This window comes from Catharus ustulatus, chromosome 4 (assembly GCF_009819885.2).
Source record: "Catharus ustulatus isolate bCatUst1 chromosome 4, bCatUst1.pri.v2, whole genome shotgun sequence".
NCBI lineage: Eukaryota > Metazoa > Chordata > Aves > Passeriformes > Turdidae > Catharus > Catharus ustulatus.
Genome location: NC_046224.1, coordinates 21,960,098 through 22,177,235, shown reverse-complemented (window position 1 = coordinate 22,177,235; position 217,138 = coordinate 21,960,098). Strand labels below are relative to the sequence as shown.

Sequence of the window (217,138 nt, the reverse complement as noted above, 5' to 3'; positions counted from 1 at the left end):
TTCGATTTATGAGCTCAATCAGCAAAGATGGTGTGGTAGCATAATCAAGAGATGTAGGGCAATGCAAACATGAAGTAACCATCTGTTTTCCTCTAGGCTTTAAAAGACCTTATATTTTATTTCCATTTTGAAGAGTTGTCTTTATGGTTCATTTGTCCCCTCCCCTTTCTTCTCTCAGCTTACGCCGGTGATGAAGAGTTAGTACACTTATCAGGCAAGGTTTCTGGTAATGTTTCAGTTTATAGCCTCAGCCTTTCCATAAGCAAACATTCTCAGCAACCTTTAGCCTCTCTCTTTTCCTGAGTTTTGTTGCTGCTAATTTTTCACCTTGAAGTGCCACCTAGTACACTGGAGGGACGGGCAGAGGTGAAGGCAGGGAAGGGCATAGGGAAGTGCAGGAGAGAAGGATCGCACAGCCTGTCTTTGAATCTACAGAGTGGAAATCTCTTCTTTCTATCTATCCAGGAACAAAATCAATGTAGAGTATCTGAAAGAGAGTTAGAAGAGAAAAAGGAAATGGAAGAGCATACACAATGGGTCTAAACTGAGTGATGATGAAGCAACTGGTATTGCTGCTGGCCATTTGGCCTTTGTTTTCCTCACTGCAGCTGCTGAAGCAAGTGGATTCAAATCGGTGTAGCAACAACAATTATGTGATCAATGTGATGCTAATGAACTACTCGGATTTCCCATCAAGTACTGATAGTTTGAAGTTAGCTGTGAAACAAGCCTTGGAAAGGGTACAAAAGGAATTCCAGATGACAGGTAAGCCAATGGGTGTTGGTTACCCCTCTCTTCCTGTGATTTCTTGTCATACTTTGGGCCACAGTTTTGTACTCATCTGACCTTTAGTGAGGTGCTTCTCATACCTTCTCATAGGTTCCTTGCTTGTCCATCTTATGTAGGTCTTATGGAAATAATGACCTCTCTTTGTATAAATAGAAGTGCTCTACAAATGGGCAGAACCATTTATGTTTTCATGGTGTTTGGACAGAGTCTTCCTGCATGCTTCTCTGGAGATGTTCAGCTGGTTTTGATAACGTGTAAATTATTGAACTGGATCAGACAAGACCAGTAATCCAATGCAGTAATTGGGTTGCCCTTGCTTCTTCTGACTGGATTAGCCTTTACTTTCTGAAAATAATTTTCCTCTTGACCCTATCTGTTGATCACATCATGATCTGAAGTGTGAAGAATCTGCAGTCTATATTTTCCTCCATTTAGAGTCATGTTGCTTTTATTTGTTGTGATACCTTACCTCTCCTTTCAACATCACTGATCTACTGTCACTCTCTAGAATATTATGGGAAAAAGAGATTCCAGGGAAATAATAAAAGAGATAGTATCTATTCCCTATCTGCCCTTTAGTTTAAGAAATTTTGTCCAATTTTAGTGGAAAGTGGTCTCTCAGTTACTACTTACAGAGCCTTTAAAAATTTGCCTAGTAATGGCCAACACTAGAAGTACTTTTAACTGAAAGTACTAACACTCAACAGAAGTCAGCAGTCCAGTGGAGCAGACTTCACAAGTCACGTCCATAGTGGTGGGGCTTAGGTTGTAGGTAGGCTTTGCAGAAGCAGAGAGACCTCAGAGTGAAAGACTTCTCAGACCTGTGTCAGAAGGAGAGGGATAATAGTGTATTAGTGGTTACCTGTAATTCATGATGCTGTTTGCTTTTACATTTGTGTTACAGGAGAAAATGTTACAGTGAATGCCACCTTCCACCCCTTTACTTCATCACTCTATGTCTCACGAGCCTGCAGTACTAGCACCTGTGAAGGTGTGGAGCTCATCAAAACCATTTATGTGAGTAGCAGACTTCTTTCCAGCTGCCTGGGTGTGCATGTGTGTCTCTGTCTTTCCTTCCTAACCTTTGCTCCTGCTATTCAGTTTCAAAGAAATTTGACAGAGAAGCGAAGTTTTCAAAGAGAAGATGTTCCTGTACGTTTTGTGATAAGAAGCAGGCAAATTCTGGAGACAGATTCTGTGAATGCTTCCAAGAGACTGCCTTCAGCTTTTGGCTCCTTTTCCTATGCTTAAGTTGTCCTCCTTTTCATATCTGCACAACTCTTTGTGTGGTCAGACAACCAGAGCAATCCATTTAAAAAAACCCCCAAATAACAATTAACTGAAAAAACCCAAACCAACAACTCAAACACTCAAAACAGCCCAAGCAGAGCAAAAAGGTCCATTTCCAGCTGGATCAGATCCTGATCTGGTTCACCATCAGTTTACACAATACACAAAGGAGAGAGCTGTGGTGAGGATGGGGACATGTGGGCAGAGAAATCATTATCTTGGCACTGTTACCAATAAAATGGTTATGGAACTATGCCCAAAGGGCAAAGATGAAGTGCTTGCTTCTCACTAGAAGTCACAGAAGTAATGTGAGAGGAACTATGTGAATACTTTAATATGAGGAAAAGCTTCAGTTAAAATCAGTGCATTACAAGAAGCTGTGTTTTTGAAGATTTTCACACCTCTGAGGGAAACTTGGCCAATCCACTGAGAACTTTCAAGTCTACTAATCTATGATTATGCTCTAGTCTTTGCTAAGAAATTGTCCCTCATGACATACAAAGATACAGGTCAGGCTCATTTGATGGTCATGGAAGGATTTTTTAGAATACTAGTTTCATATGCACGTAACTAATAATTTTTCTGATACACAGGACCTTGTAATACCAAGCACCTTGTCTTCTGCAAATGCAAATTCTTCTGGGGTGTATAATTTCAAATGTGCAACTATAACAATATTTTAATCCTTACTTGCTTTCTGTGTCTTAACAAATACTCTTACCTTTTTTTTTGGATTTCTGTGACTTTTTTCCTCCTCCCCTTTATGTCTGTTCTTTTAAACTTTCTGTAGCTCCTCTCTTCTGTTGCTTTTGCTAGGTAAATTCTGTGACTCCTTATATCCTACAATTTTCTTCTTCTTCCTTCCTCCTCTCTCTTCCAATTCTCTGCTTTATCCCAAATGACCCTTTTTGATCCCTTGCAGGATTCTGGCACACTTGGCTGTGCTGTCATAGGACCCGCTTGCACTTATGCCACTTTCCAAATGGTCACGTAAGTACCAATTCTTCCCCCTTATATTGTGATGTTAAAGATGTCAGCTACATGAGACACCTCAAGGTCTATAGTCAAGGCAGTAAGACTTTTATGCACAGTCACTCTGTTTGGTAAGGTGGAAGAAAATCCCCTTCCAAAGCCTGTGGATAAAATTCCAGCTTTAGTAGGGAAACTTCTAATTCCTGACAGTAAGTTGAATGGAGAGCAGCCCTGCAGAAAGGGATCTGGGGGTGCTGGTTGGCAGCAGTGTGCCCAGGAAACACAGAGGGCAAACTCTTCCCTGGGGTGCATCAGACACAGCATCAGCAGCTGGTCAGGAGAGGTGGTTATCCAGCTGTTATCGTTGGTGTTGGGGCCTCACCTTGAGCACAGCCTGGGCCCCACAATTTCAGAAAGATGTGCAGGTCCTCGAATGCTTACAAAACTGGTGAAAGGGCTGGAAGGCATGTCCTGTGAGGAGCTTTGGGTACTGGTTTTGTCTAGTTTGGAGAAAAGGAGGCTGATGGAAGGCCTTGTTGCTTTCTACAGCTTCCTGAGAAGGGCAAGTGTAGAAGGAGGTGCTGATCTCTTCTTCCTGGGATTCAGCAACAGGACAGGTGGGAATGATTCAAAGCTGTGTATAGAGGTTGGACATTAAGAAGCATGTTTCTAGCAAGAGCATGGCCAAACACTGGAACAGGCTTCCTAGAGAGATGGATCACACCTTAAACCTGTCATGCTTAAAAGGCATTTGGAAAATGCAGTTAGTCGGTGGTCTTGTGGAAGGTGTCCTCGTCCATGGCAGGGGGTTTTGAACTAGATCTTTGAGAACTCTTCCAACACAAACCATTCTATGTTTCTATGAATAACATGCTTTAGCTTTTTGTAAGTCTTGAAGTAGTCAGGACTGTATTATTTTTGTAGGTCCCTTTTAACTGAAGTAATTATTCTATTCTAAGACTGTCAAAAAAAAAAAAAAGAAGCCTGTTTAATTAGTGAAACACTCTCCCTGTCATTATTTATTACATCATCTATGTCTTTTTCTGTTGCAATAAGTAAAACCCCTGTAACTGGATAAGTGAACCTTACCTGGAAAATAAAATTTTGTCAGAATCATGCCAGCAACTCTTACAGCCATGGTTTTTGCATGCAAAATTCCCTGTTATAAAAAAACCATACAAGAACAAAAATATTTTGAGTTTAGTCTGATAACATTGCAGTATTCAGGAATATACATTTGTTCTTAAAAGCTTACTGTCTCTGTGTATAAAAAGATCCTTGTTTTATAAATTCCTTGTCAGCAGAGGGTTGCTTTAATTTTTTCTCCCTGACTGCTGCTCTTGTTCAGTTCCTAAAATACACCTTTGTGAAACAAAAAGATTTTTCCTTTGAATTGTAGGAGTAAAGCTTTTTTGATGGCAAAAAACTGTCACCCTGCAGCACTGTCCCAATTAGGAGATTAAATCCATTCCATGGTAATGGCAGCCAGCAAGCAGAAGCCTGTCCTGAGCCTTTGGTCTCCTGTCACAACCCTTGGGGCTGAAATGGTGTGTGGTACCCAAAAGGGCAGGGCTAACTGAGGACTGTGAGAGGCTGTCTAGAGCAGTTCAACAGGGCTTTTTGGTACCAATACAGACTTGAAATCTGTTTTTGTTCTTGAGGAGCCTTCTGGTTCAGGTTCAAATTGTGTTACACTAACTCAGGGCAAAGCAGAGGGTTAGGCGAGGATGGAAATCAGGTAGCTGCCTTGATGTAACAGCAATCTGTTCAGACTTGTCCTCTTATCTCTTCCTTCAGACTTGAAACAATACTGAGCCTGCCAATGATCTCTGTAGGGAGTTTTGGATTGTCCTGTGACTACAAAGATAACCTAACCCGCCTTCTGATCCCAGCCAGGAAACTGAACCAATTCTTCTCTCATTTTTGGAGAGATTCTAAGCTGCCATTCAAAACCACGACCTGGGAATCTGTCTACATTTACAAGAGAACTGAAACCTCAGAGTCATGCTTCTGGTAAGATCTGGATCCACCTCTGACCCAACTATTGATAAATGTCTCCACCCTCATGAAAACATGGTTTTGCCAAGTGTTCTTTCAGTCCTACACTTTGGGAGGGACCCTACAAGTACCAAGGAATGAGAGAAGGAAAAGATGAATTGTAGCTTTTAGCTGTAGCACTTACCTGAATGTTTCTTGCAGTCTATTTTAAATATTTGCAAGCCTTTGCTTTTCCTTTGGACAACATAGCCCAGATGTTGTCTGTGCTGAAAATACTCCTTAATATAAATAGTGTGACATGAGAGGCTCCTCCACAGGCTCCCCACCGATGCCTTTTTAGGTCAGGAGTCTTACTAAGCTCTTAAAATGTTTCGCCACATTAATGGCTTCCAAAATTCAAACTGTATTTTCTTCAAACAAAATTACCCCAGTGATTGCAGAGTTTAAGCTACGCTCTCACTAGTTTGGAGCAAAGGAGACAGCTTTATCATTTTGTGACCTGAAACATCAGGCTGTGCTTGATTCTCAGAAATGCTGGGTTCTCTCCTTGCCTGAAAACAAAGGCTACTTTTAGACAAATGGACTCTTTAATATGCCGGTATTTATAATTACTTTTCTATTATTGAGTCTTATTTAACTTTCAGCTCATGTGAGTGTTTGTATGCTCCTTTGATGATTAATTTAAAAAAATCTAGTTTCTCCTACTAATTTCATAAATGTAGCTGAAAGGTACCAAAGACTTCATGGAAATAACTATTATATATGTTTCTAATTCATAACCTGAGGGACTTGCAGAATTCTAAGCAAAATTTATAAGATGTTTGCTTCAAATTGATAGAAGCATATACTTATGGAATATTTTGGATACAGAATTAAAGGGGTTTTTTTCTGAATTTAGAGACCTAAAACCTGATCTCCATTTAACTCTTTTGTAGGTATTTATGGACTTTTATTGTTTCCTTCTTCTTTCTTAGTATAGATAGCAACTTGATCACATGATATAATTGCTATGATTACCTCTTCTTGATGTTTTGAAATATTCAGTGAATTTCACACATCTCTTAGTACAATCCCAGTTCCTCCATGTTTGCAGCTGTAATTGCCAATGCACTACACAATCTTTAGCTAAATCCCTTTAATTCTGCAGGTTTCATACCTTTCAGTGAAATAATTACATGGAAGTTATTTCTGACTTTTTCAAGTATTTCTTATTTTACTTTTTAAAATGCTTTTGATCAGGATCTTCTTTATGACTTCAGAATTGTTCAATCCCCTTTATTGTTGAATTAACAACAACAACAAAAAAATTTGTATCTCTCTTTATCCTAATTTAGTTATAACAATGCATCTCATCCTGCCTGAAACTGTCATCATAAAGGTTTTTGAAGTCCAATTTTAAAGAAGCATTTTCTCTAAAGCACAAGTATTACTGCATAAGCTAATTGTTTTTCCCATATACATTATACATATAAAAATAAGTGAATACTCACAGTGATAGCAAAATCAGTTTATGTTTCAACTATGCATATGTTTCTGTGAATTAATGGTTAATGATTCTGTTCCTGAAGAAAAAAAAAAGGTGAAAAAGGAAACAAAAGTTATTTAGTAGCTCATTGGATTGAGATCTCAGTGCTGGTAGATCAAAGGTTTTGTAGTTTGAAAACAGAGAGTTCTTTTGGTTTTCCCTCTGCATTAACTTTATTTCAGATAGAATATCTCTTCTCAGAAATAACATATTGAAGCAAGAGAAGCGTTCAGGAGCTGATTGTTTTTGCAAACTTTACTTGATTGCTTTTTTTGCTAAGTCATTTTTCCCTTCCAAGTTTTAACTGATTCTGTATAGGTTTTTCATTGCTGCTTTTCTTCGTTTGCTTCTCTCACAGTCAGGGTACATGTATGGTTTTTGTCTCAGTTCTTTCTGTAGTTCCTGTTTAGTCCTTTGAACCTTCACATGTGCCTTCTTACATTACCACTGATGTCTTACATGGCAGAGCTTCCTGGCTCTGCCTCCCTGTTAGTCTCACTTCTTGCAATTTCCTCATATCCTTGATTTTTTTTTTAATAGTTATCGTCTTATTACATCATTGCATTTTCCAAATCCATCCTTTGTACAACCATGCTCAAATACCTCTAGTTGACTTTCCAGGCATTTCTGCTTCTTTCATGCCATGTATTGATTCTCTCACTTTTATTGCTGCAGAAAAAGTTTCATACTAGCTTATAAACACTCTTGTGTGCCCTGAACAGCCTATCTTGCACTGTGTTGATTTAGGAAAATGTGAGGAGTTAGCAATTTCCTGACAATATCTTTGCTCCCTTGTGCCAGGTACATGAATGCTTTAGATGCTGGAGTCACAGAGTTCTCTGAAAAACTCAAGTTCAAGGATATTTTAAGAACCTCAGATCAGCTTAAACAAACTGTGAAAAATCCAAACCGGAAAAGCAATGGTAAGGAGGGGTTGAGATTGCCCTGCCCCTGCAAGTGAATTGCTTTTCCAGGGAAATCAAACACATCCCTTAGGTTATAGGGAAAGCCTTTCACCAGAAATGGTGGAAACAAAGATATACCATATTACATGGATGTAAAGATAAAATGACACAAAGTTCCTAGATTCCTCTCTTCATCCTCACAAAATATGGGAGGATACTCTGGTTCCAGAGAGCTTTTGGCTAAATTATCCTGTCTAGGCACAAGCTCTTTTTTTGTGAGAGATTCAGAAATGCAGTTATCACGATTTCTCTAAGAAGGGTTTAAAATACTACAAGAATATAGATACTGCAAGCTCTCTGTCATTCATGTGTTTGCAGCCCTAGTACATTTATGGACCTCATTTTGCCATCAAGGGGTACTTCTAGAAATGATTCATCTAAACTAGAAAAAGGAATGAATAAATAAATACCTCCTCTTCTCCTAAGACTAAGCACCTGGCATCAGCAGGCCAAGTGAGTGTGAGAGTAAGCAAGCTAATGAAACCATTACTTGAAGGCCATTTAACCTAGATATGTTCATACTGAGTAGCTATTATGGCACCACAACTCCTAATGCTTCTGTGAGTGAGATAATGGTAGTGCTCTGGTGCAATCAGACAGAAAATGGTGCAGGTGTTGAAGCACCTTTTACCACTTCCCCTCAGATATCCTGGTTTTACTGCAGAGAGGCTGGAGCTCTATGCCTGGGCCCCAGTATAGCACAGATAATGTGCCTTAGCCCAGAGCTGCTCTACTGCCTGCTACTCAAACATGGGCGAGCAGGCAAGCATCCTCTTCTTGTCTGTAAATCTCACCAATTTGTCTCCATTTCTGCCTGTTCTGTAGTGATCATCATGTGTGGGTCTCCAGAGAACGTCAGTGCAGACCTAGGGACGGAGAAGGTGGATAATGACATCGTTATCATCCTGATAGATCCTTTCAAGTAAAGTATCACTTTTTCTTTTCTTATTTTCTCTGCAATTTGTTGATGGATACAGATAATGGAAATAGCCTGAGTATAACTGTTTTGTTGAAGAAATGCTCTTTCACAAAATGTTTTCTACTGCCATCTTTCCTCATGTCTTGCCATTTATGTAACATGCATAGTGTTTAATTCATGGCACATCCTCTACAAAATCCCTTTTGGTTCATACAATATTTTTCTAAGGCAGTGACAGAGCAGGTAGATTTAATGTCATCCTGTGGACACTTCAGTGCAGGAAACCATAAAAGAAGCACAGAGTCCAAAGTCAGAATGGTCCTGAGATATGTTTCATTTGAGATATAGTACATTTTTCATACACTCTGCCCAACCAGACAATTATGTAAATAGGACTTATGGTATATTTTTCTAGACTATTTATTAATTTTTAAAAATTATTTATGTGATATAACTGTACTCCCAGTTTATAACTTTTGCACTCTATAACCATCTCTTCAACATCTTTATAACCACAGAAACATAAATTCTCAGAGAAGTTTCTTAGTATTCAACCTAAGTTTTATATTGTTTAATTTCCTTTTAATATTGCTAATTACAAAACTCTTTATAGAAGATATCTGACATAAGTTTACCTTATCAATGGTATCCTCAAAAGCCTTGGCTGTGTACGAAGACTGAGAGCTGACCTCTGGCCCTAAACCTAAATGACACAGCAGAAATTACATCTGTACAACTAAGTGTAGTTACTTAAAACTAGATGTGTTTTGGGTATGGCCTCAGTTGCCATAGCAAGTCACAGTCTGGGAGAAAGTTAATTGCCTGGGACAGTGCTGGTGGTGTGGATGGATTGATGGATGGATGATCACAAGGCAAATGTGTGTGCCCATGCCTTGATGTTACTTACAGTAATTTCATGATTACAAGCTGCACCTGATTATAAGCTGCAGCTCCGGGTGTCGGCAACATTTAGGTCTTTGTCCATATATAAGCCACACTGGATTATTAGCTGCACTTTCGTTTGCAGCGAGGATCCGCTGTGCAACCTTCACAAAGTTACCAATTAGTAAGAGAATCACGTGATCACGGGGTTTTCTGGCTCGACCCCGCTCGGGGCGGCCGCCAGGGAGTGGCTCCGGCCCCACTTGCCGCTGCCACCGGGAAGTGGGGGAGAGGCGTCCCTGGCCGCTGCCGCTGGGAAGCGGGGGTGCAGCGTGCCCGATCGCTGCCGCCACCGCACTTCCCAAGGCCGGGCAGCGCCACTGCGCTTCCCAGGGCCGGGCAGAACCGCCGCACCCCCCGGGGCCAGGCAGCGCTGCCGCTGCGCCGCCACTGCCCCACCACCTGGGGCCAGGCGGGCTCCGGTTTGGCTCAGGGCTGCTGTGGGCTCGGACTTCCGGGTTGGGAAATTTCCGAAATTTGTTCATATATAAACCGCTCCTGAGTGTAAGCCGCACTTCCGGGTTAGGAGCAAAATTTTAGTCAAAGTGGTGTGGCTTATAATTATGAAATTACTGTACTTCACTGTTGCTGTAGCAAAAAGATTACATGAACTTCCAGGGCCAGTGGGACTTTCCAGCTCTTGTGTCTAAAGCTGACCATAGCAGGTCAGTTCTGAGAAACTCTGGGTTAATGACTACAGAGATTTAATCTTTGGTTCCAAACTGGATCCTGTTCAGGTTTTAACAGGACCCTCTCTATCCTGCACGCTTTCAGGTTCACCATATCTGTTTTTCAGAAGTGCCTCTAAGAGCTTTCAGTATCCCACAATTTTATCAGGGCAATAGGAATCCCCATTTCCTGAGGCAACTGGCCTCAACTCCTGTTTCTTTGCAAATGCACAATGGGAGGTGTGTATGTGAGTGCTTTAACACTGGTATTCTAGGTATAATCGTTACATTACAATAGGTGAGGTTGATTAGGGGATTCTTTGCTGTGATATGCATCCTTCTGATATATCCAGCTGCCTCAGGCTGCTTTATATGCTGGCCTTCTTAAACTTTCTACAGACTCCTTATTTTGCTGATCTCAAATCACATTATTCTTCTTAAAAAACCAAAATACAGACAGATGTGTTAGATGGAAACTCAAGCTGTAGGAGAGAGAGTAGGCAAGTCCCATGCTTCTACAGGAGTGAAGTGCCTCTGGAAAAGTGATAGATTTAAATTTTCTTCAGCTCTGATCTCTCTGGCAAGCAGGACACAAACACAGTCTTTAAGTTTCTCTCAAGAGAGGTGGGATGCTGGAAGATTATCCAGTCTGGTGGAGTCTAATGAGGTTTCCTTTTCAACTGGCTAGTTAAGTCCAAGCCTGGATGAAAAACATTTCTAAATTCTTTAGGTGAAAAGTGCATTGTAAAAGTCAGAAGCTTCAGGGAAAGGCAGGGACAGGGGTCTGGTGTCAGAATCCAATCAGATGGCACTGGAGCAGAGCCTATGGTCTCCAAAACGTCTTAATACAGTACTGACTGTACTGCACAGTCAGTACTGACTGACAAAATAAATGATCAAACATGAATAATGAGAGAAGGCTCATGCAATTATTTTCTTTCTATCAGTCTACCCATAACGATGGCAGATGCTGTCAGTTGACACTAATATCTATTGCTAAATTCTTCTTTAACATGTGAATCTGGTGGTGGCCAGTCTGTGAAGCATTTCCAGATGGCCTGTCAGGGTGATGAAACCAAAGATACCTGAATGCACAACCTCTTCTGCTTGTTTTAGCAGAGTTTTCAAGTTGACACAGTTTCCTCTGATTTTCCTGTCTCACTGAATTAAACAAATGAATCAATAATCTGCTCTCCACATTTCTGTGATTGTTGCATTCCCTCCTGTTAAATGCTTTTAGTGAAACTCCTGCTGTGCTCAATTCTAGCAGGAAATATCAAAATTAGAGGAACAAGCAAAAAGAGCACAGAAGAGCTCAGGCACAGTAGAGAAACAGAAGAGAAACAGGCACAGTAACATGAAGAAACTATGATTGCAGTATTGTGGATTCCAGGGAGAAACTGAGTTTTAATAAATATAAACTCTGCTTGAAAAAAAAAAAAAAAAGAGGAAATAAACAGGACAGAAAACAAACAGTTACAATAATAACAGTAGTTCACAACAACCTTTGAGTGTCAGATTGGCAGATCTCCTTGATATTACCTTTTAATATATTTAGGCACAAAAGCTGGCATCAGGGAAAGAATGATATATGGAGTTGTGTGCATGATGAAATTTTAGTTTTAGAACTACTGTTTCAACATGGTAAATAACAGTGCTGTTGGGAACAGGTGAGTGATTCTATCATGAATAGCACTGACCCTGTTGTTCAGCGTTCATGGGGTTCTTGTGCTTTGCTTTGCAGTAACATGTACTTCAAGAAGAACATCTCAGCTGATTACATGCACAATGTACTTGTCCTGACTTTGCCACCAGCTAATTACAGCTATGCTTACAATACTGTAATCAGAGACTACATAGACATGGAGGACATCCTGGTAAGAATGCTATTTTATATCTGATTATTGCATTTAGTTAATTCCTGTTCATGAATGAGGAAATGAAAACTAAAAATGCTGCTGTAATCATCCCCTGTCATGCTTCTAAGCTGATAGATCCTTATATTATTGCAGGATGGCATTTTGTCCTGATGTAATGATGTCAAAATATAGTATCATAAGGCAAATCTGCAGGCTGTCATATTCCTGCTTTGTGAAGTTCAACTCAAACTTTTAATTTGTTCTGCAAGTGTCATATCCATGGGGCATGAGGTAGACTTACAGGCACATGCTTTTTCCACTCCATATCTGAGTGACTGGCAATCTTACACGTAGCTGCAAGGCATCATGCAAGAAAGATCTATATGTGTAATTGAGATGTGAGTATGGAAAGTTCAGAACTAATAATTGTTGACTAATTTGTCTGTGCAGATATGTCTAGGAGATGATAACCATTGCAGTTTCTTTCCAGTAGCTTTCCAGATAAGCTTCAAAAACAGGAACCTTTTTTTTTCTGCAGGAATTTTTTTTTTTTTTTTTAATTTCCAGAAAAGCAGAACCTATGAAAATACTGTATTTGTATAGTGAAACTCATACTCCTGCCATCTGCCCAGGAACCAGGTCCTTAATGTAGAGTTCCTCTGAGGATTTGTGGCTTTGATCTCCATCTCTCCAGCACGCACCCTGAAGCTTCTGGCTTCTAGATCCCCCAGCCTGGGCTTAGTGCTACTTGGGTGCCAGGTTTATGACAGGTTACTGGAAATTCTGGCACAGCTCCTTGCCCCTGAGCTGTGGCCACTGGGAAGCCCAAATTTGCTGGCACTACACTGAATTATCTCCACAGAAACTCTAATCCAAAGCCAGGGTCTTTGGGACACACTGAGCAAAGCAGACCTGCCAAGAACCTACAGTGTAGGATTTCTTGAATCCTTTGTTCCAGAATCAGCATGAGAGACCTTAACATTGGCCTCTTTTAAGTTTTCAGCACCTTCCTGTCTTCATATATCAAAAATATATTTTGTTTACCTTTCTTTTTTGAAATGAGAACACTCATGTGGCATTGGCCATATACTCACTTAGTGTTCAGCAGATTCTGGTCTTCTATGCTGGAGTTTTTGCCAAATGGAGCCAATCAAAGTTATTATGTCTTTATGGCAGAAACATGAATTCTCAAATAGCCATTTTTAAATTTTCTTTTGTTCTAGATGGAAGATGACTTTCTTGCCGGCTATTTTAATGCAGTGTTGCTGTTTGGACATAGTCTCAAGAAATTTATCATCTCCCAGAGCCCAGTGTCAGCTTTCAGTTTAATCCAGGAATTCCGAAATACCACTTTTGAAGGTAAAAAAAAGTACCATCCTGTGCAGGGTTCACTTAATTGATGAGGGGAAAGAAATTTGATTTTAAACACTCTTAGGATAAGTCACTTCTACACTAAATAGGTCCAAGCCTTTCAGTGAGTTTTATTCCCAGACTTTTTCTTTTTATATGATTTTTACAAGGATATTATTTTCAGTATTTGATGTCCAAAATTACAGTAATTTCACGATTATAAGCCGCACCATTTGGACTAAAATTTTGCCCTGAACCCGAAGTGCGGCTTATAATCAGGTGCGGCTTATATACGGACAAAGAACGAAAAGTTGCTGTTTTAGTTTGGAGGACAGGTGTCTGCTGAGAAAAGCAGGAACTTCTCTTTAAAATGGAGAATGTAAACCCCTTCCCTCCAAATTATTATAACTTTGAAATTAAGGGGCTTTCAGGCAAAAATATGGGAATTAGCAATAACAGTTCCTTTCTAGGGAAATTAAAATAGAAATACAGTACTACAGAGAAACAAACTGCAAACCCTGACAAAGTCAGAGTACAACCTCACACCCCGTCAGGCAGGGTGTTGGTAGCAGTCCCATTAAATGGTGTCTGCATCCTCCTGCAGTGACAGATGTGGTTCAGTTGAAGCACTGCTCCTGCAGAAGGTGCAGTTTCCCTCTGGAGGGCCAGTGGTGATGTGGAGAAATCCAGTTTTCCTCTGGAGTCCAGTGGAGAAAGGGGCTCCCATAGTGTCCCAAAACTTCTGATTTCATCTTGGTAAGAAATGTTGGGCTCTTGCCCCTGGCTGGAGCAACTTCCAATGGGATGCAGTAATTTTATCAGTCACACAGTGGGACTCAATGGGCCATTAGCAGAAAATGACTTGCTGGAGGAAGGATGGGTTGTGAAAAGATAAAGAACAATGCCCCGCCTGGTTTCAATGGATGGCCCATTAGCAGAATATCTGCCATTGAGATAAGGATCACTGCCCCCACCCTCAACAGATGGTGATAGAATAGATACCTTTTATCACACTCTGTATTGTAACATGCGGCTTATAATCAGATGCAACTTATATGTGGACAAAAACCAAAAAGTTGCTGGCATCCGGAAGCGCGGCTCATCCTCAGTGCGGCTTATAATCGTGAAATTACTGTACTCTGACGTCACTTGACTGAGTTTTAATGAAGTAGTTTCAACATTTTCCAGTTTACAAAGCCAGGTAGGCCTGGGTGCCTGCAGTGTGGGTGTAGGCCAGCTGACAGTACGTTGGCTCTTCTTAGTCAGCTCTCTTGTTCCTCCCACAGGTTGTCTAGCACTGGTGGGCTTTTGTTTTGTAGGCCATGGGCTTAAAATCATAGAATTCAATCATCAAGAAAAGACAGAGGCAAAATTTACACAAAGAAGTGGAAACATTATCTCTCTGGGAGTATAGTCCCAGTTCTTACTTCTTCTTCATCAGAAATCTGAACCAAAATGAAAGTTTTGTGTATATGCCCACCTACGTTCAGCAAATATGTGTGTAAAAGTTTCCCAGATTTTCCTAAGATAGGAAAGGTTGCAGGCTTGTCTTTATTTTAACCATGGTATCCAATACCTAGCAAAATACAGTTTACTAATTCCTCCTGGAGACCTCATCCCTTTCTGAATATCAGTAAACTCATTTATTCAGTTTAAGTTTGAAAGTTAAGTTGCACAAATGTTTTTACTCATCCAAAATAAAGCACTGTAATGCTCATCATAATTTATCAGTTTAGTTAAAAAAAAAAAATCCTAAATGTGATGGGTGTTGAATCACCTTCGTTCTTTCTTGTGATAGATTCTGGTACAATGGGGATTTCATACAATAATTATTTTGATATTAAGAAAGTGGATCATGAAAAAGTCAGCATCAGTTTTTGAGGTGAAAAGGGAGAAGGTAATTGCTGAACTAAAATAATGTTGATACTGAACTTAGGAGAAATAAGACAAGTCATCTTCAACAGCAGCAAAAGGAGAATCTGAAGCTGATAAAAAATCCTCCTATACAAAAAAGGAGAAAATTAAGGTGAGACTTTCAGGAGTGGTGGATATTGGCTAAGCTTGTGCTCATGTTGAGGCAATTGGCTTCATGGGAACAAAGTCAAGCTGTGCTGAGGCATTTGAGAAGTTCCACCTTAAAATCCTTGTAATGTGCTACACAGACAATTTCTCAATGTGCACATTTGCTGACATACAGAGAGGAGGCTAAAGGTAAAAAGAACATGGTTAAAACATCATTATTAGAACTTTGAAAAGAATAAAAGGAATGAAAGTATCCTTGTATTTCCTTTAGTGATGATAGATTCAAACTGTAGGTGGTAACAGGCTATTTTGCTTCTCGCTTCCAAAATGGTCTCTTCTAGGTAGGTGACTCCAAAATTCTTGGTATGCTGAAGAAACCTGACAAATATATTTTCCTTTAGCTAGAGGGAGAGTTTCCTCTTCAGTGCTATCAGTTCAACACATTTTATTGGATTTTGTAGAGAAAGTGTAGTGTGGTAGTAAAAGAGAAGTAGCACCACACTGAGCTAATTTGTATCTAGCACATACATGAAGAAGAAAAATACCTTAAGTATCAGAAATGCTTTTATTTATCCCATCCTTACTGCCCCATATTTGTGTTTCTGAAAACGCAAGCCCTCTGACTAATTCCATGTGTCTGCAGGTGTACTGGGTCCTGTGATTCTAGATGAATTTGGAGATATTGATCACAATCTGACCGTGCTGTACACATCACAGACTGCAAATTATGTACGTATGTCCAGGGTGCAACTGTTCGACCTTATATAGGAAAGGAGAAACAAGAAGCCCTGTACTATTGCAAAAGAATGATGAGAATAACTGCAGCAGGAGTGGTGGAGTGCCAAGGCATTCTGTGTGTGCCAGAAGGGGGTCATGTGAGGTATGCTGGAGACTGACAGGATTGATGTAATCTGGTTATTCAGTAAGTGAAGTGCAGCTGATATTTTGTGGGACTGGTAAATATATTTTCAGAGAGAGGGGAGGAATGAGAAAGAATATGGCAGCCAAACATACGGCTACACTAAGAAATACACCACTGTAGCTGGAAAATTAATTTGAGTTTGGGCAATACATTTATTAAGGATAACCTGAAGCAGGGGACAAAAGAGGGAGAACACAGCTGCTGACTGCATTTCTTCCCTCCTCCCATCCATAGTTCAAACCTCTTCTGTATTTCAACACTCAAAACGATGAGACATACGAAGCGACTAAGAGCCCCGACTTCATTTGGAAGAACCACAAGCTGCCCAGTGATACTCCAGGCACTGGTGAGAAACCCATTAAACCTAACACATACCTCTTTGAAGACAAATCACACAGTCCTGAGATCCACCTGCTGTGTGATCCAGCATGCCACCTTCACACTGCTCCCAGCCAGTGATGCCAGGAGCCAGGTGCAGAACAGGATCTTTCCTTCTCCTGCCTCATCCCCCCATGTTCTCTGCCTGCAGTCCAGTTTGAAACCTTTATTTCTGTTTAGGTGCTGATACTGAGTCTCTTCAAAACTCGATACTGTACCAGTCATTATGAGGAATACCATGGGATATGTCAGAAGAAGTCACCCCCAAACAAATAATCTTCACTAGAGGATGGTAGTGATGTGAACTGCTTGAATGACTGTTCAGGAAAGGCAGCAGAATTAAGGTTGTGATGAGTTATCTGATTCTTCATTTCTGTATCTGATGGAGCATGGTGGCCTCTGCTTCACCCTTTATCATTGTTGTAGGGAGCTGGGGAGAGTGCACAGTGCAGATTCTCCAAGGTGGTTCTCTGGAGGAGTCTCTGAGAAGAGCTGACTCTTTGAAGAAATACCATGGGAAACTAGGTTACACCTCTACTTGCACCTGAACTAACAAATCTAAAATCTCAGAAATCACCACCTCCTTTTCTTTTGAGTTTTTGGTGACTCCTAGATGGAATTTATTTCACCTTCTTATTTAGCATAGCAGAGTACAGCCTTGTTAGTCTGACCAGGCTGGGATTGTTTGCCCCTTTAAGACTGCTGCCACATGGTGATTGGCAATGGAAAGGGCATATGCTTCAGGGTATGATATGCAGAATAAAAATTATTGCAGTGGCAATAATTGCAAGGGTTAGTGCACAGTGGGTTAGTGTTCACCTGAGTCATTTCATCAGTGAGAATCCTGAGATGCTGCTGTTAAAAGTCTCTGCTAAAGGCTTCCCATTAATTTGCTATGCTGCTTTACTCCATTAGGGAATAAGCAAAACATAACTGGAGAGATAAACATCTTCTGCTAACCAAGAGCCCATTCACAGTAAGGTGGTAAAATGGATTTAAACATTTTTATTTCTCAGTAAAGTAAATCAGATGCCCTCAAATTAGGCTTTATCCCTCATAAGAGAGGCAGGACCCGTGGGAGTTACCAGGAGGAAGGAGACAGCAGCTTTGATAAGACTCAAGTTAGTTCTGGGAAGAGCAGAAGGATTTCAGTGGATTTCAGTGGAGCTTTTGTTTTTCATCTCTAGCCAAATCTCTGGTCTCCCTTGGTGTGACCATGAGTGCTATCTGTGCAGAGACAGCAACACTGCACACATCAGCCACAGGGTCTCCCAGCTCCATGAGCTCTGTGCTTTCTGGCTTCTGTCTTGATGTTGCTCCAGTCCCATTCTCATCCATCCCTTGGGCCCCATAATATGTTGTGTTGTTAGTGGATCTGAAGTATCTTTCAAATATTCCCTTCAGTATGTCCTTGTTTGAAGTTGCTGCACAAGGGGGGAAAAAAATTGCAGAAAGCCAACGTCTACAGATGTCAGTAGCTTAACATCTAGTTCTTAACTGAAGCCTGACACCATGGCCAAACCATACTAAATTAAAGTAAAACTGTCTTCCAAAGGCACTTGATTATTTTGTTTTCACATTTCAAATAATAAACCTTCCTTCAATGTGATTCTAAATAAATATATGCCCCCAAAAAGGAGCATGGTCAAAGTTTAAGTAATAACTGCACCTTGCTAAAGCCAGTCAAAACTTTCCAACCTGGAATACCTTTTTTCCTCCAGGTAGGTGAACAGTGCAGGCAACCAGAGAGCCCTGCTCCTTCCTAAGCTGTAACTGAGAACAGCTGACCCTGTTCTGCTGCCTACCTTCCTCCTGCTATTCCATGAAAAAAGTGGGGGTTCATCCATATTTTCCCCTTAATCAGAAATTTTTAACCCTCATTCTAAACATGGATAAGATTTTTCTTCAATATGCAAACGTTTCTGGTTCCAGAGGACCAGTTAATATGTGGTGCACTCTCCCTCTCCTTGTTGTAAATCTAAGAGCCAGAAGGTGGTAGCAGAACCTCAGGAAAGGCAAATTACGGTCCCGCAGCACTTCCATGGGAAACTATTATCTGTTTATTGAAGCTGCATGCCACAATTCACAAATCTGAAGTTTCAGACAATTTTCATCCAAAATGTCTTTGCCCATTCTCATTTATGTCTTATTTCATAGTGGTGACTTAACTTGTGGAGTAAAACGATAGTACTGATGGTGTTTATCAGACAGTATCGGATTAACACTAAATTACCATGAGGCCCTTAGTCTGATGAAAATACTGAAAGAAGGTAGGGAGATGTGATACCCAGAATAAGAAAATCGAAGCAGAAATCTGGGTCTAAAATCCAGAGGAGTTCATAAGCTGAATCCTATGTCAGATACAGGCACGAAAATTGGTATGTTGAAAATCCCTCCTCAATTGCTGCTTGATCCTGAAGGCAGCTTGTGTGTGCAAATTTGATTTTTATTTATTTACTAATTTTTACACTTGATAATTTTTTCTGTGTACCTTCATTTCTGTTTCTGGGCACCGAAAGACAGAAGTATATTCAGCTCTTTTACTGTCCTTAATAACATGACAATCTGCAAAACTGGATTTTCCTCTGCCTTTTTTGCCTGAGACATTTGCTCAGTAAAGTAGGCACACTCTAGACATGTGACCACCAGCTGAAGCTCTGTGATACTGGCCTGTTATTCTTCAAAGGAAGTTGGTGGCTGTCAGCTTTCCTTCCCAGTAGCCCCGAGCTCCAAGAACAGACATGAGAGAGGCTTCAGTTTACTTTTCCATAGTAAGACAAACCAACATTAAAACCTTAGTCATTTCCTAGCCTTGTTCATCCTGCCTGCCTGCTCAGGATTAGAACCCTTGTGTACTCTGTGGTTTTTGGGTCTAAGTCCTCAGATGTCTGAATAATGTGATTTTCAAACTGTTGGCTCCTGGCAGCTTCCCAGGCTACATTACTGGCTTCGTGCTGCCACCAGATTAATTTCCTCCTATAGCATATTAATTTCCTACTGAAGAGTATAGTCCAAGCAGTAGCACCATTGCCTGGGTGTCCCTACAGATTGCCCCTGCCTCAGGTGGGGATGTAGGACTGCACTGCTCTGGGTCATGCTTCATTTGACATTGAAAGAGGCAAGTGTCATCCCAAGGCAGTGCTGCACTTTACCAAATCCTCTCAATTTGGATGTGTCCAAAAAGTATCCTTTGTCAACTACTGTGATTTACACGTGGATGTGAGGGTAATTTCTTAAATAGAATATTGTTTTTCAGCATCTTCCATGAAGTTGTTTATTTTTAATTTTTTCTTTTCTGCAGGCCCACACATCTTGACTATTGCTGTCTTTACACTCACGGGAATTGTGATTCTGGTTCTGATTGTCTCTTTGCTGATTCTAAGGTACCAGCCCCTTTGGTTTCCTGTTTGTTTGTCCTTGAACAGTTTTCCCACTAGGACAATGCCTTTGATCTCTCCTTGAAGAGCCATTCATTAACTTACCTTACATACCTATGTGGTTGTCCCTAGTGTGAACTCTGGTATATGCCAAGTAGTGCTTGCATCCATGGTGTTGTTATGAGAGGTTAATAATCAAGGGAGAAGATGCAGCAAGGCTCAGTGTTCTTGCATCTGCTAAAAAGCTCTGATTCCTATACATACAGAGCAATATAAGTCACAGATCAATCTTCAGTTTTTCCACTTTACTACCCATATTTGGTTTTCTTGGGATTCACTTTTATTTATTTAATGTGTTGTTGACATAAAAGTTTAATCTAGAAGATGGTATATCTCTTGAGACACTGTAGGAGTCAAAATATCATGAGGTTTTGTTGTTTTCATTGCATGGATCTATTCCTTCAACTCAGTCCAACAGCCTGGATAAAAATTTTTCTAAGAGTTTGGAATTTCATGCAGCATTTAAACTCCAGATTTATCATTATGGAAAAAGCAGAAATAGAAATAATTGATGCCTCCTTTTGATGGAAGAAATCCCACCACAGTTCCACAGTATAGGATTTTCTTTAATCTTAAAAAAAACTAACTTACCTTAGCATCTGTTTTCAGTCTATATCTTTGTTATATATAAGAGAACTTCAGAAAAAGCAAGAAAATCAGATCTTAAGAAAAGTTTATTAGAAACATGCTACTCAGGCTCTCTTATTTTGAGTAGACCAATCTGCCTTGCTAACTAAAACAAGGGAAGAATCAAAGATAAAGACACACAACTCTTACACATCCAACTGTACTCAAGATACGTAGGAGCTAATCATTGTCACATCTAAGCACTGACATAGAAACAGACAGTAAAGTTTGCAATGCCAATCAAAATTAATAAACAAAAGTAGGGACTTGTAAAAGATGCTATACTTTTTCATATCTACAGATGCATAAAATATAAAAATTCTGTTTAGATGATTAGATTACTATTCTACACATATCACTGTGATATTCCCAAACATCAAATATAGAAGAGATTTCTGAGAATTTTTTAGAATAAAACTTGCACTTTTAGTGTCAAAATAATAGCAAACTTCTCAAATATAATTGCTACCAAAGATTGTCCTCTAACAAGCAAAGGAGAAAGTCCTATGAAAATCAACAAAATGCCTCATTATTCGTTCTTTATCTCCTAAGTTTCTGGGACGCTTGAACTATTCCACAGCTGCCTGTGAAGTTCTGACTACAAAGTAAAAAGTCCACGTCCTGAAAAACATATAACTAAATATTAGACCTAGTCGATTTTAATTCAGTTTGATGTTCTTAATCCCCGGCCAATTCCAGTTTGAACTGTAGTGCATCCTAATGACACTCAGACACACCTTACAAAGTAGAACAGAGAAAAACACTTCTTACTGCAATTGTTGGTCTTCCTTTTCTTATGCAAATATATGATAAAAATGTAGTGAACAAGGGAATATTTGTGTTATTAGTCAACAGTATGGGTTCTGCCATTTGGAGCATTTTCCAGCAGTCATCCGTGTGTTAGGATTCTCCTGCAAACTCTCCAGTCAGTCCTGTGGGCTTTTTTTTTTTTAGTAGAGGAAGGATTTGCACAAGTAAGGAGATAATCTGAGGAGCACTAGCTGTCTTGTAGCTTTTCTCTAAGACAGTTCTTGCTCTGAAATTTTGTAGGGGAGACAGCAGTTTCTTTCTCCCATTTCCAAGGACTCTTCCCTCATTTTTACAAAATGTGCAGAATACAAGGGACACCCACAAAAAGCACCTCATCACTCAACACCTCATCTCCTGGCATTGTATTCACAGCAGTTCTTAGTATTCACTGTTGATGGCAGGACTTCCTTTGGCTTGCATTTGCTTGTGGGACCTCTCTTCCAACCACATTTAATAACATGGAGGAGAAAATTATATAAAATCCAGATGGTCTTTTATGCTTTAAATTCTTCTGACCACCCCTGAGACTCTGGCAATTGGCTAGCAGTTGTTCTGCTAAATGTGTTCTGTTCTGCTGCAGAATGAATGAGCATTCAGGCTTTCCTAAAGCTAGGAGAATTAAAGAGTATCCTCAAATTGAAAAACTGGAGAAGAGCCACAGGGCTTGTGCTCAAGTCTCATCAACCTGTCACACCATCCTTGTGTCATCCTGACACTGGATGCTTCCCTGTCCTAATCTCCTGTTGCGGGTTTCGGTTCACTGGGAGGATATTCCACAAGATTTCTCTTGTTCTTCAGGAAGTACAGGAGAGATAACGAGCGCCGGTGGAAGAAATGGTCCCATATACCACCTGAGGAAATCTTGCCTCTGGAGACCAGTGAGACAAGTCATGTTAGTTTGAAGGTAAGAGAAGCACAGTGCCCAAAACTGGGTCTTGGATCCTGTCTCCTAAAGACAATCAGTGCTGGGGTTTTGACGTGTTCTGACTATAGCACCCTACGGTTCTGGTAGGACTGGTTAACTTTTTTTTTTTTTTTTTTTTAATTTTTTAATTTTTTAACCCACACTTGGTGTATTGAAGAAATAGAGATTGTTCCCAGTCTACTGCTCCCTAATAGAATATACCTATTCCCATCAGTAAAGCTTGTTTTATGATGGGGGAATGGGCTGGGTATTGACTTACAGTCTGTGTCACAAATGATTTCCCAGTGCTTTGTTATGTTTTTATAATGCCCAAGAGCATGAAAACAGCAGGTGGAGGACCTGGGAGTGGCATGGATGTTCCACACTTTCTGCATCATATGGTGACCCTCCCTAGAGAGAGAGAGGCTTATGCTGTGGCACACACAGACATTACAAATCTCTCTGGACCTGTCAGGTGGGGAGTAGGTGATAATTGCAAGTTAATTATTCTTCTTTGTTCTCAGATTGATGAAGATAAGAGACGTGACACCACCCAGAGACTTCGACAGGGCAAGTATGATAAGAAGGTAACCTGACTGCAGTGTCCATGCTCCCTTCCTCACCTTTAGGAGCTTTGGGAGGACGTCATTCCACCTCCCCTGACCTTGCTAAATGGTTTGTTCTTATGGAAGGAGTAAGCCATTTGTTCCCTGTCAGCTGCTTTGTATTTTGTTTACTGACAGAAGGCTAAATATTAGACTCCATGAACTCCTAGCCCAGGAGCACAGAAGCATAAACACAGGGACTAGAAATCTGATATATTTTGGTACTGAAGAGATGAATAGGTTAATGGAGAACAGGCCATTTACGTGGCTATTCTTGTGCATTCAGTGGAGCTGTCTGCCTGACTAAGGTATATTCTTGTTGAGTTAAAATCTGCACAACTGATAGATCTAAATCCTTTGAAGAAAATATAGCTCCAGTACTTATTAGCTGATTAACTGAAACTCCAACAGTGAAGCAGTAGGTGGGTGTTTCTGAAGTATTTCTTTTTATGGACATTTCTTGGAAAAGAAAGATGAATTGCTGTTTTACTAAACCTATGATTTTTTTCCCCCCACTGTTATTTTTTCTTCAGGTGGTGATCCTAAAGGATCTCAAAAACAGTGATGGTAATTTCTCAGAGAAGCAAAAAATAGAACTGAACAAGGTAACTGTTGCACATAGGAACTGGACACAGCTGGGTGGGATGGAGTCTATGAGTGAAGTAATTGCTTTCCACTGTCAGCTCCAACAGCCATTTGTTTGTGCGTGTTTGTGAGGTGGACAGGTAATGAGTTCCTCAAAGGATACTGCTTGATGAACTTCATTTTTGTTATGTGATCTCATCACCACTACAGAGTCTTAATTGTGTGCCAGTCAAGCTGAGGATGAATGAAGTAATTCATGCGCTGTCATATGGCCTTACTAAATCAATTTTTATAGCTGGTGCTAAAAGGCACTGCGCTCTTTTGGCTCATATCATACTAATTCATCAGTAGCGGAATGTTGTAGTTAAATCTTATTATTGAATGTCAATTGCAGCTCTTTAAATATAAGTTACTCCCTGCTGACTTCTGCATACAGATCTTTCAACATGGGAGATTGATTTGGCTGCAGTACTGCATCTTTTTTGAATGGTTTTCCTTTTACACAGCACTGCTGTATTGTGAAGCCAATAAGCTCTAAAAATACCTCAAAGTAAACTACAGTTGTCTATTTAAAGGACAAGCTTCATAATATCATGCAGTATCATTAAATTTTTATTACTTGCTCATTTACTGACTGATTCACAATATTCTGTCACTCATAATGGCTATTCTGGTCAGCTGGGAGGTTTGATAGAGAGGCAATAATAGATACTACAGTGGGCTCTGGAATTAACTTGCAGTATCCAACAGCAACCACTCTTATCTCCCTAATCCAGAAGGCTCTGGAATAACAAATATGTTCAAGTATTTCACTTGGTGCCTTAGTATATTCTGGTTTAAGAGAAACTCATAAATCTTATCAGGAGCTGAGATAAAAAGCCGTGTCACACAAATATCCATGTCCTATGTTTCTGTACTAAAAAATGATTGCTTTTAAAAACAGATTAAATGTCTCTGCTCTAGCTCCTACAGATTGATTATTACAACCTGACCAAGTTCTATGGCACTGTGAAGATAGACACCATGATCTTTGGGGTGATTGAGTACTGCGAAAGAGGTTCTCTGCGGGTAAAGAATTTTAAAGGTCTCCTTCTGTCCCCAAATTATCAAATTTCAAAGTAAGAAAAGAAATCCCCATCTCTGTGCGTATGATCCTCATGCAGCAGCCATAGACTGAGCAAGTGGCGGCAGGTTTCTGATTCTAAGTTTCCTCTCCCTTGCTTGGTTCTCTCCACCCTTCCCCAGGTGCTGCTGTCACTTTGATGGCTCTCAGCAGCAAGAGGCCGAGGTGAAGTGGAGCCAAGGAACAGTACAGGCCCAGGCCACAGTAACAGCCAGTATTTGTATTGTGTCCCCTATTGGAAGCATATAGGATGTAACTTGTTCTTCATTTTCCAAGCTGTAGCTGTTGTTTCTGCTGATGTGATTGGGTACCACAGAGTGTGCAAGGACAGAAAAAATAATATATTCCATATTAATAAGGGAGAAAAATGGCAAGTTCTGCAGTATAAGGGAAAACAACCCTTAATTTCTGTTTATAAAAGGAAATGGTAAATTGATGTTGGCAAAAGTATGGAAAGACTGATAGTTTATTACTACCAATATTATTTCAGTGCTAATCATGAAGTGGTAATCATCAGCTCTTCTGAGGGCATATATTGTCTCTGCTTCTGTGATCATACAAAGACTGTCATCAGTAGCAGTGGTGTCTGGAACAAACTCACAGCAAGGCAGCACAATAATTGTTCCAAGTTATTTTCTGGTAAACTGGCATACTAATGGAAGTTTACTTTTATCAATGGATGTGATCGTGGCTGAAAGAACTGTAAATGACTGGCAGGCAAAGATAAAGCAACAGTTTACTTTGAACTTGTAAGGCTAGGAGTAAATTGGTAGGAAATGGACTGTGAACACAAAAGATGGAAAATTCTATTCCTTCCTCTTGCACAAATTGACTATTTGTTTCTCAGCTATTTTGTGTTAATAAAGACTTGTTTTGAAGACCAAATTCACAACCTATTTCTAATTGCAGTAACCCCTCTTTTCTGTAGTCTCCACTTTTCTAGCTCTGTGTAAACTTAATTTATATTTATTATTCCCTATTTTTTGAGTCAACTTCTGTTCTAGTGCTCTATGAAAAACAGTTGCTGGTTGAAAAGTGTGTAATTTGTATATCTGTATCTCATTGTCTGCTTTTTCCCTGAAAAACTTTTCTTCTCTTGACAGGATGTTTTAAATGATAAAATATCCTACCCTGATGGCACGTTCATGGACTGGGAATTTAAAATCTCTGTCATGTATGATATTGCCAAGGTAAGTGGACTGCTGACAGTGCAATGTAAATCAACCTGTGCTTTCTTGCAAAACTCATCCTCTGAGGAGTGCAGCTCTTCAAGGTCTTCTTTCCTAGAGGTGTATGCCCTTCCAGTCTTTTCTCCTCTTGGGACAGGTATCCAAGGCAGGAGAAGCCAGTGGCTTTCAGACTGAAGGAGGAAATAGGGGCCAGAACTGGCTTTGGGCTATTTATAAATAAACAAATTAAGTATACTCCAAAGAAATGTGACCCAAAGATCAGAGGCTTACAATCCACTGACCAGGAGCTCCGATAAGTAGGGCTTATGCAGTCACAAGCCCTGCAAAAGACACTGCTTTGCAATTTGCTTTGTGGCCTCAGGTTAAGCATACAGAGCAAAACTGTATTTTTTCAAATCACAGAATTATTCTAATATATATCCAGAGATGGGATCAACTTTTTCTAAACAAGCTGTTTATGTACCATCCCGATTTTCTCACTAGAGTGAGAAACTCTAATTTCTCACTACAGCTATCCATTTCAAGCAGTTTGAGAGGGAAAAATTAATCTTGTGCAGAAATCAAGGCTGGTTTTCAGTAGCTTTCAGCAAATCCTTGCTTTTTAGGTCCTTGTGGTAGGAAAAATCAATGTGCACAGTAAAGGAAATTCTGTTCTACATTAGAGACTTGTAACTATTTAGTAGGTAAGGACCCTTTGTAGTTCACTGATGTAATAATTCATTATACCTCTACAGATAACATAGAGAATCCTCTCTGTCTTTTTGCTAGTGCTCAGCTACTCTCCTCTTCCTATTGCTGGTTTGCAGTTGGATGATCCTCCTGTTTCCCTACATGCACCAGTTCAGCTTTGGTCTCCACGATGAATGACTCCACTGTGTCTGTTCTAAAGAGATATTGAAAATCTTGTGCTTTATTAAAGCCCCCTTAATCCAAATTGTCACAGTTTGTTGGCCTTGTTAATGACTTTCAAGTTCAGTTAACGTTCACTTAAAGTTTCATTTTAAATAGAGGAAGTTTCCCTTCTTCCTCAAAACATCAAAACCTAGGGTATTTTTTAACCTTTTGCACTTCACCTTCAGACGTTTACATAGAAAATAAGGATTAATACTGTTTCTGTTTATGAGGAAAGAGAAATCCCAGTCCTTTTGAAGGGAGTGACCAAATGCCCAATGACTGCATTTGTACTGAGACTTCACAGCCAGTCATTTGCTGCACCATTGCAAAGGAGACATGGCATCTGAAGATGGATTAGCATAAAGCATCTGTTATGTGCAATGGCTCCTGAGCATTATTAGCTGGGTTAGTAGAGATGGTTCACAAACTCTTCATGAAAACTTGTATCTATCTAGGAATGTCAGGAAAATCACTGTTGTTTGGATGATCTGTCAACCTCTCCTATACCTTGACTTGATACTGTGGTGAAGCTTTTGGGACCTATATGTTTCCATGAAATTCTAGTACTGCTTTTTCCAAACCATATCTTCTAAATCTCCAAGCACCCTGTCTATACTTACTTGAATGGCTTTTCTTTTTAAAGAAGTCATTCCATGGCCTCTTAACTCCAGTTCCTCTCATCTCAGTATCTGTCCTTTTCAAGCCCAGCTGCAGCATTCCAGGCTATTAAAATACTTATGACCAGGTGCAGCAGTTCCTTTGCCTTCCTTTTGAGATGCTTTTCCCTCTCCACACTGCCACTTTCATACGCTCTGTTTTTATCATGGCCCAAACAGCCCTCATACTATGCTTGCACATACTATGCTGACGCATCTGTTTCTGAACAAAGGTTGGGTTACTTGTACTTCCTGGCACAAAAAGTCAAGGGATGACTATTCTTGGAGCAGTCTCTAGTTCAATGGAGATGGTGGGGTGGCCAAAGGGGAAGCCATAAATCTACTCCATTTATTTCCCCCCAAATCCCCCACCTTTTGTTTATTTTTTGCTATCATAGCTGCCTCTAGCATTGATGGGACACCGTGTAGCTACATGGATTTGGCCATGTGACCAAAGAGCTCTGATGAAAGGTCTGCTGAGAGGGAATTGCAGTAATCAAGCCTTGTAGTTATTAATGCATACACTGTAGTTGCAATACTATTTATTAAATAAGTGGCAGCTGCAGGATATTGTGCAAGGGATTGTAATATTCTTGCATTGTGCCAGGAAAAGGTTTGTCAGTCAGAACTAAAGCTCCAGAGCAAAGGTTACAAGAATGCTCAACTATTTGGAACTATTGTACTGAAAGTCATAATAAATTTTGAAAATCACATTGTGGGTTTTTAATAGGTTCTGTGTTCTCAGGTAGGTGCATAGGATAGTGGGGAAGAAAGAGGAAAATTTTACCAGGTACATCTATAAGACCTTTGCCTCCAGAAATTGTTAACAAGAAAGCCTTGGGGTAAGGAAATCTAAATTACCTTTGCCTGTTATTTGATGCTGATACTAATTGGGAATTCTGCTGCAGTAATGGGAAATATTTTGTGGCTAATGAAAGCAGGAGCTGGGAGAAGGCGCCACTGGAAGAAATAGGGCCTAAAGCAGGCAAAACATTCTGGGTAGTATCATCACGGCTGTGTGCTAAAAGCTGCTTAATCAAGAAATGTGTTCCTTCAGTACAGTGTGCACACAATCTCTGTAAATTTGGCATGGTCTAGATAGGTCCAGGATAACCAGTCCAACAACATTCTCCAGAGATTGCATCTTTTGCAGGCTGCTTGTGTCTCAGACATACATCTGCTCTGTCCAAAACTCTGCTCTTATCTCAGTGATCTCTTGCAGCATTTACTGATTCATTCCCAATTATAGATAACTCAGTATTTGAAAAGAAAACCCACCATGTCATACAGTGTATTTATGACCACATGAGCCATTTAACCCTGATAAAATTCCATCTACCAGTTATACAAAAGAATGAGCTACACATGTAGGAGCCTAAGTGGAAGATCATTCAGAGAAGAAACTAAACAGATACGACATACCTGTTCTAGCTTCCACAGGATATGGATTGCACTTCACATACTGAGCACAAAGAAAAGAGGACTATAGGAAGAAAAACAACCAGCAATAGGATATAAGTAGGTGTGAGTTTAAGTAGTTCAGAAGAGTGAGATGAAACAGAATAAATAATAGCAAGAGGGTACAAATTAGCATACCTACTCCCTTCTTCAGTTGACACCCACTTAATAATGATCTTTTCCTGCTGTGCTTTTTAGTGCTAGTCCTTTCTCATGAATTGCACCGTATTTGAGTGTCTTAGACTAAATCATGTCATTTCAGAGGCGTTGAGTAAAAAGGGGCAAGCTGCACACCTCTGTATGCATATGTATGCATGTGAGATTCAGGAGTCTGAATCTCAGGAAATAAAGATGAAACCGCATTGGCCATGCCTCATACTCATTTCAAGTTTAGCTCATGGATAGCTGGTATGTATTGACTTGTACAGAGAAAACCATAAACAGTCATGTCAGCAGAGACCTTTATGGCTGTCTAGTCTCATCTTCTGTCTGGTCTAAGGCCTAGTGCCTCATCTGACACATTCTGGCTTGACTGCTCTGGAGCCCTGTGCTTTGCAGTTGGAGGATCTGCTGCAATGTTTCAAATAATGTCTCTGGTGTATGGTGATCTTCAAAGATGGTACAGACATAAGGAGCAATTCCTCTCACACCTCTTGTGTTTGTTGGATGAATATGTAGTTGGAAGCACTTCTTTGTATGACATTCCATGAAATCTATATTAAATTTACCAAAAAACCATTTATTGCAAGTGAAATTAAAACTTAAGTGGGAGGAAATATATTTCCTTAATTACTTGTTTTCTAATATTGACTAAACCAAGATGCTATGTCAGATTGTTGTTAACTAAGAGGAAGGATGACCTCCCATGATCCTTCCTCATTTCTTAACATTGACTGTTCCTAAGATCTTGGAAAGTCTTTGTAAAATAATAATATGAAAGGGAATTGTGATTTATGCATATCCATTGCAGATGAAGTCCATCTAATTACTTGCACAGATATTATGCTAATATTCACATTCTTGAATATTATTGAGTCTGGTAACATCTGAGTGTCTCACATGTAGTTGTGCTATCTTTCTCTTTTATTCTCAACCACAGGGGATGTCTTACCTGCACTCAAGCAAAACTGAAGTCCATGGTCGACTCAAATCAACAAACTGTGTAGTAGACAATCGCATGGTAGTGAAGATCACTGATTTTGGCTGTAATTCAATTCTGCCTCCAAGGAAAGGTAAAAAGATGCCCAGGTGGACTCTCCTTCATGGTTTCCAATCTAGTGGAATTTTCTTACCTTCATAGACCACGATGCAACTTTGATTCATATTATAGCAGCCTTTATATAATTTTAAGTTAAATTACACAATAAAAGAATTACTAGCAGGAAGCGAAAGAAATTAGACAGTGTGAGAAGGAAGGAAAGACAAATATTCAAATTTTAGTGTAGAAAACAGAGATTTCACCTGTGATTGAGATGTAAGGAACATTTTCAGTATCCAAGTCCTTCATGCAAACAGCTCTGTTCAGCCAGAGTACTCAAACGGTGTGAAGAAAAAGAGGAGTTAATTTACCATAAATCTTGTAATTGATTAGATACATGTATTACCATAGTGTTCTGTGATATCATTTACACATTAACAGGCATGACTGATAATCCTTGAAGAAATCTCTATTGATATGCAATGATAATTCTGTTCCTTATTCCTTAGTTAGGAATCTAGTAATATATGCTCAACCAGATTAGAATACTATTAGTAGCTTTTCTTTACATTTTGTATTCACCTTACAAAACAGAACAGTCCTTTCTACTCATCTTTCCCTTCTTACTTGATCTGTAATGAAAAGATGAGCCCATCTGAAATTATGTCATATGTATCTGTAGAGTAGAGGTATAATAAGCACAGCACTGTGCTGTAACTGCAGCATATGACATGAAAAGAAACTGGTTGCAACTGGTTTGGAGAAAATTTTTATATTCAGACACAAACATACTAAAGAGTACCAATAAGAACATAAAAAAGGACTAAGAAAAGTGCACTGAACATAAATGTTCTATTCATTCTTCATTTTACAAACTATTTAATTAATTTTATATTATTATTCCATTGTGATGTATTTATCTTCTTTTATTGCTTGTAAGCAGCCTCAAAATTTCTGGCTACTCAGTCTATGTCCTTGAAGAAAACTCACTGTTTCACAAGAGTTCCACAGATTCATTGTGGCTGGATGTTACAGCTTAACATCACAACACTGTCTTCAGGGACACTGTGTTCAGATCACTGTTACGATAATGTCACCAGCATGTCACAGTTGTTGTACCATGGCAGCATTCTGGTTTTGAGGTATAATGGTGCTCATTGTACTAGAAATACAGATTAATAATTTTTGTAGAAAGCAAGTAGTTATGAGCAGGTAATAAATACTGTGTCAGGCTCAAAAGCACTTGAGAATTATTTCAGTAGCTTCCTGATATCAAGGCCATTGGGAAATATTGCAGTCTTGTCATCAGACACTGTGTATAAAAAAACTTCTTGCATCTCCTTGCTCAATAAATTATAGCTCAGGGCTTTTTTATTATAGCACTGGCATTCCTTGGTCTTATCCAGATACGTAGGCTATTTCTAAGAAGCCTGTGAAATGTGGCTATGAAAAGCAAGTTCATTGCCAATAAACATAATTTTTCCGAAGGTGTAAGAGTCTGCATCTACAGTGGAAAGTAGTAGGGTCAGCAAATTCCAGAAAATTGAAAATTACATCAGAGGTTTATCTAACCTGTATTGATGTCAGCTTCTGAAGAAAAATGCTAAAGTAGGAGATACACAATACCAGTGGGCTCTGGACTGGATATGAAAAGAGTAAAAGCAAATGTCTTTGTAGCTGGTGGATGGTCTGAGAAAGATCACCCTTTTTACAGTAATTTCACGATTATAAGTCGCACTATTTTGGTCCGAACCCAAAGTGCGGCTTCTAATCAGGTGCGGCTTATCTATGGACAAAGAACGAAAAATTGCTGTTTTAGTTTGGAGGACAGGTGTCTGCTGAGAAAGGCAGGAACTTCTCTTTGAAATGGAGAATTCTTCCCTCCAAATTATTATAATTTTTAAATCAAGGGGCTTTCAGGCAAAAATATGGGAATTAGCAATAACAGTTCCTTTCTAGGGAAATTAAAATAGAAATACAGTACTACAAAGAAACAAACTCCAAACCCTGACAAAGTCAGAGTACAACCTGACACCCCATCAGGCAAGGTGTTGGTAGCAGTCCCGTTAAATGGTGGTTGCAGTCCTCTTGCAGTGACAGATGTGATTCAGTTGAAGTAGTGCTCCTGCAGAAGGTGCAGTTTCCCTCCGAAGGTCCAGCGGTGATGTGGAGAAATCCAGTTTTCCTCTGGAGTCCAGTGGAGAAAAGGGCTCCCTTAGTGTTCCAAAACCTCTGTTTTTATCTTGGTAAGAAGTGTTGGGCTCTTCCCCCTGGCTCTTCCAATGGGATGCAGTAATTTTATCAGTCACACAGTGGGACTCAATGGCCATTAGCAGAAAATTACTTGCTGGAGGAAGGATGGGTTGTGAAAAGATAAAGAACAATGCCCTGCCTGGTTTCAATGGATGGCCCATTAGCAGAATATCTGCCATTGAGATAAGGGTCACTGCCTCCACCCTCAACAGATGGTGATAGAATAGATACCTTTTATCACACTCTGTATTGTAACGTGCGGCTTATAATCAGGTGCGGCTTATATATGGACAAAGAACGAAAAGTTGCCGACACCCGGAGATGCGGCTTATACTCAGTGCGGCTCATAATCGTGAAATTACTGTACTTCTTTCCCTTTACATCATTCCCCATTGCCATCTTGATCTTCAGACCTGTGGACAGCTCCTGAGCATCTCCGGCATGCTGATGTATCTCAGAAGGGTGATGTATACAGCTATGGGATCATTGCTCAAGAAATCATCCTGCGCAGAGAGACGTTCTACACTGGACACTGCCGGGACAACAGAGGTAATTCCACAGATTTCTCCTCTATTACAGCCTTCTGGGATGGTGGCAGCTGGAACTGGCCTGTTCTCCATGTTTTGTGAAAGGCACTGTCTCTGATAACTTCTTGAACAGCTGCTCCTTTCTCTGCGTAGTGAATGAAGAGCCTGTTTGAAGGATCTCACTGTGGGGGCACGTGTCCCTACTTCTCTTGTAAATAAAGTTTGCATTGAGTTTTCTTGCCCTTTCTCTTCCCTTCTCACCTGGAGCACAGCATTGCGGAAGTTAACATTATACATTGCTGTCCAGACATACTGTAACATTTAAAGGCCTCAAAGGTTTTTCTATTTCGACTTGTAAACAACATGTAATATGCCATTTATTTTAGGCAGCATAAATCAGCATTGTCAACATAGAACAACAAAACCTCAGCATGACATACGAACTGTTGGCATTTAAAAACTGGCAATTCAGACTTCATTCAAGCTGGTTATAATTAACTTCAGCAATTTAACTTCTGTCAGAAAAATCATCTCCTCCTGTAGTGCATCTATTAAACTCTGTATTGTGCATTTTGTGACATTGTTTTTGAGTGGCTGTTGTGGTTTTAAGCCCAGCTGGGAATTTAGCACCATGCAGCCACTTGCTCAACCCCCACTCTCTACTGTCCTTCCCCCTGTTAGAATGAGGAGGAGAATCAAAGTAAAACTTACAGGTTGAGGTAAGCACAGTTAAATAATAGAAAATAAAGTAAAATACAATATATTAATGATAAATTATAGTAATAATGATAATAAAAAGGGAAAAACAAGTGATGAACAATGAAATTCCTCAGTACCTGCAGACCGATACCAGACTCCCCTTCCTGAACACAGACAATCCTCCCTCCAGGTAACTTCCCCCAGTTTATATGTCAGGCATGACATTCTTTGGTGTGGAATATCCCTTTGGTCAGTCTGAGTCACCTGTCCCAGCTATGCTCTCTCCCAGTTTCTTTTGTGTACCCCCTCACTGGCAGAGGACCTGAGACAAGTTTTAGAAAAAAAAAAAAAAAAAAATCTTTGATTTAGGATAAATACAGCTTAACAAAATACCAAAACATCAATGTATTATCGACACCATTCTAATTCCAAATTCAAAACGCAACATGCTAACAGTTTCTGAGAAGAAATTAACCACCCTAGCTAAAACCGGGACAATATCCACCCCTATCCAGCCTGATCACATCCCAATTCCCAGAATCCAGGCATTATTATATACTAGAACTGACAGAAAAACATGTGTGGGTTTGGGATTTTCCTAGTGACTAACAACAGTTACTAACAACAAATTTAGACATTGCCTTTACCTCTGAGTCATTCTGTTAGATCCGCCTCACATTCGTTAAAACACCTAGAGCAGCAGCTCAACAGCCTAATAGCTCTTTTACTGAGTCACATTTGAGAATAATTTTTGTGGCTTGTTCATCATCCTACATTATCAAAAATCTGCATTCATATTTGGGGAAACACAGTTTTTGACATCACTAACTATAATATAAATGAAGATCTAAATGAGATTAGAAATGGCTGTTCCCCTTAAAACAAACTCTTCAGGATTCCATGCTTAATAATAGGTAGAGAAAATAAAGCTTTTCTATTCCTATTTCTTGAGAAGAGGCAGGCACAATCCTTATGGATGCAGGAATTTTACAAATATTGCCAACGTGGAGAAAGGAAAGTGCAATACCCTACCTTGCTCATTTTGACTTGTAAAGCAAATCCGTAGCAAACTACATTCTTTTAACTGCTTGTTGAGCAGTTTCAGTCTTTCTGCATTGTGTTAATGATTATTAAGTTCAGACATAGTGTTTCTTAGATTTTCTGAGACGTGGTGGCATCCTCACTGCTCTGTGTTTGACTCTGGCTGTCATAGTCAGAACCTGGTTCCTTGTTTTATCTTTGACCTGTATCTTAACACTGTATTCTGTCCTTTCCAAACAGCATGAGGTTAATCTATGCAACTTAAAGAATTTGTAGCACCTAAGCTAGGTACCTAACAGCACCTGAGTGATGTTGCTGGAGATGGTTACATATTAGTGTGTGAGGTAAGACAACAATAAATTTACTAGGCATGAGATCCATTTGCTAAGTCTGAGTCCACTGTAACTTAAAAAAATAATCTGCTTTGTAAATGTCATCTGAAATTATATATTTTTCTTTCAGTGAGGAGATTGTTTTCTCCACAAAACTTTTTTCCATAAAAGCATTATTAGATGTCGAATATGCATATTGCTGCTCTAATGGCTTCTGGTATTATTCTTGACTTTTGTTTATGCAAGTTGAGTAAAATGTGTTCATCAGTTCATCAAATTTCATGTAACAGAAAGGAATTAGTTTTATTACATATTGCTGAAATTGCCCCTCATTTAAATGCCTGATTCACTCATTAGCTAAGATGAGCAAGACAGTGAGCCATATTTATTCAAACACTTCTGCATTTTGTTTGTGGCATCATATAACTTTGGAAGACAGTAGCTCAGACTTGGGTGGTCATTAATTTATAAATATCCAAGATAAAATGAAGGGAAAAAGTACCAAATTAGAGTCAGTGGTAATGGACAAAGAAACGGCCCTGTTGTATGCTAAATTAATTTGGTTTTTAAGTCATGAGAGAAACTCTTTCAATGGCTAGGCTATCAGAAGTTAGTCTCTGCAAATTAGAAGGCATGATATTGATATTTCAGGACAACTGATAAAACTGCTTCTCCAGGCTTAAATGACAGCATCAAGGACTGTGTTCAGACTTTAAAAGACTTATTTAAAAAACCGCATACCTGAGCTCCATCCACCAGCTTAGAAAAATTAAACTCTACTTTCAGTTACTCAGTGAGCCAGTTTTCTCAACATGAAAATATGTATCAATCAGCTTAATGTACAATAATATTGCTGCTAATGAGAGAGAAGAAGTCCCATGACAGGTATACAGAACTAGATTTCTAATGTGTAGAAGTAAGTAGGTCACAGTCCTCTTCACTGACATCTCTGCAAGAAGCTCTTCCCTGTCTGGTTACTCCACTCTTCTGCACAAACACCTCATTCACTGCTCAAGACTGTGAAATCTTGCCATGTACCAACGCTCAGTTCAATCTACTGCCTTGTTCCACTACTTTCTGCCACTGACTAATTGCAGTACTGCTAATAAGTGCTGTTACTTCCTTGCTCAGGTGTACATGGAAATCCAGCACATTCCTCCTGCATGCATGAGCCCTACACACACTTTCCTGTCTCCTAGCCCACAAAAGACTTCTCAGCAGTTTCTCCACTCTGTAGCATTTGGGAGACTCATGTTTTCTGCTCGTTCTCTATGTAATTTCTGTATTAAAAAGTTGGAAGCTGCTGTATTATTTTGGAGTGATCATGCACACTGGGCATGTTTAGGCAGCTGTAGCTGCCTCAGACCAGTGCAATTACAAACCTTCCTCATGTCATCCTAAATATAATCAGACATTATTAATAAATAATCTGTTCTGATTCACAGATCCTTTTCAATTTCCCTTTACTTCAGAAGTAAAAAATTAGTTCTCTTTTTTTAAACAACCCCCTTTCCCCTGGAATTCTTGAACTCTGCAGGAGAAAAACGAAGGAAGATGTTTTTGCTTTAGCTCTCTCTTGCTGTGGCTAAATTGAGTTGTGCAAATTCAGCCTGATTTTAATGTGTTCAAAGTCCAAATAATTTTAATAGAATGAGTTTAATGACTAGGAGTACAAATGAGTTAACAAATGCAATGCTTTTAACCCATTTATATTAATAGCTTAGTTTTTAAGGAAGTTAAGCATCTACAGGATGATTTGAACTGCTCTAATGAGCAGCATATATCTCCACACTTTTGGTCAAGTTGCAATGGGCTTTTCACATTTTTTTTTACTGCAATTATACTTCATGCTGAGAGGAATACTAATAATGCCCAACATGCATTTGGGAAGATGCCATAACCATGTCTACCATGACCCAAAAATATTCATGTACATTTCTATTCATTTTGCTTTCAGGGGCCTTCAAGCCAACCTGTTTGGTCTTGTGCCATATATTTAGAAAAGTTACAAAGTTGAAATTCACATCAAAATGAGAGAACTGTCGTCAAGACTTCCGTTTGTACAGTATCCTGTAACATCATAGACTGCTATACACAATAAATATCTTTCTTACACTTTTTTGTTTAAAACGTTGATCTTTTTCATGTACTAGAGAAACTTTACAGAGTGGAGAGTGGCAAAGGAGCGAAGCCTTTTCGACCAGACCTGACCTTGGAAACAGTGGGAGAAAGACAGATGGAAGTAAGTTAATAATTAATGAAGCCATTTTCTGGGTGATGGGTGGAAGTCTTGGCCAAAATAAAGCCTATGATCATGGGAAGGTGAAAGCTATGCATTTTATGCCAAATGCCCAAACTTCTGGGAAGAAATTGCATTCTGTAGTTTTTACCAGCAATGTGAAATATGACTCATGGAAATTATTTCACTGGAAAGAAACAGACACTTATATGGTGCCACTCTTCTGACTTTTTTTAGATATTCTTGAGATGGGATAAATTACACCTCAAGTATACATCTCTCCACTGATATAGCCCCTATGGCTTCTTGCTTGGGTGCAAATGTCTGTATTGTAGATATTCACATATTCAGCAATCAATCCCATTCTTTTTGGCTGAATAACCAGTTTCAGAAAAATCTCAAACAGAGAATGTTGGAAATATAATTTCCACAGCATTTACCACCATGTCAGTAACTGTGTCTGGCAGCAGTCTGCAAGACTGGATCCATTTACCTTCCTTTCATTTGTGTATTGCAAATTCAAGTTAAGATATGTCACTAGTCATCACAGAGTTCAGATGCCTGCAATGAGTGTTCTAACCATAGATTCAAGTCAATTAGTCACACAATTTAATATGTTGCTAATCAAGATTAACCAGAAATTCCCTAATGGACTGGTGTTGTTTAGCACTACTCTGTCTATATCCATTACTCAGGTGGACTTTTCCTTACATTTTTGTTTGAAGGTATATACACTAGTAAAAAGCTGCTGGGAGGAAGATCCAGAAAAAAGGCCTGACTTTAAGAAAATTGAGAGTACTCTGGCTAAAATATTCAGGTGAGTAGCAGGGGCTGTGTTTTTTAAGATGCTCCAAACTCCTCCTCTATTAGAAAGCTCATATTTCTAAGTGTGTAAATTGATGTGATTATGATTCAGTCAGTGGAAAATCCTAGTGTCTTCACTTAGATCCTCTTTTATTCTTTGGCAGAAAAGTAGGTGAACATGTGAGCATGCATATTTTGTATACATACACCTGTGTACGATGTACTAGTTGAGTGAGGGTGAGATGACCACCATACCTCAAATTGGTACATTATGAAAGTAGCAAGCTGGATAATTAAGGATTTAAACCAATCAAGTAATTCCCTCCCTGTCTCTAGTCAAGAGTTGGATAGTGACTCATGTCATTTAAGTTTTGGTAAATGAATGCGCATAGATGTTTGAATGATGATTTGAAAGTTTGGATGGTCCCAAATTAAGCTAACTAGAAATGTTGAGTTGCAACTCACAAGAAGTATTAATTACAGGGCTTTGGTGGTACAAAGTTGTGGGAAAATAATAAGGGTTGTAGCTGGATAAACCCTGTGGAGTTACACAGGCCTTTCACCTGGACAATGCTGCATTGTTCCTGCAGAATTTGGTATGAATTAATTATTCCAGTGATCAAACTGTGAGCTTTTAATCACTTCTCCTGGGACATTGCTCCCCAGTTTTTATGGCTCTCTCCATCAACAAACCCCAACAGCATCATTTTACACTTTACATGGACAGAACAGCTGTACTGTGCATAACTACATGTATCAGTTGAATAACCTTTCTGCAGCTGAATATAGACCTTCTGATTCAGCTCATCCTACAAAAGCAAAGAGGCTACCTCTTGTCACATGCAATATGGTGTTCTCACATGGGTCTAAGATGATGCATCCCTGATAGAAAATTTTTAAAGCAAGAGTGATTTTGAAGTCCTGTTAGATACAATACTAATCTGGTCAGCCTGGTCCCAATTACTTTCAGACTGCTTTGGTGAGTGCAGGCTGCCCAGACGAACAGGGGTTTGAGTGGTTCATGTTGCCACACTTCTGCTCCCAGGGGTTAGTACACTTAAGTCTGCAGGATTTTGTGAATAAAACTAGCCCTGGGGCTGTTTATTGTTCCACTGTATTCTTCCATCTTCTAAATAGACAGCCCCAAATTCTCGTAATTCTTCTGGCTGAAATCCCCATCTAAATATTACATGTAATTTTCTACCTACTATTTTTAGCTTCCTCTCAGAATTTGAGCTTCTCAGCTACTTTTTACGAATGAATGTTCCTGGGTTACCTAAGGTAATCTGGAGTTGACAGTACTAGCAGGGTTAGGTGATTGAAGGGTACTTTAAGAATTACCAACTCCAACTGACACATGTGGATTACAGACTTTCAATTCATCTACGATGGACTTGAGGCACTGTGCATTCTAAGTACAGGGAAGCCAAACACTGGAGAAGTTTTCTGTTGCTGCTTTTTTGCCTCCTTTTAGCTGCTCTCAACAATGTACATCTATCAGTCTTTTTGATTCCTGTGTAATTCTGTTATTTGCAGTAATTTCCATGGCCAAACCAATGAAAGCTACATGGATACCCTGATCCGGCGTCTACAGCTGTACTCCCGGAACTTGGAACACCTGGTGGAGGAAAGGACAGAGCTGTACAAAGCAGAGAGAGACAGAGCAGACAGGCTTAACTTTATGTTACTTCCCAGGTAACTGGCCAGGAGGATTTCTGCTGGCATTTTATTTATGTACATCCAATTCTTGCAGAGTAGGGGATAGGATTTAATGTTTATGTTCTACTTTCTTCCCATCTAATTTAATCCTGCAAGGAAAGAAAAAAGAAGCAGCTGTTGCTGAGCTCTCCACCCTATGGTAGAATTTCATGCCCATTATCTTGTTCAATATTTTTCATGCACAGGATCCCCCTTTCCAGCATAAGCCTTTCTTTCACTGCCTTCCAGGGAACACAGATCTACAGTGATCCCACATCACAGAGCTCTGCTCTGCTCCAGAACCTTGCTGGTTAAAAGGAGTGTCTTCAGCTGAAGAGCAATAGTGGAGCCCAACTTCAGGCTGGGGTTTAGCAGTGCAAGAGAGGGGCTAAGGTTGGCTGGGCCATATTGGACTAGATGAATTCTTCAGAGTATGCTATAGGAGAAGTGTAATTGACATTTTAATATTGATAATACCCATAACTTGGGAATTACACACATTTGGAATAGTAAAACTATCCTGGCATGCCATATTTCAGTAGTCAGGTTATTGATTTTATGACTCATCACAAAAAAAAAAACCCAAAACAAACAAACAAACCCCAACAACAACAACAAACAAAAACCCCAAAAAACCCAAACAAAAAAAAACCAACCAACAAACAAAAAAAACCCAAAAAATAAAAACAAACAAACACCCCCTTCCCCCACACAAAAACAACCAAAAAAGTGTTGGTTCAATCCAGTTCTAGTTTTGAGGGAAATCAGGAATGATCTGGCTGATCTCCTCACAGTATAGACAGTGCAACAAGGAATTCATGTCTCCTTCTACTCTTTGTTATTCCTACTACTCTGTTATTGTTTCATTGTAGATGGAACACCGCATTGTGCAAAACCTATAATTTTCTGGGTATCTTTCAGTTCTTTTCTTCTAATATCACCACTAGGAACAGATATTTGACTGGATTTAGAATTGCAAGGAAAAGAAGTTCCCTCTTGAATAGACATTGACTGTCATGGCATTGAATTTTCCTTCCATAAATTACCAGACTAAGATATCTCATCTGCAATCAGGATGAATTGATGTAATTATTATAATGAAATTACTTCTGTGCTGGAAAAACAGAAAAATATGTCTGTTATTACTTGTTGTATGGGTAGAATGTAGGTCTACATGTCAGGAAGTTCAGAATTTCAGTTTTAAATTTGACCCAATATCCCTGTTTCTGACCTTAACCAAGAAGCTCAGTTGCCTGTGTCTCAGTTCCCTCATGGCTATTCCCACACTTGAATTTTGAAAGTCTATAGCGCATTAATTACCATAGTAAGTGCTTTGAGGTCCATGTCTGAAAGGCATTATGGGCATTGAAAATGTGATTATAATGGCAGTTTTTAGCAAACTATTTAATCTTTCCTACACAGATAGCAATAGTGTGATTGGGTTACATGAAAAAATACCTTTAGTAGTAAACACTAGTCATCTGTGTTCCTGCCTTCTCTATTTCCACAGGCCAGTAGTAAAGTCTTTGAAGGAGACTGGCCTGGTAGAGCCAGAGCTGTTTGAAGAAGTCACTATCTACTTCAGTGACATTGTTGGCTTTACCACGCTCTGCAAATACAGCACTCCTATGGAGGTCGTAGATATGCTCAACGATATCTACAAGAACTTTGACCACATTCTTGACCATCATGATGTTTACAAGGTGATTAGCTCTGGACTTCTGCTCATTTAAGGTGCATGATGTGGTGGATTTGGGAATCTGCATTCTAAGCAAAGCAAAAAGAGAAAAAAAACAGGTCAGGATTAATTCATTTAAATATGCTCTCACTGTGCCTACTTTTACCAAATTTCGTACAGTAGGTGGTCACACATTTATTAATTGGAATGTTGGGTATAGTTATAAACACTCATATACCCAAATGGTGTCAGCTACCTTAAACTAATCAATCCGGCTCTCAGGGGAAGAAATGTTCAGTCATGAACAAGAGGATCTGATAAAATCTTTCTGCTTTAAACTAAAGAGATACTTTTCTATGTCTGGAAATAGTGAGCTCTGATTTCATTTCCACAGGTGGAGACCATTGGTGATGCTTACATGGTGGTGAGTGGTTTACCAAAGAGGAATGGAAACCGGCACGCCGTGGACATCTCCATGATGGCTCTGGACATCCTCAGCTTCATGGGATCTTTTGAACTGAGACATCTGCCAGGGCTGCCTGTCTGGATTCGCATTGGAATTCACTCTGGTACACAGTAGTGCTAGATCAACAGTGACAATGCTGTTGCCTGGTTTTGCACAGAATTAACATCCATACAAGATCATACACCATATACAGCTGCCCTCCCCATGAAGAATCAGATTGAAAAAAATGTTCATAGAGGAAGAGTAACAGAAGTAAATAAGTCACTATTTTGTTCCTCCTGTAGTCAAATAGCCCATAGCTATTAATTCACAGCCTAAGTCAGTAGCTAGGATGAGGAACAGCCACTGTTCCTGGTGTGATTAAACCAGTTGTATCAAATTGGATTTGATACAGATTATTTTTCTCTGACTGAAGCGGAGATCAGTCATGGCCAGCTATGCTTATCTAGGCAAAAAATGCAAGGCTGTATTTTGTGCTTTTGGAGGCCACACTTTTGTTGAGTCTGTGTGGGACTTAATGTTTTAACTTATCTGTAAAAATATTTTTTGTCAAAGGAGAACTCCAGTGCAACAACTTTGGGAAATTCCTCAACCACCTCAACACCAGCTGCCAGGGAAGGAACACATCAGAGAAAGTGACTGAGGCACTGGGAAGCCTCTTGAGGCACCACTATTCACCCTTGCATAATGAAGCTTATTCTATTTTTCTCTTGCTTCCAAACCTGACAGTTAATAAATGTACTTTTTTGTTCCTGCACAGAAGCTGTGCTTAAATACAATCAACACTATGCAGCGGTGTCCTTTTTATGATCTTATTGGATTATGCAAGAATAACAGAGCTAGGCTTGGTTTGTAGTGGGAGACCACAAGATACTGCGGGAAGTGAGGTAGAAAGTATTGTCATTAGTGAGGAATGCACAGTTCAACCAGGCGCTGGTTGCAATAGTGATACACCTGCCAAATAAATCAGGTCTCTTGATTCACCCTTTTTTTCTCTCTGCATCCCATTTCTAGGTCCATGTGCAGCTGGTGTGGTTGGAATAAAAATGCCTCGTTACTGTTTATTTGGAGATACAGTAAACACAGCTTCACGGATGGAATCCACAGGCTTGCGTAAGAATTTAATTTTAGCTGTCAGTGTAACAGGACCAAAGGCTATTGGTTAGTTTGTGACTGAAGTGTCTGTTTTCAGCTGAAACCAATTTATTATCAGCTTGCAGAAGTTTTAAAGAAGCCCTATTTGTTTTGATTACCAATTATTGTCCAAAGTGACAGTGGGCACTTCACTGGGCAATGAAGAGTTGTTCCTTGTTCATGCTTCAGTGCTGGTAACAGGGAGTTTGTAGGCTGGTTCACTGCCCAAGTTCCTCTGGAAGATATGATAAGTGTGTGTCTGGAATTTAATTTTACTCTATGAACCACAGATTTTAGTTTGACCTAGAATTGTATTACAGTTTTGTTGTGTAAATACACTGACTGTGTATTTTAAGTTGAAGCAATTATGTCATCAGCTTCACCAATAGGGAACTGAGGCAAGAGCCAGTTTTCCCTCCTCCTGCCCAGTGTCTTCACATGAGCATTCTCTATATAGGTCACTCACAATTACTCTTTTCCCTTTTGACATCTCACTACTACAGATACCACTGTCACCTGTATTTCAGATCAAGGGCGGTACCAGCTATTCCTGCCTGGATATGCTCTGTAGTGGAGTCAGATTTTTCATACAGCAGTGTAATTGCTTCTCATTTAATTTGGCTCTCAGAATTTATGGTGATAACAATTGAAGGATTATTATAGCACCAGTTTCTACATATACTTAATGTGAGATGTTTCCAGGCTGAGCTTTCATTGTCTCTTTTGTTTTTTTAGCTTTAAGGATTCATGTAAGTGGTTCCACAATTAACATCCTGAAAAGAACAGACTGCCAATTCCAGTATGAAGAGAGAGGAGAAACATACTTGAAGGTAACCTTTACCATGTGCAAGCATGAACACAGAGAAGAGGAATAGTGAAAAAGTATTGTATAGCTGAGAGTACCCCAGAAATTAATTAACAGCTGGGGAACAAGGATTACTGATCAATTGGTAGTCTCTAGTGGTTGAAGACACTTCTATAAAGACAATGTAGGCAATGAAGAGCTCTTTAACTCATACATTAAAGCAATATAAAGGTATGGAGAATAAATGAAACATACCATTTGGAACAGAAGATTGTAGAGTGAAGTCATCTGCTGAAAGGGAACCTGAATCTAGTGTTAATTTGTTAATGCTTCAATATCTACCAATCCATTTATTTCAGTCTGTTAATACTTGTCTGTCCTTGGGAGTTGATGGCAGGCAGCACAGCTCATCTCTCCCACGAGCTGTGTTTCAGGTCAGGGAACAAGGTGTGTACAGCTGCATCTCCCCCATTCTTCTTCTTCTCACATCTAATTTGTAATCCTTTGCTGTCAGCACCAGTTACTCAAAATAAGCAAAGACAAACATGGCAATGTTCAGTAGAGTATTATTTAAGTAAATTAACTACAGAAAATTGCATTCTAATCCCAAAACTGTGGTTTCTCTTCTTTGTCATATATATTTAGGGCAGAGGAACAGAAATTACCTACTGGTTGACGGGTACTGAGGACAAGAAATACAATCTCCCAACACCTCCTTCTGTGTAAGATGATCTTTTGATGTGAAAAGGGAAGAGAAATTCCCATTCTTTGCACTTTAGCCTTTATTGTTACTCCTTGACACTTGTTGTGGATTTTTTATACCATTGAATTTGCCTTCAGTTTTTAGAGGCTTAATAGTGTATGTGCATATAAACATGTAAATATTCATTACATGGGACAATGTGTGTGCTGAAGGTTGTTTGTCTACATAAATGTTTAGCAGGTTCTTTGCCTTGGAAAGGGTGTAAGACTTACAGGACAAGTTGCAGATGTGATAAGAGCAAGAGACAGACAGGAAAATAAAAAACACTAATATTCCCACAAGTTTAGTCCTAGTGGCACCTGTGTGTCACATTACAGGAAGAGGATAACCATGACTGAGTGTGCAGCTCTGCAATACCATGAACTCTTGTGGAGGAATTTGTAAGAGGAATGAAACTTGCAGGATTTCAAGCACTATTCTGCTAGTGATGGACAAAGATGCTGTAGTACTGCACAGGAATAAAGCCTTTGAAAATTAAACAAGTGCTTACTTTCTAACATTTAGAGAAGTTATAATTAAAAAAAACAAGAGGTTGATGTTCCGGAACTGAGACATCATTTTGTGTTGGAATTGAATAAAATATAGCAATAGTGGAAGTGAAGTTTTGAGCAACTATGCAAAATTGAAGTCAGGATATCTTGTTGCATTTTTAGTGTATATTTTGCATATAAGTACCTCAATTTCCTGCAAACACACTAAATGTGAAAGTCCCTCACTTTCTGCTCTAAACACCTGGGTACTTCACTAAGTCGGAATTTGTTGCCATCTGCTTTGAAATGACAGTGTTTCATTACAAATTGAAGCAATGATATTGCAAATTGGTGTTTGCCAGATACGTGGGGATCCCTTGTCCTGAAATGCATAAGTAAATGTTTAGCTTGCTTCTACTGTAAGTTGTGAGTCTTACACAGTATGTTCTTTGCACAAATAAAATTCTCTGTTCATTTATTCCCTAAAAGAAAAGAAGAGATTAAGCAGAATACGAGGGTTTTCTCAGGGTATTTTCAAAATAGATGTAATCAAAATTTTTAATCTGCTACAGAATCTCATGAGCTTTGTTATTATTTCAATGGAAACTACAAGTGAGCAGGAAATACTGTCAAGACTACCTCATGATACATCTCTTTTGTAAACTCAGAAACTCCTTTTTTAAAATTAATATGATCTGTTGAGACTACCTGTTCTCAACTATCTGTTGAGAATTATTGAATTAGCAATCTTCTGAAATACAACTATTGAAAGTACCTCCTGAGCAAGATCACAGTGATGTTTTTGTTTTCACTTCCTCATATACAATTGCCCCTTAAAAATTTTCCTATGTGGGGTACTCCAGCAAAAGCCAAATACACTGAAGAAATATCTGAAACAATGGCAATTCTATTACTGAAGGCCACCTAGTAGAAGTTGAATAGTTCAAGTCCTGGTGCCAGTAATGGTGTTGAGAGCTAAAAACTGTTTTGATTAGGATTGAATCTAATTTGTGTCTTCCTTTTCAAGCAAGTGATCATGACTTTTTAAGGTCAATAATGGCACAACTCCAGACCTCTTGTGCAAAGACACTGACCCTTACTATCTGGAAAACTCACATGAAAATCCTGACTTTTGTTCCCAAATTAAGAACTGGAATTTGGTCCTGCCCGCACTTTTTATCAGTAGTGTGTGAATGTCATTAAGATAAACATGGGAATAGAAATGTTTAAAAATCTCTAGGGACCTGAGGAATGTGAATTGCTGATTTTTTTTCCCCCATCCTGTTGATTTTAGGGAGAATCAGCAGCGGTTACAAGATGACTTAGCAGAGATGATAACCAATAGTCTTCAGAAAAGGGAAAAAGAAGGATCCAAGACACAGGAGCTGTCGCGGGTAGGTAGCTACCGATCAGGTACGCTGGAATACCTGCAACTGGTCAGCACAGAGAATTTTACCACGTATGTTTAAAACCGGATATCTAGTATGACTCAAAAAGCTGCAGGAACTCTCTGGACAACTTCATGTGGAGGCTGGAGGCTTACAGATTCTGTTAGAGGAAAAAGAAAACACCTTTTCAAGCGTTCTTTTTACCGTCCGACCCGCTATCAGTAAATCAAACCTCTCTTCGCTGTAACATTGAAATTGTTGGATGACTTTGTTAGGACAAATGCAGCATGATTTGAGGTAAATGAAAATGTTTGCACTTGAGTCTGAAAAATAGTGGGGGTTTTTTGTTTTAGTTAGGTTTTTTTTAAACTGTGATAGCCTGTTCAACAATCCACTTCTGAAAATATTCACAGCAAAACCTTAATTTGTCATGATCTTTAGATGTTGTATTTAATTTGCAATTTTTATTTGAAGAAATATATTTGAAAATATCATTAAATATATCATATGTAAAACCTGGATATGTTGCTATTTTGTTTCTTCTGCTGTTTTCCTCTGTGTTTCACATTTTTTCTTTAATCAAGCTGACTTTGTTCAAGACACAACACTTCTATTTCTTACACTGAGAGGTTATTCCAGAAGTATGGTTTCTAAAGTTTATCTGAATCTCCTGGGCCTGAAAAAGGAAACTGTCATTCTTGCAAAACAAGACACTTTCATATCTTTTCACCACTTCTGCTTCTGCCCTCAAACCAGAAGTGAAACAGAAATTAAGGAAATAAAATTATCTAGACTTCTTAACCTCAAATCTTTTCAATTCAACTTTTGGATGCAGTTTTACAGTCAAGCAGATTTTACTCAGATGACTGTGTCAGTTCTTCAACTGACACTATAGCACTGATATTAATAAACAGCTTTAAAAAGCAACAAAAGCACAGGGGCCGCATGTGAAAGAAAATCATTCACATGAAGAAGTAACATCTAGTGAGTGAATAACATCTGCTTTTGCAAAGGTCTTTTGTGCATTGCTGGCTTTCAAAGCAGAACTACTTCCACCATTGTCAAATATTGGTCAATATTCATACAACAAAATTGGTGCAAAATCTATTTTATAGTTTTGAACAGCATTTTTGCTCAACTAAAAAACATAAAAAGAATTAAAAGAGAGCAATCCAGTTGCCTCTGTTTTTTCTTTTTAAGAGAAGCTGGCTTGTAAGAACACATCCACACTTCAAAAGAACAATGTAGATGTAAATAGATCTGAGGTGCAAAGATTACTGGAAAAATGAAGAAATGATGTTCTGTAGGGCTTATACTCTTACCTAATAAATGTGAATTCCTACACTCAGGAATGTGATACAAATAGCAGAAAGTGTGTACCCAACAGCCATAGCTTTCACATTATATATAACTGATCTGAAACTCAAACTGGCAATATCACACCATCCTCTGTCTCTGTCCAAATGGAAACATTCATTGCAATGAAGATAGGAAAAAAAAATACAAACCCTGATGTGCTAAAACTGGTATGTGTTAAAAAGAGTATGAGTACAATAAAAATATAAAGTCTGCTATTTCCTACCTCATGGTGCCAATCAACAAGCTTTGTCTCTATGTCTTTGTTCTTGGGTGTGACTGCTGCACTACTGGGCACTGCTGGGCTATTCTGGTTGCTGTAGCTGAAACACTCAGCAAATACAGCTGTAATGCAGTCACAAGGGCTGGACTCATCAAGCCTGAAGATGACCATTATGATTACCCCAAGCAGAGCTGTTCTGATCTTTAAGTTATACAAGTGACCTAACTCCTCTTTTTAAAGGAGAGTTTTATGGGTTCCATCCTGACATCCCTGAGATACGAATTATTTTAGAGCATGTCTGCTGACACTGATTGAGAAAATTATTTCAAACAGTGCTTAGTTTTCAGCAGCCCTTCTCTTTCCAGTGTTCTTCAGATGATAATTTTTGTATTATTTTGTGAAGAGAAATAGCTACTTTAGCAATGAGGTGATGGACCCATCTTCTGTTAGACTTTTTCATATGGTTCTGTCCCTGCACATACGCTACTTACACATCACAATAAAATCAACTTTCACTACTCTTTAAAAAAAATCCTGGTCTCTGGTTTGAATATCTGGGTTTTTTTCCCTTCTCTCTAAGTGCGAAGGAGCCCAGAACAAAGCAGTGATAGATGTGGAAGGATCCTTGCAGCCTGGAGATACAGTGCTCTTACTCTGGGCTTGGGGCCAAGGCTTGCTATTTGGCCTGAACTGGTTGGCATGTGACCTTGTTATATGAGGCTATTACAGACACCGGTATCAAATTCAAACTGTCTTAAACAATTACTGAAACACAAAGTCCAAATAATAGCCCTTTTCGGATAATGGCAGAATACCCAACACTGGGTGAGACAAAAACACAGTGCCTCAAAATGGTCTTAATCACGGGTGTGATGAAAAACCCCATGGAAAGTTATCTTTATCTGTAACCCTAGGCAAAGTTCTGTTCCCTCATCTCGTCTGCCGGGACACACACAGCAGTTGCTGTTCCCAACAGGGCTGAAATCTGCCCTTCCTGTGAAGCAAAATACATAGTTGGACAAAGCATCGCCCAACACCTCTTTCCGGAGGCCTTTCTTGGTAAACCTTCGCCCTTGTAGGTTAATCACCCTCGGGAAGCGCAGGGGTCCCACAGGCTGGCACCCTGCGAGGCCGGAGTGGTTCCCACACCTCAGCCAGGCCTTGGGGTCTCCGAAGCCGTATCGGGGCAGGAAAGATGCCGCCGCTCCCGGGGTACATGCCGGCGGCCGGCGCGGGCAACAACCGTCCCCGGCAGGGCCACCTCCAGCACGGGGCGGGTGCCGGAGGAGGCGGGGGCAGCGGCGAGACCTGCCCTGAGCCAGGCAACTTCTCAAAGTCCCGCCGCCTCCAGGCGCTCGGAGGAGTCGCGGGGGAGCAGCGGCATGGCCCGGACGGGCGGCAGCGTGTGCCGCTGGTGCTGGGCGCTCGTCCTCCTGTGGGCGGCGGCGGGCGGCCGCGCAGGTGAGGCGAGCGGGGGCGCGGGGGTGGCCGGCCGAAGCCCCCTCGCCGTGGTGGGCGGGACGAAAGGAGGCACCGGGGCTGTCCCGCGAGTGCCCCCAGCCCCGGAGTTGCCAGGCGGTCGGGAGGGGTATCCCGGCCCGGGCTCGGCTGTACAGAATGCAGCGCGGCTCTCCCGGGGTACCGCCGGGCTCCGCGCCCCGCATGTGGCAGCCGCGCCTCCGCGCCGTGCTGCCCGGGACGCGGGTGCGAGGCCGCCGGGCCCCCGCTGCCCTGGCCGGGACCCCGCAGGCCGGGCTGGCCCCGGCCCCCTCAGGGCTGCTCCGGGAGCGCCTCGCGCCCCGGCGGCCGGGCCGGCGCGGCCCTGCTGCCTCGTGGGTGTTCGGTGCCGGCGCTTTCTGAACATCCTCCCGCTTCCCTGAAGGGGCGCGGGGAACCAAAGTGAGGATCCAGCAGGTGGGAAATTGCCTTGAGCTCCCAGCCGAGCTGGTTTTCAGTGTCATATGCAGGCACGGGAATCGTTCAGGATGAAGACTTCGTTACACATGCTGCAACTTGTGGCTAGCAGAGTTTTAGTGCTGCCTTTAGTGGGTATAGGTCTGTGCTTCAGAACTCATGCGGAGTCCCAGAACGGTATGAGTTGGAGGGGACCTTAAGGGTCACCTTGTTCCAACCACGCTGCCTCGGGCAGGGACACAGTATCTCGCTCTTGTGCTGCTTTCAGTATATTCTGAAGGTTTTAAGGGCTGGATTCGGTGCTTATCCTCCAGGAATTTCCCAGATAATGTATTAAGTGCCACAAACCAAGGAGAAATTCACGTAACAGATATTGCAATGTGTGCATAACGTTACGAGCATATAATTTTGTGGGCAGTCCTATCTCATCTTGCAGACAAAACTTTAAAAATTTTACCTGGACTGGCAAAAACCTCAGTTAAAAGGACCGAAGGCAGGGTCAGCTGTGAATTATCTAGAGGAAATTAAGGAAGTTCAGGATATGAGGTAGTTTCGTCTAATGCCCAACTGATTTCCAACATCATAATCGAATTATTGGTAGAAAACTACAAAGGAGCAAATAGGAATACCTTTAGGCTATTTAATAGAGTAAATGGCTTTCAACATTGTGAATTGTCTAGGTTCCATTTGTTTGGTTTTTTAAGATGAAACCAAATGCTTCATTGTTTTTTAACATTTTGAATGCCTTGAAAATTATTTATCATAGACATTGGAAAATGTTTCTAGAGAATGTTCTTTAATATGACTTAAATTGAGGTGCTCTGAGATTAGTGAAGCTACTTGTTGAATGGGTATTTTTGTTTCTTCTGGGTGACCTATACTCCAGGGACCTATAACTGTTTTGGCAAATTTGCTGCATTTGCTAGGCTTTACTAGTAAGTATCCTTGTGAACATGAAAACCATACAACACTGAAACTCTTAGTTGATAGGTCACATTTGAATATTGCTTTTCACTGATGTAAGTCCAAATCAGGGGATTAGGCTTCAAATAATGACAGGCCTGTTGGAAGCAAATTGAAAAATTACTTAGACCTGAAATGCACAAGGAAATAGGATGAATTAAGGCCAGTAAAATAGAAAATGCAAATAGCTTATATTCAGGCAGGATCAAGAAAGCATTTGCTCCTTTATTTGAAAACTACTGGGCTTTGTGATAATTTCTTGTGTGGTTTAAGCTAATCTCTAAAGAAGTCCTGAAATATTTTTGTTTTGTAATAGATTCCAGTCATAATAATGTATTGAAATATCCCTTGTCCTTTAGAGTTATACAACTTTTTAGAAATAGTTAAAAGGATACTTCAAAAAAAAAAAAAAAAAAAAAAAAAAAAAAACCACAACAAAACCAGAACAAAAACGCATGGATAGGCAGGATCAGAGGAGTGCCACAAAGATGATCAGAGGGATGGAGCACCTCTCCTACAAAGATATGAGCACGTAGTGGCAGAACAAGGGGTAGTGGTTTTAGACTGAAAGAGGGCAGACTGAGATTGGATACAGGAAGAAATTCTGTGAGGGTGGTGAGTCACTGGAACAGGTTGCCCAAGTAAGATGTGGATGCCCCATCCCTAGAAGTGTTCAAGGCCACGTTGAATGGGGCCCTGAGCAACCTGGACAAGTGAAAGGTGACCCTGCCTATGGCAGGGAGGTTGGAACTAGATGTTTTTTCACTTCCAACCTTTAACATTCTATGATTCTATGCAATTTTTAATGGAAAAATAGGTCAAGCTCTTTCAAATTAAAAAATTGGAACAGAAACACCCTTATTATGGTTGGCCTGAAATATTTAAATGCTTTACTGTGATAATAGCATCACATAGTATAATCTTTACTACTGAACATTGGTTGTAGGGGAGGGTATACTGAAATCAAATGTGCAGTTTTGTTCTAGATTTTTTTTTTAATTTTGAAGTGATGCACTTCCACTTTCAGTGGAACAGGAGAGTGATAGAGAGTTACATCTTCCCTATTTAGTGGAATGTTTAAAGGCAGAATCTATGAAGAACACCTCTACAAAAAAAATTACTTCACATTTGGAAAGCCACAGGTAAAAATTAATAGTTAAATTATTACAATTAGTAGTTAAGGAAACCAGTAGTTTTCATATTACTAGGAGATGCTCACAGTTGTTAATTTAGCTTGTTACCTGTGAACTAACCAGTGTTCCATTGCTTGTGAGTTGTCTTGTTTGTCAGACTAAGGAAAACTACGAATGTTATTTCTCACCCCCAGACCTTGTAGTTCTTTCATCTGCAAGGAAAAGAGTTCCACTCCTTTCTCTAATTATAAAGTCCAGTAACCTAACTTGATACATGTATGTTTTAAAAACAACTTATAGCTGAGAAAGCATAAGGAAAAGCAACTGTTGCATATTGCCAAATACGTTTTACTGGCTTTCTTAAGGCATGTCAGGTGTTATTTTTGTTGCTCTAATTTATTTAATACATATTAGTGTTTTTGTTAGATTGTCTGGGGCCATCTCCATACTGCTTTTTTTCATTTTCATCTTCTCTGTCAATTCTGTTCTTTTATTGCAAATTGCTGCCATTCCTTCATGTCCTCTTCAGCATCTGCTTTCCTTGTTTCATCTCATGTCAGTCCTCTATCTTAGTATTTCCTTTAATTGCTTGTTTCATATTCTAGTGCACATAGTACTCTCCTGCTGCCGCCAAGTAAAAGACAATGTCCAGTTTTAACATAACTTTGGAAATGCCTGTACTGAGCCCAAAAGGTAGAGAACAGATGTTTCAGTTTGAAATCCAAAGGGAGCTCTACCACCTCCTATTCCTGGCTGAAATATGTGTCTTTTTCCATTATTTAGGGAATAATTTTGACAAAAAGCAAATATTTCTCACTTGCTGTAGAAATTCCAGCAGTCTCCCAGCTATAGTTCTGGATCTTTGGCAGAAGGGTTGATGCATCTTTAAAAGCAGGCAGCTTTCAGGAGGGCTCCTCCCAGTCCCTACTGTCTGCAGAAAGAAGAAACTCCTTTTTCCAGGCTTGTTCTCGTTGCACTTCTGCACGTCTCTCTCCCACCCCACTGCTGGTTGTGGTGAAACTCTGCATTGCTGATGCTGTGCACTTCTCCTGGCTGGCTCACGGAGGGGAAGGGTGATTTCACTGTCCTACCCTATCCCTCAGGATTTTGACTTCTTCATCACACAGTGTGTGCTTTGGTGTGTTATTGTTGTTATTCTAAGCAACAGTGCTGTGGAATAGGTAGAACTTATCACAGTCTTTGATTCTTCAGAGTCCTAGTAGGCTGAACACTTGTAAGTCTTTGATTTTGATAATGAAAGTGTGATTTGTAGGTTCATGGAGACATTGCAATTTTTTTACGTGCAAAAATTGACCAATATGACTGCTGGGATAAGAGGTGCTAGGGCCTCTGCCTCACCCTCCAAAAATAAATGTAAAAATGCCAATATTATTCAATGGGAAGGCTCCTGGTTTTTTTCAGAACTCTAACAGGATTGTTTGAAAATACACATGTACTTCTTGTATATCTGTATTCTGTGTTGTACTTCTGGATGGTTTCCTTGGCAAAGGCAGTCCTGCTCATTTAGATGAGCCCAAAATAAAATTGTAACAGATTAGGTGGTATGAAACACTTTGATTACATTGTAGTGTAAACAGATTTATAAGCTTGCAGTTTTAACTCCAAATGCAAGGTGAAATGAGATGATGAGTCAATCAGAAGAAAAAGCAGTAATGGGAAATAGTTTTTTTCCAGCATTGTTATTGAACTATAGCAACTACCTTGATGCCATTCATTTAAACGCCTCTCAAGGTTTGTTGCAAATTATCCTATAATTTAATGTTTTCCCTTCCCTCCTATCCTCTTTGAGTCCTGGTTTTCTTCAGGTTAAATTTGTCATGTAGGGAAGCTGGGGCAGGGCAAACTCCAGGGGCAATTGAAAAGTTTGTTCTAACTTTTGAAAATAGCTCTGTATGTTCATGCTCTGTCAGAGCATAAAACAAAGAAACCCAGCCTGCTGTGTAAGAGTACCTGTGTCAGATGGATCTGTCTGGCTTTGGCACCAGTTTTCTTTTCCAAAGGAAAGCAACAACTATTTTGCTTTAGGCAGACACAGTTTCTGTATAGGTGTAATAGGTATTCTGACATACCTATTTAGTTTGCAGGCACTTATAGCAATACCCAACTGCCCTCGTTCCTCTTGACTTCCAGCCACCTCTCCATAGCCCTCTGAAGAGATGGAAAGATGGTCATGGTTTGCCTTACTTTATTCTTTCTCTTTTAATCTGTTCCTCAACATCTTTGTTTACTGTGCAAGTAGTGTCTCCTCTGCCCTGCAGTGGGTTGGAATCACCCTCCCATTTACTGCTGGACAGGTGAATTGTGTTCTGCTCTGACCCCTTGCATCACCCCCTGACTTTTTTGGTATGTAAGCTTTAGCTTTGTGAGGTGGGCTTTTGGCTTTTTTCAGTGATGGCCCTTATCAACTTGCTCTTCTGTTAATAGATTTTTCAGTCTGAGTGATTCCCATGTTTACTTCTAACCTAAAGTAGAAATTACTGCTTCTATTGCTAAAAGATAGTTAAGGAGGCAGCAGAAGACTAAGCTCATAGCTGCTTGAAGGGTTACTGAAAGTCTGTTGTGTCTGTCCTTTAAATAGCCTCAGTACCTGGCAGGGGAAAAACATGTTTTTTAAACATGGTGTTCCAAGTCCCTGAAATTACTTAACCTCTAAATAAACTCATGTAACAACTTCTTTTCATAGAATGTGGAAAAAACAAAGTTCTTTCACTATTAGAATTCTGGTTCTGCTGATGCATTTTCTGTTCCCATGAGAAGTGTCTATAGTACATCATGAAGGCTGACCTGGTGCACAGTGGTACAAAGCCTAGCTGGAGGCTGGTAACAAGTGGTCTATGCCAGTGGTTGATACTGTCAACATCTTCCTCGGTGGCCTCAGTGATGGGGCAGAGTGTACCCTCCGCAAGTTTGCTGATATGCCAAAGGGCTATGCAGCCATTCAGAAGGGCTGTTTATGAATTTACCCCTTAAAACTTTTCGAATATTTCTGTAACCTCTGACGTATGATTTTTTAACTCTTCTCACAGTGATGTAGAAGTGATTTGATCAGTCATGCATAGAGAGCTGATGTAATCACAGCCCATCTTAGGGAGGATTCAATTAAAATTGTAGGGTATGGATCTTTTTTGATTTTGTTGTTTGTTTGGTGGTTGCTCTTTGTTCTTCAGCTTTGCAGGATCAAAACACAAATAATCAAGAATGTTTCTTAAAACAGCAGACTAAATGGAACTCTGAGAAGTCTATTGCCCTTCCTTCCTGTTCATATCATGCTTGGCATCAATTCTGTTTCAGATGGATGATAGTCATTGTGGACCTTGTAAAGGATTGTATACCTTGCTGTGCTTTTGTCTTTAAGCTTGTGATCCACTGAGTCCTAGTGCTTTCTGTTATGCCACCTCAGGGATTGGTTCCTGTTGTAACCCTGTACACAAGATGTATTAAGAATGGTATGTCCCTTAATTCCTGTGACCCCTGTAAATCTATGGACTGTCCCTGTATGCCTCTCTGTTATCCTACTGGCAGAAAGCTAAGTTTCCCCTCCCCTTTCCTGACCCTAGAAAAGACCCCAGACTTTGGGAAACTTTCTCTTTGCCCCCTGGAAGCTATAAAATTAACTTTTTAAAATTTCCAAAATACTGTCTAGACATTTCAGTATTGTGTAGGAAACACCTACTTAGGTTTGTTTCCCTTATCTCCTTTCTTCTCCGCCACAGAACTCCGCTATGCAACTGTGTACTGGAATAGAGCTGAAAAAGTACTTCGGGTCAGCGATACACTGGACAGGAGTGGAGATGCTTATGGCTTCTACAACAACAGTCTACAGACAACAGGCTGGGGAGTCCTGGAGATCAGAGCAGGCTATGGCACTCAGACCTTAAACAATGAAGATATTATGTATGTTGCTGGCTTCTTGGAAGGCTATCTCACAGCTCCGTAAGTACCTCAGGAAACAACTTAATTCATGACACTTCAAGTGGATTACTGTACTTATGAGGTTTTTTTGTTTGCTTTCATTGCCCTAAATTCCTTTCCATTTAAACTAATGATACATTTTGCAGCTGTCTGCTGTTCTTTTCATTAGTAGCAGGTACGAAGTATAGCTTTTTCATTATGGGATGAAGATGTGCCCTCCCCTTCTCATCCTGCAGGATCTCCCAACACCTCTGTGAGACAGATGGGTACTGTAACTGTATTACTGGTTAAGTAATGTAATCACAAAATAATGTAAGTGTGAGGAAGTGCATAAGGAGTAGCAAAAAGTGTGGTTATTTCCCCAGCCTGTAGTTAGGTGACAGATCAGGCAGAGAGAAATGCTAGCAAGGTCTGCAAGGCTTCCTTAAGGATATTTTTCAGCAAATACTGTCAAGAAGCTGCCGGACAGCAGATACTGGAACTTCACAGTGTAGGAAGTTGTCTTGGCCAACTTAAAAAAAAATAAAAATATGCACTATAGGCCTGAAGGCAGACTGGAGAGTGTCTAGAAGGGTTGATGATCTCCTGAGGGACTGAGCCTTACCCACAGTGCACATATATGAAAAGTTACAGAATTTTGTACTTGTTACAAATCTAGTGCAGAAGATTTTTTTTCTAAAATAAAACAAACAGAAAAATCCATAACCCCAAACAATAGCCAACCAAAAAAATTAACTGAACTTTGTTCCTTCTGTGGCTAAGTTGGAAGACAGACTGACACTATGAAATACTCATTGATAGCAGATGGCAGTGCTAGGTTGGACTTGATGATCTTAAGGGTCTTTTCCAGTCTTCTAAGAGATTCTGTGATTCTTTATAGCTGGTGATACAGGTAAGAACCAGGGATGTGGGTAATTGTTGAACAAGCTCCATCTTTTGCTCTATCAGCATAGTCATAGGAAAAGAAAAATTCCAAAATTCTGGTGCTGGGACATAGCTGGGAGAAGTTTGCAATGACTGCCATGACTTGACTTTTTGGCTTCACCAACTTTGCTTTCAGAGCACTGAAATAAATACCCATAGGCTGTGTTGCACAGGTCAGCAAGGGAAGGTTGTCTGCTGAACATTTGTTAGATATGGCTGCTGGGCAGGATTATATTCATTTAATTAGTAAGATATTTTAAGATCAGTTTAATGTTTATGGATAGTTCTCTGAGCATATGATAATGTGACTCTCTAGTAGGTTTTGCTGGTGAGGTACCTAGGTACACACCTGAAAGTGTGTAAAGGAAATTCAATAAAGTAGTATTTGTGAATAACAAAACACTTCTGAGAGAGTGACGGAGTCCTAAAGTTCATAGTGCCCAACCTGTACACCAGACAGGAAAGGAAATGAAGTTCATGAGAGATCTGTTGTTGGATTATTTGCTGGGAGAGATTACTGCCTTGCACTATTCAGTTGATGTAAACTATCCCTGAATCTGGGGAATGCTAACATTGAATTTAAAATATTGTTAAAATTGGGTATTGTTCAGCAGGCGTTTTTCCTAAGGCTTTACCTAGGTGTGTTAATCAATAGGTGATTAATCTTAAGTTTTGTCATCCTACAGGTAGCCCAGTCCATGCTAAGCTCAATTAGATATAGAAAGTAGTGCTGTACTAGGAACAACTCACACCCTGCTCCTCTTCTGCCTCCACAGTAGATTTATGTGTCTCCCTGGGTTTGAAACAAACTGCAGCATAAGCGTATTTCTTACTGGGGCTTACAAACTAGTTTTTTCTGTCAGGTTGTGTAAAGCTATTTTGGCTAAAGAAGGTTTCTTCAGTGACTAAGAGTACCTTTTGAAAATGTTTCAGGTAAGGAGTAGAGATGAAACAGTGGTTTACTCTCTTGGCCCTTGATAAGACAGAGAACTAATTACTTCAGGTTTTAGCTGCGTGACCTCTGTGGGCTTTTATTTGGCACACTGCAACGAATGAATCCTTTTATAGACTGTGTTTGCAATTTCCTGAATTGCAGAAATGAGAACTCCCTAAGTCTGCAGATGTTGAAATTGCACTCAGAACTCCATTTCTGCTTCATCTTGCCTAGAAATTCAGAGAATCCTAATTAATGTGCAGACAGATGTTCTAGCTATGGGACAGTTAAACAGGTCTTCTTAAGTGAAACTGGGAAACAGCTTTTCTCAGCCAGTAACTCTATTCCCATCAGATTGCCTGGCCCATTTAACCTGTCTTAGTGAAACTCTAGCACCATCACAACTTTTCTTAGAGAAGGTGTCTCTAAACAGTCTTGTTCTCCTTTTGCATACATTGGTGCCCACAGCTCGAGCTTCCCTTCTAAGTTCTTGGTAAGAACAAGGGAGAGTGTAGGTACATGTTTAGCTTTGGGGAATGCTTTATTTGCATTGTCAGCCATTTAGCTGCTGGAGTGAAGACCCTGTGTGTGACTTACCTGTACCAGCACTTCAGGTGGTTCAGGCACAGCCTTCCCATGTGAAAACATTGGGTGTGCTTGGTAATTGCAGGGCTTTTTAGTGCATGGCTGCCTGTAGTCTGAACAACTCTAGTGTCTCCAGCTGTCTTGCATCCATATGTGGTAAAGACTCCATGAAGCAGACCCAGGGTAGCTCTTTGCAGTAATCCTAGAAGTCCTACTAGAAAGAGCTCTGATGTGATGCATTGGTAGGAAGGAAATGTTGGTTCCTGAACCCATGTTGAAATACAGGTTCCTGCAGAAGCTGTTGGATGAGCAGGAGGTCCAGCCTGGCAGTGCCTGCAATTTGGAGACCTTCAGGAATTCTCAGCTAGCTCAGGTCTCATGTCACTCTTAGGGATGAAGGAGAGTTTCCAGATACAGCTAGGCCTTTAGCATGTAAGCAAAAGAGTGACAGAGTATCTCTATTAAAAGTATATGCCTTGCCTGTAGTAGGAACCTAAAGAGTCTGTAAAATAAGCAGATTTTTTTAAAATCAAAATATGAAACATACTAGAACTGTTTTATCTTGGATTACTGGGGAAGAATTAATCTCAGCTCTAACTGTACAGGTCAGTGGTAGAGAAAGCAATAGTCAGACCAGTTTTCCAGTGACGGCAGAAATATGTAAGTCTTCTCTAAAGCATACTTCATCTTTCTACTCAGAGTATGAGAGTATCCATGTGTTTTGGAAATGCCTAGTTTGACATTGGATAAAATCAGTCATAGTGTCTATAGCATCTGAGGATCCAAACACTTGTTTTTATCTCAAATCTCTCACCTTTCTACAAAGTCCAGTCATATCATCTAGCCAAGGTACTTGCTCTGAGTTTTTTAGGTGTGAATTTCCTTTCCCAATTTCTAACAGAGTAGTGTTAATGAGGCCTGACTTTACTTAGTGGCAGAATACGTCTAAATCAGTGACATTATTTTAAATCAGTTCCAACTAGGACATGCCAGGTGCCTAAGAGCAGTATTTAAATTTGAAGCAACATTAATTTTATTCTTTCCTCATATAGCCTCAGCTGACCTGAGTCCTGTCATCTTCCTTGCTAATTTAAAGAAGGAGAACTCTTCTTTTCTGGTTTTAGGCTTGGAATTCTTGTCCCAGATTTGCAATTGCCTTGTCTTTGTCCTTAGATGTAATTGCAAAGCCTTACTGTAGTGATCCAGTGTAATTCAGAGAATAATGCCAAATTGCAGAACACACAAGCCATGCGCATAGAAGCTTCGTTAAAGCAGAAAAAGCTGAAGAGAGCAACTGGGGGAAAATTCTTGATAACCTTGGCCATTAAAACAAAATTAGTTCCAGGAATTGTCTGTCCTCCGTTAGCAAATAAGAGTGAAAGGCATTAAAGAAGGTGTTTTCAGTCACATGATTCTGACCTAACCCAGTCATCAGTCATGACAGCTTAAAGATACTACTGCTGTAAAATCTGCATCGTGTTGCATAACCTTTGAGTGCAAAATAGAGAGTAGAGCTGATGGTCAAGTCTGGAAACCTGATTGTTTGTCCTGGCCTAGGCAGTGGTTACGCCAGTATCCTAGCTGGATATTATCTTCCTCATCTGGCTGTAATCTCTAAATGATCATCTGCCAGATGGACCAACTTGTGCTATTTGCTCCTTTTTAAACACAAGAGCTCTGATTTCTAGTATGGAGTATGTTATGCTCTAGTTGATTTCATCTTTAAGGACTTAACTTCAAGAAAACAAATAAACTCTAACCAACCGAGCAACAAAGCCTTTTCAACTTTTTTTTTTAGACTGTTAATGTGGATAAAACAGCTAACTGAATTTAACAACAGAAAAAAATCCGAAGAATTTTGGTCTTCATAAAGCTGAATCTATTTAGGGATGCCATGAGTGGGAGTTTCTGAGGTAACATGTAGGATCATCTTATACACACTTAAAAATGGAGATACTTAGCTTAAAGAGAAAGGAACATGGTTATGAGCAAGTAAAACCTGCTAGATATGGTGAAATTCTCTGTCTGAAGGGTGAAATGAACTGAATCAGCAAATTATATTACCTTTGCCTCTGTGGGATTTTTTGATTCCAAGTAGCATAACTCTCCAGAAAACTATTTTTATTGTCCTTAAATTAGTGTGCTAATGCTTTCAAGATGCTTCTGGCCTATAAATATTCCCTGAAGGTGCAGTTTTGCTATGAAGTAGTTCTGTCTCATTCTTGCTTATCTTGTTTCCATTGTGCAGCAGTTTGAGCAGGCATTGGCAAAAGAATTTATTTTAAGTCACATTTTAACAATACTTTTGTGTTACTTTTGCTATTTGTTATGCCCTGGAGTGTTTTCTGTGAGTAGGAAAAACTACTTTTTGGACTGTGTTGCTTGTTCATCAAGGTGTGTTAATTAACTGGTTGGTAAACAGAAGATGCAAAGGAATAACTCCTGTTACTCTTGTTCTTTCAGGCAAATGTATGACCATGCTGCAAATATGTATCCACAGCTAATTAAGACTCCAGCCATTCGAAGTGGAGTTCAGAATTTTATGGCGTATGTATTTAATTGCTAAAAATAAATCAGTCAAGACTTGGGGTTGGAGTATGACAGCATTTTTTTATTCTCTTCCTTATGGGCTGAGGAAAAAATACGCTTCCTTTCCCTCTGATTGAATGCCATTACTATTAAAAGAAATTCTAAATATACATCAAGTGCATATACTCTTCCCTAATTTTGATTCTTTCAAAGAAATGTTTAAAACCATTGGTGCCAAAATGTCAATGAATTCTGAATGTCATTCTAATAAAATTCCTTTTCTTGAAAAAGTTGATATTTTCAATATTACACTGAACAGTAGTCTCCAGGCAGCTTAATCTTTTTAGTATTGTGTATCCTTTCCTTCTTCTGTTAGTTTAATATTTTATTCTACCACCAATGTAAGTTCTATTCTAATCACCGAAGTCCTGATTCACTTTTCTCTTTAGCTGTAAAAGTCAAAAGTAATTCTGCTCAAATAATGCAGCTACACTGATGGGGTACCTACAAGTAGAAGAACCAGGTCAGGCACTGGGAAACTCAGCTGTGTTTACCAATTATTTTAATCTCCTTAGACTTGTGTTTTTTTCCATTACAAATACTTGTGTGAAATGGTCACTTTCAGGGATTATTTTTTTCAATCTTTGCCTTGTCTTGCCCTTTCCATAAGGGGTTGAATATCTGGCTGTTATTGGTGTGCATATATAAAGTTGATTTGTTTTAGCTTATCCAAAAAATAGAACAAAAAAATCTTTAGTGCTCCCTTGCTATCATTTTCTCAGCATTGCTGTGCTCCTCCTTGTGAGAAAAATGGGATCGCTACCATGTCAATGTGTTTGTGTTTTTTCCTAGAATGACACAGCATAGCAGTTGTATTCCCCAATTTGCATTCTTAGATGAAAGGGGGCAATGCTAGGTATTGCTTTTCTATTGCCTCTATCCTCAACTCCTGCATCACTGCTTTACTTTATAGCAGTTTCGCAATATGGGTTGCTGTGTTGCCTTGGAAATTCTTAGCCCTAAATCCTCTGACCATATCCCTATTTCCTTGGACATACTTATTGCATCTTGTTGTTTCTAGAAAGCTAACTCTGGTTGGTTTTCTCATCCATATGTGCTGGAAGAGTTTGCTTCCTATACAGGTTTGTCCTCTTTATTTTGCTACTTTATATAGTACTGGATGGATAGATACAGGAGGATGGAAGAGGCCAGCATCTGATCCTCATTTCCTGTTCTTTTGTGGCCCTTTGTGCACAGCAGAAGAGAGAATTCTGAGAGATCCTTATGATGTTGGTGGCTCTTGCCCTAGGGTCTGTTCAACTTGTGTTGCCTCATGCCCTAAACATGGGGGATGTGGCTCTTGTCTGGATCTGGCATAGGGTACAGTTGTTTGGCCTCCCACCTGTTACCCAGAGGAGCATAGACGTGGTTCTCAGGCAATGTTTGAGCACCACCAGCAGAAAGCCTTCATTGCACTTGAATGTGGAAAAGAGAAGGAGACTCTTCAAATGTCAGTCTATTTTTAGTCTTAAATAGACATTTAAAAGGGAATGGTTCATCTAACCTATCAAGCACTTGTTTCCGTTTACTGACTAGATCTGCTATAGCAAAATCCTCCACAAACAGAAGTGTAACTCCTTATTTGACACTAAAATCTGATAGAGGCACATGATTGTTGGGTATTTTGCTTAAGTCTGAGCATTTACACTTGGGGGATATAATGGTTATATCTGCAGGATTTCCAAAGTGTGATTTGCCTCAAATATTTAGTAGGACTAGACCATTCTGGGTCATAATGTATTTTCCCTTCCCTGCATTATCAATTTTACTCTAAAAAAAAACTCAAGAAAGCCCCAACCTGTTTGTTCTGCTGCAGGAAGCAAGATCAATGGACAAGACAACAGATCAGAAATAATAAGGGTGATCCATTTTGGAGGCATGCTGGCTATATTATTTCACAGTTGGATGGTCTGTACATGGGAGCCGCCGAGTGGGCTAAACTACATAAACAAACAGTAAGACTACTGCACTTCTTTTTCAGTGGCTGGGGCTGGGATGTCAGTTGACAGACATGGGAGAAGGGAATCCACTTTTTAAAAATAAAAAACAAAAGCAGGATACTTACTGGCAAGTACTCGTTCTGCATACCATTCTGCAAAATCTTTAGTGGCTTTTCAGTGTAGATAATGTGATTGAGCACTCAGGCGTGTAACCACAGATTCTTCACAAGGGACTTACATTGGGGGTGGCTTTTGTATCCATGTGAATGTTGGAAGGACAGATACTTCTAAAAGTGCTTGTTGCTGTCACTTTACAATCATTATTAAACAAATGACCCTTTAGGTATAAAGAGTACCTGCAAAAGAATGAATTAAAGCTTTCATTCTTATTTCCAAGCATTAGATTTTAAATCCTAAAAACATTTCTATCTTAGAGTGTGTTCTACTTTATTGAATGACTTCTCATTTTCTATCTTTTAAGTCTCAAAAATATATGTTTGCAAAAGATGTGGTCTGTGTTGTGGTCGGTCACAATGGTTAGATTTCGGGGTTTTGTTGGGTGGTGGTTTTATTGGGGGTTTTGTATTTTTTCATCATTTGTTTATCTTTGATTTCAATTAGAATTGTATTCCAGATCATCAGTTTGTTATGTAATAGCAGAACTCATTTAACTCCAGTAGAGAAATGGCAATTATAATGCTGTCCTAAAGTCTAATATCTGATAGATTTTTCAGTGTGAGAGGAAGGACTTGAGTAATTGTAGTTGACCTTCTTACCTAGGTTAATCATACCATGAATTTTGAAAAGTTGGGAGTTCTGAATTGTCAATACTTGCGTTTTAGTAAAACGTACATCTTTCTTGCCTAGAACTCACTCTGGGACTTTCATGAATGGGGAGCCAGCTCAAACTGGAAAAAAAAATCATTTGTAATAATAATAATCCATCCTGAGGGACCTGAGTATTTGTAGGGGAAAACACTAGAAACCTTGACTTTCTAGGAAAAGACCAAATTAATACCCTTTTGTAACTCCTGTACCTGAAGAGCCCTGTCAAGCATATCAGGTTTGCGTTTTTTTGCTGCTTCTGATTCTTTTAGATTCATGTGGCGGAAAGGGAGAAATGCTGGTTTGTGTCTGAGTTACTTCTTTGTAATAGGTGTGTCCTACCTGCAAAGCGTGTTCCTTGATACTTGCTTATTTAACTATGCATTTGATACTAAAAGCACTGACTTCTGAAGTGTTTGAATAATTTTTATCCTCTTTTTAGAGATCTCACCGGCATGTCTATGTAAAAAGGGTGCATTTAGTGAAAGTTCAGATATGTGGTTCAGGCTGAAATATTTGTGTCCTCCATTCTTGAATTACATGCAGGAAATACATTTTTTTTTCTTTTCCCAAATGTACTTGCATTAGCTGGTGGGATTTGTTTTGATTCTTTTCCATGATAGTCACAATTTTAGCTTTGGACATTATCACCTGTGTTGAGATGCATGTACTTGCACTCAAAACAAAAATGTTCACTGTGTGTGTATTTGAAATGGTGCTGCTGTTTCCTCTCTTTGCCACAGCCAGTAAGTTAACATCAGTTCTTATCTTTGAGTACATTTTGGACAGCTGCTCTTGCAGCTATGTCCTTGGTTTTCCTTGGCATCAAAATGACACCTGACATTCTGTAAAATGTTCTGTAAAAGTACAGGAAGTTCATTTTGTTGGATACCATGATAGTTTTCAAGTACAGTAATTTCACGATTATAAGCCGCACCATTTTGACTAAAAATTTTGGTCCAAACCCGGCAGTGCAGCTTATAATCAGGTGTGGCCAATATATGGATGAAGTTCAGAAATTTGCCAGCCCAGAAGTGCGAACCTGCAGCAACCCCGAGCCGGAGCCCACCCAGCCCCAGCGGAAGGGCAGCGGCAGCGCTCCCTGGCCCCAGCAGCGGGGCAGCGGTGAGCCAAGCCCACACAGCCCCGAACCAAGCCAGTAAACCCCGTGATCCCGTGATTCTGTTACTAACTGGAAACTTTGTGAAAGTTGCATGCGGATCCTCGCTGCGAACAAAAGTGCAGTTTATAATCTGGTGTGGCTTATAATCGTGAAATTACTGTACTTTTGGGAGATTAGCCTGCAACAGTGTGTACATATTTACTGCTGTTAGGATCTCCTTCAGGAAACAAGGCTTGAAAGCTGTTCCTCCAAGTTTATATGGGTAGTAAAAACAGGTGCAGATGCAAAGTTCCTGGCTAGCATTCTAGCTTTGACAAATCTATTTATCTGAGAATCAATTCAGTGTCTGTAAATTGTTGGCATTTAAAAGCCTCAAGTAAATTCACAAACCAACAAAATGACCAAAAACACCACCAGTATCTTCCTTATTGTTGTGATTAAAGAAATATGGATTCAAAGTGCAGATAAATTCACCTCGTAGATTATTTTTTTCTTATTTTTAAGTATTGTACTTTGGTTCAATTATCCCAATTGTTTTGGATTATTTTTGGACAACAACTCCAGTAACAAGTACTTTTCTGTTACTCAATTCTCAAAATAAAGCAATCAAGGAAATTTCATATTGAAATTATCTAAAAAATTCTGGATATTTTTAAAAGCAAATCTCATTCCTATTGCATGTTTTCCCTAGTGCCTTGAAAGTCTCTTTTTACCTCTTTCCTTTAATAGATACATTTTGTTTCATTGATAAAAGAATCCTTCCCATGTATTTATTGTCTTTGGATTATCATCATCAGGAACAAGTCTATCTTCTGATCTCTAGTAGTTCAATAGTTTGGGTTTGTGGTGGTAATGAACATCAGAAATATTAAAAATACCTCTTGTGTGAATTGTGGCATTTTTCTTACCCACACTCAAACAAAAGAAACGTCCTAAGCCCCACACAAAACCGAGCCAACATTTGACATGTGACAGTCTGTATTTTGTTGCCTGATGTTCTACTTGCTGTTGGGAAAGTTATGTGTACTTTTAAATTCAACACATTATTCTGCAGATGTAGAGGACAATTGTTCCCACTGTCTTAAGCTTAAGCTTAAAATAAATGCTGTAGAAGAAAGACTAGAAAGCTTTCCCCCTTAACTCCCAAAATACCAGAGACCTGAGGAAGAGAAGGGAAAGAGGAGATGGGTTTCAAGGTTCATGTTTCCCTGCACCATGAATGGTCATACATAGACAAGATGCTTTCCTGTACACTGTGAAGTTGTTTGGTTGACACGAGTAGGCTAAAAGAGATAAAGGAGATGAAGAAAAGGAACTGTGTATACAAAGTCTGTGAATTGTAACATGAGCACTAGGCAAAGTTGTATAGAATTATTTCCTTTTCAGAAGAATGGAAACGGGCTGTTTCACAGCTAATCTGCTTTTAATTTTTTAGTTATGTTTTCTAGTACTATGTGTGGCAGTTTGAAACCAGAACCAGATACCTAAGTGAGAGTAGGATTACATGCACACAAGTAACTCTGAAATGTTCAGTTTTTCTGCTTGCCCTTAAAATTCAGATTTCTTTACTTGAATGTTGTAGAACCGTTGTGTCTACCGCAAGTAACTGAGCCTTACTGCAGAAAGAAAATTTGGACTTTGAATGGTTTGATAGTAGCATAGTATATATTTTTTTATTCTTCATGAAGGAAATGCTTTGTTGTACTGTTCTAAACTTTGGGGTTTTTATTGTATGGAGTCTGTTCTCCTGAGGATTTTTAGGTAGGTGCTTCCATTAAGACCTGCATGAAGGCAATGAACATTGTAAACTTCTGTATTTTGAATTTGATATTTATTGATATCATTAAGAGTGATGTCAAAATTTGAATACATCTTTAGGTTAAAGTGTGACATTATTCCATCTGGTTTAGCAACATTTTATATCCAGTAAACAAACCCAGCCCTTTGTCAAGACAATTTCTGAGGGAGGGGCACTCAGAGAACATAAAGCCTTTTCATCTGCCTAATGCTCTACCAACGCTGTGATTAATCTTGGGCTTGTCTATGCAGGGATATTACTCTTGAATAAGGAGGTGTCAGAGTTTTAAATACTAGAATGACTCCAGGATAGCTGTCTGTACTTCCTTATTTTGTACTCAGAGTACAAAATAAGGCTTGGAGAAGTTACTGGAAAACAATTGCTACAGAATAACTTGCCTATTTTAATATCCCCTGTAAACAAACCTTTAGGGGTGGTTCTCTCCTTTCTGCTACCCTTTTTAAGTTTATTTCTTCCTTCCTTGGATATAACTCAAGCTGAAATTGATTTTTTGTTTTACTGTTCAGGACAGGACCCTAGAGGAGCCACACATTCTAGCAGAAGGACTTTTGATGACTTTATCACCTCTGCTTGTCAGTTTAGTTAATTCATTCTTCTTCAGGATCTAAATGACACATATAAGGAGTTTTTCTGACATTGCTGTCAGAAAAATTGTAATAAGCCTTATATCACACACTTGTTATGATGCAGTTTCTTGGGTCTAATTATTGCTAGTGGACACTGGCTAATTCCTCCAACAGAAGATTTCTCCATATATCCTGGAAATCAGTTGTAGTTTTTCTAAAACTGGGGCACTCAGCCTTGTGGCAGATGCTTCAGACCACTGCTGAAGTTCCCAGATAGGGCCTACAATGCAGATTCCTGTGTCTTCTGTTTGAATGCATTGTTTTACTAAGTTTTGCTTCTTTTTGTTCCAGAGGAGCACAGTGCTTATGTGATGTCACATCAGACACTCTTAAATACAATACCAGATTTATTCAAGGAGAGTAATGAATTTTTGGAAATAAACTGGAACAAAATTTGCTTGGCCCTCAAAAGGGGAATGAAAACAGAACCCTAGGGAGTGCTTAACAACATCTCTGCATCTCTGATATTTTGGCTGGCTTTGGCAACTGGCAGCCTCATCTCACCCAATGCCTTAGGAATTTGTATAACCTGTGCTTTGAGTGCTTTCTTCCTGCTCGCTACTGTTCTGTGCCTGCTGTTCTGAAAGCTTCATTGCTTCGCATTTCTAATTTGAATGGACTTCTTAATAGTTACAGAAGTTTTGATTTTAAGTGACAATAACAAAGCACAGAAATGTGAAACCTTTCAAGAATGCACAGGCAATTCTGACTGATGCTGTAGCAGTATCGGTGTAGCTACCTGTAGATATTACAGTGAAAGCAGGTTTTACGAAGGAGAATATGGAGTGGTAGCAAATGGATGTCAAGTACGATTAAAATGTCTTAGGGCTGGCTGAGCAATCTCATGCAAGCCAGTTTGCTCCCTTTCTGGTGGTACTGTAGAGTGGTACCTGTGTGAATCAGACACTGGAAAATGGCTTTTTCTTATTGTGTGGTCAGTTTTCAGTGCAGCTGGATGGGGAAAAATGGTGCTTAAACAGTGCCAAGTCTCTCTATATGAATTCCAATGAAATAGAAGTAGTGACTGGTTTGTAACTGATTCATACTTCTAAGTTGCTTAAAACTATCCAAGGACATGTCTCTTGATGTTGTTCCCTGTTTGGATCCTTACAGCAAAAACATGATGAACTAAAGCAATGTTAACATACATGAAAGTTTGTTCTGAATTTCTTCTTCAAACTGTAGCTGCTACGTTCTGCCATGAATGGTATTAGTTGTCAGAATGGCTTATTTCTCTTGTGTATAAGGAAGGTTTAATTCCTTCCCATGGGATGCATGGACTGGAGTTTACATTTTTTCTGGTTTTCCTGTTGGTTATTCTGTCTGCCAAAGCAGCAGATGGATAGCACAAAATTCAGCCTTCTGAATAAAAAGTAAATGGACTTGACGCTGTTTAATTTTTCCGTGTCCCCCTTTACTGGGGTTTGTAGAGAGATCAACTATATGGTTTAGTAACAGTGATTTATATTGTAAGTAATATGTTTCTTTGCTATATGATTATGTGGCATTGTAAAATTACTATTCACAGCCCTACCGTGATGTGTGTTCTGACTTCTCTTCCTTTAGCCTTGCCATAATGGAAAGGCATGGTGAAAGCAAGAACAGGGAAGATTTAGAAAACAGTGTTTGAAGCTTGAGGTTAAACCATTATTAAGCTCTTATTTTTGAAGAGGCAAAGTAAGAGAAGGTTCTGAAGAGCATGTTGCACGAGTTACCCTGTTAACCCTGCCTAGCTCAAAGCATAAAGAGTTTTCTAAAGCACATAGCAGAGTGCCTTTTGACTGACTTTCCTTTCTCAGCTAGTTTGATGGTATTGTTAATGTTGTTTCCCAAAAAGCAAAAAATTACCTCAGTATATCTGTAACAACAGACTGATTGGTGTGCTGCTTGCAAACAAACATTAAGGTTTCTTGAGTTACAGTTACATCTTCCTTTTTGCCTCAGAAATCATAGCATTAGTAATGTCACTACAAGCTAGATCTTGAGAGTTTTCCTCAGTGCCTGGTGCCATACTGAGTGTGAGCATCTGGACCTTGTCAGTAGGCATTTCATAAACCATACCAGAGTTTCCTTTGGGAGCAAAAGAAAAATTCTAACCACTGAGGCTGTCTTGATGTTTTTCTGTCTCGAAGGGTTTTTTATTGTCTTCTCCTTTATTCAGCCACTGAGCAACTTTGATATCCAGTTTCTGAATGCAGTTGGAGACCTGTTGGACCTTATTCCTGCATTATTTGAATATTCTGCACGTGGTGGACAATGCAATGTGGATCGAGGAGGCCATGGGAGATACCAGTGGGACATGGGACACTGCTCTGCACTGATCAAGGTGAGAGCCAGAACTTAATCTCTGGTGGCTGTGTTGGTTTGCAGTGTCACAAGTTTGCATTTCTGGAATCTTCCCTGTTCATGTTGCAAGTGCATAAAGAGACTTCTGTCAATGATCAAGATGCATTTATGCAGTTGTCATTTGTGCCTCCATAGGATTTTGTGTCCAGTTTTTCTCACTTGTGTTCAAGGGAAGGGAAAAGACCAAACCAAACCAAAACCACAGAGATGGATGGTGAAAAGCTGCTAGAATTACTAGGGAGTGAGGAACTACTGGGGAGAAGAGACTGAACAAGAATAACTCATTTCACCAAGAGAAGTGAAGTCTAAAAAGGGGTATTGTGAATGACTACAAATACATTGGGCAAATAGGCAGGGGAAAAAAGGAAAAGGATTATTTGAACTAAAGGAGTGTGCTAACATAGAAACAAATGGGTGCAAGTGGCTGATGTTTTCTGTTAATAGTGATGCCTTTGAATGGCTTTCCAGTAGAAGTGATGAGAGAAAAACCCGCCACCGTTTTAAGATAAGTGACTGATGCATCATGGTGGCAATTACATTTTTCAGTTTAAATTATTAAGGAGATTTAATTAGCATCCGGAGACTCAATGTCATAATATTGCAGAGCAGCAATATACACCTTAAACTGAGAAACATTAACTGAAGCATTTGCCTACAGCAAATCGTAGAACCAGGAAAATATATATATATTAATATATATATTTACCTTTTCAAATTGAATTTACTTGCATTTGCTTCTGTATTTCAAAGAGAACCAGAGGAATTCTCACAGAAACAGCATGTTCTAAATTAATATTGGATATGTTTGTGAAGATCCGATTGAATGTGTGAATAGAAATATTCAAAATTAAACTGGGAGAAAACCATATCATGTGATACAGGTATCCCAAATAACCCCAAGGTGTTTTATTTTGTAAAAAACACATGGGCAAGAATTGTTTCTAGAGGTTTTAGAAATTCATTTAGTACACAGCTAGAAGCACAAGAATCTGCTCTTTCTTCAATAATGCAATTTTTCAAACTACTTAAAACAAATAGTTCTCCCAGTTTCTATCAAATAGAAAACATGCAGAGTATTGTGGGGTCTGAAATTATTTATCTTTCTGTTTTCCAGGTTCTACCTGGATATGAGAATATCTATTTTGCCCATTCCAGCTGGTTTACTTATGCAGCCACAATGAGGATATATAAGCATTGGAACTTCAATATAGTTGATCCGTACACCAGCACCAGCCGTGTCTCATTTAGCAGTTACCCAGGTAAAGTCAAGAAAACCAAAACAATGTAGATACTCGATTTGGCATGGACCACTTTACTGACTTGTAGCTGTTCTGGCTGTGAAAAGGATGGAAACTCAACAAGCACTGGCTTCAATCTACCTTAAAACTTTCAGCCACCAAAAGGACAAAATGCCAGCTTGAGTTTTCTGTCTTGAACATGATACTGTTGTCACTGTATTTTGTTGTTGATTAATCACCTTCAGTGCTCTGAATAGCACTGGTTAAATATTTTACCTCTGGCACAAACATGCTGCTTTGAATTCTGCTTGTATAGTCTGCACGCATCTCAAGTGCTGAACTCCTCATTGCCTATAGCATTCACATGTTTGGTAACAGCAATTTCGAGCACTTCTGTTTACCACTGTGACATGACTCCTTGATTCCTGCTGTAATGGGATTATTACTGAGGGTCAAATACTCACTGTTTGAAAGTGTATCAGCTTATTTGATGTTGGGTCAGAAGCCTTCAGTTGTTTTGTTTTTTTTCCTTTCCCCCCACATCTTCCTCTTCCAGCTTTTCTATAAGCTGTTACAGAGGGGAGTATTTTTTAATGCTTATTTGATGTGTTGGTAATGTAGCCAGCCATAATATTAGACTCTCTTTTGGGAAGATTAGGCCAAATGTTAGAAATTGCCAGCAAGTAATGTTTGAGTAGCAAAATCTGTACTCTTGCTACAGAATGGCACCAAGAAATGGGAATGTGAAAAACCAAGGCAAATCTATAACTCTCTTAGTGCTGACCTTGCATAAGTTTTTAGAGGTGAAATTTCAAATTCAAAAACACCCAGTCAAGAATCTTCATAGAACATTTTAAATGAAGTAAGTACCCTAGGAGACTGTCTCATTCTCGTGAAATTTTGTTTGTTGATGATTTCAGAATGTGCCTTGTTCCAGTGCCTTACTGTAAGGCAAGGGTCCTTCATGTTTTCTCCTGGGGTCACAGAGTAAAATTATTCATATTATTTCTTTATTTACTGAATTTCAGAAGACAGGCTACTACATGGCAAAAATTAGTATTTGCTGTGACTCAGTTTAGAGGTTCTGAGGCTATTGACTAACCATGATTTGTGTTAGGGTGTGCATTGTGGTACAGCTGGAGGGCCTTGCACTTCTTTGCTCATGTTGTGAGTGAGAAGGTAGGAAGACAACCAGGAATTACAGAGTCCATCCCAGCTTCCCCAGCAGTTACCAGTGTTCTACCACCAAGTTCAAATGTCCATTGTTAACAACATATCTTCTCTTTGCAGCTTTCTTCCCTTCAGAGCTGTAGTAGTTCTGCAAGGGCACAGTCAAGTGGGAATTAAGGGGAGTTGTAATCTCTGTTTTTGCAGAATGATTTCTTCATTTGCTGTTTATTTCCACACTAACTCACCTTAATTGTCACTTGAACTCTGCTCATAGTCTTCATCTGCTTGAGCTGCATGTAGGACAGTTTTGTGAACATTTGGAAAGGAGGAACGTCTCTGAACTGAAAGCTTGAGCTTTATTGTATTTTTCAAGCTCTGGACATGAGTACTTCCTGTGACTGGTGAATCAATGCATAGCAGAGAGAACTGAAATAGTACTGAGAATGTTGCTGTTCCTCACAAATGTTGAATGAAGTTGTGCTTGTTTGAGGTAGTAAGAAAGTGATGATAGAAACAAGGTAGTGCTGTGTTTTGCACCACATATCTATTGGTGGATCAGACAGGAACCTTCACTTTTCCTCCCTCCATGCCCCTTTCCCCCCCACCTCCAGTCAATTCTTTACACTGCCTATTGAGGCATTCAAAGAAATGGGCCCAACTAACTGATAAAATTTGTGATTTTCTTTACATAGTAGGAGGGTTGCAGCTTCCAGGATTTCCATCCATTTTGATGTAGCTCTTTTGAACTCCATTTAGGAATAGGAATGTGCCATTTTGACCAAGCACTCTAGTTTGGATAGTAAACTACCTTCTCTGTGCTGAACCACAGTCTTTTAAAGTATGTTAATTTGATTTTAGCAGTTTAAACAATACAGTTGAAGAAGAAGAATTGAAGAATTTGACTTCTACCTTTCCCGTTCAAGTCCATTACTGGGATCTTTCTTGGTTGAGCTAGGTGGTGATATGGGAGTAAGATGGCAAGTTGTCGTGATGGATGACTATACATGTCATATACATATATATATATATATATATATATTCATTCCTTTCACGAAAGGGGGTGAAATCTTGTGATTTCAATGTTTCAATGATGATTATTTGGGCAAGTTTCGGTCCATTTCCCTGCAATTCTTATAATTTCATTCACTTTTAGTGTTTTCCCTCTTTTTTTTAAAAAGCATTTCATTTCCTTAACATCTTCTCCAAACTAATTTTTCAGCTTTCTTCCTTGATTTCAGCATTTTATGTGGAGTAAATTTGGCAAGTTTATGTGCTTTTGTGCTTTTCACTGCCCCTCATTTCATCTCGGTGCATTTGGTTGCAGTCACTCCATTTCAAAATTTTCTGGTTTCTTTTCCATTGCATTTTATTTGATCATATCTCCTGTCCAGAGTGTTCGTTAGACTTTGTCTTCTAATTTCAAGATTTCATTCCCTTTCCTGAAAGGAAGGCAAGAGAGTGAGGTAGTTTGTGTCTCTTTCTTTGAAGTAATCTAGTGGTAGTGCAACATAATCCTTCCCCATAACTTGAGGAGGAGCTGGGAGGAGCAAGCCATGGAAAAGGTGGTACCCTTTGTTCTTGGGAGTACCTTTCTCATGAGGTATTGCCAGATCATTTTCTGCATCCCTGCTTCCTCCAGTATGTGTTTAAAACCTGGAGGGAAGCAAAGGAAAATGTCTGATGAACTTTGGAGATAAGACCAGAGCTGTAGTGTGGGGTGTATGCTATTTCTTAGTGCCTAGGAGAGATGAGCAAGTGGAAGGTAATCAGCTAATGGGTGTTCAGTCTTGACATGAGAAGTAGCTGGTGATTTTCTGCTAATCTGGAGAATACCTTTACTTTCCTATATTCAAGTGTGTTTATACACCAGAGCATTGGGCATCTCAGCCTGGAGCTACTCCCATCCCTCAGTGGTTTAGACCTCATAGCTTTGACTTTCAGCCTGTAAAGCTGACCCTTTCTGCACTTGAATGAGCACAGTGACCTTTAAAAAAACCCAAAAAGCTGATGCTGTTTGGTTCAGAAGACAGCAGTCTACCTCTTTCAGAACAATAGCAGCCAGGAACGTGCTGCCACCTACATGCTCTTTCATGTGCTGACTTTCTGGAGAGCGCTGTGGCTCAGATTGCAAAAAATGCTTTGCTTTGCTTGGCTGATTAATATCATAGTGAGTGAAACTCCAGACTTTGGAAACTTCAGTTTTACAACAGGATTTGGAAAATGAATCTAAATGGCTCACATCCAAAAAATACAATGCTTGTTTCTCTGTAGAGCTGCCAGGTTCATTGGAAGGAGGGGATAAAAAAATGAAAAAACTTGGAGTGTTCCTAACAAAATGGGAGGTAGGTTTGCAGAGATGGTTTTTCTGGAAAAACATAGAAGAAGCATACAGTGAGTTAACAGCTTCTATTACAGCTGATTCTCATACATGCTTAGAAGAATGGCTCAAGTGCACATCAAATATCTGCTGGTATCTCTAGACTTCTCTACCCAGGTTTTATTTTTCTGAATGTCTTTACCATAGGTAACCTGCTGCTTGTGTTTCAGCTTCCCTTTGTTTCAGAGTTGCCTATGCCTTAAATCAAAATGATGTATGCCATCTTGCAATAATTAGGCTAGTAATGGTGTATCATGGAGGGCATGTTGTGTTATAAAACATTGCAGGATAAAACCTGGTAAATACTAAGGCCTGAAGGAAATCCCCTTCTTTTCAGCTTAGCTGAGCTTTGCAGTTTTTTTGAATTACAGGGTTCAACCTTCAGTTAATTCAAAATCATTCCTCAACTTGCGTTAAGTCAAGTTTTTCTGTTCTATCTCAGTTGTTGATTGAAATTGAAGAAATAAACTGCTTGGTTGGTTTGAAGTAGGACACTTGGCATTGTCACCCACAGGAACTGATGCTCAATTCACATCACAGTTTTAACAGTTTCAGTTACTGTCACCACTTGACGCAGCAGATTATTGCTAGAGTATCCCATGTCTTTGTATAAAATAGACTGGCAGAGCCAAGTTTAGGATGTTTCTGTTGTCCTTACTTACTTGAGAGAGATCTCTGCTGATAATGTACAGAATCTATTGACTTGCTCTCCATGAGTAAAATACCAGATGCCAGGGTGCTCAGTTTAGTCTGGTATTTTTTTAGAGAACAGGTGACCACACAGTGTATTTTCATGGATCCGTTCTAATTTGAGAACTTGCTACTTTAAAGAAATTTTTCTGAATTAGAGCCCTTAAACATTACTTTTGCTTGAAGGTGGTCTGCCTTTTGATAAAAGCCCAGGAATAGAGCTGGGTTGTCTTTCTTGCTCTCACAGGTTGCTGACCTTTGCGGATTGCATTAACAAAGCTGACTGTGAAAGATTTCATAGAGGAGCTCAACTATTATGGTGTAGCAACAATATTTTTTAGCATTTTGTACTCTTTGAAGACTGATGTTATTAAAAACTTCTTAACAAAAGTTTAGGTTCTGTATGACTTCCCCATCAGGAGCTCAGTTAACAACCTTTTTTCCCCAGCTTGGAAGCCTCTATCTGCTGAGTAATCTAAAAACCAAGTTATTTCTGCTCTACATGCACTCCCCATGCTATCCAAGGCATAGCTGACCTTTGAAGCTCTGTATGCCACCTCCCGGTGAAGGGTTTGCAACTGGACCTAGCACTTCTGTTGGCATGTAACCTGGAAGGGAATCCTGCCTACAGATCCATCACTGTATTGACTTTGCAGAGCTGCCAGGCATAAAAACCCCCAGTGACAACATGTCAGAAAGAGGAGTAGGTAGAGCTTCTCGTACACAGGACGTGGTTTATGATTTAAGAGATGCCCGTGTCTTGGAGATGCTTTTAAGATTACTTAGACAGGAAAAGATTGAACTAGAAGGAAGATTTTTCTGCTTGATATAATACAGAAGGGGTTGATTAAGGGGATTAGTTCAAATTAATTAAATTGTGTTGTCTTTACAGAGTAAAAATCTAAAACTGATACTGGTTGATGAAAATGTTTTTATGGAGTTTGTGCTTTGCTTTGGTTTTCATTGTTGAATTTTTATATTTTTTTAGTTCCCTTCTTTGTTAGAAACAAGCACATGATAGGCATTTAGTGTACGTAATCCTTAGCATAAGGCATAGGTTGACTTACGGAGAAGCTTCCAGGCTTGGCACACAAACACAAAGTAAATGCTTTAGACAGAGAATTAGGTGTCTTGAAAGTGTGACAGTTTCTCATTTCAAACTGTGTTGACAGGTGGGCCTAAAGCCCTTGCAGAAGTTACTTCCTCATCTTTAATCTTTGTACAGTTTGAGTTTACACACTGTCTTAGGTTGCACACAAGCATGCCTTGACTCATCCATATCCTCATGGCTTGTCTCTGTTTTGTTCTGTGAGGGTATCAAAGGTTCACAAAGGTAACAGATTTTGTGTTATTTTTGTTCAAGGCTTTTTGGTGTCCCTGGATGACTTTTACATACTAGGCAGTGGCTTGGTAATGTTGCAGACTACCAACAGTGTTTTCAATGAAACCCTCATTAAGCAAGTGGTGCCTGAATCCTTGTTAGCTTGGCAGAGGGTCCGCATTGCCAACATGATGGCAAATGATGGAAAAACTTGGGCAGAGACCTTCTCAAAGTGCAACTCTGGTAAGTACAGCTGCATATGCATCTTAGGAAAAAAGATTTGTTCCCTCTACCTCTTGTACTTGTTTCCTTCCCTTGGCAGGACGTGTAACCCTCTCTGTTCTCATACCCAGGAACCTACAACAACCAGTACATGGTTCTAGACCTGAAGAAAGTCAAGCTGCAGAGGAGCCTTGATGATGGTGCATTGTATATTGTTGAGCAGATCCCGACCCTTGTGGAGTATTCTGATCAAACAAATGTTCTCCGGAAAGGTAATAGCTCCTATAGTAGTTACTGGCTTAGGAAAACCATCTCTTTGTGCCAATTGAGAGCTGTGTTTTGTACTAGGGAAAGAACTGTTGAACAGTAGTCCTGAGTTTAAAGGAAGCCTCGTGTGAGCACCCCTCAGCTTTGCGTGAGCATCTCTCTGTAGCCAGGTCAATTGCAATCTGTTCATTTATCTGGTATGCTGTGGCAGCAATGCAGTGAGCATCTGTGTCTCCTAGAAGCAGAGGAGGGAGAAAGACTTTGTCTCCTTGCTTGTTTGCATCCTTGCCTTTTTTCTGGTGTTATTTTGCCCTGTTATAGAGACCATTGAGGGAAAATGTGAGATCTGTTTGGAGCAGTACTAAATAACTGTGATGCTGTGGGCTACTTGAAATAATTGTTGAGTGGGTCACCTTGCAAGAAGATGAAAATTTGAATACCAGAGAAGTTCTATGTTAAATTCATCTCCTGAACTTGTCTGGATCTCTGTTTTCTGATAAATATTTCCTCTTTAAAAGGTTCTTTAAATCCCTAGCAAGACTAGCAACAACTTGATGGAAAACAAACAAAAATCTTGGTGAAGCAGAACACTCACTGTCAGTTTTAATTCGCAAGTGTTTACTAGATACGTCATCAACAAAAAGCCTGAGCCTTAAGTGTGTTTGGTGCTTTCTGCTCCTCACATGCTGAGGGGATAAATTGATGAATTGCTCATCATCAAAATGATGGGAAATTTGTCTATGTTAGCAGCTGGGGTTGCTTCTCTTTGAATTTTTTCCATGTGTCTAGCTTGTTGGAAAGTTCTGGCTTATTCCAGGCATTGCCACATTATCAGTATGGTTTTATAAGTTATTTCTTATTGCTAAAGTCCCATATCTCTCTCTTATGCATCTCTGTCTCTTTTTGGCTTCCTTTGCCTTGGGCTTTGCTTGGGGTGCAAAGAAGCTCATAGAAATCCTCTAGCTCTGGCACTGGAAACATTGCAACCCCATCATGGCAGTGCTATAGCTGTGCAGAGAGCCCAGGCTTGGCAGGTACCCCAAGTTCCTTTTCAGCATTTTGGAACAGCTGTGTGGCATTTTCTGTAGGACTGAGCCAAACTCCTGGGCTTGGGCACACAGTAACCACTTCTTCCCTTTGAGATGTTATAGCTGCTGTGTTTTCAAAGGTGGCAGCATGCATTAGAGGTTACACATTCTACTTCACATCTACTAAATGTACATTGGGCATATTGAATAACAGAGCAGTCAGTCTCTGGGAGTTTAAACATTGGGAGGACAGCCTTCAGTACACAGGGTGGGCTAAGCACTGCCAAAGTGCAGTTTTGGAGGCCTCAGCTGCTGTAAGTCACCACTGCTCCTGTAAGCAGCAGATCTGTACTCCTCCATGTAGGACACCAGACAAGTCCCATCAAGGCCCCTGCCCTGTTCCCAGGTGCTTGGAGCATCTCAGGTGAAGGAGGTTTATTTTTCTCAAGAGCAATGCTGGCTTCAAGTGTTTGTAGAATAGCTGACCCTGGCACACTCCATCATTGCCATGTAGCTGGTGTCCCAAGATACACTTTGGACACTCTAGTTTGGTCAGAGTGAGTTTGCCACCAGCACTGGCTTTTTAAGTCTCTTTGAAGCATAAACCTAGAAACAACAGAGAATGAGAATTGAAATCTCAGGTGAACAAAGGTAGGTAGTGCTGTAGTAAGCCTTGTATTGAGGAAAAAGGTAGCATTTCCTTATACAGGTTTGAAAATGGAAAGATTTTTTTTCTTTATAGCTTCTGTCATCTTATTTTTTAGGCCAGTGCAGATGAGTTCTCAAAACCAGACATCTCTTACATTGCCCTTTCCAGGCAAAGATGTCCAGGTCCTTTCTGTATATTGACAAAGAAAACTCAGGAATACTTTAGAAGAAGAAGTATTTTGATTCAGGGAATTGTTGCTGCCTTCATGTCATGCCCCTCCCCTTCCAACCTTACACTCTCTCTTGACTTGTTTTTAGTTGCTGTGCACCCTGCCAAATTTCACTGGCTTATAGCAGCCCTTGGGTAAAGCTTGGCTTAAGTTTACTGCTGCACTCTCTGCATGGGATTTGCAGTCTTGCTGAGCCCAAGACACAGAAGAGCTCTTGCTGGAGGAGAACTGCAACAGCTTCCTCTGTTTTAGCAATTTTAACAAGAAGTTTTTCCAGGTGGGAGAAAAGTGTCATCTGCATGCACTGTGTTCATGTTCATGTGAGACAGTTGCACCTTTTTGAATCACAACTAAACTGTACTGGTTTAGAAGCTGATGTGTCCATATCCTCCAGCCTGTGTCATTAGAGGCTGGCAAGTTGCTCATTTCTGGAGGACGCCTGTGTTACAACACAGCCTGTACACAACCTGTTTCCTTCAGGTAGGCTCTAGGTCACGTAAGCAAATGCCAGCAGACAGGGTATTCCTGTCTTCCCTATCCCACGTAGGACCCAAGCTGGTGAGGCCTCCACTCAGGCAGTATTCCAGTGCTTACGCTATCTGTGTAGCCTTCAGGAAGTTTGGTTTGTATTTGTTTGTATTGCTCCCAGTGAGTTCCAGTTGGTTTTTTTTTTGAGCATCTTACACCAGACTCCTCACGCTGTGCTGGGCTGATCTCAGTACATGGAGCCCTGCATTTACCAGTGCCTAGATAGTAGATCTCTTAGCCAAATACTGATGCATGTGATTTGAGAATGAACTACAGGGAATGTTAGTGCTTTGGAGACAACTTGAAAGTGTGCTACTCCTGGGCCTAGCTCAGGCTATATATTTGCTGCCTAAAAGATAGAAACTATTAAATGTTAAGGTATAGGTATCTTCTGTTATTTATTCCAAGACTTCCTATACTCAGATTCGGATCTGGAAGGTCTCCTGGCTCATTAGAAGAGTTTTGCACAAAGGCAGTTTTATGTCAGTTTTATGTCACCTATCTAAAACTCTTCTCTGGAATCCTGCCTGGCATCCTTTGCTCTTCGGAGTTAACAACACTGCAGGATTGCTTTTGGAAAAGGTAGAGCAAGACTCTGCTCTGCTGATCAATCACTTAACCTTCAAAGGCAGCTACTGGCAAATGTGCAGCAATCCCCCATCTTTCTTTATCACTGTGTGCAATCTCCACTGCACAAAGTGTGTGTGTGTGCTGGCCTGCTTCCTTTCACCCCGAGTAGCTCTGTGGTCTCCGTGTGTTTGTGTGTGTCAGTCCCTCCCTGACATCTCAGCATGATTGTGTTGTTCTGCATTGGTAAGATGGGAAGGGGCACAACCAGAGTGACTTCAGGCCTCTCACTGTGAAGTTTGGTGGAGGTAAATGAACTTGCAGTCTGTTGAGGTTCAGCAGGGAAACCTCTGCAAGAGGGCTGTGGCCACGCTGCATGTTCAGGCTCCTGCAAGTCTGATCTCAGCTGTTTTGCAGGATGAGTCCTGAGGGTGGAAGTCTGGGGGCGGGTTGCCTGGGTACGCAGTCTCCAGTGGTGTTACACTGGGAGTCAACCCTGGTCATGCCAGTGACTGTTGCCTTACTGTGTTCAAACCAGTTTTCTGTGTTGTTCCTCGACATGCTTCTAGGCAGTGCAACATGGAAAATTATTTATTTTCTTTTCTGATACAAGCAAGATCATCCAGCTTTTTCAAGCGATTAACAGATTGGGTTTTATCTCTGGCAGGTTACTGGCCTTCATACAATATCCCTTTCCATGAAAAGATTTACAATCTCAGTGGGTATGCATCATACGTTGTCAAGTACGGCATGGATTTCTCCTATGAGCTTGCTCCAAGAGCAAAAATCTTCCGCCGAGACCAGGGCAAAGTGACCAACTTGGAAAGCATGAAGTACATCATGAGATACAACAGTAAGACACCTGTTTGTGTGCTGTGGAGCTGATCTTAACAAGCAGTGTTACGTTTGTTTCTTGGATTATAGTGGGAAGCTGCAGCCTCACATACAGATCAGTTATATTGTCCTAAGTGCAGAATACTAACAAAGCAAAAAGGTAACACAAGCTTATTTTGGAGGTAGGAAAGTGGGCTAAAATTGCTCTATCAAGAACAAGGCCCCTCGGGCTTATTTGACTTTTCCAGAAAACTTCTGACTCCAAGAGAGAGTACTCCAAGGGACTTCATGGACTGCTGTCACCTAATACATCTAGACCTGTCAATCTTGAAAGCCTTAAATCCTAGGCAACAGTTAGATGTGATCAGACCAGAGAATTTGGTATAAAACTTAATGACTTTTTCCATGTTCAGGCAAATGGTCTTTTGCAGGTGGGATAGAGTTAATTTTCTTAGTGGTTAGTACAGTACTGTGTTTTGAATTTAGTATGAGAGTAATGTTGATAGCTTAAGTATTACTTAAACTTTGATGTTTTAGTTTTTGGTAAGTCAAGGACTTTTCAGTTTCCCATGCTCTGCCAGTGAGCAGGTGCACAAGAAGCTGGCAGAGCATGGCCAGGACATCTGACTTGAAGTGGCCAAAGAGATATTCCATACCATTGAACCTCATGCTTATTGTGGAAATTGGCTGGAAGGGGCTGATCATTGCTCAGGGATGGGCATTGCATTGGTCAGCAGGTGGTGAGCAATTGTATTGTGAATCACTTGTTTCTCTCAGGGTTTCTCTTGCCCTCCCTCTCCTTTTTAATTTTATTATTAACAATTCAGTTCTTGAAATTGTTGTTATCTCAACCCATGGTTTTTACTTTTTTCTGATTCTTCTCTGCTTCCCATGAGGGGTGGGATTTGGAGGGATGTGGATGAGCAGTTTTGTGGTACTTAGTTGCCAGCAGGGGTTGAACCAGGACAGTAGGTAATGCTCTGTTGTTTTTTCCTGACAGGGTTCTCCTTAACTGGATTAAACCCAGCTTAATTAACTTCTGGCTAAGCCATCTCAAAATACTGATAGCTTTAGATGCTGTATTTTTATTCCCAATTATAGAGAACTTGCTGATTACTGGGCTTGAGGTTTGGGAGGCCTCTCCTAGAGTGGGGTATCATTCCTGTCTGGGCTGTGAGTAGCAGCATGCACTTACCACCTTCCCCTCCTGGCTTGCAGCTACTGCAGTGGTGTTTGAAGGTTTTGCTCCTTGACACTTATTTTAATCCAGAACAGGAAGACAGAGGCTCTCATTGCTGCATTTCCCCCTTTCCTCAGACTCCCCCACCACCCTCCCACTTCCTTTTCTCATCTGCTTTTCTCTCCTGACAAAGTTTTTACAAGCTTTCATAATGTGGAATTTCATCAGGTGGAATTGCAGATATTTGTGGTTAGAGGTTGGCAGTGGTGCCCCTGGATTGCAGAGGTAGCTGCATGGTCTTGAAGTAGGAGCTTGTCTAGTTAATGTCCTGTCTTGAGTGCTGACTTGTAGCTCGTACCTAGGGAGAAGCACAAATGCAATGTGACAGAGTGCAGTTACTCAGCTTTCAGTGACATCAGCTTTTTGTAAGGGGGCTAACTTTTCTGGTTTTGTCCTTCCCACCATTTTCCACCCCAGACTATCAGCGTGATCCTTATGCTGAACACAATCCTTGCAACACCATTTGCTGCCGGGAAGACTTGAATCCTTCTTTACCTGTGCCTGCAGGCTGCTATGACTCCAAGGTAAATTACCTCAATTTCAACATCTGCTGAATGTTGGCTGCAGCCTGTTTTGTGCTCCCATCAGACCTGTAGCATGTTTCTCTGCACGAGGGCAAGCATGGCCAGGCATGTCTGTTCCCTCTTTTCATGATGTCCCAGTGCTTGGGCACCTCCTCAGATGGGAATTCTCTGCAGAGTCTCATTTCCTGTTCCTGACATCAGTCTTGGCACAGTGGCAGAAGATACAGGAAGAGGTGCATAAAACAACTACATCCATGGGAGCTTGTGGTGTTCAGAGGTTAAACCCCAAAGCCTTATAGCAGGAAATGAGTCTTCAGCTCACTCAGGGAAGTAGACTGTTGTACAGCCTCAGCCTCCTGTTCTTTAGGACTCTGTAGGTGCCTCCCAGAGCCCACAAGAATGTGGTTGCAGTCTCACTTAAGGTTTACATTTATAACAGCCTGGCTCTCTAGTTAAAGCCACCCTGCTCTGGGGCTCCACCTCTCTGCAAAACTGCTTTCTGAAAAGTTGGTGAAGATCACATTGCATTTGAGGGGAATGTGGGAAAATCCTTAGACCCACTGTCCTGAAGAAAGCAGCATTTATTTTAGGCAGGTTATATGGTATTTTCACTGTGAAGAGCAATGCTGAAGTAAGCAGCTGTGCAGCCCTGGTGTGCTGAAAAATTGTATGATGTTTTCACCTGTGGGCTCCACCCTGCTGCATTTCTGGATTATGAGTTTGGTTGCTAGGATGGGCCAGGAGAGGCTATTTTGGTGTCTCCACAGCTGTGTATTGCTGTGGACAGTAGTGGGAGACTCCCAGAGCTGGGTAATACAAGAGGAATGCAGAAAATGGTTTTGTAGAGGGTCTGGTAAGGGAGTGGTCAGTGCATGCTGCAGTGCCTTAGCCAGCACAGTTAGGCAAGGGGAGTGGGCTGGGCTGGAGGTGGAACAGGGGGCCTAAGAGGGGCATTGAAAGAAATAACCCAGAGCACAGGCCAAACCTGTTCTAGTTATAAACCCTACAGACAAATATAGTATCTGAGTTTGGGAAGATGGAGCAGGCTGGGGACCTCTTTGGAGACAGTGAAGAACAGCACAGAGCCTAGGTAGCAATATTAACTCTGTGCTGCTTTTCTCCACTCCTGAATTACCCTGACATGCCCGAGGGAACAGCCCAAGTGCTCAAATGCAGCAGAGCTTAGGGCAGACCCTCTCATCTGCTTGTTGCAGCCCCATGAAGCCAGGAAGGATTGTCCTGGGGGCAGATGCTCTGGCTCTTTCAGCCTGGCTAGTGCAAGGGCTAGAGGGCAAGTGTGGGCTTGTGCCCTTCAGCACTGGCTGCTGCGTGGCCTGTGCACTGGGCAGGAATTGCTGCCTGTGCGTGTTTCCCTCTGCTCACTTCCCTCACCTTATTATCAAATCTCCTGGAGCTGGGATGGGGATGTGCCCCCCCTCACGCTGCCCTTTTGCCCCGTGTTGCTGTCCTTTATTCCAGGTGTCGGATTACCGCCTGGCTGCAGCGTTCACCGCCTCTGCCATCAATGGCCCTCCGGTGCAGGGCGGTCTCCCGGTGTTCAGCTGGAGACGGTTCAACAGCACGCGGCACCAGGGCCTGCCGGAGTCATACAACTTCGACTTTGTCACCATGAGGCCCATCCTGTAAAACCAGCATCAATGTCCAGAAGAGGATTTTTTTTTAAATGGAAGTTTTATTTCTTGTGTAATAAATCGACCTGGATGTCCACATCCCTGTGCCTTATACCTGCCTTCCCGTGTCTGCCTGCTAGGCACTTCGTACTGATATTGGCTGTTTCACTGCCATTCAAAACGCGTTCCTTTCTCCTGAGCTGTTTGGGTGGCCCTTCTTCTGACGAGGATTGATGAGAAGCAGGTGGCACAGTTTTCTGGTAATCTGATCCATCATCACAGCTGTTCCCAGAGCAGGAGTGAGGACCAATGCCACCAGTGAGAGTGATCTGTTTCTAGTAGCAACATGGGACCTGTCTCCAGGGCTGGGCCCAGCCAGGTAGCTGCTTTGGGCCATGATGGCCCTACCTCAGTGCTGGCTTGATGTCTGCCTTTTGTCTGAATAGTGTGCTGCAAGTTGCTTTCTATCAAGCACATGTTCTCCATTGCAGATCAGTCTGTTCTGTACAGGATGTGTCTTTCAGTGGCATTGTCAAGACTTCCTTTGGGTGGCCAAAGCAGCTGGCAATGTCAGGCTGCAAAAGAGGGTGAAGGGAAGCAGCCTCATGCTTTGGAAATGCCCCTGCCCCAGGCTGCAGGGACAGAAATGTGATGCAATGGATCTCTTACAAGGGATCTCTCTCTTGGAATGGATCAGCCCATGCTCAGTGCTATCTTCGCCTGCTCTCTCAACTGTGGCAGGGGAATGTGACAGTGAGATTGCTGTGATGGCCAGGGCTTTGCACGTTATTCCTAGTTAGCTGTGTTTACACCAAGGAGTCAAGTCACTGGGCTGTCTTGTGCTAGATGTTCTATGTATAATTAAGTAAAACAAAATAAACAGCTCTTTCCTCATGTCCTTCATGGTCCAAGCTAAATAGTGCACATCACTGCCCTTTGTTAAGAAGGTGAAGAATGATGAGCAGTCTGAAGTTTTAATGAAGCCTCTAGAGTTCAGCTTGTGTGATGGAGGGAGCAAGTTACTGCAATACGGGTGAGATTCTACCTAAATATTAGGCTGTCGCAGTAAGGGTGATTTTTGCCAGGGGAAGAAGGGGAACAGAAGTTCCAGCAAAGCTGTTGTTGACGATGAAAAATCCATTAAGGGACTGAAGTGATCTGTTTGCTGAGGTAGGAGGTAGGTGTGAGATGCTGTGTGCAGAGACCTCCTCCATGTGGTGGTGGAGTCACTGCCACAGATTGGATTGAATTGACCTGGATCAAGCAGGCTGCAGCAGGCATTAAAGGAGGACACTCAAGGAATGGAGCTGGGTCACGAAGAGCAGTGCAAGGATCTGAGCTGCCAGCAAGCAGAGGACCAAGAATCAGCTGCTTGTTTGAAACTGGAAGCACAGAGGGGCTGGAGGATGTCTTGACTTCACTGTCACTCCTGGACAATGCAGCAACATTGCAAGATGTATTTACTACTTTTTCACAATTTTATATAAAAATACAAATGGAGAAGTACTGTTTAAAATTTGGTCCCTGGGGACCAGGAAATTGCCAATGGATTACTGCAGTTAACAGTGTTCTTGACCCAGGGCACAGCTAGATGCTTCTATCTACAGGGACTGGACCTGTGTGGCACCTGTCATGTGCCCATGACATGACAAATATGCCTGGAAATGGCAGTTCTGCCTTTCTCTCACCTTGAGCCTCCTACCCTGAGGTATGATCTGCTTTGTCCTCCAACCCAGAGTTGTGGGAAAACAGAGCTCTACTTTTGGAAGTCCCTTAAGTATTTAAGTATGTAAGTATTTTCACCAATGGGACTTTGTGAGCCTTAGAACTCCAATCCATGTGAGTATGACTATTTTTTTTGCCTTTAGTCGTGCTGCTAAAGGCTGCTGCACTCCTCCTGCTGTGCTGTACTTTGTGCTTCCTTTGTTGCCAGTCCTGACCACAGCAGTTGCAGCTCCTCTTCCCTCTACAGCTGCATCAGTGACCAGAGGAGGGTTAGATAGGGTTGCATGGCCCTGTAGGAAGGTGCAAAAGAACTGACAGACAATCGCATGAAGTTTAAAGGTCTCTTTGAGTATCTTATTTCCTTCTGCAGATCCCACTTGTAATTAAAAAAAGAAAGGTATGCTCTAAGCAGAGGATTTGTGGCAGAAGTTGTCACCTTTTTCATACCCCACTTCCAGGTTTTTCCAAGTCCTGTGGCTTCTGACTCTTAAATTTCAGGTTTTTGTGTTTGGCTGAAGAGGGACTTAGTTGGTGGGGAGATGGAAGTGGGAGGTGGTTGTGATAAATCTCTCATGCCATAATGAAAAAATCCTCTTCAGTCAATGCCTAGAAGAAATTACTTATTTCAGCAGGACCATCAAAATTGTCACATCTAATGCAAGCTTTCACATGCTTTACCACCCCCCTTTTCTGAAATTCAGTAGCAAACTCAGCCCTCCTGGTTCTAGTAGTCACACCCTGCACAGCCTCAGCTCTAACTGGGGCCACAGCCTGTCACAGCATCCTCTGTAGCAGGAGGCACAGGGCAAGGTTTTATCAGTGCCTGGCCAGGCCAGGCTGCACAGCACTTCAGGGAGAAACCAACAGCACTCCTTTGGCAGTCTCCTGGTGATGTGCTGCTGGCTCAGATTTGCTTCTCAGCTGACTCATGGGGTTTTTTTCATTTTCCTCAGTGGTGTGCAGAAATGGACTTTGCTGTTTGTACATTCTGCTCTGGGGCTGTAGCACTTGTTTCCAGACCTACCATGGAGTGTGTGCCAGAGCCACCCTGCAGCAGTGTTCTGCATGTTCACATTCTCACTTTGCTTTACTTCAGCAGGAATTGCAATAACAGCAGTACTTGAGCAGAGTAGTTATGCTGCATTTGATGATAAAACATAGGTTCTGCACTATGTGCAGTACATATACTCTTAGCCTAAATAGGCAGTCTGAGAAACTAAGGACTTTCAAGTGGGATTGTGCTGAGGCATCACTTCACCAGAGTCCATAATCTTCTGGTCAGTGACTTGAAGCAAATTTTAGTAAGTGCATAGAAACTAATTATTACCATCACAAATTAATTACATGCCCTTGAAGTATAGACTCAGCACTAGCTCAGGGTAGGCATGTCAGTAACTCCATGTTCTAAGTACAGTAATTTCACAATTATAAGCTGCACCATTTTGACTAAAATTTTGGTTCAAGCCCAGAAGTGCGGCTAATAATCAGGTGTGGCTAATATATGGACAAAGAACGAAAAGTTGCTGGAGGACAGGTGTCTGCTGAGAAAGGCAGGAACTTCTCTTTGAAATGGAGACTGTAAACCCCCTCCCTACAAATTATTAGAATTTTGAAATTAAGGGCCTTTCAGGCAAAGATAAGGGAATTAGGAATGACAGTTCTTTACTAGGGAAATTAAAATAGAAATACAGTACTATAAAGGCACAAACCCCAAACCCTGACAAAGTCAGAGTACAGTCTGACACCCTGTCAGGCAGGGTGTTGGTAGCAGTCCCATTAAATGGTGTCTGCATCCTCCTGCAGTGACAGATGTGATTCAGTTGGAGCAGTGCTCCTGCAGAAGGTGCAGTTTCCCTCTGGAGGTCCAGTGGTGATGTGGAGAAATCCGGTTTTCCTCTGGAGTCCAGTGGAGAAAGGGGCTTCCTTATTGTCCCCAAACCTCTGTTTTATCTTGGTAAGAAACGTTGGGCTCTTCCCCCTGGCTGAAGCAACTTCCAGTGGGATGAAGTAATTTTATCAGTCACACAGTAGGACTCAATGGGCCATTAGCAGAAAATGACTCCCTGGAGGAAGGATGGTTGTGAAAAGATAAAGAACAATGCCCCACCTGGTTTCAATGGATGGCCCATAAGCAGAATAGCTCCCGTGGAGATAAGGATCACTGCCTCTACCCTCAACAGATGATGATAGAATAGATACCTTTTATCACACCCTCTATTGTAACACAAGACAGTTGCTGACACCCAGACATGCAGTTTATAATCAGGTGTGTCTTATAATCGTCAAATTACTATACTTTGAGTTCTCTACAATTTGGAAGCAGAGCTGGGTCCAAGAGGCAGATTTTTCCAGATTTTTCCTTCTAGCTGTTCATTGGTCTCAAATGTGTTGCACATCTGTCACCATGCTGTTCCTGGCTTCTACCCTTGAAGCAGCTGGGTGGGGCAGAGCCTTCCATGATGCCTGCACTGAACCACACTTTTATTAATCCTGATTTCATTATCCCCGAGTGATGCACTTCATGCTGTGCACAGCAGCTGCTCCCTGGCCAGGTGAGTGGGCCCCTCATGCTTGAAGGGGACCTGAAAAACTCTGATATTTTGTCCAAAGCCTCTTGCTGAAAGAATGACCATTGCTACAGAGGTCAAACTGGCATCTTAGAGGGCAAAGGAGAGCAGCACCAGCAACTGGATTTCCATTCCTGTATTCATCTGGGGCAGCTCTGGGGTGCAAGTCACTTTATTCTGTCTGTCCATACTTTGTAGAAATGCATGGAAAGCAACTTCCCAGAAGTTACAGCATTGCTTTGTTTTTTTGCTTTTGTGAGGGCAGCACCATGCAGTTGACTTCCTGGGAATGACCAAGAGCCAAATCCTTGCTGCTCAATGTTACTTGAGCAAGGTGGCAACACCTCTGAAGAGGAGGAGCAAGCTCTGGGCCCTTTTTTGAGAGAGTTGCCTCCTGAGGTGTCAGGAACTAAGCACAGATGACTCACAATATTAAAAACCCAGTAGTTTTATTTCAAAGTATAAATTCCAGGCTTATCAGACAAAACCCCACTACAGGTAACACAGACACACACTAATCTACAGTACATACAAAAATCAGGAAAGCTGGCAACTGCCTAGTTTAAATTGGACATTAAATCAGTCCTACATTTTTTCTTTTGTATTTACAAGTCCAGCTGCAAAACAAAACACGTAATCAGATGTGGAGCTTTCCAACAAAGGATTTTGCACATTTGACTTCTGATAGCCAATAAATTACTAAAGCTGAACAGGAATCCCTGAACAACTACTACTCAGCTATCTTATTTACAGCTAAACCCTATTAAGACAGCAGTACAAATATATATATATGTGTGTGTGTGTATATATATGTATGTGTGTGTGTATATACACACACATCTATACATATATATATATAGGCATATGTATATAAAAGAGACAAAAAGAATTCTCAGCCTGCATAATGACAATGAGAAAGATGCCTTGTTAACTTAAAAGGGATGAAAAGGAAAATTGATTGATTTGCTTTCTCCCAGCTATCCTTAATTTTTTTCCTTCTCCTCTCAGAGGTGATTGGAAGGGAATAGATTTGCATGGCAGGGCTGGCTTAGTGTTATTTGATCTCTTCTCCCTCCAGTGTTTTCATACAATACCCACCCCTACCCAAATCAACAAATTAAAAAAATATATATTTAATATATCAAGCTTCTATTCAAAATACCTGCATAGATACTTTTTCACAAAAGGAGAATACTTGAAGGGTGTATAAGAAGGCAGAATCACAGCTTGATTTTGTACAGTGTATGCAATACTCATCTGAGGAATGGCTGACTCGGGAGCAGGAACAGACGTGATCCATCCCTACATATAATATTATTTTTTATTTACTGTACATTTAAGACAAACAGCATCAAGGAAGCGCTGAAGTGGCTATTTCTGTTACAGTACAAAATGATGTTCAGATCGTACTATTGAGCTAAGTCGTGGTCCCAGTGAAGACTGAGGGGTTTTGCCTTTGTTTTCAAAGGAAGCAGGGTAAGACCCCTTAATTTTACAGGGAGAACACCAGGGGTGTTTCCAGCCTCATGCTAAAAACCTTGGGAATGGGTGTCTCAGTGATCTAACATGGCCAATGACAGCACAGACAATTCCAAGGAGCAATGTCAGACCAATGCATAGGGAAGCTGCTCAGGGCATGGAAATAATTACAGGCTGAGAGATCTGCATTCTTGTGTTTTCTGAAGCCGCCACTGGCGACTGGCGACAGTACAGATGCTATAACCTACAGTCTGCCCCTCCTAGCATTTATGTTTTTGTATTCAATAAAGTTTTCTAGTCATACAGCAAGAGGAAAGAGGCCAGTGAAGCTGTAACTAGGAGAAATGCAGAACACCATTTTGCCACCAGCACTCCACAGCAGGGCTCCTCTCCAAGTATTACTACTTTCAACCTGGACATCCAGATGCCCTTGTATCACACAGAGAAAACAATCAACCTAAAACACACCAGAAGGTAAATGAGGATGGAAAACACAGCTGTAGTCTGTGCTGTGTTTGCTAAAACACGGCAATTCGGTCCAAGGCAGTACTGCTGAAATGTCATATACCCAGAGGCATCAGCAAAACACAGAATCACAGAATTCAGACACACAGTCAGGAAGAACTTTATACCAAGCTATTTAAAGATGGAAAAACTTGCATTAAGTGCAGAGAAGAAACCAAACCAAACACTTCCACTTAAAAGCCATATAGAAATTCTTTGTGTATTTGAAAGTGGATTATTGGAGGCTTCAGCAATTGACTTCTCATTAATGAAGAGACCAGTCTAGAAGCAGAGTATTAGCACACCTGTACTGAATTTTGCCAAATATTTTGGTAATACTTTCAAATAAAGTCTATAAATGAAACAAATTGTTTCTGATTGATTGTTGCTAGCAGAAAGTTTCTCAATAATTTTAATTCCTGGAAGGTACAGCATAATGAAACCATCAGCCACTTGACTACATGGGAAAAACTGCCATGAGGCAAGGAATTAAGCACTACTCGTGTTCGTTAGCAAACTCACTGCAGAGATCTCCACAGTGACAGTGACTGCATAGAACTGGCATTGTTCTCTCTTTGGGCATCAGTGATTTAGGGCCCATCTCCCTTGGATGTCTCCACACCAAACGAGGAATCTCAAAGTCAAGCCATGCTTTATCACATACTTCTCCACCAGTACTTCTCAAGATACTGAAATCGGATCTTTAACAGCCCTGCTGGGATGAAACAACAGGAAAGTGATCTTTCACCCCAGAGCTGTGATGTCTTTGGTCAACAAGAGTGTCTCACAAAATCCTGCGAAAAACCCAGAACTGCTGCCACACAGACCAGAAATGGATCTGTCAAGACAGAAGCCAGTTTTTACAGTCAGTTCAGTGAAGAACTAAATATTTAGTAAATAAATATGAGTCTTCTTTCTTTAATGATGCAGCCCACAAAACCTCCAAATGGAATGACAGCTCATCCCTATTAATACCTCCATTGGAGGAAAGAAAATACTCTAATACAGGACTTGCACCCCCTGCCTACCCCAAAGGAGACAAACTTAAGAACAAAGGATATCTAAATGGAAGCTCAAGCTATAATAAAGCTCACATATAGTTTGGGCTGGAATCACAACTAAATAAATCAAGTAAGTTCTAGGTTGTATCCTCATGTTTATTTTAATTTTCAAACTGTTAAACTCCATAGTACTGATATGGCCAATGGCTCTTTGGTACCACCTCAAAGACACGTTAACAAAAGATTGCCCAAGGACTTGGCAGCCATCAACTGGAAAGAATTGTTCTAATTTTGATTACAAAACTGTCCTTATAAGAATCCAAATTTAGTTTTATCTCCATAAATAGACTAAATGCATAATTAAGTCATTATTCCTTGAAATAAACAAACAAAACATTTACTTAAAAAATTCAGGCGTTTTTGATAATTGGCACCAGAAACACAGGGACAACTGCAGTTCAAAGGAAAGGTTACACATTGTTCATACAACTGCAGTTCATAGGAAAGGTTACACATTGTTCATACACAGTGTGAACCTTCTCTGAGGATACTTGGACTTAGCCAGAATTTTTGCTTGTCCAAATCAACAGAACTGCTATACTTTTAAATGCAAGTTTCCATACAGAGAATATCCATTACTCATCTGAGAGAAGTGACACTCCCTACGTGAAGTAGGGCAGTAAACCAGGCAGAGGTCTACAGTGCCATTTCTTTCAGTGTAAAGGTTCTAAAAAAAGGAACAACAGCTACAGAACCCATAATCTAATAACATATTTCATCAGCCCTATTTAGGGATTTAACTTCTCTGACACTTCTTCAATCTTGCTTCACATTTCAACATGTTGGTTTTGAGAAAGAGAGCACTGAAATGAAAAAAAGGTCATACTCTGCAGCTTTGCTATATGGCAAAGTGGATTTAAAAAAAAAAAAAAAATCAAAATCCTTCCTCTCTAAACCCACAGTCTGGTTCTACTGGGCAGGAAAGTAACTGAAAATTGTCAAAGTTAAAACCTTGCATCTGCTTTCTTGTCCAGGTGCATTATAATTTTGTTCTGCAAAAAGCAAATTTAACGTGTCAATGACAGTGGGGTAGATGCACCAATTGCTTTTCTCAGCTCAGAAGCATCCTGAAAGCATCTATTAACATTTGCAATCACTCACAAGGTTTAAGCCAGCATCTAAAGTAGTTTGTAAACGCCCTTGGCTGTGCTTGCTTTCTGCAGAGGCAGGCAGGTGATGGAAAAGAGCAGCACACTGGGAAGCCAGCTCCTCCTCTTGTACTCACTGAGCATCCAAATGAGTGCAGAAAGATAGAAGCTTTCACAGCACCGCACCACAGGGGTTTCTTTGGCTGAATTGCAGCATACTGCTTTCCCTAAAGAACCAGGAAAGGCTCTGGTGGAAAATAATGTCTGTGTACTCAATATTCTTGACAGGACAAAAGCAACTACTCAAGAATTATAGTAAGGAAAGGGTTGAATGATACTGCAGATAAGAACAAATTCACCATCAGTAGATGTTACACTTCTTGTCTTTACAGAAATAGTAATTACTGCAGGTCTGGAAAATGAGAAGCACTGATAAAAGACTAGAAGGGTAAAGGAAAATAACTCAAAGCAAAAAGAACAGCACAAGGTATCTGGCTACATTTTATTTCTGAAATTATTCTTTAAGGCACAAAATAAATCTAAAAAATAGGGCTGGATGTATGAGGGGAGGGGCAGAGAAACTGTCTGAACTAGAGAGGTGAGAATGCAGTCTTTACAATCCAGTTTCAGATCTGATCGGGAAATATTCCCAGGGTGAGTAAGGGAGGATGGTGAAAATAGAGGAGCATTCTTAGAAGAAGAGGTTGTAGGGTGGTTTTTTTCCCACCACCTCCAAATTTACATGGGCTCTTGGCCAGACTCAAGTTCCCTTCCTTCCCCTCGGAGAGCTTATTACAGCAGTTTGTAAGGTAAGACCAGACCACTCAAATCTCCAGTACAAAAAGCGAGACCTTGAATCACCCTTCATGTCACAGCCTGCTGACAGAATGCTGGGGGGCAAGAGGCAGATTGTTCTTGCTCTTGTGTTGGTGTCTCAATAGATATTACAGATGTGTACGTTTTACTTCACACAAACTGCAATTTACCATTCTGTTTCCACTCTGAAGCAGAATCCCAGGCATTTGGGATGCTATTGAATAAAGGATAGTAGGTATCTAGGTAGAACACCTGTCATGGAAGGAAAAACAAAATTTTCAAATGGCCAATGACATTAACTGTTTAGAAAAAACAGGTGTTCTTGCTGCAGGTCAGACTTAATTTTTCTTTTGGTTCTGAGTGCATGTAGTGTATCACACAACTGTCTAAAATAATCCTGCAGAGTGGATTTAAAGGTGAATTACATGCATGGGATCAATTTCTCCCAAAACTGGGGTAATTCTTGATAGGAGGATAGGTTTAAAGGGTCCAAAGATCTCAAGTTTAACTGCTCTGGGAAGAGATCACATCTGTGGACTGGGGGTCACAGAAGGGTCCAAACCGTCCATAGACATCCTTAGCCCGGACTGCAAAGTAGTATTTGCTGCCAGACACAAACTGTGTCAGAGTGCACGCCATGGGCAGCGGCAGCGCCTTCACCTCCCCGATCTTCTTCCACTGTGAGGCCATAGTGGCACTGGGGTCCTCGTGGTAGGCGTACAGGTGGTAACTGTCCACAGTGGCACAGCTCCGGTCCACCTCCATCACGCTCCACGACAGCACAATCCCATTCTGGCTCTGTACCCGGGCCAGTTTCAGCTGTGGCTTTTGAGGTGGGGAAGTGTTGGCAGCTTCAGGGGGCAGACGTGGTGGCTGTGGTGCCTCTGGAAGCGGGGCAGGATGTACGGGGCGCGGTGGGTCCTAAGCACCAAAGAGTAAAAAAGGAAAGGTCAGAATCTACAGCAATGGAAGGAGGCTTTAGTTCATCATTCCCCAGGTAACTGGAAGCAGATGAGCCTGCAATCACCCAGCCAACTCTCAGTCCTGTGTGCAGAGGCAAGACAGCAGCAGCAAATGATGAGAAGGGGTGGGATCAAGGATGCCATAAATTCTTAAGTTATTCTCATAGAAATCCCTACTTGTGAAAATTATCATGGCCACAGTAATTTCCCTGTATTTTCTTTGCTTCCCAGCCAGGACGGGTTGAACTCAACACTTGTCCTTTACCAGGACTGAGCAAGCAGGTTCACAATGACTATAAGCCAATCTACATTTGAGCTCCTGTCCCCACATTACCCAACACCCCAGGCAGGGCATTAAGCTAACAACTCATCTTTTTTACAGACAGGTATTCAGTCACAAAAGGAAGAAAAGGTAATGACGCCACATAATTCCATCACCTTAAATTAATCACAAAAGCTCAGCTTCACTTTCCAGAAAATTTTAAAATGTGTCCTTCCAGTGGTATTTCTTTTTTATACTGCAAAAACAGTCCTAGGTCTCTCATTTATATTTGTTAAGATGAATTTAGGAATGTGGCTACAGTATACTTCAAACCTGACATCTTTGAGGTTGGAATCTGGGGTAGTTTTTGGCATCTTAAGTGTTCTGTGTAATATTTGCTTCATTTATTCTCATTATTTATCACTGGGGAGTGCATAAAGTTGATGGTGTCTAGACTGAAAGGATGGCAAGCCACCTTCTTGGCAATATATTTATCATTTCAGGACACCATAAGTAATGCGACTGCCCAACAGTGACTGTACAGGTAATGTATTTGAAATGAAATTAAATGAGTCAGAAAAAATTCTCAGATTCTTACTAAAAGAGGTTTTAGGTGATGCAGCAGTAATCACCCTCAACATTGACTAAAAACCTCTGGAGTTTGGGAGTTGGCAACCTTGGAGATTTGGTCTGTACCTTGTTCTCCTACCTCAGTTTTGCAAACAGCTGTACTGAAAACTGGTCACACAATTCACAGCCAAACCATGACTGAACATTTTACTGGCAGTTCTATACTCCTGAGTCACCTGCGGACAACTGATGCACTAATTTTCAGTATGTTCTCCTGGCAATTTGGAGAAGGCCAGGGTGAGCTAACACATTGCACAGCTTTTAGCATCCTGGGCAGGAGTTGCTGTAGGTGACTGGGTGGTGCCATGCTGAGAAGTGTCAACAAGGCATTTCACTGTTGTGCAGCTCACACTAAGAGCAGCCTGAGAGTCCCAGTGCAGGGACAAGGCTGCACATTGCACAGGTGACTGGGGAGCCCCACTCACAGTGAGCGCTTGCGGCGGTCGATGGTGCACCGTGAGCTGAGGAGCTCCTGAGCCCAGAGTCAGCCCGTTGTTCACCACGTAGGTTGTCTGAGGCATTCGGACGGTCACACCTGCAAGGAGCACAACAAACTGAGTATTCAATGCTTACAGGCAGCTAAACAGAACATTGGAAGACTAACTCGGTTTAGCTGGATGAAGTCAAATTTCAGACAGGCTCCACCAGCTGCCAGCAGACCGATGAGGCACTGCATTAACAACAACATCACCTCCCATCCTCTGAAGCTGTAAAAGTGAGAGAGCAAGCGCTTGTGTTTGCAGAGGGGACAGAATGTTGTTCTAACGCTTTGTAGCATGAAAGAAATGGGTGAGGAGAAGTGTGGGAGCTTTCGTGTGAAAAGAACAATTACATCATTTTGGATTCATTTCTGTAAATCATTTTGGATTCAGAAATGAAAAGAGAAATGGTGCTGGTGGCACAATGTTATTCACTCAGAAGGCTGTGCTGTGGATGGCACTGAAAGCAAAAAAAAGCTAAGTCGCTGTCCATGAAGCCTGTTCTCCCTCACAGAACAGACTCCATGATGGACACTGTTCACAGGCATCACCATTTCAGTCATTCCCACAGTAAACTGACCTGCCTGGCAGGAATAACCTAGACAGTTTTATAGCCTTGTAAAACTCCTGCTAGCTACCACATTTTCATTCTTTTTATATCACATCTAATTCTCTTAAGTAACACTTTATCTATTCACTGTTGGAACATACATGTTCTGTGAAGTCAAAGCTTTGGCTGTCCCTCCATTTCTAGAAATAAAAGGTTTGGTGCAATCTCTATGATGCTCTAGTTCCACACTTGTGTGAGACTGAAATATTCTAATACTCCAGAAGACAAGGTCATGGAGCAACACATTATCAGGAAACCACAGCTAGCTATTGTATGGCAATTTCTCTTCCTAAACACTCATCAAGCTACAATCCATAGGGGATGAGTATCAGAAATCTCTAATCTGTAAGTCCAAGACAGGGAGCTCAGAGTGCTAAATCTTAATGCTTTAAGTGCTAAATATTGGGTAGGTACTTTGTATCTTTTTCTTACTGGAATCTCTCTAAGAAGCTGATGAAGGTGTGTGAACTCCTGTGGGATAAACAGTCACCTGAGCTGGCTGTTTCTCCTCTATGAGAACCAGTAAAATATCCTGGTTTAGTATGACTGCAAGTTCTGTCTCAGGAATTACAACCATCTGAAGATGGTCAGAAATGCCTGAATAAGATATAAGATACAGGCATAGCTTCTAGGTAGGGACAGTAGTCACTTGAGGCAGAAGTACAAAACCGCAATTTGCAAAGCACTTTGGATGGGTTCTCACAGTCAATTTTTCAAAGACAAAGTGCAGTGATCTTACTCAAGAAGCATCTGCTACTGGTACTAAAGGCTGTTGCAATGATAATACAAACCAATAGAAATCAGTAGCAGCATCGCTACCAGGACATCACAAAAGTGGTCACATATTCATAGAACAGGGAAATTTATGTTAAACATAACGGTGTTAAAATAACTATAGTGTAGAAATTGTGGGGAGCAAAAAAAAAGACAGTTAAAATGTACCACTTTGTAACAAATTATCATTTAAGTTCTTTATTCTTGACATCTATTACTCATTTCAGAAAATGAGTTTGCTGCTAGAAGGTATCAGTTATGCATTTGCAAAGTCAAGGGGAACTTGCCAACACCTCTACTCAAGGAAACTCAGACATGTATCAATTTCTGATACATCCAGTGAGAGATTTCATCTCTTCAGGCCTTGAGAAAGGAAAGAAATTTGCTGAGCACACACATCAGAGATCATTAAGGAATTAATTACATAGACCAAACAACAAACCCAAATCAAAATCCTAAATGCCGCATCCATCAGGCAGAACATACTGAGCTGTGTCACAATAGGAAGCACACAGAAGGAATCATCCCCTACCTCCAGTCTGTGGGGTGACTGGCCTTACACCTGGGCTGGTCATGACAGCTCCTCTTACAGGACTCTGAGTTGGTGGTGCAGGAATAGTGGTATAGACCACCTGATGGCTAGCAGCGGTTCTTGGGATAGGAAGTTTGGGAACAGCTGGAGTCATGGGCCGATGAGTTACATTCACTGTTGTTGGAGCTGAAAAAAAGACAGCACATCCTAAACCTGAATTCCATGACTCAAAACCATATGCCTATTCCAAGGTACACATCTCCTTTGGAAAACTGACTCAGCTGAGCCATGTAAAATAAAAACGGTGTCTGTTTTGGATACTGCAAGAAAAGTGAAAGTAGCCTGAACAGTATTTTCACCTGAAATAAAGTCATACATACACAGCTTACTAACAGAAAAGATAAATATAACATCTCCCCCACTCCCTGCAAAGGTACTGTGTGTAAGAACAGTGGAAGAATATAAAATCCCAAGAGTCTGCAGAACACAGCAGTCATAAGATAATCCAATGCCAACTAATCTCCAGCAATCATATACAGAAAAATAAAAAAAGAAAAAGAGGACCTATGTTTCTTTAGAAAGGGAAAAACAATCACACTACAAAGTAATATTTAACTAGGGCTAGAACTTCAATGTCAGCCTTGTCATTCCTTCTGCCAAAAGAATTCATTTCCAAGTGCAAGGGGACAGACACAGGAGTGGTGCTGATAATGTTTTCCCCCTCCATTACTTAAAGAAGGCACAGGTTTCTTCTCCTTCACTTTTACCAACAATAGTATATTTAATAATTTCCATGACCATCCTTAGCAGGATGTCTTCCTCTCCATGGAATTAAATCGATCTTGAATTGTTTCCAAATCAATAGTACTATCTTTCTCCTTTATCAGTTGAAAAGAAAAAATGTTATGGGAAACCAACTAGAATGAAACATTATGTATGAAGTGACTCAAACATTCCAAATATTCACTTTAAAAGATTAGCACAATGTAGAGCACACAGCAGTCTAATTCAAGAAAGAAAAAACCAGCCACTGCACTCACACAGTGATGTCAAATGAAGTTACCTGTGGGTAATACATGGATGGTGGTCTGGGAAGGGCCGCTTGTTGGCACACCTGGCTGCTGCACAGGGCTTGGCTGCAAAGGTGGCAAAGGCTGCAGGGGTCGAGTCAAGGGCTGGGTGGGTATGCTCAGTCCTGTCACAGGTGCCTGGCTCAGGTTCTGCTTCTGCTTCTTGCCATCTGCTTTAGAATAAACAAAAGATAGAGACATTAGCAAACAAATTTTAATTTCTGAATCACAGTTTCAAATATCAGAGTTTTACAATCCTTTCCTCCCTCTCCCATTTACAGACTGGTGAGGATATTCCAAGCATGACATTTCTCTGACCTTTTCTGCTTATGCAAACAAATCTGCAGAAAACTCATTAAATTCTCCTCACTTTCACCACCACAACGTCCCTTGCCCAGACACACTCCACAATGTTTTATTCCATTATCATGAAGTCTACACATTTCAGAGCAATTTGCAAACTTGAATTCAGTGGAACACTGTGCCAAAGTCTTTTAAAGTTTCTATTAAAAAAACCCACCTAAACCTTTAAAGGTGTGAACACTGCAGTACTCAGATTTTGTTCCCTAAATAAGTCCTGTCCACCTTTGATGCTTACATCTTTTTCTTTGCTTTCCTTCGTTCAATCTGTTAGCCAGTCCTCTTGCTACTATTTTGAATTTTCACGGTATTTACTTAACAAAGGGGAAATCACTTTATTATTTATAGAAAACTTTAAAAAGCAGATTTGTTATCACACTGACGCCGTCCTCACATGACTGACTTGTGATACCGACAAATATTGCCTGTATCTGTAGTTTACTATTGCAATACTTTTTCCTGCTTTAGTTTATTTGTGACTACATAAAATATTCATTAGAGTGCAAGTCTGTATCTAATCAACACTTTGCACAAGTTGATTAAAGAAGAATTGAGATGCTTTCATCTGGACATTAAAGCAGTAATGGGCAGAGGAGCCACCTCTGAAGAACTAAAAAAATACACAAGAGATTTTAATGGCAGTCCTCAGAAGGATTCTTCCCTAATAAAACTGTATATGCATCAGCCACTAATTTAGTAAAAGAGCATAGAATATAAAGATGACAATACATAAATACTGATTTTACTCTTGAGAAAATATAACAATATAGTGAGGACCAGATTTAAAATGTTTAATTAAACATACCAACTAGATTTCAAAGCATTAAGAAAGGGGTTGATGCCAACATAGCTCAAAGTATTGGGGATTTTAGCAGTTTGAGACTATTTTGATGGTCTCACTGAGTTGTGTGTAACACTAGCTGCTGACAGCTTAATGTAGCAGTACACTTCACAAACTGCTATGATTCTATGAGACACAATTATAGAATCACAGAATCATCAAGGTTGGAAGAGACTTTCAAAATCATCTAGTCCGACCATCAAGCCAGCACCAGCATAATCACCCCCAGACCATATACCCAAATTTAAGACCTCAAAAATAAAACACCACCATGAGTTGCAGCCCATATTGTCTTTCCGTAGTCTCAACAGCCAAGCTACTTCACTAAAGCCACTGGATGAAAATATTCTGTTTATACTGTTCTGGGTTTTTCTGTCTATAAAAGAAGCAGTGAAGGGATGCTCATTTTCAAAACAAATGGTGAGATAATTCCTGCTCCAAGCAACTAACAGGCCTTGTTCAAGCTTCTTTTATTGTCCACAATTATGAGGGATTTTCCAGTGTTCAATAAACTACTTGACTCCAAAGATATTTCTATTTCAATAAACTACTTGACTCCACAGATATTTCTATAGAGATGCATATATCTGTTTACTTCAAATATTTACAGACTGATGCACATCTCAACTACCACTGAATAATTTCAGTGATGTGAGTGCATTCTTTGCCATGGCTTAGAACCTTTACACCCTACTGCTGCTGTAAATGTGGTTCAAGGAAATATCAGAGTTTGGACAAATATGAGAGCTTTTCCAATTTTGCTTCTGTTTTTAATTTCACACAGAGCAAGTTCATTTACCCTTGGCAAATCAAGAAGAGCCCTGCTGACATGCCAATGACTGGAAACTAGGTCAGCATTGCACCACCCACAGGAAATGATGACACATAACTAACTAGACTTCATTAAATAAATGGAAACAAACAGCAAAGGCTGTTTAAGTTTAAAAAAAAGCAGCAAAGGAGACTGGGTACATAGTAAGCACAGGACTAAGGTTAAAAGTCATTATGGAACAGTTTCCAATACTAAATGAACACAGCATCATATTCACAACAAATGTGGACCTAGAGGAGACAAAAGTATAATCTATGGAAATGAGCATAAAATAGAAATTGTTACTGCTGGAGGTGTAAGCAAAACTCCTAATCTAATACACAAAACCGAAGAGAGACTTAGTTCCATGCCAGAACCAGTCTACAACGCTGCCGTTATAGCAGAAAGTTTTGAACAGTGTTCTAGTTCATAACTGGTAAAGGTGGATTACAAAACAGCAAGCATGCCACAGGCATGTTCAAGAGTAAGAAAAGAATTATCCAGAGAACTACAGATTTGTTAACCAGATAAAATACCTTATAAAATAAAAAACTGATTATGTATTTAATAATTTGATGATCCTTTTATAAAAAGGCCAGCAAGGTCCAAAGTGCAAGTATTGCAAGATACTTGCAGACAGAGAAGCATCTAGATTACTGTTAACATGGGTTTCTCAAAAATTACACACCCTTCTCATTCACAATTTTTGCACACATCAGAAGGTATTATTAAATATTAGTAGATATTGAGGTCTATTTAAATACCTTTTACAAGTAACAGAATTAGGTTTTTTTATGTGGGTGACAATTCTAAAAAAAATAAAATAATCAGGAACTGAGTGTTCCCCACAACACTATGTAAGTGTTGCTCTTCAATTTGATTTAGTATTGAGTTAATATTCCTGCAGGAAACATAATAATGCTGAAAGTATTTTCTATCCTGGGGTTATATAAATCTAGGAGAAAATAAAACCTGCTCCACATTTGCTGTAAACAAGTACAGTGGAGAAAATATTTGGCCTAAGGTCTGTAGATGCTTATGATCATACAAAAGCTGTTACAAGTGTACTCTTCCTCTGTTTAACCTTGAAGTTATTATCAGAATACATTCCCAAGAAACTTGCTCAAAAATCCTAGTGCTGTGTTCTCACTACATGGTGAAACTCAAACTTTTATTAGGGCTTCCTATGTTTCTCTACAGCTTATATAAAAAAACCCACTGGCTTCTCACACAAATTCTAAACACGAATTAATCTGCATTGGCTTCAGACTATGAGCTTCTGCTTTGCAGTGAAGAGACACACGGGAGCTAACCTAGCACTAAAGCACTCCACTAACCTTCCTCCTAATGGAAGGACAGTATTCTAAGACCTGACAACTAAGTGGAATGAATCTCAGAATATCCCTCTGCATAAATTTTCAAGGAATAGCTCAAGACCCTACAAAGAAACTGAGGAAGAATTAAGCCGCAATGGAGTTACAACTCTGTAGCACTCCCACCTAGAGAAGCTGTCTTACAGTTGCACATGCAATTTTGGTATTGAGCTTTTATGGCAATTGTGAGGTGAACATCTACTTAATGCAATTAGGAAGAAAAAAAGTTCTCTGGAAAATTTTATTCTCAGAAACTTTTAAACAGAAAAATATTAGCTGAAATATATTACAATATTGTGACATGATACTTTAAAATATACCACAAATCCATTTTAATCTATCTGCTGGGTATCTTTTACAGAACATTAAACAGGACTGGAGAGGTTAACCTTACCTGACAGGATTGCACAGTCCCAATCCAATGCAACCACCTTTTTATCTTTTTGAGAATTAACTCTCAGAAGAGATGACAGTGATAAAAACTTGATTGCCTCAGCTATTCTGCTACTCAGCTCATCAAGTCAAAACCCTGCCTGAAAAGGGACCTCTGGTGGCTGTGTAGTCCAATTTTTTGTTGAAACTGGACTGTCAATAACAACCTATTCAAATGATCTGTGGTTTTGCCCTGTTGAATCTCAAAAACATTCAAGAGGACTGTTTATACCATCCCTCTGCACAGCACTATGGTGACTTCTTTCCTCCTCAAGCTGAACTTGAACTTCCTGAACTTGTAGTTCATGGCCACTGTCCCTTACTATATCATTTGGCACTGCTGAAGAGAGTTGTGCTCTGTCATTCTTGTAACTATCCTCCAAGTAGCTGTAGGCTGCTCTTACACTGTTCTCTTGCTTAGATCTTCGCCAAACATGTCTGTTGATCTCTTCTGACAGGTCATGCACCCCAGGCCCTCACCATCCTGACACCATCCAGTGCTACCACAACTACTTCTGAGCATGAAGAAGGGGAAGCCAAAACTGGACACCCTATTTCAGCTGTGGTTCCACCACTGTCAGTTTGGGGAATACTTCAATTGAAATGAGAACACACTGCTGGCTCATACTCAATTCACTGTGCACCACATATCCTTACTGATAAGAGATGCAGATAGTCAGCTATCTGAATTGCATCATGCTTCCCTAATACTTGTGTACCTCACACATTCCCCTTTTGGTGATAACACCACATGGAACTGCTCAAGGCCAGGCTGGATGGGGCTTTGAGCAACACTATCTAGTGGGAGGTGTCCCTGCCCACTGGCCTTGGAATGAGATCACCTTAAAGATCCTTTCCAACCCAAACCATTCTATAACTCTATGATTTCTTTCTCACTGGAAGATGCGATCACATGCCAAAATTATTTTCTACATAAATATAATATAATATAAATGCAAAACAAATCAAGTTATTAAGAATGCTTGCATAGAACTTGAATGTACAATCTAGAGAAATAACTATCAAGGTTGTCCAGAGGAATCAAACTTCTTGATGGCTGGACTTCAGAATGTAGCACAGGGACATGCATTTAGAGACCAGACAGAATGAAAACTTTACCTCCAATAGAAATATGATTTTTTTCCCAATGAAAATGACAGCAAAATACATGGTCTTAAGTAGAGACTCATTACTTCCGTGAAGTACTATCACTCTTCACTAATCCAATGCTAACTATAATTAGACTGTCCTACATTTACAAAAGATTTATATAAAAAAAACGTTCTTTTAAAAGATGAAGTGCATCCAAATTGCCAAAGTACATAAGAGCATGGTTGTATTTACTCTGCTCTTGGCATACAGTCCCAAAGCAAACAACAGTTTGCATTTGGTCATTAAACTCTTGCACACAAAGTGTTAGTTACACAAAAGATTAGAAGCTGTAATACTCTAATGGCTAAATATCACCTGTAGAATTAAAAGGCCTTTAATTATAATCAGCAAACAGAAAAAATAAATACATCTAGAAGAGCTTTCGGAAAGATCATCAAGAACTCAAACATCTCAAATTACTCCTCAAGACTGAGGTATTTAAGCATAGATAGCACTAATGCTTATAGTAAAGGAATAGTAAAAATCTTTCAGACTGTACACAGAATTCCTTTTATTTAACACCTTACAGAATTTTTTTAACAAGACTCCTATCTAACTGAAACACCAAGAAAAAAAAAATACACTAAGCAGAAACAGAAGTTTATTACTTTCTGCCACTCACAGGATGAAATAACACTTGTAGCTCAATTATCTCTGCAGCTAGGCAAGTATTTTTCACCTACCTTGAGAAGAGCTGTCATCTTCTTCATCCAGTGTAAGATCAATGACACCTCCTGATTCACTTCCTGTGAGCTTCAAGCTCTGAAAGACAAAACTCCTTTGTTTTGCAAAAGCAAATCCAGGGAACACAGGTGGAAAAGGGACATATACTGAACATTAAGAAGGAGAGGTCTCAGAATCGATACTTATTAGAAAAGAACTGATTAAATGAGCAAGGAGAAGGTAATTTCAGACAGATATCCCTTGACTTGAAAAATATGTGATAACCAAATTACTGTATTGCAGTAAAAAGTATTAAAGCATTAAAGTATTTTCAGCTTCGTAAGCAGTGAAAGCCCCTGATGAATAGTAGCATATTGCTGTTTTACAGGTAAATACGTAACGATTTGCTGTTATAAAGTATATTTCAACTATGACTCCTAACAAGTTAATCTGGTTGTAATCTGTCCTTTCTTCTGTAGTGGTGTAACTTTCTGACAGAGCAGTTATCAGGACTATATATTTACCTGTACTCAATTATCTATGAAACAGCTTTGCCTGTGTACTAATAAAGACACTGACTTCACATTAAGAAAAAGGGAAAGCTACGCTGGAACTTGAATGCTTACAAAACACATCAAAAGCCATCAGAAAACTCCAACTGTATTCAGGAATTTCACTACTGTATTCTCATCCATTATGACAAATTTTAGCATTTATTATTCCACATACAAACTTATTTTCAACCTTCCCTTTAGAGAGCATGAAGGGATCTTTTAAGCTATTGCCCAGGTTAAATGTTTTAACAAAAAACCCTGGAAGATCACCAAACAAGATTTATCTTCCAGATCAACTCCTGTCCCTTGGTTGGTCAGACTGCAGAGATTACCAACATTTCCCCTATGTGATAAGAAAAATATGGGGAGGTCTTATATATTTCTGTGGTTCTAAAGATACTTTCTAGGAAAACACCATGATTATATGAGTTTCTACTTGCTTAAACTTGCTACAAAAATTAGTTGAGATTTCTTCTTTTTGTTGTTATGTAGAAGAGATGATCACTTATTGTTGGACTGAACTGCTACAAATTTATGGATTAGCTTCCTTAGAACAAAGTTACAAAAGCACCACAATTATCAAAAATCTCTGAGCAGTTAACATGGAAAAAGGCATAAGTTATCAGACCCACATAGTCTGTACAAATGCTGACATGATACACCCTAGGAATATTACAGATTTTTCTCTGCAGTCAGATGGTGACAGATGCACAAAGCCTAAGCATTGAGATTATCTACTCTATGACCTTTAATTTGGGCAAAATTAAGCCTTTAAGGAAGTCTGAAAGGCAATTCTCACACAGGCAAAGCTTTAAGGAGAGGCAAAAAGAAGTATTGTATGGTTACTAAATGCAAGCAGAAGCTTCCTGAATTCTCAGTCACTCAATTTGGAGTGCCTGACGTGACAGTTCTCTATATTACCCATTATTACAACCTGATTTCTTTTTGCCTTAAGTTCTGATGCTGCCACTGATGAAATTTTGCTAATAAAATACAATACCAAATTTAAGTAAGAAATATTAACTACTTATGCTCACAAGTCATAGAAGAGATCTCTGTAAGGACTCATCTTTCTTATACATAAACAAACATATTTCAGAATTAACCACGGAATTCTTCTGTTGAGTGGTTGCTGTTTAAAATACTTTCTAGCTTCAGGTTTCTTAGTATGATGAGTTGATTTAACCAGCTGAAGCTTCAGAAAAAGGCACATAATAATCAATGATAAATTGATTAGCATAAAGTCAAGAGGAATTTCATTCCAACTGGATGATCTTCCCAGCCAACAATGTGTATTTTGAAACATGGCTCTCTCTGCCAGGAGAAAGCAGATTGAAAAATGGAGAGGGAAATTTAAAAGGAGTTAGATAAAGAAAAAAACCTAATATCAAGCTATTAATTTCTTCCTACTAAAAATACATTAGTCTGAAGTAATTTCCTTTCAATTCTTCCTCTGCGAGGAAATCAAAACCCTTACAAAAATACTCTGTATAACAGCTAACTGTTTTGAAGCCCTACTTGACTGTGCCAATTGAGAAAGTTCTTTGAATTTCCAAGTCACCAAGTGTCACAACATGCATTTCTTTATTTTGATGTGTCTGGAAGGCCAAAATCTTGATTTAGTTAAACAGGCAACTATTAAACCAACCCTGCCAACAAGGTCTCATACATGCAATTCTCAGGAAGAAAGAACTTCTCTTGGCGAGTCACACTATTCGAGGTTTTTTTACTAAATTACCCTCAACAGCAATCTCCTCAACAGGAGCTATCTAGAAGTAGTCAGGTTCTTTCTGCAGCCTACCCTAGGAGCTGCAGGTCTGCAGGGCAGCCTTTGAGTGGGGCTCTGTGGTACACCCCCACTCCTGGTTCTGAGAAAAACATCCCTGCAGATGCTGTACTCAATCCACAGTACACCCTGAAGTCCTGTATCCCCAGCTTCCCCTGCTGGATTTCCCTACTTCACCAACCATGCATTTCTCTCAAATGAAATTTAGGGGTACAGGAAAAATCTTAAGAAAACTTGAATTGTGTTTCCTACCTAGAGGAGCATGGTGTAGGCAGGGTATCTCCACACAAAACAGACTGTTCATCATTCATGCCTGTCATAAAGGTCAGGATTTGTACTATTTGCAGCATCCACCTACACTCATAAGGAGGAGTATCCATTTCTATATCCCATAGTGTTGGCACACACAGTTTTCAGATACTTGCAGATCTCTCAAATTTGAGAATGTAAAGGAAATTCAAGAAGAACTGGCAATTGGGTGGAAGACTGGCCCACACTTTCCCATGGTAAAACTAAGCATCTCCATGATCTGAGAGAGAAACTTCATCACCTTATCCCAGATGTTTCTGGAGTACTGACACAACCAGAATGGTTAGCACCTATAAATTTAACCATGGGGCATCATCTCTGCGAAATACACCTAATAAAGAGTTTTCAAAAACCCTGTGCCCAACCAAACCAGAAAATAAAACCACCTCTTTTTACTATCACGACTATTTTACTCAGAAGTTCTCTCAGGGAAACTTTTTGTAGTACAAGGACTTGTGAAAACTCCAGTTTAGAACAGAACTATGTTTGAGGAACGACTACAAAGGAACAGCCACTCTTTTCTTCCTTAAAAAGGAAGAAATGGGATTCTGTGGAGAAGACTGCCATGTTACACATTAGAATGGAGATTAAGACATGCTGCTCTGAGCAAAATTAGAACCCAGTTTCAGAATGCTTGAAGCCCTGATGAAGTCAAGGGGGAGCCTGGCATTGGACTTTCAGTCATATATGAACAACAGTTCCATTTGTGACAAAAACTTGAAACAAGAGAACAAGCCTTTCAGCTCCTAGTATTAGATTTTAGCAAGCATTTGGGTAGAAACTGGTAAAGCAGAAAAGTGTAGTCAAAGCATTCTGGTCTACTATCACTTTTTAGCTATCTCCAAACACAGGAAGCCAACAAGATGAAACTGCTTCAGCTGATCTCTGCAGAAGAACAGATGATGCCATCTTAGCACCTTTCTATCAGTGCAGCCACATTAGTAAATAATTAAAACCATTAAACTCAACAACATGCACATGTATTGTACTAAATGAAAAACCAAAAGCAGCAAGTTGGTATTTTGAAGGAAATTCTGAATATGCACTTCTCTATTCACACGATATACACGATTTAAAAAGTTTTGGTATTATATAACGCCACAGTTCAGTTCATCGCAAAGAGAAAATAAGGTTATTGATTGCAATGCCACCTGCTTTTCATAAAGGAACATTTCACTATGTAAAAGTGAAAAATTAAGGGGAAAAAATGCAACAACTAAAAAATACGTTGCAAAATTAAAAAAAAAAATTCAGGCAGTAAAGATCAAAATTCTGAAGATTATGTGTGGCAAACCGACACAGTGCAGACAATTCTATTAACAGTTTCTACTAAAATAAACTAGAAAAAAATCTGGAGGTTGTAAACCAGACAACTAATGAAGCATCACACCACCACAATAATACATGATGCACCAAGGCGTTATATAATAGCAAAATCAATCTTAAATTATGGGGAGCAATGTTAAAAATATGTCTTGAGAATGGGATGCATGTAGAGAGAGTAGCAATACTGTGTTTGCATGCATAATTATAAGGTTAATAATCCATTTTGAGTCATCTGTATACAAAATTACAGATTTCAAGCACAGTTTAAGCAGTTGTGAAAACTACTTTTTTATACATTTTTGAGCATATTTCAGCTACAGACTGTTTCAGTGTCAGATTGATCACTCCTCAACTGTTATTTTTTTCCAATGCAGTAACTCCCACAAAATTGAAGTAATTATTTCAGCCTTGCAAAGATATAATGAAAATCTACTCTACCAGATATCAAATATATTTGTCATTTCTTACCAAGATGAAAAGGAAAATTATAATGTAAATAAAGGAAGAAGTTTACCAAGATCAAAGTTTACACAAACAAAATTTCCCAGTGCTGCAATACATGTTTTGATAGTGTTTGGTTGAATATTTGTGTAATACTCAAAAACACTTTTAACAGACACATTATGTGTTGCATTCACATGATTGCTCCATTCCCCTTACCCTTAACTGGTACTGTGCAACACTTCCTACAGAACAACAATGCAAGCAAGGAAAAAAATGAATAACTAGTTATAGTAACCCCTAAGTATTATATACCCTCACATTTCTTTGGTGTAAAGAGCAGATGTTGGCTTGGCTACCCCTATTAACAAGAACACAAACAAGAGATTGGTTGTCAGAATAGTTGGGTTTAGATGCTAGCGATCCTAGTCCTGATTGGAAATTACAAAGAAACACTTGACACAATGCTAGAAGTGATATTCTACAGCTATGATTCTCCTTTTCCTTTATCAGAGAGTTAAAAGGGTATATAATGAACATAAACATACATGGACACACACAGAGATCTCTTTACTGGTTCTTACCCTTTGAAGGTGAACCATCTACCTTATTTCCCCAACAGTATCATGTGGGATGGCCATCTTATTGAACAGTAAATATATTTATAATACTTTTCAGATTAGTTTACTGCTGCTTTTAAAAGCTATTAACCATGCATGGAGTAATGGCATAATCAGTGAGATAGTTTCAATATCTCTCCCAAATTTTTTGGCCTCAAATAACAAATTTGAGCTACAATATACAAGTATATTTAGCCATTAAAAGCTGTTACTGAGTAGCAGTTGGGGGTAGTTTAAATAACACAGACACAGTCGCAGCGAACGACAATCACTTTAAAAGTCATGTGAGAATGGATTCACTTTAACCATGTTCCTTAAAATAGCCATCCAATTCAGCCACATGACATCCTGCCAACAACTTCATAATTTAGTTTTCTAATTAGTCTCAGGCAAAGGTTCCACCTCACAGATGAGAGCTAGTGGCATTTTAAACAGCCCGAACATAACCCCAGGGTCAGAGACAAAAGTCAAGCAGCCCATTTTACATATATAACTATATAGGTTTATTTTGGGTGACAAAACCATGAAATGCAAGGAAACATTCATCAATAATGCTTCAACAACAGAGAATTAAAAGCTGCTTATAAATTGTAAGTTGACATAACCACTTTGCTCACATTATTTCCCAACAGACACTCAAAAAGTTTGTTACACATTGCAGAGTAAAGAGATAGGAGTTATAAATGTACTTTATTAATGTTTTACCAGATGAATTTCCAAATAGTAAGCAAAAGTTTAAATTAAACTGTAGCTCAACCAAAGAAATCAAGCTATGTCAGAAACAATGGGAAATGGATAGAACACTGGTGGACTTTCACTTAATAAACTAATAGTAGCCATAAAGTGAAATGCACAGATGAAATTTAGACTGAAAAACAGATTTACTCCTGAAGAGGATAAGGGGCTCATGAAGTAGGGAACAGGGGAAATAAAGACTATTCACCTGACCTGGTGTTTTAATAAATAGAATGCAAACATTCTTGAAGATTGAATTAGGCCAGACATTTTCAGCACATCAAACCCTGTTAAGATTTGTTCACTGTTACTTTATGTTACAGTGTAATAAAACTACTTCCATAGTTCTCTCAGTATACCATAGCTATGCTTATATATAATAGATAATATATATAAATACTGTATTTATAACTGGGATTCATACTAAAATACTTTAAAACCATTCTAAAGATTTGCTATATAATGAAAAATGCCTTTACCTCTGTAACAATAACATTTGCCCCAATACAGTAAAAGTGCTTGTCATGCCTTCAGAAACGCAACTCAAGGACCCGAGGCACTGGAATAGCCATTGGTAAAATGACTGGGACCAAATAACAACCCTTAAATTTCTGTGTACACAGAAAAAAACTGAAGATGAAAGACTAACACAAGTAGTAAGATGTCCCTTCCACATCCCTGCAGACACTCCTTTTGGAGCAAGAAGCACAGAAAGGCTGAAAAGAAGAAACAGTCATAGAGCAAAATCATACATCCAAGCTGCATACTGAAAACTCTGACTATACTGACCTAAACAGCAACTACTGAGAAGCTGTTCAGCTCAAGATAACCAGAGGTACTAGACTAAAATCACAACAAACCCAAGAAGAAATTCAGTTTCAAAGCATCCTTCCAATGCCTTCAGGTATTTGACGGTGTGACAGTGGAGCTCTTCACATGGTACAGAGAAGGTGCACATAAGCAAAGAAAATTTAACATACTTTAAGATACCATGCCAACTTCATAAAAACAAAAAGTAATTAGAGTACCCCTTAAAGTAACAGCTGAGATTTCCAAACTTCACAGGAAAACACGGGGAAAACAAGTTCTATATTCACAACACTAGTACCAAAGTTGAATTATGAAAATGAGACGCAAAAATTAATTTATGGAAGCATTATGTGAGAAACCAGTCATTCTCCACTGTTTTCAAGGTCATCACCATCAAAGAAAATGGAATTTAATCAATAACATAGCAGTCAGCATTAATTTAGCTGACTTTGTCCAAGTGCTGGTTTGCTTTTTGTTTGTTTGGTTTGGCTTTTGTTTCGTTTTTTGTTGGTAGGTTTCAGTGGTTTTTTTTGGGGGGTTTTTGGTTGGTTGGTTGGTTCTGCTTTTTAGGGATTTTTTTGCAACTGAAATTAAACAGTCTTATTTTAGGAGACGATCTAATTGGAAAATTCAAGAATCATGGAAGATAAATTTCTTTCAAACAATGTATGTTATATTCGGATTTTTTTAAGTGAATTTTAAATGACTCGCGATCTAACATTAAATTTGCAGCCAAAGTATAAATCTAAGTTTAGACAAACACACTATACTTAAACTGTTGTTTCACCAAACAGATTCACTTACAGTGGAAAAATACAGGAGAAAGATTTTCCAGTAGAAAGATGTTCCACTAATCAGCAATAATTCAAAGTTTACCAGAAAGCTTAGTAAATAATAATCCCAGGTCTTGTGAAGCAATAATACTTCCAGGCCAAAGGAGGAATACTTTCTCATTTAAAAAAAAATAAAATTCTCGCATACAAAACCCCAGAAGGTAGTAATACTGCAGTCAGCAGCTTTGAAGTTCAAACTGAGGCTGGTAAAAGGACACTGCACAGTTGGTGCCAACAAAGTTAAAATTTAACAAATGAGAATCCAGAAATGCCCAATTATAAGCCAACAGAATGGAAGTCAGGTTAGAAGCCAAATGATAATCAAAAAGAATGAGACATGCCAAGATTGGCCAAGAGAGTCCCTTTTTCTATTTTAATCACCAACTAGACTTGTGTTGAAGAATGAAGCCATCAGCAGTTTGCTGTTGCCCTAAGTAACTCAGATGCAGTTAGAACCAGAGCAAGGCATCTGGTCGTATGACCACAGTAGGCAGCAACAGGGAACACAGAATCATCTCCTGACAACACACTTTTTTTGTTTCTGGAGCATAAATGTTCAATGACAATATCCCTTAAATTTAGAAATCTATGTTACCCTAAAATATCCTAGAAAAAGTTACTGCACAGTTCTCCTACATTTTGAGAACTATTTGCCCTTTGTTTTTTCACTTGTTCTTCTCACCATTTGAAAGGATCCCTTTGTCTACCAGCTCTAATTGATTTACTTTAGGTTTGACAAAATGATCCATGCTTTCTTTACTCTAGTCATTGATGTCATTAATTAACACTCCTACTAAGGAAGTAAGACTGTGCAGAAGTAATTTCTAGATTAACAATTACATGTGATCAACTATCTCAATCATTGATGAGTTTTAGATCACTAAAGAACTTTTAGAACCTTTTAACCGCTGTCGAGTTTTAGATCACTAAAGAACTTTTAGAACCTTTTAACCGCTGTCGAGTTTTAGATCACTAAAGAACTTTTAGAACCTTTTAACCGTTGTCATCATCCATTAGAAAACAGAGCACTGTGTTGGTCTTACACTTTGGAAAATTGATGCAGTTAAGTATGAATAATCTATGCAAAGCCACAAAGGTAAATATTATCAGCCAAGATAAAAACTCCAAAATTCAGGCATCAAGTCCTCTGTATAGACTGCAGCAGTGTCTCTATCGACTATACACTGTAACAGAGTGATAAACCTCGTTCAAAATCTGAGTCTATCCCAGCAAGAGAAGTTCTCCACAGAATTAAGAGTTGAGCATGGTCAATTGGTCATTTCAACTGATATTTCCTCTGTTTTGTCCATCGTTGAGCAACATCAACACTTCAAGTGAAGTCCTTAGTGTGATAAACCGTGAGTGTGAAGTGCATGTGTGTACACACATTTGAAAAGGACAAAGCAATTTATATTTCATTGTTAATATAATGGAAAACAGTTTTAAATGCTACACTGTTTCTTCTTCTAAAGTGGACCAATCAATCTGTTATTCTATAACCAGCTTTCTATTTTTATTTACAGAAAGATCTCTTGTCAAACTCTATGATGAAAATTATTCACATCCACTATGTTGAGAATTTCTAACCTGTAAAAATCTACAGAAAAGATAATGACAGGACCAGTTTACTAATCTGAAGAAATTAAAACCAAAAATAGTATTTGGACAGGGTTCAATGGGGAAGAACAAGATGTATTTCTTGTGAATTACATATACTGACAAAGACTAGAGTGCAAAGATGACATGGCATGTCATGAAGGGGGTTGGTAGGAGGAAATACAAAACAAAAAACCAACTCTCACAAGTTAAGCACAGAGACAACACACACACAAATTACCTGGCATTTAAGCAAGAAATTGTTTTCAGCTCTTTTGAGAATGCTTTCCCCATTTCATGCAAAACCAAAGAGATCCCAATTTTAATACCACACATATCAATAGTGCCCTCAGAGAACAGAAGGACTGGAATCTTAAGCAAAAAATATTAAATAGGGAAATGAAAGACCTGCAATGCAAATCTGCAGCTCACTGAGAAAATCAATTTAGAAGAAGGCTTGAAAAAAAATAAAGGCACAGTCCTCTGGAAGGTCTGATAACAATTTGAACAGAGGGTGACAGTGGTTAAGCAAATCCAGGTGTTTTCATGCGTATATATATATTTGTAGTGCATCTGTGTCTATTTCCTTCAGCTTCTACTTTCTTGGTGCTATTCAGTAATCAAGTATTTGATTTGTAAGATGCTACATTAGTGCCAGCAGGCACAAAATGGTATGATAAATAATACTCTTCACAAAATATAAAAGCCACAGTCTTGGTGAAGAAAGCATATCTTCAGCTAAGTGGAAATCAATATCTCCCTTGAATGTCTTTTAAATAGCTCTGCTCAGCCGCTTGGAAGAGTCCCAGCTGCCACAAAAAGTCATACAAACGCCAAGCCCTGCTCTGTTTAAATTTCTGCTCCATAGCTCACATCTCAAATGAGAACAGAATACTTCTTGCTGAATTAGACCGTAAGAAATTTCCTTTGTAAACCAACTAAAAAACAAATCAGGTAATTTTTTCATTTTAGCAATTCATCTGAAATCAGTTCTGTTACAGAAGTATCAAGTCATCGGTTCTTGTTTTATCGCACGCTTTATAAAGACAGGTTTGCTACAACAGCCTTGAAGGGGACCGGCAGTGAGGTTCCCACTGGTCATGCTCTTGGGGAGAAACACCTTGGACAAACTGCGGTTCAACAGGACTGGGCTTTTGCAGTTCAGTGCTGGGTTTACCTCAGGGACTAAAGCCACAGAGGCAGTGCCAGGTGGCACCACAGATTTTGTAGGGAATACAATTTTGTTTTGTTCTAGAACAACACGTTTTACAGAAGAGGTGGAAGCACCAGATACTGATTCTTTTACCACTTCATTTGGGATCTTGCTGTATCGATAATTGGGGGCATTATTTTCTATTATATCTGACCAGGCCCTGTAGCGAACCTCTGCAGATCCCCAGTAGTGCCTAATAGCAGACTCAGAGCGATGTCCTGTCACTGCCATTATTTCCCTAGGCCCCAGTCCTGCTTCACAGAGTAGCTGGATGGTGGTAGTTCGGAGAGAATGATTGGTGTACCGCTGAGAGAGCCTGGCTGCCACACTAATCCTGGGCATCATGGTACCCAGGTAGTTCACACCCATTGGTTCTCTTTTGTACCAGACAGGCTGCTCTTGCATTTGCTCTGACGTTAGCTTTAGAGGGTGCAGGTAAAAGGCAGGGGGCTCTGGAGGCAACTTGGACAAATAAAGCTCCAAGGAAAAAACAGGACAGTTTGGGTCCCCAGGCATATCATACATTTTACCCATTTTATGAGGATCTTCTCCGTTTTTGCCTTTGCCAGGATATCTAAACATAGCGTATCGACGCCCGTTCTTGTCCTTCTCAACAACAAATGCATCTGGAGCCAGATCTCTTAGAATTTCCCTCCCTCGCTTGGCAAAATGCAACTGCAAATCAAACCACACCTTGTTGACAAGTGCCAGGGGACTGTGCAAACCCAGCACACCAGATTGCTTAATCTTACGCAAGTCCTCAGCAGCTATAGGAGGATGGTGGTGAGTCTCATCCTTCCCCTGCATGCGCAGCATCTTCAGCACACTCACAAACACCATGTTTGCACTGGCAAACTCTTTGTCCTTCATTAAGCAAATCTGACGATTGTAAGGTGGCATTTTGAGATGCCGGTTTAAGCCGGCACGCATTGACTTGTAGCTTGCCACACTGTAGGTATTTCCATCATGATTTCTTACTGTGTAATAAAACTCTCTTAAGATATCATTCAGTTCACTTACTGGGACCAATTCAAAGCTAGGATCCTTGCCATTTTTGGCCAGCCACTGTTTTAATAGGTTAGCTGCCCATCCAGTCTGCTTGTGGGTGTTTTTGATGCTCTTAGCATCTTCTTCCTCTTCCTCCAAGCCAAAGAGGACATCCTCAGGGAAGTTAAAATTCGTCTGTGCTGCTTCTACTGCTTCTTTATTTTCTGATGAAGTCTCTTCCTGTTTCAACTGCTTTTTGAAACAATTGATCAAAGTTGTACCATCAAATATGCCACAGGTATACGGCACACAGCGAACTACTTTTTGATCTGAGAGCTGTGAAGTGTAGATAATATGTAGCATTTTGAATTTTACGTAACAAAAAGTAGGTGGCATTTACTGGATTTTCCAAATGAATGGCATGTCAATTCCGTACCTCACTAGCCAATTAAAATGCATCAGGTCCTTTTTCAACCATGGCATTACACATGCTTTAACTGATTTCACAGAAAGCAAACCTAGAACATACACTGCACAACAGATGACTGAAAATCAGAAAACATCCTATGTCTTTTATTTCCCTCCTCCTAGCTCACCTTCCACTGCTAAATATCATTATTATACAATCTGTTTTTCCAATTTTTTTCCACGTTAAAGGATCTAACCGAAGAAAAATTCCAAAATGTGTGTCTTATACTGAAAATTAAATCTTAAAACTGTATTACTGTCATCAATTGTGGTACTGGATTTCCTACTAACAAGGGTTTTTAATAGCTATAATCCACAGGTATGTTTGAAAATGAAGTTCCAAACAATCTTTCTTTAATAAATGCCTTAATAGAAAGGTAGAGTGAGGCATAGTTAATACTCTAAAATACTAGCTACCTTTGCCAGATGACTTTCAGCAGATGAAAACCAGAACATTATCCAGTATATTTTCTTCTTGTTTTGAAATACAATTTAGATTAACTGTACCTTGTGACACTAATGAATTTGGAAATGTTATCTAGAAAAAAATTAATTTTATTCCTCTTAATAAAATTATTTCTGGTTAACAGCAACAGTTAAGGATGAGGTGCTTCGCAAAACGTCCAGCGACAAAGAAAATTATTTATGTAAAATTTTAAATAGCTTAATTTCAAACTTTAAATTTCAAAGCAAGTTCAACAAATTTTAGACAAGGAATCCAGAAGTATTGCAAGTTATCCTTTATCATGAAGTAGCTATTCCTTTAGAAAGTTTATTTTCCTTTTTTTTGTTCTCCCATGATATATGGCAACCATTAGAATTTCAATTTTAGTTTCTGGATTAGTGTGGGAATGAGAGCATTGTAATAATTTATAAAATATTTGTAGCTGTAAGTTCAAGCCATTCAGACAAAGATTGGGCAGTCTTTTCTTTGCATGTTATCTTTGTTTTAGCAGACAATTTCTAGTCTGCTCCTGATTTACCAACTCATCTACTACAAAAATCCCATCAGAAAACTTCTGAAAAAATTATGCTGCAAATAACAGTGAATCAGAAGAAAAATAAAAACTGAGAGGAACTAGAAAGTATGGCACAAAAGAAACTAAAATTATTTCATAATAATCGATAAAGGTAAAAAAAATCTCCTGTGGATTGTAACTTTAGAATTTTACATAGAAAAAATCAACAGCCTACCTGTGTTGTTCCCTCAGCAGGTCGCTTGTTTGCCGAAGTATCTGTTGGTGGCCTGCTTGTCTGGTTTTCTGAGGGGTCAAGAAATTGTTCATTTGCAATATCTCATCAGTACTAATACTGCTACCCACTAGCCATATTTGAAGGCAAATATTCAGTATGTGACATATTTCACATTTAGCCCCAGTTTTCAATTATAAGTATTCAAGTTTGATTAATGCGTCCCTTTTCCTTGTAAGTTTGACAATATAGTAAAAGCTTTTTCTATAGCTCAAAGTATAACTCCAACATCTCCTCCCTCTGTATGTATACTGATAAGCTATTCAACTGAAAAATTAATAAAATTATTAAACATTTCCATACAGAGAATGACCTGACTGAAAAAAAGGATGGTTAAACAGACTACAAAATATATAAGAGGGGGAAACTGAGTACCTTTAGTAGCTCAGGCAAACAGTAAACTAGAAATTTAAGAAGTTGCTTTAATATTTTAAGTAAATACATAAATTCAAATTCTGTTCTCATTTTTTTTTTCATTTTAACAAGAGCTTATCAGCAACAATGTTGGCCCAAATCATCAGTGTTTCAATTCTGGTGAGAAAACTACTAGGGTATGAAGTAAGTCTAAGGAAACTGCATAAAATGAGACATTCATTGGACAAATAGGTCATCCCTGTATCTCATCAGTCACAGCCCTTTTTATGTTGTTTTAAATCACTTCTATTTGCTTTAGAGCTAAGAGCCAACATCAAACATAAATGCCTAACTCCACAGAGCACATATGTTAGCATAGGTAACTTAGATATAGGAAAATGAAATGAAACTAGTTCTGATGTCAACTTCTGCTTGATGCCTTCTAACATTATGTCAATAAGGCACTTGCTTATAACTCCAACTCGCACATCTTGAAGATCTCTTATAAAAAATTCAAGGTATTAAAATCAGAAGTGCAGACAACCATCAGAGCAGGACTGAAGATTGAGCAGAAGTATTTTAAAGTAATTAATAGAATTATCGTTATTTGAACATATATTGTGTTTAGAGACTATTTAAATACTGTAAGGGAACTCCTTTGGAATTAGGTTCATATTCAGTTGGTTTTTTCCTCCCATTTTGTTTACTTTTAAGTGTTTTGAAAATCAAGTTACAATTATACTTTCCTTTCAATATGCCTTTGCTTAGAAAGGTAACTCATTATTCTCAAAGGCTGTATTAAAAATAAATACCAAGTTCTTAATGACAGAATAGGAGTTTCTGATTAGCACTAGGAATTATGTAAATCAAATTCCAAATAAAACAAAGCTGACAAACCCACACTGCTGACTCCGTCTAAGGGGAGTTTATTTTCAACAATGTCTGAAACAAATTGTCATAGAGATTATTTTGATCTTGAAAATTTCAAGAGAAATGCAACCGAGAAGAACCATTTCTGTAGAACACATCAAGGAACAGTTTTCCACAGAGTGCAGTTTCGTATTTCCCTCTGACCACTATCTTCCTCTGTCAGTGCCAACATTCAAGCATCACTTACCAATCTTGGGTGCTGCAACAGTGGGTGGTTCAGTAGGAGCTGTACTACTAAATGCAGTGAGAGGAACCTTCATCTGTAGGGGTGTTCGACTGGAGGTCGCATTATAAAGTCCTGGAGTACCCACTGTGGGCAAAGAAGTCCTTGTGGTCTGGGTAACAGGATGTGTAGAAGGAACAGCCTGTACTGCCAACGTTGTGCCTATTGACCCAGCACTGGCTGTAGAGTTCCTTTGGATACCAGGACTGGGCACATGTGGGATGGTATTTGGTTTAGTTGCGCTAGTTGATGCCAAAGACATTGTAGTTTTGGTAAGACTACCAACTGTAGATGAGTTTTGTACAGATATAAATTCAACGTTGCCTGACTGCTGGTTAGAGACCAAAGTCCCTGTGTGACCTTGCAGAAGCTGAGTCTGGGATGACACTGCCACAGGTACATGCAGGATTACAGGCAAAGATTGCAATGAGACAGACACTGACTGAGTGCTGCCAGTGGGCACCTGGTTAGCGCCTACAACTGTAGCTGTGTTAGCTGTGGGAAGCACTGCTGTTGTCAAAGAGCTGGTGGAGGACACTGGAGTCTGAAGCTTAGGATGTCCACTGGCAACTGCTGGAGGAGCAGCAAGACTGGAAGCAGGCACTATACACAAAAAAAAAATAAAAATTAAGTACTTGAATCAAGTGGGAAGTTTCACTGCAACACAGCAAATGGAAATGATTTATGATGAGGGCAGTGAGACACTGGAACTGGCTATCCAGAGTGACTGCAAATGCTTTATCATTTTAAGTGTTCAACATCAGGCTAGACAGGGCTTTGAGCAACTTGATCTTGTGAAAGATGGTCTGGTCCATGGTGGTAAGGTTGGACTAGGTGATCTTTAAAGGTCCCTTCCAACCCAAATAGTTCTATGATTAAGGTAGTGTATAATTACTTCTTTTTGCAAATAAAGGCTATAGGTACTATTTTTCTCCTATAGTACCTATAGCAGTACACTCTTTTGTACACTCTGATATTCAATGGCCTGGTTAAAGATATAGTCAATACTGCATTTCTGTTTACAAAAAATGTTAGAAAAAAAGTTAAGGAATTATGAAACAGGCTTGAAGAAAGCTCTGAGATTTAACTGTTGAAAACACAAAATACAGCTTTTTAACACGCATTACAGAAATGGCAGAGCAACCGGTGCTTCAGAAAACAAGAAAAACTATGTCAGTTATGACTAGCTTGCCTTGTATAGGTAGGACCTTGTATCCAGAAGGTTCTACCAAAACCAAGTATTAATGTGTCAGAGAACATATAGACTTTTATGCAATAAAATTTCAGAATTAATTCTGAAGATCAGGAGCAAAATACACTACTGAAAGCCAGTACATGCAAACTGTAAGATAATCCTATGGGAAAGATTCAGCATTCAATATTAAACTATTTTTACAACCAAGGACAGTGAGACTATAATGAATAAATTGATGGTAAGTTTGAGTCTATATTCCCTATAAAATTTTAATCTAGAAATTCCATTTTTTAACATGACTCCTTTAAGAAATGGGGTTTATAATTGCTGTTTAGTTTCCCACTCAATTTCTATAATCATTAGGTAGAGGGAAGGATATAATCAGCATCCTATTATGATCAAGCACACTAAGGGGTCTGAGATTGTTTCAGTTCTTGGCAGTCAGTTTTGCTGCCATACTCAGCATGCAGTCTCCTGAAGCATCCAATTTACCACAAGTTCTTGGCCAAATCAATACATTTTTTCCCATACCTGTAAGCCCACTACACAAATATAAACTGGAAATGTGGTAGAGAATTAAAAATAGTGATTTTTTTTTTTTTTAATATCAGAAACAAAGGAGATAAACCAGTTTTGCTCTGTTAAGTTAGTTGCTTCTTTAATGGAAAGCAATAAAACTTCAAAGAAATGTGCTTATAGTTCCATAGGGAGTTTCTTACCTGGATTCACAGGAGCTTGAAAAGTTGCTGGTGTGCTCTCTCCGACATTCCTCTTGGACTCCAGCATTTGCCTCACTGTGCCAGCATTTCTAAGGAATGAAGTCTGAGTTGGCATTTCTTGCAGTAAGCCACATAATGTGTATTTATGAACAGTACAATGGTGAAAAAATCCCTAATTTTACAGCTGTTCTTGTCTTTGAAATTTTATTTTCTAAACACATTTTTTGCTTCTCAGGCAAATTAAGTTAGGATATTTCCCTAATAAAAAGAAGTATGGAATTATTTAAATTTTCAAATCCTTGCACCAAGCTTGCCTTCCACCATAAGAATTTTCCTGGTCTTGAAATTAAACTTCCACTATTACCTATAATTTTTTAAACACTAAAACTGATGCTAAATAACATCTAAATTTAATCAAGATTGGGTTCAATTCTGTCAACTCATGACTTCTGTAAAAGCAAATCAAATTTTACAAGTGAAGAGCAATGAAGGAAAAGGAAAAACGCTTTAATTAAAAAAAGGGAATACAGAGATTATCTGAAGTGTCCTATGATAAATTTGAAGACTGTCCCAGTGATGTGCTTTGCTTACCGATACGTGGCATTGTTTATGTTTGCAGTGTCAGGTGCTGCTTTCCCTGGAGATACAGGTGCTGCTCTCCCTGGAGATACAGGTACATTTGCCACATTCTACACAGAAAGAGAGAGAGGGGCAGTAAGAAAACAACTCTAAGCCAGTTTGCAAACTTATGCTTTCATTCTATTTCATATCCATTCATTGTTGTGTGAGAGATTAATTTTCTGTAGTCAACACTGCAGGAGAAACTGACATATTTTACAACAATCCAACATCTCCTTAGTCCTACTGGCTCCTTCTGTATCCTCTTTCCTCTTCCCACTCTCACCCCTCAGATTTAAGGTAGTGGGATGCACTTTTATTTACACTGTACTCTTCATACTGGGGTAAATTAGATTCAGTTACATATAGGTTAAGGTGTTTTCACACTAAAAATAGCTAAGGAATCTTCTGTACAAATCAGAATTTCATAACGGATATTAAAGACTTCTTTAACCAAACCAGAGAAACCTGATTTGTCAATGCCATTGAACAAACAAGTTACATCTTCCTGCATATAAATTTCCTTTGTTTTCCAACACAAGGTTCAGGTTAACTCAGAAAAAAAACCCCAAACCCCAACAAATCTAGTTCTTACTTCCTGTCTCTTCTTCAAGTCCTCCTTGGCTGCTCCAACCCGCTTTGTCAATCTTGCAATTTTAGTCTAAACAGGAAGAAGATGAAAACAAACAAAACCATAAATCCCCAAGAACCAAAGAAATTTTACAAACTAAAAGACATAACTAAGATATCAAGTCAAAGGTTATTTTCATATCAGGAAAATTATTCTTCCTTGAAATACAGTACAACTATGTTATTTTCAACTATACTATACAGAAAAACAAACATATACATCACAATCACGGTATCTTAGAGACAAGTTTAACTATTTTCCTTCCTATTCACAGCTGCACAAACGAAATCCATCTTGCATCTTCACACAAAACTACATGAATGAAAACCTTATATGATGTTATTAATTTGACACTCTAGTTGATGGTTAAAGGTATTGGTAAAACTCAACATAAAATGTCTTTGGCAACTAGAGGAAAGAGCTGTATAGTGGGAAATGATCTTGCAAACTCAATATTTCTTTTAATTAAAGAGGTAAAATAGCCTTATCATTCAAATTCATTATGAGACAAGCTTTTAAATGTCTTATCAGTTCTAAATTCTTTGTGTTTTGTGATGTTCATGTCACCACTATGTACATATTTTCTATAAAGAATGCAGGAAAGCATACTACATTCAGCACTAGCTATTTGCTTCCTTGCTAGAACATTAACAATTCACACTCTGGGAAACAACATGTGATGTAGAATGTTTGAAGTCCAGTGCTACTGTTCAAAGTCCAGTGCTGTTGTTCTCTCCTTTCTGCATGTTCCCTTTTCCATGCAAATTTCCAGCTTCATAAAAACCTTAGATACTTTCATACTTGGCTTTTTTAAAAAAAAATGTCTAACTGGAACAGAAGAATAGAAAAGCAGTCTACTAACAGCTAATGAGTCAGTTTGCCAGATGGAAGATCCACTTCCAAGTTTCTGTAGGATTAATTAGTTGCTTCCCTCCTCCTGAGTAGGGAAATAGTTTTACAACTCAAAAGGAACATTTGTATTTGCTGCTCCCACACCATCTCCTCCCGTTGTAGAGTCAAAAATCATTTCCCTACTGGCAACTGTAGAAACCTTACTACTAAATATTGAGGAAGTTATTTTTGAATTTGACCCTAGTATGGAGTGAACACACTAACACTCACCTGCATTTCAGTAAGCACAGTTTTATGCCTCTTGTTGCATTCTACTTTCTCCATTCGAGTTTTCAAGTCTGCCAGAGTCTTGTCAAATACAGCACACTGTAAAGCGTTAAGTTTTTCTTCCAACAGTCTCTGGATAATCTGCAAAATTGTTACACAGAAAAAACAACAATGTAATCCCAAAATTTGGGGGACCATCTACAAAAATATTCTCAACTCTTAACAAATAACCTGCTATAAACAGAACAATGACAACTGTTGTGCCCTGTCAATCAAATAAATCCACAGTCAGCAATAACCATGTGGTTGCACAGCTAAGTTTTGACATTTTGGAAAATACAAATGGTTTGCCATTAATTCAACAAATTCATCTCCTTGCAGTATGATAAGAACAGAAAATCTTACTACATATAAAACGAAGCATAACAACAGAAGATTTTTTTAAAGTGCAGTGCTTTCATAAATTAATTGTTCTGCTTACTTTTCTACTTTTGAGAAGGACATTGGCATCCAAAGAACAGAAACTTAAGGCATTCAACAAAAACTTTTTTCTGAGATGAATCTTCCCCTAGCAAAAACTGCAATGTTACCTCTCTTGCAGAAGCTAAAATCTTAAGAAGACTAGTTTTCACAAAGTCTACTTGATAGAAGTTATTACTTAATGCTTTTCTTCCTTCTATACCTACTGCACTGTAAGAAGTTCTCAGGAAACAAAATAAATAAGCAAGTAATGTGGTTCAAGTTTTTGCCATTCTAAATTAATGAAGTTACAATACATGCTAGCTAATGAATTAATGCAAGAACAGCACCATTTCCTTTTCTTCAAGACCATAGGTTCCTTTGACAACAGTGGTGCAATCAGGTTACTAAAGCTCTACAAAAACCTGCAAAATGCCAGGTTGAAGTCTTGTTTGGAGACTGACTTTTTTTAAAAGCTAGGCACACAAAGTGCATCACATATAAATTTCATCATGGTGCAATACATACTTTGCTAACATTTTCAGTCTAGAGTCAGATGACACTGAATATTTTATACATTTCAAATGTAACTCCTGCAGCACAGTTTTCAAATGGTATTTGGTCTCTTCTTAAAAGGAGGGTTATGTAGAACTTTATATGAATTAAGCACTTTTGCCATTTGAATTACATCCAATGTTCAACCACAAAAAAGAGAAAGTGTTTGGGGACACAGAGTGTGTGTGGAAGGACTGCTAATTCAAAGATGGTAACACAAGTGACAGGTGTGTGTATATGCTCTTTGCTCTGCACCTCTATTCTACCTTTTGTAATTTTAGGTCAACATCCTTTCTGGTTGTAATTTTTACTTGGAGCTCTGCTTCATAATCTTCTCCCATGTACCGACGATGTTTAGAATGAACATTGTCCATGTCCTCAGATTTGGAACGCTTTCTCTTTGATGCTTCACCTGGAACAATGAGATACAACGGCTCATGAGGAACTCTTGGAAAAACAGGTATCTTCAGAATGCCATGATTACTATGATGTTGTCCTCGGTATAAGCTTTTTTATTCTAAACCAGCAGGAACGCCTTTGGAAAAACATGCTTGATGACATCAGAGTACAAAACCAGTCCTTCTGGTATCTGTACATTACTGCCCTGTCAGGGAGCTGTGCTTTGTGATTCACCCAATCACTGCCCCAAATGCAAAATGGTCCCCCATCTCCAGAACTTCCCTCCAGTTCTTCCTGCTCCTATCAGCACCATCCTAAAATAAACATGGCTTCTGAGAAGCAAAATAAAACCTCCTTCCAAAAAAGAAATCCTCTTCTCAGAATTCCAGCCAAATAAAACTACATCTCATTTAGCTATACCAGCAATTAACTCTATTTACCTGCCATGAAGTTTTGACTTGTACCTCTAACACCTGAATGAAAAAACATTCAAACTCTTTTTTTGCTTCTTTGTTAAGAAAGGAAGTAAAAATCTAACAAAAGAACAGGCTCAAAACAGAACTACATTATAAAAGAGTCATTTTCATCACAATGATGAAGCACAAAACAACCAAGGAGACCTCATTCACTCCTCAAGCTCCTAGCACCGTGTCCAGAAGGGAACTACAGGAGTATCAACTTTAACTTAATCCCTGAGAACACGATGGAGCAAGTAAATCTAGACAGAAATCATCTCTAAGCTTATTAAGAAGGTGATGATGGGGAATAAAATGGATTTATCAAGGGGAAATCACACATTATCAGCCTAATAGCCTTCTACAATGAGACCACTGGCTTCATGGATGAGAAAAGAGCATCTTTAATAATGCTTCTGACACCCAAATCATCCTCAAATTCTTGATGTATGCCCTAGATAATTGGACTGGCTCAACTGCTGGGCTCCAGAAACCATGATTATTGGCACATAGTCCAGCTGGAGCTCAGTAATGCACACCAGCACATACTACCAACACCACCATCTTTATTCATGACCTAGATAATGGGGTAAGAGGATATCTGCAGCAACTTGCAGGTGATACAAAACTAGAAGGAGTGATTTGTACACTCCTAGGAGGTTATGCTGCCATTCAGAGTCACACTGACAAACTGGAGAAATGGGCAAACAAGAACCTCATGAAGGTTAAGAAAAGGAGATGGCCAAGTACTACACTTGGGTAGCAATAAAACCATGTATTAGTACAGGTTGGGAATTCACTGGTTGGAAAACACCTTTTCAGTAAAGGTGCTGGTGGTCTCCATGTACATGGAATTGAACATGGGCCAGCAATGTCCCCTGTCGGCAAAGAAGGCCAACAACATTCTTGGCTGCCTGAGAATGAGTACTGACAGTAGGTTGAGGGAGGTACTTATTCCCCTCTGACCAGGGAATGTGAGCCTGAACCTTGAGTCTTTTGTCCAGTTCTGGGTTTCTAAAAAGAAAAAAATGTGAGCATACTGGAGAGTGCAGTATGTAGTCACCAAGATGCTTTAGAGATAGGAGCATTCATCAACTGGAGAAGGCCATTACAGGAGATTTTATCTTGTGTGTGAATTACCTGACAGGTGGAAATGAACAAAGAGCAAGACTTTTAGTGAGCAGCAGTGACAGAAATGGAGAAATGGATGAAAGTTGAAATACAGGAATTTCCACTCAAACATTTAAAAACATTTTACTGTGAAGGTGCTCAAACACTGGGAACAGAACACTGGAAATTTGTGGAATCTTCACCTGTGGAAATACGCAAAAACTGTCAGGACATGGTTCTGGGCAAACTGCTTTCTAGTTGACCTGGTTTTTAACAGGGGCATTGGACTAGACAATCACCAAAGGTCCCTTCCAAACCTAATGATTCTGTGCTTCTAACACATACAATCCAGAGACACATAATGGTTTTAACATTACATACTTTTCTCTATTTGTTTCTCTTCTTCTTTGTGGACCTCTTCTTTATCTTCATACTCCTTTTTGCTCTCCACCTCTACCTCTTCTATAAACAGAAGAAAAAAATCCATGTGACACTTACTTAGATCTACAAAAGTCTTGTAACAGTCCTATTTTGACTAATAGGAAAACTTACGAAAAATCATGTGAGGGAAGGCAAGAGAAATAAGTATTAAAAAATGGAATGAAAGATATGAAAAAAATAAGGGGATACCCTCAAAACAAAAATTCAAACTATCATGCAACACATTAAGACTCACTTCTACATTTGCTTAACATTCAAACCAGAATTACTGAAATGTAATTATGAGATTAATATGTTTCAGTTACCTCTGAAACAAAATGATTTATTTTTACTATAGCTGAAGTTTTCAACAAATTATTTTAGCTTACTTTTCCACTTAGGGAGAAAATACTAATATGTTTCTCTATTTACAATTGGTAACTTCAACCATAATCTTAATGATAGGAAAGACCTAGATTTAGGTCAACAAATATTACTTCTACTTTGAAGTTTCTTGCTAATATAAAGTATCACAATTTAGGACTAGTCATTTAAAATTATGTAATTTAAGAAATGCCTAAATAGAGAAAAATCTGAAGCCACCAAACACACAAAGATAAAAATGACAGCACTTCCTGAAAAATTTTATATGTTCCATGAGCTTCCATTTTATGTTTCGTACATATGTGTATGAAACAAGCTTCCACCATGTGTTTCTGTGCTTGCTAGATACAACAATGCCTTTAAGATTACAACAAAATCTATCCAGAATATAATACAGCAAGTAAGCATCGTTATGCACATCTTGATCTGTACACGTCTTCATTTTTCTATATTCATTTTGTTATTACAGTAGATTTCACAAGCTTTTCTAAGGAAAGTTCTGGTTACAAAGGTATGCTTGATCCTCTCTTAAGTCTCCCTTCTATTATGAAGAATATTTAAATTATTTCAAACAAGTTACCTAATACATCAGAAAAAGGAAGGAGTCAAAACTCAACAATGCCATAACCTGGCATTATGAGATTTAAATTTTTCTTATTAATGTAAAAAAAAAAAATAATAATACAAATTCTTCAATCCAAATCTGATTTATTACTTTTAAGGTAACAAATGAGCATGATGCCTATGCCACCTGCTTTTTAAGACTTCAAGATAAGCTTGATGTATTTAATTACTATGAATAAAATAAGACTCATTTAGCTATTAATCTAAAGGAGAATTGCTAAGTTTAGGAAAATTTTTCCCATAATTCAGAGATTTTAATATTCAGCTGAAAGACACAAATATTTCACGGAAAGATACATATACCTAAAATGTCTTTAAAACATGTTACAAACTTCAAAACTAAGGTTTTTTTCAGTTCTGTATAGAGGACACGTAATTCCAGGGATGAGAAGATCCTTTCCTTACTAACTTCCATTACCGTGAACAATTAACTAAAAGTGGTTTAAACATGACACCCAGCTAAATGTTTCTCTAGTTTCAGGAGGAGGAAATTTCACAAGTGGCTATCAGTTTAGCTTTCACTGTCAAGCTGTGATCTCATTATCCTGATGCTAGACAGGCAGAAGCAATGAATGCAACCCCGACAGCCTCCTATGAGCTTGGTGTATCATAGTAAAGTTTTACTTGGTTTCTTAATTTATTCCAATCATTTTTCACTTGCTTTCCTCAAATGCCATTTTATCAATGTTTCCTCAAAAGTACCTACTATAATCCTGAAATATTTTTATTGAGTGGTCAGTTCTACCTTCTGATCAAGTGTTGTACTCATGTGAACCACTTCACAGATGACCACAATGAGTTTCACCTGCCATGTTTGTTCCTCAGTCAAACAGCATCGTAAAATTCTCCAGTTCTTCCTATCAGCAAACTGTCATCTGTCAAACTGTTATCATTCATTTTGGGAAAATTATTAATTCGGTCACAGCACAGTCTCTAGAACTCTGAATTTATTTTTCATTCTTCAGCTAATTATTTCCCCCAGGAGGCCTTTCCATTTAACCATTTCATTTTTAAAAGTTCTTGCTAAGAAATCACTTGTTTGGACATCCAAGAGAATTCACATCAGGAGTTCCTTGTCACGTGTCTGCTCACACAAAAAAGCTCCAAGGTTTTCTGATGTATGATATTTAATTATAAAAATCTGCGACAACATGATTATTATAGCTACTAATTCCACTTGGGAAATACATTCTAATAATCTGTACTTTTGAATAAAGTCTTCTAATATTCACTGTGGTCCAGCCATGTTGGTGTCTCAGTTACAGCCACACAACTCTGAGTCATAAACTGTCATTAGCCAATAAATAAAACAACTAGCCAAAAGAATGTCTTTTCACCAAAAATAAGAGTCTGAAAAAGTATTGCTGGATACATTAATTTTAAACTTCTGCAAACCGTAATCCAGTATTTAATACTCATTTCAGTCTTTTTGCTCCATAGCAAATTCCTTTGTGACTCTAGAATGTTTTCTTATTGGGTAAGATGAAAAAAGTAAACCTAATGGCTTCAATGAGAGAAACCTTTAACTTCAGTTAACTTCAGAACAAAGATAACAAATTTATTTATCATTTTCATTTCATAAAAGGGACTCTTAACACTACAATTTTGATACAATTACACACAGCCATCTTCCCCTGTGCTTCTCCCACCTCCAACAGTTTCTGGAAGACTAAGTGCACAACTATGGTATCACTTTTCCAATCTCATTGACAACAGCTAATGCCTAAACAGAATCCTTAGGAGAAACTATGCAGCCTCCCTTATCTCTATTTAACTAGCATAATTTAAAGATAAATACTAGAAAAGGAGGAGTCTACAACAGCGAAGAGACATTCTCATCCCTGTTTCTCTAGCTGCTTTAGACACTGAAGACTCAGAATGCCACAGTCTCATCATTAGTAAAACAATATTTGAGAAACTATGGTTACTAACTTCCCAGAGCCTAAAACCTGAATCTTGTTTAAACTATGAAATTTTTTACTCAGTCAGACATATTTAAACACCCTTGGGTTAATATGGACATAGTTTAATAAAAGCCATACAATGGGGAGTTAGGAGGGGGAGGGAAAAAACAAAAAAATAATTCCAGCCCCAAGATAATTTGAAACATCTTCCTTAATTACTGATAAAAGAACAGCATCATCTGTAAATTATTACTCTTTTATTTTCAGAAGTGCAATAGTATAACAATGACTGTCCATTGTTAAAAAGAAAAAAGCTTACAAAACTGTATGAAACAGTATACTACAAAGGACATCCATTCAGCTTAACTTAGAAAAATATTCTGCTAACTACATGAAGAGATCCCACATGTAACATTTAAAAGAATCAATCAGTTGCCATAGACAAAGCAAACTTAGATAAAAATCACTTAATTAAATGAATAAATATTATATTATATGAAAATAATACATAACACCTGCATTTTCATTAAACTTTTCCAATACTGTCTTTCAGTGGGAAAAACAGTTAAAAGAAGTTGAGACACACCTGGATTACGCACGTGTTTTCCTTATCATTTATTTGCATGTTAAGGAAAGCTGAAATCCTTTCTTCCCCATGAAAGCAGTAAATGAATGCATTTCTCCCAAATTTTTCTGTTCCCTCTCTGACAATTACTCATCTTTCCTTTTTCCACCTACTACCTCAACCCAAATTGGCACCCAAATTTACAGAGCATGAAAAACACCCTAAACAAAACATTAAGAAAACAACAAAAAAACCCCCCAAAACTAAAATCCAAAACAAATATACAAAAAATCCCAAATCTCTATGATGACCATTTTTCAGAGCTAAGTTACTTTCCTGGGCCTGAATACCTTGAAAACTAATACTACATGACATTACTCGTGGGTAAGATTGCCTTTTTGATTTAGAACCCTGCCACTAGTGTGTTATTCTAAGAAATGAACAACATCCCAACCTTGAATAGAAATTAGTGACTTAGAAAATTCTTACCTGGAAGACTTGACTTGTTTGGTAGTACCACTTCAACGTGTTCCTCCTTCTCATCACAGGGCTCCTCTTCATCAGACAGTACTAAGAAAGCCTCTTTTGGCAGATTTTCATTGCTTTCCTGCTTGGATGGTGAACCCAAACAGTTGTCTATTTTCTCTTCTAAGTCAGGGACTGTGTCATCCACTGGAAGTAGAGAACTTTTAGAAAAACAGCTCAGATCATCTTCAGCAGGTGCTAGTTTTTCCAAAATTGGAATAATGTCATCTGTTTCCATACACTCAGTATTGTCTAAGCTACTTTGACTTGGTTCATCCATTATCTTCGAAGTAGTGGTTTCTGAAAGTCCTGTACTGTCTTCTTGTTTTTCCTCATCAGCTTCCATACTGCTAGAGATGGCTGCTTCTCCAACCACCTCTTCAACAGCTACTTCTTCAGTCCTCTCTCCCTCACCAGAGGAACTAGAATTAACAAGTAAATCGTTTGTTTCTACCTTCTCTTCAGGAGAGTCACTAATATCACAGACTGATTTACTTTCACCTTCCGATGGGATATCATTCTTTCTTTGGTCCAAATTATTGTTTCTATTATTTTCTTCATGGAGATTATCTTTACTGCTACCAACTCCATTTTCAGCCTCACATTCTACTGCAGCATCAGTTTCTTTAGCTTGCTCAGGAGTAACATTTTCTAAAGACAGCATTAGAGGTTTGGATTCTTTGTCACTTAGTATGTTTCCTGCCCTACTTTCAGGGCTTTTGGTCTCACTAATTTCATCACAAGCTGTTTTTCCTTCTTCAGAGTTAACGCACAAGTCAACCATGCCATTAACTTCTTTCTTGTCTTCTGTACAGTCTGTATTGCTTAAAAGGGAATTTATATCAGAATCTCCATTCTCATGTTTTCCATTTCCATTTACGAGTTTCACTTCAGTTGTCTTCAATAACTCCTCTTTAACTTTATAGACAGCTTCAAGTTGCTGCCGATCACTTACTCTCATTGTTTTTCGTGCTTTAAAGACTTTTTTCTGAGGCTCCTCTGTGCTATCCATCTTAGCCCTTAAAAAAAAAAAAATCAGAAAGAATTGTAAAGATAAAAATTTATCATTATCATATTGTACTGCTACTAAGAAAGACTGGTACATTTGGTGTGTTTTAAAGTAAAGTAGTTGAAATGTTACTGACAAAAACAAAAAGCACCTGTCAGCATTTGAATTCTATTTGACTTCCCAAAAAATGAATCCAAATTTCTCTATATGCTGCACAAACACATTTATGCCAAGGTCACAGAGATCACACTATAAATACCATGCATAACATTCTAACTAATGGATCTAACATCTAACTGATGGATCAAGAATATTTCATCCTTCTGAAAACATTTACAGTAATTTCACGAATACAAGCCGCAGTAATTTGACAAAAATTTTGGTGGAAACCCGGAAGTGCGGCTAATAGTCGGGGGCGGCTAATATGTGAATAATTTTCTGACATTTACAACCCCAGACGTGCCAGTCAGGGCGCCGAGCCAAGCACCTGTCAGTAAAAGCCGGCATTCCGCGATTGTTACAGAGTTACTGTGTTGTCCTGGCTCCCTGCAGGCAGCACGGGGGGCAGGGAGAGAGGCGGGAGAGCTCTCTTCTTCCCTCCTCTGCCGCAGCCCAGGGGAGGACGGGGGAGGGGCACACCGCCATTGCCGTGGCTCGGGGAGCCGACGGGGGCCCTGCGCCATCATTGCCACGGCTCGGGGAGCCGACGGGGGCCCTGCGCCGCCATTGCCGCAGCCCGGGGAGGAGGGGGGGTGCTTTGCCCCCGCCCTCCGCCGCCGTGGCGGGAGCAGAGGGTGCTCCGTGCCTGGTCGGCGCCACGGCGTGAGCAGGGCGCTCTCTCCGTGCCCGGTCGGCACCGCGGCGTGAGCGGGGCGCTCTCTCCGTGCCCGGCCGGCGCCGCGGCGGGTGCGGGGCCAGGACAAGCGAACCCAGAGGCAGCGGCCAGCCCCGAGTGGCAGCACCGGGCTGGGCCACCTGGCCCCGTCAGCAGCCCCTAGCGGGCCGAGCCTGCACAGCCTTAGTTGAGCCAGTAAACCCCCCGCCATGCCGCGGTTCTGTTAGTATTTGGCAACTTCGTTGCATGCGGGTCCTCGCTGCGAACGACATAGCGGTTTATATTCAGGTGCGGCTTATTTATGGACAAAAACTGAAATATTTGCCAACACCCAGAGATGCGGCTTATACTCAGTGTGGCTTGTATTCATGAATTTACTGTAATTTCATAAGTTTTAAACAGAATTAATAACTGGGGTAAACGGCAAGATTTTTACATCAGGTAACTTTTAAGAAAATTTCATTATAGTTACAGAATTTCTCAATGTATCATTAAGATACATTTTTCTGCATGAATAAAACAGGCCTTCATCCTCCACATCCATACAATGGTTGAACTTGGATTTTTAGATCACTTTCATTCGGTTTGAAGTAATATTTTACTAAGACTATTTGTGGTCAAAAAAACTACAGGTATCGGAGCACCTTGCAGAAAAACTTGTTTCAAGAAAAACTGGTGTGTTTACCCTCAACAGTTATATTCTTCCTTCCACCAACATAGGTATTAAGAAAAATAAAAATGTTTATTAAAAGTGTAAGAAAAATGTTAGAAAATCTATTTTATCAAATAAAAATAGAGTTAAGTTCAGCATTACCTAGGAAGTTATAATGATTTTGTTGAAATACAACAAAATCTGATTTAATCTGTTTCCATTAAACAAAAAAAATCCATTGGGATTAAAAAAATATTTTTCCTCATGTGGTCTTGCCTAATTGCTTAGTTTTAAAGGATTATATATGATAATGTTCAGAAGCAGAAAGCATCTAAGGAAGGTCTTACATCCTAAACCTAACTTAATAACTAAGATTTTAGCTGGTGCTAACCAATTTACATCTACTAAAGCTACAAACCATCATAGAGTTACTCCTATGAACCATACAACTTAACAAAGTTTCTCAAAAACATGCAAAAATTATATTAACAGTAACTAAAAGATAAAATTATCAGGCAGTTATTTCAATACGACTTTTTTCCCCTCATAAGGACAAGACAGGCAAATGTTTAGAACACTAACACAGCAGAATTAATTATTAGAAAAAGGATGCCCTTCAAATGCTTAGTATGATTAGTTTTGTGTCAGCCCCCAATTCATTTTTATTTACAGAGCTAAAAAGTTCATTAATAAATTGCATTTTGTCTTTTCAGGTGGGATATAAATGATTTAAAATTTTTTGGTAGAAGAAAGCAGGACTACTGCCAACACTAGCTCAGATCAATGACAGTTTTGTGTGACCACAGGTTCAAGAGCATTTGGACAACCCTCTTGGGCAAGAGGAATCATTCTTGGGGTTGTCCTGTGCTAGGAGCTGGACTCAATTCCTGTGGGTCCCCTACAACTCAAGATACTTGACAATTCCACTATTCTATGCACCAAGCTGCAAAAGTCAGAACACAGATGCAACAGCCTCTAAATAACAATTTGGCTCCACTCCATTTTGTGGCCAACCTCATCTACAAGTTTTAATTCAGCAATCCTAGGGTTGCACTTCAGCATTCTCTTCGGCAGACTGAAGTTCCCTCAGTATCTCATCACGGGTCACATGCTTTAGCTCCTATCATTTTCGTCTGCTGGATCTTTCCTGGTTTCCTAATGGTTCCATTTGGAATAATTTTTTGTGAAGGAAATTATTTAGCATTTATCCCTAACAACAATACTCTACATTGCAAGGTAAGAATATATATTCTAAAGTACAATATGAAGTCTAACTGTAAACCCCACAATCATGACACACCTCACATTACAATTCTAAGGCTTAGTTAACATGACTTGAGAAAAACAGGGACAAAGCACAAAGCAAATTTTAATATTTCCTTTTAACAATGAACTCCCCTTACACTTTTTTTTTTTTCAGTTTTTTTTTCTGCAAAACAATCTAGAATTCTCAGACCTGAGTTACTGATAGTACTTAACACTTTGACTTACACCTCAAGAACAGATTAACAAATTTTGACAAGAAGTTGTATCAGGTCTATTTACAGACTCTCAATAATATCATTATGGCTATTTTTTTGGCCATTCTGACCTAGATTTTCGGAACTGGATTGTCTACTACTGCACTGCCACTAGTGGGAGCAAAGTATAACACCAACAGAAACAGAGATCTGAAACACCACTTTACTAGAATTGAAAAATCTCATTGTGAATTGAATTCTCATCATATAACCATTTTCAGTCAGATGACTTATGAACTCCAGGAGAGCTGTTAATGCTTTTCCAGAGCTGCCCACATGCTAAATACAATTTCTTCATATTCCTTCAGAAGAGAAAATATCTAATGCAAGAATTTTGGAGGGTACAAAAAGCATGTAAAAATCTCTAGTGTTTTGGAAGTGCAAGTGCAGTTTTTGCAAGCACATCCCTCCTGTCTTCCCAAGAACTCTGAATGGAAGGCAGACATTTTCACATCATTATAAAAGCATGTCTGAGACTGTCATGTAATAGAGCACTGACCATCATACTCTTGTTCCATGCATATAACCCAATAACCAACACACATGCCGTTACAGATTTTTTATCTTAGAGGCAATTTGGAAAAAAAAATAAATCAGGCTTAGCTAACCTTGAACAAGTTCAAGAACTCCTAATAGGTGACCCACTAGTGAGAATCCTCTGGTAGCACAGTACAAGAACAAGGCCTTGGCACCAAAATCACAATACAATAGTTCGAACTCCCAGACTACAGTGTTTTCTTCTATAGGCATTACCCAGAATTTACAAAATCTATTACAAAACTCACAGTCTTACTTTTCTATGACCAGAAAATACACTAACAAATTAATGTAACATTTACAGATGTCTTAAAATCAAATTTGTAATTTTATTACTTGAATAACCATGTAACTTAAGTTTTCTGCTCTAATTTCCTTTAAGTCAACTAAGCAATTTTTCATTAATATTATTTTAAAATAGAGTAAATACAAAGAAAATAAAGGACACTTCTTTTTACACATGCCAAGAACACGGTCTTAAAAAATACAAACATCAGAATCCCTTTATATTGATGCATCCATACTTTTTTATTGAAATAAATAAAATTGGATGAACAAGCTTGAATTTCTAATATATTTTTAAATTATGTTTACTTTTTATCTTAGGATGTTATCCAAAATCTAGTTAAAAACAAAGCACTAACAGTTCTAGAGAGAACCCGTAGGAAATACCAGCTTCTCAAAATTCCACTTTTAAATGGTTATGAGGATAACTCACGTATATTTTCCTGCTCAATCCCACAAGTTTTTGCAAACAAAGAGTATTTGATTAAAGTGACCAAAAATATTCCATAAAAACTACTGTAATAAAATTGTAAGCACAGATGACACGAAGCAGTGTTCTGGGTTCATCTTTCAGCAGCAAAAGATCTTGTACCAGGGCAGTCCAGTCTTTAAGCATTTCCAGCCATACCCACAAGGGAGCACAGTGCAGCCAAAGAACAGATTGCTTGTGAGAGCAAAGTGAAAGAAAAACACATGAATTGGTAGTGAGTCCAGACAGATTTGGTCACACCAGTGTAAGCCAGGCATCCACCATCTGATAAATACTGGTTTCCAGTCTTTCAAAGGGGCAAGGTGCACCCCTTCAGAGCCAACTACATGGATTCAGCCTTGCACAAATGAAATCTACCAAGCTACAAGTACTCTAAATGAGTGTATTATAGTAGTTGGTTAACAACATAAAGTTCAGCTGTATTTGTGAAACACCTCCCTTATCTGATGGTTGGGTGGTTTTTTTTTTAGTCATTGTGTGACCAACTCACAAGGAGGAAACCAATGGCACAGGCACCAAGCCAACAGAGGAGCATTCTTTCATTTCAAAGAATGGCTTCTGTATGCATCAGCACAAAATGACTACAGCATGTACAGCTACCTTTGTAAGGGTTAAATGCTGCAAATGAAGTCAACAATTCTGATAGACCAATATACACATGTTCATTTGTTTAGATAAAAAACTCCTTTTTTTGTTTTAAACTTTAAAGTCATACATAATTAGTCCCGTGAAACACAAACAGATCATTAGGCACCTCCATCCAAAATTTAAAAATTCTCATGATGAAATGTGTGCTAAATGCCACAAAATGTGCCAGTGTAGCTAAAATATGAAAAGGTCTCTTTTCTGAGCCAATTAAAAAGCTCTCTCCACTGCCTCATTTTTTATCATTCTTAATGTGTAGAGACGATAGCTCAATAGCAAAAAAGAATTGTATTAGCTGGCGTGGATCAGTGTGTTATGGTGTGCTCAGGTAAGCAGTCCATGAGCTGCTCAAAAGGATAAGCCAATCAGCAAGGGGTTGCCTGAATCCTGCCTAGTGACAGGCAGCAGGCAAGGAGAAGGTCATGGGAAAACAAGGAGGGGAGGAAGAAGCTGCAATCTAAAAAATCTAGAGAGTAATGAGGTTTGCATAACATCATGGGTCTAGAACAGCACCAGCAAAGGGCTCCTGGAGGGCATGCAGCACTAGCCACAAGCAGCACAACCATAAAACATTTACCAAAGCACAAGAACTACATGGAGGAAGTAAAGTTCACTGATAATGAACATCAGTGCTCAGATGTGCAAGCCTACTTAAAATGTAGCATAGCCAAATGAAAGAAAGTGAAGCAGCAAATGGTTATGAGTATTGTGTTCTAGATGGAGAGTTCCAAAGAATAAGAGTGGTGAATAAAACCTACCTTTTAAGTAGTGGTTCATAAAAAGCAGTTTTCAGTTGAAATCCTCCATAGCAATTTTGATATAAGTGGTCAGAAATTTTAAAACTATTTTAAAAGAAAAAAAAAAAACCACTGTTTGAGACCTATCTTTATAAAAGATGTAATTAAATAACGCACCAATAATTTGGTTTTCTGTCACTAATACAAATCTACTAATCTGACTGAATGTAATACATACCACCAGCCTAGTGAGCTGCACATATAACTGCACCTTTGTTTTTAAATATTAGAAAACAAAATAGAAATCACGTGATTATTGTATGTGCAAATAACAAATAACTCTTCTAGCACGCTACAGACGATTTGAGGTTTTGTCCCTTTTAGTCTAAGGTTACGTTAGTGTTAGTTGAGAGTAGGGAGAAAAATGTACCATGAAAAAAAAATTTTAAAAAATTACATCACCACCCTGTCCTATTTCTCCTAGTGCACACACATATCAGAACAAGGTAAAGTGAAATTAAACCCCCTTTAGCTGATTTGTCCCCGCCACATCCCGAACTGCGGTTCGCGGTGCGGGCAGAGGGGCACGCCCCACTGCGGCACAGCCCTGCAGTGCCTCGGGCGCTTCCCAGGGGGCGCCCGCGGGCCCCGCCGGGACGGACCCGCAGGCTCGCTTCCCATTGGCTGAACGGAGCAGCCGCGCGGCAGCCAATCAGACGGGAGCGCCTTAAATTCCACCCAGCAACAAGCCCCACGCGGCAGACGTCGGGCGCGGGGGCGCGCGTTAGACCAACGGGATTTTCCAAAGGGCGCAATCGAAAGCCAAGGGATTTCCGTCTGACACCTGGAGCTGCACAACAGCGCTGACCCACGAGTGGGGGTGCACAGCCGCGATAAGGAACAGGTGTTTAATGCGCGGGAGCATTTTTAGGCGATCACTGAATTCGTGCGATGTTGAATGCCAAATCAGAAAAACTGCTGAGATACAACCTAGGTTCAAGTATGGCACCTGGACAACCTTCCTTTCTTCAGATCCTGTGCAGTGCCACTGATTTTTTAGTATTCCAACAGAAAATTAGTGTTTTGATATGACTGCAGTATGAGTTTTGCCTTGAAAGCAGAGGCCAACCTCTCCACCTTTGCCAAACTGCCTTCTGAAATTCAGCAAAAGATTGAGCCCAGTATGTATCTATGCCTAAGAAAAACACCCGCCTACACAGTTAAAACCTTCTTAAATCAGAGTAAACTTACAGCACGTTTTCAAACAGGTTGGTCTTATTGTGTGTGTGATAGTGTCATGTACAAACTTGAAGAATGCTCTCTCATCACCTTGGTGTCACAAAGTTAAGCACTTCTCCACCTCAAGAGGGTAATACCTCCTCTGACATTGGCTCATGAACCTGTTTCTCATACCAAATTTTCGAGTTTTTTTGCCCCGTAAGGCTTTGACATCTTGTGTGGAAAAATTAATTCCTCCTGGGACAAAGATGACTGACAGATCTATTCACATGGCTAAGACATTTCATCTGCTGGTGGCTTTGCAGAATTGTTCTTATACGTTCATCACTGCATTCTTTGGACCATAGCAGAATGGAAAACAAGTGGAAAGTCTTTCCCAGACAACTTTTACAAGCAACTCAAGTCCCTTAGAAACACACATTATTTAGCACATGGAACTTCAAGCTGATTCCCTAAGAAGTTTTATCTTTTTCGGTATACTGAATTTTAACGGCTGCTTAGATTATTAAACTGGTAAAACTGCAGGACTGGAACTCAGCCAGAGCAACAAGGCTGTGATAATGTGTTTTCTTACTTCCCACAAGTGTTAGAGATTTCAGTTATTATCAACAACTCAAAACATCAGCTTTCAATTCAGCTGTGACATCTCCAAACACTAAACAAATCCTGCTGTTTTAAACCGTGGTAACAACAAAATCCAGCTTTCTTACAGAAAGATTTTTTTTTTAGCACAAGCCAGAACACTAAGAAGGTTTGGGTTTTTTTCATAAAAAAACCAAACTGAATTTGAAGTTGAATTCGTGCATTTAAAAATACATTTGATGAACATTATAATACACAGTCTCAGCATTAGATGACAGTTCCATCTCTGGCATAGGATAAACAGCTTGAATTTCCTCACTGTTATCCTTCAATATGAGTAGGACCTAATAATTCCATAGATGTGGTCACTAACTGCCAAAACACATCTACATCTAAAATCTTACCCAAATTCTTTGACATTCCAAATTTAAAACTTGAATTAATTGTTCATGCACATGCAAATCCAAAAATATGAGACACACTGGAAAAGAAGAATCTTAGAAAAAAGACAAGATCTCCTGATCATGCTTTTGTTTTTCTATGCATTATAAAATATAGTATTTTTTCCTTTTATAAGAAAATTATTTATAAATTTTAGATGCGTAATTTTAAGCAATTCAACAGGCTAGAACTCTGACATGCTACCACTAACATAGGCACATGTGCATCCCTTCTGTTGGGTAAAATGCGGAATGACACTATTGTAATGAAAAAACTAACGTATTAACCCTGAACAGTATATTATCTAGACTCTAGACTAGTTCCCATATCACATATGCAACTAGCTGTAGCAATGTAACCTCAGCTTTCCAACTGGCAGCTCAGTGATATCAGAATTCAGAGGTGAGCTACCTGATGCCGACTGTGGTCCCAAGAGTCACTTCTCAAATGCCAGAAGAAGCAGAAGTGAAAATAAAACTTGCAACAAAAAGAGGCGATACTGCATTGAAATGCTACTGTTTGACACCCTTATAAGCACCTTTTATGAGGGTGTTTTGTAAAGAATGTGTTTTCTCAGGAACAAAAAAGCAAGCTGAAAATGGAACTAAAGCAGCAGTTGATAAGTTGTGTGTTGGAAGGTTATCAGTATTTTCCCCCTTTCGGTGGAAGACACCGTTTCTGGGCAGGGGCAGCCCACTTGCTGCCTCACCCACACCAGACCTGCCCAGCACAGGCACAGGGTGCAGGATGGAAGGGGCACATCGCCAGGGCGCGAGGAAACCAGCTCTTCCATAAACTCATCCAGCTGAAGCCTGCTGGGCACTCTAAGATGTTCAGGGCAGGGAGGCTATTTCCCCTTTCCCATATGAAAGGGTGAGTTTTCTTTGAGCGAGTATCTGAAGCAGGCCAAGGCAGCACCTCGGCACCATCTTGTCCTCTCGTCAGCTCCCTACCCGAGGGCAGGGAGATTTGCATACCCGCTCGGGATTGGCTGCCGCAGAGCTGCTTTGCAGCAGCCAAATCTGCCTGGCAACAGGCTAAAAATAGCCCGCGCTGCGGCTGGGCGCGGCACTGCGGCGGGGCGGGAGCGCGGCTCGGCCGGCGCGAGGGGCCGAGGCACGCGCAGCCGTCCCGACGTGACGTGAGGGCACGGGGCACCAAACGCCCTCAGGGTTCCGGTGGGCCTTTTTCAATGGCTAAAAAGTTCTGCAGTCGTTCTCTTTTCAAAACAAAAGAAACTGTCATAATCTGCACACTATCTTCTTTCTCGGTTTCGCGTCTAAGCAAGCTGGAATAGAAACCATCTTTCTTACTGTAATACTCCACGTCGGTTTGGTGAGGTGGCAATGGAGTAATCCACAACACCTGCAACAAACGCCACCTGATCCTTCCTAATGAGGACTTTTACACAAAGTTCTTGGCTCCTGAGTTACCTCTTGTTAATCACAACTCACCAGGAACACACCTGTACCATTCCTCCACTCGAAACTAGACAGTGTGGGATTTGGAAGGACAAGCAGGATGAACTAAGAAAAGAAACTGTAAATAGAGAAGGCATTTTAAGAATAAAATTTAGATACAAAACGAAGTCAGTAAGCACAAAGTCTTGAAAATAGTAGGTACATACATGTTCTAAGATAGCAACTCCAGCAGTAATCTGCATGTACATAACTATGACTTCAGCCTACAAAACAGAAATCATCTACAGAAGTTTCATTTTCAGCAGTACTGAACTGATAGTATAAACTCTCCTGACTGCAGCAGAAGCAAATAAAGAGGTTTCCACACCTTTCTATTCAACACATCCACCCCCAGCTTTGTGTTTCATGGAACTAGTAAAGGCAGGTGAAAGCCAGCACTGCAAGATGAATGAAGCATCCAGTGTACAGCTGTCTACCCTAGATCTTTGGGAGCCTGAAACCTGCCATCTGATACATAAGGTATCAGATACATAAGCACTGCTAGAATGACAAAAAAAAAAGTATTTTCTCTACGACTGTCACTATTAAATAAGAGGAGCAAGAAAAAAAGTGACCAAAGTAGGTGGTTGGTCACAAAGACCACTGAAGACAGTTACTGTCTTCTGAATGACTCAACAAAACAGAATTGAAAAATTAAACAGAAATCCGAATAGGAAGTAAGACAACAATTTGCGCATAAAAAAGCTTCAAAATAAAATTAGGGAGAAAACCCCACCATCACCACCACCAAGCAAACCAAAATACACACATTTTCTTGTGAAACCTACAGTTTACCCAAACTTTATTACCTGTACCTAGTGTTAGGACTGTTTGTCACAAGCATTCTTTAAGGAAAGGTGGCTTACTGCATAGCTGTTAATTACCTGGTCCTAATGCATATTACTAGAAACTGTCTCCTACTACATTTTTTCATTTATCAGAGGCTAAATGTCTCCCAAAGGAAACTAATGTTGTGAGATGATGGGAACTAGAAAAGAAAACGCCAACCTAATATTCTATGCATTACTAGATACAGAAGAGGAAAAAAACACACAATATCAGTACTGGTAACACATTGTATTAATATGCTAAGGATCCTAGATAATGCGGGTAAATTCATGTTTTTACAATGATCAACAGTTGCTTTCTAATGAAGTTCTATGGCAGTCAATTTCTTACTGTACAAAGCATGCTACCAGAATAAGACTTACTCTAGTAAAAGTCTATAACGGCAGATTGAATTCTCTTGGGTCAGTGGGTGGACAATTATTTTTCTGTATTTGCTCTTAGGCAAAGATTTGTCACATGTCACACTTGTAAAGACTAGTAACAAAGATTACCTGATGTGTCACCCAAATGACCCTTTAAATGTTTCATAATCTAATACAAAAGCAACCACTGCATGGATGACTCCTTAACATCAGCATATCTGGAACAAGCTTTTGAGAGACAGATTGCCAGATTTAGCTCTTTGCTAAGCTGCCCAAGTAACAGGAAGCACAAAGTAAACCTACAATTTTTAATGTAGTTGCAGTCATAAATAAGAGAAATAGAACCAGCTTTGAAAGGAGCTTTAATGACAACAAGTAGCCTGAAAGGATACCAATTCTTACTGTATTCTTCCCTTCTAGAACCTTTGACACACGCACCTACTCACCATACTGGCTGCATAGACAGCAGACAGATCTTGCTGTGTGTCATTTACCTGACTTGTTAGGAGACTAAATGCAATATCTTAGATTCAATTCTTACCATATAAGAGAGACTCTTTTCTCATTACTTACTGTCTTGTTGCCACACTTCTAAATTCAATACCAGTAGGAATAAATTTTGAAGTGATGCTACACTCGTTTTAAGTAGCACAGTTATATTGATCTATATCAGCAGCACCATAATCAACAAAGCACAGAACGTTCATCTCTGAGGTGATTACACCTAATGCTAATAATTCTTGTCAACTCACATACTCTGAAAAACAAAGATGTTTAAACAAAACCAAGGAAGAAAATCCATTTTTTTTTTCCAGGATGGGGCTAAAGTTTGACTGAAATCAATTGGGAGGTAAAGAATCAGGAAAACACAGGACTTGTGTGTCAATAGAAGACAGATGTTGGTATTTGGTTTTTTGTAGAACAGGGAGAACATGATTCACTGAAACAACCTTCCAAAGGACATGGCAAGATCCTCATCACTAGAGGTTTTCAAGATGCAGTTGGACAGGATGCCAGATAATCTCACCTAGGCACTCTTCCCCAATAAAGACCAGACAACATGATCTTTCAAGGTCACTTCCAATATAATATATTCTATGAACTATGCTGTACAACTGATTTAGTTATCAGAAGATCAGTATTAGCTGTCAGATATTAAAACTCCTCTAAAATGGGACTTTCAGAGGTGTCAGATGTCTACTCCACCAGTCTTCTGAAGGACTGTTACAACTTCAGCAAGAGAGCAGTAATTGCACAGTTGAGAAGGTACCTTTCAAGATAAGCAATCATCTACTAATAAGCTAAGTCATTAAAAAACCCGCCTTCTTTGAATATGTTATATACCTAGGCACATTTTATATACTTCATGCATTTTTATTTAGATACATATGGTTGAGGAAGACATGATCAGACAGCTTACAATAAGAGAAATCTGAAATGGTATTAGGTTGTGAACTTCAGAATCTAATTTTATTTGCATAGGGTTTTAAATGTAATTCTTATAGATGGAAGGTAAAAATATATGAAAACAACAGATCATCAGGCTGAAATAAGCATAAGTGAACTTATCCTTAAGGCAGTTTTCTCCCAGAAAAACAAATTCATCTTGTTTGATACCTCTGATCATATATACAAAAAAATTAGTACACCTAAAGTAAGATTGTTTCTGAAATTAATTTCTAATTCATATAAGACAGACTTTTATCACACCTGAAGTATGAGTTCCAAGCACCTCAATTCCCCTTCTTTGGTCAACCAATAGAATTAGTGGCTCCTTTTCCATATTTTTTAAATTGTTTTTTTTTTTTTTTGACTAGTTAGTCTTCTGATGTGGCAATATAAACTATTCCTTGAGTAAATACTGCTGTTAAAAATAGAGAGAGATATATTTAAAGACACTGCAAAGAGTATCCAGTTTGCCAGGCTCACAGAAAGTTATTTTCAATTTTAATTTATGAATATCCATAATAACAATGTAGAAAAACAGGGTGTTAAATAAAAACTGCTATGAATGTCTTTGTTCTTAGGGCAAGGCACACTGCAAGGCCCAAGAATCCCATTCTAGAAGGGAAAAATTATTTTCGGAAGTCTAGACTAGGGGATACCACCAATAGACAAAGTCTTTAAGTGCCTGTTAAAAACGTAACGCTTTTTTGGGTGGGTTTTTTAATTCTAACAATTCACATGAAAATATCAGGATAAACTTGAAGTTCAATGCAATACAACACATTTTTTTGTATAAGCTCCTCATACCTACAAAACTTGATTAAAATAAGCATTCTTAAAATTCACACGAATTTAAACTCTGTTTTCATACATAGGTTTCAACTATCACAACCCATTTTCCACCTGCAAAAAATTATTTCAGAAGAATATTTGAAATACCTCATAACAACTAAGAAATAGGATTTCAAAATATGTTGCAACAAGGGAAAATATTGAAATTTATATTATTGAGATATAATGAAATACTTCTTTCCCCTTGTTCTGCAACTGCAACCCATGTGCAACTAATCCAGTATAACCCCACATCAATTGGGAAGACAAGTCAAAGTACAGGAAAACTGGAGTTTATTGCTACTATAATATAAAATTTAAGACCAAAATATTTGGTAGGAAGTCTTCTTTATCACTAGAGAAATATGAATTTGCAAAATAAGTTTTATTGCCAGGTTTTTGTTTCCCATCCCTGACAAAAGCAGTTTAAAAGGTTCACCAAAATGAGGAATAAATCTGCGTAAAATTTCACCAAAAAAACCAAAATTTCTTTAGCAATCCTGCTTCAGACACTCACTTTACAGCAGCAGTGCTGCTGTAAACATTCACTGTATTAATCTGTAGCTACCAGAGACTACCACAGTTGCTAAGCAACATCTTAGTTTTATTTCAATTTTGATATTTGCCATTTTGGCATATTCACTAGAACCTCACTTGTTCTTTAAATAACCTCATCTCATTCCACTCCTTTCATAACTGTTTTATGAAATGCAAACTGATTTTTCAGAGGAGAAAGGGGGGTGGGGGGGGGAAGCTTCCATTTTCCTGTGCTTTTCTAAGTATCTATGCATAGATGAAATATCTAAATATTTGCATGTGCCAAGAAACAGCCACCATAGCGCTACAGAAACCTCATAGACATTCAGCAATCATCTGGCCTTTTCTGATTTCTGGCTTCTCCACCTAAATTAGGCAAGGACAGGAAGCACAGAATTTCATACTAACAGCAATATAAAAAAATCAATACCACAGAGCAATTAGCATATTATCTAGATTTATTCTACAACGGAGTAAACTACTACTCTGATACATGAGATTGAACCTCCTCTCAGTTAAAGAAGGTGCCACATGAGCCCATACATATTTTCCTTCTATCTTACAAAAACGGACCAATGACCTCCAGTGACATCAAGCAGCAGATTTCACAGTGGCAGGAAAAGAAAAAAGATTGCAAAAATCCACACAGTCAACATACTTCTTGGGATAATATTGCTATGAGGTTACAGCTCCTTAAGAGAGTGCCCACACTGTCACGTAATCCAGAGGGGTTTCCTATGTAACAAGTAAGCATCCTATGCCCTAGACTCTGTACATTTTGCACACAGTAATAATGCTCAAGTATAAAATAATAAAATATTGTATTATTTTTATTATTAAATTTAAAAATAACATTAAAATAGTATTCACAAGAGGCAACAAGCTTTTCAGAATTCTAGCAGAATGAGCACCACCACTGCTATGAGCACCACCATCTTTAATAGTTTAGTCTATATCCATACACAGTCCCGTTCTCTCCTGTCCTTATTAAGTAGCACTTAAGCATTAAGAAATACTCTTCAATGTCTTCTTAAAAGGGTTCTGTTACATTAACTAAATACTGTGACATCTCCCTTTGGTTTAAGTAAGGATTGAGGAGAAAGGGGAGAGGCTGAAATGCTAATAATTAGATGTAGACTCTTGTGTTGAGAACTGTAAATACCTATGTTTTTATGAAATACATAGATAAATAAATAAGTAGAATCATGCATGCACTTCAAGCAACAGTTCTTCAAATCATTGCCTTCAAATGATCAGGAAAAAAAGCAAGTGCTTAATTACCCTTTTGAAACAGGAGATGGCAAACCTAATGTTACACAAAGTCTGAGATGTGGAGTAAAAAACCAATTACCGTATTTTCACGACCATAAGGCACACCGGATTATAAGGCGCAGTATCAGTTAACGGTAAATTTACAACCTATTTTCATATATAAGGCACACCGGATTATAAGGTGCACTTGCACTTCTTTTTTTTGCAACGTTGATCTGTGTGCAACTTTCGCAAACAAACAAATTACTAACTGAATCGCATGATCGCGGAGTTTACTGGCAGGTGCTCAATTTGCAAACATTTTTCATGGATCGGCGTGGCCTTTAAACGCAGCCTAAAAAGAATCAAAACACTAAAAAAAATACAGAGAAAAATCACTCACTTTTCCTCGTAATCCGCTGGCAACTCCTGAGACACTGTCGTCCTTGTACGGATAGAGAGCTGCTGTCGCTTCTTGAAACGGAAGCACCAAGAAGGCGCCGCTTTGAATTCACTGATATTCATTTCATGTGCAATCGCTTTGGCTTGTATCTGAATAGCGACAGTTGAGAAACTTCTGCCAGCTGCTCTTTGTTCCAAAATCCATTGGTTAAGTCTGTTTTCTATTTGCGGCCATCTTGCTTTACGGCCGCTGAAACGTTTCTTCGTCTTCTTTACAAGACGTAGGTTATCTTCTTGCTTTCTCCAGTTGCGCACCATGGACTCATTAATGTTGAATTCTCTAGCTGCAGATCTATTTCCATGTTCTTTTGCGTAGTTGATTGCTTTCAATTTAAAGTCTGCCTCGTAAGCAGCTCTCCTTTGTGCAGCCATTTCGAAGTCACTTTGGACTTACAGGACTTCTGATCTCACAGCACACTACTACCGCGTAAAGTCGGGGTCGAGGTCAACAAGCACCTAGAATGAAGGAAATGTGTCCGTCTCCCTGTTAACACCCCCCCTCAATAACGCTTTCATCCCCAGGTAGGCAAGAGCTTTTATCTGGTTTATCATGGTCAAAACCACTCAAATTGTCAAAATCACCACGCCCAAGCAATCTCCTAGTCTAAACAACGTAGGCAAATCCACTTCAACCCATTTTTGCTTGGGAAAGGTGTGGCGCAGTACCAGTTAATGGTAAACTTTCAAACTATTTTCATATATAAGGCGCACCAGATTATAAGGTGCACTTCCAGGTTTTGATCAAATTTTAGGATTTTAAGCGCGCCTTATAGTCGTGAAAATACGGTATCGAAAAGCAATCCAGATATTGGACTTTCTCATCTTGCAATATGAATCTTAATGAAAAGGAGTCAATTAGCAAGTGCTGCATCGCTTTAGCAGCTAAGTACTATTTATTTTTTCTGCTGTGGGATGACCAAATGTCAGCAGCCATTTCTGTAGCAAAATCCTAGTACAAGGAATGTGAAGAATTTTCTGTCAATTACAGCTTGTTGTTAATATTACAAAGGAATATGGATATCTAAACATAGGAAACTGAAATTAAAATCTGTCGTCTGAAGGCATTTCTTTCCCATAATGATAGAAGAATCCGTATTTGTGTTTCCTTGGTTTTTTAGCCTAAGATCCTTGAAGGAAAAAGGAGAAAAAAGATACGCAAAGTGTTCTTTTGACCACAGCAGTCAGAATGTTCTCATGCTAGGTTTCTTAGAGGATACAAAAGCAAAATAAAAAGCAAGATTGAAGTGATGTTCCATCTAGTCAATAAAGACCTCTGCCTCAAATGAGATCAACCTACACTTCCCCGAAGTATTTCTTATGCCTATTTACTAATGACTCCAATGAGGTTTGCCAGTATGCAGGATGCACAAATAATTCTGTAAGGTTTTCCTGGCTTTAAACTTCACATCTAGGATGACAGGTTTTAATTTTTTTTTCCTGATGAATTATTTTCAAAGCCACCATAAACCACAGTTTTCAGTTACTCAACACCATCACCTCTGCACAGCTGCTGGCAGCAAATATGTGGACAGAAGTCAGCCAGCAACATTTTGTTCATGCTGACTAGTGACATCATACACACTAACTTAATGAAATGCACCTAGATATATAATGTATTTAGGACACCAGAAAAATAGGTCTAGAGCCACCTCCAATGCCAGTGTTGCATTCCTAAGCGGAAAGGATGGAAGTCAACAACAGCAGAACATATTTCTTCCAGTAATGAGGTCATTGTTTTGCTTGCTGATGCAAATTTTCAAAAGTAAAACAATATTACAAATTCATGAAGCATGGACAGCCTGCACAAAACATCAAACTTGTATTTCATAGTATTATATAATACCAAAAAAAGGAGCTGCAAGTTTACCTCTACTGATACATTATTTGGCAGTGATTTATCTGGCAAGAGAACAGTGCGTAAAAAGTTTTTGAGCTTAGTCTCAAAAAACAGTGGCCAGGTTGTAGTGATAGTGTCCAATGCATTTATGAATTGGTAATACTTGGTCTGCAAAAAGACTTCTTCAGTGAAGAGCTCAAAGCAGTTCTACAAAAAAACACCCTTTATTTTACTGTTTTGTGAGGAGGAAAAAGCAGCTGATGAAGCAACAATCCAGTAATACAATTTCAGGAACAAAGAAGAAACATGAAGAATTTATACAGCTATTTTAGACTGCTTGCCTCCCCAAATGTCATAAAAAATCATATGGAGAAAAATGCATAGTCACTCAGGGCAACCATTTACAAGAAACTTCATTTTTGTTGCGTAGAAGTTTCCCAAATACGACCCAGAGTTAGATGCCAGAAGCAGATGGTAAGAACTATACTTAAAAATGCCTCCATTGATAAAATGTATAAAAGCCACAAAGGGAAGCATCTTCAATTTTCACCATTTAAGGTTTGCTGTAAGTCAGCCTCCAGAAAGGGTCTGCCCAGGAACACTTGTCAACAATCTGTCTCTTGCCTGGTGAGCTGGCAAGCCAAAATGCTTGTTTGCTTCCTGGAAAGGACAGGCTGCAGTTTCACCTCATCCCAAAAAATCATAGGCCAGATTTCTTGTCGAATGAGTGAAGAATCATACATCCTTTCTTCATGTGCTGGCACATAGCATAGCTGAAGTGCTCCCTGATAATTTTTCAGACTAACTACAGACACTCCTGATGAATTTATATTGACTTACTGGAAGGAGTATCTCAGAAAATTATTCTCAGCCAATTCTTTTAAAACTCATGGATGCAGATTACAAAGACCTCCTTATACAACCTTTGCTAGGAAATATCTATTATGGAATCTTCACTATCTTCCTTGTAACTTCAAGTCTTCAAAAACTTGAGTTACCTACATGACCGTACAATAGAATCTCACTTTTATCTAAAATAACCCCAAAATATTTACTGTGATGTACCTGTTTTTCTTTCACTATGATTCTGTTATCATTGTCACCTACAGTACTGTTAGAGTTCTCAATTCGTAACAAATCCCACATTTGTTATCGTTTGCTTTACCAGTCAAGGTTTTCCTCTTAGGAATATTTCATTATAATCAGTTTTCTACATTTTTCATGCTCTACTCAATGCCATTTCTCCGTTACCATCATCACACTCACACTTCAAATAAAGGAAGGAGAGGCTCTAAACTGCTTCCTTCATATAAGCAATGAAAGCAAGACTGGTTCTAATGGAATTTGACATTTACAGAAAACTTTCTAGTTGTTAAATGTGATTTTTAGTGTAATTTATTTGGGGAAATCTACCATACACGTGTGTTTGTACTCTCACGCAGTACTTTTTGTAGTCTGGACATGCATATTAGCAGACTTCTACATGACGAGCATAATTTTGTCCATATCAAATCTTAAGTTAGCACTAAAAAGTTATCAAATGTTTTAAAGTATATGAGCTAACTACAAACTGCAACTCATTTGGCCCATACTGTAGGCATGCAGCATTTTTCTCTGCCATATGAATGCAGATGTTTACCTTTATTACCGTTAAATTCCTCCCTCTGCAATACCAACCAGTTATAGTTCTCCGCCTTAGGATATTTACTCTACAGACCTTAATTCCCAGGCCATTTCAGAAGGCCTCCAATATTCCCAATAACTATCACTGCCATATCACTGCCATTTTAAGCTATAATAATTTATCTGCTTATTTTGTCCTTCTGCCTCTTTAGTTTAATTCTTAGTTTTCCTTCAACCAAAAAAGGCCTGTCTGCTTCCAGTTCCCCATCCCTATCTTGAGCTAATGTCTGCCTTTAAGTGGCCATGTTTTGTTGGCTTGTTCATGCATCTCCAGTTTTATCTTTTCTCTAGGTTAGTGACCATCCTTTCAAATAATTTTCTTCTACCATCTCTCCAATCTTCCAAGCTGTCACTACTTTAGCTTGTAAAATAGAAACAACAGACATATTTGTGCAGAATTAGCACATCTGCCCCATGCAGCCATTTCATGCACTACATGCATAACCACAATAGAGCATATTATGTAATCAGCACTTAAATTCTGTTAAAATTTCCTGTTCCTAGATTATCTTCTAATGGGGAGATCATAAAATCACCATATTCTGATCTAGTTCCTTTCTTATAAAAACAGCTTTTTAAAAATGTACATATAGGCATTTAAGTATATATACTAAAATATACATGGACAACAGTTCAGTATCTAATTGCTTTAACAGTTTTGTAATCTGAAGAAGAAAATTCAAACTACAACCAGGATAATGAAGATCCTTCATAACACCATGAAGCTGAAACACAATTGATGGATTCAACTTTGTCAACGATGCACCCTTTCCAGGCTAAGCTCTCATGATTGCTAAGCCTCCATGTGCATCAGCTAGTGTCACTATAGTGATAAAAATAGCACACTAGCAAAACAGTAGAGGTTTGAATCAAACAAAAGATGTAACATTACCAACAAAAACTACATACTCCAATTCTGAATATATTTAAACTTTTACTAAAGTAAATAGTCTACAATAATTTCCTACTAATATTCCCCCTAAAAACAGCAACCCCAATATAATTACAGCCAGAACAAATGACTTTTGGGCTTCCCAGAAAATGCACTTATATTCAAATTTAATTCCTGGCATTGTGCCAAAGTGGGGGCTTGGGCACCTAAATGAAAAATTAATTTCAAAATCCTCTGAAACATGAATGCAGAAAATTAGTTGATTCTCTTACCTGGTGGAAAGATGGCACGTGCAAAATGAGCTTCCTCCTCTGAGTAAGCCACTGGCATGCAGCTCATTTGCATAAGTATTATGAGCTACAAGTAGACTTCCAGGTCGGCCATCTTGATACTAAGATCTTGTTTTGTTTACATAGCAGGATGAGTACTGGTTTTTAGCCAGCCTGAGCTATGCTGTTCTACCTCTCAGCTAGTAGCCTACATCTGTTCGTTAAAGCCTGCTGGAATTCCTACTTCTCCACATAGCTGAACATATCAGAGTGCCCCTGCAGCTCACTGAGCATGCCACAGCCTCTAAGGAAACTTGCAACTGCAAGTGTCTCCAGTTGTACTCTTTGTACTGCCTTCTGTGCTGCCAACTATTAGTGCTGCAGCAACTATGTGCAGTGAAGTACCTCCCACATACCACACAGTAGTACCAACAAGCACAGATTTATTACAGCACAGCACAACACACTGAAAAAAAACAAAGCAAGCTGAAATTTCCTCTGTATTTTCACTGACTAGCAATCTAATTACACCTAGATTCCTTTGTACATCTTTTCACATTCATCAGTGCTCCTTTTTCTGTCCAGAAACCAGAGTGCTCCAGCAGTCCGTGTGAAGAAGTCCATGACACATGTTAGCTGCTGCCAACACGGAGCCAGACTGCAGTTACAGGTAGCTGGCGCCAGTAAAAATTTACATAAAGGGGCCTGATTTCAAGACTAAATTGCAGTAAGATACTGCTGAGCAAAGCCTTGCCCCTCCCCACGGGTTCTAGAATACACCTTTCTAGGTATTTGCTTACTAATAATCCAGAGCCGTGTCAGAAGTCAAGTGCTGTTCTCATAGTTCATATAAATGAAAACTCACAGTAGTCTGCAAAATAAATTTCACCTTGCAGCCTGTTTCAAGTAGGATGCTGCAAACATTGTTCACAGTCATCCTCTAGTAATAGAAGTAACATTAGAAAAATTGCACTGTGCTAGGCAACTAGGTATTCTTAACCTAGTATTTCCAGTATTTTGCAGATTTCCAACAAGAAAAATATAGTTCCAGGTAAGACAAATTAATTTTTAACATAATACTGACAAATAACATGTGTGGCCATTTAATTAGTTGTCTTTATTTCACATTTAACTTTTCTTAATTAGTTAGGTCTAGGAGGAAAAAAGAAAATCTCTCAGCCAGAATTGCCTTTTCAAGTACTTCTACGGTACAGTGACAGGCAGCAGCAGAAGCTTGGATTTCAGCCTCACATTGACTTTTAATACCTAACCTTTTTCCTTCCAGTCAAAGTCCAATTAAATAAATGGATAAGTTACATTTGACAAATGTTTATTCTAGAAGTCACTGTACTTTTTGGGGGGGCAAAGAAAAAAGCAAGAAGGCTTTCAGAGTGTGCATGTGTGCACGTGTGTGTTTAAAGGATGATTCATTTGCCCCCCTTGCTTGCTGCCTTGCAAGAACTCTTAGGGCATGAAAGAATCAATGCAAATAGGTACACTGTTACACTAGCTGTAAAGACAAATTCCTGAAATTTTAAATAAAATCAAGTTCGGCTAACTACACATTTAGCAATAGGCATCTGTAGCTGCAGCCTGGCACCATTTAGTGAAAAAGCAAACTAATGGAGACAGGGATGCTTAGTGATTTGAACATGGCAGAGCATCTCAGGACCAGAAGAGCCTGCTCTACACCCCTGGCCCCTTCTAGTTCCCTGCATTGTTCCTCTTTAGAAGGCCAACAGTGTCAAGGCTATATATATTAGAATTATATGCCCCATTTTCTGCTGTAAGCATATTTGCTCATTTATGGCTGGTTCTAGGTTATTTGAGCATAACACAATATGCTCATCTGTAATGTCAAGAAGATACTATTTTTGTGTCTGAAAGTATTTAGCAATGCAAATTACTCCTCATTTGTTGTTGTAATTTATCCTCACCTTTTGCATCCAAAACCCTAGAGTGATTTGTGATGAAGAGCTAAGTATTTTTCCAGAATGCTTGTCACATTAGTGACAATCACTAACATCCCTTTCACGTTACCTGCATCTTTTGACTTGCTTTACTTCCAGACTGATTTATATATGCTAGCGCATCTAAGTGCATGCAGAACACATCTTCCAGTGATTCTGCTGTCATTTGCAGAATGAAATCATCAGAATAACAGCTTCAGAGCTTAAAAAGTAAAAATTAAATCCCTTAGATTTCCCAGAGATAGCTGTGTCCCTACCCTCCCCCCTAGCATTATGCACGAATACGTGACTAACAATATGGTTGTTAACACAGTAAAACCCATACTGCAAAAACAAGAGCCTTGGAGCATTTTCTGTTCCGGGCTCCGGTCCGCTCTGGGAAGTCCAGGCCAGAACTTGCCGGCAGCCCCGCGGACGAGCTCTGCATCTGCAGTCTGCGGGAAGCACCACCCCGCTTCCAGAACGTTCCGGCGGAGTCACCCGCACCCCCGGCTGTGCTTTCCTCCCTCTCACAATGACAAAGCTCAGTTTCAAACACAAAACGCTTTCACAGAGAGGAGGAGCCATTGCTGTAGGAGTTAGAAACGCACCGACTCGGTTACACAGGGCAGAGGGGCTGCCTTGGGAAGGGCTGAGCCCCAGACCAGCGGCAGCCTCTGTCTGCCATGCACGGGGCTGGCATCCGACCCCAAATAAAGTACAGGGACCCTTCAGCAGCCTCCAAAGTACGGGATTTTTTTTCAGCTTGGGCTCCCCCCCGCTTTGGGCAAGGGGGCATGGGGTGGGGAGCGTAGCTTGTTTTGTCGTTTGTTTTGTTTGTTTTTAATTGGAGATTCTGAGACAACAAACCATAATGTATTCAATCATAATTCTCCGGTGACTGCCACTACAGAAAAAGCCAAAATGTCTGCCTGCCTTTTCCACGTTTTGCCCATGTCGGTGGAACCACGTAAAAACTGTTATATAATACTCAAAGCCAGTTCTCTTCCTCCAACACGCAAACGACTTCCTACTCCCCCACGGGAAGTGACCTTAAAGAGCAGATGTTGCAGTCAAAAGTAGTGAGACCAGCTGTGTTTAAATTAACTACTATTAACTGTATGGGTTCAATAGGTACTAATCAAGACAACATCTTAAGAGATATTTTAATTTCTCTCAAAATAGGTAGAGAAAAAAAGTCACACAAAATTATTTCCCCAATCCAGAGAATTTTGAATATTGAAGCATTTAGTTGACAAAGTTTGTCTAAAACAAAAGGGAAAAATCCCATAAATCCAACCATGATGAAATCTGTCACAAGTACCTTGACCTAAAAAAAACCAAAACAGAACAAACATTAAACGAACAAAAACCACCCACCATAGAGCAAATGAAAATGAAAGGCCCTGAGCCTTCTGACAGAAGTCCAAAACACATGCCTTTCCCTGACTTTTCTTCTCCAAAACAGAAGAGATCAAATTACTGTTCACTTAAGAGTCAGCTAAAACTTTCGTAGTTCTCAGAATGTTCTCACATTAGTGTTTGAAAGACACAGAAAATTATGTATGTTTCTGAAGCTGAAAACTGTTTATCAAATCATTATCTTAGCTTATGTGGTTTATTTGAAGATATTTTACAGCAGATGCCTGTATCAGCAGAAAGAACAGGAAGGGCAGGAAACGGGGGAGGAAGGACTGAAAATACCTTTATCCGCTTTTCTATTGAAAAAAAAGGGGTAAGAAAGCATCTAAACCAGGTAAGTTCCAGACTAACAGTCTAATATGTTGCACTCCCTTTCTTCTAGAAATGGAAAATCTTCAGTGTAAGTATTCTCATAAACTTCAAAACTTCCCCAATTTTGCTCACTTAAATTTACATGAAGAATTTTATTATTTATTAAGCAGCTGACTATTCTCAATCTGAAAATCAAGATAATGGAAGACAGTAAAAAAATTCAGCTTATTCATGATTCCTTCCAAGACAGAATATGCTTTTAAAAAATCTACTAAATTTTACAACTAAAAAAAGAAAGGTCCAATACGACTGTTTAATAACAGTCATAACATGATTAAGTATTTAAGATTCCAGACAGTTCTAAGAACTTGGTAACCATTTACTTCCACTTAAAGAACCAAGTAAGTCAGCTGTTTCAAAGTGATTTCCATATTAAACAGTATTGCATTCGTTCATTCAAGTCTGTTCCAGAGTCCATTTCGAATCCTGCCTGAAACTGTGTGCTCCTGAAATTTCTACCAAAATAGAAGATGCAGCTGTGCAAATTCAAACAATTCTGAGTTTTAAGAGGACTATAAAAAAAATCAAGCCGTGTTAGAACAGTTCCAAGCAACTATGATTTAGTCATGAAAAATGATCCAAATAGTTGGTGCATAAATGAAAAGATAAGTAATTACAAGAAAATTCTTCTCCTTTTGAAGTACAGCATTTGCAAGGGGAAAAATGGGAATCTATGTGCTTGCAGAGTAAACTACTAGTTTTCTTCTGGAAAGTATTTCTCTTGGAAAATCATGTAGATTTGAAACTACTACCCTATCAGAAACTTACTTAACTCCCGATAATATATCCTTCAAGTTTACCTATCAGTACAAAGCTATTTTTTCTAGAACGCACCAACGCAAGAATACTGACCGCAGTTGGACAATGCATCTTGCATTAAAACTGTACATCAGTCAACTCAGTTGAAGTTACTGTTTCATTGCACACATCTATTCCTGATTCAAAACATGAACATCAAATTTATGTTTTTAATAAGGGGGGGCGAGGGTTGTTTAGTATCCACTCAAGTACCCTGTATATTTGCACATGAATTGGTAGTTTTCATATTTTTTTTATTATTAAGACCCAAACTATTAGTACCATAGGAGTGAAGAGAGACGAGATTATGCTTTCAGCTACTAGTACTACCATAAAAAAGCATTACAATGTACTTGGATTTCTGAAAATGGGAATGTATCCCATATGCAAAAAAGGCTTCAAAACCTACCATAATTTTAGCATTCCAACACCTACATTAGGAAAGAAAAAAGGAAACCAACTAAAAAAAACCAAATCAAACCACACTACCCATACAGTTCATACAACAAAACACTATAGCTCCCTGCTGGGCCAGTCAGTCATTTTGTACAGCACTTCAAAAAACTGATCTGTGTTCAAAATGGCCTGTTAGAAAGCAAACCAAAACCAAAGGGAATGGGAAACACAGACAAGAGCTTTCTCTGAGCTCTGGCAATCACTTCATACATTTTCTGTAAAATGGGAGTAAGCTTACTCTCAGAAAAAAAACTCACAGGCAACAAAAACTCACTGGAAGTACTGTATAAAAGACATGGTCTGAAAGTATTTTATTCAAATGTAATACATATGAGAAAGCACTCTTTATAGTGATTGTCCAAAATACTCTATTTTTCATGCTCCCATTACAGCAGAGTTTAACAGAGAAATCATAAATCAACCAAACAAATAGCACTGAGCAGTATTTATATGCCTGCTATTTTCTTTAAAAAACCACCAACCAATCAAAAACCCAACCCCAAAAAATCCAACAAACCACCACAAGATGTGTATGGTAAAGTATGTTTTAGACATAAAATATAATCCCTTACAGAGATTATAAAGGTGGAGTTTGGTGATCTCAAAGAATGAAATGTTTCTGCATCCTGTGAACAATGTAAGTTCCTGACATCTGGAATTAATGAGCAATAACTGACTAAAAAACACAAACACAGACCTCAGTAATAATTTATAAGATTGGGGTAAGGATAACTCAGTATCTTGCAGAAAACCAGGAAGATTATTGTTGCATTACGCTATTAATCTACATTCATTAATTGAGGTAAATGAATGGCAAAACTTCACATTTTATCAAGATAAGAGTTTAATTAGAATTTGTGGTTTGAATTTTCAGACATTTTAAAGTACCCAAATGTTCCCAGGATCTTAACTATCTTATCCAGTCAAAAAAAGCCTCTATGAACTAAAATCTGCTGTAAATCAAATTCACTAAACAAAGTTTCATTAGCAATAAAAATAATAAAACTACCTGCTTTTCATCACAATCTCTAACCACATACTTGCATTACTCCTCTCTTTATCCTAAAGCAGAAAAATTCTATGACCAATTACTTAGAAATTTACTAGCTAATTGAAGTCACCAATCCTTAATCACTCGCTTTAAAAATTCTGTATTTTACTGACTTCATTTCTTTTTTATCCAACAAACAAAATAAACATGGAGAAACGACGTCTCCTGACTATCTGACATGCAGTGTCTGCACAGAATACTTTGTGGCTTTATAAACACTGTTGACGTTAACTGTGTCAAGATAATACATGAGAATAGATATTTAAAATGAATTTAACCACCAAGTGCTTTGCTATAAATTATACTGAAAGCACCAAATTAACATGCAGAAATTCTGAGGAAGGACTAAGTTTGTCGGAATTTAGACAAGCTTTCACATCCCGAGCGCTAAGTTCAACTTCAGCCAGGAAAATACTATGAGCTACACACTGGTGAGTTACCCAGCTAGTTTGCTGCTCCTGATATGTTTCTGGAGAACTTCAAGAAGCTTCCTGTTTACTTACTCTTGGTTTAACTTATGTGCAGCTTAAGAACCTGTGAAGACCTAACTAGGTGTAAAACACAGAACAAGATGATATAGAGAGAGAGTAATGAACAAAAACACCTTCTTTATCTTTATTCTCTTCTGTGTGAAAAAATGTTGAGCATTACTTTTATCCTACCTTCATCTCCCGGGACACAGACAGTACATTCTAATGTCTTTTAAGGATGATAGCTAGGCCACCAACCAGTACCATGCAGCAGTATACACAAGGCCATGTGTAGCACTTTGAAACTCAGATTTCAATTCAGTTATACAAAAGAAATAGCAACAGATCTCCAATCTCCCACCTTCTCATTTCCAGCAATTCCATAAAATTTGTAGTGTTATACTTGGGTAGCAAGTAAGCGCTACTGGCAAAACAGTTAACACTTATATAATCACTGATTTTCTAATGTATTTATATATGCGTTTATTACATTGAAAACATGTTAATCTAATCACTCAGTTACAAAACTACAATAAAGTTTGTAAAGAGTTTATTTCATTTTTCAGTTAAAGTATGAAGCAAGCATTCAAGCACAGAATGAGAGCTCTTCTGGCCTGCTAAGAAGGTAAGCCTAACAAAGTAATTTTATTAGCAAGACAGGATATTTGACCTGTCCTGTCCCACCTAATCTATCCTGTAACTGAGACAGGACAGAGGTCTGTAAATTAATTCAGTGAGAAAGCACAGAATAAAAATAGCACAAAACAAATAAAATCCCCAAAAAACCCAAAACCGAAACCAAACTTCAAAACCAAACCACAAACAAAAATTAAAAAAATCCAAACCCACTCAAACAACATTCCAGCATATTTTATATAGTTTAGAATTAGTTAACTGTGCCGAACCAAGATTTTAAATAGCTTCTCGGCAAAGTAGAGCTGGTGCTCACCTCTAAGGTCTGGAGCACATGATGCTAACAGCTCTGCTCATCATCAGTCAAGCTGAACTGCTACACTGAAGTGCACTTTTCATCCATTCTGAAACTGCTCTGTCTCAGCTGTACTGAAAGTAAGAGTAATATGGCTGCAGTGCTCGCTCAAGACAAGCCAATCAGAGACAACTCAGCAGGAGGTAAAACATTTCATAGCAAAGCACCTCCATCTTTACCACACTGCAACAAACTGCACAGGTGGGATGGGGGTGGGTGTGAGCAGAGAAGTGGTTTCTTTGACAGGCAGGAAGTGGTTAATGCACAGCTGCAGCACTGCAGTTTCCTAGCACCACTGGTAAAGAGAAAATCTAAATAAACCAAAAACCAGCAAGAGGCAATCCTGCTAGGCATGTGATCCAGGGTTTGTATCACATACTTCAAATCTCTCACAACTCCAAGGCAGTTCAGAATTCATGTCACGTATTACAGTCACAAATACAGAGCCAGATCACACACAGAACTAACCTTAGGGAATAGTTTTCAAGAGCAGGCTTACTTCAGTGCTTCTGGAAAAACAAAAACAAAAAAACAAAACCACTTAAATTAATCAATAGCTTTGTATTGCTCTATCTACTTTGAAGTATTCTATATTATTAGTTGCCCAATAGAAATTTTATTTGGGGAGGAAAAAAGGAAGTTCACTTTATTAGAAAGCTAGCAAAAGCCCCAAGAACATTCCAGAACTTCAACAGTTGCAAAAATCAGGTATTAAGTTTTTCAAAAAAGACCTGTATTTAGAATCACTTAAGGAATTTTGATGTCATCTTGTAACAGAGCAGTTCCCACAGAACTGGTTTGAGAACCTACAAGTGGGGGAGAAAGGGGTTGTCAACCTAAGACACAAATCTTAACACAAAATCAAATTCAATGCAGCTTTCGCGCTACTGTTTATTATCACTAATCATGCGCTCCCATAGAGGCAACACTGAATCAGTTCTGGAGAGAGCTCCTCTGTATCTGCCTCACTTCTCTACAAAAGCCAAACTTGTCTACTTTAAAATACTTGCAAGAGCCCATGGGGCAATTCTAAAGAAAATCACTTTTGAATTATACCTAGCCTTCTAACAAAAAATAGTCTTTGTGATCCAAAATTAGCCCAACATAGTAAATCACTCCCCTCTAAAAAGTAGAGGAACATGCCCTCCAACCACTTCAATTATGAAAAGGGCTAGACTTATGTAACTTTGCATATCTGTTGCCAGCTGTAGCTGGTTATTTCAGGATTGATTAATCATGCTAGCAGTAGTTGTCTGACGCACTCATCAGTGCTACAGTCAGTATTTCTAACTTTAAAAATGGTGAAATACACCATCTGGCTTTTCTTTTTGTCCTTGTATTAGCGCATGACCTACAGTACAAGAAAGGGCACATGCCACATATGAGACAGCTCCACTGATTGTCTCTGATAGTATGGTACAGATCCAGAAAACTAAATTAAAGTCTACTTGAAGTTCAAATGCCCAAAAGACTGTTTCTCAAAAAAACCCAACAAAACTCATGAACATTGGAGAACAAATTCATTACAGTTAATTTCAAACTAGCCATTACGATGAAGCTTTTCTTCACCAACACCTTTTACTAAAGTAAAAAGCAAGTCAGAACCAATTCAAAAGAAAAATTTTCTATTACCCAGTTACATATCGCACGTTACTTACTTTGAACACTATATATACCACACCACATTCCCATCATTGTGGGAATTTACAGTAACTTAAGATTTCAAATTTCAAACTTAAATATTCCATTTGTATAGCAAATTACGTATATACTTTGATTTCCCCAGTAGCAATGTTTTAAATAGTATTGTGTTTAGTGTATCTACAAAATTTGTACATCAAAAAGTGAATTCTGACTGCAAGTCTTATAATTTCAAGAATATCACCAAAAACATAGGGACATTCTAACCCAGAATCCAAGAGCTGCACTTGTGTAACACTTCATGTTATGTAACACCGAATCTTTGAGCTTGATGTATGGACAACAATGACTTAAATAGCTTTGAACAGGCAAAACAAGTTGGCAAAAAAAAATTCAGAGAATGCTTTCCCTGAGTCAGAGAAAACAGAATCCATGTCACAATTCTGTTGCTACAAATGTCTTGCCTTGTCAGAAAGCTTCAGGTATATGCAGCAGCACTAATACATTAACAGACACACGGATGCAGAAAATATTACTGAACAGTAAGAAACCATATGCATAACTCAAATATTCATTTATATATACCCCCATTAACACACACAAAAGTACGTTATCGAAGTGTGTTAAAAAGTTATTAATCAAACTGATCTTAAAATAAAATCTGATGTTTAAGTAAACACAGATATGAGTGGAATAACTCCTCTAAAACTGCTTTGGCCCAGGAAATGTTACAGTGAACCTGCACTAATGTGTAATTCTGTACTAGCAGGACTACAGTTTTTTCATTGCTACTTAGTATGGTATTTATACAGATTCTCTAGCCAAAATCCCAAGAGAAAATAAAGCATTTTAATAATGCTAGAGATTGGAATTTAAATTTAACATGTTATATTAAGTTTAACAACCTTTAATCCTGCCCTCTTTTGATAACACACCAAAAAACTCTAATATCTTCTCAGTAAGTTCAATTACTGTAATCATAAATTAAAACAGGGCTTTCATTTTCCCAATTTCTCATGAACATCGAATAAGAAACACAAGAGAATGTCATTCTGTTGTTTCTTTAATTATTGCCCTGTGTAAGTAACATCTTCTTTGCACATACTTCTTTAAATATCATTACCTAGAGCCACAGTTCATACCAGGACTCCTCCCCTGAAGAATCAAGGGTAGGCAGAAATTTCCATCCTTTCAGAGAAGGTTTTACGCATTTAAACATAACAAGGGCAGGAGAGAACCAGCCAAAGCATGAATACTTTATTTTGCTCAAATTAGATGCTTAGAAACCAGTTAGCTACATATCATCCTTGTGTCCAAACCACATCCTATCCACTTTCCTTATTTACCCTCTTCCTTTATTGATAGTTTTTGATTTTTGCATAGCGTTTTATATGTTAGTTAACATTAAGTAGATAAAACCATTCTTACACTGCCAAAATTAAGGAAAAACTACTATTTGTACCCATCTCAACTGAAGTCTCAAAACACCATCCACTGAAACCCTTTTTTATTCCTGCTTTCACACAGGCCAGTGGATTGACTTCAAGAAACATCTTGGCTCTCACTTAGGACTTCACAAATAAATACTACCTAAACTGCTGGAGGAAAGAAAAGAGCTCATAATCATGAGACAAGGAAGACTATAGTTAAGAAAAGTCTGCACAGCATTTAAGGACTCTTTATAATTCCAAGCTGCTTGATGGTAGGACCAATGAGGGAAATTTTCAGTGCATTGACTGAAGTCAGCGAGCATATATGTTAATGTGTTTAGGCATATTTTTGAAATAAACAAAATAAACAAAAAATTCAAATGTAACAACTTTTAAAAATGACTTCATGGAAGCTGCAATATGCTGGAGGCAAAGATAGAAGTAACATGGCAGCTTTTGAGTTATTTGGCTGGGGTTTTTCCTTTTGAGTGGGACAGACAAGAGGGATATGTTTGGGGTTTTTTTATCATAACACTTTTTTACACTACAGTGAAATTAAAGTTAATGCTTTAGACACCACAAAATGACAGAATAAACATACAGGTTACAGTAATTTCAGTACAAGCCGCATGGAGTATAAGTTGCATTTCCGATGTGTTGGCAACGTTGATGTCTTTGTCAATAAAAAAGCCGCACCCAAATATTAGCTGCACTTTTGTTCGCGGCGAACTTTCACAAAGGCGTCATTTAGTAACAGAATCATGGATCACCGACCTTGGAAACATTATTTCCAAGTGAAAAAAGACACAGACCATAGCTGCGGCAGCGTACCCTTTATTTACAAGCCCAAAAAGACACGAACAATAGTGCGGTTATTTTGCAAGCATTCCCAACGGATCCGCGTTGCCTTTAAACAGCAGCTCAGCCGCGCAGGTACGGCCCGGCACCTCTCCTCCTTTCCCCTGATCCACGGGAGCACAGCCCGGCCCGGCCCCTCCCCTCCCCTGATCCACATGAGCATGGCCAGTCGCGCAGCCGCACAAGACTGAAAACACTTTAAAAAGTACAGAGAAATATCACACACTTTTATCAAACCGCTGAGAGAACGCGCCGAGGGAACTCATCCCGATAACACCCCCCACCCCTCATAACGTTCGCAATCCACAGGCAGGCAATAAGCTGTTTTCTGATTGGTTCATCATCAGAACACCGGGAAACCATGGATTTCAAACCATTTTTGCTCAGGACAGGACTGGCATGGTACCAGGTAAGGGCAGATACCACATTTTTGATAATAAATTAGCCACCCCGGAGTACTAGCCGCACTTCCGGGTTTCCACCAAAATTTTGGTCAAAACAGTGCGGCTTGTATTCATGAAATTACTGTACTTCAACAACAATCTCCCATATCCCCAGCCATATAATTAATAAAATCCGTTCACTGAATATGTGAGTTTACTTAAAGCGTTCTCAGAAACTGCTTCTAGAAGAGAAAAAACATTTTTCCTGTAATACCAAAATCCATGTGATCCTAACAAAGTAGCTCTATTAGTTAAGCTAAATATTTAAAAAATGTATTTTAAAGAAAACAACTTTGTACCTAGCCATCTAATTTCCTGAGATTTCAAATGACTTTGTTCATGAGAGAAATAAGAAGCTGGTACCTCCTATGTACAGGTTCTAATCCGTTGTAACAAGCACAGCTCAAGATACAAGAGGCATAGTTTACTTTCTCTTCCCAAACTACCAAAAAACCAAAAGGTATTTATACAACATACATTTACACAATGTTGTGAATTCCTTCATTGTGATAGGACGGAAACTGATGTACAAGTGAAAATCAGGCAATTATTTAGTACTGTATAGTTAGTACATGGCCTTAGCTACCATTATTTTCAAAAAAACCCTGAATGATGGGAGAAGGAATGGAAAGGGGAGGAGAGACTTGCTGCTAAATATATAGGCAGTTTTAAAAAGGATACACCAGCAGTACTAAACAAGATAAGGAATAAGCAATGGAACTAATGAATCCACATTTCCTACAGATTTATAAACATTGTCGTGCTACTTTTTACTCAGGTTATCACTGGTGCCTTACTACACCAAGCAAGTGAACACTGGACACTGGCCTATGTACTGACTAACAGCAAATTATTGCCCCAAAACAAAACATAATTTCAAAGTTCCCTCACTGCCAACACTGGTAGCCTCTCTTCCCTCCAGCTATTTGTTTTCACTAAGTTTGCAAGTATTAATTACTACTACTACAGTCATTATTAACAATTTTTAACTATTTTTGATGCTTACTATGCTTTATATTTACTGAAAACCAACAAGTTTTCCAAGAACTATTAAGAAGAGAACAACTGGTAATCAATGTTCACATAAAACTGGACTACTGTGCTAGAAATGAGCAGATTGCTCTTAAAATTTTTAGGGCTGTGGCACAATTAGAAGTTTTTGCCACATATCTGCATTGCATTTTTTCTGCTTAACCAGAGAAATAGACTTGTTAGACTCATCTCTCCCCGTAACTGAATTCTTAAGTGTCACTTTAATAACCTTATCCATGCATATTTTTATGTGATGACCCTGAAACTTAAGCCTGCATGCAACACTGAAGTTGCACATAAGCACAACCCCCGGTATTGGTACAGGTTGAGAGATAAACAGATTGTGAATGCCCCTGCCGAGAAGGTCTTGGGGGTGTAGATGGATGGGGGGTTGGATATGGGCTGGCAATGTGCATTCAGCCCAGAAAGCCGATTGTATCCTGGGCTACATCCAAAGCAGTGTGGGCAGCACAGTGGGGAAAGGGATTCTGCCCTTCTGCTTCTGCTCTCACCTGCAGTGCTCTGGGGTCCTCAGGACAAAAAGGACAGGGACATGTTGGAGTAAGTCCAGAGATGGACAACCATGATGATTAGAGAGATGGAGCACCTCTCCCAAGAAGAAATGCTGAGGGAACTGCAATTGTCTAGAAAAGAGAAGGCTCCTTAGATACCTTATGGAACCTCCCAGTCCTAATAAAAAGAATCTGCAAAATAGCTGAAAAACTTTTTACAAGGTTATGTAGTTATAGAATGAAAAGTAATGGACTACAGCTGAAAATGCAGTAGGTTTGTATTAGATATTAGGAAAAAAATCCTTTCCTGTGACAGTGGTGAGGCACTGTACTGCAAGGTGGTAAAACTGTGAATGCCTCACACAGATACGGTTTTGAGGTCAGGTTGGATGGGGTTCTGAGCAACCAAGTCTAGTGGAAGGTGTCCCTGCACATGGCAGGAAGGCTGGGAGTAGCTGATTTTTAAGGTCCCTTCCAACCCAAACAAGTTTATGATTCAGATTTATATTTCACTAAAAGCATTCTGGCTTTTTTAACACTATCCAATACAACACCAGATAAAAGCATAAAATACAAAGTGAACATAAAAGCCACATGCAACTGAGAATCTGCTTTCAACTTGAAATGCTTGTCTGGACAAATATATAGGCCAGAAAACAGCTAAGGACTAGAAAATTCATTAAAACCAATATATTCATTTTAAGTTAAAACCCCCTCCTCCAAACTAACAAAACAGACTCCCCTTTCTGATTCACACTTCCATTGCTCACCACAGTAAAAAAATATTAATACATTCTGAAGATCCAGTTTCTAGATAACAAGTGTTAGTACTTTATGTCTACAACTGATGACACTCACTTCTACAGTCTGTGGACTGATGCTGTACTTCCATTAGATGCTTTCAGAGACCTAAGCACTGTACATATGAACTCAGTAATTTATTGAGTGTATTTTTATATTACTGTATTTTTTATTTTCTATATCTTTATATTACTATGGAAGTACAGTGAGCAAGAAAACCCCTAGAAAAATCTGAACATGAACAAAAAATGGAAGACATCTAAAAAGACTAGCAACAGTACACAATCTCTTCGGGCAAATAAAAACCAAGATTCCCACAATGTAATGCAAAATTATTTTTTTAAGAAGATAACCAGAACTCAAAAGCTGACAATCTATGTTCCAGATCCCCCTAACTAATACTAAAAATATTTTAGTTACTTTCTTTGGCATCATCCAGTAGGCTTTAGTATTTAAACCAACGCCAAGGTAGACTTAAGTATGATACAATTCATATCTAAACTGTACTCATAGATTAAGACATTTTACAGCTACCTGACTTGACAAGAAAAATGCCACTTTAGAAAACAACTTTCTACTTTTAATGAGCTGTTAAAAAAAAATCCAACCAAAAAACCTTGCCGCACACAACAGCCCTATCTTACTCTCCCCATCCTATATTTGAATAAGACACTGCTGCTTGATCAACAGCTTCTTACAGTGCGGTGGAACTAGGAGAGCTTTTTCATGCAGAACACAGTGCAACAAGTAGAACTGAAACCCCAGGATTACAAATATACATAATAAAAATCAGCATTTATGTAGACTAGTTTACTTATTTTATCTTATTTACTAGTCCCGTTTACTTTGTGTGAATAGGTCATTCTTTCAAAGTGATGTCACATAGTAGAGAAAACCAAAGAGACCAATGACTGATGTTTCTCAAAAATACTAATAACATTAAATTTCATTGCATTTAAGAGCAGTACTAAAGAAAAACTTATTAAGAAGAGGAAAAAAATCCAAACTCCTCCTATTTACAGTTTTGTAATTTGCAACTTATTTCCTTCATTTGTTACCCCGTATGAAATTGTGATGTACACATATCATTGCCATAAATCCCAAGCCAAAATTATAATGTAAACATGGAACTAATCCATAATATAGAAAAACCACTGAGACTAAAACAAACAGGAAAAAAAAATTCACGTGCAAACTATTAAGTAAAACCAACATCCTGATTTAAAGGATCTTTTGGCCTTACTGGTTATATTCCATAAATAAGCTTCACATTTTTGCCATACATAGTTTCTGACAATTGAGGTAAACCTAATAAATGATCACACTATTAAAAACATCTAGATGATGAGAAATTTGATTGTTTTACCTTATCTTGAAAGCAAAGGACAGTATTTGGTTTAGTCAGCTTTTTTCACTCTGGAAATACTTCTAGTTTGTAACAAGAAACACATATAAATACAAGGAAAATTAAAACCAAGTCACTAATGACAAGTCAGTATTTCAGAGTTCATTGAACATATAAAACATTTCTGTTTGCACCAAATTTTGCTAAAAAAATCCGTATTTAAAATCTAATTATTAATTAGTAACTTCTGTTCTTAACTTGTTCAGGTTCTTTCTTGGCAGGCAAAATCACCTCCCATGCTTGTAGGGAAGCATATGCCTATGTGTTTTGTGTCCCAAAGGGAAGCATTACTAAAGGAGCTTTTAGAGAGAAGTTAACACACTAGAGTTAATTTTGATTTTGTAAGTTTGTGAAATGAGCATGATAATACAAGCTACAGCTTATAAAGGTACAGGAAATGTGGTGAAAAAGACATGCATATCTCTTGAAATCAGCACCTTGAAAACACTTCATATGGGATACAAAATAAAGAGATCTCTCAATAAAGACACTTAAATAACTATTTAAATTGATGCATATAATAATAGTTATATCATTTTACAAACAAATGTTGCTATGATTAGTTTCAAGTCTACACAACATCCAAGACACTGTGTCTAAATTATTTTGTACGGCAAAATACAACACTGTTCCACATTATCAGAGAAAACATCAGCTCAGCACTGCTACAGTTGGTGGAAAGGTTGCAGCTGATAAAAACATCATTAACTCCAAGGAATGTACTAAGTTCTCCAAACGAAAACCATAACAAGAACCCACAATTATTGATATAATGCTCCTTGCGTTATATACAAATAAAAACTTCGTACTTCTGGAGCATATAAAACAGTACTGCCATACATCAAGAACAAATAGTGGGTGCAGTTTCCAAGATTCATGAATTGCATAAACCCTCATGCAGTTATTTGTGAGTTCATTTTATAATAGGCCTAACAACAACCATTAGCCCCATTTCACAGATCTGAAACTGAGAAATTACCTACCCAAGATCACGTATCAAACAGTAATAATTTTTGTGTTCGGTTTCTTCCCCTCCAAAGAATTCTTAATATCTGTGGCAATACTCTCCCTCATACCTTCCTGCAGGACTGCAAAAACCAGCGCCTAATTAGAAAATAACCTATTTTTTAGATTGATAGCTGATGGGTTGTGTATAGACTTATTAATTTTATATTTAAGCAGAGAACCACAAGCATGTATTTTAACTTCGAAGAGAGACAAATAAACGTATTCATAATAATACTGCATTTCCTTGTATAGTTTGGGATATTACACAGCTTTATCTATTAAAGTGCTTACTTCTGCTGGTTAGCATGGTAAATACCTAAATGCATAAGTGATGGTTTTCTGTAACTGAAGCCTGCATTTTTAAGCTCACAGACTGCTTCCTAAAACAACAGAGCTGTTCACTCCTTTATTTTAAACAAGTATTTTTCCATCAACATTTCCATCCAGTTTTTCCAGTAAGTCTGTCTACAGTAAGGGTCACAGCGATATGACACTACATGAAATTATTTCAAAATTACTGTCAAGCAACAGAATATCCCACTATCAGCATTTCCACTGAACGCCTGTGAGATCCAGGAAGAGTACGACGAACTTACTAGAACAACAGACAACTCAAGGGCAGCGCTACACCTCTACCAGGCCTCAGAATTAAATAAAACACTTATAAGAAAAGTTTCAATTTCTAAAACACGTAAGTTTAAAAAACCGTTCGAATGCACCTTCTTTAACTTAGCACATGGCTTACACTCTTTTGCTACGTTGCCAGATGTGGGCGGCCATGACACCTCGAGGAGCGGCCTGGGCCTTGTTTACTGGTGACATCGCACGAGTAAGCGCAACTCGGCCTTCTCTACTGCCATACAGAAACCGTTTGGTTTCCAGTGAACCAGCGTATCCATACAATAGAGAAACTGTGCCTTGGTGCCCGCCAGTGTAGGAACAGCGCCAGCAGTTTCCCCTTGTTGCTTCCACAGTCCATGCGCTGCGAGGTCCCACGCCCGCCTTGCCGGTGCGGCCCTTCCCCGCGGGGCACAGCCTCCACCCAGGCCACGCCACCCCATTTCCGGTAGGGAGCGAGGAAACGCTCTCGAGGCGCCGGGCGCGCCCGTCCCACCCAGACACGCGCCGTCTCCTCACCTCGCCCCGGCCACGCGAGGCGGGTCGCGCCCAGGCGGGTGCCCGGCGCTGCCCGGTGCGTGCCCCCGTCAGACCCACCTGCGCCCGCGCCGCCGCCGCCAACGCGCGGGAACCACGGGACGCGCAGGCGCGTCACCGCCGCTGCATTGGAGCCGGGTCACGTGCTCCCATGCATGCGCGTGTACAGCGCTGCAGCTTCCCGGCGCATGCGCACTGTGGCTGCTGCAGCCGCCGGCGCCGCCGCCGCGCGGAGCAGCGAGCGCCAGCGCCGCCGCCGCCGTGCCCCGCCCGCCCGGCTCCCGCGCCCCGAGCGCGCCCCGCGGTACCTGCGCCCTCGCGTCCGGTGGCAGCTCCCGCCTCGGCGGCGCCGCCGCTGCCGTGAATTCAAACTCGGAACCCGCTCTGGCCGCCAACGCCGCCTCCCGCGTCGCACGCGCCGGGCCGCTATGCAAATAACGCCCGAGTCTCCGCCCCTCTCTCGCTTTGCCCCGCCCCCTCCGTGGGCACAGGGGCCGGCAGTGGGGGTTGCTCCGGAACTGGCCAATCGCAGGGCCAGCCATCTTGGTGCCATGCAAATCAGCCCCCGCGATATTTAAATGAGCTGTGGCCCCGCCCCTTGGCGCGCAGCCGTGCAGGGTTAGGTGCAGCGAGCCGGGGCGCGCTGCGGCCGCTGCCGCGAGGGGGAGCTGTGGCGCAGCGAGGGGCGGCGCCGGGAGCAGCCGGCCCAGCCTCCCTCCCTCCTTTCCTGCCGGCCTCGCTTCCGTCCCGCCGCTTCCCGCCACAGCGGCTCCAGCCTGCGTGGGCCTGCAGCCTCGCTGACACCTTCGAGAGCCCGCCTGCGATCCGTCAGGCTGGCTTATCAGTGACCGGCACTGCTCGCTGCTCCGCCCTTATCACACGCATCTGGGCTAGGGCTGTGCCCGGCCAAAGCCCAGAGGTTTGGAGTTGTTTAGTAGGAGGCATTGAGGTTCAGGAGAGCCAAGAAACCAAAGTGTGCCTGGACACTCTGCTTTTAGGTGAATCTGAAGCACACGGGTTATCCTGGGTGCGCTTCAGGTCAAAACCACAAGGCCATTCCCCCATCCGCTCTCCATTTCTGCCTCAGGCACGGGGGAAAAAAACCCTACACAGCCTGATTTGACTCGAGCTGGAACTTGAGCTGTTTGTACCACAGCTGAAGGCAGAACTGACCAGCAGCTGGTCTGTCCCGTGAGGCGTGGGCCAGGTCTGGCAGGGAGACCCATGGCTCTGTGCTCAGGTACACAAGGAACCGTGAGAGTATAGAAGGACCTGTGAAGACTTCTCGGCAGAAGTACACCAATCACCTACTGCCCTGGTAGTGGAAAATAAGGCAAATAAAGCTCACGTTCTTCCTACTGAAGGTGTGAAAACCAGCATTTTGATTTGTTTTCTTGAAAACTGAGTTATATATTAATAAAATTCTTGTTCGTTATATATAGACCAAGCTGACCAGTAGGTTTCTTTGTCCATTTATGTAGTGCAACAGTATCTGTGACACAGCCATTTTAAGAGTCCTGTCAAGTGTGTTTGGTGAATTGGTTAAGGAAACTTTCCTGTCTGACAGTCCAGGAACCGCTCTGGCAGTCGTACTTGCACCAGCAAAGCTGAGACTGAAGCCGCTTCACTTCAGACTGAAGCAACTCCAACAACTGATGGGTGCCCCACTTTACTCCCTACCCTCACCACATTTATTCACTCAGACCATGTTTCCTTACTGTTCAACTCCAAGTTTCCCATAGTAGAGTCTCCAACATCTGGATCCTTAAAATAAATCCTGGTGCAACAACAGAGTAACAGCTCAAGTTGGTGCCTTGGAGAAGCCCTGAACAAAGGAAGCCCTGGGCTTTTATACCCTCAGCAGTCTATGTGCACTGTAGTCTGAGATCTTCCTTCTGAGTTCTTGGCTCCTGCCATGTCTCTGAGTGTCCCAATCACCTGGCCCTTTGCTTCCATTACTGTGCAAAGGGTTGCCACCTGTTCACAGCCTCTTGCCCCTCTGGGGCTCCTGCCACCCAGAGCTCAATCTGCAGCAACACCGCAGCTACACACTGAGCTGCCTGCACTGAAGGCATTCCTTAATGGATTGAGGGGCAGTGTTTTAGGGTTCTGCCATTCCCAGTGGTTTGCATGGTCTCTCTGCTATATTTTTCCATTGAACAGCCAAGACGGAACAAAGAACTTTATACGTGTGCCCATAAATTTGTGCAAATGTATCTGCAACAGGAATTTAAGAAAGGGATACTAGTCTGGAACTTGAACTGCTGAAATGGGAACATGCATCTTCCTCAGCTGTCTTTGCTGCAGGCATGACAATTTTTAATGGCAGAAATCCGTAACCATGATGTCTAAAACTTCCATTGTTGAGCTACCGTACAATAGTGGAATGCTTTGTCTTGAAAAAAGACTACTTGACTTGGAAGTTGAGTCTTCTGAGCTTTTGCATATAGTCAGAGAACAAGGCATTTCAGAAAGAAGAGGCCAGAACTACCCAGAAATGGGCAATTCCTAGCCATGCCTATTGTTTAACTTGTAAATTCTCTTCTGGTGAGCACTTTTGCAGGGTCCTTGCATATAAATCCTTCGGGAGGCAATCAGGAGTGAATGTTTCGTGGCTAAAAGATGAGTTTCCAGAAGACTCTGAATCTCTTAAATCTCTGTCATCTGTTTGAATAACAACTGGTGTTATTCCAAACTTAATTTTGCATGGAAGTCATTACAGCAATATAGTTTTGTTCAGTGCAGTACAATTCATGTAGGAAAGAGACAGTTAAGACCAACAGCTGGCATCAATCCCTTCTCTTTGGCAACCAGTAACAGGACCTGAGGGAATGGCATGAAGAGGAGTCAAGGGAGCTGTATTAATGCAGCTGCTATAGAAGTGCACTGCTATGGCATTTCAGATACCAGCAGAGGTAGTACAACTGTATCCTTCAATTTCAAGAGTAAATAATATTTGAATTACAAGATTAGGAATTTGAGGAAGGAAAAGTCCAGATTTTTGTCAACTGCTCTTCCTACGACTGGTCATAAGTTTGAAAAAGCAATAGTATCAGTTTATATTGGTCAGTATCTTTGTAAGAAGAAAGTTAAAAGATTTTCAGAAAAACACAACTTCAACTTGTCTCTATTTGTAAAATGTGAGAGTTTTCCTGTAAAAGCAATGTGCAAAGCAAACAGCACACTGGAATTAAATTAATAAGATACAAACTTTTAACATTATGAAAAAGTAGATATTCATCTAGTTTCCTGTCTGATTACTCTGTTAATGTATTCAAGCATTGTAATGATAAACACAGAGAAAAAAAATATTCCAATGCACTCTACAAAAATAAGGTTTAAAAATTAGTATCTTATGTGCAACAGAGAATTTCTTCTTGATTTTCAATTCTTCAATGAACTTAAGGCTTAAAGTCTGCATACAATATTTAATTTACTTATTTCCAGCTAATATTACAGGACAGCTGAATGACATATCACTAGAGAGCTGATTACATGATCCTTCTCTCTGTATTGTCAGATTGTGTTGCAAGTGTGATATTAACCTAATGAATATTTTCAAAATAATAACTCCCCTTACATGATTTAATAATTGCTAATGGAGACATTGCAGAGGCACAGTGGGAATGCTAAAAGGAAGAAAGAGAAGTGATGCATGAAAAAAGGTATAGTTTTCAATATAAAAATACAATTTTTATGTAAAGACAACTGCCAACTTCTATTAAAAACAATACAATCATAAGAAATATTTAGCAAGAGAGAAAAAGTAATTTTATTGGTACACTCCTTTTAAGTAATTAGTGGAAAATGTGTGTTTAAAGACCTCACCTTGCTAAATGGATGACACCTTTGAGCTAGTAAGATTTACATTAATTCTTTTCTGGTAAATCATTAGATTAGTCAGTACTTCTTACATAGTAATTGTCTAATAGGATGGAATTATTAAAACTTACCTGATTATAAACAATTTCTACACAGGTCAAAAGAAACAACATAATACCAGGAAGTAATTTCACTAACAAAAAAATTTTTGGTAATAAAACAGAAATCCTTATCTGACAACCTCATCTGTGATTTGGCAGTGTTAGGTTAAATGTTCAGCTTGCTGGTCATAGAGGTCTTTTCCAACCTTAACATTTCTATGATTTCAGTCTTCAAAAATTTCGCTATGAGAGCTTAAAATGTCACTGATAAAGGAAATGCATCTTAACTTTCTAGTGAAGAAAAACAGAAGGCTTTTAAAATTCCTTTTTCATACAAGGGCTTTTTAAAAAATGCAGAAACCTTAAATACATTTATGAAATTATGTTAAGACATTTCATAAATCTTGTAATTGTATTAACTTCACAGTATAAGAACAAAGAGCAGAAACATAGAGAATATAACCAAAATACTTGAGGAAATTTTACTGTCATTAATTAATTAAGCTGGTTAAGGCATTTGCCCTTAAGGTTAGTTTTCATAGTAGGTTAAATACCTTCCTATAATATGAATTTTGTAAAATACACTGTTATTATCTGTTATCTTTAAAGCTAGTAAGGGGATTTGGGGAAAATTCCTACATCTTCTCTATTAATCTCTGATTTTATGTTAATTTTAAAAAATAAATTTTACTGATTATGAAGTAAATATTCTCTTGCTTAGCTGTTTTGTGATCAAACTTACTTTGTTGTGACTTTGGTGTAGTAACTAATTTATTTGCTGGGCAGACATACTTAGTTTAAACACCTACCAGTTATTTTTCCCACTGAGTTGTGCTCTCTCACTTCACTAGCTTCTGCCTCCACCATAACAAATTATATCTAACTTAATTTCTGGTTTTAATAAGAAAATCTTACTTTGGAGCAGCAATATTTGTATAGTTCAGTGGTAAATACAGAGTCCAGTTAGTGACAAAAACATGTTTTTTACAGCTTCTTAATTTTTTTCTACTAAACTCAGTATTCTGAGATACAGGCAAGCATCTGTCAGTTTTTATGCTTAACATCTAGTAAGAAGTCTATCAGACATTGAAAGAAAAAGTAATTTTAATGAAATATGACATGAATGACAACTGGAATCTATTAAATGAAGATCCTTTCCAAAAGGATCTAAAAATAACATAAATTCTGAGCAGAATAATCAGAACATTTTTGTAAAGAATCGCTTGTCTCCTAATGTCTCATTTGATATGAGAAAATTGGGAAATCTAGTTGTAAAAACAGCACCTGAAATACACGATATACTCACTAGAAGTATTCATGTGGTGTCTATGAAGTAAGCTGGTTGCCATCGTGTGTTGACTGAAACTTAGTTCCTGAACACAGTTCTCTTTCCATTACTTCAGGAAAATTGCATTAGGAGTAGCTTGGCTTGGAAGATGTCTTTCTCCCTCTAAAAATACAATGCAAAGCAATACAAAATAGTCAGGTAAAGTAGCATTGCTATTGCAGTACAAATTGAGAAATTAGTACTCAATTTTAGCTCCCACAATACTTCTTAGATGCAGAATGCTTTATCTTCAAACTACACAGTTTTTTGAACATGTGTCAATTCATTAAGTTTTATCCGATATAAGTATTTTTAGAATTGAGTCAAGAAATGTGAAGAATATTTTGTATGATTCCTCCTTGGGAATACTTTTTGACCTGTTTTGAAGGAACCTGTCTGAATATGTCTTGAATGTAATGCATACTGGATGTTTTCAGTAAATAAACTGATCATCTCATCTGCAAATCATCCGAAATGTGTGGGCTGATTTTTTTCTATCCTAACTTAGTCTAAATAAATGAAAAAAACTTGACCTTGAATGTTGAGCAATGAAAGTATTTTCTTTAAAAGAAAAATATTCTATACTGGTAAATATATTACCCTCAGGGTGAATCATTTTTCTCTCAGTTTTCTTATTCTCAGCTCTAGCCTTAGACTTTTTTTCAATATCATACCTGCTTTAGATCTTTCTAGAAAGTGGAAGATTCATGGGTTAATTAATTAAAGTTGTATATCTCAATAAATGATGTGTATCTGGAGGAAATTGCCAGTGAAGAATCAGATGCAGAGTGATTTAGCAGCAACTTAAAAAGGTAAAATACTTGGGCTTAGCAGCAGTGAACTTTTCAAGATGATGTTAATTACATAATAACTGGGACTTAGGGTATCTCATTACCTCAATTGTATTTTAAAAGGTCTTTTTTTTTTTTTCCCTCTTTTTTTTTTCTTCAATCCCAGTATGATCAACCTTCTACAGACTTGCTGGAGACTTTGTAAATTAAAAACTGGCTGATAAATGAAGTGTGGAATGTAAAAAAGAGCTTGTTTGGATTTATTTACTTATAATTACCAGTTTTGTTACTTCTGTATTTCCAGCTTGGATTGAATTTTCTTCACAATGTCCTAAAGTGGAAATTAAGGATAACTTAAACCTTACTGTATTTGTACAAACCTAAAACCCCAATCACCTTTCTAAAAACAAGTCCATCAAGTTTTGGGTTTTGTCTGTATTAAGTTGGCCATTAATTTTTGCTAGAAGTCCTTGTTTTCCTTTAAAGCCTCTTCCTAATTGAAGTTGTCATCTCGTACTTTTTGGCTAGATTCTGAGTACTTTGTCATTACTTCCTCCTGTAGGATTGTATTATGTAGTAAACAAAGATGAATATTTCTTGTATAAATATAGCTTAGATAATATCGAACCATTTTTCCAATACTGAGGCATGTAATTAACCAAAACACATGATATTTACTGATACTGATTAAAGTCATCAACAAATGGAAAAGTCAGCACACTGCCCATTGGCAGTTACCACGCTCTACTTAATCATGCATTTAATTTCCATGACTTCGCAGAATAATTTTAGATTATTTTTCCAGAAGGTTGGTGTACTTGGAGAAGTCAGGAAGGAAGGAGGGAAGGGAGAGAGGGAGAAAGGAAGGAAGGAAGGAAGGAAGGAAGGGAGGGAGGGAGGGAGGGAGGGAAGGGAGGGAGGGAGGGAGGGAGGGAGGAAGGAAGGAAGGAAGGAAGGAAGGAAGGAAGGAAGGAAGGAAGGAAGGAAGGAAGGAAGGAAGGAAGGAAGGAAGGAAGGAAGGAAGGAAGGAAGGAAGGAAGGAAGGAAGGAAGGGAAGGAAGAACTGGTGACAAAACCTATTTACAATTTGGCTAAGAGGCTAACATGTACATATAGAAAAAATCTTATGTCTCTGCCACTGTAGCAGAGCCCTCTCACAGAGACATTCCCTATGATACAGGGACCTGAAATCACAGGCACTTTTGTCATTAAAATATACATTAATCCCACATTCTCCACAAGCTTCACTTACAACATGAAAAAAAAACCAAGCTCCCCCAAATTACTCAACTCCCTAGCAATATCCAGTCCGAGTTTTGTGCACTGCCCCTCCCAATTACTGTCATTATCTCTAATTCCTTCAACCACGTGTTGGACAACAAAACAGACTCTAGTGGCTTAGCCTTGCTTAACAGACAGATCCCCTCCCAGCTGATCTCTCACTCCCCCTCTTCAACAGGACCAGCTGGAAAAATCGAGTGGACAAACTTAAGAGAGTCAAGATACACATTACCAGTTACTACTGCTGGGAAAACACACTTGACTTGAGAAACATTAATTTATTCCCCATTAGAATCAATTAGGGGAATGAGCAGTACAAAAATTAAAACACCTTTCTGCCTCCCTTGAAGAGCCCAAAGTCATTATTGTGTAATAAATCATGTATTTCCCTTTCTTCTTTGCCTTTTGATAAAAAGTCTGAAATATTAGTGCCTTTTAACACAATCTGGTACAGGTTCTTGCTTTGTTTTTCTGCTACAGTCTTACAAATTGGAATTTTAATGTCTTCTTGACATAGCTCATCATATAAGTCAAACTATTAACTATTAACAAAATCATCTTTTCAAATGTAGCTCATTTGTTTCAAAATAAGGTGAACAACTTAGAAAACTTCAAAACAACACATTATTTCATCATACTCAATTTCTTCATTATGATAGGGTAGGGCCATATTTGTAACAGTCTTTTCAGTGGGAAAAACTATCCCTGTTGGAAGTGGAGGGAGAGAAATAACTCAGGCCAAAATCCCATAGATATATGGAAGATGTTACGCTGCCACTCACTTGAAGACATCATTTAGTGGTTTAGTGGTGAGCATGGTGGTGGTGCTGAGTTGACAGCGGGACTTGATACTAGAGGTCTTTTCCAACCTTAACCCTTCTAGGATTCTGTGATTCGATGGCATGTTCTAAATGCTTATAATATCTTTGAGCAAATTCTTTATTTCGCGTTTTCACCCAACTTTCAGATGCCAATGTGACTCTTTAGAATTTATTTTGAAAGAAAACTATGTTTTACTTTTAGTTGTATTATATTAATATCACTTAACGAAAACCATTAAAATATATTTCATTGAAAATGCAGACTTTTTAAACCAATAAACACTCATTGTGTGACCTCAGTTTATCTCTGTCTTTTGTTTCTAAAGAGAAAACACACAGAGATCTCTAGAACTTCACATCCTAACCAGAGTTAAATAGCCCACCCTCAAGATGTTAGTGCTGAGTTACTTGAAAATAGAGGAATGCATAACTTTTTATTTTTACCAAAATAAAACTTTTTGTGTGATAGATGACAGAGAAGTAGATATATCACAACACTTAAAATACCATACCTTCCACACAGTGTTTGATTAACAACAGACCTGGACAACTACAGAAATAATTATCAGAAATACCACTTGAATGTTTGATATATTTTGAAAGAATGTATCTATTAAAACCTGCTTAACTAATTAAATTTATTCAATTGTCTTGTCTTTCTTTACATCCTCCTCTTCATCATCACTCTTCCATTCCTGTCCCCAAAACCTGACCCACAAAAATATATTTTGAACTTGTATTGGAAACTGGTCACAAGTCACTGTCAGGGGACAAAACTCTGAACAAAAGACATGAAACCCTCAAGTAAATACTCATCTCTTTTCAGATTACTGACTTTTTAGGTGGATTTCTGTCCAGTCTTCTGTGTGGTTTTGTACTAGCATCATGCTGATGTCCAGCCCATTTACTTCTGAGATGTGTCCACAAGGCCTGTCTCTGTTTCACCTGCTCCAGCAACTCCAGGGTCTGGTATCTCTTTTGCCTTACCTTTTTCCAGGGTGTCCATGGGTTTCCACTTCTACCAGAAATGTGAAACTGCTCAGGGCTTCTCAGCTGAGAAAAAAGCAGGTTTATTCAATTTTTGTGACCCAACAGCAAAACCAGCAAGGAACTACATAGCTAACAATTGGCAAACCTGTAAGCTACAGCATTGGAGCAACAGCAGAAAACCAAAGTTGTTTTATATACATCCATCAAAACTGTGAGAACTGGAATAACCCTACAATTATACTGAAAAGGAGGTGAAGCTATGTATCCAGGAAAGCCACCTGCATGTTGCAAAGGGGTCATGGGTTTGTACTGTTTCAGATTTTGCTTGGATGAATAATTTTCTCATGCTTTGCAGGCTTGTGAGTTTTTTTAGTGGCCTTGCTCCCTCTAATTTTAAAGTGGCTTCTTCAAACTATTCAAAAGTAATGTCCATTTGGAGGAAGGATTTTGGGTTTCCCTTATACCATTCTGCTTCTTGCCAAGAATTAGCACCACGGTTTTACTTTTATTACTTACTTGCTAGGTCACTGGTAGAGTGGTAAGCAGTAAGTGTAGTTTTCCTAGAAAACGAAACCAAATGCTTTTAGGGATTTGTTTCCCACCTTAGATGATCCCTTCATGATGTCTCCTTTCTGGCCATGCACAGGCACGAGCACAAATGCCCTTCAGCTCCCTTAAGTATGTTCAAAGAAAAGTAATTCCGCCAACATATGGCATTCATGGAAACAACACACACATCTGCCTGTTGGCTGAACCGTGCCCACAGTGGGGTGCATGATATCGGGCTGCGCAGCCCTCCTGAATGCCCGGGTTCTGCTTTTAGTGAGCAAAAATGTGAACAAGAGGTTTTCATTGTGTTTCTCAGAGCCACGGAGTGGGCAGCGGTCCCATAACCATGTAGGGTAACACAGGGAATGTCGCCTGGGCTCGTTGGCTCCAGCCTATGGATGGAGCTCCAGGGACTCAGGGCCATGGCAGCCTCAGCGGGACCCATTCCCTGGCAACATGGAGGGATTTGGCACTGCCTGGCAGTCAGGGCTCGGGACAGGAGGTGCCTCCGGAAAGCTGGGAACAGGGCAGGGAGTGTGTGGGGGCGGGAAGCTGCCTTGGAAACAGGCCCCCAAGAGGGCAAGGGGCAGGAGCACGGATGGGCGGAGGTGCACGAGGCACAGCCAGGGTCTGTAGGAAGGTGCTGGATGTGCCGGGGCAGCGTTGGCCGTTGGTGCTGTGGGATCTGGCTCCAGCATTCCCTGGGGTTGGCTCCAGGCATGCACAGCTGGCCTTTCCAATCTGCTCTCCAATCCACAGGGCAAGCTGAGAGGCTGCTGGGATGTGAAAGGGCATTACAGACCACCCCTGCCCCAGTGTGGGTTCTCTTGGAGACCGAGATCAGAAGCAGCCCCTTGGAGAGTATCACTTTCAGACAGTGGAGCTGCTCTCTAAAATCAGGTCATCGGGGTTGTACTTCCCTTTCATCAGTAGCCTTAGTAACGCAGGTAAGTAGTACAGTTCCCTAAACCAGAATGTGTTTACAGAGACTTGCTGAGATCTGGACTTTGCATCCCAACAAAAGGAGGTCACAAAGTGAGAGAGGTACAGCAGAAACTAATGGACAAAGAAAGATGTTTGCATAATGATAGTTAACTTTTTTGGGTTTCTGTTCCAGACATTCTGAAAATTCATGAGTTGCTCATGCCAAATGAGTACAGTGGCTAAGACAAAAAGTATAACAAGGGTAAATATGCATGTGTGTAATGTGTCCCCAGCCAAACTGGGACACCCCAATTACAGTTTTATGCAAGGTTCTCATACCCCTAATCACTAACACAACACTACTAATTGCTAATCAGTAAAAGTCTGCAAAGCAACTATATTTCTGCAGCATTGTGGCTGCTCGTCTGTTGAGTCACACATCAGTTTTGCTAGAGTTACTTACAGGTAAGTAGGCTGAGAGAGTTGGGGATGTTCATCCTGGAAAACAAAAAGCTCCAGGAAGACTATATTGCAGCCTTCCAGTACCTAAATGGGGCCTATAGTAAAAATGGGGAAAGACTTTTAGCAGGGCATGTTGTGACAGAGCAAGGCATAATGGTTTCAGACTGAAGAAAGGTTACAGTAATTTCACGAATACAAGCCGCACCAATTTGACCAAAATTTTGGTGGAAACCCGGAAGTGCGGCCAATATTCCAGGGCGGCTAATACATTAACAAAATTCTAAAAGCTGCCAACACGGAAGTGAGAGCCCGCGGCAGCCCCAAGCCAAGCTGGAGCCCGGCCGGCCCCGGCTGAGGTGGGAAAGCCTGGCAGAGGCGGGGCCAGCAGTGTGGGGGGCGGGCGGCAGAGCCTGAGCCAGCAGGGCGGGGCAGGGGGGGCGGCAGAGCCCGGGCCAGCAGGGCGGGCTCACCCGGGAGAACTGGGGCTAGCAATGCAGGGGAGCATGGCAGAAGCAGGAAGGCCGGCGGGTGGGGCTGCCTGGCAGCGGGGGAAGCCCAGCAGAATTGGGGCCAGCAGCGTGGGGGAGCCCGGCGGTGCGGGGGCCTGCAGTGCCGGTCAGGGCGAGGAAACGCGGCGGCGGTGCAGATGGGAGGGGGCGGCCGGCGAGCCTGGCGGCGGCAGCAGCGGCTGGCCCGCCGGCAGGGCGAGTACGTGAACGCAGCGGCGACGCGGCCGGCATGCCTGCCAGCGGCGGCAGTGCCTGGCCCGCCGGCAGGGCGACTACGTTAACGCAGCGGCGACGTGGCCGGCATGCCTGCCAGCGGCGGCAGTGCCTGGCCCGCCGGCAGGGCGACTACGTTAACGCAGCGGTGACGCGGCCGGCATGCCTGCCAGCGGCGGCAGCGGCTGGCCCGCCGGCAGGGCGAGTACGTTAACGCAGCGGCGGGGCGGTGCTGACGGGAGAGGGGGGCCAGTGAGCCCGGCGGCGGCTGCAGCACCACCCGGCCGGCCCCGTCAGCAACCATGAGCGGGCCGAGCCTGCCTGGCCCCGCCCCGAGCCAGTAAAGCCCGCTATGCCGCGATCCTGTTACTAATTGGCCAATTTGTGAAAGCTGCGCACGGATTCTCGCGACGAACGAAAGTGCGGCTAATATTCCGGGTGCGGCTTATCTATTGACAAAGACAGCAACATTGTCGAGGCACCGGGGGTGCGGCTTATAATCCGTGCGGCTTGTATTCGTGAAACTACTGTAATTTACATTAGATACAAGGAATCAATTTTTTACGGTGGGGGTGGAACAGGTTGCCCAGAGAGGTGGTAGGTGTCCCATCCTTGGAAACATTCAAGGTCAGGTTGGATGGGCCCTGAGAAGCCTGATCAAGTTGAAAGTGGCCTTGGTTATTGCAGCAGGTTGAACTAGATGAACTTTAGAAGTCCCTTCCAACAAAATCCATTCTGTGACTCGAAGATAAATAAATATGTGTCCAAGTTTTCTTCTACTCTGGGCATTAAACTTGTGTCTCTTGCATCCACAAGATAAACCAATTCTGAGCTTTCTTCCTATCAAACTCTGCAATGGGAAAGAATTTTTTAAATTGTTTTGTTAAAATCCCTATATGTCAAGCTGAATTTCTGGTAGCAGACCTATTCTACAGGACTTCTGTGTAGCATTTTAGAATTGCCATTTTAGTATCAACTTTCCTACTATCTGTGAAGTTGTTATATTAGGGAGCAGCTGTTGGGGAGCCAGGCTACAAGCAAGTGCGTAGGCAGATTCACTGCCATAGTCTAAAAGTAAATTTGTGAAGTCCCAGATGAAGTCCTCCCTCACTCCCCAGTTCCTGTACTGCAAAAAAGCACTAACTACCCCAAGTTCTTCAGCCATCAGAATTCTACTGGAAGTACAAATCACTGTGACTACAAGTTCCTTTTATGATTCATGAGCACACTTTACTGCGTTTCTGAAGTGTAGAATTTTATTTCTGGTTTCTAGTTGATGTAATAAAATGCCCTGCCTTTCTGTCTCCCTCTTTGTCACTATCACCAGCACCCATTGGTCAAATTACGGTCTCCTGCATTAGGGAAATGTATGCTATTCTTTATCAGATATATGGAAAAGAAAAATTCCATCCATAAAGAAACCTTACTTTACACTCAGCTTGAGTTTAAATTGAAAACATGTTTAATATCAAGCACAGAACAGTAACACTTTTATAGTCAACTGTACTATTGAAAGCACCATATTTTATTTCAACAATTATTGCATGTGCCCTCGTTTTCTGTTTAGCAATGCTAAACAGTTACATATGAAGGTGAGGGTTTCTTCTGCCCCATGCTTTACCATGTGTATTGCTACGTTAATATACAATTCTGATTTTGTAAATGATGCCATAAACTTTGGGGTAGTGAGACCCGGAAACCCATAAACAGGGTAATGAGAAAGCAGCACTGTAGATCTTTACACTGTTATCTGACATTTGCACTAACAATAAAACATTTTAGGAATAAACAGGCTATGGATCCCTGACTCAGGAAGCTTCAGGCTGACTCAAAGTCTTCTTGTCCAATTCTACATCACCAAAGCTCCTGCACTGGCAGTACAGTGCTGCTGCCTCCCCTCACTCTGACACCCAAGATCACTCATGCCTGTCTGCCATGTGGTGAATCAGGAGTGGACACAGCCATTACTCCATCAGGATGTCCACGATACACATCTCTCAGTGTGCTGTTCTTCCCAAAAGCAGATTCCCTGAATGCAGCCTGAGATGTAACTTGTCCCTTTCCTGTTGAGGGGAATTGTCACAGGACAAAATGCAGATCTTCTTTGAACTGAAGGGTTAATTGCAGCTGGACTTAGAAGCTGAGATGCCTATGCTTGAGGAAAACAGTCACCTACTGTGGGTTTCAACTAAAGCTGCCATAATGTGCATTAAGACAATTAGCAATGATGCCCTAGTTTCTGAGCATCCTAGTCTGGGTTGCTCTACTTTAAGAATTAAAAGCTGGTTTTACTGTTCAGCTGCAGAATAAATAGGTCATTTCTTAGGGACATATAAATAAAGTAACTGCTTTTCATTCATGTGAAAAGCAACAGTCATCCGTATTTATATAAACTCATAATTTCATTGTATGTTTTGGAAATGCAAGGTTTTGTGGCCGAACACCACTGCAGGGATCTTTTCATTCTCTATTTCTGTCTCAAGATCCAGTGTGACTTGTTTGCATCTACAGTAAAGTGATATATGGAAATAATAAATACTAGAATTATACTGATTAAAGCTAAGATTCAAAGGGCAAAACATCCTATTATAATATCTTACAAAGATGTATTACAACAAATGTTGAATTTATTGTAAAAACCCTTTGGGGAAAAAAATACGGGTAGAATTTAATAATTTCCAACTCTGCAATTAAAGAAAATGGCTAATTTTCCGTAATTTTTTTTTCTGCTGGATAAATTTCATGGACATGAATTTTTCAGTTGCTCCCAGATTCTTCTTTTTAATGGGAAAAAAAAAAAGCAAAACAGGAAAGGTGTTTGTGTGGGAGAGAAGGAGGAAACTTTCATGAAGTTAAATAATTTTCAAGCTCTTTTATGCAATGGTTGCACTTGAATGTTCTCTTGTTGGAATTGTTGAAAATACTTAAGGTTTTACAGTGCACTAACACTTTCATGATGGAGTGTAAGGAATGCTTAAAATCTAAAGAGTAAGACAAACGTGAAGGACAAAAAAGAAAAAAGTAGAGCAAAACTGTAGCTGATATTTTTGTTCCATGATTTCTGTCTTGGTTTTTCAACTTCAGGGCGTGCCTTTATTTATACGTCTATCTGCATTATATGGCAGGGGAAAAAAAAAGGAAGGGCTTGGTTGGAGGAAAAACAAAGAGAATGAGAAGTTGGGAAGGACCGTTGGAGACAGGAAGTGCAATGCTGATGAAAGAAGGAAGTGAGAGCCGTAAGGGAAGCAGACAGGGTCAGGAGAGTTAAGAACAAAGAGTACTGTGCAATCACATCATCACTGCACCCACTGAATTCTTTTCTGTGTCTCCCAAACCCAAACTCTGGTGGCATCTTTACAGGAAAATGCTTAGTCTTGCCCTTAGCTCATATAAACACCGAGTGGTGGTGGCTAAGTAAATGACTGTATGGAAACTATGGCACTGAATGATGAGGTGTGAGATGATTTTTTTTGTAGGATTTTGTAGGATTTTTCTCCCACAGCAAGACTGAATTACAGCTGAGAACAGAATGCAGATAAGAAGGACCTATTTGCCAATGTCTCTGCAATTCTACTTCTGTGTATTTTGTAATTAAAGTAGATATGTGTAGTTAAGTAAGTCAAGATACACATTTACCAATTCAGGATGCCTTTGCAATGTCATGTCAGTTGTGAAATCTCACTGTTCACAACAGTTCATTTTAACAACATGTTCCTCTAAATTCCTCTCCTGAGAGGCAAGAAAGATAATGCACACTGCATGCTGTCCTCCATTACATTATTGCATCTGTAAGCGAAAGGTTACATATTCAAATCACTTCCTCAGCTGCATGACTGCACAGAAGTATTATAAAGTAGTATGAAACACTTAGAACAACTCATGAGTGACTTCTGAAGAGACTTACATTGTAAGCTACCAAGCCTAGTCAGTCAATTAACAACTAAGCCTATGTACTACTGTGCTCACCTTACCAGTATGCAATAAACTTGGGTTAATATACCTATGAAAACATGTCTCTTTGAAGTATTCAAAACAAGCAAGGCTTAGCCATATTTATGACCATTACATCACCATATATGTATTCATCCACGAACAGACTTGCATGTTCCTAACTGGACCTTCAGCAGGTATTTCACATAGGTAATAATTATTTTATGGGTGGTTCTGTTTCATCATGGAATGCCTAAATATGTAATGCTATTGGTATGAACATCATAGACAGCTGAGGAATGTTACAGCAAATGTGTAACAAATCATTTCCGCCACAGACCAATGATCACAGTAACTTAATTTTTAATGTAGCAAAACTCTCATTCTGTAAGGGAAGCATGTATGAAGTGGAATGGTACTGGACATTAATGCAATTTTTCCCTTTTAAAAAATAATTCAAGGTCTCTTTAAATCAAAGTTTTTAAAATGAAAAGCATGGAGAAAAAAATCTAGTCTTTTAACCAAAGCAATTGGGTTTTCCTTGGCAGTTTCCTGTATAAGCACGCTAGGAGGTGGGAACTGATTAACTTGAAACGCAACATAAGATCCTTAAAAATGAACAGCTCTCTCTTAAAAATATCCAACAAGAGAATGTGGAATGCTAAGACCAATTGCACCCTGTGTCCTGGTTCCAACCAGGATAGGGTTAAATTTTGCAGTGGAGGGGAGAGGGTGTGGTCAGGACCTGGCAGACCTTGCATACCACCTCAGTCATTGCTGGGAACGGGGAGGGGGCAGAAACTCTCCTGCTTCCAGGCCAGAAGGGGCTCCTGCTGTTGAGCAGGAATGATGGATGGAGCAGTGGGTTAAGGCTGATGTTGAGTAGAGGGAATAGTCAGCATGGTGTGGCTGTGATCAGGTCAAGCTCCACACTCTCTCTTTTATACACTTTTGTTATTATTTGTTGCTGTTCATTTTCTTATTTCAGCCTGTGATCTTTGCCTTTTGTGCCTCCAATTCTTCTCTCCACTCTGCTGCAGCATGGAGGCAGAGAGGAAAGGGGGAGTGGAGTAGCAATGTGTGGCTTGGAGTTTCAGTGGGAGCACTCAATTGGGGAGTGCCATTCCTACAACACCATGTTAATACTAGGGTATCCTACCTGTTGATCAGTGGCTATAGCATTTGCCTTCTGATCTTAAACAAGGAGATGATATGATATCCAGCTGGCAGCCAGTCATTAGTGGTGTCCCTCAGGGGTCTGTGCTGGGGCCTGTTCTGTTCAATATTTTTATTGATGACATGGATGAGGGTACTGAGTCCTTCATTAGTAAATTTGCAGATGACACTAAACTGGGAGTGTGTGTTGATCTGTTGGGAGGTAGGAGGGCTCAGCAGAGAGACCTGGAATGATTGGATGGATGGGCAGAGTCCAATGGGATGAAGTTTAGTAAGTCCAAGCATCGAGTCCTGCATTTTCGCCACAATAACCCCCTGGAGTGTTATAGGCTGGGGACAGTGTGGCTGGACAGTGCCCAGGCAGAAAGGGACCTGGGGGTGTCAGTCGACAGCCGACTGAACGTGAGCCAGTTGTGTGCCCAGGTGGCCAAGAAGGCCAATGGCATCCTGGCCTGTATCAGGAATAGTGTGGCCAGCAGGAGCAGGGAGGTCATTCTTCCCCTCTACTCAGCATTGGTGAGGCCACACCTTGAGTGCTGTATCCAGTTCTGGCCCCTCAGTTCAGGGAGGACATTGAGACACTTGAGTGTGTCCAAAGAAGGAACAAGGCTGGTGAGGGGCTTAGAACACAAACCCTGTGAGGAATGGCTGAGGGAGCTGGGATTGTTTAGCCTGGAGAAAAGGAGACACAGGGGTGACTTTATCACTCTCTACAACTCCCTGAAAGCTGTTTGTAGTCAGGTGGGGTTGGTGTCTTTCACCAGGCAGCAACTGAGAGAACCAGAGTTTCAAGCTGCACCAGGAGAGATATAGGTTGCACGTTAGGAAAAAAGTTTTTCACAGAAAGAATAATAAAGTACTGGAATGATCTGCCCAGTGAGGTGATGGAGTCACCATTCCTGGATGTGTTTAAAAAAAGACTGGATGTGGCACTCAGTGCCATGGTCTAGTTGAGGTGTTAGGGCATGGGCTGGACTCAATGATTTGGAGGTCTTTTCCAACCCAGTCAGTCTGTGCTTTTGCGATATTTTTAATTTTGAGAACTGCCATATTGTAGGTAAGAAAAAAGTGTAAGTCCATAGGAGGCAAGATCTGTTTGAGAACTTAGAAATATAGTGATGCTATATGTATGTGTACCTGAATTCAACTCACTTTTTCAATAAATATTTTTGAGGAGGAAAACCACTAGCTTCCTCTCCATATTTCAAATGTACAGTAATTTCACGATTACAAGCCGCACTGACTATAAGCCGCATCGCTGGGTGTTGGCAAACATTTCGTTCTTTGTCCATACACAAGCCGCACCCAATTATAAGCCGTTCTGTCATTCGCAGAGAGGACCCACGTGCAACAAAGTTGCCAAATAGTAACAGAATCGCGGCATGGCGGGGTTTACTGGCTCGGCTCAGGCTGTGAGGGCTCGGGGCTGCCAACGGGGCCAGGTGGCCCAGCTCAGTGCTGCCACTCGGCAGGGTGGCTCGGGGCTGCTGCCACTGGGCTCACTTGCCCCGGCCCGGCGCTGCAGTGGCAGGCGGGCACGGAGCCCGCCAGCACCCGCGGCAGTGGTGGGAGGCGGGGATGGAGCACCCCCACTCCCGTGGCAGCGGCACGCGGGGACGGGAGCCCCCTGCCTCTTCCCGAGCCGCGGGGCCAGCAGGAGGGAGCCCCCACCTCTCCCTGAGCCGCGGGGCCAGCAGGAGGGAGCCCCTGCCTTCCCCCCGGGCCATGGGGATGGCAGCACGGAGCCCCCTGCCTTTCCCCCGGGCCGCAGGGCCAGCAGGAGGGAGCCCCCCGCCTCCCTCCCCACTGTGCCGCCGGCACTGAGCCAGCTCCACCCGCTGCGCAACAGAGTAACCAATTTGTAACACTCGTGTAAATGCCGGGTTTTATTGGCAGGTGCTCGACTTGGCACCTCGGTTTGCGCTTCTGGGGTTGGAAATGTCAGAAAATTATTCACATATTAGCCGCTCCTGAGTGTAAACCGCATTTCTGGTGTGGGACCAAAATTTTGGTCAAAACGGTGCGGCTTGTAATCATGAAATTACTGTAATTTGCCTATCTCCTTCCAAAGAGGTGCTTTTCTAGAATTTTGTGGTATTTTCCATCATGTGTCTTAGCTTCAGCTGGGTTAATTTTCAACTGGTTGAGTTCAATTTCTTCTTAGTAGTCAGTAAGTGTGCTGTTTTGAATTAAGTATGAGAATAATAATGTGGTTAAACCATGACATTGGGGGAAAAAAAGATACATGGAAATCTATGAATTAATATGACAGGAAAAAAACTCAAAGAAACAAAACCAAAACAAAAACCCAAACCTGGTCCCAAAGGGCAGTGCTAATTATGATGCCCAGGTTTTAACGTCAATGTACACCTCTTAAATCAACATGACTAATGAAGAAAAGACTTGGAAGATACTTGAAAACAGACCAGTATGCCAGAATGAATGTAAAATTGCCTTAGAAGTGTTGTTTCATCTTTTGCCTTAGAACCCACTTATTCTTTTTAAAGAAAACCAAAGGAAAACTAATCAGTCAGTGGGACTCACATAGTTTCAGGAAATGGCTTTATACCCACCACATCATTATATCAAGAAGAGAAGGAATGACCTCATTACACCTGAAGACCAGCAAAGAAGAGACCTTTCTAACCTTCCTGCTGGTTTCTGGCTTCCCAGAGCAGTACTGACAAATAAATCCAAGAAGCTGGCTCTGAGTCATCTCACCTGTTTCAGTGCTGCATACATGAGAATCCTGCAGGAAACAGGGTCACACTGGATCCGTGTATGTTTCTGCTGCCTATGGCTCTCCATCGGCATTCTTCCACACCTGGATCAACTTCTCCATTTACTTGTGAACAGCTTTCTCCTGTTCTCAAATTGAATCAACCTGATGTCAACCTCCTGTCTAAACACAAGTGCACCATGCAGTTCAAGTGTTTGCAGTTACAACTTGTCTATGGGGCTCTGCAGAAAATGGTACAGAGCTCCTTTCTCTCCTTCTGTGCTTCAATATAGCCCCATCATGATCTCCCTGGCAGATCCCTGTTCTTTCTATGGAAGATCCTTCAATCATTGGGCCTTGCTCAAGCCAGGTGCAAAGATAAGCAAGGGGTCCAGCTCATGTTTTTCTCAACCAACCTCATCAATTCCTCACCAGCTAGAGCAACACTGCACAATTGTGATCATTTACCACAAGGTCTGAGTGTGCAATTAGAGTCAGCTGCAGATTCCTCAGACAATCTCCAAGTGAATACCAACCCTGTATAAGCTTGATGGTTGCACAGAAATGAACTGCAAGCGAAAAAATTGTTCAAGTGCACTTCAGACTGGGAAAATAAACCATCAAAAAGTGATAAAATAAAATGTCATCCTTGCTGGTGCTTGGCCTAGTATTTGGTCAATAAAGATTTGTTCAATTTTTTTTCTTTATTTCCACCTGCATACCTCTATAGATAGGAGGCTGTCACCTGCTGAGTAGCTGATAAAACTCCCAGGAAGAGAGAGGGTTGAAGGATAAACTTGCTGAGCTCATATCTCTATCTCAAAATGGCCAGAAAGGCCAGAAACCTGACAAGTGAAGAAAGCAGGTATTTCACAGCCCTCCTGTTAAGGAAACATTCCTGCCTGACTATTCAGGAGCATTCTGGCAGTCACACTCTTACCACTTTAGCTAATGGGCTGGAGGCCCTTTGCAGTGAGCAGCTCCAGTGAGCAGCCTGATGCCCTACACACCTCAGTCTCACACAGTCCAACCTGGCTTCCTTACTGGTTCAACCTCAGGGTTCTTAAGCTCCCAGCTCCTGCTGTGTCAGGCTATTTTGTGATCTTAAAGCAAAAAACCCCAACAACCCAGGATTTGGAATACTGGCTGGCAGATTTACAGGTTAAAGAACTTGCTGGCTTTTGGGGGTTTTGTTTCTGGTGGTTTGTTTGTTTGTTTGTTTCTTTGGAGTTTTTGTTGTTGTTGTTTTTGTGGGGTTTGTTGTTTTGTTGTTGTTGTTTGGTTTGGGTCTTTTCTGTTGGAAACTGTGTTACGATAAATCTCTTTTGACTAAGGAGAATTTTGAAGAAAATAAAATTCTATCCATTCTTGAACATCAGGGTTCAAACCTCCTGCCTTTTACTTCCCCCAAGTTTTTTTTTTTTCCTGCGCTGTCAGCAGAAACTTGAAGGGGACAAATTCATGTTATTACAGATGAATGCTGAGGTATATATTTATTTGTTCCTGAACTATTAACAGGCTCTGAAGACTATCAGGAGATGAACCAATGGAGATTATCTATCAGGATGATGAAGAAAGTGTCAAAACCAAAGTCTACAAAATTTCCTAGCATGCTCAGGTTCTCATTTAGAAATGCCAAATCTGAAAAGCTCAAGTTCATGCGGCACCACAGCATGACAAGTAAACATCATGCTACAATTTCAAGTTGTCCTTGGTTGAGATACCCTGCTAATGGAAATTACAGTAATTTCACGAATACAAGCCGCACCAATTTGACCAAAATTTTGGTGGAAACCCGGAAGTGCGGCTAATATTCCGGGGCGGCTAATCTATTAACAAAATTCTAAAAGCTGCCAACACGGAAGTGAGAGCCCGCGGCAGCCCCAAGCCAAGCTGGAGCCCGGCCGGCCCCGGCAGAGGTGGGAAAGCCTGGCAGAGGCGGGGCCAGCAGTGTCGGGGGCGGGCGGCAGAGCCTGAGCCAGCAGGGCGGGGGAGCCCGGGAGAACTGGGGCTAGCAGCGCAGGGGAGCATGGCAGAAGCAGGAAGGCCGGCGGGTGGGGCTGCCTGGCAGCGGGGGAAGCCCAGCAGAATTGGGGCCAGCAGCGTGGGGGAGCCCGGCGGTGCGGGGGCCTGCAGTGCCGGCCAGGGCGAGGAAACGCGGCGGCGGTGCAGACGGGAGGGGGCGGCCGGCGAGCCTGGTGGCGGCGGCGGCAGCCCTGCCGGCGGGGCGAGCGAAAGCGGCGCTCGCGAAAGCGCCGCCCGGCGAGCGAAAGCGCCGCCGCGAGCCGCGAACCGCGAGCCGCGAAAGCGCCGCCGCGAGCCGCGAACCGCGAGCCGCGAAAGCGCCGCCGCGAGCCGCGAACCGCGAGCCGCGAGCCGCGAGCCGCGAGCCGCGAGCCGCGAGCCGCGAGCCGCGAAAGCGCCGCCGCGAGCCACGAGCCGCGAGCCGCGAGCCGCGAGCCGCGAAAGCTGGAGCCCGGCCGGCCCCGGCAGAGGTGGGAAAGCCTGGCAGAGGCGGGGCCTGCAGTGTGGGGGGCGGGCGGCAGAGCCTGAGCCAGCAGGGCGGGGCAGGGGGGCGGCAGAGCCTGAGCCAGCAGGGCGGGGGAGCCCGGGAGAACTGGGGCTAGCAGTGCAGGGGAGCATGGCAGAAGCAGGAAGGCCGGCGGGTGGGGCTGCCTGGCAGCGGGGGAAGCCCAGCAGAATCGGGGCCAGCAGCGTGGGGGAGCCCGGCGGTGCGGGGGCCTGCAGTGCCGGTCAGGGCGAGGAAACGCGGCGGCGGTGCAGACGGGAGGGGGCGGCCGGCGAGCCTGGCAGCGGCGGCGGCAGCCCTGCCGGCGGGGCGAGCGAACGCGGCGCGGGGCGAGCGAGGCGCGGGGCGAGCGAGGCGCGGGGCGAGCGAAAGCGGCGCGAGCGAAAGCGGCGCGGGGCGAGCGAGGCGCAGGGCGAGCGAGGCGCGGCGCGAGCGAACGCGGCGCGGGGCGTGCGAACGCGGCGCGGGGCGAGCGAACGCGGCGCGAGCCGAGCAGCGAGCCCGGCGGCGGCAGCCCTGCCAGCCGGGTGAGCGAACGCGGCAGCGGGGCGGTGCTGACGGGAGAGGGGGGCCAGCGAGCCCGGCGGCGGCGGCAGCACCACCCGGCCAGCCCCGCCGAGCCGTGGCGCTGAGGTGGGCCACCCGGCCCCGTCGGCAACCATGAGCGGGCCGAGCCTGCCTGGCCCCGCCCCGAGCCAGTAAAGCCCGCTATGCCGCGATCCTGTTACTAATTGGCCAATTTGTGAAAGCTGCGCACAGATTCTCGCGACGAACGAAAGTGCGGCTAATATTCGGGGTGCGGCTTATCTATTGACAAAGACAGCAACATTGTCGAGGCACCGGGGGTGCGGCTTATAATCCGTGCGGCTTGTATTCGTGAAACTACTGTAATTGGTTCACTAACAGCATAGGAGAAATGGTGTTTAGCATCAAAATCTCTTGCAACACGATATGGATCTATTTTAAAACATGCGCTAAAGTAATTACATAGAATCCAGAATTTACAGTATAAAAACCAGATGGAAGCCATTTCTAATATACAGTGCAATGAAATCTGTTCCCAACTGAGCACAAGCACAACCCTCAGCAGATAAGGCTGGCCAAGAGAAAGGCATGGCTGAAAGGAATTCATGCATCTGATGTCTCTCCTTGACATAACTGTTGAACAAGAAGCAGCCTAACTGGGTGAAGCTCAAACAGCTGAGATGGACAGTTTTCTCCCAGGACCCCAGCTGAAACCCTTTTTTTGCAGAACAGAGCTCATCTCAGCCTCTGCATAGCTCGTTTGACCCTCTTCAAACCCCTCTCTGTGTGATTTCTCTCCAGTCTGAAGCAGAGTCCCAACCCCTCAAATGAAAGAGCTAAAATCTGCCACCTTACAAGAGGTCTCCTGACATTTATATATGGCTTATGTTTCCCAGGGACATTGCGTGCTTTTGGTAAATGGAATTTTCTTACAAAGACACATTTTCAATGCTCCTGCAAGGGAAATATAATGAGTATGTCAAACAAAAACCTGCATAACTTTTTGAGCCTTTTTCTCTCTGTGATTAAGTGAAACGAAGTCAGATTTCGTCTCTTCCCTGTGTTTCCAACTTTACTTCCAACTTGTATCACTGCAGAAAGATTCAAGGTCTTAAATTTATCCAGCAGCATTTTGTAGTTTTGTTTGCACCAGGAAAGGCAGATAAGATTTGGATTCCTTGCAGTCTAAGGACTGTTTTAAAACATATTTCCCTCTGATTAGAAATTACTTCTGGCAACCAGTGTTCACAGTTCCAGAACAGATAAATGTTCTGGCACTTCAGGGCTGAATAAATAATAAAAAAAGTAGATTATTTCCAAAATGATCCCAGGAGATCTTAAGGAGCTGAGAAAATAAAGCATAAGATCACCATAATTAAATAGTGTTATATTTATTCCCAGTTCAACTGAGAGAGGTTACTGGCAGAGAAATTTATGCATTATGAACCTGTGAACTTACCATTTTATGCACAGTCAGAATCACAGCTTGTCTAATCAGTATTTGCATTGATGGAAAGACAATCTGAAAACCAGGAAAATGTAGCTGTCAAAAACTGATACAGTAGAATCATACTCAGGAGTGGTACTTGGAAAAATTAATTTTGAGACTGGCTGCATCAGTGTCAATTTTTCTTTTCTGTTTTAAAGTAGTAACCAGCTTTACATCAGCCCAATGTCAGCTATCTGCAAAGTCCTCAGAAGTCTATTGAAGTTTTCCCAGGTGTGACTTGTAGTATGAAGTGGATGTTGTGACTTTCTGAAAGTGAAATGGCAAACCAAATTATATTATTTGGGCTCTACAGATCTGAACAATTTTTTTTTTTTTTTAATCTTCTTGGCTAGGCTTCACACTCTTTTCCACATGAATCATGGCTGACACTGTTGGAAAACGTGACTAGTGTTTGGACAGAACTTCTCTACACATACAGGTTGTAACCCTCTATGAACCAAAGATAATTACCTGTCATACAGCAAAAAAGCAATGGAAAAAGCTGGACAGTGGAAAAAGCTATTTGGGTCACCACACAATTTTATCACTTACTTAGTTTTAATCAGAATTTGCACACTACCTAAACTTCATCATGTTCTCTAGCTTCTGCACTAGACAACTTAGCAAAGAGTGATTTGAAATAAAGTGTTTTCTCTAAAAGAGTTGCTCCAGATTTTTCCTAGCAGATGTAATTTCTTACTACTGGATTTTTTTTTTTTTTCCCCAGTACATAGTGTTCCACCAGTACTTGTAGCGCTCTTGAATTCTAAGTGTAAGCATTCACAATGTGGAATGCACTGCATTCTAGTCTGCAGGACATTCTGTACATGCTCTGTTGACCTACATACGCCTTCGGGGGCTTGCACAAGGACACAAGGCAGCCCTGTTTCCTGCTATGAGTCATCACACAAGAGCTGTATTTAAATAGGAGGAAAAAGGAAGGGAAAAAACAACTAACAGATTCCAGAGAACAGCAAGTAGCAGCCTGTCTTTTTTACAGACAAAATTACAGGGGGTTTCCGTTTTAGTAACCATCTTGCTAGGAAATCCAATGTAAGTCAGAGCCTTGTGGTTTTTGTTACACTACATGTAGCCTGAGTGGAAAGACTGTATCAAGACTGTACTAGAGCAAAATGCTGACCTTGTCCAACTGTATTGAAGTAGTGATTGTCCACGTGTTTGTCTCCTCTAGTGTTCCACAGAGAAATATTAGGAATGCACACAAGCACAACCCCTTTTTATCAGTGAAGATAGTCTTATCTTGAAGAAGAAACTTCTAAAATCTGGATCAGTTGTGTGATGAGTGTGCAAATTTACCTTTACAAATACCAGGTCCTCAAGTTAAATTGCCAAAAAGGTGAAGTCAAGTGAAGACAAGCTCTGTTGGGAGGATAAGAAGTGTTATAAAGACTTTTTCTGGCTTAGTTAGCTGAGTTAGTCCTCAGCTTGTACCTTCCTCTGAAGCAACTAACATTAATTACTGTAGGACAGAGCACACTAGATTAAACCACTCTACCAAAGTACAGTAATTTCACGATTATAAGCCACACCATTTTGACTAAAATTTTGCTCCCACCCCGGAAATGCGGCTTACACTCAGAAGCAGCTAATATGTGAATAATTTTCTGAAATTTCCAACCCCTGAAGTGCAGACATGGTGCCGAGACGAGCACCTGCCAGTAAAACCTGGGATTGCGTGATTGTTACAAATTGGTTACAGTAGTTTCACGAATACAAGCCACACGGATTATAAGCCGCACCCCCGGTGCCTCGACAATGTTGCTGTCTTTGTCAATAGATAAGCCGCACCCCGAATATTAGCCGCACTTTCGTTCGTCGCGAGAATCTGTGCGCAGCTTTCACAAATTGGCCAATTAGTAACAGGATCGCGGCATAGCGGGCTTTACTGGCTCGGGGCGGGGCCAGGCAGGCTCGGCCCGCTCATGGTTGCCGACGGGGCCGGGTGGCCCACCTCAGCGCCACGGCTCGGCGGGGCTGGCCGGGTGGTGCTGCCGCCGCCGCCGGGCTCGCTGGCCCCCCTCTCCCGTCAGCACCGCCCCGCTGCCGCGTTCGCTCACCCGGCTGGCAGGGCTGCCGCCGCCGGGCTCGCTGCTCGGCTCGCGCCGCGTTCGCTCGCCCCGCGCCGCGTTCGCACGCCCCGCGCCGCGTTCGCTCGCGCCGCGCCTCGCTCGCCCTGCGCCGCGCTCGCCCCGCGCCGCTTTCGCTCGCGCCGCGCCTCGCTCGCCCCGCGCCTCGCTCGCCCCGCGCCTCGCTCGCCCCGCGCCGCTTTCGCTCGCCCCGCGCCTCGCTCGCCCCGCGCCTCGCTCGCCCCGCGCCGCGTTCGCTCGCCCCGCCGGCAGGGCTGCCGCCGCCGCTGCCAGGCTCGCCGGCCGCCCCCTCCCGTCTGCACCGCCGCCGCGTTTCCTCGCCCTGACCGGCACTGCAGGCCCCCGCACTGCCGGGCTCCCCCACGCTGCTGGCCCCGATTCTGCTGGGCTTCCCCCGCTGCCAGGCAGCCCCACCCGCCAGCCTTCCTGCTTCTGCCATGCTCCCCTGCACTGCTAGCCCCAGTTCTCCCGGGCTCCCCCGCCCTGCTGGCTCAGGCTCTGCCGCCCCCCTGCCCCGCCCTGCTGGCTCAGGCTCTGCCGCCCGCCCCCCACACTGCAGGCCCCGCCTCTGCCAGGCTTTCCCACCTCTGCCGGGGCCGGCCGGGCTCCAGCTTGGCTTGGGGCTGCCGCGGGCTCTCGCTTCCGTGTTGGCAGCTTTTAGAATTTTGTTCATGTATTAGCCGCCCTGGAATATTGGCCGCACTTGCGGGTTTCCACCAAAATTTTGGTCAAATTGGTGCGGCTTGTATTCGTGAAATTACTGTACTCTGTTGTGCAGCGGGTGGAGGCGGGCTCCGTGCTGGCAGCGTGGGGGGGGAGGTGGGGGCTCCCTCCTTCAGGCAGCGCAGCCTGGGGGAGAGCCAGGGGCTCCATGCTGCCTTCCCCACGGCTTGAGGGGGAGGTGGGGACTCCGTGCTGCCATCCCTGTGGCCCGGAGGGGAGGCGGGAGGCTCCCACCCCCGCTTGCCCCCACCGCAGGAGCAGGCAGGCTCCATCCCCTCCTGCCGCCACAGCTGGGGGTGCTGGCGGGCTCCGTCCCCGCCTGCCACCGCAGGGCAGCGCCGGGCCTGGGCGAGCAAGCCCGGCAGCAGCGGTGGCCGGCCCCAAGCAGCCCCGCCAAGTGGCAGCGCCGAGCTGGGCCACCCGGCCCCATCGGCAGCCCTGAGTGGGCTGAGCCCCCACGGCCCGAGCCGAGCCAGTAAACCCCGCAATCCCATGGTTCTGTTACTACTTGGCAACTTTGTTGCACACAGGTCCTCGCTGCGAACGACAGAGCAGCTTATAATCAGGTGCAGCTCATGTATGGACAAAGAACCAAATGTTGCCGACACCCAGAGATGCGGCTTATAGTCAGTGCGGCTTATAATCATGAAATTACTGTAATGTTTTCCTTGCTGTAGAATGTTCAGAGAAACATCTTGCTAGAAACAACTTTTCCTAATGTATTCTACTTTGTTTCTGTCAAAATGTTTTTCTGTCTTATAGGCAAGATGATTTTCCTCTCCAGGGACTATAGGCTGGGAAACAAAATAACTTACTTTTTTGTAAAAATTTAATTTTTTGTTGTCGTTCATTGTTATTTTTTTCATTTTGACAGGAACAGAAAAAACCCAAAAAACCAGAGGGATTTATGTGATAATTAAAATGTGGGGGAAGGAAGGAAAGAAGGTGAAGAACAGCACAGAGAGGAAATTGGACTCAGTTGGCTAATAAATAGAACATGGCAGATGAACAGCAAGAGGTAAAAAAAGCAGTCAAGGGACCTTTTTGTGCTCTTATAGTGAGAAGGCAGGATGGTGCCACAGGTGTTAAAAAACTAAATTAAAGGATTAATAATCCAGAACCTGTAATCCAGGTTTTTCCAGCTGTTTTCAGGCTAGGAATGACTGAAACTTACTCATTTGCTTGGCGGTTCTCAGCAGCCTTTACAAAATGAGCTGACAATTATTTTCTGAGGAAGTAGTGTTCATATCCCTCTACTTCAACACAGTTCTTGTGTTGGCAACCTCTGCTGGAAGGCTTATTACAGCAAAACCATGGCAACTAAACTTCTTTTTGCTTTAATAGGGGTCTTTTGGACATCTCAGAGAAGAACCACAAGGGGAAGGAAGAAGTTGAGTGGGTGTAAAAGTTCATATACTCCTACCCACACTTCACCTCTTCTGAGATTAGACAGTCACTGACAGTGTTCTAAGGCAGAGAGTTTTCTTTCAAAAACACCTCCTGGAAAACGTACCTTATTCTACTGTTATTAACACTCAACTGGAGGAGGAGGACAACACCAGCTGCACCATCACACCACAGGCTGGCCTTGAGGCTGATGTCACCTGAACAGGGATGAAAAGATCAGCTGCTTGCTCTTACCCCTAGTTGCCTGCCACCCCTTTTCCTGTGCTGATAAATCCTTTATGGAGATGTACTTTGCACCAGACAACAGAAATTGACAATTTGAAATGCAGCTTTACAAAGGGGAATATACTTTGGCTTGCTTTTTTTTTTTTTTACCCCCGTTTTCAGTGACCCAATTAACAGTGCAGCTTCACACACCATTGATCTGATTCACTGAGGAGGGATAAATTGCATTAGTGAGGGAGAAGTATGAGGAGGAATAAACACCTTGAGAGCTGGGATCTGATGCTCAGGAAACGGTATTTGGAAGAACTGTTTTGGGTCACCTGGTGAAGGGCTGTCTTTGTGGGAGCGCTGGGAGAAGCTGTGTCAGATGAGGTTTTGAGGTCCTGAAAAGCTCTTCCCCATGACACCAGCCTTGCTCATGGGTCTGGTCACCAGCAACTCTACTGCTTTCCTAACAACTGTTTCCATGGCACTGCCATGCAGATAGCATTAGTCATCCTGGCTGGAGGAGATGTGTACAAAGGTTCAGGCTCCAGTGCTAGTCACCTCTTGTGGGGGAGGGCAGCAGAAGGAATCTAGACAGGACTGGTTTGATGAGGGTGTGGTCTCTTTCAAGAGCTTGTAAACACACGGTCCACATTCAGCTGAACTGGCTGCTGCCCTATGCATTCAACCCATTCCTTCACTGGTCGTTGCAATAGCAACATAGGAGCTTAAGCAACAAGCAGTGGATGGAGGAATTCTATTGCTCAGAAATCTCTCCTCAGATTCCTTGGCATTGAAGCCTGAAATCAGAAAAAAAATATTGATGACTTCTTCCACCCACTTTTGGAAGGACATGCCACGAGCAGCACTGAACATAGGCCTTCCTGCAGTGCCAAAACAGGAGGCCTCCAGAGCAGCTCTGGAGCTCTGGTAGTGCCTTGGAGCTGATATACTCGTGTAACAGGTTTGACTGGCTCTTAGAGTTGTCAGCATTTCCAGCATAGTAGCCATCACCTCCTGGAAGCTGTGAACTGACAATATCTTCTTCCCCTCTTGAAAAAAAAAGAACAGAGTTCCAAGGCTCCTCTGTATGTATGCCTTCCCATACAATGATCTGTGCATGTCACTACCTCTCTCCAAGGGCTGGGGAAAATCCTTTGTTCTAACAAAAAAGAGCCAAAAAGACAAAAGCAATGGGAAACCTGTGCCTGCAAGTCTAGACATGTGTCCTCTCTGAAATTGCTTTGATCTGCTGAGGCTGGGAGATGGCACTGATGCTGAATATTCTCAAATGTATCAAGTCAAAAACATTTGTGACTCAATACTTCTACACCCAAGGCTTATCAACATGTCTGCTCAAGGATCTCTAACTCTTCAGTGCCTAGGGAAGCCCTTCTTCATGGTTAACTGTATCCTCAGACCTCTTTTGGTCTGGCTTTAAGATGGGTCCAGAGGCAGAGGGAAAACAAAAAATGGCTTGCAGACCTCCTCTCCAGCACCTCACTTAGGTAATGCTCTAATTAAGTGCAGGCACAGTCTCGTTCCATTTCTTATCCAAAAGAGTAGCTTGGATTCAGAACTTCTAAGTGGAACAAACAAACTGACAAATTCTGTCACTTAGAGTCTAAGCAAATATGTTATTAATACTTGCTTAGACATGAAGCTATTGCTGATTAGATCTTTGTGTAGATATTTTTGTTCTAAATAAGGAATATCCATGTGCAGTTATTGAAGAGCAGCCATTGCACTTTTTAATTCATTGCCTCTCCCAGCTCAACCTCATAGTGGCTGTTAAAACAAACACTGGAATTGAGAGTTTGTCTACCTGCCAATGTAACATTGATAATCAAAACCAGAATATGAATACTCTCGATGTTACTTAAGAAGGGGTGAGAATAGTTGTTGTGCTCTTAAATTTACACCCCAGCTTATTTCATAGTTTTTCATTTATACAGACAGCCCTTGACCCTTTTGGGTTTTTGCTGTGTCTCCCTAAAATACTGAGCTTTTGTAGGGAAAACTCTCTTAATTCCACATTCACTATGATGACATGATATAAAGAAGGACAAATATTGGACAAATACAAATATTTCAAGGGAAAAACTTACCTTCATGTTATTTGAATAAAAATTCCTGTAAAATAGGCAATGCCACTGGGCTTAATTTGTTCATCTCTTTATGGATGTTTAATGTTGAGTTTATTATACTACCATCATGTCACGCTATGTCCAGCCATTTTCCCAAGTAATTTCGTTTGCATCATCACACCTAATTCCATGGAAAGGTCCTCTTGCTGTTATCTGGGAATCAAAATATATTCCAAGCACAGTGTGCAAACATTAACACAAATGCTTCACTTATAGTTGATGATTAGTGAGTGAATATTCATTGCCAAAAAAATGATGTAAAAGAAGAAAAGCAGAAATATCCCTGGCTTTCATAAAACTTTTCTAATATTGAATTTTTAATTTCAGATTTTGGAACTGTTCTTCCTGATTTCTTAGAGTTTGACTGACAAAGCTAAAGAAAATCCAGCCATCCCAGTCTCCATGACTAACAGAGGTATGAGGCCAAAAATGCAAAGAAGAGATGCCGCTACAATGCAAGAGGCACTGCTGCCAATTTCTTTTTGTTCCAAGCAGGGGCAAAAGACCCTCAACTATTTATACATATCCCCTTGCAGTGTCTGCTGGTACAAAATGTAGCTATCTAAATAAACATTTCTTAGTAGAGGTAAGACCTGCTCTTAAATGTCCTGTGCCCAAGGACAACAGTGCATTCTTGGTACCCTTTTATAAACTTTGCTTTTATTGATTCATGTCTTCTCTGCCGACCAGATATAAGCAGATTGCCTAAATCACATGAGAACAACAATCTGGATTTGGCTTTAGGACTTGATCACATGAGAACACAGGGACAAGTTAGCTGCCATGATCTACTCAGCTTTCTGGGAGGAGTTGCAGCCTCTTGATCATGGTAAAGCCCTCGTTTAGGTAGGCACACATGATGGTTTTTATGAGATTTGCTGTACCAATGTGTCTTGGGTTACAATACAGGGTGTGATAAAAGGCATCTATTCTATCACCATCTGTTGAGGGTGGAGGCAGCGATCCTTATCTCCGCGGGGGATATTCTGCTAATGAGCCATCCATTGATACCAGGTGAGGCATTGTTTTTTATCTTTGCACAACCCATCCTTCTTCCAAAAAGTTATTTTCTGCTAATGGCCCATTGAGTCCCACTGTGTGACTGATGAAATTACTTCATCTCATTGGGAGACGCTCCAGCCAGGAAGAAAAGTCCAACATTTCTTACCAAAATAAAACAGAGGTTTTGGGACACTAAAGTAACCTTTTCTCCACTGGACTCCAGAGAAAATCTGGATTTTCTCCACATCACCACTAAACCTCCAGAGAGAAACTGCTCCTTCTACAGAACCACTGCTTCAACTGAATCACATCTGTCACTACAAAAGGACTACTGCCACCATTTAATGGGACTGCTACCAACACCCTGCCTGACAGGGTGTCAGGTTGTACTCTGACTTTGTCAGGGCTTGGGGTGTGTTTCTTTGTAGTACTGTATTTCTATTTTAATTTCCCTAGTAAAGAACTGTTATTCCTAATTCCCATATCTTTGTCTGAGAGCCCTTTGATTTCAAATTTGTAATAATTTAGAGGGAGAGGGTTTACATTCTCCATTTCAAAAAGAGGCTCCTGCCTTTCTTAGCAGACACCTGTCCTCCAAAACTAAGACACAATGAGGAATAGTAAATTCATCTCTTATGTAGAAATTTGTCTTGCCCTGTGCAGAGTGGGGCAGGAGGGGGCAGTTAATGGTTGAGCCTCTGTTTTTCTTTTGAGCAAATAATGCATTCCTCCTGGCAGCTCAGTCTGCTGGAGAGGAGCTCAGCTCTGAAATACGAGCGATGGTAGATGGGGGGAGGGAAGGTCAGTCTGGAAGGGTGTGGGAGAGGATTTCCATTCCAAGCACAGGCTTTTGGTTAGAGCACTATTGTTCACTTGGGCATTATCTGAATGATCAATGAGTAAAATTCTCCCTTCTTCCGTCTCTTTTTAAGCAATCCTAAGCATAAGGGAAGATAAACACTTTTTGCTATTTTTCACTGGTTTCTTAGTCCTGATTGCATTGAGTGTTTCACAGCAAAACTTGAAAGAACTTCTGCCTTTTCATTTCACATATTGAAGTATGGTTTGCTTAAAAATATGTGTCCTGCTCAAATTACATAATGAAAAAATTGGAACTATGATATACACCCATTAGGAAGACATAAATTAGTGATATTTTGAATTCTGCTGCAGTATCTCATCAGTTTTCAGTGGTTTTCTCTCACTCTGGGAAACATTTTTTTAATATATCTCTGCTGGCATTTAGAAAGTTATTCCCTGTGTTATCAAACACTGAACACTTTGTGTAACCTCAGCATTAAAGAAAAAGAACTCACAAACAATGACAGCAAAACAAGAAAGAACTTGTTTAAACAAATTACTTGCTGTGATAAGAGACAGTGTTAAAAATAAGCACGTGAAATTCATGACATTCAGTACATACATTCCTTCCTTCTATCCAAGGAATACACAACACAAATATGGGGCAATGTGTGATCCAGAACTGATGCAGTATCCTACTACTTAACCCAAATTATTGCTCAGACTTGGAGAACTGTGCTTTACTTTTAATAGTTTAAAAATTACAATGGAAGCAGGAGGATCTTTGATCAATTCTACTTGTTCAGAAAAACTGAATAGTGATATTGCTTAAAATCAGCAAGAACAGGAGACACCTTCTTAGAAAACCACTGGCAAAATATATTCTCCCAGACAGGTCTGAATTTACTTGCCAGTACATGCATATATCTAGTGACAGAAACCATTCTCTGGCACTATAAAGGAGTACAACTTTTTCTAATCTTGGTTGAAACAAGGCAGTTGTTTCTTAATGAAAGTGAATAATGAAAAATTAATGCTGAAAGAACGTTAGTCCAGTTCAGGAAAAGAAGTATTACACAGCATGTTCATGAAAACACCCACCACCATGAGTAAACTACGGAAATCGGAAAAATGCATTCATAAAAACTGTAACTCCAATGAATACTATTGTCCAATCAATGAATGTAATTTAAAAGGTATTTCCAGGAATATTACATTACTAACCTTATCCCAGATCTGAGGCAAAGCCTAATAACTCAAGACCAGATTAATCACAATTACTTGGTTATTTCATAGCTTAAAGGCCTGTAAACATGGATGTTTATAGATCATGGTCTGCACTGCTTTACCAAGACACCAAGATATTTTGTGCTATGAACTCGAAGCTAGACTATGCCAATCAAAACTTTTTAACATTTAGAAGATAAATCTCTGAGAAAAAAAGCAGACCTTATACTTGGGTCTATGGAGATATCTGGACCTCTAAGGATTTCTGGAAGTAAAGCTGAAAATCTACTTGTTCATTATTTCCTACTTTTTCTCTGTTTTGTTCTTCATTTAACCTTCTTCATGGTTTTTTCCTCTCCTCTGTTTCAGGTTTAATTTTTTTAAGTATTCTGGAGAGGGCAGTATCAGGACCTGGAGTTACTCTGTATCACCTCATATCATTGCATGGGCAGGGGAAAGGAATTCTCCTCCAGGGAAAAGGTTTTCCTTCTGGCTTAGAAAATGGGGCAGAGGGAACCACTCAGTGTTTTCTATTATCATTCTTTTTCTGTGACCATAATTTTCTTTCTTATGATCTCTGTCATTAGTATTGTTGCTGTTCTTGTTAATTTTCTTATCTCATTGCTGTTTCCAGTAAATTGCTCTTACCTTAACCTGTGATCTTTGCCTTGCGTGCCCTCTCTATCTTATCACAGTGGGGAGTGGGAAATGGGGGAGAGACAGTGGGGATACAGAATTGGGGAGTACAAGTCTTAAACCACAACACTTCGTCAACCTCCATCACTTACTGTCCTTTTTCAATATACAGTCCTTTCGTTTTTCCTCCTATGCCTTGTGTAGTTTTTCCAACCTGTTCTCTCTTCCCATTCTCTTCACCATAGTCACTTCTCTTCTGATGCTGTTTCATAGGACCTGTATTCAACTCTTCTAATTTTATGTTTCATTTTGCAAGAAAGGAGTCATAGTTTTGCCTTCATCTCTTCCTCCTTCCCTCTTTCAGTCAACTTCTGAGTAACCAAAATACTTCAGACTGTAGAAAAACCCAATGCAATTAATGACCGTGCTGCCATTTAAAATCAGGGAAATGTGTTATACCTTACTAATGTAAATTCTTAATCAAGACATCTACAGAGGGAGAGGTGTTATTGATTCTTCTCTGACCTTCAAGAAACTTTTCAGAGGTCTGGATGTAGCCATCATGGGAATTAATCAGATGTTGTGCAGCAGATCAGGTTTTCCCCTGCTTCAGGTAACTTAAAAGAGACTGCCAGACAATATCAACTGTAGTTTAGACAATTAAAGAGAAGTCTTATGACACCCTGAGCCTTTCCAGTAACTCTATTCTATTGCAAAAAAACACAAGCCAGAAAACACTAATGGCAGTTTTAGAGCATGGGACCTCTGGAGAAAAAAAAAAAAGCCCTTACCTTTAAAATTTATTTCTCATGATTCCCTGTTATTCATTACTTGCAATTAATTTTATATTACCAGACACTTCCTAATACATCATTACTGAGGGTTCAGAATAGTTTTAATTACAACAAATTGCCATATATGGGACTTTAAAAAGAATTTTTATGTTTTAGCTATCCACATTAGATCTTGAGAATTTTCCATGTTTAATTTCAGCTGGAAAGTATTTTTAAATGTTCCAAGCAAAATTAATTCATCTGGGGTTTTTTTTGTTTGTTTTGGTGTTGGCTTTTGATGTTGTTCTGTTGTTTTTCCACTTGACTTAGCATCACAAGGGAATAAAGCATTTTATTCTGTAAATTGATTATTTGCCAAGGTTCTTATTGCTGTGATCAAGTACCCAACATGGAGAACAATCTCTTCTTGCTCTCAAAGATTTGGAGAATTTTGGAGCAACAGTAAACTTGCCCTGAAACCAGACTACTTCTAGTCCCAGTTATCCCAAGGGACATAACACTCCCTTTTCCAGTGGGATGTAATTAGAATTCCCTAAAGCAAATGAATAAATGAAGTTTTTACTCTAACTGTTAAGGAAAGCTAGATTATAAACAAAGTACTATATGTGAGGTTTTAACACAGGTTTTAATCTATACACTGCTATAGAAAATGAAGCAAATAGAATAACACAGATAAGCAATTACTTATCTCTGAAGTATATCCCATTGTCTGTATTTTAATCCTCAATGGCAACAAGGTGCAAAACATCTTCTAATGCTACAGCAACATAGAATTTGATTTATTTTGTATGCATAACAAAAATCAAGAAACCTTGTTGAATTCTTAAGAAGATAGAGGAAGCAAAGAAAATGTCAAGTAAGTAGTGACCAGCCAGGATCAATATGTCCCCAAAGAAGGGAAAACAACACATCGTTCAAGTGTTGAAAAGATAAGAACTGTCAAAGAGCCCACATTTCTTTGTGTTAGCAGTAAGTTAGAAACTACCAAATGCTAACAATTATTTAGGCTTTTTTACAATTAAAATCAACAAAAGCTATTAACTAAGGCCCAATTTAGTAACAAATCTAGAGACTTCGCGGAGTTGTAAATTGTTAAAAAACATGAGCAATGCCCAGACTAACAATGGTAGCCTAGCACACAGCTTCTATCACCATAAAACCCACAAGGCTTTTGTGGATGTTTCCTTTGTTGTATAGTTTTGATTAATTCTGTACACTGCACACAGCCAAGATCGTGTGAAAGAAAATAATATGTACTGAAAACGTCAGAAAGAAGTATTGGAAAAGACCTCTAGGATGTTTAAGTCCAACCATTAGCTCAGCACTGCCAAGTCCACCATTAAACCATGACCCTAAGTGTTACGCCTCTGGATCTTTTTAATACCTTCAGGGATGGTGACTCCACTGCATCCCTGGGTGGTGTTTAATACTTGTCAATCCTTTTCATGAACAATTTTTTCCTAATATCCAGTCAAAACCTCACCTGATGCAACTTGAAGCTATTTCCTGTTGTCCTGTTGTTACTTGGAGAAGAGACTGATCCCCCACTTGCTACAGCCCCCTTTCAGGTAGCTGTAGAGTGAAAAGGTCTTTCCTGAGCCTTCTCTCCTACACACTGAACGTCCCAATCATACTTCAGCCGGTCCTTGTAAGACTTGGTCTCTAGACCCTCCATTTCTGGTTATAACTAGGAGGACGGTCTGCATAGTTAAATTTCAGCCAGGTCTGGGCTAGAACAAAGTCTCTCTGTAATTCTGCAAACACATGCTGTATACCACAGTGGCTTAAATCTTGAGCTGACCAAGTGTAATTACACAAACTGAAGTTTGATCAAGATGCTATGTTCAATGACCCGACAGCGACAAAAAAAAGATGCTCTAAGATCTTCTGGAAAGGTATTTTGTTAATTCTATGATTTTATACTCCATTAAAAACATTGGGCAAATTGAGAACTAAATAAAAGAATTCCATTTATAAGTATTCAATTTTATTAAGCAACACTTTACAGTATGGTTGTATATGTAGAATTTACACTAAAAAGACTGTATTTTTCTTTCATTTATCTTGTGGGACCCATGTTCAAAGTTTTTTGTTGCCTAAGCAACAGTGGATAAAAAACAATGAAAGCAAAATACTTCACTGAACATCCTATATAGCTTTAGACACTTGTGGTATTCTTCATTGTGCCTACAGAATCTTCAATTCTAGTCTTTGCCAATTGGTGAAAAATGACTGCCAATTCAGTTTTATTTAAAAATCTAAACCCCAGTAATCTGAGAAGAGTAGCAGAGCCTAGCAGTTAGCTGTCAGATGATGGATGTCCTGTGCAAGACGTAACTCGCAGTGACCTTCAGCAACTCCCCTTAACTCATTCTCACCTTGAGCGAACAAATTTTTCTCATGCCTTCCCCATAAACGGATCTGTGACAGAGGTGACACAATATTGTTCCTTTAAAGTGCTAAAGCCTAAACTCACCATGTAATGCATTAACCACAATATCTGAAATAGGCAAATAACAAAGAATCGACTTCATGTTTGACTCACTTATTTGACACTCACTCTTATAGTTACACCACAATGCTATAATAAACACTCAGAGGGAGATGGTGGGATAAAAGAACAGAGAAAAATGGTATTTTATAATTTAGACAAATTTCTTATAAAAATTTAATAGCCTTCAAACATGACAAAATTAACAAAGCAAATCTGACTGAAGAAACACCTATTCAACAATATTTAAGAGACACAGGCAGGAACCAGCTTACTCATTGAGTCACACTTCTCAAATCAGCATGGGTAAAAAATCTGTCTGCAACAGGAATTTACAGTTCTGCGTTGGCGTCACAAATAGTCAGGTCAAGCTTTCTGAATTGCAGAAATGCTTCAAGACTCAATATTCATGAAACTAAAGAACAGAAATGTTTTATTTAGTCCCTTTGTTCCTCTGATGAGCCACAGGTACACATTTTATTATTACAACAGAAAAAAATGCCACAGCAGAAGTAGGGCTAGAAGAATGAACTGTCCCATGGATTTCAAAATAATTTTAATTCCACAGTACATTGGGGGACTCATCCCCATCCTTTGGCAATATGGAGTATCAGAATAGTGAGAGACCAGAATAGATAACAGCACAGCTAACTTACCCAAATCACCACAGCTGACTGTACTGTAGTAACCAATATATATAGTAAGAAAATTTATTGTTCCATTAATTTTTCTGTCAGGAGGATCAAAAATGGTTGCTGCTAAGCTATATTTACTTGTGTATCTTCTTGGAAGAAAAATAAGGATATAAGTAACTGGCAAATCTCTTTTATCAATCACATTGAGCTGAAACACAAACCTATGGTCCAGTGGCTTTGTCCATAGCTAGCACTTATAAAACCTGAATTTGTCCAAACTGACATGTGCTGACTCCTCTGCAATTCTGAAGAACAAAATACACCTTCTGTCTCTTCCTACACCCTCAGATTCTGCTTGAGCTAGATTACATCCTGTGACTGCTTTGGAGTTATCAGAGCAGCTCCACTTCTGGCAAGATATGTGACAGTACTACTGTGTAGTCACAATTTTTATCAACGTCTCTAAATGGATATACAGAGACTCTAGATGGGTCGGAAAACTAAGCAAAAGACCGTGTTGTCTACATCACCATTACCACCTGTGTCAGCAATGAAAAACTGACACAGTTACACACCAAGGAACAAAAAAACCCCAACACAAACAATTAGTAAAACCACTGTTAATGTGGATAGGTGTATAGGGCGCATCTCTCATTTTTCAGAGTTATCTGAAAAACAGTATAACCCAGTGGGAGATGCAGGGATGAAACACTGAAACCAGAGACAGATCAAATACTCATGAGATTAAAGACACACAGAGAGCTAGGCTAATACAAAAAGAGGGAACAAGGCTGTTTTTGCACTTCAGTACGACGATTGAATGACTTACCTGTTAAGTTTATATGGCTGTTACCAGCCTAGTGTGACAGAAAAACCAAAAGAATGTGAACACCAGTTCACCAGACTTTGTCTCCACTCAAGTAATGGGTACAAGGGAAAAGTGTACCATTTCATAGAAGCTGCGGTGAATTTACTATGCTGTAGATCGCCAGTGAAAGTGGATTTACAAAATACAATGTATTGACAGTAATTCAGGCTGAGAAAGAATGAGAAAGCACCTTCTACTATTAAGTATTAAAGTGTGAAATTGATACACAAAGAAAGTCAGGAGTCTGTGGCTCAATGTTCCACTAAGAAGACACTTTATTAACGAGATTGGATCAGTCACTGGAGAAAAACCAGCAAATGTATTTCAGGCGGCATTGTTGCTTCCCCTGCCAGAGTTTAGATGCCATTTTGTATTTCAAAAGGTACCGCAGCAGACCAAATGTAATACTTATATATTTGTAAACACAGTGGATAAGGAACCTACAAAATTGGCATTTCAGACCTAAACCCTGAGCCTAATGGTTACCAAGAAAACCCAAGTTTTTTTCTTCACGCACAACCAGCGATTCAAAGGCTCCCCAGCCACCCCAGGACGTGTCAGCGGCGCTGCCACAAACAGCCTTGTCATTCCTGCAGCACGCTGGGCACACCTCGGCCTGGACTGCCCCTTGCTCCCGCCGGGCAGGACTGGCACGTGCTATGGGACCCACACGGGAGGCTGGGGGCAGCTCCCCGGTGGCGGCTGGGCCGTGTCAAGGACGAACACTGCCCTGCGGGCTGCCCGCGGCACCGGCCCCCTCAGGCTCGGCCCTGGGGCGCCCTTGCAGCCGGCGCTCCCCTCCCCCGGCCGCACAACCGGCTCCTCCGGCTGAAACCCTACACCGGGGCCTCCCGCCCCGCCGCCGCTCCGGGGCCCCGCGGGGCGCGCCGCGAAACCAGGAGCGGATTTCGGCTGGAGGCGGCTCCAGCTCCCGGCCGCGGCGTGGCCTTGCCGGGCCGTTTCGCGGCTGCCGGCGGAGGCGCTGTGCCCCGCTCCGAGAGCTCCGGCGATCCATCCCGGAGAGTAGCGCCCGCCCGGCTGCAGGGGCGGCCTCAGCAGCTGTTGTGTCCTTGCAGCGCCCCAACCGGCCCAAACCGGCTCAAACCGGTCCGAGCCGGATCGGCTTCCCTCTTCCCCAGCATTCTCCCGCCTCCTCCTCCTTTTCCCTTCCCCCTCGCCCTGGCCTCCCTCTCAGAGGCGCCGCAAAGTTGTGCTGCCCTGCGGCTTCCTCGCGGCACGGCACGGCCCCCCACCAGTGCTTGGGGGGCTGCTGCTCATAAATCCATTAATGTTGTGTCTCTGTCCTGACTTCCTAACCCTTTCTATGTCCTCCACAGTGAGGGAATACTTTATTTCGAACATTTGGGGGTTTTCCACGTAGGAAACAAATAAGCAGAGCGACCTTTTCTGGTTTTGGTGAAAGCTGCCTCTCTAAGGACATGGCTGCACCGGGGGTGTTCCCCGTCTCTTGTTCCCCTGTAGTTGTGTGCAGCTTTCATTCCTGCGTGCCCCATGCTTAGCTACAATTTTTCTTCCCTGACACAGGACCCTAGCTGCTCTTCCTTTTTATCACAGTGTGTCTCCATTGCCAGCTGCCGCCATGGCAGAGAAAGGTCTCCCTGTGCCTGCCCATTTTCATCAGTCGCTCCCTTTATCACAGGGAACAAAGCTGGGTGTTACTGCCTTCTGCTCCATGCAGATACCAGGAAGATAAGCACACCCTGACTATGTCAGCCTATCACTGCGGAAAACACCGCTGCTTCTTTTCCTCTCCCTCGAACAATACATTCCCCTATTTTACAGATTGAAGGAAACCAGCCTACTCCATGTTGGAGAGGATCTTGCCTGGAGGTTTGACTTGCGTTTCCTCCAGCAGCATCTGGAGCAGAAGGAGAAAGCACGCCTCACCCTGGAGGTGCCAGGGATATCTCTCGGCCGCATGGAGGCAGTGGCTGGCACAAATTCTCTGTGGCTAAGTGGTTTTGTCAGGCGTGATTTTTTACCTCGCTGGAGTGGTATGTGTGCCTAAGTTTCAGGTAGCTCTGCTACACTTCTGCTGGTTTCTGAGCAAACTGTTTTTAGACCTCCATGCTTCTGAAGGCATTGAGGCAGCAAGCCTTACACACCTGAGGGGAAGGAGTAGATATATATGTAGGCCAGTCACTTCCCTGGCTTTGGTTTGATCTTCAGTTAAGTAGATCTATCAGGCAGCTGCTGCTGAAGATTTTCCCCACTTTCACCTGTGCTAGCTTTGGTATTGGTCAGACACCTCCAAAGCCAATTTAGTTCATTGACATTCTAGATGCTACTTCCATCCTCCAAGGGAAAGGTTCTGCCAGATCTGTGAGTTTAGCTGGCTCACCAGAGTCCAGCAAAATGCTGCAAACAACTGTAGAGTAGGTCCGCTACACAAGTGGGGTGTAGCAAAGGAGTAAACAACCCTGTTTGTGGCAGCAAGCCATGGCAAGCAAGATTAATTTGTTTCTCTGACAAGCTTTTGTGAACAATTCCTCTTTAACAAGGAGAGGCAGTCATGTGTACCTGCACCTGAATCTCTGGAAATCATTCATCATCCCTAGGGGTATAAGGATGTAAAGATGTAAAGATTTCTTCTAGAGGCCTTTCACAATCATGTCTGGATGTAAATATATGTGTATTGATTTTAAAGACAGCACAAAAAACAGGCAAAAGTAACCTTGTTGCTGTGTTGTGACAAATGTTTGCAAAATACAGAGATTCTTCAAGTAAAGAAGGAAGTAAAATTTCTGCTGTCATCTCTGACCCAACTGTACCATGCTCCCCGTCCACAGCAGCATGGTGGACAGTGTTGAGCAGTGTTAGTGTGTAGCTGCAGTGCAGCTGCTGACTGAGCTCTGGGCTGCAGGAAGTGGCTGGAGCAGCGGGCACGAGGCTGTGAACTGGTGCCAACCGTTTGCACAACAAAGGGCACAGGGAACATGTGGCCCAGCCAGGTGACCAGGCACTCAGAGGCACAGCAGGAGCCAAAGTCTCATCTGGAAGACCCTAGACTATCATGTAGGGCTTCCTTTGTTTGTGGTCCCTCCTCACTGGATCAGTCCAAGCTGGTTCTGCATTACTGTACCAGATAGATGAAGGTAGATGTCTTTGTGTTTGGTTTTTTTTTTTTGGTTGTTTTTTGGTTGTTTTTTTGGTGAATTTTATGAAGTTTCTTTTGACTTATTTTTCCAGTTTGTCAGGACTATTGCTGAGCAGCAACCCAATTCTTCAAGCATGTTGACCTCTGCTTTTCCGGTTTTCTGGCTGCAGTGTGAGAATTCCCTTCACCAGATGCAGTGTTTTATGGAAGGCTGTTCACTATTCTCACTGCCTGCTGGTGGAGGAGACACCATTACTTGCAGCAATGACCTGACAAGAAATTTCTGTGTGTGCAAACTTGCACATGTACATGTGCGTGCGCACACACACACAACCAAGTCAATCCTGTAAAAAGTGGAATTTATGGAATTCATTATACTCTGGTGGTTTGCAGTTATGCTGCATATTTATTTCAAGGATTTCCTGCTCCAGGAGTAAAAGAACGCTGCATTTCAAAACACATTTCCTTGCCTAGCTGTAAAACAGATGATGTAAGAGAAAAAGGGGGAAAAAAGTCTGATCTCACAGAAGGATGTGTGCAAACAATTGTCTTCTAAGAGGGACTAGTCCCTTTGTGAAAAGTATAGAAAGTACTGCTTCCCCTTCCCCACCTGATCTATTGCCTTCAGCTCTCATGCCAAAAGAAAATACTTGCATTTTAACATTTTTTCTTACAGATAAAAGTACCCCTTAGTTTTCACACCTTATTTATAATTTTCAAATGTTGGCAAACCTGGATATGGCTCTGGAAGGCTACTCCAACAAAGGGAAAGTCAGCGCTCTACCTCTCTTCCCTGTTCCCTTGCACTCTCTCCCTGGTTTCCTTAGAAAAGACAAGTCAGAGTGTGTCTGAAAGACTCTAGGGAAGGGGTTTGAGTTTTTATCTGTAACTGCAAGAATAAGACTAACAAATAAAAGAAAGTAGAAACCTTCAGGAATTTAAGGAATCAGGAAACCATTTTGCATCACAACTTAATATAGATTATTTTGTAACAAGCACATACTGCTTTGAAACAGGACTTGAAAAAAATCTGTTTAATGCAACATGGCTCATTTAGGATCAGCACCAACAGTCTTGATTTTGGCTATTCCCATCTGTCTCCCCCTCCTGGTCAATGGCTGTTGTTTTTTTTAGTGGGATTTTTGGGTAGGGAAGTCTTTGTTTAGCATTTATCCATACACAAAGAAGTCAAAGTTAATATGTGACTTAGCAAAAGATTTTATGTGTACATATTTGTTCCAGTGTTTTGAGTGGTAAAATAGGTATTTAGATATTTATATATTTTAAAATTCACCTCTGCAGTCTTGAAAACTTGACTATCATTGTAACTCTGAAAATGAGCCAGAGAAAATCAGGCAAGGGGAGCGCTCACTTTCAGTCAAGCTCAGGATGCTGAAATGATGCCAAGAATTGTGGAGCTGAGAGGTGGATGCATTTCTGAAGAGGTGGTGACAAGGAAAAGAGCTGGACTCAGTCAGTTTAAGGGAATTCGACAGTTTTGGTGTGTTAATTTTTTTTACTGACTTTTAAAGAGTTAGTATTGACATAACACACTGCAGACTACTAATATTTACCTTTTGCTTTCATCAGTCATATAAAATAAAAGTGTGTTAAAAAGGAGTTAATTTATTGTTGTGTATAATGAAAAGCCTGGGAACAGTCTGAGGGGTATTAAGATAATACATAATCTTCTTGCTTTAGTTCTGACAGTGCCTTTGCTGAGCAGGGCTATTCTGCTGACACTAAGGAATAAAAAGGAAATGTGTGGCCATTAGAAGCAAGATCAGGTGACATGGGAGGACTACAGAGGTACTGTTTGCTGAATTGGAGTTGAAGGTAGCTGGTACTGTGGGGAACAATAAAAAGGGCTTAAAAGTATTAATAGCAAAAGGGGATAAGAAATAGCATTGGTCAGTTACTTGATGAGGACAGTCACTTCCCAAACAGGGACATAAACTAGGCTAAGATGTTTAATGATTTCTTTGTCTCAGACTTCTACGCTGAAAATGAGCTCTGGGATCACCAGAGCCCTGAGCTGAAGGACCTCAACTACAAGAATGATGGTTGTTGTTGTTGTTTCGTTTTGTTTCATTTTTGGTTGTTGGTTTTGTATGTTTGCTTTTCTTTTCCATGTTAGCAATTAGTATTGATGCATTCAGGAAATTAAAGGACAGAAGCATAAAAATGAATTAGTATGGTGGTTTAAAACCAGTGGGGAATTAAAGTTCAAATAAGCCACTCCCCTTCTCCCTGCCTCTTCCTGGTTCAAAAGGGACAAATGCAACCGCTTGGGTTGAGATAACAATCTGGTAAAATAAACAACAATTAACATAAGTATACAAAGGAGAGGGTGATTTACACGTACAAAGGTGCTTATCACCTTGGCCCGGTTCCTCATGGCCTCCTGAGACAAAAAAAAGATGGTGGGCAGCACCCTCACCAGCACCATGTGGTCTCCTGAGAAAAAGGGGAAAATGGCAGCCCTTACTGCAGCCTGGCATTCTCCTCCTCTGAGCTGGAGAGAACAAAAAAAAACTGTAGAAAAATGCCCCAGTCTGGACTCTGCTGCTGGACTGTGCCACTCCTGAAGCACAGTGCCCTGCCCAGACTGACTGTTCTGAACTGCACTGCTCTGTGGGCTCAGACACGTTCAGCAGTATTTGGCTAGGCTGGATTACACAATCACCACTTGGAGCTGCATTTATCCTGAGGGACAGGGAGGGACGGGCAACATGGAGGGAGTGGCGGAGTCCACAGTGCTGGTTGCTGAAAGGTTCTCTGAGGAAGGAATGGAACAAAATGGCACACTCATGGTCTATGTTGATCTTTCTCTTTCCCCAAACTCACGGCCCCCAACTGTGTTTTCAGGATACAGAATAGCAACCGAGCCATGCCCACACAGTGCTAGGCTCTGCCCCCTTCCCAACACCCACAAGTAAAACTAGGACAGTGAGGAATGTCGGAATCTTTGAGTTGTAAGAAACTAGTCAATTGGAACATTTTTTTAATGTAGAAGGCAAAGGGAAAATCGAGCCAACATAAAAGATAAGTGACAAATCGCTTCAGAGAATATAAAGAAGAAATATAATAAAAACTTGAACAATTCTGTCTCAATGTTTATGTTTATAAGCAAACCAAGCATTCAGCAGCTGTGTTTTTTATGAAGAGTATGCCCATGTTTTTTCTGAATGAAGAATATATATTCTCAGAAAGTACAATTTCCTTTCAAATCAGAAGCAGTCCTTTAGGAAAGCTGTATGTCAAATAGTTTTTTAATTGTCCTGGATTGTCTTATGATAATTCTTCAAAATTGTCTACCCGTTAAGCTAACTCAGATCTCCTACCCTGACATAACAATGGGATTTTAAAGCATGTGTTGTTTTTTCCATACTTTGTCGTAACTGAATACTTTCCCTTCAGCAAACAAATATTCTGCTGTGGAAATATTAAAGGAAAGAAATGTTCCTGAAAGAAGCCTCCCTCCTTTGTTCAAAATGGTTTCAACCGTCACTGCACTGCTATTTTAATCTGGCAGAAGTACGGGTTGCTGTTGAATGGAGCAGGCTGGCTTTCCTTCTCCTGCTGTCTTCTGCCACTTCTTCCCACCACTTCCCGTGTGCCACTCACATGCCTGTGGCTATGTGATGTCTTGCTTGAGGGTGTCACTCCAGTTGAAAGCTTATTTTTCTTTTGCTAACCTAGTTTTCCTGACTGTGGGGAGTGCAAACAGTAATGCTAGCCCAGGAAAAAGTCTCTAGAGACAGGTGGAAGGTGGATTATTTTTTGATGTTTGTTTAATGGTCAGTTTAAGCTCAACAGGAATGGGAAAAGTCATTATTCGCTAATTTTATGAAGTATTGATAACTTGATTGAAAACTGATTTTCAGTTGAAATAATTAATCTTGTTTTTGTACTCACACACCTTTTGCTTTTCCGTAGAAGACAAATTGTCCGAGAACCACACAATTTCAGTTTGGATAAACAAATACAGTAATTTCACGAATACAAGCCGCACCAATTTGACCAAAATTTTGGTGGAAACCCGGAAGTGCGGCCAATATTCCGGGGCGGCTAATACATGAACAAAATTCTAAAAGCTGCCAACACGGAAGTGAGAGCCCGCGGCAGCCCCAAGCCAAGCTGGAGCCCGGCCGGCCCCGGCAGAGGTGGGAAAGCCTGGCAGAGGCGGGGCCAGCAGTGTGGGGGGCGGGCGGCTGAGCCTGAGCCAGCAGGGCGGGGCAGGGGGGCAGCAGAGCCCGGGCCAGCAGGGCGGGGGAGCCCGGGAGAACTGGGGCTAGCAGTGCAGGGGAGCATGGCAGAAGCAGGAAGGCCGGCGGGTGGGGCTGCCTGGCAGCGGGGGAAGCCCAGCAGAATCGGGGCCAGCAGCGTGGGGGAGCCCGGCGGTGCGGGGGCCTGCAGTGCCGGCCAGGGCGAGGAAACGTGGCGGCGGTGCAGACGGGAGGGGGCGGCCGGCGAGCCCGGCGGCGGCGGCAGCAGCCCGCCGGCAGGGCTAGCAAACGCGGCGCGGGGTGGCCGGCGAGCTTGGCGGCGGCGACGGCAGCCCGCCGGCAGGGCTAGCGAACGCGGTGCGGCCGGCGAGCCCGGCGGCGGCGGCAGCAGCCCGCCAGCCGGGCGAGCGAACGCGGCGCGGGGTGGCCGGCGAGCCCGGCGGCGGCGGCAGCACCACCCGGCCAGCCCCGCCGAGCCGTGGCGCTGAGCTGGGCCACCTGGCCCTGTCAGCAACCATGAGCGGGCCGAGCCTTCCTGGCCCCGCCCCGAGCCAGTAAACCCCGCTATGCCGCGATCCTGTTACTAATTGGCCAATTTGTGAAAGCTGCGCACGGATTCTCGCGACGAACGAAAGTGCGGCTAATATTCGGGGTGCGGCTTATCTATTGACAAAGACAGCAACATTGTCGAGGCACCGGAAGTGCGGCTTATAATCCGTGCGGCTTGTATTCGTGACACTACTGTAAATTGATAGAAGTGTTGGGTATATGATCTTGGCAAGCCTCTAAGGATCTGTTGTGGTTTAGGAATGGAAACCCCAGCTGAGTGCCACCACCAAGACTTTCCAAACCATGCAACACTGTCTTGCTCCCCTACTTTTCCCCACCCTCTCCCTCCTGTGATGCAATGGAGAGGAGAATTGGAAGCACAAAAGCAAAGATCATGGATTGAAATAAGAACAATTTACAGCAACGAAACAACGAGATAAGAAAATTAACAGTAACAGCAACAATACTAATGACAGAGAGTACAAGAAAATGATTCACAAATAAACCCCCTAACAGTAGAGAACACACTATCCCCACTGCATTTTCTCGACTGGAAGGAACTCTTTCTCCCTGTAAGACAGTTCCTTCCCTCACCCCTGGCAGTGACATGAGATGATATAGAATAACCTCCGTGTCCTGGAAATGCCTCCTTCTGCTTATTGTAAAAAAAGACCCCTTGTCCTGGGGTGGGGGGGGGGGTTGAAACCTGCTTGCAGGCTTCAGAAGTGTCTTGGATTGTTCTAGAGATTCGTAGGACTTTAATCTTTGCCAGGCGACTGAGAGAGTTGGCCACAGCTTTAGATCAGAGTGGTCTCATACAAAGCTGCAGGAGATTGTTGCTGCCAGCGCACCTCTGCTACTTTGGTTCTGTGTATTTGTTAAGTTTTAGTTAATATGTTCGTAACAAATGTATAGTTAAATGAGTAAGAAACTATGAAATGTACTAGTATAT

At 40.5% G+C, this 217,138-nt stretch overlaps 3 protein-coding genes across 17 annotated transcripts; 2 read left to right on the top strand and 1 right to left on the bottom strand.

Moving 5' to 3' along the window:
- The first annotated feature begins 551 nt into the window (after window positions 1-551).
- On the top strand, window positions 552-46,579 carry GUCY2C (guanylate cyclase 2C). Its single transcript, XM_033058424.1, has 27 exons — window positions 552-765; window positions 1,694-1,806; window positions 3,002-3,069; window positions 4,849-5,064; window positions 7,376-7,497; window positions 8,365-8,461; window positions 11,813-11,945; window positions 13,151-13,286; window positions 15,943-16,028; window positions 16,456-16,567; window positions 19,901-19,982; window positions 22,272-22,377; window positions 22,902-22,964; window positions 23,516-23,587; window positions 24,531-24,635; window positions 25,794-25,880; window positions 29,988-30,120; window positions 32,751-32,888; window positions 37,092-37,180; window positions 37,903-37,994; window positions 39,518-39,676; window positions 41,190-41,382; window positions 41,752-41,926; window positions 42,838-42,936; window positions 43,693-43,787; window positions 44,408-44,484; window positions 46,290-46,579. Exons 1-27 carry the CDS (start codon window positions 552-554, stop codon window positions 46,462-46,464), a joined length of 3,237 nt encoding a protein of 1,078 aa, XP_032914315.1. The 3' UTR covers window positions 46,465-46,579.
- Window positions 46,580-49,335: 2,756 nt separating this feature from the next.
- PLBD1 (phospholipase B domain containing 1) lies at window positions 49,336-85,002 on the top strand. Its single transcript, XM_033058282.1, has 11 exons — window positions 49,336-49,423; window positions 55,707-55,926; window positions 60,812-60,895; window positions 62,754-62,892; window positions 69,432-69,596; window positions 70,731-70,875; window positions 76,455-76,655; window positions 76,766-76,906; window positions 80,570-80,755; window positions 82,394-82,500; window positions 83,980-85,002. The coding sequence occupies exons 1-11, from the start codon at window positions 49,345-49,347 to the stop codon at window positions 84,145-84,147; spliced, it is 1,635 nt and encodes a 544-aa protein (XP_032914173.1). The 5' UTR covers window positions 49,336-49,344; the 3' UTR covers window positions 84,148-85,002.
- A 3,853-nt stretch (window positions 85,003-88,855) lies between these two features.
- On the bottom strand, window positions 88,856-169,639 carry LOC116994986 (activating transcription factor 7 interacting protein). Of its 15 annotated transcripts, none has more exons than XM_033057089.1 (16): window positions 146,552-147,066; window positions 137,172-137,255; window positions 130,405-131,459; window positions 126,400-126,480; window positions 124,321-124,466; window positions 123,044-123,181; window positions 121,886-121,951; window positions 121,264-121,361; window positions 120,673-120,761; window positions 118,723-119,361; window positions 117,195-117,262; window positions 104,343-104,421; window positions 98,684-98,863; window positions 97,621-97,806; window positions 95,651-95,760; window positions 88,856-94,292 (listed from the first exon to the last, which is right to left on the bottom strand). In XM_033057089.1, the coding sequence occupies exons 1-16, from the start codon at window positions 146,980-146,982 to the stop codon at window positions 93,876-93,878; spliced, it is 3,867 nt and encodes a 1,288-aa protein (XP_032912980.1). In that variant the 5' UTR covers window positions 146,983-147,066; the 3' UTR covers window positions 88,856-93,875. The 15 variants fall into 15 exon arrangements, 14 of the variants coding, with proteins under 14 accessions (XP_032912980.1, XP_032912981.1, XP_032912983.1 ...); XM_033057090.1 differs by having other exon boundaries at window positions 98,684-98,860; XR_004417627.1 differs by lacking the exons at window positions 88,856-94,292; window positions 95,651-95,760; window positions 97,621-97,806; window positions 98,684-98,863; window positions 104,343-104,421 and adding exons at window positions 104,429-112,680; window positions 112,727-115,784.
- Between the last annotated feature and the right edge of the window lie 47,499 nt (window positions 169,640-217,138).

Coding starts and splice junctions, on each gene's coding strand:
- LOC116994986 (XM_033057082.2), bottom strand. CDS start 146,982: ATGGCTGCACAAAGGAGAGCTGCTTACGAGGCAGACTTTAAATTGAAA. Junction 137,256..146,551: donor CCAGCGGATTACGAGGAAAA/GTGAGTGATTTT, acceptor CTTTTAAAATAG/TTTTAAAATTTCTGACCACT. Junction 131,460..137,171: donor TATGAACCACTACTTAAAAG/GTAGGTTTTATT, acceptor TTTTTTTTTAAG/GGCTAAGATGGATAGCACAG.
- PLBD1 (XM_033058282.1), top strand. CDS start 49,345: ATGGCCCGGACGGGCGGCAGCGTGTGCCGCTGGTGCTGGGCGCTCGTC. Junction 55,927..60,811: donor GAAGGCTATCTCACAGCTCC/GTAAGTACCTCA, acceptor TTGTTCTTTCAG/GCAAATGTATGACCATGCTG. Junction 62,893..69,431: donor CTAAACTACATAAACAAACA/GTAAGACTACTG, acceptor TCCTTTATTCAG/CCACTGAGCAACTTTGATAT.
- GUCY2C (XM_033058424.1), top strand. CDS start 552: ATGATGAAGCAACTGGTATTGCTGCTGGCCATTTGGCCTTTGTTTTCC. Junction 1,807..3,001: donor AGCTCATCAAAACCATTTAT/GTGAGTAGCAGA, acceptor GATCCCTTGCAG/GATTCTGGCACACTTGGCTG. Junction 43,788..44,407: donor GAGGAGAAACATACTTGAAG/GTAACCTTTACC, acceptor ATATATATTTAG/GGCAGAGGAACAGAAATTAC.